The following is a 288,358-nucleotide window of genomic DNA, read 5'->3' as shown; positions in this document are numbered from 1 at the left end:
TCACGTTCATCCAGTTTTGTTGAGTTGGGGTCTCCAACATTTATTTATTGATGATACAATAATAATAATAATAAAACACTATACATTTAGCTTGTGTTATTTAAATTAATTAAAATCGTATAATTTATTCTGTATGGAAGGAACATGCATATAAACACAACTTTTTTATAAAACACAAATAATAGAAATGAATAAAATAGGAAATTTTTATTAAAAGTATTAAAAATATCACATAATTTAAAAAAAAAAATTAATTTTTTATTAAAAATTTAGTGAAAAGTTGTTAATTTATTATGTTTTTCCTAAAAACGCCCTAAATAATAAGAAAATTACTTTAAAAGTTTAAAAAACTAAATATTTTTCTTAAAAATAAAACAATTTGTTAGTTCTCAAGTTAATTTAAAAACTTATAATTAAAATTAACACGATTTTTCCTCCTTTTTTCTATTTAATAAAAGAAACCATATTTGTTTACATTATTTAATCCTGTCAAATCATCTGTTTCTTACTATCATCTACACCCCGTTAAAAGTGTTGCCACATGTGTTTTTTGTTTTTAAGCATAAAACCCGCTTGTTTTTTTTAGATTTTCTTCCTTTAATTTATCTACTTTTTTATTACTGATTTAAATAACAACCAAAAATCTTTTTTTATAAAATAAATTGATTTATTGCATTCTATTTGATAATAAAAATAAAATAATAATTCATTGGCACCCAACCGTATGACGTGTTTTTTTAAGGCAAAAGACTCAAAAAAGAATAAATAAAAATTTAAATGTTTTGTTATAAAAATAAAATGCAATGAAATATTGAAAAAAAAAAAAGAAGTCATATGCCTTTAATATTTAATTTAAAAGAAAAATACTTGAACTGCATAGCAACAGAATTTAATATGCAATAGACAAAACTATTATAAATTCAAAAATCTTTTTCGAGTTAAGACACTATTAGAACAGATTTGTATTCTAAAGAGTACAAAGTATCCAAATGTCTGAATATACTTTTTTTCTTCAACTTTTAACAAAGTCAATGATCTTATAATGCCAGATTATGCAATGAAGAATCGAAATTATTTATAAAAAAAAAATATTAAAGAACTACCTAGTTTAAGTCTTGATTATAGTCTACTATAATGTTAAGACTGGATTATAGTCTAGTCGAATGTCTGAAATAAAGCCAAGCATCTAATGTGAGATATAGATTAGTCTTAATTCAACAGCCTGGATTGCAGTCTAGGGTATAGTACGAATTAAAGTTTAGATTATGGTCTGGACTATAGTCTAGTCTAGTCTGTAGTCTAACCTGTAGTCTCGTTTATAATCTGGATAGTTTGCAGTATAGTCTAGTATATAGTCTATTATATAGTCTAGTCTATAGTCTAGTATATAGTCTATTATAGTCTAGTCTATAGTCTAGTATATAGTCTATTATATAGTCTAGTCTATAGTCTAGTATATAGTCTATTATATAGTCTAGTCTATAGTCTAGTCTATAGTCTAGTCTATAGTCTAGTCTTTAGTCTAGTCTATAGTCTAGTCTATAGTCTAGTCTATAGTCTAGTCTATAGTCTAGTCTATAGTCTAGTCTATAGTCTAGTCTATAGTCTAGTCTATAGTCTAGTCTATAGTCTAGTCTATAGTCTAGTCTATAGTCTAGTCTAGTCTATAGTCTAGTCTAGTCTATAGTCTAGTCTATAGTCTAGTCTAGTCTAGACTATAGTCTAGTCTATAGTCTAGTCTATAGTCTAGTCTATAGTCTAGTCTATAGTCTAGTCTATAGTCTAGTCTATAGTCTAGTCTATAGTCTAGTCTATAGTCTAGTCTATAGTCTAGTCTATAGTCTAGTCTATAGTCTAGTCTATAGTCTAGTCTATAGTCTAGTCTATAGTCTAGTCTATAGTCTAGTCTATAGTCTAGTCTATAGTCTAGTCTATAGTCTAGTCTATAGTCTAGTCTATAGTCTAGTCTATAGTCTAGTCTATAGTCTAGTCTATAGTCTAGTCTATAGTCTAGTCTATAGTCTAGTCTATAGTCTAGTCTATAGTCTAGTCTATAGTCTATAGCCTAGTCTATAGTCTAGTCTATAGTCTATAGTCTAGTCTATAGTCTAGTCTATAGTCTAGTTTATAGTCTAGTCTATAGTCTAGTCTATAGTCTAGTCTATAGTCTAGTCTATAGTCTAGTCTAAAGTCTAGTCTATAGTCTAGTCTATAGTCTAGTCTATAGTCTAGTCTATAGTCTAGTCTATAGTCTAGTCTATAGTCTAGCCTATAGTCTAGTCTATAGTCAAGTCTATAGTCTAGTCTATAGTCTAGTCTATAGTCTAGTCTATAGTCTAGTCTATAGTCTAGTCTATAGTCTAGTCTATAGTCTAGTTTATAGTCTAGTCTATAGTCTAGTCTATAGTCTAATCTAATCTATAGTCTAATCTAGTGTATAGTCTAGTCTATAGTCTAGTCTATAGTCTAGTCTATGGTCTAGTCTATAGTCTAGTCTATAGTCTAGTCTATAGTGTAGTCTATAGTCTAGTCTATAGTCTAGTCTATAGTCTAGTCTATAGTCTAGTCTATAGTCTAGTCTATAGTCTATCTATCTATAGTCTAGTCTATAGTCTAGTCTATAGTCTAGTCTATAGTCTAGTCTATAGTCTAGTCTATAGTCTAGTCTATAGTCTAGTCTATAGTCTAGTCTATAGTCTAGTCTAAAGTCTAGTCTATAGTCTAGTCTATAGTCTAGTCTATAGTCTAGTCTATAGTCTAGTCTATAGTCTAGTCTATAGTCTAGTCTATAGTCTAGTCTATAGTCTAGTCTATAGTCTAGTCTATAGTCTAGTCTATAGTCTAGTCTATAGTCAAGTCTATCTAGTCTATAGTCTAGTCTATAGTCTAGTCTATAGTCTAGTCTATAGTCTAGTCTATAGTCTAGTCTATAGTCTAGTCTATAGTCTAGTCTATAGTCTAGTCTATAGTCTAGTCTATAGTCTAGTCTATAGTCTAGTCTATAGTCTAGTCTATAGTCTAGTCTATAGTCTAGTCTATAGTCTAGTCTATAGTCTAGTCTAGTCTATAGTCTAGTCTATAATCTAGTCTATAGTCTAGTCTATATTCTAGTCTATATTCTAGTCTATAGTCTAGTCTATAGTCTAGTCTATAGTCTAGTCTATAGTCTAGTCTATAGTCTAGTCTATAGTCTAGTCTATATTCTAGTCTATAGTCTAATCTAGTCCATAGTCTAATCTAGTCTAGTCTATAGTCTAGTCTATAGTCTAGTCTAGTCTAGTCTATCGTCTAGTCTAGTCTAGTCTAGTCTATAGTCTAGTCTATAGTCTATAGTCTAGTCTAGTCCATAGTCTAGTCTATAGTCTAGTCTATAGTCTAGTCTATAGTCTAGTCTATAGTCTAGTCTATAGTCTAGTCTATAGTCTAGTCTATAGTATAGTCTATAGTCTAGTCTATAGTCTAGTCTATGGTCTAGTCTATAGTCTAGTCTATAGTCTAGCTTATAGTCTAGTTTATAGTCTAGTCTATAGTGTAGACTATAGTCCAGGCTATAGTCTAGACTATAGTCTAGTCTATAGTCTAGCTTATAGTCTAGTCTATAGTCTAGACTATAGTCCAATCTATAGTGTAGACTATAGTCTAGTCTATAGTCTAGTTTATAGCCTTGACTATAGTCTAGTCTATAGTATGGTCTGTTGTGTGGACTATAGTCTACAGTATTGACAACAGTCTAGACATTAGTCTGGTCTAGTCTATAGTCTGGTGTAGTTTCTCATCTATAGGCTAAAGTAGTAGTGTAGTTGTTTTCTATAAAACCTTTAAAGTAGGCGTTACATGAGAAAAAAAACTCCATTAAAAATAATCAATTAAAATGGAAATTTTCTTAATCCTCCTATAGGAAAATTTGCATTTGCTTCCGTCATATGTTCCAGTATAAAATTATCATTTTTTATTAAAAAAAATTGTTGAATTTTGTTGTTTTAATTACGGAGCAACAAAAGTGCATATTTTTTTTTTCTGACAAAAAGTTAAAGTTCAATCTGGAATTAATATTAAGTATTTACAAAAAAAGGCGGTGTTTTAAAGAAATTTCCACAGAATATAATGAAAGAAAAGAAAACATTCTTTGTATTTAAAATAAATCATTGGATGGATGATGGGGGACTATTGAAAAAGTAAGAATATCACAGGAAAACACTAATAATAAAACAGGTCGCTCTTTCTCTCTACTTAGTACTCACTCGGTGTTTCAATGGGAGTAAGAAAACAAACACATACTTGAAAAAAAAGAAATTGTACTATAAATGGGAACATTTTACACACATACATATTATCTGCACCTCTGCAATAAAAGCACGTCCGTCTCTTAATTGAATAATAATAACAATAACAAAATAACAATAACAAATGCGCAGGCGAACAATTATTTGATTATTAGTAGTAAATAAGTAAGAGTATTATCATTAGTTGTTGTTGTTGTTATTGTTGTTTTCGTGTATGTCATCAATTCTATTCTGTAAAGTCTGTACAATTTACTTGATATTTTTGTTGTTGTGATGAGCAAAAAAAAACAGAAAAAAATGTCATGAAAAGCGATGACCAAAATATAGAAAAAAATGACAAGATCAAGATGTGACGTTATTTTCAAATTAAACAGTTCAAATTGAGCGTTGGGCTCAAGCGGTGTAAAATTCAATTTAAACGTTAAATTCGGTTAAAATTAAAGAAAAATTCTTTTAAACTTAAGAAAAAAAATTTAAGAAAATATTAAAAAAAAGTTTTATGTTAGAAAAAAAGAGGCCTTTAGCTAGAAAAAAATGAGTTTTATTACAAAATTTTGTTATTTAATAATAAATTTAACTTTATTAATCCATATCAAAGGCCAAGAGTTAAATTTAGTGCCAAATGATGAACTATATAGTAGAGATTTTTATACCGTGCCCACTACTGTGAAAACCTATGAAAACGATAATGTTTTATTGCCCTGTGGTTACAAGTGTAAGTTTCTTAAAAAAAAAAAACAAAAATAAAAAAATTAATAAAAATTTTCACAAAATTAGTGCCTTATCTCTCGGTACGCTGGTTAAAAGAAGAAGACTTCCTATTGGAGTCCCCTCGCTCAGAACCTGTTTTTATGGAACGTTTACATTTGCTAGCCAATGGCAGTCTAGAGGTTATGAATGTCCAGGCTGAGGATACGGGCAAATATTATTGTGAAATTATCACTAGCACGGGTAAAGCTTTACAGCCCCATGCCATAGAAGTACAATATGCCCCACGCATTTCTACCACTCCTAGCGGTTATATAGAACTGCCTATAGGTGCTGTTTTGGAAATAATTTGTGAAGCTGAGGGTGTCCCTCAACCCGCCGTCAGTTGGGTTCATAATAATGAGACCATAATTGATTATTTGGTGGGTAATCGTCAGATACATATAGTGGAAATTAAATCGCGTAATATGTCGGGAAATATAGAGTGTATCGGGCAGAATGGTGTGGGTGGTCAAGCTGTGTCCGATGGTGTGGAATTGGTGGTGTTGTGTAAGTTTTATAAGATGGTAGAATAAACTTCTGACTAGACCAGACCATAGACTAGACTATAGTCCAGACTATAGTCCAGATTAAAAACTAGACTATAGTTCAGACTATAGAATACACTATAGTCCAGACTTTAGATTAGACTATAGTTCAGACTATAGAATACACTATAGTCCAGACTATAGTTCAGACTATAGACGAGACTATAGTCCAGACTATAGACTAGACTATCGTCCAGACTATAGACTAGACTATCGTCCAGACTATAGACTAGACTATCGTCCAGACTATAGACTAGACTATAGTCCAGACAATAGACTAGACTATTGTATAGACTACAGACTAGATTTTAGTCCAGACTACAGACTGGACTATAGTCCAGACTATAAACTAGACTATAGTCCAGACTAGGTACAAGGATATAGTCTAGACTATAGACTAGACTATAGTCCAGATTACAGACTAGACTATACTCCAGACTATAGAATTGACTATAGTCCAGAATATAGACCAGACTATAGTCCAGCCTATGCACTAGAGTATTGTGCAGACAATAGTATAAACTAGACTATAGTCCAGACTAAAGACTAGACTATAGTCCAGACTATAGAATAGACTATAGGCCAGACTATAGATTAGACTATAGTCAAGACTAAAGACTAGAATATAGTCCAGACTTTAGACTAGACTATAGTCCAGACTGTAGTTCAGACTATAGTCCAGACTATAGTTCAGACTATGGGATAGACTATAGTCCAGACTAAAGACTACACTATAGTCCAGACTATAGACTAGACTATAGTCCAGACTAAAGACTAGACTATAGTTCAGACTATAGAATAGACTATAGTCCAGATTAAGGCCTACAGTATAGTTCAGACTATAGACTAGACTATAATCCAGACTATAAACTAGACTATAGTCCAGACTATAGAACAAACTATAGTCCAGACTAAAGACTAGGCTTTAGTCCAGACTATAGACTAGACTATAATCCAAACTATAAACCAGACTATAGTCCAGACTATAGAATAAACTATAGTCCAGACTAAAGACTAGGCTGTAGTCCAGACTATAGACTATAGTCCAGACTGTAGACTAGACTATAATCCAGACTATAGACTAGATTATAATCCAGACTTTAAACTGCACTACAATCCAGACTATAGACTAGACTTTAGTCCAGACTATAAACTAGACTATAGTCCAGACTATAGACCAGACTATAGTCCAGACTATAGTCCAGACTATAGACCAGACTATAGTCCAGACTATAGTTCAGACTATAGACTAGACTATAGTCCAGACTATAGACTGGACTACAGTCCAGACTATAGACTAGACTCCAGACTATAGATAGTCCGGTTAAAAAGTTTTGCTCTTTTAACATCTTTCCCCTTTGCTCTCACCTACTGTCTTACCTACAGTCCCTCCCGAAATTCGTACTTTACGCAAAATCTACTATTCCAAAATTGGTGGTCGCCTACAACTCGAGTGCTACGTCGAATCAGCTCCCTTAGCTAAGGTTAAATGGTTTCATGCCGGCAAACCCATTACTTACGGTTCCTTCTTTGGACGCCAAGACAGCGAAGAATTATCGCCAAATCAAACGACAACACAACGTTACTATTCCGATATGAAACATTCTTTAATTGTTAAAAATGCCCGTGAAATTGATATGGGTATGTATGAGTGTAGAGCGGAGAACACGATTGGAGTGCAAAGTGCTTATATGGAGGTAACATTCCGTCCAATGCCATGCACTTTTAAGATTAGCCCTGACATGCAGAGTCCCACGGCGCATATACTGGTGTGGCAAACTGAAAGTTACTCGCCAATTATTGAATTTAAACTTAAATTTAGACAAGTACCATCTGGTGAGTAGTAGTAGCAGTAAACACGAAAGTGTATATTAAGATTAATTGATTAATTTGAGAGGGGGAATTTACAAATGTTTTTTTTTATTTTTATTTTATTCACAGACAGCAGTTTTGTATACTCGACAACAACAACGGTGACAGCGCAATATGCCGCTGAATGGACGGAGCTGACAATACCCTCTTCGATATCAATAGGTAAAGAATTTCAAAGTATTTTCAAGAAATTCTTAGGGGTTTAGTATGTTTACGTTTTGGAAATTCCACAAATTTTATATAAGTTTGTAATGCGTGGGTGGTTTGCGCAACAGTTGTGATATTACACTTACCCATGAAATTGTTCCCACAGGTTGGATATAGAGAGGATAAAGTTTGTAATTTTACTACAGAGAGATTTCCGATTAAGTTAGTTCCTAAGTGAAAATGATATCCAGAATTGGGGCTGCTTCTTGTCTATTAAATGATTAATGATTGAACTTGTTTTCTTCGATTAGCTTTGTTTCCTGCCGGGTAAAGATCTATGATTTAGTTCGTTCCTAGACGACAAGGAGACTCAGAATTGTTACTGTTACTTGTCTACTAAATGATCCACAATTGTTGTTATTTCTTGTATGCAGAAAGATCCATGATTTTTATATGACTGCGATATTGTTCTTTGACTTTCAAATAGCCACGATTGACCTGGTTGCTTGCCAACAATATATCTAGGATTGAACTTGTTTCTTGACTAAGGAAAGCTCCACAATTGAGCTTTTCCCTGAATACAGAACCGCAAATGAACTTGCTCCTTGTCAACTAATGATCTACGATTGATCTTGTTCTTGTTCTATAAAAGATCAATTGAGCTTGGTTAATGCCAAGTCAACAAAATATTCTTTGTCGATGAAAGATTTAAGATCGATCTAGTTCCTTGACAGTGGAAATATTCACTATTCAGCTTCTTCGTAGTCAACTAAAGATCCACGGTTGAGCATGATCTATGACTGCGGAAAGATATATGATTGAGTCTGTTAATAGTCAAGAAAAGATCTTGTTCTTCGACTACTAAAAGGTCGACCAAGGATCCAAGATTAAGCTTGTTCTTTGACTACGGAAAGATTCATGAATGAGCCTGTTCCTGGACAACTGAAGATTCACGATTGAACATGATCTTTGACTAAGGAAAGACCTACGATAGAGCTTGTTCCTAGTTAACTTAAGATTCACTCTAGCGTTTGTACCCTGCCAACCAAGGATTCAAGATTGGGCTTATTCTTGGACTATGGAAATATCCACGATTGAGCTTTTTCTTGGTTAACTAAAGATCTGCAATTGAGCGTGTTCTTTGTCTGCAGAAAGGTCTACGATTGCACTTATTCCTAATCAACTAAAGATCTCCAATTGAGCTTGTTCTTTGACTGTGGAAAGGTCCGTTAATTAGCTTGAACTTGGACTAAGGAAAGCGATAGATTGAACTTGTTTCTAGTTAATTGAAGGTTCATAATTGAGCAGGTTCTTTGACAGCAGAATGGTTCACGATTCAAATGGTATATTGATAACGGAAAGGTCTACGATTGATCTTGTTCTTTGTCGACGAAGGATTCAAGATTGAGCTTCTTCTTTGACTATAAAAAGATCCGCAATTGGTCAAGTAAACATCCGCGATTAAGCGTGTTCTTTGTCTTTAGATAGACCTACTATTGATCTTGTTCCTAGTCAACTATAGATCCACGATTAAGTTTGTTCTTTGACCTTAGAAGATCCAAGATTGAGCGTGTCTTTCAGCTGCGGAAAGGGTCCACGATTGAGATTGTTCATTGACTACGAAAAGGTCTACCATTAAGCTTGTTCCTTGTCAACTAAAGATCGGCGATTGAGCTTGTTATTTTGACTGCGGAAAGATATACAATTTAGCTTGTTCCTAATCAATTAAAGATTAACGTTTGAGCTTGTTCGTTGACTATGGAAAAACCTTCATTGACCTCATTCCTTTTGAACTAAAGATCCATGATATATGAGCCAGTTCTGTGACTTCAGAAAGTTCCTCGATTGAGCTTTTTCCTTATCAACTAAAGATTCATTATTTAGCAGGTCAAATATTACTAAGAGATCCATGATTGCGATTGTTATTCTACTACGAAAGGATCTAGTTTTGACGACTGAGGTTGCCTTTTATGAACCAAAGATCAGCTATTTATTTTGTCTCTTGACTACCGAAAGATTTACGATTAATCATGTTCCGAAAGATCTATTATTGAGTTTGTTTCCAAAGATCAATGGTTCCTTGTCCTTCAATGAACCACGATTGATCTAATTTCTTATCAAATAGTCATCCACAATTGAGCTTGTCCCTTGTCAATCAATGATTTACTATTCATCTTGTCTCTTGACTACCGAAAGATCCTCGATTGATATTGTGGCTTGATTATCGTCAGATCTATGATTGAGTTTGTTTATTGTCAACCATAGATCAAAGATTGAGCTTGTTTTTTGACTACCAACAGTTTTGGGACTAATCTTCGGTCTTGCCACTCCAAGCTTGTTCCTTGACCTCCGAAAGATCCTCTAAATAGACCTACTATTGATCTTGTTCCTAGTCAACTATAGATCCACGATTGAGTTTGTTCTTAGACCTTAGAAGATCCAAGATTGAGCGTGTCTTTCAACTGCGGAAAGTTCCACGATTGAGATTGTTCATTGACTACGAAAAGGTCTACCATTAAGCTTGTTCCTTGTCAACTAAAGATCGGCGATTGAGCTTGTTATTTGACTGCGGAAAGTTATACAATTTAGCTTGTTCCTAATCAATTAAAGATCAACGTTTGAGCTTGTTCGTTGACTATGGAAAAACCTTCATTGAGCTCATTTCTTTTCAACTAAAAATCCATGATATATGAGCCAGTTCTGTGACTTCGGAAAGATCCTCGATTGAGCTTTTTCCTTATCAACTAAAGATTCATTATTTAGCAGGTCAAATATTACTAAGAGATCCATGATTGCGATTCATCTTGTTCCTTGGTTTTTAGATAATCCACTATGGAGTTTGTTCTTTGACAGCTAAAGATCACGATAGACCGTGTTCTTTGTCAGACAAAGATCGCGATAGAGCTTGTTCTTTGTCAGCCAAAGATTCACGATTGGACTTGTCTCTTGACTATCGAAAGATCCACGACTGAGGTTGCCTTTTATGAACCATAGATCATTAGATTATTTTGTCCCTTGACTATCGAAAGATTTACGATTAATCATGTTCCGAAAGATCTATTATTGAGTTTGTTTCCAAAGATCAACGGTTGCTTGTCCTTCAATGACCCACGATTGATCTAATTCCTTATCAAATAGTCATCCACAATTGAGCTTGTCCCTTGTCAATCAATGATTTACTATTCATCTTGTCTCTTGACTACCGAAAGATCCTCGATTGATATTGTGGCTTGATTATCGTCAGATCTATGATTGAGTTTGTTTATTGTCAACCATAAATCAAAGATTGAGCTTGTTTTTTGACTATCAACAGTTTTGGGACTAATCTTTTGTCTTGTCATTCCAAGTGCTATGTTCAATCTAGTTCCTTGATCTCCAAAAGATCCTCAAAATTGAGTTTGTTTCTTGATTTCTTAAAGTTTCTCCAATTATCTTGTTTTTGGATTTCCAAAAGATTTTCTATTGATCTTGATCCTTGACTACAACTTCCAAAATTTTATTTCTTCTTATAAATTTTTTAATTCTTTTTCATTTTCCGCTCTCTATAGGTCCCATTTATACCACCACCTATACCCTGCATGGTTTACATCCCGCCAGTATTTATCAGGTGGTAGTTTTGGCACGTAATCATTATGGCTGGAGTGATAGCAGTAAAATTTTACGTTTTGCCACCGGAGGAGAAGGTAGGTGACAAATTTTGAAATAATTTATTTAATACAACAATTTCTCTTTTATAAACCAGTTGAATTTCCCAATTATTCCACTGAATCGGATAAATTTGATGACGCAAATGATGAGATCCCAAATTCCGCAGCTATTGATGATAGTAATGATCTAATGAATAATAAAACTTTGGAAGAAATAGCTGAAAATACTATAGATCCCTATAAAGATTTAAAATTATATGCCACCATGACTTTATATCCCTCAACTGGCAGTAGGTTTAGCAACAATTGCGCTTGTTGGGGACAGTATTTAAGTGCTATTGTAGTCATAATTGCTTATAAATTGTATTTGCATTGAGAACGTATTATTAAGAAGAATTAAATAATAATAATAATAAAAAATATTATTAAATAAAATTGGGATTATGATTTTTCTATTGTTTGGCTGAGAAATTTTTTTGGAATTGGGTGTTATTTTGTTAGTGCTTGAAAGAAATTTATGTTAGAAAGTAAATTATTTAATAAAAAAAGAACAAAATGATCAGAAAACTTGTTTTGTTCGAAATTCTTATTAATTTCAATCTTATTTTGTCTTAAGTACAAGTGTACTTAGAATAACCTAATCATCTGAAAACTGATAACAAAAATTTCATCAGTTTTTTTTTTTTTTTCAAAATGATTTGGCTTTATTTTAAAAACATTTTGCTAATAAAGCAATTAAAATGAAATATTTTTATAAAAAATATATAGAATTTCATTATCATAAGTAAAACGTGTCTTTATGCTTATTTGAAATTCATTCATTTCAATTCATTTAGTATTCTATATTTAGTATAAACACACTCTATAATCATAGTATTTTCACATACCATAAACGATCATCTGTTCGTTCTGGCATCTCCTCTCAACTGCAGCATCAACATCATTATCATCTGTAGCATCTTCTAGTAACAGCCATCAATTCAATATGTGTGTGTCTGTTTTTTTTTTTAGTGACCTTTGACAAGAATATTGACTTTTATTTTAATTTAATGCAAATTTTCTACGCAGTCTTTGTAGTTTTTATACCAGCGCACGCGTACTGACATGTGCTTTTGATCGTTTACTAAGTTTATCTTGGGGGTTTCTTAAGCTTCTGGAAGATTTATCTTGGGGGTAGAGAAGATTTAGAATGTTAGCGGCAGACGTTAGAACTGCAGTAACAAATCAAGAAGAAGTTAAATTTAAAGTATGTTCCTCGACTAATTCACGATCCATCATGGCATCTTTCTCTTCTTCTACGATCCACGATTGAGTTTTTCAATTGAGTTTTTTTCTTGATCATTAAACGATCTAATATTGAACTGTTCTTCGGCACGATTGAATAGATCCTTGAATAATGAAAGCTTGTCAATTGAAATTCTTTCTTGATTATTAAAATTCACGATCCATCACGGCATCTTTCTCTTCTTCTACGATCCACGATTGAGTTTTTCAATTGAGTTTCTTTCTTGATCATTAAACGATCTAATATTGAAAAGTTCTTCGGCACGATTGAATAGATCCTTGAATAATGAAAGCTCGTCAATTGAAATTCTTTCTTGATTATTAAAAGATCAAAAATTGTCTTGGTTCTTCGCTGGGCTTAACGATCCACATTTTAGTAGTTTTTCGCCTAATAAAAGTTCCTTAACTGAGTTTCTTTTAGGATTACTGAACGATCCAAATTTTAGCTTTGATAGAGATCTTTCAGAACTAATAAAAAGTTAATACTAAATGATCAACGGTTGAGTTGAAAGCTCCTCAATTGAATTCCATTCTTGACTATTAAACGATGCATGTTTGAGTTGTTCTTCGACTATCCTACTCGATTAAGTTGTTTCTTGACGAATGAAAGATTCTTTCAGAATTATTAAACGATTAAAGTTTGAGCTTTGATTGAGTTCTTTGGACTAATGAAAAGCGAATACCAAACGATAAACGATTGAGTTGTTTCTCGACTTATGAAAGATCCTTAATTGGATTTCTTTCTTGGTATCAAACAAGATTGAGTTCCTCGATTAAGTTGTATCTCAAAGAATGAAAGATTCTTTCATAATTATTAAACGATCCAAGTTTGAGCTTCGATTGAGTTCTTAATGGACTAATGAAAAGCGAATACTAAACGATTGAGTTGTTTCTCTCGAAAGATCCTCAATTTAGTTTCATTCTTGAATATTAAACGTTTTAAGATTGCGTTGTTCTTCGACTATCAAACGATCCTTGATTGATTTGTTTCTCCACTAATGGAAGCTTCTTAATTAAGTTTCTTTCTTGATTATTAGACGATCTAAGATTGAGCAGTTCTTCGACTATGAACTGAACCTTGATTTGGTTCTTCCTGGCTTCGATTAAGTTTGTTTCTTCGACTATTAAACATTCCACGATTGGGTTTTTCCACGACTAATGAAAGCTTCTGTTAATCTACGATTAAGATTGATTTTGAACATCTGTAGAAACCTATGGCTTCTACAGAAGTAGAAGATAGAGCTGCAAAGGCTCCGAGATTGAGCTTGTTTTCTTAGTACTAAAAATCTGCAAATGAGTTTATTCCTTGTCTTGTAAAGCGTGCATAATAGCGCTTATTCTTGACTAAAAATTTTCAATCTCGTCTTTTCAATGATCCAAGATTGAACCTGTTCCTCGACTACTAAAGATCCGAAAATGATTTTGTTCCTTGACATCTAAAAGAGCAAGGTTGTGCTTATTCATTGTCTAAATATCCAAGAATCAGTTAATTTCTTGACCTCTAAAAGGCAACGATTGAATTTGATTATAAGGTACTAAAATCCCAACGATCGATATAGTGTTGTGAGCCATGAAAGCCTACGATTGAGGTTGATCTTAGACTATTAAGAGAGCTATGATTAAGGCTTATCTTGGACTCCTAAAACAATAACGATTAAGGCTGATCCCCAAATCAATAATAGAGCGCAGATTGTTACAGTGTTTATAATAGATAACGACTGAGCTTGATCTTTAAACAATGAAATGTCAACGCTAGAGATCTTTTCTTAAGCACTGAAGAAGCTCATTATCCACTAATAAGAGAGCGAAGATTGAGGCCGATTTTTGACTACTAAAAGTTCTACAATTGAGAATATTCATGAGTTTGAAATAGAACACGATTGACGTTGATCTTTAACCACCAAAACCCCAACGATCGAGATTGTTTATTGAGCTCTGAAATCCTATGTTTAAGACTGATCTTCGATTAATAAGAGAGTGAAGATTGAGGCTGATCTTGAGCTACTAAAACATTTAAGATTGATGCTTAATAAGAGAGCAAATATTGATCATCGATTGATATTGTTATTGAGTTTGTAATAGACCATGATTGAGTTTGATCTTTCACTACTAAAATGCCAACGATTCTGATCATTCTTTGAGTTCTCAAAGCCTATGATTGAGGCTGATCATCTACTAATAAGAGAGCGAAGATTGAGGACGATTTTTTACTACGAAAAGATCTACAATTGAGAATATCATGAGTTTGAAATAGAACACGATTGACGTTGATTTTTGACCACCAAAATCCCAACGATCGAGATTGTTTCTTAAGCACTGAAGGCCTATGTTTAAGGTTGATCCTCGTTTAATAAGAGAGTGAAGATTGAGGCTGATCTTGGGCTACTAAAACATCTAAGATTGTTACCGATCCCTGCTTAATAAGGGAGCAAAGATTGATCATTGATTGATATTGTTCTTGAGTTTATAATAGACCTTGACTGAGCTTGATCTTTCACTACTAAAATGCCAACGATCGTGATAATTTCCTGAGTTCTGAAAGCCTACGATAAGAGAGTGAAGGCCGAGTTCTGAAAGCCTACGATTGTGGCTAAACCTTGACTAATAAGAGAGCAAATATTGAGGCTGATCTTAAACTATTAAAAGATCTACAATTGTGAGTATTCAAGAGTTTGAAATAGAACACCATTGAGCTTGATCTTTAACCACTAAAATGCCAATGATCGCTATCGTTTCTTGAGCTCTGAAAGAATACGATTGAGACTAACTTTCGACCAATAAGAGATCGATGATTGAGGCCGATATTGGACTACGAAAACGTCTACAATTGCGATCGATCCCTGCTTAATAAGGGAGCAAAGATTGATCATCGATTAATATTGTTCTTGAGTTTGTTATGGACCATGATTGAGCTTGATATTTCACTACTAAAATGCCAACGATCGTAATAATTTCTTGAGTTCTGAAAGCCTACGATAAGAGAGCGAAGGTCGAGTTCTGAAAGCCTACGATTGTGGCTAAACTTCGACTAATAAGAGAGCAAATATTGAGGCTGATCTTAAACTATTAAAAGATCTACAATTGTGAATATTCAAGAGTTTAAAATCGAACACGAATGAGCTTGATTTTTAACCACTAAAATGCCAATGATTGCGATCGTTTCTTGAGCTCTGAAAGAATAAGATTGCGGCTAAATTTCGACCAATAATTGAGGCCGATATTGGACTACGAAAACATCTACAATTGAGAATATTCGTGCGTTTAAAAGAGTCCATGATAGGGTATGGATCTGGAGCGCTGAAAGTCAACGATTAAGTTTGATCTTTGCTACTAAAATATAGATTTTTAAAGATGATCTTAAGCAGCAACTTTTAAAGATCCACGCGCCTGCTTTTGTCTGTAGTTCAGCCGCTTAAATTGTGATTTCCAAAGATCGTTTTTTAAGCGCTGAAAGTCAACGAATAAGTTTGATCTTTGCTACTAAAATATAGATTTTTAAAGATGATCTTAAGCAGCAACTTTTAAAGATCCATGCGCCTGCTTTTGTCTGTAGTTCAGCCGCTTAAATTGTGATTTCCAAAGATCGTTTTTTAAGCGCTGAAAGTCAACGAATAAGTTTGATCTTTGCTACTAAAAGATCGATTTTTAAAGATGATCTTAAGCAGCAACTTTTAAAGTTCCACATGCCTACTTTTGTCTGTAGTTTAGCCGCCGTAATTGTGATTTCCGTTGGTACAATTCAATATCGTTTTCGTTTTCTTCAACTTATTTGCTTTACATGCATTTATTTTTGTAGATTACAAAACTTATGCAAATCAAATGCATAAAATAGCCAAGTATAACAACAATACAAATGTTATTCAATTTAAAACTTTTGTTAAAAAAAAATTCTATTTATTTACATATAGAAAACCACAACATATGTACGATCGTTGTTGCATTTAAATCAAATAAAAAAGACAAAAAGAAAAAAAGATTTTTTTCTGATTTAAACAGCACTCGTGTCAAAATCCTTTAGTTTTTTTTTTCTGCTGTAGCCAACAACTTAAAACCAAGTCGAGGTCAGTCAATTCGTGTTAAATTCAATGCAAAATATTGACGTTTATCTTGAGAGAGAAAAAAAAAAGGAAAATTAATTTAGAATGACAGATGTGGAAAACAAGATGTTGCAGGCCCTTTTCAAAAATATTCAAATACGTCAAAGTAGTCTATGTGTAGTGTCATCTCTTGTTTTGGGAGCTGAAAGTATTTTGTTTACTTGTTGTCTGTCTATCTTGTTTACATGTTAAATGAAATTGTATTTAACTCTATTATTCGTTTGTTTGTTAAATTTATTAAAATTATTGTATTGTTAACTTTTATTTACAAATATAGAATTTTTTTAAATAGATTTTTACATAAAAGTTTATTATTGTTTTGGTTTGTTTACTATTTTCGACGTAATTGTAATTGTAGAAATTAAATTGTATTATTTGCGTGTTTGTTAGAAGAAATGTAATGCCTATTGCACCTATAAGGGAGTTGTTTATCAAATGAAAAGAAAATGTAAATAAAAGTGAAAATTTTTATTGTTAAGTAGATCTTTGTAATTATCTTATTCTTATTCAAGTATTAAATGATCAACGATTTAGATAGTTCATAACCATTATAAGACTGATATTTGGCTGCCGAGAAAAGCAACGAGTTTAATGAGTTTCGAAAGTCTACGTTTAAGCCTGATCATTGGCTTCTAAAAACAAGGCCATTTGGCCTGGCTTTTGTCTTTTAAATAACTTATAATTGAGTTTCTTTCCTGTGATCTGAAAGACCAAGTTTTTGTGATCTGATCTTCCTTCGACTGCTTAGAGAGATCAAAAGAATATATATATATCTTGTACTATAAAATGATCAGCTACAGAAACTATTCTCGAGTTTTCAAAGGAGTATAATTGAGCTTGATCATTAACTGTTGTTAAGTAGATCTTTATAATGATCTTATTGTTATTCAAGTAAATGATCAACGTTTTAGATAGTTCATAACGATCATAAGACCGATCATTGGCTGCCGAGAAGAGCAACAATTGGTTTACTAAATGACAGAAACTATTCTCGAGTTTGCAAAGGAGTATAATTGATCTAGATCATTAACCGTTGTTAAGTAGATCTTTATAATGATCTTATTCTTATTCAAGTATTAAATAATCAACGTTTTAGATAGTTCATAACGATCATTGGCTGCCGAGAAGAGCAACAATTGGTTTACTAAATGACTCACAATTGGGTTCGTTTCCTGAGTTTTGAAAACAAGGTCATTTGGCCTGGCTATAGTCTTCTCAATGACTTATAATTGAGTTTCTTTCCTGTGATCTGAAAGACCAAGTTTTTGTCGTCTGATCTTTCTTCGACTACTTAGAGAGATGGAAAGAATAAAACTGATCTTGTACTATAAAATGATCAGCTACAGAAAATATTCTCGAGTTTTCAAAGGAGTACAATTGAGCTTGATCATTAACTGCTAAAAGTTTAAAGATCGAGATCGTTTCTTGAGTACATATTGAAAACCTACGATCAAAGTTGATCGTCGACTACTAAGAGAGAGAGAGAGAGAAGATAGGGGCAGATCACTGACTTTTTTAACTACTAAAAGGTCAATGATCTAGAACGTTTCTTGAGTATTGAAAGCCTTCACTTAAGGCTGATCTTGGACTACTAAAAGGTCTGTAATTGATATTATGTATGTGTTTTAAAAAAGATCATGATAGAAATAAACGATCGAAATTGTTTCTTAAGTACAGGAAGACTATGATCCCGTCCGATCTTTCACTAATTAGGGAGTTAAGATTGAAGCTGATCTTGATCTAATAAAAACTTTGCAATTGCGGCCTTAATTGTTCATAATGTTCTAATGATAAGTAGAGACGATTACTACAGAGCTTGTACTACCAAAAGATTTACGATTGAGACTACTATAAACACAATGATCGCGATCATTTCGTGAGTAATGAAAGACTCAACATTAAAACCGATCTGATCTAATAAAATAGACCAAGATAAAGTATGATCTTGTGGCCACTTAAAGATAAACGATCGAAATTGTTTCTCAAGTACAGAAAGCCTACGATTGAGCCTGATCTTCGACTACTAAGAAAGGGAAGATTGAGGTTGATCTTGGTCCAGTAAAACCACTGAAATTGTATATCACCAAGCTTGATCATTAGCTACTAAAAGGTTAATGATCGAGATCACATCTGAAGAATACAAAAGTATCTACAATTTAGATATTCGTGTTGATACTCCACTAATAAGAGACTGAAGATTGAGGCTGATTATGAACTACTACAAGATCTGCCATTGAGATTATTTATGAGTCTAAATGGGGCTCATAGAGGATCATCCTGGATCACTAGTAAAATATCTTCAATTAAGTCTGATCTTGGACTTCTAAATGATCCTCAATTGAAGTTGATCCTTACTAACGATTTATACCTGACATTAGACTAAATCAACAGTGATCTTAAGCTACTAAATGATCCAATATTAAAATTAAACTTGAGTCTTAAAGAATCCAGATTTTAGACCCCTAAATGATTATTGATTGAACATATTCCTAAAGTCTTGAAATCTCACAACAGAGACTGATCTTCATCTACAAAATAAGCCACTATTAAGCCTCATCTTGGACCACTTAAAGTTTCACGTTTTCGATTAATTCCACAAGATTAAAAAGTCCTTTATAAAACCTGAACTTTTATTACGATTAACAATTGATTTTTCAACAAACTACAACGAAATAGTATTTTCTATTAATATAAACTTTTAAATAATATTCTTACAAGTACGTGTGAACTTTACGTTTATTATTTAATAAACCACTTAGGCCACCGGTCAATAGCAGATCATTTAGAAATTATTAATTCAAGTCGCTCTCGTTCACTTGCTGTCTCCCTATTTATTTAATTTACGTCATTAATTATGAAGTGTATATGAAAATTATACACACATTGTTGTTGTTGTTGTTTTTGTATTAGTTATTAAATTAATATTAACAATAATTACAAATATTTAGTTAAGAATTATAGAAACAATTTTTATTTATTTAAAAAAAAAACACAACAATAACAATAATAATAAAAATATTGTAATAGCAGTGTGATAAAAACAAAATACTTGAGGAATTTTTAATGAGATTTATAGTGTTTTTTAATAATATTTTTTCTTTCTATTGTAATAAAAATTCTATTTTCGTAAAAGGGCGAAAAAATGTCAATTAATTAAGGTGTGTTTTCAGAGAAAGCCAAAGAAAATTCTAATTGAGGTTTTAAGTATTAGGCAATAGTTTTTTAGTTAGAGATTAAGGTTATTAAGGTTTAAGCTTGATCTGTACATACTAAAATGCTCATGATCGCGATGGATTCTAGAGCACTGAAGCCTATAATTAAGGCTGATTTTCGACTAATAAGATATCGGGAGATTGAGGCTGAGCGTGGACTACTGAACGGTCAGCAATGACGAACTAACGAACGAACAACTAACTAACTAACAATACGAACGAACGAACGAACGAACGACGAACGAACAACGACGAAACGAACAACGAACCAAGAACGAAACGAACGAACGAACGAACTAACGAACGAAAAAAACGAACGAACGAACGAACGAACGAACGAACGAACGAAACGAACAACAACACGAACGAACGAACTAACTAACGAACGAACGAACGAACTAACGAACGAACGAACGAACGAACGAACGAACGAACTAACGAACGAACAAACGAACTAACGAACAAAAACGAAGAACGAACAACGAACGAACGAACGAAAACACAACGAACGAACGAACGAAACGAGCGACGAACGAAACGAACGAACTAAAACGAACGAACGAACGAACGAACGAACGAAACGAACGAAACGAACGAACGAACGAACGAACGAACGAACGAACGAACTAACGAACGAACGAACGAACGAACGAACGAACGAACTAACGAACGAACGAAAGAACGAACGAACGAACAACGAAACGAACGAACGAACGAACGAACGAACTAACGAACTAACGAACGAACGAACGAACGAACGAACGAACGAACGAACAACGAACGAACGAACAACTAACGAACTAACGAACGAACTAACTAACTAACTACGAACGAACTAACTAACTAAAACAACTAACTAACGAACTAACTAACGAACGAACTAACGAACTACGAACTAACTAGCTAAAACTAACGAACGAACTAACTAACGAACTAAAACACGAACTAACGAACAACTAACTAACGAAAACGAATAACGAAAGAACTAACTAACGAACGAACTAACGAACGAACTAACTAACGAACGAACGAACGAAACGAACTACGAACGAACGAACGAACAACTAACGAACTAACGAACTAACTAAAACGAAGAACGAACTACGAACTAACGAACGAACGAACTAAGAACGAAAACTAACGAACGACTAACTAACGAACAACTAACGAACGAACGAAAAACAACGAACGAACGAAAACGAACTAAGAACGAAACTAACGAACTAACTAACGAACTAACTAACGAACTAAACTAACGAACTAACGAACGAACTAACTAACGAACTAACGACAACTAACGAACTAACTAACTAACGAACTAACTAACTAAACGAACTAACTAACTAACTAAAACTAACGAAACTAACGAACTAACGAACTAACTAACTAACTAACTAATACTAACTAACTAACTAACTAACTAACTAACTAACTAACTAACTAACTAACTAACTAACTAACTAACTAACTAACTAACTAACTACTAACTAACTAACTAACTAACTAACTAACTAACTAACTAACTAACTAACTAACTAACTAACTAACTAACTAACTAACTAACTACTAACTAACTAACTAACTAACTACTAACTAACTAACTAACTAACTAACTAACTAACTAACTAACTAACTAACTAACTAACTAACTAACTAACTAACTAACTAACTAACTAACTAACTAACTAACTAACTACTAACTAACTAACTAACTAACTAACTACTAACTACTAACTAACTAACTAACTAACTAACTAACTACTAACTAACTAACTAACTACTAACTAACTAACTAACTAACTAAGCTAACTAACTAACTAGACTAACTAACTAACTAACTACTAACTAACTAACTACGACTAACTAACTAACTAACTAACTAACTAACTAACTAACTAACTAACTAACTAACTAAATAACTAACTAACACAATTATAACTTGATTGCTAATCTTTTAAAAGCTTTAATTGTAAATATTTTACACTCAAAATTTCGATTTGATCGTGAGTCTGTTAATGTCACAGTCTCTTATTTATTGTGAATCTTATTTAAAACACTATTTGACTTTGATCGTGAATCTATTAAAGCCAAACTTAAGCTATGATTGGGTATCTTTTAAAGCCAAAATATTGTTTTGATCATTTGGATTTGATCGTTAGACTTTTAAATCAACCTTTGATCAAGAATTTTCAAATTTTTTTTATTATTTTTTTTTTCAATTAAATTTCCAGAATATTGCAGCTTTAGCAAAATTTCACAAAAATATAAATACAAAAAGATGGCAATTTAAATAACAATAAAATAAGCGTTTTTAATATTATTTATAAAAACATAAATTTAATTTTATCAAATCAACAACAAATTATTATTGGTATAATTTTTTGAAATTTCTTTAGCAAAAGTGCAAAAAAGTCTTTAATGACGTCAATAATGTACCAAATTTGCTTTTTTTTTATAAATATAAAAAGAATAATAATAATAATAACAACAAAGATTTATTAATAATATTATTTATAGAAATTTAATTTTTACAAAAAAACAACAAACATATTTTAATTGATTTTAATCAATGGCTGTTACTCTCTCACTCTAGTATTTGCAATGAAGAAAAAATCTATTTTAAATTTAATTTAATACAAAACAATAAAAACGCTTGACGTGTGTAAAATCTCTGCAGGCCGCACAACAACAACAACAAAAAAACTTAGAATAAATAAATGTTTCGCATTTGAAATTGTTATTTTCAATTGCATCAATAAGTCTTATAAGGCTTTCTATTAAGCTTAAGACTGAAGATTGTATATATTGGATTTTATAAAGATTTTGTTTTTTTAAAGTTCAATCACTCGAGTACACATTTGTTGAATTTTTTTTTGTTGGTTTTTTAAATTTTAATCAAAATGCAGTAGAGTGTTTCAAATTAAATTCAAATTTTATGCTGGAAAAAAAAGTTTGTTGTTTTATAAAACGACAAAAAAGTTCATGGCCATTCAAAGGACTTTATAGAAATTTGGCGCCATTAATATTTCTAACATATTGGCAACATTGTTGTTAGCTTATCAGCTTAACTGTCATGTTGTCAGTTCAAAGTGAATGTTAAAGTGTTGTTAAAGGCTCATGGTCATTTAAAGGACTTTAATTTTGCAATATTAATATTTCTAACATATTGGCAACATTGTTGTTAGCTTATCATCTTAATTAACATGTTATCATTTTAAAGTGAATGTTAAAGTATTGTTAAAAGTTCATGGTCATTCAAAGGACTTTAATTTAGCGCCATTAATATTTCTAACATATTGGCAACATTGTTGTTAGCTTATCATCTTAATTGACTTGTTATCATTTCAAAGTGAATGTTAAAGAATTGTTAACAGTAGAGGGAAGTGTGTTTTATTTTTCTTTGACTTTATAGAAATTTGGCGCCATTAATATTTCTAACATATTGGCAACATTGTTGTTAGCTTATCATTTTAATTGACATGTTATCATTTCAAAGTGAATGTATCATTCAAAGTGAATTGTTAAAAGTTCATGGTCATTCAAAGGACTTTAATTTAGCGCCGTTAATATTTATAACATTGTTGTTAGCTTATCATCTCAAATGACATGTTATCATTTCAAAATTAATATTAAAGTATTGTTAATTTAGCGCTGTTAATATTTCTAACATATTGGCAACATTGTTGTTAGCTTATCATCTCAATTGACATGTTATCATTTCAAAGTGAATGTTAAAGTATTGTTAGCAGTAGAGGGAAGTGTGTTTTATTATTGTTTGAATATTTAATAAGAATTTTTAAAAAGAAAACATTTTAAATCAAATAATTTTCCAAACTTTAGTTTGAAACGTAGAAACAATTAAATTAGTTCATTGTAATAGAAACAAATACAAAAAAAATTATAAACAAACTGATTATTTCCTATGAAAACAATGATGCCGCCCAATCACTCTTCAGTTTTAATAATAAACTAAACACAAATTTTTGCCATATGGTGTGATTTTATTATTAATTATTTACTACAGATGCTAAAATATGATTAAGCTGAATAAAAGACACAATTTCAAGAAATTAAGTTTATTGACTCAATAATCAGAGAGGCAGAACTACAAGAAATGACGCACATCCGTTGTCTTATTATAAATTTTAATTTTGATTATAATTTTTTTTTATTATTTTTTAATAAAAGCACAAGATTTGTGACGTTTTAGATGGATTTTTTTAAAACCCCCTTATGATTTTAACCTAGTTTCTTACTTAATAATTAGTTTAAACTAAATTGTACAATTTATATAAATATTTAATTGAATATATAACGAATTATTCAAATACTACTTAAGAAAAGCACCATTTAGAATTGATCGTGAGTCTTTTAAGGCCATAAATTAGTATAGATCGCAAATCTTTTTAAAAAAAGCTTCAACGTGAATCTTTCTCAAACTCAATTTAACTTTAGATGCGAATTCTTTAAAGCCACAGTTTCACTTTGATCGTGAGTCTTTTAAAGCCAAAGTTTAGTAACTGATCGTGAATCTTTTAAAGCTACAATTTAGCCTTAATAGCAAATCTCTTAAAACCACAGTTTAGCATTGATCGTGAATCTCTTGAAAGTATAATTTTGATGTGATCGTGGATATTTTAAAGTCATAGTTTAGCAAGGATTTGATAGTGAAACATATAAAGCCGTGATCACGAATCTTCTAAAGCGTTGTGTTAATCGAAAATTTTTTAATGCTAAAGTTAAGCACTGATCGTTAATCTTTTAAAGGTACAATTTCGCCCTAATAGCGAATCTTTTTAAAGCCACAGTTTAGCATTGATCGTGAATTTCTTGAAAGTACAATTTTGATGTGATCGTGGGTATTTTAATGTCATAATTTAGCATTGATCTTGCTTTGGTCGTGAATTATTAAAACAATTTCTATTTGATCATGAGTTCTTTATAACCACGCTTTTGCATTTATCGTGAGTATTTCAAAGCCATAGTTTAGCATTGATCGTGAATCTTTTGTAAACATAATCACTAGTTGATCGTGAATCTTTTAATGTTACAAAATTGCTTTGATTGTTATTCTCTTAAAGGCATAGTTTAGCTTTCATCTCGAATCATTCAAAATTACATGAGTATTTCAAAGCCATAGTTTGGAATTGATCATGAATATTTTGTAAACACAATCATTAGTTGATCGCGAATCTTTTAATGTTACAAAATTGCTGTGATCGTTATTCTTTTAAAGGCATGTAATAGCGATTATTTTAAAGTCACAGTTTAGCATTGATCTCGTGATGTTGATCGTAGTTTTGATTTTATCTTTTCATAAATTTAGCTGCGATCGCGAATCCTTTAATACCAAATTTTTGCTTTGATCGTAAGTCTGTTAAAGCCAAAGTTTAGTCACTGATCGTAAATCTTTTAAATATAAAATTTAGCCTTAATAGCGAATCTTTTTGAAGCCATAGTTTAGCAATGATCGTGAAACTTTTGAAACCACAAACAAAATTTGATCGTAAATTATAATTTCGATTTGATTGTGAGTCTTTTAAAGTCACAGTTTAACATTGACTGTGAATCTTTTGATCATGAAGCATTTAAAACCACTATTTAAACGCTTTGATCGCGAATCTTTTAATGTCTCATTTAAACATTGATCGTAAGTCTTTTGAAAACACAATTAAAATTTATGATTTCGATCATTTAGATTGCACTGTTAATCGTTTTTAACCACATGAGTTATCAATGATCGTAAAATCACAAATGTACTTTGAAATTTTCTTAATAAAAATCCAAATTTTGCCTTAAAAGTCCTATAAAAGTTCAACAGAACGTATGATTAATATTAATTACGAGGTTATGTTAGAAAAATAGCTATAACTTTTGAGCTAAACGATATTTAGCGATAATTTTTACTGCTAAAGAAAGCTAAAACTTTAGGCAATATTTCCCTAAAAAAAAGTTATTACAAAACTTTTAAAACGTTTGACAAAATTTTGTTTATTTTCAAAAATTAAAAATTACCAAAATTTGTTTCTTTTCAAAAAGTTTTTATTTTGTATAAACAAAGTGGCAAACTATTATTAGATGTTAAATTATAAGCTAAACTATAAATTTCCTTAAAAAGTTTCACTATTTCTTATTAAAAAGTCTTATTTCTGCTTTAAAATGTAAAAAAGTTCAACAGAACGTATGATTGTTATTAATTAAGAGGTTATGTTAAAAAAATAGCTATAACTTTGGTTACAAAAGAGCTATTGTGATTATTTTTTCTGTTAAAGAAAGCTAACACTTTAAGGAAAATTTTCTTAAAGAAATTTATTAGAAAACTTTAAAAACGTTTAACAAAATTTTTTTAATTTTCAAAAATTAAAATTTTTCAAAATTTGTTTTCTTTCAAAACGTTTTTAATTTGCATATACGAAGTTGCAACCCATTATTAGAATTTAAAACCTAAGCTATACTACGAGTTTCTTTAAAAAGTTTCTCAATTTCTTATTAAAAAACCTTAGTTTTGCTTTAGAATGTAAAAAAGTTCAACAGAACGTATGATTGTTATTAATTAAGAGGTTATGTTAAAAAAATAGCTATAACTTTGGTTACAAAAGAGCTATTGTGATTATTTTTTCTGTTAAAGAAAGCTAACACTTTAAGGAAAATTTTCTTAAAGAAATTTATTAGAAAACTTTAAAAACGTTTAACAAAATTTTTTTAATTTTCAAAAATTAAAATTTTTCAAAATTTGTTTTCTTTCAAAACGTTTTTAATTTGCATATACGAAGTTGCAACCCATTATTAGAATTTAAAACCTAAGCTATACTACGAGTTTCTTTAAAAAGTTTCTCAATTTCTTATTAAAAAACCTTAGTTTTGCTTTAGAATGTAAAAAAGTTCAACAGAACGTATGATTGTTATTAAATAAGAGGTTATTTTACAAAAATAGCTATAACTTTGGTTAGAAAAGAGCTATTGTGATTGTTTTTTCTGTTAAAGAAAGCTAACACTTTAGTGAACATTTTCTTAAAGAAAATTATTAGAAAACTTTTAATTTGTTTAACAAAATTTGGTTAATTTTTAAAAATTTTTATATTTTGTTCAAATTTATATTTTTAAAATACAGTAAAAACTCGTTAATAGTATATTTTTATCACCATAAAGTTATGCCCATTTGGATTTCCCCTAAGAGGGAATTTCTCTTTAAATTTGCGCAAATAAAGTGGGTAGTTTTTCTAATGACTAATAATTAATTAATAATTCAATATTTTTCATTAATGTTACAAACTAAAGAGTAGAATTTACAATGCTTTCTTTCCATTTAAGTAACAAATTTAAATAAAAACTGACGTATTAGAAAAAAACCAAGGCATTTAGAAAATATTATCAAGTACTATTATAAAATAGTATTATAATAAAAAAAACTGATTATCAATGATGATGATGATGATGTTGATGGCTCGCGACTTAAAAAGTATTATCAAAACACTATTATATATAGAAATTTTATGGTTCCTAATCTTCTAACAAAAAAAAACATCATACGATTTTTAATTTTTTATTTTTGTTTCGTTTCTTTTTGTAATTTCCCTGCCAGCAAATTTGAGTTTAATTTTGGATACATGAACTGAATAGTCACTATAAAGGCTCAATTTTATGTTTCTCAGTGCTAAGTTAAAAAATTTACAAAAACAAAATACAGTACTTTCTAATTTTGATCATAATTTTGTTAAATTTTAGTGCGTTTTAATATACCAAAAGCAAAATTAAATGATAATAAGTAGATAGAATAAAAATTTCAAAAACTAACACTTTTTAATACACTAAGAAGATAGTTTAATGCAGAATCATTCTTGCTCTCAAAATTCAGAAGGAAAAGTGTTTGCACATTTCAGTAAATATATTTATTTCATTGTGATCAGATGTGTGATATATTGTGAAATTTAGATTTTGTAATAAATTGTGTTAATTTAAAATTTAATATATTTAAAACATAGTTTAATATAAAATAAGCATCAGTGAGGGATTAGTGAGTGCAAAACAGTATAATAAAGGAGAAATAAAAAAAATTATTATAAAGTCGCTTTTATATCATAAAAGAGTATAAAATCATAACACTTTCCAGCTTCTCTATTGTTATGGCAAAACTGGAAATTTACTACATTTACGAAATTTTATGTTATAAAAAAGTGACTTGAAACTGAAACGAAATGGGCACATCAAGTAAGTGTTAAACAGGCGGAACAGTTTCTTCCGAACGGGGTCACTTTTCATTCACTCAGATTATATCAAATTAGATTGTTTTAAACATTAAGCTGTAACGTTATGGTTACAATTTGGATAGAAATTGTTGGCAGGGTTGTTTTTTTCTTATAAAACAATTCTTTTTTTTAGGATAATTTTATGTACAACGTATTGTTTTTAAGTCATTGTACCTTTTATTTGATATGGTATGGATTTTTACGCAAGTATTTAAAATAATGGTCAAAGACCCAGACGGAAAAAAATTAATTCTCTTTTTTTTAAGCCTAAAATAACTTTGAGATGAAAAACAAAAAAAAATAAGATTTTTTTTTTAATTTTTTTATTTATTTGTTGATGGTAGACAAATGTTAAGTTTAAAATTCAATGAACTCTTGAATTTCTGCTGAAAAATTAACATAAAAGGTCTTTTACTATATAAGTCCACAACTCCAGACAGAAATTAAAAGTTGCAAAAACAAAACAGAAAAAATCACGTGCCTTTGACGTCAATTGAAAAAAGTAAGAAAATTTCAAAAACATTATATAAGTTGTTTACTTCTTTTCGAATTTCTTAATATAAAATTTGCTAAAATGACAATTTAAAAGAAATAAGTTAAAAGTTAAGAGAAACCAGGCGTCTGGAAGTTTAAATGAGAAGTAAAACGTATAAAAACAACGACATTTTTTAATACTAGCCATAATTAGTTAAACGTTTTAAATTTTTTGTTATAGATTTCTATAGGAAACTTTTGTCTGAAGACTTAGCTTCCTTTTTTTAAAAGCATTTTCTCAATAGCTCTTTTTTCACCAAAGTTATAGCTATTTTTCCAACATAACCTCTTAATTAATAACAATCATACGTTCTGCTGAACTTTTTTATATTTTAAAGCAAAAGTAAGACTTTTTAATAAGAAATGGAGAAACTTTTTAAAGAAATTTATAGTTTAGCTTAGGTTTTAACTTTTAATAACAGATTTTAACTGTGTTTATACAAAATATTAACATTTTGTACGAAATTTAATTTTGAAAATTTAAAATTTTTTCTAAATTAACAAAATTTTGTTAAACGTTTTTAGAGTTTTGTTATAATATTCTTTGGTAGAGTGTAGTCTGAAGTCTTAGCTTTCTTTAATAGAAAAAATTATGTCTTTAGCTCTTTTTTAACCAAAGTTATAGCTATTTTTCCAACAAAACCTCTTAATTAATAACAATCATACGTTCTGTTGAACTTTTTTACATTTTAAAGTAAAACTAAGGCTTTAAAATAAGAAATGAAGAAACTTTTTAAAGAAATTCGTAGTTAAACTTAGGTTTTAACTCTTAATAATAGATTTTAACTTTGTTTTTACAAAATAATAAATTTTTGAAAGAAAACTAATTTTGAAAATTTAAAATGTTTGAAAAATTTACAAATTTTGTTAAACTCTTTTAAAGTTTTGTATTAATGTTCCTTGGCAGAGTATAGACAGAAGACTTAGCTTTCTTTATTAGAAAGAATTTGTTCAATAGCTCTTTTTTCACCAAAGTTATAGCTATTTGTCCAACATAACCACTTAATTAATAACAATCATACGTTCTGTTGAACTTTTTTATATTTTATAGCAAAACTAAGGCTTTTTAATAAGAAATGGAGAAACTTTTTAAAGAAATTTATAGTTTAGCTTAGGTTTTAACTTTTAATAATAGATTTTAACTTTGTTTTTACAAAATATTAACATTTTGTAGGAAATTTAATTTTGAAAATTTAAAATTTTTTATAAATTAACAAAATTTTGTTAAACGTTTTTAGAGTTTTGTTATAATATTCTTTGGTAGAGTGTAGTCTGAAGTCTTAGCTTTCTTTAACAATTATGTCTTTAGCTCTATTTTAATCAAAGTTATAGCTATTTTTCCAACATAACCTGTTAATTAATAACAATCATACGTTCTGTTGAACTTTTTTACATTTTAAAGCAAAACTAAGGCTTTTTAATAAGAAATGGAGAAACTATTTAAAGAAATTTATAGTTTAGCTTAGATTTTAACTTTTAATAATAGATTTTAACTTTGTTTATACAAAATAATTACATTTTGTACGAAATTTAATTTTGAAAATTTAAATTTTTTTAAAAATTTACAAATTTTGTTAAACGTTATTAAAGTTTTGTAAGAATATTCTTTGGTAGAGTATAGTCTGAAGACTTAGCTTTCTTTAATAGAAAAAATTATGTCTTTAGCTCTTTTCTAACCAAAGTTATAGCTATTTTTGTAACATAACCTCTTAATTAATAACAATCATACGTTCTGTTGAACTTTTTTACATTTTAAAGCAAAACTAAGGCTTTTTAATAAGAAATAGTAAAACTTTTTAAAGAAATTTATAGTTTGGGTTAAGCTTTAAAGTCTAATAATGGATTTAAACTTTGTTTATACAAAAAAAAAACATTTTGAAAGAAAATAAATTTTGCAAATTTTACATTTCTGAAAAATTAACAAAATTTTGTTAAACATTTTTAAAGTTTTGTAATAATATTCATTGGTAAAGTATAGCCTGAAGACTTAGCTTTCTGTAATAGAAAAAATTACGTCTTTAGCTCTTTTTGAACCAAAGTTATAGCAATTTTTCCAACATAACCTCTTAATTAATAACAATCATACGTTCTGTTGAACTTTTTTTAAATTTTAAAGCAAAGGTTTTTTAATAAAAAATGGAAAAACCTTTTAAAGAAATTCGTAGTTTAACTTAGGTTTTAACTTTTAATAATAGATTTTAACTTTGTTTATTCAAATTAATAACTTTTTGAAAGAAAATAAATTTTGAAAATTTAAAATTTTTTCTAAATTAAGAAAATTTTGTTAAACGTTTTTAAAGTTTTGTAATAATATTCTTTGGTAGAGTATAGTCTGAAGGCTTAGCTTTCTTTAATAGAAAACAGTTTCTCAATAGCTCTTTTTTAGCCAAAGTTATAGCTATTTTTACAACATAACCTCTTAATTAATATCAATCATACGTTTAGTTGTCTTTAAATCTGGCAACATTGTTTAATGGGATAAAATATAAGGCATCCTAGTAGTAAACAGTGATGTCAACTAGGAAATTATTATCATAAAAAGTTAAATTTTCTAAGAAATCTTTAATAATGATAAATTTCTAAAGATTTTATAAAATGGGAAATAAAAATGATAAAAATTAATAAAAATTATAAAAAATTCAACAATAATCATACAAATTACTTTTAACTACTTAATTGCTAATAAAATGATTCATTTGATATTCCTGATAAAACAAAATGACTCTTCTGTGTCTTTGGTAAAGAAATTAAACATATTTGTCATGTTTAACACTTTAAAAATAAAACTTAAACCCCTTTTTAAATAACCGTTATTTAAAGTGACGTAAAGTGTATTTTTAAAAAGAAATTTTAGTTAAAAAAAAGAAATCTTTTCACATAAAATATTTTTAAATGAATATAACTAAATTTAAAATAACAAAAATAATAAAACTGGTTTTAAATTGTTTGGGAAATTAATAAAAATAAACAATTAATAACAGCAGGGGTAAGAGAATATGTGCCAAAAGATCATTAAACTTATTCGTAATACAAACAAAAGTAAAATGCGCAACGGTAGAGAAAACGTCACCGAGTTTCAAGTTTCGTAATAACGGCTTAAATTTTTGTTATTGACAAGATCATTTTATTGCAAAACCACAACGTAACGACGTAAAGTACATATTAAGTTAATTAAGTGTTAAAGTATTATCAATGACATAATTGTGTTTACATTAAAAGTTATTTTTATGTCATATAAAACGTCATTTATTAATTTGTTTAACAAATTGTCTTAACTTATAACTTAACGCCTTTAATTTCACCTAATTTCTCCCATTTCTATGACTTTCTTGACCCATTTTTCTTTCCTAATCTCAAAAAAACCAAATTTCTTTTTGGTCCACACTTATTTATTTGAGGATTTGAAATTTTATCTTTAACTGTTTCTTTTCGTTGTTTTTTTTTTTTCTATTATTCCCACGAAAGTAAATATTTGAAATTCCATAAAAACCCCAAAGTTTGCACAAGTTTCTAATCGAAATGAAAAGAATAAAAGTAAACATATTCATTGGAAATAGAAATTATTGTATAATTTAAACGCCTGCAATAAATATTTCAATGGCAATGTATAAAAACCACAACAACAACAATTACATTGAAAAAGTATATAAATAAATAAGCTTAAGTAAAAACAATAACATACAATTTTTAATTGTTAAACAAACTTTTAATAGAACAGTCAGCACTAGTACAAATACAAGGGTTTCTGAGAATTTCTAAACATAAGTAAATTTTGAAACTTCCGTTAAATTAGTCAGAAGACTTGAAAATAAAATGGGCTACAGTCTCAACTATAAATTGGACTACAATCCAACAACAGTCTGAATTGTAACCTCAACTAAACTTTAGAATATAGTATGTACTGCAGTCTCAGTTTTAGTTTGGACTGTAGTAACAACTATAGTCTGAACTATAGCCTGGATCATAGCTTCAACTATAATCAGTACTGTAGTCTTAATCATAGTCTCAACTATAGTCTGGACAATATTTTCAACTGCAGTCTAGCATATAGAATCAATAGTCTGGACTATAGTCAAGTTTATAGTCTAGACCATGATCGAGTTTATAGTCTGTGCTATAGTCAATAGTCGGAATTATACTCCAGTCTTTATACTGGACTACAGTCTAGTCTATAGTCGGAACTGTAGTCTTTAGTGTGGACTATACTCCAGACTATAGTCAATAGTCTGAGCTTAAGTTTAGTCTATAGTCAAGACTTTAGTCCAGGTCTTGGGCTGCAGTCAGGTCTAAACTGTATAGTAGACTACAGTCTAGATTGTTAGTTAGTTAGTCAGTTAGTTAGTTAGTTAGTTAATTAGTTAGTGAGTTAGTTAGTTAGTTAGTTAGTTAGTTAGTTAGTTAGTTTAGTTAGTAGTTAGTTAGTGTTTAGTTAGTTAGTTAGTTAGTTAGTTAGTAGTTAGTTAGTTAGTTAGTTAGTTAGTTATTAGTTAGTTAGTTAGTTAGTAGTTATAGTTAGTTAGTTAGTTAGTTAGTTAGTTAGTTAGTTAGTTAGTTAGTTAGTAGTTAGTTAGTTAGTTAGTTAGTTAGTAGTTAGTTAGTTAGTTAGTTAGTTAGTTAGTTAGTTAGTTAGTTAGTTAGTTAGTTAGTTAGTTAGTTAGTTAGTTAGTTAGTTAGTTAGTTAGTTAGTTAGTTAGTTAGTTAGTTAGTTAGTAGTTAGTAGTAGTTAGTTAGTTAGTTAGTTAGTTAGTTAGTTTAGTTAGTAGTTAGTTAGTTAGTTAGTAGTTAGTTAGTAGTTAGTTAGTTAGTAGTTGTTAGTTAGTTAGTTAGTTAGTTAGTTAGTTAGTTAGTTAGTTAGTTAGTTAGTTAGTTAGTTAGTTAGTTAGTTAGTTAGTTAGTTAGTTAGTTAGTTAGTTAGTTAGTTAGTAGTTAGTTAGTAGTTAGTTAGTAGTTAGTTAGTTAGTTAGTAGTAGTTAGTTAGTTAGTAGTTAGTTAGTAGTTAGTTAGTTAGTTAGTTAGTTAGTTAGTTAGTTAGTTAGTAGTTAGTTAGTTAGTTAGTTAGTAGTTAGTTAGTTAGTTAGTTAGTTAGTTAGTTAGTTAGTTAGTTAGTTAGTTAGTTAGTTAGTAGTAGTTAGTTAGTTAGTTAGTTAGTTAGTTAGTTAGTTAGTTAGTTAGTTAGTTAGTTAGTTAGTTAGTAGTTAGTTAGTTAGTTAGTTAGTAGTTAGTTAGTTAGTTAGTTAGTTAGTTAGTTAGTAGTTAGTTAGTTAGTTAGTTAGTTAGTTAGTTAGTTAGTTAGTTAGTTAGTTAGTTAGTTAGTTAGTTAGTTAGTTAGTTAGTTAGTTAGTCTATTCTACAGTCAAGTTTAGTTCTAAAGCTTAGTCTAAAGTCTAGTATATAGCCTAGTCTAGTCTATAGTCTAGTCTAAAGTCTAGTCTATAGTCTAGTCTATAGTCTAGTCTATAGTCTAGTCTATAGTCTATAGTCTAGTCTATAGTCTAGTCTATAGTCTAGTCTATAGTCTAGTCTATAGTCTAGTCTATAGTCTAGTCTATAGTCTAGTCTATAGTCTAGTCTATAGTCTAGTCTATAGTCTAGTCTATAGTCTAGTCTATAGTCTAGTCTATACTCTAGTCTATAGTCTAGTCTATAGTCTAGTCTATAGTCTAGTCTATAGTCTAGTCTATAGTCTAGTCTATAGTCTAGTCTATAGTCTAGTCTATAGTCTAGTCTATAGTCTAGTCTATAGTCTAGTCTATAGTCTAGTCTATAGTCTAGTCTATAGTCTAGTCTATAGTCTAGTCTATAGTCTAGTCTATAGTCTAGTCTATAATCTAGTCTATAGTTTAGTCTAGTCTGTAATCTAATCTATAGTTTGGTCTATAGTCTAGTCTATAGTCTTGTTTATAGTCTAGTCCATAGTCTAGTCTATAGTATAATCAATAGTCTAGTCTATAGCCTAGTCTAAGTGTTGTAGTCTTGTCTACAGCAAAACAAATTTTCTCCACACCCACTTATCAAAATTGTTTACTTTAAACACTTGTTTGTTTTTATAGCAAATATTTTGTTGCTTCAAAACAATTGCATTATTTTGTTTTCCATCTATTATTTAATAGATAAATTATTTAAATTATTTCTTAAACATTAACATCTTCAATTCTTTCAATGTTTTTTTCTTTTCATGTTGCTAATTACTGTGCTATAAATGAGAAACATATTGCCTTAGATATGTAAACTATTTGAAATGTCTTTTAACATTTATTTTAATCGCACAAAATTATAAAAATAAATTAAAAAAAAAAAACGTTAATAAAGAAATCATTAATTAAATTCCCATAAAAGAACAAAGCAAAAATTTAAAATGAAAGAAAGAGGCTTCTTTTTTTGCAGCTACTTTAGAGAGATTTAATATAAAGTTGTTGATGATGATGATTTTTTTGTTTGAATTGACGTCAATAACTCTTTTTTGTTTTTGTTGTAGTATATTTATTACCAGTTGTAGAGTGAATTATACTTTTATTGTGTTGTTGTTGGTTTTTTAATTTTAATCACTTCAGTCATGATGAGGGACAAAACAATGGACGCACCGTTTAACAGCAGCACAAACAACGGTTAAGAGTTAAGTGTTTAATTGTTGGCTAAGGGAAAAAGTTATTTTCTTTTCATAGACTACATTATAGAATAGACTATAAACAAGAATAGACTTTAGACCAGACTTTAGACTAGACCTAACACTAGACAGCAGCCAAGACTATAGACTAGACTATCGACTAGACAATAGACTAGACTATAGACTAGACTATAGATTAGACTATAGACTAGACTATAGACTAGACTATAGACTAGACTATAGACTAGACTATAGATTAGACTATAGACTGGACTATAGACTAGACTATAGACTAGACTATAGATTAGACTATAGACTAGACTATAGACTAGACTATAGACTAGACTATAGACTAGACTATAGACTAGACTATAGACTAGACTATAGACTAGACTATAGACTAGACTATAGACTAGACTATAGACTAGACTATAGACTAGACTATAGACTAGACTATAGACTAGACTATAGACTAGACTATAGACTAGACTATAGACTAGACTATAGACTAGACTATAGACTAGACTATAGACTAGACTATAGACTAGACTATAGACTAGACTATAGACTAGACTATAGACTAGACTATAGACTAGACTATAGACTAGACTATAGACTAGACTATAGACTAGACTATAGACTAGACTATAGACTAGACTATAGACTAGACTATATAGACTAGACTAGACTATAGACTAGACTATAGACTAGACTATAGACTAGACTATAGACTAGACTAAGACTAACTATAGACTAGACTATAGACTAGACTATAGACTAGACTATAGACTAGACTATAGACTAGACTATAGACTAGACTATAGACTAGACTATAGACTAGACTATAGACTAGACTATAGACTAGGACTATAGACTAGACTATAGACTAGACTATAGACTAGACTATAGACTAGACTATAGACTAGACTATAGACTAGACTATAGACTAGACTATAGACTAGACTATAGACTAGACTATAGACTAGACTATAGACTAGGACTATAGAACTAGACTATAGACTAGACTAGAGACTAGACTATAGACTAGACTATAGACTAGACTATAGACTAGACTATAGACTAGACTAGACTAGACTATAGACTAGACTATAGACTAGACTATAGACTAGACTATAGACTAGACTATAGACTAGACTATAGACTAGACTATAGACTAGACTATAGACTAGACTATAGACCTAGACTATAGACTAGACTATAGACTAGACTATAGACTAGACTATAGACTAGACTATAGACTAGACTATAGACTAGACTAGACTAGACTATAGACTAGACTATAGACTAGACTATAGACTAGACTATAGACTAGACTAGACTATAGACTACAGACTAGACTATAGACTAGACTACTATAGACTAGACTATAGACTAGACTATAGACTAGACTATAGACTAGACTATAGACTAGACTATAGACTAGACTATAGACTAGACTATAGACTAGACTATAGACTAGACTATAGTCTAGACTATAGACTAGACTATAGACTAGACTATAGACTAGACTATAGGCTACACTATAGGCTACACTATACACTATATTATAGACTAGATTGCAGTCAGACTATGGACTATACTGTTTATAAATTATAATTTTCGTTAAACAAATTGGCATCACTGTTTTAAAGTTAAGCCTTTGGCAAAAATATGAATAGGAAGTTTTTCTACATTTATATAAAAATTAAGGTCAAAACACAATTGCAACTGCAAGCGTATATTTTATCTTCCTTACGATGACATTGCTCTTGTTAATGATCATGAGATAGATCGTCATATTTGTCATTGTATAACAATTAATATCAACAAACCAAGAACAACAGAACAGCAATTACAATAAAATTTTCACGTTAAACATCTGCGTGATTGTTGTTTAACACTCTTTTGTTGATTTTTTCGATTTTGTGTATGTCACACTTTTGATTTAAAACAATTTCAATATTTAATGAATTTGTATTTATTGTAGATTTTTTTTTCTGAAACGTACATCACATGTTGGTTGATGTTTAAATTAAAAAGTGTAGAATCAAAACAAAAATTTTTGAATAAATTGATTTTTAATTGAATTAAATGGAATTGTTTTGTTATGGGTGTTTTTATCATTAGTGTTCTAAAAGTAGAGAGAAGGTTTTTTGATTTTGCAGCTCACATGCAAACTTCAATAGACAAATGAAGAGTTTAAATGAAATCGTTTAAAATTAAGCTGAAAATAGAATTCTTGAAAGTAAATTTCAATGCATATGATTAAAAAAAAGAAGGAATTTTAAGTAACAACTTAAAATTATTGTAGAAATATGTAGAAACTAAAAAATTAAGGTCTTTGGACCACAAATTTTAAAAAGAAGCTGTAAGTAAGGCATCACTTAAACTCTAGCATTGCCATATTTACGAAAAGGCCTTGTCAGTGTGCCTAATAAAACGTTATCTTAACAAACGTCATTATCATATTTAAAAGCTCTAATCACATCTTAAGATGTGACGTTTGTACAAATTATAACTATAATAAAAATTTCATCAGTTAAATTATTCATGCGTCATAATTAAAAAAAAAAAAAAACACTTTACTTTCAACACACATTTTAAGCGTATAAACTGATAAACAAAAATGACAACTAACATGACACGACATGTCTGTAAATCATCATTATTAAAACAAAAGATTTTTTTATTCGCATATAGTGAATGATGCGTTTTTAATAATAAAATTAAACAGAAATAAAATTATAATAAAATAAAATTAAAAATCATCACTAAATCAAAATAATACATTTGTACGCATATGTAAGTTAATAGGGAAATACGTAAGAAAATGTTCTGGTTAGATTATTGGAAGAGGGAAAGAGATATTTCTCATTTTAGGTTTATAGTAAAAAATCGATTTAGGTCTATAGTCTAGTCTGTAGTCTAGTCTATAGTCTAGTCTGTAGTCTAGTTTGTAGTCTAGTCTGTAGTCTGGTCTGTAGTCTGGTCTATAGTCTAGTCTGTAGTCTAGTCTGTATTCTAGTCTGTAGTCTAGTCTGTATTCTAGTCTGTAGTCTAGTCTGTAGTCTAGAAGGTAGTCTAGTCTAGACTGTAGTTTAGTCTGTAGTCTAGACTGTAGTCTAGTCTGTAGTCTAGAAGGTAGTCTAGTCTGCAGTCTAGAAGGTAGTCTATACTGTAGTCTAGTCTGTAGTCTAGTATGTAGTCTATTCTGTAGTCTAGTATGTAGTCTAGTCTGTAGTTTAGTTTGTAGTCTAGTATGTAGTCTGTTTTGTAGTCTAGTATGTAGTCTAGTCTGTAGGTCTGTAGTCTATAATATAGTCTAGTCATAGACTTTAGTATATAGTCTAGTCTGTAGTCTAGAATGTAGTCTAGTCTGTAGTCTATTCTGTAGTCTAGTTGTAGTCTAGTCTGTAGTCTAGTCTGTAGTATAATCTGCAGTCTAATCTGTAGTCTAATCTGCAGTCTAATCTGTAGTCTAGTCTGTCCATAGTCTAGTCTATAGTCTAGTCTATAGTCTAGTCTATAGGCTAGTTTATAGTCAAGTCTACTGTCTAGTCTATAGGCTAGTCTATAGTCTAGACTAGACTATAGTCTAGCCTGTAGTCTAGTCTATAGTCTAGTCTATAGTCTAGTCTATAGTCTAGTCTATAGTCTAGTCTATAGTCTAGTCTATAGTCTAGTCTATAGTCTAGTCTATAGTCTAGTCTATAGTCTAGTATAGTCTAGTCTATAGTCTAGTCTATAGTCTAGTCTATAGTCTAGTCTATAGTCTAGTCTATAGTCTAGTCTATAGTCTAGTCTATAGTCTAGTCTATAGTCTAGTCTATAGTCTAGTCTATAGTCTAGTCTATAGTCTAGTCTATAGTCTAGTCTATAGTCTAGTCTATAGTCTAGTCTATAGTCTAGTCTATAGTCTAGTCTATAGTCTAGTCTATAGTCTAGTCTATAGTCTAGTCTATAGTCTAGTCTATAGTCTAGTCTATAGTCTAGTCTATAGTCTAGTCTATAGTCTAGTCTATAGTCTAGTCTATAGTCTAGTCTATAGTCTAGTCTATAGTCTAGTCTATAGTCTAGTCTATAGTCTAGTCTATAGTCTAGTCTATAGTCTAGTCTATAGTCTAGGTCTATAGTCTAGTCTATAGTCTAGTCTATAGTCTAGTCTATAGTCTAGTCTATAGTCTAGTCTAGTCTAGTCTAGTCTAGTCTAGTCTATAGTCTAGTCTATAGTCTAGTCTATAGTCTAGTCTATAGTCTAGTCTATAGTCTAGTCTATAGTCTAGTCTATAGTCTAGTCTAGTCTATAGTCTAGTCTATAGTCTAGTCTATAGTCTAGTCTATAGTCTAGTCTATAGTCTAGTCTATAGTCTAGTCTATAGTCTAGTCTATAGTCTAGTCTATAGTCTAGTCTATAGTCTAGTCTATAGTCTAGTCTAGTCTATAGTCTAGTCTAGTCTATAGTCTAGTCTATAGTCTAGTCTAGTCTATAGTCTAGTCTAGTCTATAGTCTAGTCTAGTCTATAGTCTAGTCTAGTCTATAGTCTAGTCTATAGTCTAGTCTAGTCTATAGTCTAGTCTAGTCTATAGTCTAGTCTAGTCTAGTCTATAGTCTAGTCTAGTCTAGTCTAGTCTAGTCTAGTCTAGTCTATAGTCTAGTCTAGTCTAGTCTAGTCTATAGTCTAGTCTAGTCTATAGTCTAGTCTAGTCTAGTCTATAGTCTAGTAGTCTATAGTTAAGTCTATAGTCTAGTCTAGTCTATAGTCTAGTCTAGTCTATAGTCTAGTCTAGTCTAGTCTAGTCTAGTCTATAGTCTAGTCTAGTCTATAGTCTAGTCTAGTCTATAGTCTAGTCTAGTCTATAGTCTAGTCTAGTCTAGTCTAGTCTATAGTCTAGTGTATAGTCTAGTCTATAGTCTAGTCTATAGTCTAGTCTATAGTCTAGTCTATAGTCTAGTCTATAGTCTAGTCTATAGTCTAGTCTATAGTCTAGTCTATAGTCTAGTCTATAGTCTAGTCTATAGTCTAGTCTATAGTCTAGTCTATAGTCTAGTCTATAGTCTAGTCTATAGTCTAGTCTATAGTCTAGTCTATAGTCTAGTCTAGTCTATAGTCTAGTCTAGTCTATAGTCTAGTCTAGTCTATAGTCTAGTCTATAGTCTAGGTGAACGAACTTTTTGAACATTTACTTCTTCGATAGGAGGTAAGGGAATGATTTTAACTCAGGATGCGGGTTTTGTTATGATTTAAATGGAGGAAATGGTTCGATTAAGGCACCAATGTTTTAAGAAGCCACTACCAGAGATGATTGTAGTTGTATTTAGCATAATTGAGATGATTTAGGAATTCAGTTATGCTATGATTTTGAAATCTTTAGGATTTCCCCGCAATTTTATTCAACCGCATAAAAATCCCACAAATTGTTAAGAATATTTTTTTATATTTATATAACGATTAATAAACAAATTCAAATGAATTTAATTTTCTTCTCACATGGATATCTTAAAGGCAAGCAAGCTCGCATTGTCGTTGGTACATTTTTTTTAGACCAAAACAATAAATTAAATTAAATATTTTATGGATATACGACGTTCGTAGAATTTATGCGTACTTCCTCATGAAATGTAAACAGTTTTGCAAGTAAAATAAAAATTTAAGAAAACGAATTGATTTCATAGAATTTCTATTGCAAAAAAAAAAAAATAATAATAAACTATATCTATTGTAAATGTTTCAATTGTACGCTCGTTCGTTTAATAAATAATGGATTAAGAAGCAAATAAAGCGAATAAAACAAATAAACAACAATAAATTAAAAACGAAATGAAAAAATGAAAACAATACATTGAGAGAGGGAGTGCAAAACAACAAATGGTAAACAAAACTAATTAGTAGATAATGAGAGAAAGGTGAGGAGTATTAAGGCAAAAGATAAGAAGGAGAAAGGAAAGGGGGTACTGAGAGGGATGATATTTGGTGGGTTAGTAAACCTAATATGTTAGAAAAGCTAACCAGCAATAGTTATCAAACTTTAGATTTAATAAGAATCTAATAAAATAATGTATATTTTTAGGCGGCATATAAAATTAACATTAAAAAGGCGTTTTATTTGATTAAAAGATAAAAATCTTTTTATTTGTTAACACATCAGGTATGGAAAATCCAGCACTTTCTAACTTATAGTCTAGTCTATTGTCTAGTCTATAGTTTAGTCTATAGTCTAGTCTATAGTCTAGTCTATAGTCTAGTCTATAGTCTAGTCTATAGTCTAGTCTATAGTCTAGTCTATAGTCTAGTCTATAGTCTAGTCTATAGTCTAGTCTATAGTCTAGTCTATAGTCTAGTCTATAGTCTAGTCTATAGTCTAGTCTATAGTCTAGTCTATAGTCTAGTCTATAGTCTAGTCTATAGTCTAGTCTATAGTCTAGTCTATAGTCTAGTCTATAGTCTAGTCTATAGTCTAGTCTATAGTCTAGTCTATAGTCTAGTCTAGTCTATAGTCTAGTCTAGTCTATAGTCTAGTCTAGTCTATAGTCTAGTCTATAGTCTAGTCTATACTCTAGTCTATAGTCTAGTCTATAGTCTAGTCTATAGTCTAGTCTATAGTCTAGTCTATAGTCTAGTCTATAGTCTAGTCTATAGTCTAGTCTATAGTCTAGTCTATAGTCTAGTCTATAGTCTAGTCTATAGTCTAGTCTATAGTCTAGTCTATAGTCTAGTCTATAGTCTAGTCTATAGTCTAGTCTATAGTCTAGTCTATAGTCTAGTCTATAGTCTAGTCTATAGTCTAGTCTATAGTCTAGTCTATAGTCTAGTCTATAGTCTAGTCTATAGTCTAGTCTATATCTAGTCTATAGTCTAGTCTATAGTCTATAGACTAGTCTATAGTCTAGTCTATAGTCTAGTCTATAGTCTATAGACTAGTCTATAGTCTAGTCTATAGTCTAGTCTATAGTCTAGTCTATAGTCTAGTCTAGTTAGTCTATAGTCTAGTCTATAGTCTAGTCTATAGTCTAGTCTATAGTCTAGTCTATAGTCTAGTCTATAGTCTAGTCTATAGTCTAGTCTATAGTCTAGTCTATAGTCTAGTCTATAGTCTAGTCTATAGTTAGCTAGTCAATAGTCTAGTCAATAGTCTAGTCTATAGTCTAGTCTATAGTCTAGTCTATAGTCTAGTCTATAGTCTAGTCTATAGTCTAGTCTATAGTCTAGTCTATAGTCTAGTCTATAGTCTAGTCTATAGTCTATAGTCTAGTCTATAGCTAGTCTATAGTCTAGTCTATAGTCTAGTCTATAGTCTAGTCTATAGTCAAGTCTTAGTCTAGTATATAGTCTAGTCTATAGTCTAGTCTAGTCTAGTCTATAGTCTAGTCTATAGTCTAGTCTATAGTCTAGTCTATAGTCTAGTCTATAGTCTAGTCTATAGTCTAGTCTATAGTCTAGTCTATAGTCTAGTCTATAGTCTAGTCTATAGTCTAGTCTATAGTCTAGTCTATAGTCTAGTCTATAGTCTAGTCTATAGTCTAGTCTATAGTCTAGTCTAGTCTAGTCTATAGTCTAGTCTATAGTCTAGTCTAGTCTAGTCTATAGTCTAGTCTATAGTCTAGTCTATAGTCTAGTCTATAGTCTAGTCTATAGTCTAGTCTATAGTCTAGTCTATAGTCTAGTCTATAGTCTAGTCTATAGTCTAGTCTATAGTCTAGTCTATAGTCTAGTCTATAGTCTAGTCTATAGTCTAGTCTATAGTCTAGTCTATAGTCTAGTCTATAGTCTAGTCTATAGTCTAGTCTATAGTCTAGTCTATAGTCTAGTCTATAGTCTAGTCTATAGTCTAGTCTATAGTCTAGTCTATAGTCCTAGTCTATAGTCTAGTCTATAGTCTAGTCTATAGTCTAGTCTATAGTCTAGTCTATAGTCTAGTCTATAGTCTAGTCTATAGTCTAGTCTATAGTCTAGTCTATAGTCTAGTCTATAGTCTAGTCTATAGTCTAGTCTATAGTCTAGTCTATAGTCTAGTCTATAGTCTAGTCTATAGTCTAGTCTATAGTCTAGTCTATAGTCTAGTCTATAGTCTAGTCTATAGTCTAGTCTATAGTCTAGTCTATAGTCTAGTATATAGTCTAGTCTATAGTCTAGTCTATAGTCTAGTCTATAGTCTAGTCTATAGTCTAGTCTATAGTCTAGTCTATAGTCTAGTCTATAGTCTAGTCTATAGTCTAGTCTATAGTCTAGTCTATAGTCTAGTCTATAGTCTAGTCTATAGTCTAGTCTATAGTCTAGTCTATAGTCTAGTCTATAGTCTAGTCTATAGTCTAGTCTATAGTCTAGTCTATAGTCTAGTCTATAGTCTAGTCTATAGTCTAGTCTATAGTCTAGTCTATAGTCTGTCTATAGTCTAGTCTATAGTCTAGTCTATAGTCTAGTCTATAGTCTAGTCTATAGTCTAGTCTATAGTCTAGTCTATAGTCTAGTCTATAGTCTAGTCTATAGTCTAGTCTATAGTCTAGTCTATAGTCTAGTCTATAGTCTAGTCCATAGTCTAGTCTATAGTCTGGTCTATAGTCTAGTCTATAGTCTAGTCTATAGTCTAGTCTATAGCCTAGTCTATAGTCTAGTCCATAGTCTAGTCTATAGTCTGTCTATAGTCTAGTCTATAGACTATAGAATCGATAACTGCAAAAGCACTTTTTTGCGATTAGTTAGTTTCAAAATTTAAATTTTCCATCCCTGTCAGCCATAAATCCCATATAAAACCCCTTACAATTCCAAGAATACGTTTATTCTTTAAAAGTAACTGTAACTATAATTATTAACCTAATGGCTAAAACTATTTCCTCCAATAAAACTGAGAAATCCTCAGCTGAGATAACCTATTACTTAACCTTCGAGGACTATTTAAAACCGAAAAGTGTTAAGAAACCCAATCAACTACTATTCAATCAAAATAGTTCTACCAATTCTCAAATGCGTTTAAAACTATTGGAACATCCAGTACTAATAGCGGGCCGCAAGTCCAACTATCAACTGCTGAAGGAAAAACTGCAAAAACTATTTCACTCAAAAAAGAAGAGAACACTTAAGCTCCCTACCAACTCCAGCTGTAAAGTCGACATATCCAAAATTGCCTCCATATGGCATAATAAAACCTTTAATAAACCCTCCCGCTTAGCCCTGGGCAGTATACAACTGCCCGCCTTTTTGGCTTTCCTTAAGGCACGCAATGATGATGGTTTGTGCAAACGTAAATCGGGTTTTGAAATCTATTGTGAAATGGCTAGTATTCATGGTTTTATTAATTTTGTGGGCGCCACCACTTGGCAGCGGGCATTTTGGTTTCTGGTGGTTCTAACTGCGGTTGTAATGTCCGGATTTATTCTATTGCTGTCTCACTTTATGAACACCAATACACCCACCATCTTATATTCGGAAAGTACACAATATCCCACTTGGTCTATACCCTTTCCGGCGGTTACCATTTGTAATTTGAATCGTATTTCGAAGAGGAGGGCAGAGTATTTGGCACAAAAATTGTGAGTATTCGATTTTTTGAGTGAAAACATAAAAGTCCATTTTCTGGCTAAACTATAGGAGCTAGGGCCAAAACAATGACTTTCTGTGATCACTTATAAATCCTACCAAAATTCGACTTTTTGAGTGAAAACACAAAAGTCCATTTTATGGCTAAACTAGACGAGCTAGGGCCAAAACAATGAAAATCTGCGATCACTTATAAATCCTTTCAAAATTCGATTTTTTGAGTAAAGACATAAAAGTCAATTTTCTGGCTAAACTAGACGAGCTAGGGCCAAAACAATGAAAATCTGTGATCACATATAAATCCTTCCAAAATTCGGATTTTGAGTGAAAACATAAAAGTCCATTTTCTGGCTAAACTAGAAGAGCTAGGGCCAAAACAATGAAAATCTGTGATCACTTATAAGTCCTTCCAAAATTCAATTTTTTGAGTGAAAACATAAAAGTCCATTTTCTGGCTAAACTAGAAGAGCTAGGGCCAAAACAATGAAAATCTGTGATCACTTATAAACCCTTCCAAAATTCGGATTTTGAGTAAAAACATAAAAGTCCATTTTCTGGCTAAACTAGACGAGCGAGGGCCAAAACAATGAAAATCTGTGATCACTTATAAATCCTTTCAAAATTCGGATTTTGAGTGAAAACATAAAAGTCCATTTTCTTGCTAAACTAGACGAGCTAGGGCCAAAACAATGAAAATCTGTGATCACTTATAAACCCTTCCAAAATTCGGATTTTGAGTAAAAACATAAAAGTCCATTTTCTGGCTAAACTAGACGAGCTAGGGCCAAAACAATGAAAATCTGTGATCACTTATAAACCCTTCCAAAATTCGGATTTTGAGTGAAAACATAAAAGTCAATTTTCTGGCTAAACTAGAAGAGCTAGGGCCAAAACAATGAAAATCTGTGATCACTTATAAATCCTTTCAAAATTCGGATTTTGAGTGAAAACATAAAAGTCCATCTTCTGGCCAAACAAGAAGAGCTAGGGCCAAAACAATAAAAATCTGTGATCACTTATAAATCCTACCCAAATTCGATTTTTTGAGTGAAAACATAAAAGTCCATTTTCTGGCTAAACTAGAAGAGCTAGGGCCAAAACAACGAAAATCTGTGATCACTTATAAATCCTTTCAAAATTCAGATTTTGAGTGTAAACATAAAAGTCCATTTTCTGGCCAAACTAGAAGAGCTAGGTCCAAAACAATGAAAATCTGTGATCACTTATAAATCCTACCCAAATTCGATTTTTTGAGTGAAAACATAAAAGTTCATTTTCTGGCTAAACTAGACGAGCTAGGGCCAAAACAATGAAAATCTGTGATCACTTATAAACCCTTCCAAAATTCGGATTTTGAGTAAAAACATAAAAGTCCATTTTCTGGCTAAACTAGACGAGCTAGGGCCAAAACAATGAAAATCTGTGATCACTTATAAACCCTTCCAAAATTCGGATTTTGAGTGAAAACATAAAAGTCAATTTTCTGGCTAAACTAGACGAGCTAGGGCCAAAACAATGAAAATCTGTGATCACATATAAATCCTTCCAAATTTCGATTATTTGAGTGAAAACATAAAAGTCCATTTTCTGGCTAAACTAGAAGAGCTAGGGCCAAAACAATGAAAATCTGTGATCACTTATAAATCCTTTCAAAATTCGGATTTTGAGTGAAAACATAAAAGTCCATCTTCTGGCCAAACAAGAAGAGCTAGGGCCAAAACAATAAAAATCTGTGATCACTTATAAATCCTACCCAAATTCGATTTTTTGAGTGAAAACATAAAAGTCCATTTTCTGGCTAAACTAGAAGAGCTAGGGCCAAAACAACGAAAATCTGTGATCACTTATAAATCCTTTCAAAATTCAGATTTTGAGTGTAAACATAAAAGTCCATTTTCTGGCCAAACTAGAAGAGCTAGGTCCATAACAATCTGTGATCACTTATAAATCCTTCCAGAAATCGCTTTTTTTAGTGTAAACATAAAAGTCCATTTTCTGGCTAAACTAGACGAGCTAGGGCCAAAACAATGAAAATCTGTGATCACTTATAAATCCTTCCAAAATTCGGATTTTGAGTGAAAACATAAAAGTCCATTTTCTGGCTAAACTAGACGAGCTAGGGCCAAAACAATGAAAATCTGTGATCACTTATAAATCCTTTCAAAATTCGATTTTTTGAGTGAAAACATAAAAATTCGGATTTTGAGTGAAAACATAAAAGTCCATTTTCTGGCTAAATTAGACGAGCTAGGGCCAAAACAATGAAAATCTGTGATCACTTATAAATCCTTTCAAAATTCGATTTTTTGAGTGAAAACATAAAAGTCCATTTTCTGGCTAAACTAGAAGAGCTAGGGCCAAAACAATGAAAATCTGTGATCACTTATAAATCCTTCCAAAATTCAATTTTTTGAGTGAAAACATAAAAGTCCATTTTCTGACTAAACTAGACGAGCTAGGGCCAAAACAATGAAAATCTGTGATCACATATAAACCCTTCCAAAATTCGGATATTGAGTGAAAACATAAAAGTCCATTTTCTGGCTAAACTAGACGAGCTAGGGCCAAAACAATGAAAATCTGTGATCACTTATAAATCCTTTCAAAATTCAATTTTTTGAGTGAAAACATAAAAGTCCATTTTCTGGCTAAACTAGACGAGCTAGGGCCAAAACAATGAAAATCTGTGATCACTTATAAATCCTTTCAAAATTCGATTTTGAAAGTCCATTTTCTGGCTAAACTAGAAGAGCTAGGGCCAAAACAATGAAAATCTGTGATCACTTATAAGTCCTTCCAAAATTCAATTTTTTGAGTGAAAATATAAAAGTCCATTTTCTGGCTAAACTAGACGAGCTAGGGCCAAAACAATGAAAATCTGTGATCACTTATAAATCCTTTCAAAATTCGATTTTTTGAGTGAAAACATAAAAGTCCATTTTCTGGCTAAACTAGACGAGCTAGGGCCAAAACAATGAAAATCTGTGATCACTTATAAATCCACCAAAATTCGATTTTTTGAGTGTAAACATAAAAGTCCATTTTCTGGCTAAACTAGAAGAGCTAGGGCCAAAACAATGAAAATCTGTGATCACTTATAAATCCTTCCAAAATTCGATTTTTGGACTGAAAACATAAAAATCCATTTTCTGGCTAAACTAGAAGAGCTAGGGCCAAAACAATGAAAATCTGTGACCACTTATAAACCCGTCCAAAATTCAATGAAAATCTGTGATCACTTATAAATCCTTCCAAAATTCGATTTTTTTAGTGAAAACATAAAAGTCAATTTTCTGGCTAAACTAGAAGAGCTAGGGCCAAAACAATGAAAATCTGTGATCACTTATAAATCCTACCAAAATTCGATTTTTTGAGTGAAAACTTAAAAGTCCATTTTCTGGATAAACTAGAAGAGCTCGGGCCAAAACAATGAAAATCTGTGATCACTTATAAACCCTTCCAAAATTCGATTTTTTGAGTGAAAACATAAAAATCCATTTTCTGGCTAAACTAGAAGAGCTAGGGCCAAAACAATGAAAATCTGTGATCACTTATAAACCCTTCCAAAATTCGATTTTTTGAGTGAAAACATAAAAATCCATTTTCTGGCTAAACTAGAAGAGCTAGGGCCAAAACAATGAAAATCTGTGATCACATATAAACCCTTCCAAAATTCGGATATTGAGTGAAAACATAAAAGTCCATTTTCTGGCTAAACTAGACGAGCTAGGGCCAAAACAATGAAAATCTGTGATCACTTATAAATCCTTTCAAAATTCAATTTTTTGAGTGAAAACATAAAAGTCCATTTTCTGGCTAAACTAGACGAGCTAGGGCCAAAACAATGAAAATCTGTGATCACTTATAAATCCTTTCAAAATTCGATTTTGAAAGTCCATTTTCTGGCTAAACTAGAAGAGCTAGGGCCAAAACAATGAAAATCTGTGATCACTTATAAACCCTTCCAAAATTCGATTTTTTGAGTGAAAACATAAAAATCCATTTTCTGGCTAAACTAGAAGAGCTAGGGCCAAAACAATGAAAATCTGTGATCACATATAAACCCTTCCAAAATTCGGATATTGAGTGAAAACATAAAAGTCCATTTTCTGGCTAAACTAGACGAGCTAGGGCCAAAACAATGAAAATCTGTGATCACTTATAAATCCTTTCAAAACTCAATTTTTTGAGTGAAAACATAAAAGTCCATTTTCTGGCTAAACTAGACGAGCTAGGGCCAAAACAATGAAAATCTGTGATCACTTATAAGTCCTTCCAAAATTCAATTTTTTGAGTGAAAATATAAAAGTCCATTTTCTGGCTAAACTAGACGAGCTAGGGCCAAAACAATGAAAATCTGTGATCACTTATAAATCCTTTCAAAATTCGATTTTTTGAGTGAAAACATAAAAGTCCATTTTCTGGCTAAACTAGACGAGCTAGGGCCAAAACAATGAAAATCTGTGATCACTTATAAATCCACCAAAATTCGATTTTTTGAGTGTAAACATAAAAGTCCATTTTCTGGCTAAACTAGAAGAGCTAGGGCCAAAACAATGAAAATCTGTGATCACTTATAAATCCTTCCAAAATTCGATTTTTGGACTGAAAACATAAAAATCCATTTTCTGGCTAAACTAGAAGAGCTAGGGCCAAAACAATGAAAATCTGTGATCACTTATAAATCCTTCCAAAATTCGATTTTTTGAGTGAAAACTTAAAAGTCCATTTTCTGGCTAAACTAGAAGAGCTAGGGCCAAAACAATAAAAATCTGTGATCACTTATAAATCCTACCAAAATTCGATTTTTTGAGTGTAAACATAAAAGTCCATTTTCTGGCTAAACTAGAAGAGCTAGGGCCAAAACAATGAAAATCTGTGATCACTTATAAACCCTTCCAAAATTCGATTTTTTGAGTGAAAACATAAAAGTCAATTTTCTGGCTAAACTAGAAGAGCTAGGGCCAAAACAATGAAAATCTGTGATCACTTATAAATCCTACCAAAATTCGATTTTTTGAGTGAAAACATAAAAATCCATTTTCTGGCTAAACTAGAAGAGCTAGGGCCAAAACAATAAAAATCTGTGATCACTTATAAATCCTACCAAAATTCGATTTTTTGAGTGTAAACATAAAAGTCCATTTTCTGGCTAAACTAGAAGAGCTAGGGCCAAAACAATGAAAATCTGTGATCACTTGTAAATCCTTCCAAAATTCGACTTTTTGAGTGTAAACATAAAAGTCCATTTTCTGGCTAAACTAGAAGAGCTAGGGCCAAAACAATGAAAATCTGTGATCACCTATAAATCCTACCTAAATTCGACTTTTTGAGTGAAAACATAAAGGTCCATTTTCTGGCTAAACTAGACGAGCTAGGGCCAAAAGAATGAAAATCTGTGATCACTTATAAATCCTACCAAAATTCGATTTTTTGAGTGAAAACATAAAAATCCATTTTCTGGCTAAACTAGAAGAGCTAGGGCCAAAACAATAAAAATCTGTGATCACTTATAAATCCTACCAAAATTCGAGTTCTTGAGTGAACACATAAAAGTCCATTTTCTGGCTAAACTAGAAGAGCTAGGGCCTAAAGGATGAAAATCTGTGATCACTTATAAACCCTTCCAAAATTCGATTTTTTGAGTGTAAACATAAAAGTCAATTTTCTGGCTAAACTAGAAGAGCTAGGGCCAAAACAATGAAAATCTGTGATCACTTGTAAATCCTTCCAAAATTCGACTTTTTGAGTGTAAACATAAAAGTCCATTTTCTGGCTAAACTAGAAGAGCTAGGGCCAAAACAATGAAAATCTGTGATCACTTATAAATCCTACCAAAATTCGATTTTTTGAGTGAAAACATAAAAATCCATTTTCTGGCTAAACTAGAAGAGCTAGGGCCAAAACAATAAAAATCTGTGATCACTTATAAATCCTACCAAAATTCGATTTTTTGAGTGTAAACATAAAAGTCAATTTTCTGGCTAAACTAGAAGAGCTAGGGCCAAAACAATGAAAATCTGTGATCACTTATAAATCCTACCAAAATTCGATTTTTTGAGTGAAAACATAAAAATCCATTTTCTGGCTAAACTAGAAGAGCTAGGGCCAAAACAATAAAAATCTGTGATCACTTATAAATCCTACCAAAATTCGATTTTTTGAGTGTAAACATAAAAGTCAATTTTCTGGCTAAACTAGAAGAGCTAGGGCCAAAACAATGAAAATCTGTGATCACTTGTAAATCCTTCCAAAATTCGACTTTTTGAGTGTAAACATAAAAGTCCATTTTCTGGCTAAACTAGAAGAGCTAGGGCCAAAACAATGAAAATCTGTGATCAATTATAAACCCTTCCAAAATTCGATTTTTTGAGTGAAAACATAAAAGTCAATTTTCTGGCTAAACCAGAAGAGCTAGGGCCAAAACAATGAAAATCTGTGATCACTTGTAAATCCTTCCAAAATTCGACTTTTTGAGTGTAAACATAAAAGTCCATTTTCTGGCTAAACTAGAAGAGCTAGGGCCAAAACATTGAAAATCTGTGATCACTTATAAATCCTACCAAAATTCGAGTTCTTGAGTGAAAACATAAAAGTCCATTTTCTGGCTAAACTAGAAGAGCTAGGGCCTAAAGGATGAAAATCTGTGATCACTTATAAACCCTTCCAAAATTCGATTTTTTGAGTGAAAACATAAAAGTCAATTTTCTGGCTAAACCAGAAGAGCTAGGGCCAAAACAATGAAAATCTGTGATCACTTGTAAATCCTTCCAAAATTCGACTTTTTGAGTGTAAACATAAAAGTCCATTTTCTGGCTAAACTAGAAGAGCTAGGGCCTAAAGGATGAAAATCTGTGATCACTTATAAACCCTTCCAAAATTCGATTTTTTGAGTGAAAACATAAAAATCCATTTTCTGGCTAAACTAGAAGAGCTAGGGCCAAAACAATAAAAATCTGTGATCACTTATAAATCCTACCAAAATTCGATTTTTTGAGTGTAAACATAAAAGTCCATTTTCTGGCTAAACTAGAAGAGCTAGGGCCAAAACAATGAAAATCTGTGATCACTTATAAATCCTTCCAAAATTCGATTTTTTGAGTGTAAACATAAAAGTCCATTTTCTGGCTAAACTAGAAGAGCTAGGGCCAAAACAATGAAAATCTGTGATCACTTATAAATCCTACCAAAATTCGAGTTCTTGAGTGAAAACATAAAAGTCCATTTTCTGGCTAAACTAGAAGAGCTAGGGCCTAAAGGATGAAAATCTGTGATCACTTATAAACCCTTCCAAAATTCGATTTTTTGAGTGAAAACATAAAAGTCAATTTTCTGGCTAAACCAGAAGAGCTAGGGCCAAAACAATGAAAATCTGTGATCACTTATAAATCCTACCAAAATTCGAGTTCTTGAGTGAAAACATAAAAATCCATTTTCTGGCTAAACTAGAAGAGCTAGGGCCAAAACAATAAAAATCTGTGATCACTTATAAATCCTACCAAAATTCGATTTTTTGAGTGTAAACATAAAAGTCCATTTTCTGGCTAAACTAGAAGAGCTAGGGCCAAAACAATGAAAATCTGTGATCACTTGTAAATCCTTCCAAAATTCGACTTTTTGAGTGTAAACATAAAAGTCCATTTTCTGGCTAAACTAGAAGAGCTAGGGCCAAAACAATGAAAATCTGTGATCACTTATAAATCCTACCAAAATTCGAGTTCTTGAGTGAAAACATAAAAGTCCATTTTCTGGCTAAACTAGAAGAGCTAGGGCCTAAAGGATGAAAATCTGTGATCACTTATAAACCCTTCCAAAATTCGATTTTTTGAGTGAAAACATAAAAGTCAATTTTCTGGCTAAACCAGAAGAGCTAGGGCCAAAACAATGAAAATCTGTGATCACTTGTAAATCCTTCCAAAATTCGACTTTTTGAGTGTAAACATAAAAGTCCATTTTCTGGCTAAACTAGAAGAGCTAGGGCCAAAACAATGAAAATCTGTGATCACTTATAAGTCCTTCTAAAATTCGATTTTTTGAGTGAAAACATAAAAGTCCATTTTCTGGCTAAACTAGAAGAGCTAGGGCCTAAAGGATGAAAATCTGTGATCACTTATAAATCCATCCCAAATTCGATTTTTCGAGAAGAGCTAGGGCCAAAACAATGAAAATCTGTGATCACTTATAAATCCTACCAAAATTCGATTTCTTGAGTGAAAACATAAAAGTCCATTTTCTGGCTAAACTCGAAGAGCTAGGGCCTAAAGAATGAAAATCTGTGATCAAATATAAATCCTTCCAAAATTCGATTTTTCGAGTGAAAACATAAAAGTCCATTTTCTGGCTAAACTAGAAAAGCTAGGGCCTAAAGAATGAAAATCTGTGATCACTTATAAATCCTACCAAAATTCGATTTTTTGACTGAAAACATAAAAGTCCATTTTCTGGCTAAACTAGAAGAAACTAGGACCTAAAGAATGAAAATCTGTGATCACTTATAAATCCTTCCAAAATTCGATTTTTCGAGTGAAAACATAAAAGTCCATTTTCTGGCTAAACTAGAAGAGCTAGGGCCTAAAGGATGAAAATCTGTGATCACTTATAAATCCTTCCAGAATTCGACTTTTTGAGTGAAAACATAAAAGTCCATTTTCTAGCTAAACTAGAAGAGCTAGGGCCTAAACAATGAAAATCTGTGATCACTTATAAATCCTACCAAAATTCGATTTCTTGAGTGAAAACATAAAAGTCCATTTTCTGGCTAAACTAGAAGAGCTAGGGCCTAAAGAATGAAAATCTGTGATGACTTATAAATCCTTCCAAAATTCGACTATTTGAGTGAAAACATAAAAGTCCATTTTCTAGCTAAACTAGAAGAGCTAGGGCCTAAAGAATGAAAATCTGTGATCACTTATAAATCCTTCCAAAATTCGATTTTTTGAGTGAAAACATAAAAGTCCATTTTCTGGCTAAACTAGAAAAGCTAGGGTCAAAACAATGAAAATCTGTGATCACTTAAAAATCCTTCCAAAATTCGAGTTTTTGAGTGAAAACATAAGAGTCCATTTTCTGGCTAAACAAGAAGAGCTAGGGCCTAAAGAATGAAAATCTGTGAAAACATAAAAGTCCATTTTCTGGCTAAACTAGAAGAGCTAGGACCAAAACAATGAAAATCTGTGATCGCTTATAAATCCTTCCAAAATTCGATTTTCTGAGTGAAAACTTAAAAGTCCATTTTTTGGCTAAACTAGAAGAGCTAGGGCCAAAACAATGAGAATCTGTGATCACTTATAAATCCTACCAAAATTCGATTTTCTGAGTGAAAACTTAAAAGTCCATTTTCTGGTCAAACTAGAAGAGCTAGGGCCAAAACAATGAGAATCTGTGATCACTTATAAATCCTACAAAATTCGAGTTTTTCAGTGAAAACATAAAAGTCCATTTTCTGGCTAAACTAGAAGAGCTAGGGCCAAAACAATGAAAATCTGTGATCACTTATAAATCCTTCCAAAATTCGATTTTTTGAGTGAAAACATAAAAGTCCATTTTCCGGCTAAACTAGAAGAGCTAGGGCCAAAACATTGAAAATCTGTGATCACTTATAAATCCTTCCAAAATATAAAAGTCCATTTTCTGGCTAAACTAGAAGAGCTAGGGCCAGAACAATGAAAATCTGTGATCACTTATAAATCTTTCCAAAATTCGAGTTTTTGAGTGAAAACATAAAAGTCCATTTTCTGGCTAAACTAGAAGAGCTAGGGCCAAAACAATGAGAATCTGTGATCACTTATAAATCCTACAAAATTCGAGTTTTTGAGTGAAAACATAAAAGTCCATTTTCTGGCTAAACTAGAAGAGCTAGGGCTAAAACAATGAAAATCTGTGATCACTTATAAATCCTTCCAAAATTCGATTTTTTGAGTGAAAACATAAAAGTCCATTTTCTAGCTAAACTAGAAGAGCTAGGGCCAAAACAATGAAAATCTGTGATCATTTATAAATCCTACCAAAATTCGATTTTTTGAGTGAAAACTTAAAAGTCCATTTCCTGGCTAAACTAGAAGAGCTAGGGCCAAAACAATGAAAATCTGTGATCACTTATAAACCCTTCCAAAAATCAATTTTTGAGTGAAAACATAAAAGTCCATTTTCTGGCTAAACTAGACGAGCTAGGGCCAAAACAATGAAAATCTGTGATCACTTATAAACCCTTCCAAAAATCAATTTTTGAGTGAAAACATAAAAGTCCATTTTCTGGCTAAACTAGACGAGCTAGGGCCAAAACAATGAAAATTTGCGGTCACTTATAAATCCTACCAAAATTCGATTTTCTGAGAGAAAACTTAAAAGTCCATTTTCTGGCTAAACTAGAAGAGCTAGGACCAAAACAATGAGAATCTGTGATCACTTATAAATCCTACAAAATTCGAGTTTTTCAGTGAAAACATAAAAGTCCATTTTCTGGCTGAACTAGAAGAGCTAGGGCCAAAACAATGAAAATCTGTGATCACTTATAAATCCTTCCAAAATTCGATTTTCTGAGTGAAAACTTAAAAGTCCATTTTCTGGCTAAACTAGAAGAGCTAGGGCCAAAACAATGAGAATCTGTGATCACTTATAAATCCTACCAAAATTCGATTTTCTGAGTGAAAACTTAAAAGTCCATTTTCTGGCTAAACTAGAAGAGCTAGGGCCAAAACAATGAGAATCTGTGATCACTTATAAATCCTACAAAATTCGAGTTTTTCAGTGAAAACATAAAAGTCCATTTTCTGGCTAAACTAGAAGAGCTAGGGCCAAAACAATGAAAATCTGTGATCACTTATAAATCCTTTCAAAATTCGATTTTTTGAGTGAAAACATAAAAGTCCATTTTCCGGCTAAACTAGAAGAGCTAGGGCCAAAACATTGAAAATCTGTGATCACTTATAAATCCTTCCAAAATATAAAAGTCCATTTTCTGGCTAAACTAGAAGAGCTAGGGCCAAAACAATGAAAATCTGTGATCACTTATAAATCCTTTCAAAATTCGATTTTTTGAGTGAAAACATAAAAGTCCATTTTCCGGCTAAACTAGAAGAGCTAGGGCCAAAACAATGAAAATCTGTGATCACTTATAAATCCTTCCAAAATATAAAAGTCCATTTTCTGGCTAAACTAGAAGAGCTAGGGCCAAAACAATGAGAATCTGTGATCACTTATAAATCCTACAAAATTCGAGTTTTTGAGTGAAAACATAAAAGTCCATTTTCTGGCTAAACTAGAAGAGCTAGGGCCAAAACAATGAAAATCTGTGATCACTTATAAATCCTACCAAAATTCGATTTTTTGAGTGAAAACTTAAAAGTCCATTTCGTGGCTAAACTAGAAGAGCTAGGGCCAAAACAATGAAAATCTGTGATCACTTATAAATCCTTCCAAAATTCGATTTTTTGAGTGAAAACATAAAAGTCCATTTTCTGGCTAAACTACACGAGCTAGGGCCTAAAGGATGAAAATCTGTGATCACTTATAAATCCTTCCAAAATTCGATTTTTTGAGTAAAAACATAAAAGTCCATTTTCTGGCTAAACTAGAAGAGCTAGAGCCAAAACAATGAAAATCTGTGATCACTTATAAATCCACCAATATTCGATATTTTGAGTGAAAACATAAAAGTCCATTTTCTGGCTAAACTAGAAGAGCTAGGGCCAAAACAATAAAAATCTGTGATCACTTATAAATCCTTCCAAAATTCAATTTTTTGAGTAAAAACATAAAAGTCCATTTTCTGGCTAAACTAGAAGAGCTAGAGCCAAAACAATGAAAATCTGTATCACTTATAAATCCTTCCAAAATTCGATTTTTTGAGTGAAAATATAAAAGTCCATTTTCTGGCAAAACTAGAAGAGCTAGGGCCAAAACAATGAAAATCTGTGATCACTTATAAATCCTACCAAAATTCGACTTTTTGAGTGAAAACACAAAAGTCCATTTTCTGGCTAAACTAGAAGAGCTAGGGCCAAAACAATGAAAATCTGTGATCACTTATAAATCCTACCAAAATTCGACTTTTTGAGTGAAAACACAAAAGTCCATTTTCTGGCTAAACTAGAAGAGCTAGGGCCAAAACAATGAAAATCTGTGATCACTTATAAATCCTTCCAAAATTCGATTTTTTGAGTGAAAACATAAAATGAAAATCTGTGATCCCCTATAAATCCTACCAAACTTAGATTTTTTTAGTGAAAACACAAAAGTCCATTTTCTGGCTAAACTGGAAGAGCTAGGGCCAAAACAATGAAAATCTGTGATCACTTACAAATCCTACCAAAATTCCATTTTTTGAGTGAAAACATTAAAGTCCATTTTCTGTCTAAACTAGAAGAGCTAGGGCCAAAACAATGAAAATCTGTGATCATTTATAAATCCTACCAAAATTCGATTTTTGGAGTGAAAATTTAAAAGTCCATTTTCTGGCTAAACTAGAAGAGCTAGGGCCAAAACAATGAAAATCTGTGATCACTTATAAATCCTTCCAAAATTCGATTTTTGGACTGAAAACATAAAAGTCCATTTTCTGGCTGAACTAGAAGAGCTAGGGCCAAAACAATGAAAATCTGTGATCACTTATAAATCCTTCCAAAATTCGATTTTTGGACTGAAAACATAAAAGTCCATTTTCTGGCTAAACTAGAAGAGCTAGGGCCAAAACAATGAAAATCATCACTTATAAACCCTTCTAAAATTCGATTTTTGAGTGAAAACAAAAAAGTCGATTTTCTGGCTAAACTAGAAGAGCTAGGGAAAAAGAACAAAAATCTGTGATCAATAAATCCTTCCAAAATTCGATTTTTTGAGTGAAAACATAAAAGTCCATTTTATGGCTAAACTAGACCAGCTAGGGCCAAAACAATAAAAATCTGTGATCACTTATAAATCCTTCCAAAATTCGATTTTTTGAGTGAAAACATTAAAGTCCATTTTCTGGCTAAAATAGAAGAGCTAGGGCCAAAACAATAAAAATCTGTAATCACTTATAAATCCTACCTAAATTCGACTTTTTGATTGAAAACATAAAAGTCCATTTTCTGGCTAAACTAGACGAGCTAGGGCCAAAACAGTGAAAATCTGTGATCACTTATAAATCCTTCCAAATTTCGATTATTTGAGTGAAAACATAAAAGTCCATTTTCTGGCTAAACTAGAAGAGCTAGGGCCTAAAGAATGAAAATCTGTGATCACTTATAAATCCTTCCAAAATTCGATTTTTTGAGTGAAAACATAAAAGTCCATTTTCTGGCTAAACTAGAAGAGCTAGGCCCAAAACAATGAAAATCTGTGATCACTTATAAATCCTTTCAAAATTCGATTTTTTGAGTGAAAACATAAAAGTCCATTTTCTGGCTAAACTAGAAGAGCTAGGGCCAAAACAATGAAATTCTGTGATCACTTATAAATCCTACCTAAATTCGACTTTTTGAGTGAAAACATAAATTTCCATTTTCTGGCTAAACTAGACGAGCTAGGGCCAAAAGAATGAAAATCTGTGATCACTTATAAACCCTTCCAAAATTCGATTTTTGAGTGAAAACATAAAAGTCCATTTTCTGGCTAAACTAGAAGAGCTAGAGCCAAAACAATGAAAATCTGTGATCACTTATAAATCCTTCCAAAATTCGATTTTTTGAGTGAAAACATAAAAGTCCATTTTCTGGCTAAACTAGTCGAGCTAGGGCCAAAACAATCAAAATCTGTGATCACTTATAAATCCTTCCAAATAAAAGCCCATTTTTCGGCTAAACTAGAAGAGCTAGGACCAAAAGAATGAAAATCTGTGATCGCTTATGAATCCTTCCAAAATTAGATTTTTTGAGTGTAAACATAAAAATCCATTTTCTGGCTAAACTGGAAGAGCTAGGGCCAAAACAATCAAAATCTGTGATCACTTATAGATCCTACCAAAATTCGATTTTTTGAGTGAAAACATAAAAGTCCATTTTCTGGCTAAAAAAAAAACAATAGAAATCTGTGATCACTTTTATTTCCTACAAAAACTCGAAATTTGTTAATAAAAAATTTTTACATTTCTTCCAGCGAAAAAACTAGCAACATGTCGATTCCGGAACTAAACGATTACTTCAATTCAGCACTAGCTACAGCTTTCAACCTTAAAGCAACTACTGGCGACCAAAAAACCCTAACCGCTCTACTAAAGCTTAACAATTACTCGTTACCACAACTCTTAAACGAACTAACACCCAATTGTGAGAACGAGTTACTAAGATGTAAATGGCAGGGCCATTTTATAAGATGTAAACATTTGTTTCAAAAAATACAAACAGCGTACGGATCCTGCTGTTCCTTTAACTATAAAGCTTTACAGAAAACCACAAACAAACGCACGGATTATGTAAAGAATCATTATTTAGAATATAGCACCAGTTGTGGTTATAAAACGGGGCTATCGGTACTATTAGATCCTCATTTGGAAAATTATAAGGCTAGTTTAACTTTGTCGCCAGGCTTTCTGGTTTTGATACATGACTCTCACGATTTTGCCGATACGTCCTCCCTGAAACGTATAATACAGCCCTCAACCTTTAATAAAATTCATGTTTTACCTCAGCAAACTCATGCCACGTCGTACATAGCTAGGGAATCTTTACATAAGAGAAAATGTTATTTACCTTGGGAGCGGCCAATGTACTATTTTGGTTCCTACTCTCAGGTTAACTGTTTGGCCGAATGTCGTTCTTTAAAGTTATATCAAAAGTGTAAATGTTCTTTGGCTAATTGGCCTAGAAAGGACAATTGGACAGTGTGTGGCTTGGAGGAGAGTAAATGTTATTTGAAATTGAAAGGTGGGTATGAGAATTTAGAGGACTTTTTGAGTTGAGTTGAGTACTCTATTCGAGAGTTAGAAATGAACTAGAACTGAACTACAACTGAAATAGAACTGAACTGAACTAGAACTAGAACTGAACTAGAACTGAACTAGAACTGAACTAGAACTGAACTAGAACTGAACTACTGAACTGAACTAGAACTGAACTTGAACTGAACTAGAACTTAACTAGAACTGAACTAGAACTGAACTAGAACTGAACTAGAACTGAACTAGAACTGAACTAGAACTGAACTAGAACTGAACTAGAACTGAACTAGAACTGAACTACAACTGAACTACAACTGAACTACAACTGAACTACAACTGAACTACAACTGAACTACAACTGAACTACAACTGAAATAGAACTGAACTGAACTAGAACTGAACTAGAACTGAACTAGAACTGAACTAGAACTGAACTAGAACTGAACTAGAACTGAACTAGAACTGAACTAGAACTGAACTAGAACTTAACTAGAACTGAACTACAACTGAACTACAACTGAAATAGAACTGAACTAGAACTGAACTAGAACTGAACTAGAACTGAACCAGAACTGAACTAGAACTTAACTAGAACTGAACTAGAACTGAACTAGAACTGAACTAGAACTGAACTAGAACTGAACTAGAACTGAACTACAACTGAACTACAACTGAACTACAACTGAACTACAACTGAACTACAACTGAACTAGAACTGAACTACAACTGAACTACAACTGAACTACAACTGAACTAGAACTGAACTAGAACTAGAACTGAACTAGAACTGAACTAGAACTGAACTAGAACTGAACTAGAACTGAACTAGAACTGAACTAGAACTGAACTAGAACTGAACTAGAACTGAACTAGAACTGAACTAGAACTGAACTAGAACTGAACTAGAACTGAACTAGAACTGAACTAGAACTGAACTAGAACTGAACTAGAACTGAACTAGAACTGAACTAGAACTGAACTAGAACTGAACTAGAACTGAACTAGAACTGAACTAGAACTGAACTAGAACTGAACTAGAACTGAACTAGAACTGAACTAGAACTGAACTAGAACTGAACTAGAACTGAACTAGAACTGAACTAGAACTGAACTAGAACTACACTAGAACTGAACTAGAACTGGACTAGAACTGGACTAGAACTGAACTAGAACTGAACTAGAACTGAACTAGAACTGAACTACAACTGAACTAGAACTGCTAGTTCGGTTTTAGTAACTATTTTTTATTTTGATTTCAGCTTTATTGGTTGCAGAAATCAATTTATCCAAGAATCATCATATTGGGGATCAGTTTATGTGTGATTGTTATCCTTTGTGTGACTTTAATATGTATAGCATATCAATGGATTCGGGGAGGCTAATGAGAAAATATTCCTTAACCGATCTACGGTTTTTGTAAGTTCTTAGGATTACTATATGAAATCGTTTAAACTTACCTTTTTTTTCTTGCTAGCAAAGACATAAATACTACCAATCATATATTGCTGCATGTATTTTTTGGTGAACTTTATGCGGAACGTTTGCGCCTGGATGTCTATGAAAATTGGTTATCGTTTATAGGCACCTTTGGTGGTATAACGGGTCTTTATATGGGTTATAGTTTTGTTTCAGGTTTTGAGTTAATTTTCTTTGTATTTGTGCGACCCGCTTGTAATTGGTTAACTAAAAAACAAATAAGATATCGTATTAAAAAGCGTCAACAAAAAGCGCAAAAAGAAGCAGAACATAGAAAACAATTAGAAGAGGAAAAGGCTAAGCAGGAACGTATAGAAGCATTTCTACGTATGCGTCCTTATTGCCCCGAATATGTAGGTTAAATATCATAATATTAAGAAAAAAAAAAAATGTACAATAATAATAAAAGCATAATTAACAAAACCATCAAAATAAATATATCAATGAAGCCTATAATTACCAAGTATTAGAGGTCAATTGTCCGGCAACCCTTAATTAAAATCACTTAGCACTTGTTGTTGCCTTCATTCGAACATTTTAGTCTGTTTATAGCTTCTCAGCGCAAAGTGTGTTTAAATTTAGCTCTCGCTTTCATGTCGTCTAATAAAATAGAACCTATTTTTACCGTACGCAATGTTTTACCTTATACAAACTATCGTCATAAGTTTGGCAAAAACTCCTTTACCTCTACAGCCACTACTTTGACTTCACGTAAACTACAAAAGAAAAAGTCTCGTGTCTTAACTTTGAAATCCATAAAAAATTGGTTTATGCAAAATTTGCGTAATTATTGTAATACCACCTCGTTGCACGGGTTCAATTATCTTACACGTTCAGATATGACGAAAAAAGAACGTTATTTTTGGTTATTTGTTGTCATAGTTTCTATAATAGTATCCATAGTTTTGGTTATAGTATCCTATTTATGGAATCGTGAGACCCCCACTGTTACGGTGATAGAAAGTTCTCATCATCCCACCTGGGATATACCATTTCCGGCGGTAACATTTTGCAACTTTAACAAAATATCACGTGATAGGGCCTTGAGTTTGGTTAAGGTTTTGTAAGTATTTCCATCATATCTTTAAAGATTATTTCTCATATTTCCCTCTCCTTTACAGAAAACGCCCTTCCAATACCAGCGATGAGGATGTGTTGCGTTCATTTCGTGTCACCATGTATTATAGTTTTGCCTTAAATCAATCTAATGTTAATTTTACTTTAGCTGAAAAGATTTTGGAATTGAATAACATGACTTTATCTGAGTTATCGGCACGTTTATCGCCCAATTGTTTGGATATGATTTCCAAGTGCATTTGGAAAGGCACTAATTCGCGTTGTGATAGTTTGTTTCAGCGTATACCCACTATTGAGGGTGCCTGCTGTTCTTTCAATTATTTCGGTCAGGAAAAGAATAACTTTCCAGAGTAAGTGATTTAAATTGGACTATATAGGTGTAAACAGTTCTACTATAGTTCAAGTTCTGTTCTAGTTCAGTTCTAGTTCATTTCAGTTCTAGTTCAGTTCTAGTTCAGTTCTAGTTCAGTTCTAGTTCAGTTCTAGTTCAGTTCTAGTTCAGTTCTAGTTCAGTTCTAGTTCAGTTCTAGTTCAGTTCTAGTTCAGTTCTAGTTCAGTTTTAGTTCAGTTCTAGTTCAGTTCTAGTTCAGTTCTAGTTCAGTTCTAGTTCAGTTCTAGTTCAGTTCTAGTTCAGTTCTAGTTCAGTTCTAGTTCAGTTCTAGTTCAGTTATAGTTCAGTTCTAGTTCAGTTCTAGTACAGTTCTAGTTCAGTTCTAGTTCAGTTCTAGTTCAGTTCTAGTTCAGTTCTAGTACAGTTCTAGTTCAGTTCTAGTTCAATTCTAGTACAGTTCTAGTTCCGTTCTAGTTCAGTTCTAGTTCAGTTCTAGTTCAGTTCTAGTTCAGTTCTAGTTCAGTTCTAGTTCAGTTCTAGTTCAGTTCTAGTTCAGTTCTAGTTCAGTTCTAGTTCAGTTCTAGTTCAGTTCTAGTTCAGTTCTAGTTCAGTTCTAGTTCAGTTCTAGTTCAGTTCTAGTTCTAGTTCAGTTCTAGTTCTAGTTCAGTTCTAGTTCAGTTCTAGTCCATTCTAGTTCATTCTAGTTCAGTTCTAGTTCAGTTCTAGTTCAGTTCTAGTTCAGTTCTAGTTCAGTTCTAGTTCAGTTCAGTTCGTTAGTTCAGTTTGTTCCTAGTTCGTTAGTGTTCTGTTCAGTTTCTAGTTCAGTTCTAGTTCAGTCTAGTTCAGTTCTAGTTCAGTTCTAGTTCAGTTCTAGTTCAGTCTAGTTCAGTTCTGTTCGTCTAGTTCAGTCTTCAGTTCGTTCTAGTTTCAGTGTTCAGAATTTTTCAGTATCTATTTTCTCCAGTTCCTTTCCAGTTGCCTATCAAAAGTTCGAAAAGTTTAGTCAGTTCTATCTTATCAGTTCAGTTACGGGTTGTTTATCCTGGGCTACGATTCATGAAGAATTTTTTATTCTATTCTTCTCCATTCCTTTTCCAGAAAAATTGCCTATCAAAATTCCGAAAAGACCTTATCGCGTTACGGTTGTGGTTATCCTACGGTCTATCAATACTCCTTAATCCCTTAGCCTACGATATTTTGGCACATATTTCATCAGTTATGGCTTTCGTTTTATGATACACGATGCCTATGATTTTCCCGATGAAAATGCCGAAACTAAAGTCATCACCTCCACAAGAGAAAGTTTTGTGCGCATTAGTCCCGAGTCCACTTATGCCACGAGTGATGTCAAGAGTATGGACTTGAAATTAAGAAATTGTTTATTTTCCAATGAACGTAAACTGGTGGTAATGCAAAGATATTCCTTTATCAACTGCATGTCGGAGTGTCGCATACGCAAAGCAGTAGAAAAATGTGGTTGTGTACCGGAAAATTTACCCAATAATGGTTCATTTCCCAAGTGTGGCATAAAGGAATTGAAATGTGTCTTAGATAGTAGAGGTACAAGAAATAATATTGTGCTAACACTTTTTTATTTTAGCCGTTAATATTACAGAAATTTTTACTCGAGCCTTAAATGAGTATAATAAAACATTTTCCACCATTTTGAGCACGGAAAAGTTTCCCTGTGACTGTTTGCCGGATTGTGAGTCTAATCATTATGTTTCGGAAATAACCATGGGTAAACTTAATGTTAAATTAGCTTTTCAACAGGAAAATGATCTGTAAGTTGTTTATTTATCAAGTCAAGAATTCGTTGTACTAAATTCTATTTTACAGGAAGATACCCAATGATTATAACAATATTCTGCTGCATGTGTTTTACAGTGATCTTATGTCTACTAGGTACCGCAAGGAAATCTACCAAAATTGGTTGTCAGCCTTGGGTAAGTAATGTTTTCTTAAATATTTTGCTACTGAAGAGAAAATCTTTTAATCTTATAGAACTTTTTGCCCTTATAGCTTCTTTTGGCGGTCTGTTGGGTTTGATCATGGGTTTCAGCATTGTTACTGCTTTTGAATTTATATATTTTCTTACATTTAGACCTATTTTTAATTATTTTAATAATCGTTAATAATAAACTAAGAAATTATGTTATGAGATTGAATGTTATTAATTCAAAATGTTTAGAAACATTGTTTATTAAGGTAGGATTTCTGGCAACATGTTGCTGCTAGTTCAGTTCTTATTCAGTTGTAGGTCAGTTCTACTTCAGTTCTAGTTCAGTTCTAATTCAGTTCTAGTTCAGTTCTAGTTCAGTTCTAGTTCAGTTCTAGTTCAGTTCTAGTTCAGTTCTAGTTCAGTTCTAGTTCAGTTCTAGTTCAGTTCTAGTTCAGTTCTAGTTCAGTTTTAGTTCAGTTCTAGTTCAGTTCTAGTTCAGTTCTAGTTCAGTTCTAGTTCAGCTCTAGTTCTGTTCTAGTTCAGTTCTAGTTCAGTTCTAGTTCAGTTCTAGTTCAGTTCTAGTTCAGTTCTAGTTCAGTTCTAGTTCTGTTCTAGTTCAGTTCTAGTTCAGTTCTAGTTCAGTTCTAGTTCAGTTCTAGTTCAGTTCTAGTTCAGTTCTAGTTCAGTTCTAGTTCAGTTCTAGTTCAGTTCTAGTTCAGTTCTAGTTCAGCTCTAGTTCAATTCTAGTTCAGTTCTAGTTCAGTTCTAGTTCAGTTCTAGTTCAGTTCTAGCTCAGTTCTAGTTCAGTTCTAGTTCAGTTCTAGTTTAGTTCTGTTCTAGTTCATTTCTAGTTCAGTTCTAGTTCAGTTCTAGTTCAGTTCTAGTTCAGTTCTAGTTTAGTTCTAGTTCAGTTCTAGTTCAGTTCTAGTTCAGTTCTAGTTCAGTTCTAGTTCAGTTCTAGTTCAGTTCTAGTTCAGTTCTATTTCAGTTCTAGTTCAGTTCTAGTTCAGTTCTAGTTCAGTTCTAGTTCAGTTCTAGTTCAGTTCTAGTTCAGTTCTAGTTCACTTCTAGTTCACTTCTAGTTCAGTCCTACTTCAGTTTTAGTTCTGTTCTAGTTCAGTTCTAGTTCAGTTCTAGTTCAGTTCTGTTCTAGTTCAGTTCTAGTTCACTTCTATTTCAGTGCAGTTCCATTTAAGTTTGCCTTCTAAATCTTATGTTGTCATTCATTCCTCTCCCAACATAATCAATTATATTGACACCTGTTATTTAAATATCAAACAAAATTACCACCTGCCAGTACAAATTAAGTCCTTTCAAACATTGAAATGATTTATATCCTACAATACTCTCTAACGTTTTCCTATAAAAGTCATAACACTAATTGACATCTTAACAGTTGTTAAAAGGACATGTTTGGCTCTTTATTGAAAAACAAACATTTAAAAGATTTTCTAAACGAGAGTGCCATACATGGCCTACGTTTGTTGCTGAACTATACACGGTTCAAATATGCCAGGTAAATTGGCTTATAAAGAAGAAGGTTCAAAATTTCAAAACATGATCCATATTTTAATAAAATTTTCAGATTTATTTGGACAGTTTTTATATTTGCTGTAATAGTTTGGACTCATTTTATAATAATAACGCTGATTGTACAATATATTCAACAGCCAACAGAGGTGCATATGTCCACTAATATGGTTCATGTTTCGAATACTCCTTTTCCAGGTGTGGCCGTTTGTAGTGCTAATAAGTTGAGTCGTGAAAAAGTATTAAGGTTCGCGGTAAGGGTGTAAGTATTCAAGGATCGCAATAAAAACGTACATATATTTCAGTTTAGTTTAGTTCTAATTCAGTTCTAGTTCAGTTCTAGTTCAGTTCTAGTCCAGTTCTAGCTCAGTTCTAGTTCACTTCTAGTTCAGTTCTAGTTCAGTTCTAGTTCAGTTCTAGTTCAGTTCTAGTTCAGTTCTAGTTCAGTTCTAGTTCAGTTCTAGTTCAGTTCTAGTTCAGTTCTAGTTCAGTTCTAGTTCAGTTCTAGTTCAGTTCTAGTTCAGTTCTAGTTCAGTTCTAGTTCAGTTCTAGTTCAGTTCTAGTTCAGTTCTAGTTCAGTTCTAGTTTAGTTCTAGTTCAGTTCTAGTTCAGTTCTAGTTCAGTTCTAATTCAGTTCTAATTCAGTTCTAGTTCAGTTCTAGTTCAGTTCTAGTTCAGTTCTAGTCCAGTTCTAGTTCAGTTCTAGTTCAGTTCTAGATCAGTTCTAGTTCAGTTCTAGTTCAGTTCAGTTCTAGTTCAGTTCTAGTTCAGTTCTAGTTCAGTTCTAGTTCAGTTCTAGTTCAGTTCTAGTTCAGTTCTAGTTCAGTTCTAGTTCAGTTCTAGTTCAGTTCTAGTTCAGTTCTAGTTCAGTTCTAGTTCAGTTCTAGTTCTAGTTCAGTTCAGTTCAGTTCTAGTTCAGTTCTAGTTCAGTTCCAATTCAGTTCTAGTTCAGTTCTAGTTCAGTTCTAGTTCAGTTCTATTTCAGTTCAGTTCAGTTCTAGTTCAGTTCAGTTCAGTTCTAGTTCAGTTCTAGTTCAGTTCTAGTTCAGTTCTAGTTCAGTTCTAGTTCAGTTCTAGTTCAGTTCTAGTTCAGTTCTAGTTCAGTTCTAGTTCAGTTCTAGTTCAGTTCTGGTTCAGTTCTAGTTCAGTTCTAGTTCAGTTCTAATTCAGTTCTAGTTCAGTTCTAGTTCAGTTCTAATCCAGTTCTATTTCAGTTCTAGTTCAAGTTCTATTCTACTTTAGTTATAGTTCAGTTCTGGTTTCAGTTGTGCTTCAGTTCGATTTCATGAAGAATTTTTTATTCTATTTCTTCTCCATTCCTTTTCCAGAAAAATTGCCTATCAAATTCCGAAAAGGCCTTATCGCGTTACGGGTTGTGGTTATCCTACCGGTCTATCAATACTCCTTAATCCCTTAGCTTACGATTATTTTGGCACCTATTTTAGCAGCTATGGCTTTCGTTTTATGATACACGATGCCTATGATTTTCCCGATGAAAATGCCGAAACTAAAGTCATCACCTCCACAAGAGAAAGTTTTGTGCGCATTAGTCCCGAGTCCACTTATGCCACGAGTGATGTCAAGAGTATGGATTTGAAATTAAGAAATTGTTTATTTTCCAATGAACGTAAACTGGTGGTAATGCAAAGATATTCCTTTATCAACTGCATGTCGGAGTGTCGCATACGCAAAGCAGTAGAAAAATGTGGTTGTGTACCGGAAAATTTACCCAATAATGGTTCATTTCCCAAGTGTGGCATTAAGGAACTGAAATGTGTCTTAGATAGTAGAGGTACAAGGAATAATATTGTGTTAAAACCTTTTTATTTAAGCCGTTAATATTACAGAAATTTTTACTCGAGCCTTAAATGAGTATAATAAAACATTTTCCACCATTTTGAGCACAGATAAGTTTCCCTGTGATTGTTTGCCGGATTGTGAGTCCAATCACTATGTTTCGGAAATAACCATGGGTAAACTTAATGTTAAATTAGCTTTTCAACAGGAAAATGATCTGTAAGTTGTTTATTTATCAAGTCAAGAATTCGTCGTACTAAATTCTATTTTACAGGAAGATACCCAATGATTATAACAATATTCTGCTGCATGTATTTTACAGTGATCTTATGTCTACTAGGTACCGCAAGGAAATCTACCAAAATTGGTTGTCAGCCTTGGGTAAGTAACGTTTTCTTAAATATTTTGCTACTGAAGAGAAAACCTTTTAATCTTATAGAACTTTTTACTCTTATAGCTTCTTTTGGCGGCCTGTTGGGTTTGATCATGGGTTTCAGTATTGTTACTGCTTTTGAATTTATATATTTTCTTACATTTAGACCTATTTTTAATTATTTTAATAATCGTTAATAATAAACTAAGAAATTATGTTATGAGACTGAATGTTATTAATTCAAAATGTTTAGAAACATTGTTAAGAAATCTGGCAACATGTTGCTGCTATTTCAGTTCTTATTCAGTTATAGGTCAGTTCTAGTTCAGTTCTAGTTCAATTCTAGTTCAGTTCTAGTTCAGTTCTAGTTCAGTTCTAGTTCAGTTCTAGTTCAGTTCTAGTTCAGCTCTAGTTCAGTTCTAGTTCAGTTCTAGTTCAGTTCTAGTTCAGTTCTAGTTCAGTTCTAGTTCAGTTCTAGTTCAGTTCTAGTTCAATTCTAGTTCAGTTCTAGTTCAGTTCTAATTCAGTTCTAGTTCAGTTGTAGTTCAGTTGTAGTTCAGTTCTAATTCAGTTCTAGTTCAGTTCTAGTTCAGTTCTAGTTCAGTTCTAGTTCAGTTCTAGTTCAGTTCTAGTTCAGTTCTAGTTCAGTTCTAGTTCAGTTCTAGTTCAGTTCTAGTTCAGTTCTAGTTCAGTTCTAGTTCAGTTCTAGTTCAGTTCTAGTTCAGTTCTAGTTCAGTTCTAGTTCAGTTCTAGTTCAGTTCTAGTTCAGTTCTAGTTCAGTTCTAGTTCAGTTCTAGTTCAGTTCTAGTTCAGTTCTAGCTCAGTTCTAGTTCAGTTCTAGTTCAGTTCTAGTTCAGTTCTAGTTCAGTTCTAGTTCAGTTCTAGTTCAGTTCTAGTTCAGTTCTAGTTCAGTTCTAGTTCAGTTCTAGTTCAGTTCTAGTTCAGTTCTAGTTCAGTTCTAGTTCAGTTCTAGTTCAGTTCTAGTTCACTTCTAGTTCACTTCTAGTTCAGTCCTAGTTCAGTTTTAGTTCTGTTCTAGTTCTGTTCGAGTTCAGTTCTAGTTCTGTTCTAGTTCACTTCTATTTCAGTGCAGTTCCATTTAAGTTTGCCTTCTAAATCTTATGTTGTCATTCATTCCTCTCCCAACATAATCAATTATATTGACACCTGTTATTTAAATATCAAACAAAATTACCACCTGCCAGTACAAATTAAGTCCTTTTAAACATTGAAATGATTTATATCCTACAATACTCTCTAACGTTTTCCTATAAAAGTCATAACACTAATTGACATCTTAACAGTTGTTAAAAGGACATGTTTGGCTTTTTATTGAAAAACAAACATTTAAAAGATTTTCTAAACGAGAGTGCCATACATGGCCTGCGTTTGTTGCTGTACTATACACGGTTCAAATATGCCAGGTAAATGGGCTTATAAAGAAGAAGGTTCAAAATTTCAAAACATGATCCATATTTTAATAAAATTTTCAGATTTATTTGGACAGTTTTTATATTTGCTGTAATAATTTGGACTCATTTTATAATAATAACGCTGATTGTACAATATATTCAACAGCCAACAGAGGTGCATATGTCCACTAATATGGTTCATGTTTCGAACACTCCTTTTCCAGGTGTGGCCGTTTGTAGTGCTAATAAGTTGAGTCGTGAAAAAGTATTAAGGTTCGCGGAAAAGGTGTAAGTATTCAAGGATCGAAATAAAAACGTACATATATTTCAGTTCTAGTTCAGTTCTAGTTCAGTTCTAGTTCAGTTCTAGTACAGTTCTACTTCAGTTCTACTTCAGTTCTAGTTCAGTTCTAGTTCAGTTCTAGTTCAGTTCTAGTTCAGTTCTAGTTCAGTTCTAGTTCAGTTCTAGTTCAGTTCTAGTTCAGTTCTAGTTCTAGTTCAGTTCTAGTTCAGTTCTAGTTCAGTTCTAGTTCAGTTCTAGTTCAGTTCTAGTTCAGTTCTAGTTCAGTTCTAGTTCAGTTCTAGTTCAGTTCTAGTTCAGTTCTAGTTCAGTTCTAGTTCAGTTCTAGTTCAGTTCAGTTCTAGTTCAGTTCTAGTTCAGTTCTAGTTCAGTTCTAGTTCAGATCTAGTTCAGTTCTAGTTCAGTTCTAGTTCAGTTCTAGTTTAATTCTAGCTCAGTTCTAATTCAGTTCTAGTTCAGTTTTAGTTCAGTTCTAGTTCAGTTCTAGTTCAGTTCTAGTTCACTGCTGGTTCACTTCTAGTTCAGTTCCAGTTCAGTATTAGTTCGGATCTAAGTAGTTCTGATTACTAATACGATTTTCACCTTATTACAAATAGTCAATAGTCATCCAGCAGTTAATTTGTAACTCACAAACAAAACCTATTTACATTTTTGTATAATCTTTAAGAGCTTCAGACAATACAATTTTAATTAGTAAGAAAATAATAAGATAAAACCAATATATGGGTCACACTTTGCTTTAAGGCTTTCCAAACAAATGTTCAAGTGGTGTAAAAGTAAGAAAAACAGTGGTATAATAATTCGTTTAATAATTCTCTAATAACGTTTTATTTATACAATTTACATGGAATGTATAAGACATAATTTATTTGAAGTAACCCAATTTTTGGACTTCGTTAACCATGGCAACAATAGAGTCAACAGTTTCCTCACCAGTGGAAACAATTTGCGAAGCTGGTAGTTTAAAACCAACCAAGAAAGAGTTGGAGGAAGGTCGCAATTCATAGCAGTAGGCCATTCTGGTGCCAACATTTTCATAAGCCCAATCCACAGAGGCGCCCGAAGCGGGATAGATAGCATCATAAATGTTGCCACCAGTGTATTTGGTGCCATAACGTTTATTGATGGCGGCAATACTAACATCGAAAACTTGTTTCAAATCCTTATAGTTGGGTGGCAATTCAGCGGTGTGACCGTAAGGGAAGAGTAAATACTGAGAGTAGGCATGGAAGGAAATGTAGAGAGAGATTTTACCCTCCAAAGTTTTAAGGTAATCGGCCAAGGAGCGAGTTTCAATTTCCGAGAAAGCAGATGGACCAGCATAGGTATCAGAGCAGGGATTGTTGCTAGAACCCACAACATTCCATTGGAAGCCCCAGTTACGATTGGGATCAGCTCCAAAACAGCTGCCATAAGGAGTACGAGTCTTACGCCACATACGATCTTTGGTGTGGGTGTAAACATAACCATCAGGATTGGCATGAGGGAAAATATACCAGTTATAGTTGTCAGCCACTTGGCTAATGCTGGCCACATTAGAGTTCAACAATTGATTGATCAAATAGGTGGCAGTGGCGGGAGCAATCCATTCACGAGCATGTATACCGGCCTCAATAAAGATGCCAGGCTTTTCCGATTTACTCTTGGAGATTTTAACACCCAAAATCGAACGTCCCTGATAGGTCTTGCCGCCTTCAATTAAAGTCACAACACCGGGATATTCAACAGCCAATTGTTGCAACCATTTGTAGGTATCTTCCAATTCATAGTATTGATTCCAGTTGTACGAAACCGAACGAGATAGAGGATTAGATTTAGCCACTTGTTCTTCATCATCTTCCAATTGACTTTGCAAATTGCTCTCAATCAATTCATATTCCACCTCACTGGTACCCATAATTTCCAAGAAATCAGGTACCTTATGAGGAGCTACCACCACATTAATGGGTTTATTAATACTGTGTATGCCATCCAAGAACATTATAGAATCCGAAGCACCTTCCAAATTTTTCAAAACTTCCAATTCAGCCTCACTCGAAGCGGTAGTTCTATACACACGATAATTGTCATAACGAGCACGTTCAGCCTGACAGGCAACGGCCAAAAGACACAAGCCCAAAATTAGGTTAAATTTAAAAAATGCCATTGTTGTTGCTTAGTTGTAATCGCCAAAGCGAATGTTGTTCTAGGGCCCAGAACAAAACTTTTATAGCAAACTGTTGGCATTTCTTAACAAATTCAAATAAAACTGCAACCCATAGAGCTTTGACTGGGTTAAATTGATAATTACGGCAACAACAACAACAAGATAACAAGTGTTTTGTTTAAAATTTGTCTATTATACAAATATCGAAGTTGTATAAATAAAGGTTGTAAATTTTCAAATATTATTTCTTGTTTTGAATTTCCTCTACATTGACTAGCGTTGGCTATCTTTAAGAATTGCAATATTTTGGTTTCTTATCGTTCGTCTTACACGTCGTTTCTTTTCAATCAAAATAAATCCTTTTATAACACAAATCATAAATTTAATACATTATAAAAATAAATCTTATTTTATACGTACGTACATTTGTTTGTATGTTTATAAGTGCTTGTGTCTGGTTTAATATTTTCATAATTTTTACTTCATGATTTTTGTGACGTTCAAATGTTAATTTATAAAGTTACAAATTTATGTTCAAAAATATAATTAATTGGTTCGTAATTACTTTACTAGCAAAGGAATAGATTAACAAATACGAAATGCAACTAACGAAATTTTCTTCTATTTCTGTTGTAGTTCAGTTCTAGCTCTGTTTTTATTTTTGTTTTATTACCATAAGGCATTAATTAGGTGGTTACAAATTTCTACTGTTCTATTATGTTCTACTGTTCAATTTATGTTTTAGTTCTGTACTAGTTCAGTTCAGTTCTAGTTCAGTTCAGTTCTAGTTCAGTTCTAGTACAGTTCTTATTCAGTTCTAGTTCAGTTCTAGCTTAGTTCTAGTTCAGTTCTAGTTCAGTTCTAGTTCAGTTCTAGTTCAGTTCTAGTTCAGTTCTAGTTCAGTTCTAGTTCAGTTCTAGTTCAGTTCTAGTTCAGTTCTAGTTCAGTTCTAGTTCAGTTCTAGTTCAGTTCTAGTTCAGTTCTAGTTCAGTTCTAGTTCAGTTCTAGTTCAGTTCTAGTTCAGTTCTTGTTCAGTTCTTGCTCAGTTCTTGTTCAGTTCTTGTTCAGTTCTTGTTCAGTTCTTGTTCAGTTCTTGTTCAGTTCTTGTTCAGTTCTAGTTCAGTTCTAATTCAGTTCTTGTTCAGTTCTCGTTCAGTTCTAGTTCAGTTCTAGTTCAGTTCTAGTTCAGTTCTAATTCAGTTCCTGTTCAGTTCTTGTTCAGTTCTAGTTCAGTTCTTGTTCAGTTCTTGTTCTGTTCAGTTCTGGTTCAGTTCTGTTCAGTTCTTGTTTCAGTTCTTGTTCAGTCTTGTTCAGTTCTTGTTCAGTTCTAGGTTCACTTCTAGTTCAGTTCTAGTTCAGTTCTAGTCAGTATTCTAGTTCAGTTCTAGTCAGTTCTAGTTCAGTTCTAGTTCAGTTGTAGTTCAGTTCTAGTTCAGTTCTAGTTCAGTCTAGTTCAGTTCTAGTCAGTTCTAGTTCAGTTCTAGTTCAGTTCTAGTTCAGTTCTAGTTCAGTTCTAGTTCAGTTTCTAGTTCAGTTCTAGTTCAGTTCTAGTTCAGTTCTAGTTCAGTTCTAGTTAAGTTCTAGTTCAGTTCTAGTTCAGTTTAGTCAGTTCAGGTTTAGTTCAGTTCTAGTTCAGTTCTAGTTCAGTTCTAGTTCAGTTCTAGTTCAGTTCTAGTCGTTTAGTTCAGTTCTAGTTCAGTTCTAGTTCAGTTCGTTCAGTTCTAGTTCAGTTCTAGTTCAGTTCTTCAGTTCTAGTTCAGTTCTAGTTCAGTTCTAGTTCAGTTCTAGTTCAGTTCTAGTTCAGTTCTAGTTCAGTTCTAGTTCAGTTCTAGTTCAGTTCTAGTTCAGTTCTAGTTCAGTTCTAGTTCAGTTCTAGTTCTGTTCTAGTACAGTTGTAGTACAGTTGTAGTTCTAGCTAGTTCAGTTCCAGTTCAGTTCTAATTCAGTTGTTGTTCAGTTCTAGTTCGGTTCTAGTTCAGTTCTAGTTCAGTTCTAGTTCAGTTCTAGTTCAGTTCTAGTTCAGTTCTAGTTCAGTTCTAGTTCAGTTCTAGTTCAGTTCTAGTTCAGTAGTTCAGTTCAGTTCTAGTTCAGTTCTAGTTCAGTTCTAGTTCAGTTCTAGTTCAGTTCTAGTTCAGTTCTAGTTCAGTTCTAGTTCAGTTCTAGTTCAGTTCTAGTTCAGTTCTAGTTCAGTTCTAGTTCAGTTCTAGTTCAGTTCTAGTTCAGTTCTAGTTCAGTTCTAGTTCAGTTCTAGTTCAGTTCTAGTTCAGTTCTAGTTCAGTTCTAGTTCAGTTCTAGTTCAGTTCTAGTTCAGTTCTAGTTCAGTTCTAGTTCAGTTCTAGTTCAGTTCTAGTTCAGTTCTTAGTTCAGTTCTAGTTCAGTTCTAGTTCAGTTCTAGTTCAGTTCTGTTCAGTTCTAGTTCAGTTCTTGTTCAGTTCTAGTTCTGTTCTAGTTCAGTTCTTGTTCAGTTCTAGTTCAGTTCTAGTTCAGTTCTAGTTCAGTTCTAGTTCAGTTCTAGTTCAGTTCTAGTTCAGTTCTAGTTCAGTTCTAGTTCAGTTCTAGTTCAGTTCTAGTTCAGTTCTAGTTCAGTTCTAGTTCAGTTCTAGTTCAGTTCTAGTTCAGTTCTAGTTCAGTTCTAGTTCAGTTCTAGTTCAGTTCTAGTTCAGTTCTAGTTCAGTTCTAGTTCAGTTCTAGTTCAGTTCTAGTTCAGTTCTAGTTCAGTTCTAGTTCAGTTCTAGTTCAGTTCTAGTTCAGTTCTAGTTCAGTTCTAGTTCAGTTCTAGTTCAGTTCTAGTTCAGTTCTAGTTCAGTTCTAGTTCAGTTCTAGTTCAGTTCTAGTTCAGTTCTAGTTCAGTTCTAGTTCAGTTCTAGTTCAGTTCTAGTTCAGTTCTAGTTCAGTTCTAGTTCAGTTCTAGTTCAGTTCTAGTTCAGTTCTAGTTCAGTTCTAGTTCAGTTCTAGTTCAGTTCTAGTTCAGTTCTAGTTCAGTTCTAGTTCAGTTCTAGTTCAGTTCTAGTTCAGTTCTAGTTCAGTTCTAGTTCAGTTCTAGTTCAGTTCTAGTTCAGTTCTAGTTCAGTTCTAGTTCAGTTCTAGTTCAGTTCTAGTTCAGTTCTAGTTCAGTTCTAGTTCAGTTCTAGTTCAGTTCTAGTTCAGTTCTAGTTCAGTTCTAGTTCAGTTCTAGTTCAGTTCTAGTTCTAGTTCTAGTTCTGTTCTAGTTCTGTTCTAGTTTAGTTCTAGTTCAGTCCTAGTTAAGTTCTAGTTCTAGTTCAGTTCTAGTTCAGTTCTAGTTCAGTTCTAGTTCAGTTCTAGTTCAGTTCTAGTTCAGTCCTAGTTAAGTTCTAGTTCTAGTTCAGTTCTAGTTCAGTTCTAGTTCAGTTCTAGTTCAGTTCTAGTTCAGTTCTAGTTCAGTTCTAGTTCAGTTCTATTTCTGTTTTAGTTCTGTTCTTATTCTGTTCTATTTCTGTTCTAGTTCTGTTATTGTTTTGTTCTAGTTCATTTCCATTTTTGTTCAAGTTCTGTTCTGGTTTTGTTCTAGCTCTGTTTATTTCCTTTTTTTAGCAAAATATATTCCACGTCTCTGTTTAATTTATTTTAAATATTTTCCCCAATTTCCCCTTTTATTGGAAAACGATTAAGGCAAATTGATAAGATTAAAATATTTATCGCTTAAGGTAGTTAAACATGTAATTGTTGACATAGAAATACTCTACAGAATGAAAATATTAAAGTTTAATAGTAATTTTTAAAAAATTCCCTACGTTCAGTTCAAGATAGCCAACAATTAACACCAATAAATTATAATTTTAGTTTGTAAAACACTTTCAAAATAAACAACAATTTTCATAATACTTGCATGAATTTAATTTCATAAGAGTAATTACATTTACTAGATTTATTGCATAATTTTAAAAAAATATTTTGCATTAAAAATAGTTACATACTAGCAGTAGTATTGAATAATTGCAATTATTTGAATATATTATATGACCTTTTAACCCTATTAGATATTAAATTAATCAAAATTTTTGTATATTAATTAACTAGAGAAAAAATTCATGCAATATTTTCTTAAAGATTTGTTCTTAATCACGTGATAGGAGTATTAAATCATTATTTGTCATTAGGGAGGTAATGTTTGTGAAAATTAAATTTAATTTTTTAAAGTTTATTCTCACAGTTAGACAATTTTAATGGTTAAATATTTATTTCATATATTTTTCTTATCGGTTTTGGGAAATCCCAAATTAAATATTATTTCTTGAACTTATCTCTAAAACTTCTGTTTTCTTTGAAAAAAAAACACTTAAAGATTCAAGACACACTTTTTAAACATTTTACTATGGGAATTATTTGATCAGTATATAAAATCTTTAATCATAAATTTTATCAATTAACTTTAGTTATAAATCATTTTAATTAAACAAAAGTAAAGTGATAAGATTGTAAGTCCAAACGTACGAAACATAAGTTTTTAACTGACCAGTATAAACTAAATATCGTGTGGATTAATATGATCATAAATTTTTCTAAACTAATCATGATAACAAAACCATGATTTTCCAAAAGAAAGCGAAATTTTTAAAAGTAATAAAAAATATTGATAAGAAGCTAAATTTTTGCAATGATTTACAACCCTTTTATACAATTTAAAGTTAAAATTAGAAATGGCAACAACAATGACGGAAGAGGAAAAGTTATTAGACGAACAAAATGAAGGTGTTGTCAAAGAAAAGCTACAAAACTTTGCTAACTTTTGAAATGGGGCTCGTAGGACCATATTTTTAACACTATTTTAAAAAACACACATTAATTTGGTTTTTAAATTTCGTATAAAAAAATATTCGTTTTTATTTAAAATCAATAATTTACATGAATTTTGTAATACCAGCTTCCTTGATCATGGCCATTAAAGAATCCATAGTTTCTTCACCGGTGGGTATAATTTGTGAAGCAGGTAATTTGAAACCAGTCCAGAAAGCAGTCGAAGAAGGACGCAATTCATAGCAGTAGGCGTATTTAACATCTTGAGTACCATAAGCCCAATCAAGACTGGCACCAGCAGCAGGATAGATGGCATCATAAATATTACCACCAGTATATTTGGTACCATAACGTTGAGAGACAGCATCAATGGCAACATCAAATACACGTTTCAAATCACTATAGTTGGGTGGCAATTCTCCGGTATGACCATAGGGGAACAACAACAATTGCGAATAGGAATGGAAGGAAACAAACAAGAAGATTTTACCCTTCAATTCAGTAGCAATGAAGTCAGCCAATGATTTGGTTTCAATTTCGGAGAAAGCAGAAGGACCAGCATAGGTATCAGTGCAGGGATTGTCCGAAGCGCCAACTTCATTCCAATGGAAGTCCCAGTTACGGTTGGGATCAGCACCAAAGCACTCGCCATAAGGAGTACGAGTCTTACGCCATAAACGATTGGTGGTGTGGGTGAAGACATAACCATCAGGATTAGCATGAGGGACAACATACCAATCGAAACTTTCAGCAATCATGCGTACTTCCTTATTTTCACTGGTCAACAATTGATTGAGTATATAGGTAGTAGTGGCGGGGCCAATCCATTCACGAGCATGCATACCACCTTCCAAGAAGATACCTTTCTTGCCAGGACCATAAGAAATCTTAACACCCAAAATATCACGTCCTTCATAAGTTTTACCAGCTACAAACACTGAAACCACATTAGGGTATTTAGCTTCCAAAGAGTGCAACCAACTGTAGGTATCTTCCAATTCATGATATTCCTCCCAGGTATAGTCACCAGTACGTCTCTTGGGATCAGCTACAATATCATCTTCCAAAGAAGCTTGAGCATTAGTATCCACAAGTGTATAGGGTACCGAGTTCTTAATCAAAGTTCCAACGAATTCTGGCACACTTTGAGGAGCTACAACAACATGAATCTTTGAGTTCAAATAGTGTACACCATCCAAGAAAATGTAAGAACTTGCGGCTCCTTCCAATTTCTTAAGAACCTCCAATTGTTGTTTAGTTTCAGGTTGCAATTGATAGACATGATAGTTATCGTAACGTACTTTTTGGTTAGCAGCCGTTACAGTGGCCAAACCAAAAATGGCCACCACCAAAGCGATGGTTAAATACTTCATGTTACGCGTACTTTCGACAAATAGTCTATGTTGCAAATGTACGCATAGTTTTTATAGGATTTCCTTGGGTAAAAGATAACGAATCCAAAACATTTTGAATGAAATTGAAACAATAATAAACTATGGGCATTTCTTAGGAAGAGATATGTATACGATTATAACCATATTTCAACACATACAATTAGCTGTTTAAGTGTGCTCGTGTATGGAAAAATGAGTTAGAACTGATAAGACCTTATATAAAGAGTATTTGTTGTGAGAATACAATACGAGCCCCACAAATAATCCAGTTCAAATTGATAGTTATTTTATTTGCATTTGTATGTGGTCTGCATATTAATTGGATTATTGCAAAGGGAATAATTTCAAGAAGTTCATGTTCAAGAAATGTTATGCAGGCATGAAATTGAAATGATAAAAAGAATTATTAAGCCTCAAAAGGTTTGTGTTTAAATGATTAATATATCGGATATAGACTAAAAAGCCTATACAAGAGGAAAATTCCATTCAGTAACATCTAATAATTTACGTAATATATCGGCGAGCAAGATTAATCTGGTAAAATCGATGCAATTATGTAGTGACAAGTTCTCTGCAATTATTTAGATCGGTGATAATTCGCGAAATGGAGCTAAAATAATCCTCAGATTGATATCCGACATACAACTGACATTCAATATTCCTTAAAAATTATAATGAAAGGCTGAGTGAAGCTCCAGCACCTGCGATCTTACTTCGGATCACAAGAGCTCCACACTCAATTATATTGATGAGCTAAATGAAGAACCACACTTCCTCATATAGAGCAGGACATTGAATGAGATTTCAGAAAACATTTTACTCCTTTTCGTCAGCTATATTGGGACCGTTAGTACGACAGCTGTATAGAGCTCTATTCATTATACATATATTATCAGTTCTTTCAGTTAATTAAGTTAACAACACCTTCAAAGATAACTTAAATACTAGATTAACTTAATCACTAAAAATTAATAATATAAAATATATTAAAATTATAATTAATAATAAGCGAATTATATTGAGCATGACCTTCACATATGTATGTTTCCTTTTCTCTCTCTTTCTCTCTTCCACTTAACAGCTTTGAACAGCAACAACGCTATAAACCCTACTATTTGGCTCAAACAATTCCCGAAATGGCTCAACATTTACTCAATCTCAAAGGTTTCTATATCTTTCCGCATGACAATTTATCGCTCAATTTAACCATACTCCATCGTTTGGATAAAATTTTCACTTTTATGTTTAATACTACCGATTATCCGATACGTGATTATTTGAAGATATTAGCACCAGATTGTAGAAATTTAGTTATACGTGGCACTATATACGGTGAAGAAATTAACACTAGAGATTATTTCAATAAACGTTTAACGTCATCGAGTGTATGCTGTATGTTTAATTATAATAGAAGAGGTTATTCCATAGATGAGTAAGTTGTAGTAAGTAGAGTTTTAAATGTTCTATTAAATGTTCACTTGTGTTTGAAGGAAAACCCGTGAGGCTGATAATCGGTTTGCTGAGAATGCGGAGAAAATCAAATTTCAATCCAATTCTATATTGAATTCTATACAATTTGTTTTGCGTAGTTCACCGGAAGATTTTACCATAACAGAATTTCATAATACAGCATTTCAGGTAAGAATTTGGAAAATTGTTTTTTGTTTTCTTTTTATTTCAAATTACTTTTACTTTACTGGATTACTGCATAAGACCTTGTAGGCATTACTTTCTTCTTTTTATTTTCAATTACTTTTATGTTGATGAATTTACTGCATACGATGCTGCTTCTTGCTATTGAGTCCATATTTTTTCTTTTTATTTCTATTTACTGGCGTAAAAATGTGTGCACTATTTGCAATTTTTGGTCACAAACACTAAATTTTCACAAAATTTTGATTTCACTGAAACACTTTTTTTCTGCTAAAACACGATTTTTAAACAAATATTTTAAAACATATTCAACAGCTTTACATTTTCCCCCGGGAAGATTATGCTACCATACAATCAAATCGTATAGGAGAAATTTTAGTTGATTATAATACCATAGTAGAAGTACCCATAGAACCGGAATTCTTCGGTTCCACCCAAAGTGTAAGACAGTTTGCGCCCGAAGTACGTAACTGCTACTTTCCAGATGAGGGACAAAAGTTACTAAATCAGTAATTATAGAAATCAAAATAATAAAAAATTTTCATTTAAAAATGTTCATATTAAATTTTAGATCCTATTACTCTATCGATGAATGTCTGCTTATATGTCGCATGGATTCTATGCTGAAATATTGTGGCTGTGTTACACCACCTATGGCGGCCACTAATAAAACAATTACATATTGTAATTTTTTAGATTTACCCTGTTTAATAAATTGGCGTGCCATTTGGTATGGTTGGAATACTTTTGAATATGTTCATGAAAATGGTAAAGATATACAGGATGATTTTACCACTGGACACAGATGTCCACAATGTTTACCGAATTGTAATGGTGTTGATTTTAATCTGGAAGTTAATGATATGACTATGAGACCAACATATGGACAAGCTTATAGTCATGGGATATTGTAAGTTTACCTAATCGATTAATTAAAAGAAAGTCTGGAGAGAAAGCCTGGAGAGACTTAATAATGAGATTTGTTATAGGATTTTAGTTTATACTTTTGATAAGTTCGTTATGCTTTTTTGTCTTTTTGAATTTCAGAAAAGGTCTTACTAATGCAAAACCTTTGGCTATAGTTAAGCTATATTTCAAGCAACTTTATGTTTTGTCTACAGAAATGGATATTGTGGGCGATTGGGTGGTTTTATTAAGTAATTAGAGACTCTCGTTTTAAACTATTTATGTTATATGTAACTTTAAACTTTTACAGATCGTTTTGGCGGCATTATGTCTCTTATGTATGGCTTTAGTATTATCAGTTATATCGAAATTATATATTTTGCTACCGGAAAATTTTTTGCTTATCATTTGGATAGTTGGAAACTAAAATTGGAACGTAAATTATCTACTCTAACTCATGTAACAGAAAATGAAGCAGACTATAGTCCAGAGGATGAACCACCACCCGCCTATAATTTGTGCTGGAAGGAATTGAAACCTAAGCAGCCGGTGGATATGGAAATATTCAGAGATGAAGTTATTTTACATTTATATAAAAGGGAATGATTGAAATTGAGAGATATACTAAAATTTGACAATTTATACAATATTTTCATGCAAAAAAAAAAAAAAAACTAGATTTGCACCTAATTTGAAATAAAATTATAGCATGTGAACAATTACAATAAAATTTGAAATCTTGTTTACCAAAAGTAAGTTTTGGGGTTACTTGTGTGATTCCTGAAACTATTCAATTAAAATCTAATTTTAAGGATATAATTGGTTTTGTTTTGATAGAAAATTAGAGCTGAAACTGTAGATTTAATAAAATTTTGACAAAACCTGGCTTTTGGTCAAACGTTCCTATAGAAAATGGAATTGAAACATAAGTAATTTTAGTAATAAATCCAAATAGAAACAGGTTCTATTAAAATTTTCTTAAATATTTAATTTTAAATTAAATTTTTTTAGACATTCCTATAAAAATGGAATTGGAACAAAATTATCTGCTTTAGCTAATCGTAAAGAAAATTGTTAACACTAATTTCTTAAAAAATGCCACAAATTTTAATATTCTTCCCAACATTCCTATAGAAAATGGAATTGAAAAACAGTAAATATTTTCTACTTTTATAGAAATCATATCACATAAGTATTTGTTACTTAAATTTGTTAATTTTTTTTAATACTTTTATATTTTGTCGTCCATTCCTATGAAAATGGCAATGAAACAAACTAATATGTCACGTCTACTAGAAAATAAAGTTCGAAAATTTGTTATTAACACAAATTTATGGAAACGTTCTATAAAATTTTAAATTTTATTAAACGATCCTATAGAAAATGGAATTGAAACATTGTAAAATTTTTAAATTTCAATAGAAATCATATCAGAATAGTTTTCTTAACTAAAATTTGTTAAATACTTTTTAATAATGAAACAATTTATAGCACATTTCTATGAAAATGGCAATGAAACACAAATTCTATAGTTTATCAAACGTTCCTATTAAAAATGGAGTGGAAACACAATAAATATTTTGTAATTTCAATAGAAATCATGATAAAAAAGTATTCTTAACAAAATTTTTTTTAATAAAACTTTAATCTTTAGCATTTTGTTGCCCATTCCTATGAAAATGGCAATGGAACAAAATTATTTTCTAGAGCTAGAAGAAAAATAAGTATAAAAAACATTATTAATATTAAATAAAGGGAACGGGCTAGATAATTTTATAGTTTATCAAAAGTTCCCATAGAAAATGGAATTGAAACACATTAAAAATTTTAAATTACAATAGAATCCGTATTAGAAAAGCGTTCTCAAATAAATTTGTTAAATAATATTTAATACCTTAACAATTTGTCGCTCATTCCAATGGAAATGGAATTGAAACAGGGTAAATAGGTATTTGCAATTTGAAAAGAAATTATAATTAAGAAGTAGGTATTCTTTAGTAAAATTTGTTAAATCATTTTTAACTTAACATATTTTGTAGAGAAAATCTAAAATATTGATTTTTTAATAATACTATAGTGATGTTAATGATTTTTTTGCAAAATAAATCATAACTTTCTTTTTTATTCGCTTAATGAAGCTTTAATTTAAATTAAATTAAATTTGTTTTTAAATAAGCACTTAAAAACGCTTAAAACCTAAACTAATCGCTCTAAGCAGCAACACTGTACAATTTCCTGGCAATTTTTAGGTCGCCAAATAAATTGCAAATTTTTGTTTTAAAAACAACAATAAACATAAATTCCATTGATTAATTGAAGAATTACCTTAAAATATTATTAATTATGAATAAAATTTACAAAAATCCATTGTTATTGCTGTATTAAAAGCAATTAGCAAAAGCACTAACAGCAGCCCTCTATTTTTTCCACCACATTTATTTTGTGTTATTTTTAAGAATTTACTTACTTTTTTAAGAAAATTTCATATACTTTATGTTGTTTCACTAATATTTTATATTAATTTTCATTTTTTTCATTAAAATTTTATATTTTATTAACATTTATTTTAATTTTTATCACTTACAAAAACTTCACTTGCTTTTCACTGAAAAAAATATAACAAAACTAAACAAGAACTACCGTTAGGAATTTGAAGTTTGGTTTTTTCTTATTCTGCAAAAAAAAAAAAAAAAACAAATGTCAAAAGCCATTTGTAAACAAACAACAGAGGGAAAAATACGATTTCGTTTAATTTTTTGTAGATGTTAAAGATAAATAACTATTTTATTGAAATTTTTATGAAATAACGTTATTTTAATAAAAAATTATATGCAGATATGTTTCTGTGTATTATAATTAACTAATAAATAGTTGTTTTGTTGAAGAGCTGATGGAATTTAAAGGATTTTCTTAGAAGGCAAAGTGTTTACTTTTTTTGTTTTTAGTGAAAATATCTAAAATTGCTAAAAAATAGTTTTTTTTTTGACAAAAATCCCTTTTTGTTATTTGATTAAAATATCTTAAGATTTCTTAGAAAATATTTGTTGTTTTTTATTAAATTCAACTTAAAACTGGCAGTTTAATTCATGAAATTATTGAAAAATTAAAACTATAAGTCTAAAAAATAAACTAAAATGAAATCAATTCAATCTAAAATAAGGTTTCTGAAATTTGCCTATAGGCATACGATTGCGTTGCCTTAAACGGCGTACAGCTTCACGTAAATATTTGGGTTGCAAGGCGCCAGTATCACCCATTTCTTCCATGACATCCAAGGCTAAGAAAAAACAACATAAAAGTTTTAACTTCAGAACAAAATCTTGTATAAACCAACTTACCTTCTTCCACTATTTCACCCACAAACACTTTGGCTATGCCGGACATGGCAATAACTACATTTTGTGAAACCGAACAGCCGGTAATGGTTTGCATAAGTCTTTTGACGGCCGCTTTAGGAAAAGCCGAACGTCGATACATTTCATAGCGATCGAGCTGTTCTTCGGTGAAATTGGACACCAAAACCCTAGTAATTTTGGAATATTTAATAAATTTGTGAATTTTTCTCCTTAAACCCAACAACTTACTGCATTTTTTCTCTTTCCTCCTCTTCCAATTCCTTTTTGGACTTTTGTTTACGACTTACACACTGTTGATCCTCCGAATCTTCTTTATTTTCTGTTTGCTCCCTTTTAACCGCCGTCATATGTTCGGTTTTATGATCTGAATCCTTGCCATCTTCTGGTTTATTGTCTGAGTCTGAATTTTGACTACTTTCGCTGGTGGTTTTATTGTGTTCATGGTGAGAATCGAAAAATTTCAAATCCACCTCATCGGAATCGTTGAGATTGTTAGATTTTTGCGTGGGAAAGAATATATCATCCATTTTTAAAGAAATATTCTATAGATTTTTTAAAATAAAGGAATTTTATTAAAAATTTTTAATATTTCTGCTGATTTGTTTACAAAATATACAAAAAATGTCATTTGTGGTAGAAGAATGTCTGTGTTCATGACATTGTTTCGGTGTTGCAAAGTGATAAAAATACAATTTTTCCAACACTTACTCATATATGAATACTGCCATTAATAAATTTAAAGAAATTTACTTTAAAATGCGTTAAAATTATAAAACTATAATTTTATATAATTTGTAATATTTTTAACAAATTTGAAAATATAAATTAGAATGTTTTTAAATAAAATTTATAATTTTTGTTTATGTTTTATTCAGTGCTGCTAAGTGTTGTGTTTTTCTTCGTCTGTTTTTTTTTTGGGATAGTGTTGTTAAACGTTTCTTTTTCTCTTTTTTTTTTTGCTGTCATTTGGTTTGAAGAAAAAAACTCGTGTTCGTTTTTTTCTTCCTTTTATCAAGAAATTGCATTTGTACGGTTGTTGATTAGTACAAATAATTGAAATAATTTTATATTTTTGTTAAATAAATAAAAAACAACCTAAATAACATTATGTCCGCCGTGGAGGAAACTAAAGTTGATGGCAATGTGCCCTCAAATGTTGAAAAAGCTGTCGAAGCCAATGAGGTCTCCGGTAGTGCAGCACCCCAAGAAGAGGTTAAAAAACAAAAGAAACCTAAACCAAATAATAAGAAATTGAGACAAGGTAAATCCAACTCATGCAACTGCAACAAAAAGAACATTTCTAATATATTTTTTTCTAATAAATAGCTGAAGCTGCTGCCAAGAAAGCGGCCGATGGTGGAGAGGGTGAAACAGCCGGTACTGAAGCGGACAAACCTGAACAAAATGGTGAAGCCGGCGGCGCCGAAGGCGAAAAGAAGTCGGGCAATAAGAAAAAGAATAAAAACAAAAATAAGAACCAGAAAAAGGTACAAACCGAACCACCCTCCATACCCATTTCCGAACTATTCCCCGATGGCAATTTCCCCGAGGGTGAAATTATGCATCACCCTAAACCCAAACATTTACCTGATGATACCGTAGCCGCCAATCGTTTCACTTCCGAGGAAAAACGTGCCCTAGATCGTGCTCATAATGATATCTATCAGGAACTGCGTCAAGCGGCCGAAGCCCATAGACAGACTCGTCAGTATATGCAACGTTATATTAAACCCGGCATGTCCATGATACAAATCTGTGAAGAACTCGAAAATACTGCTCGCAAATTAATAGGCGAAAATGGTTTGGAAGCCGGTTTGGCCTTCCCCACCGGTTGCTCTCTCAATCATTGTGCTGCCCATTACACACCAAATGCTGGTGATACTACCGTTTTGCAATATGATGATGTGTGCAAAATTGATTTTGGTACACACATCAAGGGACGCATTATTGATTGTGCCTTTACGCTGACGTTCAACAACAAATATGATCCTTTGTTGCAGGCCGTTAAAGATGCCACCAATACTGGTATCAAGGAAGCTGGTATTGATGTACGTCTATGCGATATTGGCGCTGCTATTCAGGAAGTTATGGAATCCTATGAAATTGAATTGGACGGCAAAACGTATCCTATTAAGGCGATACGTAATTTGAATGGTCATTCCATTAGTCCTTATCGTAAGTAGATGTAACTTTTATAATTTTTTTTATTATTTAGGGAGCACGATTACGCTGTAGACTATTTTAATCTTTAGAACATTTTTAAAATGATCGTTCTTAAAAGTGGTTATACACTTTTTGTGGCATTTTCGGACCGATCGTGCAGAACTGATTCTCCTTAAGATATTTTCGAACTGATCGTGCTGAATTGATTATCTTTTTTTCATTTTTTAAACATTTGAACTGATTGTCCTTAAAATATTTTCAAACCAATCGTGGTGAAGTGATTCCCGATCGATTTAAACTTTTTTAACATGATCGTGCTCAGAAACTTTGTCTTATTATTTTCATGCGGAACTGATTCTCCTTTAATTCTTTTTTTTTATAATTTTGAAACCCATCATGCTGAACTAATGGTCCTTAAAACACTTGCAAAACGATCGTGCTGAATTGATTCATTTTTAAACATTTTGAAACCGATCTTGCAGAATTGATTGTCCTTAATTTTTGAACCTATCGTGCTGAAGTGGTTCTCTTTTTTTCCTGTTCTAAACAATTTGAAACTGATCATAGTGAACTTATTGTCCTTAAAATATTTTTGAAGCGATCGATTGTGTTAATTTTTCATCTGTTTTTAAAATTTTCAAACCAATCATGCTAAACATTTTCGAATTGATCATAAAGAACTGATCCCGCTAAACTAATTGAGCTTAAAACATTTTTGCTTAAGTGATTCTACTCAAAAAATCATGACAATCATTCTAAACTGAAACTCTTTAAAACATTTTCAATCCGATTGTGCTAAAAAGATCATCTTTAAAAACCTTTTCGAATCGATTATACAGAACAGATTGTATTTAAAACATTCGAACCGATCGTGCCGAACTGATTCTCTTTGAAACACTTTCAAACCGATCGTGATGAAATGATTCTCTTCAAAACTTTGCTATTCGATCGTGCTGGAAATTCTCTTTAGAATACTTTCTAACAAAAAATAAAGAAAAACTTTCCGTTTATATTTTTTTAACTTCCTCGATCCTCCTTATAACATTTTTTAACTAGATTCTCTCTTTCACCTTCCGCAATTTAACAGGCATTCACTCCGGCAAAACTGTACCCATCGTCAAGGGTGGCGACTCAACTCGAATGGAAGAAAACGAATTTTATGCCATTGAAACTTTCGGTTCAACTGGTCGTGGTTTGGTACATGACGATATGGACTGTTCCCATTACATGAAGAACTTCGAAGCACCCTTCGTGCCATTGCGTTTGCAATCTTCTAGCAAACTCTTGAGTACCATTAATAAAAACTTTGGTACTTTGGCTTTCTGTAAACGTTGGTTGGATCGTGCTGGCGCCACTAAATATCAAATGGCTTTGAAGGATCTGTGCGATAAGGGTGTTGTGGAGGCTTATCCACCATTGTGCGATATTAAGGGATGTTATACCGCTCAATACGAACATACCATTATGTTGCGTCCCTCTTGTAAAGAAATTGTTTCACGGGGTGATGATTATTAAAAGAAAACCAATGATGATTGTGGTTTAAAGAACGAAAATAAAATAAAGGTTTGTTGTAACAAAAGAAAAATTGTCCTTACAGTTTGAAACTGTTGACAAGGACTAAATATATTTACATATTTTTCTTTTTATTAACATTTTACTATATCCCCCCAAAAAATATATATACTTCCTGCATTATAATAAAAATTTGTTATTCATTTCTAAAGTTTAGTTTCCTTTTTTTGTTTAATATTTTTTTTCTTTTTTAAGAAAAAAATCTATTACATTTTCTATATATTAAAGCGAAAACAATAAAAGAAAACAAAACCTATTATGCTAAAAAAAAAAATAAAAAAAATTGAGTTTAAATTTTTTTTACGAATTTTATATTTATGTTTGCAAATACAGATTTTAAATCTGTAAATAAAACTAGTTGCTAGTTAAATAAACCTTAATTTTTTTAAAAAATATTATAAATAACATAATTAATCTCTATTATACATGAGTATAATTTCAGAACCCGAGGTTACATAGTTCAAGGGAATGCCATCACTCAAAGAGCCATCCTGTTGCATGTTACGCGCTTGATTATTAAGCTCTATAGCCATGGGTGAATCATGGGTAATAACATTTTTGGCTATAAAGGTGCGCGTCTCTACATAATCCAAACCCGGCTCTGGTTTGGCACCCATTAACAAATTACCCTTTTGTACACCCATATATTGAGTAGCCTTGGCATTTAAGGGTAATTGACCACAAGTTTCTGCCTGAACCTTGCGGTGAGCCTGCAGATTGGAAACACAAGTAAAACGTTTACCACAACCATTGCACATAAAACGTTTAATGCCTGTATGCACTGACATATGGGTCAAAAGACTCTCACGATAAGGATACTCTTTGGGACAAAGCTGTAAAAAACACCAAACAATTAAAACCACAATTCATTTTTGTTCTTAATAAATTATATAAACAACTTACATGGCACTTAAAGCGCTTCTCTTGGGTATGGGCGTATTTTATATGTGTCTTATATTGGGCCTTAATCTTAAATGTTTTACCACATTTATCACACTGATAAGGTCTAGCATCACTATGCAATAACATATGGGTTTTAAGTATACCCGCTGTGGTTAAACATTTGCCACATTCCTGACACTGATACAAAGGCAAACGACCACAATCCGAACGCTCATGATCGGTAAGTTGGGTACGACCCAAAAATTTCTTGCCACATTTCATACAAATCAAATTACGATTATTTTTATAATCCCTATTACCGCCATGAATGCGTGCCTTATGCGATTTGAGAGCATCACAGCCGGTCATAAATTTCTCACATATTTCACACCACAACATATCCTTATGCTTATCCTGGGCATGAGCCGTCGCCTCTTCACGTGTTTTAAAGTATAAAGTACAATAACAGGGACACTTGTGTATTAAAGTGCCATCCGGACCATGTTTGGGTATATGCGATAGCAAACGTTTTTCCATCAAATAGATTTTATCGCATATATGACATTTGAACACATCATTGGTCTGTACTTCTTCCAGTTCATTTTTGAATATTTCCTTAATAAAATCTTCGGATTTTTTATGATCTTCACGTAAATGTTTCTCATAAGGTTTGCGCATATAATAGATTTTTATGCAATCAGGACATTTCCAAGATTTATCACGTTTCTTCAGCAACTTCATGCGCTCTCTCAGTTGTTTGGCTGATATCGAAGCCAAACGATAAGATTTACCTTGGCCAGATTTGCTATCATCATCAGAACCGGCCTCATTTTTCGGGCGTCTAGGGCGGTACTTGCCACGCTTTTTAATAAACTTTTTGATTTTTTCCGATTTCGAGAAAAAGGGTTGGAAATTGCGTGGTACCTTAACACTGGCCGTTTCCTTTAAGGAGGGGAAGCAGTTGGTAATATCCTCTAGTAAAACATAACAATCTTTTATATCATCCTTGGTGACTTCTAAGAGCTAAAATTTAAAAAAAAATACAAATATTTGTGTATAATTAAGGAGTAATTATCTTACTTGTTGTCCCTCTTGTAAAATATCTTCTCCAGGTTCCTCTACATCATCACTATCCTCAAATTTGATAAACGCTACTTCGGTCTCTTTTAATATATCTTCAGAATCCAAGGAATCTTTAGCTTTACGTGATGATCTTTTACGTTTTGTCGTTTTGCTGGTTGTTTCATCATAAACACCACCTGGCTCTCCCTCCTCCAAAGTAGTATAATCATTTTCATTTAACAAATGCTCCAAAATGCGATCTTTTTCATCAAACAAATTATCCTTTTCATCTTCATACTTCACCTCAGCTGTATAGGAATCCATGCGTGTATACTCAAATTCCCCTAAAGGTTCTATTTGTATATTGGTGGTTATGGCCACTTCATCTTCAGCCTCATCATCATCGTTTTCTAGCTTAATGTCAGGCATTGGTATTTTAAAATCTTTATCATCCTCCTCCTCTTCTGTGTCTGTATCGGCCGGTTCAAAGTCCGGCACATATTCATCCTCACTATCATCCGACCATTGGGTACTGGTTTGATTTAACAAGGTTTTATCTGGCAAAGGAATTTCACTGGTCTCTTCTAAAATAGATTTGATCTCCTCCGGTTTTTGTTTTGGCTTCAATGGTAGATAATCCTCATCATCATCATCCATGTCTTCATCTTCAAGTTCCTCTACCTTGAAGTCATCAGCATCCTCTTTAGTATCGACTACCTCCAAACTAATGGCCTTTTTCCGTGGTGTACGCTTACGTAAAGTTGGTGCTGTTGTTGATGGCGATGGTCCAAGTCCAGTACGTTTACGTGCGGTAGGTTTTATTTTCGGTGGCTTACTGCTGGTGGGTTTATTGGGTGTTTCCTTTTTTAGGGCTTGAACTTTGACCTGATCATCGGGTTTAATAATTTTATTAACATTTACCACTTTGATTTCCGAAGTGGGATTTAAGGTGGCTGGAACTGGATAAATGCAAAATATGATTATTGTTTGTTTTAGAATGTAATGAGTGTTTTTTTGCGCAACTTACTTCTGGAAGTATGTTTTCTAATACGATTTCTGGGTGGATCGAATTCGGGTAAACCACAAGTATCCGGGCGATTGCGGCGATGTTTGATGAGATTGGAATAACATGAAAATCTTGAACTGCAACCGCGACACTCTACCAAACGTATTCCGGTATGAATGGAAGAATGTGTTACAATACTTTCGCGATGCGAAAAACTTTTGCCACAAACCTGGGAGGGAAATTGAAAGGAAAAAGTTTAAAAATTTTAATAAAATAAAAATTTTTAATTAAAAATTTCGAAATTTTAGTGAAAACTTTTAATTTTTATGTGAATTTAAGGTGAAATTCAAATTTTTAGTAAAATGTTTAATTTCTAGTGAAATTTTGAATTTCTAGTGAAATTTTGAATTTCTAGTGAAATTTTGCTTTTCTAGTAAAATTTTGATATTTTAGTGATATTCGGATTTTTTGGTGAAATTTTGAATTTCTAGTGTAATTTTAAATTTCCAGTGAAATTTTGAATTTCTAGTGAAATAACGAATTTCTATTGAAATTTTTAATTTTAGTGAAATAACGAATTACAAGTGAAATTTCGAATTCCCAGAGATATTTCAAATTTGTAGAGAAATTTCGAATTCTTAGTGAAATATCGAATTAGTGAAATTTCCAATTAAATTTTTAAATTGTAGTGAAATTTCGAATTTCTAATAATATTTAAAATTTTTAGCGAAATTTCATATTTCTAGTGAAATTTTGAATATTTGGTGAAAATTCGAACTTCTAGCGAAAATTCGCATTACTGTTTTCAGCGAATTAAAAGTTAAATTTTGATTATTTTTGATAAATTTTTAATTTTTCAGGGAAATGAAAAACTGCTTCTTCTTAATCTTTGTACTTACATCGCAAGTATACGGCTTCTCTCCCGTATGTGTCCTCTCATGCTCCACCAATCTGGCCTTCTGCTTAAAATTCCTGCCACAATAACTGCAACAAAATTTCAATTCTCCCGAGTGATTATCCAAATGTTGTTTTAAATTATATTTCGTTACAAAAGCCATGGGACATTTATCACATTTATAGGGTTTAATACGGCCACACTCTGTCTCCATGTGACGACGATAGGGATCGATAGTCTTATAGGCGGCTCCACATTTTTCACATTTAAATATTTCGCGATCAACACCCTGATGTATGTCGCGTATGTGAGCTCGATAGTCGTCCTCATTGGTAAAAGTGGCTGTCTTGCATAGGCGACATGCTATAGTGGTATGTTCAGATTCACGATGCTTTTTTAGCTCTTCATCGGAGCAGAAACGGGCTTCGCAGTAGCGGCATATAAAGCCGCCAGGGGGTTCATGTTTTTTGACGTGCTTCACATAGCCGGCTAGAGAGACGAGAGCTTTATTGCAAACGGGACAGAAAAGTTTGGGCACCCCATCTGTGGATAGTTTGACCAGCATGTCTTGGGTAGCAGCTGCTGTGGAGGTAGAGGCAACGGCTTCCGCTGGAAATTGTTGAGAAAAGTAAATTAAAATCTCGGTTTTTTTTGACAGATTTGCATCAGAAAAGGTTTCAAAATTCTTTTAAAGGTTAACATTTCATTTTATATTATAAGCACTTATCCATCCCTGACATAGCGGCTGTATTTTGACACTTGTTTACAAATCAACGAAAAAAAGTGGGAAACAACAGTAATGAACACCACCACTAACAAGAAGCTTAAGCTTAACAAGCGTACTAACAAAAATTTTATTAAAACTAGTGATAAAGTGTATAAATGTAAATAAATTTAAAAGAAAATTGTAAAATACTAACAAAACTCACCCATTTTAACAAAAATAACCTTAAAACTAACAACTGGCTTGCTTGTTTGGCTGTAAAAACAGGGTAAACGTTTTTTTCTTTCTATTAACAAAATATTCTTTCTATAAATTTTCTTGCTCTTTGTGGCTTTTCTTTAGTTTTTCGTAATTATCACATTTTTTTTTGCAACTACTTTTTTTCGTTTGTATTTTAATTGTAAATTTTTCTTATTTCTGTTGCTGTAGTTTTTCTCATTTGTTTGTGTTTATAGTTTTTTACTTTTTTTTTCGCTTTTTGTGTTGATTTTAATTTTTACACATTAAAAAATTTCTGGTAAAATTAATTTTCTTTTGATGAACAAATATTTCTTTTTTTGCTTCTTTATTCTCTTTCTGTGGTGTATATACACCTTGAAAAATCGACACGTCTATTATGGCGTTGTATACTCTATTAAATATGGCTGCTGTTAGTATGTAAAATTTTTCTCACACTGCATGTGCTAGAAGAGTTGCCATATTTGTTTTTCAAAGGAGAAGTGTTCAAGAGAGAGAGAGAAAGGGATTTGTTTATGATTGAAGTCTAGTGTTGGTAAACGTTTGTTTTTTTATATTCACATATAGAGGGCGCTGTATGGTTGAAGGAATGTGTAAAGAAAATATCCGTTAATTTTGAATGAATTTAAATGGAAGTTGAAGTTTGTATGAATTTATATGGAAGTTAGGACTATAGACTCAACTAGGACTATAGACTAGACTATAGACTAGGACTTTAGATAGACTATAGGACTAGATATAGACTAGACTATAGACTAGACTATAGACTAGACGATAGCACTCGGACTATAGACTATACCTATTAAGACTAGGGACTATAGACTAGACTATAGACTAGACTATAGAATAGACTATAGGACTTAGACTATAGACAGAATATAGACTGACTATAGAATAGACTATAGACTAGACTATAGACTAGGACTATAGACTAGGGAACTTATAGAATAGACTATAGACTAGACTATAGACTAGACTAGACTAGACTATAGACTAAGACTATAGACTCGACTAGACTATAGACTAGGACTATAGACTAGACTATAGACCTAGACTATAGACTAGACCATAGAATAGACTATAGACTAGACTATAGACTAGACTATAGACTAGACTTAGACGAGACTATAGACTAGACTAAGACTAGACTATAGACAGACTATAGACTAGACTATAGACTAGACTATAGACTAGACTATAGACTAGACTATAGACTAGACTATAGACTAGACTATAGACTAGACTATAGACTAGACTATAGACTAGACTATAGACTAGACTATAGACTAGACTATAGACTAGACTATAGACTAGACTATAGACTAGACTATAGACTAGACTATAGACTAGACTATAGACTAGACTATAGACTAGACTATAGACTAGACTATAGACTAGACTATAGACTAGACTATAGACTAGACTATAGACTAGATATAGACTAGACTATAGACTAGACTATAGACTAGACTATAGACTAGACTATAGACTAGACTATAGACTAGACTATAGACTAGACTATAGACTAGACTATAGACTAGACTATAGACTAGACTATAGACTAGACTATAGACTAGACTATAGACAGACAAGACTATAGACTAGACTATAGACTAGACTATAGACTAGTCTATAGACTAGACTATAGACTAGACTATAGACTAGACTATAGACTAGACTATAGACTAGACTATAGACTAGACTATAGACTAGACTATAGACTAGACTATAGACTAGACTATAGACTAGACTATAGACTAGACTATAGACTAGACTATAGACTAGACTATAGACTAGACTATAGACTAGACTATAGACTAGACTATAGACTAGACTATAGACTAGACTATAGACTAGACTATAGACTAGACTATAGACTAGACTATAGACTAGACTATAGACTAGACTATAGACTAGACTATAGACTAGACTATAGACTAGACTATAGACTAGACTATAGACTAGACTATAGACTAGACTATAGACTAGACTATAGACTAGACTATAGACTAGACTATAGACTAGACTATAGACTAGACTATAGACTAGACTATAGACTAGACTATAGACTAGACTATAGACTAGACTATAGACTAGACTATAGACTAGACTATAGACTAGACTAGACTAGACTATAGACTAGACTATAGACTAGACTATAGACTAGACTATAGACTAGACTATAGACTAGACTATAGACTAGACTATAGACTAGACTATAGACTAGACTATAGACTAGACTATAGACTAGACTATAGACTAGACTATAGACTAGACTATAGACTAGACTATAGACTAGACTATAGACTAGACTATAGACTAGATTATAGACTAGACTATAGACTAGATTATAGACTAGATTATAGATTAGACGATAGAATAGACTATAGATTATACTACAGAATATACTATAGACTAGACTGTAGACTATAGATTTTTAGTAAATTTTTTTTTAAAAACTTGTTTATCAAAGAAAACTCTTTTTAATTATTTTAAATAATTTTACAATTTTTTATTATTTTTTAATTTTTTACAAAAGAAAACTTAATAATAATATTTATTTCATTTGCATTAATTTCATTAATGTTCATTTACATCGTTTGTGTGTCTTAAACTTAATACTAAAAGTAAAAAAAAGCGTTTTTTTCTAACTTAACAATTTTAAAATCTTAATTATTAATTTAAAAACCTATTAAATAGTATCACTTTGTTCTTTGTTAAAACGTTTAAAATAATTCTGTTCGTTTTTCGTCTTGTTTTTTCTTTCATCAAAAAAAAGTCTTAAATACCATTACTATCTACAACAAGAAAAATACATATTTACACTTTTCTTTTCGCTACAACTTCAGCTAAATTTTAAATTTTTTCTCGGTAAGTCCAAGAAAAACTATAAAATTTGCCCATGACTATGAGACTGTTCGTATGCTTCTATTTTCTCTATTATCCGATCATTTATGACTTCTTTAACATTTACGGACCATAGGAAATCATAATGATTCCAATCATCATAGGGCATACGATACAATTCCACACAGGGTAATAGTGTGGCCAAGTATTCAACATCTGCCACTGCTGACATGTAATCATTGTTGCTGTAATACATATTAACACAACTTTTGATATTGCCCACTTCATAGTGGGGTGGGGTCTCTTGATTGTATTTCTTGAGATTTATATCGATGCCATGATCGAATTGTTTGAAATCTCCGGAAGTGTAGAGCTGTAGATAGTGTATGATTTGTGTGGTGGAGGCACCGGCGGGATGGGTTTCACAAACATGAGGCAAAAGCGTCTGAAAGAAGAGGAAAAATGAAGAGGAGATTAGTTTGAGAATAGGCTATAGTCCAGACTAGACTATAAACTAGATCATAGTCCAGACTATAGACAGGACTATATTCCAGACTATAGACAGGACTATAGTCCAGACTACAGTCCAGGCTATAGTCCAGACTACAGTCCAGACTATTAACTAGACTATGGTCCAGACTACAGAACAGATTATTAACAAGATTATAGTCCAGACTATGGACTAGACTATTGTTCAGACTAAATGCTAGACTACAGTCCAGACTATAGACTAAACTTTAGTCCAGTCAATAGACTAGACAATAGTCCAGACTATAGACTACACTATAGACTAGATTATAGCCTAGACAATAGTCCAGACTATAGACTAGACTATAGATTAGGCAATAGTCCAGACTAGACTATAGTCCAGGCTAAATACTAGACTATAGTACAGACCATACACTAGACTATAGTCCAGACTGTAGACTATACAATAGTTCAGGCTATAGACTAGACTATAGTCCAGTCCAAAGTCCCGGCTATATATTAGTTGATGAATAAGACTATATCCCGGTCTAAGGACATTAGACTTAAGATGTTACTAAAAAAATGCCCCAAAATGTACTTACATGATTTAATTGCTTTGTACCCCAACCGCCAATAAAGTCCAAAATTCCCGAACATAAAAACTTCAGCGAATCATGCGAACAAACGTATTCGCAGAATAATTTCTGTATACTTGTCGTAGGCAACAGCTCAAAACCACTCAAAATCATGCTCATAAACGAGGGATAACCCAAAAATAAACGCCCCACTTTCGATAGCAAAAACGAATGATTTCTCATGAAAGCTATAGGAGCTAGCAAATGTACAGTTCGGACTTTTTCATTATACCAAGGTAGGGAAGACATTAGCACAAAGAAGGTGGTGGTACCCTGAGAATGAGCCACAAAATGCAATGAGGGTTGTTGCGTTTCCTCCAGAACATAATCCAACATGGCGGCTAAATCGTAAACACCAATTTCATGCCAACTAAAATTCCAGAAATCCGAAGAATCGGGATGTTTGTGCTTGTGTTGGCGCGAGTAGGTATTGCCGCGGGCATTACCTAGCCAAACATCATAGCCTTGATCGGCAAACATGTAGGCTAGAGAAGTTTCGGGACCATTAATAATCCAATCATCTGAGGCACATAAAATACCATGTTGTAGAAATACCACCGGTTTGACCGTATTATTGTGATGTTTTAATTTCGGTGAATCGGGTATACGATAAATGGTTAGGATATAATCATCAGGGGTGTGTACTGTATGCTCCTCGACAGGGTAATTATAATTTGAGATCAGTTTAGCCTGAAAATAAAAAATAGAGAAACATTTGTATTTTGAAATAATTCTAATGTTTAAAAAGATATTCCCTAATACCTATTTTGTTGTTCAAATGTAGTAGACTATAATTAAATTTTATGATCTTTACAATGTGTCATTTTTTTAATTATGTTATTGTTTACTTATTAATTTTCTGGTCAAAGTTCTTAGCTAATTATAGATTTATTTTGTAAACAAAATATTCGATTAAAGCTAGACATTTAATAGATAATTTATGACTATTAGATCCAGCAGTAAGAAAATAATAAGTTCATTATACTCTTTATAAAAACAAATAAATAATAGACTGATTTGAATAGATTAGTCTATAAATTGATATGTAGTCAAGACTATATACTGAACTCAAGTCAAGACTATAGGATGATCTATAGTCCAGACTCTAGTATGATCTATAGTCTAGACTCTAGAATGATCTATAGTCCAGACTCTAGAATGGTCTATAGTCCAGACTATATAATAATCTATAGTCCAGACTATAGAATGATCTAGAGTCCAGACTATAGAATGATCTAGAGTCCAGACTATAGAATGATTTATAGTCCAGACTATAGAATGATCTATAGTCCAGACTATAGAATGATCTATAGCCCAGACTATAGAATGATCTATAATCCAGACTATAGAATGATATATAGTCCAGAATATAACATGATCTATAGTACAGACTAGAATGATCTATAGTTCAGACTATAGAATGATCTATAGCCCAGACTATAGAATGATCTATAGTCCAGACTATAGACTGAATTATAGTCCAGTTTTTAAACATTTATATTTCAAATTTTCTGGTCAAAGTTCTTAGTAAATAATATACATTTTTACTTTGTAAATTTTGCACAAAAAAACACAAAATTTAATTGAATGTATTCACCTGAATAAAAGCAATTAAATTTAATTAAACAAATAAAAAACATTTAATTAATATATAAATAATTTATGACTTTTAGTTCCAGCAGTAAGAAAATAATGAGGACAAATTATTAAAACAAACACGAATTGAATTTTATAATAAAGAATGTGAAGTAGTGAAGACTATAGGTTGGTGGTCTGTAGCCAAGACTATAGGTTGATCTATAGTCCAGACTAAAGACTGATCAATAGTTCAGATTATAAACTGATCTCTAGTCCAGACTATAGACTGATCTATAGTCCAGACTATAGACTAATCTATGGTCCAGACTATAAACTTGATCTATAGTCCAGACTATAGTCAATATTATTGATTGATCTATAGTCCAAATTATATACAGATCTTTAGTGAAGTCTATATATAGTCTTATCTATACTCAAGACTATGGACTGACTGATCCCACATCTTTTTTACATTAATCATTGATTCCGCATTTTTTGCAGCTGTAGAAATAAAATAAATTAAAAGTCATGCCAGCAAATAGCAACAAAAGTAAATAAACAAATATAAATTTGTGTGTTTAAGAACAAAGTCCATAATTTAAAATCGCAAAACACCTACTACATACATTTACATTTTGACGTTATACTCGTTCTAGCACCTTCAAAATCAACAGACGAGAACAGAGAGAATAAAAGCAAGCTATAAAAATATAATGTACAATACGCCAAAGTTTAATTTAATGTGATCTTTTATAAATTTTTGCCGGTTATTTTTAAACATAGAAATCAATGAAGTGCTTTTTCTCCAACCAAAAAGAAAAAAACAAATTAACAAAAGTTGCCTAAAAATTCGCGTAATTTAACAAAGTTCAGAATAAAATACAAAACATTTCTGTTATAACTTCTGATATTCATTTAGTCTTTTAAAATTTAAGCGATTTAATTATTACTAGATTGGTATCACTGTCTGTTGTTAAATACTTTTACTACCCATTATATTTGCTCCCTCCCTTTCTCCTAAATACCCCTTTTCAAAATAAACATCATTCACATGTTCTTTTAATTTTCTTTCCCTCACCCCTAACAAATAAGAATGATTACTGACTGTTTGTTTTTTCCCTCACAAAAACTTTATAAATGTGTGTTTGTTTGACTGTTTATGTCATCATCATCTTCTTAATCATAACAATAACATTACGTTAAGTTTTGTTATTGTTTTGAACTTCCCCTTGTACTTGAATATTTTTGACACTAGTGGAGATGCCAGATAAGAAGTTTTGGTTTACTCAGCGGGAGTTTATGATAGGATTATATACTGGACTATAGAAAAGGCTAAATACTGGACTGTAGAATAGAATATAGATTAGACTATAGACTAGACTATAGACTAGACTATAGACTAGACTATAGACTAGACTATAGACTAGACTATAGACTAGACTATAGACTAGACTATAGACTAGACTATAGACTAGACTATAGACTAGACTATAGACTAGACTATAGACTAGACTATAGACTAGACTATAGACTAACTATAGACTAGACTATAGACTAGACTAGACTAGACTAGACTATAGACTAGACTATAGACTAGACTATAGACCAGACTATAGACTAGACTATAGACTAGACTATAGACTAGACTAGACTAGACTATAGACTAGACTATAGACTAGACTATAGACTAGACTATAGACTAGACTAAAGACTAGACTATAGACTAGACTATAGACTAGACTATAGACTAGACTATAGACTAGACTATAGACTAGACTATATACTCGACTATAGACTAGACTATAGACTAGACTATAGACTAGACTATAGACTAGACTATAGACTAGACTATAGACTAGACTATAGACTAGGCTATAGACTAGGCTATAGACTAGACTATAGACTAGACTATAGACTAGACTATAGACTAGACTATAGACTAGACTATAGACTAGACTATAGACTAGACTATAGACTAGACTATAGACTAGACTATAGACTAGACTATAGACTAGACTATAGACTTGACTATAGACTAGACTATAGACTAGACTATAGACTAGACTATAGACTAGACTATAGACTAGACTATAGACTAGACTATAGACTAGACTATAGACTAGACTATAGACTAGACTATATACTAGACTATAGACTAGACTATATAGACTAGACTATAGACTAGACTATACTAGACTATAGACTAGACTATAGACTAGACTATAGACTAGACTATAGACTAGACTATAGACTAGACTATAGACTAGACTATAGACTAGACTATAGACTAGACTATAGACTAGACTATAGACTAGACTATAGACTAGACTATAGACTAGACTATAGACTAGACTATAGACTAGACTATAGACTAGACTATAGACTAGACTATAGACTAGACTATAGACTAGACTATAGACTAGACTATAGACTAGACTATAGACTAGACTATAGACTAGACTATAGACTAGACTATAGACTAGACTATAGACTAGACTATAGACTAGACTATAGACTAGACTATAGACTAGACTATAGACTAGACTATAGACTAGACTATAGACTAGACTATAGACTAGACTATAGACTAGACTATAGACTAGACTATAGACTAGACTATATACTAGACTATAGACTAGACTATAGACTAGACTATAGACTAGACTATAGACTAGACTAGACTAGACTATAGACTATAGACTAGACTATAGACTAGACTATAGACTAGACTATAGACTAGACTATAGACTAGACTATAGACTAGACTATAGACTAGACTATAGACTAGACTATAGACTAGACTATAGACTAGACTATAGACTAGACTATAGACTAGACTATAGACTAGACTATAGACTAGACTATAGACTAGACTATAGACTAGACTATAGACTAGACTATAGACTAGACTATAGACTAGACTATAGACTAGACTATAGACTAGACTATAGACTAGACTATAGACTAGACTATAGACTAGACTATAGACTAGACTATAGACTAGACTATAGACTAGACTATAGACTAGACTATAGACTAGACTATAGACTAGACTATAGACTAGACTATAGACTAGACTATAGACTAGACTATAGACTAGACTATAGACTAGACTATAGACTAGACTATAGACTAGACTATAGACTAGACTATAGACTAGACTATAGACTAGACTATAGACTAGACTATAGACTAGACTATAGACTAGACTATAGACTAGACTATAGACTAGACTATAGACTAGACTATAGACTAGACTATAGACTAGACTATAGACTAGACTATAGACTAGACTATAGACTAGACTATAGACTAGACTATAGACTAGACTATAGACTAGACTATAGACTAGACTATAGACAAGACTATAGACTAGACTATAGACTAGACTATAGACTAGACTATAGACTAGACTATAGACTAGACTATAGACTAGACTATAGACTAGACTATAGACTAGACTATAGACAAGACTATAGACTAGACTATAGACTAGACTATAGACTAGACTATAGACTAGACTATAGACTAGACTATAGACTAGACTATAGACTAGACTAGACTATAGACTATAGACTAGACTATAGACTAGACTATAGACTAGACTATAGACTAGACTATAGACTAGACTATAGACTAGACTATAGACTAGACTATAGACTGGACTATATACTAGACTATAGACTAGACTATAGACTAGACTATAGACTAGACTATAGACTAGACTATAGACTAGACTATAGACTAGACTATAGACTAGACTATAGACTAGACTATAGACTAGACTATAGACTAGACTAGACTAGACTATAGACTAGACTATAGACTAGACTATAGACTAGACTATAGACTAGACTATAGACTAGACTATAGACTAGACTATAGACTAGACTATAGACTAGACTATAGACTAGACTATAGACTAGACTATAGACTAGACTATAGACTAGACTATAGACTAGACTATAGACTAGACTATACTAGACTATAGACTAGACTATAGACTAGACTATAGACTAGACTATAGACTAGACTATAGACTAGACTATAGACTAGACTATAGACTAGACTATAGAGTAGACTATAGACAACACTATATACTAGACTAGAGATACGAAGTTTTGATTTAGTATGCTGGAGTTTATTAATAAGACTATAGACTAGACTATAGAATAGACTAGAGATGCCAGATACGAAGTTTTTGTTTAGTCTGCGGGAGTTTATTAATAAGACTATAGACTAGACTGTAAACTACACTATAGATAAGACTAGAACTACAGACCAGACTTTTTTTAAAACTTTTGTTTCAACTACAGATTTAACGATAGAAACAATGGGAATCTGGATTATAATTCAGACTATAAACTAGACTATGGATTAGATTATTGTCCAGACTCTATAATTAACTGCACTCAAGACTATAGAATAGACTATAGTCTAGATTTTAGACTATATATATTTCCGCCGAATTTATTTTGCAGACTATTTGATTAAATAACCCATAAAATAATCACTAAATAACCGCTTCCTTTTCTCACAATAATGATTAGTTGTTGCTTTATTGGTCTCATAAATAAGATTTCTATCGACATTTTAAATTAACTACCACAATTTTAAACTTTTTATTTCAAAAAGCATGATAAATATTATATACTTTTTTTATAATTTCCTAAAAAAATATCTAATCAGGGCCAAATATAATCTATAACACCCACCACATGATGTTAAGTGCCTTAGAAATGATCTCATAATTTACTATATTATTGTTATTATTTGGCAAAAAAAAAACTATACCTATTTGATAAGTTTTATTTTGTAGAACTTTTTTTTTATAAAATTTGAAAATAAAATTTCAAAGTCCAAAGAACAGAAAAACTATTACACACGATAAAAAAAATAGTGGAATAGTGAAACCTATAGATAAGATATGAAATGTAAAAACCAGGGGGCAGTTAACAAAAAATTGTAAAATATAGCAAAAATTGCAAAACTAATTAAAAATAGGACAATTTTTTTTTAAATGCAGTTTTAGTTTGTTTCCAAAGCTTTATCTTGTTTTTATTAAAACAAAAAGACTTTGAGCATAAATTTATCAATATTTTACTTAATATAACTATTAGAATTACTGATATAATTATTTATTAATAATTAACAAAAAAATTACGCTTATTTTTAAGTATATGTTCTAGAATAATTAACAGTTCTAGAGTATTGCACATATATTTTCGTAAATTTCACTTTATCTTTCGTTAGTTTTGTTGATAATTAAGATTATATTATTAAAAATCATAGTTTTGTTTTTATTTTCCCCCAAAATTTCACTTTATCTTGCGGTAGTTTGTTTCTCAAACAAAATTTGATTATTATTAATTGTCACAAATAACTGATAACATTATCATATGATTTCACAAACTTTAAATCAGCCCATTGAAAATAATCAAATGTTTCTTTTTATAAATACTTCTAATTGGCCTAAAAACAACATGAGCAAACACGCGTCTTAAAGACCCCCTCATATAATGATTAATGATTATCGGAACATTAGCAAATTAAATGAGAAACAAACATTAAATTTTTTTTGCGACAAAATAAAAAAAAAACTATCACCGAAAATATATATAGAGAAATTTTGACGTCAAATTTTTTGAAGAAAAAACAAATATAATAATGATAAGAAAATAGTTTGTGTCTTTTACAAAGTGTTAAATTTTTCTTCAAGTTCTTTCTTAATTAAAGTATAGTAGACTAGACTATAGTCCAGACTATAGACTAGATTATAGTCCAGACTATAGACTAGGCTATAGTACAGATTATTGACCAAGCTATAGTTCAGACTAAAGACTACGCTATAGTCCAGACTAATGACTAGATTATAGTTCAGGCTATAGACTAGACTATAGTCCAGATTATACATTAGACTATACACTAGACTATACACTAGATTATACACTAGACTACATTAGACTATAGTCCAGACTATAGACTAGACTATAGTCCAGACTATAGACTAGACTATAGTCCAGACTATAGACTAGACTATAGTCCAGACTATAGACTAGACTATAGTCCAGACTATAGACTAGACTATAGTCCAGACTATAGACTAGACTATAGTCCAGACTATAGACTAGACTATAGTCCAGACTATAGACTAGACTATAGTCCAGACTATAGACTAGACTATAGTCCAGACTATAGACTAGACTATAGTCCAGACTATAGACTAGACTATAGTCCAGACTATAGACTAGACTAGACTATAGTCCAGACTATAGACTAGACTAGACTATAGTCCAGACTATAGACTAAACTATAGTCCAGACTATAGACTAGACTATAGTCCAGACTATAGACTAGACTATAGTCCAGACTATAGACTAGACTATAGTCCAGACTATAGACTAGACTATAGTCCAGACTATAGACTAGACTATAGTCCAGGCTATAGACTAGACTATAGTCCAGGCTATAGACTAGACTATAGTCCAGGCTATAGACTAGACTATAGTCCAGACTATAAACTAGACTATTGTCCAGACTATAAACTAGACTATTGTCCAGACTATAAACTGGACTATTATCCAGACTATAAACTATACTATAGTCCAGACTATAAACTAGACTATAGTCCAGCCTAAAGACTAGACTATAGTCTGGACTATAGTGTATACTATAGTCTAGTCTGGACTATAGGGCGGCCTATAGTCTAGTCTACAGTCTAAACTATAGTCTAGTCTATAGTCTGTTCTATACTCTAGTTTGTACTCTGTATTATAGTCAAGTCTATAGTTGTGACTATACTCCAGTCTATAGTCCATACTCTGGAATGTGGACTATAGTATAGTATTTATTCCAAACTATTGTCTGGACTATAGTCAAGTCTGTAGTCTATTCTATAGTTGAGACTATAGTCTATAGTCTGGAGTATGGTTCAGTTTATAGTCTTGACATAGTCTGGTCTAAAGTCTAGATTAAATATAATCTACACTATAGTAGTTTATAGTCTAGTCTTGACTACAGTCTACTCTTGACTACAGTCTAGTCTATAGCCCTAACGATAGTTTGGACTAAAACATAGACTATAGTCTGGCCCATAGTCATGTTTATATCGCAGTGTATAACAAACCCTGCCTATGGTATTGACTATATTGTTGTTTATTTCAAATTCATTATCGTGTTTTTGTTAAACTTTGAGATTTTTGTTTCTACTATTTTGAAACGTATGATTCAACAACGATAAATGCAATAAAATTAAATGCATTTTGCAATTAAATAACAAAAGAATTTAAATTTACACAATTAATCGTAATCAAAGTACAATATTAATGACAAAACAACGTTTGGTAAATAAATAATAAATACAATTTTGGAATTAAAGAAAACGGAAAAGAATTTTAAAGTTTTAGAAAATTTCACCTTAATTTAAGAGTCATATTGGGATTACAAATGTTTATTAGTTATTTATTATTGATCCATTTTTTTCAATTCGTATTGATTGACTTTTTTAAATGTTTTATAATTTATGTGTCATGCCATATATCGTTTAAAAATTGTCAAATGTTTCTTTTTATAAATACTTCTAATTGGCCTAAAAACAACATGAGCAAACACGCGTCTTAAAGACCCCCTCATATAATGATTAATGATTATCGGAACATTAGCAAATTAAATGAGAAGAAACATTAAATTTTTTTTTGCGACAAAATAAAAACTATCACCGAAAATATATATAGAGAAATTTTGACGTCAAATTTTTTGAAGAAAAAAAAAATATAATAATGATAAGAAAATAGTTTGTGCCTTTAACAAAGTGTTAAATTTTTCTTCCAATTCTTTCTTAATTAAAGTATTAGACTAGGCTATAGTCCAGACTATAGACTAGGCTATAGTACAGATTATTGACCAAGCTATTGCATTTTTCTTGACAAATTAATATAATCTATTTTTAAATCTTGCAAATGTAGTACAAAAATGAGATTAGTACTAGATTTGATTAATAAATATTTTTGAGATAATGCAACAGCAGTTGTTTTAAAGTAGATGATTAATATGCGATTAATTAAATGTACATAAAAATGATTAGATATATTAAGGCGTCTGTCTAGCAACAAGAAGTTGAATAGAAGATTAAGGTCTCTAAAATTTCTATAATTATTTCACTTAAAATCAAGTAAAATGGTAGTAGAGTCTTTATGTAATAACTTTTTTTAATAATTTTCTCACAAAAACCTTCAAAATTTTATCACTTTATGTTGTTTTCCTACCTTTTAAACTAAATTTGTAATTATTTTTGGTATTTTTTACCTTAATTTTCTTAAATAATATTAATTTTTTAATTATTTATATGAATTTTACTTCAATTTGTTAATTTTTCATTAATCTCCTGGTTTTCATTTAATCCCTACTATTTTCCTAACATCCGGCAACTTTAATTAGAGCCTGTTGTCAAAAATCCCTCTTGTTATTGTTTACATTTTAACTAGATGTTTGCATGTGTGTGTTGTTATTGTTTTCCTTTTGCTTTATTTTTTGTCCACTAACAAACTAACATTCTGTTATTGTTGATATTGCATTTAAAAGAATACTCTTGTTGTTGTTTTCTACCTCGTTATATTATTGTTTACATATTTGCTAGAAAACAATGTTGTCATCTTTCCTTGTTATTAGCGTTTTATTAAATAGGAAATTTGCTTTATTCCAAAGAACGTTTTACAAATTAAATAAACATTTAAATAAAAACAAATTGTTTAATTTGTATAAACTACGCTAAATTGTCAATAAAAGCTTAACAATTTGAAAAGAAAATAATAATAAATGCAATTTTTATTGTTTGTTTTTTTAATGTCTAAATTGTTTTTGTTGAATAAATTCAAAAGAAATTTATGACTTAATACGGCTGATTTAGTATAAAATTGTTGTAAATTTATTAGGAATTTTTAAAGAAATTGTTTATTTTTGTTGTTAAGTGGTTTTTTTTGTAATTTTTTCTGAAGTTTTAAATTGTTTTTTTAAATTGAAATTCTATTGTTTTGATAAAATTGCTGGCAAATTAGAAAATTTGTTAAATGTTAAATATTAGTTAAAAATTGTTAAACTGTGTCTTGTTTTTTTGTAATATTTATCTAAAAATTATTGAATTTTGAATGATTTTTAAGTAATTTTCCAAATGTTTCAACAGATTCCATTGCATGCATGAAATTAAGTTTTCGAAAATTTGTGTATATTTCATCAAATACCATTTCGTTCCTGTATTGAAAATTTCAAAATTTTTAAGACTTTTTGCAATTTTACGTAAAATTGTTGATTTTTAATGCTTTTTAACAAGTTTTCCAAATGTTTCACCAAATTCCATTTCGTTCCTTGTTTAAAATTAAGGGATTTAAACGTGTTTGGAAATATGTTTATGTTTTTCTCATTTCAAGACATTTTATGATTAATCAGTTGATTGTTTTTTGGATTTTTACAATGTTTCATCTAATTCCATTTCGTTCCTCTAATGAAAAATTTAGAATTTTTCAACTTTTTTACTATTTTACTTCAAATTATTGCATTTTTAATAATTTTCCACAAATTTAAAACATGTTTCATAAGATTCCATTTCGTTCCTGGTTTGAAATTAATAGATTTTTGAAGAATCTAGTGTAACATTTAAAATTTCTATTAGAAATCATTAAAAATTTTATAATTTTAAGTAAAATTAAAAATTTTAAATTTTTCTTCAAAGGAACAAAATGGAATTTGATAAATTATTGAAGAATATCCTAAAAAATAACAGTTTTAAGCGTAAAATGTTTAGGAATGGAATAAAATATAAACAAATTTGCAAAAATCTATAAACAATATAAACAAATTGCGTAAAATCTGTTAATTTTAACCTAGAAACAAAATGGAATCTAGTGAAACATGTGTGAAAATTGTTAAAAACAATTAAAAACTCAATAATATTAATGTAAAATAACAAAATATCACAAAAATTTAAAAGTTTTCTTAAGAGGAACAAAATGGAATTTAATGAAACACTGCAAATAACCCAAAAATATTAACAGTTGAACCACAAAATGTCTAGAAATGAGAAAACCATGAAATCTTCTAAAAATTTTAAATTTTTCTTAAAAAATTTAAAATTTTTCTTAAGAGGAACAAAATGAAATTTGATGAAACATTGAAAAATAACAAAATTTTTTAACGGTTTACCTATAAATTTTCTGAAACTTCGAATAATATAAGAAATTTTGACAAAATCTTTAAAAATCTTTAAATTTTTAACAAGGAACGAAATGGAATCTAGTGAAACATTGAAAAATTTAGTTGAAACTCATTAGAAAGGCAATAATTTTAAGTAAAATAGCTAAATATGTTAAAAATTTCAAAATTTTCTTAAGAGGAACGAAATGGAATTTAATGAAACATTAAAAATTTTTGCTAAAATTCGTTAAAAATTCAATATTTTTACCTTTTTTTGTCTATTATATTGATAAATTGTTATTTTCCTGCTCTTTTTCCAATGTCTTTTCTAACATAAACATATTTGATTGTTGGTCTCTCTATTGACTCAACTTTAACTTTGAACTTGAAATTGTTAAAACTAACGGTTAAAATTGCAAAAGGTAAACAAAAGTAAACAAATTGAAGGTGTGTTTATTTTTTCTTTCTTTGTTTTGATTGTCATTTCTTTCTGTGGTTGCTGTTTTGAAATGATGTTAACTTTGAACTTGAAAATGATTGGTTTAGTCATTCATTGTGGTTGTCTAAACATGTTTATATGCAAATTTTTGTTGCGGTTGTTTCGAAACTTACCGTTACTTTAAATGCTTCCGCTTTTTGTATTTTTCGTGCATAATTTAGCAGCAGGATTAAAAGGAACATAAAATTGCCCATTTTTAATAACATTTTGTTAAAGATTTTTTTTATAATTTTTGTTATAAAAACTTTATTTGTAATTCTTTTCTTGTATAAAAACTGTTTTATAACTGTTTTATAACTTTTTTATAGTTTTTTTTTTTTTTGCAAAAGTTTCGAAATTGTGTAAAAAAAACTCTATTAGGCAACTTTTGTTATCTTAAACACACACAAAAATATCCTCTAATACTAGTTTTTTAACACTTTAATACTTGTTTTAAAAACAACTTCTTTTAACAAATTTTTTCTTGCGCAATTTTGTTTAAAACTCTTCTGTTTAAATATTCGATGAAGCGCGTCCAAGCTGTTGACCCACTTAGACTGGACTGTGCTAAAGTTGTTTAATGCTGCTTGCCTTTTTAACTTTTCCGAGGTGTCTGTGTATGTGTGTGCGTTTGCGTTTAAAATTAAACACTTAATTTTTGTTTAAAATCGCAGATAATAATAATTTTTTTACTATTTTTTTTTTGCAAATGGCAATCGTTTGATTATTTTACTTTTTGTTTTGGTTCATAAATTTTTTTTCGTATTTCAAACCCCGTTGAGTATTTTTTTCTTAATCTTTTTTTTTTGTTTTAATAATTAATGCAATAATTGTTAAGCAAAAAAACCCATTATATACAATTATTTAAACAAAATGTAATTGTTATTGTTTTTTTTTGCAATTATTTTGCCTTCATTGAGAAAAAAATGTTCAGTTTTGTTGTTTTTACTTTAAACTGATAAGATTTTGTTTTTTTCACTACAGATTAGTGACGTTGTTTTTCTTTCAAATTAATTGCTTATCGTTGGTGGTTTTTGTAAAAAAATGTAATCTTTCTTTGTTGTTGCCAATAGATTGTCTAGGTCTTCAAATCTGGAAAAAAATGAAAAAAGATTAAGTTTAAAAAAAAAATGAATTGTAAAAATTAACTAAAAATTAGGGAAATTCTTTAAAAAAATCGAAATATATTACAATTTCCCTAAAAATCTTCAAAAATTTCTCAATTTTAAACAAGGAACAAAATGGAATCTGGTGAAACATTGAGAAAACTTGTTAAAAACCCTTTAGAACTCAATAATTTGAAGGAAAATGGCCAAAATTCTTAAAAATTTCGTAATTTTTAAAAGAGGAACGAAATGGAATTTCATGAAACATTGATAAAAATCCAAAAATCACCAATAAATTAATCAATAAACATCTAAAAATATGAAAAATATTAAAATTTTTGTAAATATCATCAAAATGTAACAATTTTAAACAAGGAACGAAATGGAATCTGGTGAAACATCGAAAAAAACATTTAAAAACCTTTTAAAACTCAATAATTTTAGGCAAAATAAGACAAAATCTAAAATATTTTGAAATTTTCTAAAGAGGAACGAAATGGAATTTAATGAAACATTAATAAAAATCCAAAAACCAGCTACAATTTATCATTAAAACATCTGAAAATCTGATAAATAATAAAATTTTTGTAAAAATCTACAAAAATCCAGCAATTTTAAACAAGGAACGAAATGGAATCTAGTGAAACATTGAAAAAATCCTCTAAAAATTCTTTAAAACTAAATCATTTTAAGAAAACTAAGAAAAAATCTCAAAAATTTCGAAATTTTCTAAAGAGGAACGAAATGGAATTTCATGAAACACTAAAAAAAATCTAAAAACCCGCTACAATTTATCATTAAAACATCTAAAAATTCGAAAAATATAATTTTTTTTGCAAAAATCTACAAAAATTCAGCAATTTTAAACAAGGAACGAAATGGAATCTGGTGAAACATTGAAAAAATTCTCTAAAAACTCTTTAAAACTAAATCATTTTAAGAAAACTATGAAAAAATCTCAAAAATTTCGATATTTTCTAAAGAGGAACGAAATGGAATTATATGAAACATTGATACAAATCCAGAAACAAGCAACAGTTTAACCATAAAACATCTAAAGTTCCCAAAAATACTAAAATTTTTGTAAAAATCTACGAAAATACAACAATTTTAAACAAGGAACGAAATGGAATTAAGTGAAACATGAACAAAAATCATGAAATAGCTTATTTTAATCGTAAATTCATGATATACCTTCGATAAATGTGAAACATTTTCCTTAAAATATTGATAAAACAGATATTTTTTAAAGAGGAACGAAATGGAATCATATGAAACATGTTGCAAAAGTTGCTAAACAAGTATCAACATTAATGAAAGCAATGAAAATGACGGAAAATGTTAAAAATATGCGAAAATTTTAGTATTTATTAAGAGGAACGAAATGGAATAAAGTGAAACATCGCAAGAAAATGTCTAGAACTAAGTAATTTAGTTAAATTATATGATAATAACAAAAATAAACATGAAAATATATGATGAACTAGATGAAATGAAGAATTATCTTAGAGGAACGAAATGGAATTTAGTGAAACATATTAAAAAAGTGCAGAAAATCCAGCTTTATATGATAATTTTATGGATTTAAACTAAAATTTTATAAAAAATTAACTTTAAATTAAAATTTTCGTAAGAGGAACGAAATGGAATTTAGTGAAACACACTAAAAATGTTGAAAAATAAGCTGAAATTAGTTTATTTTAAGGACTCAATAAAAGATTTAAACATATTTCTTCTTTTAAATGGCATTTACTCAAGTGGAACGAAATGGAATTTAGTGAAACGTGTTAAAAAATACTAAAAACAAGCTTAAAGTGGCAATTTAAACTTTAAATATAATATTAATACAAAATTTTACATTAAACTAAACTTTTCTCAAGAGGAACTAAATGGAATTTAGTGAAACATGACCTAAAAATGGCCTAAAATGTTTCTTAGTCATTAAAATAAATAGGAAATGTAAATTACAGATGAAATTTGTACTATAAATGAGATTTTTCTTAGAGGAACGAAATGGTATTTGGTGAAACATGACCTGAAAATGGCCTAAAATGTTCCTTAGAAATTAAAATAAACGGGAAATGTAAATTAAAGATGAAATTTATACTTTAAATGAGAATTTTCTTATAGGAACGAAATGGAATTTTGTGAAACACTGTCTAAAACTCTTAATATAAGTTAAAAATTGCTTCATAAAAGTTTGTACACAAGATTTATTAGAATTTTCACTTTTAAACGAACATTTTCTTAAGAGGAACGAAATGGAATTTGGTGAAACATAACCTGAAAATGGCGTAAAATGTTCCTTAAACAATAAAGTAATGAGTTATGAAAGTTGATGCCGAAATTTATGCTTTAAACAGGATTTTTCTTAGAGGAACGAAATGGAATTTTGTAAAACACTGTCTAAAACTTTTAAAATAAGCTTAAAATTGCTTCATAAAGGTTTGAACTTGAGATTTAAACCAATTTTCTCTTTTTAATGAACATTTTCTTAAGAGGAACGAAATGGAATTTGATGAAACATGTTGAAAATTGCTAAAAACAGGCTTAAAGTAAAAATTTAAACGTTGAATCATAAAGATTTATTTAAAATTTAACATTAAAATAGAATTTTTTTAGGAGGAACGAAATGGAATTTCGTGAAACACTCTCAAAAAGACAAAAAAAAAAAACCCTGAAAATTGCTATGTAAAGGTTAAAACATACGATTTCAACAAGTTTTTTGTTTTAAAGCAACATTTTATTAAGAGGAACGAAATGGAATTTAGTGAAACATGGAGTAAAAATAATGTCAAAAGTCCCTTAAACACTAAAATAAACGAAAAATTATAAATTTTACACTTTAAATAAGATTTTTCTTAAAGAAACGAAATGGAATTTCATGAAACATTGCTCATATCAAAAGAAATACAAAAAATTTAAATTACTACACTATTCTGCTTAAAAACTGGGTTAAATACATGTGAATTTTAATGAAATTCCATCTGACAGTCTACATTTTTGCGCTATTTAATTAAAAAAACTTAATAAAATTAACCAAAACATGTCGATGAACTTGACAAATTTCATTAACCTACTAAACAGAAAATTCGACAAAAATGTTTATCAAAGTTTAAACATTTTTAAATAAATCAAATATTTATCAATTGTGTATTTTAAACAATTACATGTTGTAGCCTTGACCATACTCTCTTTCTTATTACTTTTACTCTCTCTATTATTTTGTATAACCAAAGTTCTTTTATTTGTTTACTTTTGCTTAATTACTTTAAAAACTTCCGTTTTTCCTAAGAATTAATATTACAGCTTATAACGGTTAGTATTGCTAATATCAACTACTGTTTAATTAAACAAATCTTATGCATTAGAAATATTAAATAATTTTTAATAACAAATAATTATTTAATCAAGTTATTTGTAATAACCATTTCCAGCAACTGTGTATTCCATTCCTAACTATAATAAAAAAAAGCTTGTTAATTGTTATAGTATTTAGCTGCATTAGGAAAAATGTTGTAATACCCACAATTTGAGCACACATTTTGTGTTTTAGACTGCTAGTCTAACCACTATTTAGTATGTCTAAGCCATTTATAGTAAAACTTGTTAGTTACAACTAAAAATCACATTGTCTTAGGTTGCTAACCCTTGGGTGTAAAAGAAAACGCAAGAAAAAAGGGAAAGTTTATAATACTTTTTTGTTTGTTGTGTCCAATACGCTAACAAGTGTATTTTTGTAATTTTTTTTAATAAAAGCTTTAAGGAAAAGTTTAAAGAGAGCTTAACAAATTGGTTAATATAACGTTTTGTTGATAAAAAGGAAAGTAATTTTTTTATTTAAATCTCAAAAAGGAAAGTAAAATGTAAAAAGGAACAAAACACTTGTTAAGAGAAAGGAATGGAATGGAGGAATGTAGATTCTATAGTCCAGAAAATAGACTAGACTATAGACTAGACTATAGACTAGACTAATGACTAGACTATAGACTAGACTATAGACTAGACTAATGACTAGACTATAGACTAGACTAATGACTAGACTATAGACTAGACTATAGACTAGACTATAGACTAGACTATAGACTAGACTATAGACTAGACTATAGACTAGACTATAGACTAGACTATAGACTAGACTATAGACTAGACTATAGACTAGACTATAGACTAGACTATAGACTAGACTATAGACTAGACTATAGACTAGACTATAGACTAGACTATAGACTAGACTATAGACTAGACTATTGATTAGACTATAGACTAGACTATAGACTAGACTATAGACTAGACTATAGACTAGACTATAGACTAGACTATAGACTAGACTATAGACTAGACTATAGACTAGACTATAGACCAGACTATAGACTAGACTATAGACTAGAATATAGACTGGACAGACAGACAGATAGAATACAGACCAGACTACAAACTATACTAGAGACTAGACTGTAGACAAGACAATAGACTGGACTAGACTATAGACTAGACTACACTATATACTAGACTAAAGACTACCACTTGACTTTAGATTAGACTAAATTATAGACAAGACTATATACTGAACTATAGTCTAGTCTATAGTCTAGTCTATAGTCTAGTCTATAGTCTAGTCTATAGTCTAGTCTATAGTCTAGTCTATAGTCTAGTCTATAGTCTAGTCTATAGTCTAGTCTATAGTCTAGTCTATAGTCTAGTCTATAGTCTAGTCTATAGTCTAGTCTATAGTCTAGTCTATTAGTCTAGTCTATAGTCTAGTCTATAGTCTAGTCTATAGTCTAGTCTATAGTCTAGTCTATAGTCTAGTCTTATAGTCTAGTCTATAGTCTAGTCTATAGTCTAGTCTATAGTCTAGTCTATAGTCTAGTCTATAGTCTAGTCTATAGTCTAGTCGTATAGTCTAGTCTATAGTCTAGTCTATAGTCTAGCTCTAGTCTAGTCTATAGTCTAGTCTATAGTCTAGTCTATACGAGTCTATAGTCTAGTCGAGTCTAGTCTATAGTCTAGTCTATAGTCTAGTCTCTAGTCTAGTCTATAGTCTAGTCTATAGTCTAGTCTATAGTCTAGTCTATAGTCTAGTCTATAGTCTAGTCTATAGTCTAGTCTAGTCTAGTCTATAGTCTAGTCTATAGTCTAGTCTATAGTCTAGTCTATAGTCTAGTCTATAGTCTAGTCTATAGTTAGTCTATAGTCTAGTCTATAGTCTAGTCTATAGTCTAGTCTATAGTCTAGTCTATAGTCTAGTCTATAGTCTAGTCTATAGTCTAGTCTATAGTCTAGTCTATAGTCTAGTCTATAGTCTAGTCGTAGTTTCTAGTCTGATAGTCTAGTCTTAGTCTAGTCTATCTAGTCTATAGTCTAGTCTATAGTCTAGTCTATAGTTCTAGTCTATAGTCTAGTCTATAGTCTAGTTCTCTAGTCTAGTCTATAGTCTAGTCTATAGTCTAGTCTATAGTCTAGTCTATAGTCTATAGTCTAGTCTATAGTTGTAGTCTATAGTCTATAGTCTGTCTATAGTCTAGTCTATAGTCTAGTCTATAGTCTAGTCTATAGTCTAGTCTATAGTCTAGTCTATAGTCTAGTCTATAGTCTAGTCTATAGTTCTAGTCTATAGTCTAGTCTATAGTCTAGTCTATAGTCTAGTCTATAGTCTAGTCTGTAGTCTAGTCTATAGTCTAGTCTATAGTCTAGTCCATAGTCTAGTCTATAGTCTAGTCTATAGTCTAGTCTATAGTCTAGTCTATAGTCTAGTCTATAGTCTAGTCTATAGTCTAGTCTATAGTCTAGTCTATAGTCTAGTCTATAGTCTAGTCTATAGTCTAGTCTATAGTCTAGTCTATAGTCTAGTCTATAGTCTATAGTCTAGTCTATAGTCTAGTCTATAGTCTAGTCTATAGTCTAGTCTAGTCTGTAGTCTAGTCTATAGTTTAGTCTATAGTCTAGTCTATAGTCTAGTCTAAAGTATAGTCTATAGTCTAGCCTATAGTCTAATCTATAGTCTAATCTATAGTCTAGCCTATAGTCTAGTCTATAGTCTAGTCTATAGTCTAGTCTATAGTCTAGTCTAGTCTATAGTCTGGTATATAGTTTATAGTTTGATATATGTATATACTAGTATATAGTCTAGTCTTGGAGTCGAGTTTACTTTATAATTTAACTTCCACCAGCAATGGTATGATGTTTTCTACATCTGTTACACACACACCACTTTAATCCACCACAATAATAAAAACAAGAACTCATAAAATATTGCCACAACGTTATTCCTTCGAGAAGTTTCTAGAATTTTGTTGGTATTTTTTTAAAATTCGTTTTTTATTTATTTAGCTTATAAAAAATTTTTTATTACATTCACCTTGGTATGTGTTGTAAATAATTTGTTAATATTTTAAATTAATTAACATTAACATTTGCCAAAATTACTAAAACACTATTTTCTGCATCATTATAAACAATTTACTTATTTAAACACTTGCTGCTGATTTAAATTTATTGTTCATATTATTGAAAATAATTTATTTAATTCGTTACACTTTACATTTGTTTACGAGATTTGTTTTGGTTTTATTTTTTATTTGTTTTATCACTTATTTAATTTATTTATTTATATTTATTTTTGCCTTCCTTCACAACGAACACGTTCGTTGTTTCTGCGCAAATTTACAAACTAAAACTGACAGCAATAAAATTCAAGAAAAAAGTGGGTAGTGGCACCATCACACCACGATAAAGAGTATTACGTACTACGATTGACTACTGACTGCTGCTTCTTCTTCTTCTTCTTCCACATCTACTGCCTCTGACACATATGTACATTCACGTACTTTCCGGGAAGCTTTTACTATATATTTTGTATCGCTTGTGATCTACTAGCAGCAACAATGAATGATAACAAACTTTTTTTTTTACAGCTGACAGTTTTTGTACAGAAAAATCACACCATAAAAGCTTTAACAGACAGACAACCGAAAATTTTATAGTCAAAACATTAAGCATAAAAAGTGAAAGAGAGAAAGATATAGAGAAGAGAGTATTTAGATAAAATTTGTGGAGAGTAGAGTGTAGTAAATTTATACGGGTTGGTTTTTATCAAGAGTTTAACACGAATATTTCAAACCCCTATAAGTAGTAATTTTATATATTACACATATTGATTTATCAAAATTTCAAAACAGAATTTTTAGAAGGGATTTAATTTTTGAAATTAAAGGGTGAGATAACACCAAGTGAATGAATTTAATGGAATTTCTTTAACTAGCTATATACACGGTAGTGATGTAAAGACTGGAGATTGCTAATCAGCCCATATACTGAACTAATTATAAACTAGACTAGACAGAACTAGAACAGTAATAGAAAAGAACTAGAAGAGAACTAGAACAGAACTAGAAGAGAACTAGAATAGAACTAGAACAGAACTAGAACAGAACTAGAACAGAACTAGAACAGAACTAGAACAGAACTAGAACAGAACTAGAACAGAACTAGAACAGAACTAGAACAGAACTAGAACAGAACTAGAACAGAACTAGAACAGAACTAGAACAGAACTAGAACAGAACTAGAACAGAACTAGAACAGAACTAGAACAGAACTAGAACAGAACTAGAACAGAACTAGAACAGAACTAGAACAGAACTAGAACAGAACTAGAACAGAACTAGAACAGAACTAGAACAGAACTAGAACAGAACTAGAACAGAACTAGAACAGAACTAGAACAGAACTAGAACAGAACTAGAACAGAACTAGAACATAACTAGAACAGAACTAGAACAGAACTAGAACAGAACTAGAACAGAACTAGAACAGAACTAGAACAGAACTAGAACAGAACTAGAACAGAACTAGAACAGAACTAGAACAGAACTAGAACAGAACTAGAACAGAACTAGAACAAAACTAGAACAGAACTAGAACAGAACTAGAACAGAACTAGAACAGAACTAGAACAGAACTAGAACAGAACTAGAACAGAACTAGAACAGAACTAGAACAGAACTAGAACAGAACTAGAACAGAACTAGAACAAAACTAGAACAAAACTAGAACAGAACTAGAACAGAACTAGAACAGAACTAGAACAGAACTAGAACAGAACTAGAACAGAACTAGAACAGAACTAGAACAGAACTAGAACAGAACTAGAACAGAACTAGAACAGAACTAGAACAGAACTAGAACAGAACTAGAACAGAACTAGAACAGAACTAGAACAGAACTAGAACAGAACTAGAACAGAACTAGAACAGAACTAGAACAGAACTAGAACAGAACTAGAACAGAACTAGAACAGAACTAGAACAAAACTAGAACAGAACTAGAACAGAACTAGAACAGAACTAGAACAGAAATAGAACAGAACTAGAACAGAACTAGAACAGAACTAGAACAGAACTAGAACAGAACTAGAACAGAACTAGAACAGAACTAGAACAGAACTAGAACAGAACTAGTACAGAACTAGAACAGAACTAGAACAGAACTAGAACAGAACTAGAACAGAACTAGAACAGAACTAGAACAGAACTAGATCAGAACTAGAACAGAACTAGAACAGAACTAGAACAGAACTAGAACAGAACTAGAACAGAACTAGAACAGAACTAGAACAGAACTAGAACAGAACTAGAACAGAACTATAACAGAACTAGAACAGAACTAGAACAGAACTAGAACAGAACTAGAACAGAACTAGAACAGAACTAGAACAGAACTAGAACAGAACTAGAACAGAACTAGAACAGAACTAGAACTAGAACAGAACTAGAACAGAACTTGAACAGAACTTGAACAGAACTAGAACAGAACTAGAACAGAACTAGAACAGAACTAGAACAGAACTAGAACAGAACTAGAACAGAACTAGAACAGAACTAGAACAGAACTAGAACAGAACTAGAACAGAACTAGAACAGAACTAGAACAGAACTAGAACAGAACTAGAACAGAACTAGAACAGAACTAGAACAGAACTAGAACAGAACTAGAACAGAACTAGAACAGAACTAGAACAGAACTAGAACAGAACTAGAACAGAACTAGAACAGAACTAGAACAGAACTAGAACAGAACTAGAACAGAACTAGAACAGAACTAGAACAGAACTAGAACAGAACTAGAACAGAACTAGAACAGAACTAGAACAGAACTAGAACAGAACTAGAACAGAACTAGAACAGAACTAGAACAGAACTAGAACAGAACTAGAACAGAACTAGAACAGAACTAGAACAGAACTAGAACAGAACTAGAACAGAACTAGAACAGAACTAGAACAGAACTAGAACAGAACTAGAACAGAGAGAACAGAACTAGAACAGAACTAGAACAAACTAGAACAGAACTAGAACAGAACTAGAACAGAACTAGAACAGAACTAGAACAGAACTAGAACAGAACTAGAACAGAACTAGAACAGAACTAGAACAGAACTAGAACAGAACTAGAACAGAACTAGAACAGAACTAGAACAGAACTAGAACAGAACTAGAACAGAACTAGAACAGAACTAGAACAGAACTAGAACAGAACTAGAACAGACTAGAACAGAACTAGAACAGAACTAGAACAGAACTAGAACAGAACTAGAAACTAGAACAGAACTAGAACAGAACTAGAACAGTATTATAAGAGAAATAGAACTGAACTAGGGTATTTCTTGCTTCTTAAGAGTTCCCCCTTTTAATGACGTCATTAGTTATGAGGTCATTTTGACAAACTTCTTGATAAACTGATTTACCACTCCATTTAAAATAAAGGAAATACCAAGAGTTGAAAAAAATTCAATGTCTTGCTAACAGGGCAAAGCCAAGAGAGTTAAACTTACACATAGAATGAGAACAAGAGAGTTGAAAACAATTTGTGTAAGTTTACATGGTATGAATGAAAAATGAGCCAGAAAAAAAGCTTTTCTTGTTTGTTTGTTTGTTTATTTTCCCCCTCTTTTGGAAAAGTAGGTGTGTACGCCGAGGGGTTGGGTTCAAATGGAATATGCTCTACATTAGTGTTGTTTTAATTTACATATAGAAAAATCTAAAAAACACATTCCAATGCGGAAATCTAATAGAGACAAAGCTTTTTTTTATATTTATTTGCGGGCTAATTGTTTTGATTAAATTTTGTAAAAATATGTTTGTATGGATGTCTGTATGTTTGTTTATAAGTTGTAGAAGGCTTGTCTAATATGGTAATGAAATAAAAATTTAATATTTCATAAAAAAAAGCTTTGGAAAAAAACACTAGATAACCACATTGGTGGTCAAATTGTGAGTCTTCAAATTTCACATCAAATGGTGGGTTATTTTATAAAACTTATTTATTGTTTTTGTTTTGAAATGGATTGTTGCTGCGTGTGAGTGTGAGTGTGTATGAACGGACATGTGGTATTTTTTGTTTGTTTTTTTGTATGTCAAGTTCAACTGGTTTAAATTGGTAATAATAGCGGCACATTTAGCGTAGAAGAAGAATTGCAAAAAAATTGTGTCTGGAAGTCTAAATAATTTTGCAAATTGCGAATAATGTTTTTGTTTAAAATTTAAAGAAATAACTCTGTTTCATTAGATTCCATTTCGTTCCTCTGGTCCAAAATGCTTCTTGTTTCTAAAATTCCACTATAAATTGCAAACTTTTTAACATACTACAAAGAAAAATATTTTTTTTTTTTATAAAATTTCCAATGTTTCATCTAATTCCATTTCGTTCCTCTATAAGAATTCTTAAAAAATTAAAAAAAATTTAGTGCTAAAGTTTAATTTCATAATAAACTTCCATTTTGCTACTTTGTTGTAAGTGAGTCACTTAATTCTGCAACATTCCTCTAATGTTTCACAAAATTCCATTTCGTTCCTTACCTAAAAACCTTAAATAAATCATTAAAACTAACAAACAATCTTTATTTTCATAATAATTGAGCAAATTTCTAGTCTTTTCTCAGTGTTTCACTTAATTCCATAACGTTCCCCTAACAAAAAACACTTAAAACTAGCTCAATTTTTAATAAATGCTCACAAAGTTCAAAGGGGAAAACTATATCTATCATTTTAGGGGGAAAATCAATGTTTCACTTGATTCCATTTCGTTCCACTTCTAAAAATTTAAGTTAAAGCAAGAAAATGTTTTGATTTAAATAATAAAGAGAAGTAATTTACATGATTTTTAACATGTTTCACTAAATTCCATTTCGTTCCCCAAGTAAAATCTTCTCTTTTGAGGTTAAAATTTTAGTAAAAATTAAAAATTATTGATGAAATATATTTGTATGACCTACATATTTATATAATTTAACGACTTTAAATGTTTAAATTCTCTATGTTTCATCAAATTCCATTTCGTTTCTTGTTAAAAAATTTTTAAATTTTGAGGTTTAAGCAAATTCTTTTGCTAATATATGATATTTTTTACACTTATTATTAAATTTTGATAAATTTGTCGGTGTTTCACTTAATTCCATTTCGTTCCTTTTACCAAAACCTTAAAATTTGAAAGTTTTATTGTATATGAGATTATTTTACTATATTTCTTGATTCACAACATTTTTGCAGTGTTTCACTTAATTCCATTTCGTTCCATTTAGAAAAATTTCCAATTTAAAAGGTTGTATCGGTTTATTATGGCCTTAAATGATCCAATTCTGATCATTTGGGTCGTGTTTCACTTGATTCCATTTCGTTTCTGGCTTAAAAATTAAAATTTATAGGATTTCATTCGTTTATTTGGTTTACATTAGAAATTATTTGATTAAATTTAGTCAATTCTGTTATTTTGTTAGTGTTTCACTTGATTCCATTTCGTTCCTGTTTTAAACATTTGAAATTTATGAGTTTTTATACGTTTATTTTGCTAACATTTGTAATTATTTGTCTTAGTTTATTAAATGCTGTTGATTTTGTCAGTGTTTCACTTAATTCCATTACGTTTCTTTTATAAAAATATGTAAATTTTGAAGTTTTATCACCTTATTTTGCTAAAATTTTATATTATTCCTTTAAATTGTCATTTTCTAATGTTTTTGTTAGTGTTTCACTTAATTCCATTTCGTTCCTTTTTGCAAAAATCATAAAGCTAAAGAGTTTTAGCAGTTTCTTTTGTAAATATTTGCTTTATCTATTGATTTATGATGATTTTGTTTGTGTTTCACTTGATTCCATTTCGTTCCTTTTATAAAATATTGGAAATTTAGTAGTTCTATTGTTTCTTTTGAAAAACTTTTACATTATATAACTTATTTTGCTTAAATGATCAATTTTCGATGATTTTTCAAAGTGTTTCAACTGATTCCATTTTGTTCCTTTAACAAAAATTCTTGAATTTAAAGGTTTTATCAGTTTATTTTAGTTGTATATGCATTAAATTTAATTAATTATTAAATTTATAAGATTTTGGAAGGGTTTCACTTAATTCCATTTCGTTCCTTTAACAGGAATTTGTAAATTTTAAAGGTTTCAACAGTTTATTTTAGTTCTATATGTATTAATTATCATAAATTATTAAATTTATAAGATTTTGTAGGTGTTTCACTTAATTCCATTTCGTTCCTTTATTAAAAATGTTTTAATTTTGACAATGTTTTGAATTTATTTAGGTTTTATAAGAAATTTCTTGAATAACTGATTGAATTTATGAACATTTTATGGTGTTGTACCCAATTCCATTTCGTTCCTCATGTCAAATACTCTATTTATCAAGTTTTTTAGCTTATTTTGGTAATATAAAGCACTTTTTTGCTTAAATTATCAATTTTTGACGACTTTTTAAAGTGTTTCACTTGATTCCATTTTGTTCCTTTAACTAAAATTCTAGATTGTAAACATTTTATCAGTTCATTTTAGTTGTATTAGCATTAATTTTAATAAATTATTAAATTTATAAGATTTTGAAAGTGTTTCATTTAATTCCATTTCGTTCCTTTAATAGAAATTTATAAAATTTAAAGGTTTTATCAGTTTATTTTCATTGTGTATGAATTAATTTTATTAAATTATTAAATTTATAAGATTTTGGGAGTGTTTCACTTAATTCCAGTTTGTTCCTTTAATAAAAATCATTATATTTTTAAGGTTTAATGAGTTTATTTGTATTTTATAAGAAATTTCTTCAATAAATTATTAAATTTATGCAAATTTTATAGCGTTTCACCTAATTCCATTTCGTTCTTTATGCAATAAATGCAATTTTTTAATTTTTTTGTGATTTTTTTTTTTCATTTTAAACAATTTGTAACAAATTTTATTAAAATTTCTTATCATTTTAACTCATTATTGCTTAATTGTTTCAACTAAGTATTATTTAATAAAGTTTTCTATAAAAAAAGAAGCTTATCTGTATAAATATTAACAAAAACTATAGATTTTGTTGTATCAGTAAAAAAATTTACGTCAGTTTTTTCTAGATTAAATAATAATTATTTACTTCCTTGAATGTTTTTTTGTAAAAAAAATATATTTATAATTTGTTCCATATTTTACCATTATGTTCTATATAGTGAAAAATTTTGGTTTTAACGTCAATTTTTATAGTGTTTCACCTAATTCCATTTCGTTCCACTTGCAAATTTTCAGAAAATTACTTAAATATTATTTCTTGAATGAATGTTTCTGTTATTTCTAATATTTCATAATAAAATTTTCCATTTGCATTGCATTTTTATGTTGTTTACATTTAATTTTATTAAACAAATAAACAACATGCTTAGTCATGCTTTGTAATATGCAAATATTTTCAATATTATTGTTGTTATCTTTTAAATAAATTCAATTAAAATCTATAAATATTTAATGTGTGGTAATAATTAAATAAATTGTCATTTCCAAAAGCTCTTTAATATTAATAAATATTTTGTTGAATAAACATTTGAAAAAAGGTAAGAAAACTCAATTAATATGTTAATAAATATATATAAAAATAGCGAGACAAGTTTTGAGAAGAACGTGTTTAAAATTTAACAATGATTTCATGTTATTGTTGTTGTTCATACGCTTTTTCAGACGTTTTATTTGTTTAAATGGCTACAATCGGTTTTTGTTTAAATTCTTTAAGTCATAGTTTTTGCTATAAAACAAATAATACGTGAGTAATTTGTTGTTTCTGTTGAGAGATAAAGATTAGATTCAAAGTTTCTTTTTATGAGCTCAGCAATAAATGCATTAATAATATTGCATTATTAATAATAATAACTTCATTTAAGTTGCTAAGTGTTTGCTTCTTAATTAAGCAATAGGTAACAGAAAGTATCGAAATGGAATCAAGTGAAACATGAGAAATTTCACTCTTAATATCAAGTAAAATCATTATTCCCATGAATTTTGTTGAAAAAATTACAAAATTTAAGTAAAATATAAGAAAATTATGACTGGAACGAAATGGAATTAAGTGAAACATGGCAAATTTACTCTTAATCTTAAGTAAACTCATTAAACATATTGATTTTGTAAGAAAGATCAATTTTGTAAGAAAAATTGCATAAATTTATGCTACATATGAGAAAATTATGACTGGGACGAAATGGAATTACGTGAAACATGACAAATTTACTCTTAATCTCAAGTAAAATCATTATTCCTATGATTTTTATAAGAAAAATTGCAAAAATTTAAGCTAATTATGAAAAAAATTATGATTGGAACGAAATGGAATTGAGTGAAACATGTTAAAATCGCTCCTAATCTTAAGTTAAATCATTATTGCTATGAATTTTGTAAGAAAAATTGCAAAAATTTAAGCTAAATATCACAAAATTATGACTGAAATGAAATGGAATCATATGAAACATGGAAAAATCACTCTTAATCTTTAGTAAAATCATTATTCTTATTAATTGTATATGAAAACTCCATAAAATTTAAGTAAAATATGAGAAATTTATAATTGGAACGAAATGGAATCATGTGAAACATAGAAAAATATCATAAAAAATGCATACAATTTTTTGAAATTTTTAAAGAAAAACGGTACTATTTTGATAAAAACCTTGAAAGTTATCATAGGAATGAAATGGAATTAGGTAAAACACTCTAAGAATTTGATTTAAACTTAAAAAACAACTAAATGTTTGTCAAATAACAAAAACTATTTTAAAAATATCATAATTTTTAATAAATTTCAATGAATTTGCAAAGAGGAACGAAATGGAATCTTGTGAAACATAGCTTAACTTGGTTTTAAACTATACAAAATTCATTACTCTTATTAAATCCATTAGAAAAGCGCCAAAATAGAACCAAATCCTTAAAATTTATCACAGGAACGAAATGGAATTAAGTGAAACACTCAAAAAACTGGGTTAAAATTTGCAGAACAACAAGGTTTTTATCAAATAACATAAACTATTTTAGAAAGATCACAATTTTTAATCAATTTCAAAGAATTTTTAAAGAGGAACGAAATGGAATCAGGTGAAACATAACTGAACTGTGTTTAAAACTGTAAGGAATTTTTTATTATTATTTTTCTAGCAAAGAAGATAAAAATTTATCATAAATTTCAATTTTTTTTTAGAAAAAATTGCAAAGGGAACGAAATGGAATTAAGTGAAACAGTACAAAATTGGTTTTAAACTAAAGAAAATGTAAATTTCTCAGTTTTAAGTAAAAATTAGCCCAATTTTTACTTAAAACTGAGAAATTTAAAGTTTTTAGAAAAAATTTCAAGGGGAACGGAATGGAATTAAGTGGAACAGTACAGAAATGGGTTTTAAACAGAAGAAAATTACTTTTCTTAAGTTTTAGTACAAATCGAGCATAAATTTCAAGTATTTTAGATAAAAATTACAAGGGGAACGAAATGGAATTTAGTGAAACAGGGTCAAAATATGTTTTAAACTAAAGAAAATTAAAATATCTCAAATTTTAAGTAAAACTTGAACTCATATTTTAAGTTTTTAAGAAAAATATGCTAGAGGAACGAAATGGAATTAAGTGAAACAAGTCTAAAATCTATGAAAAACTTAAGGAAATGTATTTTTCTCTACAAATTACCAATAATTAATAATTTTATGTTGTAAATTTCGTAACTTTTTTAAGAGGAACGAAATGGAATTAAGTGAAACATAAGAAAAAAGGACTTTAAACTTTAAAAAACCATAGAAATCTGTTATGAACTTTCAAAAAAATTTGTAATTGAGTAATTTTAAAACAATAAGCAGGGTTTTCTTATCGTAAACAATACTTTTTGTTGAAATTAAAAACGCATCTGTTTCAATGTGTTTTTGTTGTTTTTCTTTATTATAGATTTGTCATATTTGATAATTTATGATTAAGAAATTGCGTTTTAATTTATTTGAAAAAAAAAAAAAACACTTGCAAATTTTTCAGGGTTAACTGATATAATTATATTACGCACCTAAAATACATACATACGCTACGCAAACTAGGGGAGCTGTTTATGTTTTTGCGAAAACGAAAACACGCCTTCAGATTTTATTAAAAGTAATTTCCTAATCTTTTTCAAAAATTTATTTTTAAGTGTGACGCGTACTATCAAACTGAATTAGCCTTGAAGTAGGCTTCCCCTTTAAGGTACTAGCGGGACAAAGGAGAGCGTTAGATGTAGGGAGGAAGGTAGAGAGCGAAGTTAAATTTGATTAGGAATTAATCTACATAATATGAGTATTACGCAAAAAAAGAAAGAAATACTATAAAGGTCAAAGTTTTGTAGTAAATTTAACAGGGATGGGAATACTGTTAAAATAAATGATAGGAAATAAATGGAATTATGTGAAACATTTAGAAATTTTGATCAAATTTGTCTTCAATATTAAATATTTTTTATATAAAATTTAAACAAGGAACGAAGTGGTATTATGTGAAATAAATGAACGATAATCTAAAAACATTATACACGTATTTCACCACTAACTTCAACACATAAACTATTCACCACTAAGCAAAGACCTTAACCAAATAGCAAAGACACTTATCGAAGGTCTTAGTCTTTGCTTTAGAGTAAAAATGTTGCCAGTATTAAGGTTTTGGTAGACAGAGTTGGGATTTGATAATTTTGTAATTTTTGAAAATTGAAAATGTTTAGACAAATTTTCATGGGAACGAAATGGAATTTAGTGAAACATAATAAAATTATACAAGTTATTAAAGAAAAGTGTTTGTTTGTTTATTGAGTTAAAAATAGGCAAAAATCTAAAGTGAAATCCTAAAATTTTATCAAGGAACGAAATGGAATTTAGTGAAACACAGCAAAACGTAGTCTATAATATGAAAAATATCTTATTTTCTATTAAAATATATATAAGTTTGTAAAAAGAAACTATTAATTTAGGAAATTTCTATGAGGAACAAAATGGAATTAAGTGAAACACCATACAAATGTGTTCTAAACTGCATGAAATAAATAAATCTTAACAATTCCACTAAAAATGAGATAAAACTGAATTAAAAATCATAAAATTTGCTAGAGGAACGAAATGGAATTTAGTGAAACATAGCTGAAAAGTAAATCAGGCAAAAGGAAATTTACTATTTTTACTTGTTGAGCTGGAAATATACAAAAGTAGTAGTAATTTCGCGATATTTAAACTTGGAACGAAATGGAATCAAGTGAAACATGTTAAAAAAATGGACTTTAAATTAAAAAATCTATTGCTGACTGTTCAAATATTTAATCTATTTTGTAAAAAATCTTTATTTTTCCCAATTTGTTGATGTTTGTTGAGTGGAACGAAGTGGAATTTAGTGAAACACTATAGAAAATGTGTTTTAAACAGCAGGAAGTTCATTTATCTTAACAATTCCATTAAAAATTTGACAAATTTCAATTAAAAATTATAAAAAATGTTTGAGGAACGCAATGGAATCAAGTGAAACATGTTCAAAAAATGTCTTTTAGTTAAAAAACTTATTGATATTTCTTTGAAAAATTCATCCACTTGGTGAAAATTCTTTATTTTTTTTCAATTAGATGAAGTTTAATGGGAGGAACGAAATGGAATTTAGTGAAACATATGAAAAATTTGTCTTTCAATTTAAATATAATTTGCTATCTCTTTAAATACTCAACATACTTTGCTTAAATGCTTTATTTATCCCAATTTGATGAAGTTTGGTGAGAGGAAAGAAATGGAATTTAGTGAAACATGTTAAAAATTATGTTTTTCAGTTGGAAAATCATTTGCTATCTCTTTAAATATTCAGTATATTTTGTGGAAATTCTTTAATTTTAACAAATTTATGAAATTTATTGTAAGGAACGAAATGGAATTAAGTGAAACATAGCAAAACAGTAACCCAGACTTAAAGAAATTTTTAGCTCTTACATATAGAGTCGAAAATATTTATAATTCCAAGTAGATTTTTAAAATTTAACCTTGGAACGAAATGGAATCAAGTGAAACATGTTAAAAAATTGTCTTTATATGGAAAATCCTATTGCTATTTCTTCAAATATTCATTCTATTTTATAAAAATTCTTTATTTATCCCTAATTGATGAATTTCACTGAGAGGAACGAAATGGAATTAAGTGAAACATGAGATATAAGTAACCTATACTTAAGGAAATTTATAGTTCTAACATATTGAGTCGAAAATATGTATAAATCCAAGTAGATTTTTGATATTGTAATTAGGAACGAAATGGAATCAAGTGAAACATGTTAAAAAATTGCATTTAAATTGAAAAATCAATTGCTATTTTCATATATATTCAATCTATTTTATAAAAAATCATTTTTTTCTCTAATTGATGAAGTTTGCTGATAGGAACGAAATGGAATTTAGTGAAACATAGCAAAAAATTAAAACAGACTTATGGAAATTTACAGCTCTAACATATTTAGTCCAAAATGTTTAAATCCAAGTAGATTTTTGATATTTTACCTAGGAACGAAATGGAATTAAGTGAAACATATTAAAAAAATGGCTTTAAATTGAAGAAATCAGTTGCTAACTCCCTAAATATTCAATATATTTTGATGAAACAGTTTGTTATTCCAAAATGTATGCAATTTACTGAGAGGAACGAAATGGAATTTAGTGAAACATGTTTAAATTATAACTCAAACTTAGAAACATTTATAAATTTTAGTAGGTGGTTTAAAAATTTATAAAAATTTAAGTATGTTAGAGATATTCCAACCCTGGAACGAAATGGAATTAAATGAAACACGTTAAAAATTTGTATTTAAAGTGAAAAAATATGGATTTCTCTTAACAGAAAACGTTTCTAATATAAAAAATGATATTTTTCATTGTGAAAATGTAAAAATTTTCCATCCCGGACTCACTTTCCCTCATGCACACACACACGCCCTCCCACCAAATTCACCGCTACACTTTAACAACAACATTTAAATGATTCTCATCAACATCATACTCTTATAACGGTTACACTAATAGCATGCCATGTCAGGCTGGCAATGAACTAGTTTTTTGTACTCTATATGACAACAACAACAACAATAAAATGTACTAACAGCAACTACCACGACAATATTGGGAATATGCAACATTAGGTAACAAAACACTTTAGAAAACAAACTCTTTTCGTGGTTGTTGTACTTGTTATTATTGTGTTTTGTTTTTCCTCTAACTGCAGTTGTTGTTGTTTGCCTTTTCTTTTTTTTGCTCTATTTTGTTATGGACTTGAACTTTTGCAACACAAAATAAACTTTAAGCTTAAAAACAACATGGTCGTCGACGTCGTCATCATCATCAAGTAGAAACACAAAAAAAATTTTTCCAACATAAGAAAGAGTAAAAGTAAAAAAAAAACTTTAAAAAGCCGTTATGAGAGCATTTCAAAACAACAACAACAATAATAAAACAGAAAAACAACTTATTTTTGATTTATTAACTCAAGGTTATGACAGGAAAAAATACAAAACTTATTTTTTGATAAATATTAAAAAAAGACACACACACACTCACACAAATAAAATCAAAAACAACAAAAAATATAAAAAGAAATAAACCGCTTTTAACCTAAAAATTTTTATTGACAACAACTTAAGAAATTGCTTCGAGCAGAAAACTAAATTTACAAAAACAAAAACTAAAAAATTTTTCAAATTTAACTTCTAGCGCCTAAAATTATGTTTCTGTCTCTTCAATTCTTTTAAATTTTCATAATTTTTTTTATCAACAATTTAACTAATTAGATGTTTAATTCATTAATGAAATTTTCATAATAATAATTTCATTATTATGTATTTGCATATGGATATGTATTTGTGTTGGCTTGTTCATGTTTGTTTAATTATACATTTGTATGTATGTGTATTATTTTCTGTGCATTTGTGTTCAGCTTTTGTTTATTATTTAATTATAAATATAATTTGTTTATTTAATAAATTTTATTTCACAAAGTTTTTATATTTATTGCTATTTAAAGTGTGTGTATGTGTGTGCGGTTCATTCACACTCCAACATATTAAAATGCTCATTATAAATTTATACAATTTGTTTTGTACTTGCTTTTTGCATTAAAACAAAAATTATTAAATAAAACAGTTGTTAGAGGTTTAATTAGCAATAAATTTAATATTTTATATAATTTTTATAAAAATTTCGAATGATAAATGAAAATGTACAGAATGAACAAACGATTTATCGCAAAACAGAACAATAAATGAACAAAAACAGAACTTCAACAGAACTAAAACTAGAGCAGAACTAGATAAATACTAGAACAAACTAGAACTAGTTGAGTTCTAGTTCAGTTCTAGTTCAGTTCTAGTTCAGTTCTAGTTCAGTTCTAGTTCAGTTCTAGTTCAGTTCTAGTTCAGTTCTAGTTCAGTTCTAGTTCTTCTAGTTCAGTTCTAGTTCAGTTCTAGTTCAGTTCTAGTTCAGTTCTAGTTCAGTTCTAGTTCAGTTCTAGTTCAGTTCTAGTTCAGTTCTAGTTCAGTTCTAGTTCAGTTCTAGTTCAGTTCTAGTTCAGTTCTAGTTCAGTTCTAGTTCAGTTCTAGTTCAGTTCTAGTTCAGTTCTAGTTCAGTTCTAGTTCAGTTCTAGTTCAGTTCTAGTTCAGTTCTAGTTCAGTTCTAGTTCAGTTCTAGTTCAGTTCTAGTTCAGTTCTAGTTCAGTTCTAGTTCAGTTCTAGTTCAGTTCTAGTTCAGTTCTAGTTCAGTTCTTTCAGTTCTAGTTCAAGTTCTAGTTCAGTCTAGTTCAGTTTAGTTCAGTTCTAGTTCAGTTCTAGTTCAGTTCAGTTCAGTTCTAGTGCATTCTAGTTCAGTTCTAGTTCAGTTCTAGTTCGTCTAGTTCCTAGTTCAGTTCTAGTTCAGTTCTAGTTCCGTTCTAGTTCAGTTCTAGTTCAGATTCGTAGTTCAGGTTCTAGTTCAGTTTCTTAGTTCAGTTCTGAAGTTCAGTTCTAGTTCAGTTCTAGTTCAGTTCTAGTTCAATTCTAGTTCAGTTTCTAGTTTCAGTTCCTAGTTCAGTTCTAGTTCAGTTCTAGTTCAGTTCTAGTTCAGATTGCTAGTTCATTCAGTTTCAGTTCTAGTTCTAGTTTCAGTTCTAGTTCAGTTCCTAGTTCAGTTCTAGTTCAGTTCTAGTTCAGTTCTAGTTCAGTTCTAGTTCAGTTCTAGTTCAGTTCTAGTTCAGTTCTAGTTCAGTTGCTAGTTCAGTTCTAGTTCAGTTCTAGTTCAGTTCTAGTTCAGTTCTAGTTCAGTTCTAGTTCAGTTCTAGTTCAGTTCTAGTTCAGTTCTAGTTCAGTTCTAGTTCAGTTCTAGTTCAGTTCTAGTTCAGTTCTAGTTCAGTTCTAGTTCAGTTCTAGTTCAGTTCTAGTTCAGTTCTAGTTCAGTTCAGTTCAGTTCTAGTTCAGTTCTAGTTCAGTTCTAGTTCAGTTCTAGTTCAGTTCTAGTTCAGTTCTAGTTCAGTTCTAGTTCAGTTCTAGTATTCAGTTCTAGTTCAGTTCTAGTTCAGTTCTAGTTCAGTTCTAGTTCAGTTCTAGTTCAGTTCTAGTTCAGTTCTAGTTCAGTTCTAGTTCAGTTCTAGTTCAGTTCTAGTTCAGTTCTAGTTCAGTTCTAGTTCAGTTCTAGTTCAGTTCTAGTTCAGTTCTAGTTCAGTTCTAGTTCAGTTCTAGTTCAGTTCTAGTTCAGTTCTAGTTCAGTTCTAGTTCAGTTCTAGTTCAGTTCTAGTTCAGTTCTAGTTCAGTTCTAGTTCAGTTCTAGTTCAGTTCTAGTTCAGTTCAGTTCTAGTTCAGTTCTAGTTCAGTTCTAGTTCAGTTCTAGTTAGTTCTAGTTCAGTTCTAGTTCAGTTCTAGTTCAGTTCTAGTTCAGTTCTAGTTCAGTTCTATTCATCTAGTTCAGTTCTAGTTCAGTTCTAGTTCAGTTCTAGTTCAAGTTCTAGTTCAGTTCTAGTTCAGTTCTAGTTCTTTCTAGTTCAGTTCTAGTTCAGTTCTAGTTCAGTTCTAGTTCAGTTCTAGTTCAGGTCAGTCTAGTTCAGTTCTAGTTCAGTTCTAGTTCAGTTCTAGTTCAGTTCTAGTTCAGTTCTAGTTCAGTTCTAGTTCAGTTCTAGTTCAGTTCTAGTTCAGTTTCTAGTTCAGTTCTAGTTCAGTTCTAGTTCAGTTCTAGTTCAGTTCTAGTTCAGTTCTAGTTCAGTTCTAGTTCAGTTCTAGTTCAGTTCTAGTTCAGTTCTAGTTCAGTTCTAGTTCAGTTCTAGTTCAGTTCTAGTTCAGTTCTAGTTCAGTTCTAGTTCAGTTCTAGTTCAGTTCTAGTTCAGTTCTAGTTCATTCTAGTTCAGTAGTTCAGTTCTAGTTCAGTTCTAGTTCAGTTCTAGTTCAGTTCTAGTTCAGTTCTAGTTCAGTTCAGTCTAGTTCAGTTCTAGTTCAGTTCTAGTTCAGTTCTAGTTCAGTTCTAGTTCAGTTCTAGTTCAGTTCTAGTTCAGTTCTAGTTCAGTTCTAGTTCAGTTCTAGTTCAGTTCTAGTTCAGTTCTAGTTCAGTTCTAGTTCAGTTCTAGTTCAGTTCTAGTTCAGTTCTAGTTCAGTTCTAGTTCAGTTCTAGTTCAGTTCTAGTTCAGTTCTAGTTCAGTTCTAGTTCAGTTCTAGTTCAGTTCTAGTTCAGTTCTAGTTCAGTTCTGGTTCAGTTCCACTTCCGTTCAAGTTCTGTACTGTAAAAGTATTGTTTTTTAATTTATTTTCTTTACATTCGTTCCATTAACTGTCAAAGTTTTTGGAAACACTCCTATACATTCCTTTTCGTTTCTTTTATAACCAAATCAAAACCCCATTTGTCATTTTTCGTTTTTGATTAATCAAAATAAAATCTATTTGTCATCAAACAAAGTCTCATTGTAAATTTATGATTTTTTTTTCTGATGTTTGTTTATTTATTTTATTTTAAATGACAGTTTAGTTTAAGGACAAAATACACAAACGTACCACCAATCCATAGCAAAGCAATCTATTCAAATAGCTGCAACAACAGCAACAAATACAATGATAAAAATTTTAAGGATTCTTTGGAAAACAGTTAAATAAATATAATAAAGAGATAAGAAACATATTTTCTATAATAAAAAAGAGTAATAAATGATAAATAATAGTAAAACATTAATCAATACGAGTTATGAAGCTCCTCAAACTCATACCGGAGGCAGAGATTAATTTTTAAACAAATTGTTTATATATAAACTCTTTAAGAGGTACAAGTGTGGGGGTTCAATATGAAATTTACAATATCTATTAAAGAATTTAAAGTATTTTATTTCCTAAAAGTACATTTGTGAAAAAGTACTTTTTCAAAAGTACGCTCTTTTATCTAACTGTCGGTTTAATTTATTCAAAACATAGTGTCAGTTTGGTCTACCTTTTCACTTTCTCACTACATCCGGTGTCATCAGTCAGCAAAAACAAAAACATTAGCAAACAGTAAACAACAATAACAAACAAAAAGTTGTTGTGTATTTTTAATAGTTGTACATTATTTATGTTTTTATCTTTATATACAGATTTTATTACAATGTAAGAGAGAGAGAGAGAGTGTGTGTGTGACGTTAAAAAAATGTTCTTATTATTCAAATAGTAGTTGTTGTTTTCCACACTTGTTTTGTTTGTTGTTATATTTGTTATTAGAGGAACATGTTCACGTAGGTCTGTTCCTAAATGCTTGTCTTATTTTTGTTGCTTCCCTTTTTTCTATCTATTTCCTTTATTGCTGTTTGTTGTTGTTTGTGTGTTTTCTATATGGAAAGTGAGTATTTAACCTTAGTTTATTTATATTATTTTGTTGTTTCACTTTTTTTCTTTCCTGCAAATAATAAAACACTTACATACATGCTCAAAAAACAACAACATAAGTTTGAGGATCCACTCTCACATACCTTGTATATGTTGGTTTTTAAAAGAAGGCTCTGACATGGAAAGCAATATGTGTGAGTTAAACTGTGGGATCGAATAGTTCTATTACAGTTCAGTTCTAATTGAGTTTTAGTTCTGTTCTAGTTGAGTTGTAATTGAGTTATAGTTGATTTCTATTTGAGTTTTGGTTGAGTTATAGTTGAGTTCTAATTGAGTTCTAATCGAGTTCTAGTTAAGTTCTAGTTGTCTTCTAATTGAGTTCTATTTGGGTTTTAGTTGAGTTCCAATTGAGTTCTATTTGAGTTTTAGTTGAGTTCTGGTTGAGTTGAGTTATTTGAGTTTTAGTTGAGTTCAAGTTGAATTGTAGTTGAGTTCTATTTGTGTTCAAGTTAAGTTCTTGTTCAGTTGTGATTGAGTTATAGTTGAGTTATGGTTGACCCTAGTTCTGTTCTAATTCAGTTCTAGTTCAGTTCTAGTTCAGTTCTAGTTCAGTTCTAGTTCAGTTCTAGTTCAGTTCTAGTTCAGTTCTAGTTCAGTTCTAGTTCAGTTCTAGTTCAGTTCTAGTTCAGTTCTAGTTCAGTTCTAGTTCAGTTCTAGTTCAGTTCTAGTTCAGTTCTAGTTCAGTTCTAGTTCAGTTCTAGTTCAGTTCTAGTTCAGTTCTAGTTCAGTTCTAGTTCAGTTCTAGTTCAGTTCTAGTTCAGTTCTAGTTCAGTTCTAGTTCAGTCTAGTTCAGTTCTAGTTCAGTTCTAGTTCAGTTCTAGTTCAGTTCTAGTTCAGTTCTAGTTCAGTTCTAGTTCAGTTCTAGTTCAGTTCTAGTTCAGTTCTAGTTCAGTTCTAGTTCAGTTCTAGTTCAGTTCTAGTTCAGTTCTAGTTCAGTTCTAGTTCAGTTCTAGTTCAGTTCTAGTTCAGTTCTAGTTCAGTTCTAGTTCAGTTCTAGTTCAGTTCTAGTTCAGTTCTAGTTCAGTTCTAGTTCAGTTCTAGTTCAGTTCTAGTTCAGTTCTAGTTCAGTTTCTAGTTCAGTTCTAGTTCAGTTCTAGTTCAGTTCTAGTTCAGTTCTAGTTCAGTTCTAGTTCAGTTCTAGTTCAGTTCTAGTTCAGTTCTAGTTCAGTTCTAGTTCAGTTCTAGTTCAGTTCTAGTTCAGTTCTAGTTCAGTTCTAGTTCAGTTCTAGTTCAGTTCTAGTTCAGTTCTAGTTCAGTTCTAGTTCAGTTCTAGTTCAGTTCTAGTTCAGTTCTAGTTCAGTTCTAGTTCAGTTCTAGTTCAGTTCTAGTTCAGTCCTAGTTCAGTTCTAGTTCAGTTCTAGTTCAGTTCTAGTAGTTCTTCTGATCTAGTTCAGTTCTAGTTAAGCTCTAGTTCAATTCTAGTTTAGATCTAGTTCAGTTCCAGTTCGGTTCCACTTCAGTTCAATTTCAGTATAGTTCAAGTCAAGTTCATTTCTGGTTTATTTCAATTCCAGTTCTACTTCTGTACTCTATTCTGTCCCACTGTTTATTTTGCATGCATTTATACATGGTACTTAAATCAAGGCATCTGCCAGTTGTTATTGTTGTTGTTACTGCTGTTATTGTCCTCCTCTCTTTATATTTTCGCTCGTTTGCTGTTGTTGTTATTTTTGTTGTTTATTGTATGAAATACTCAATGTTCATGTACATCATTGTTAGTGTCAATCAATTTAAGCGCCTTGAGGTATGTGCAGAAAAAAAAACCTAAGAAAAGAAAATACTACTACATGTATTTCGTTTTATTTTGTCTTCTTTATTTATTTTGTTGTTGTTGTTGTTATAGTTGTAGGGGTATATGGTTAGTTATTAGAAGTGACTATGTATATTAGGCTACATCAAATATACATACGCACATGTATGTTTGGTTGAAAGTGTTTAGAATGTTTAAGTTTGTATGTAAATTGTTGTTAAGTCTCAAAAGGCAAAAATATGATGATGGCTGAATGATCATAATGATAATGCTTTTGTATGTTTACAAGTACTAAATACTATATACGTACAACAACGATAACAACAATATCAACAACATTGCAATTTAAGAAAAAATGCTATTATTAATGCTAAAACTACTGCTACACATTGAAGGTAGTAGGATGGTTCTTAAAAAGTGGACGTAATAAAAATGTTTAAATAAGTATACAATATTATTCTAGTTCTTGCAAAACCTTTCATTTGACGTCATGCTATTAAACGTGTCTCTATGTTTGTGTCATTTTCTTCTGCTGCTGTCTTTAAGTATTTTGTAAATGTATTAGTCATTGTGAAAAGATGATGTAGTAGATGCTGTCTTTACAATAAAACTGTGTATTTAATATCTCTCATAATTTATTAAAAATTTTTGGTGTTTTTTATTCGCAGCAAAACAAAATTCCTAAGTAAAATATTTAATGCACAGAAAGAAATCTTCTTTTGTTTTAAATAGAAGAAAAAAAGACATTAAAGACTAACAAATATACATTTTGATAAAAACTACAATTCCATATGATGAATTTCATGCTCCTTTTTTAAAGTGACAGTTATATAGAATTATAGAAATTTTCTACACACAAACATTAATGCTTTTTTTAAGAATTACACGGTCGGTCCTAGTTTTAATAATAAGAAATTAAATTAAAAATCAAATTAAAAATTAAATTACATAGAAAATACGTATGATTAACATTTAATTTTAGAGAATAACACATTCAGTATACGTCATGTTCTGTTTCTGTTCTGTTCTGTTCTAGTTCTGTTCTAGTTCTGTTCTAGTTCTGTTCTAGTTCTGTTACTAGTTCTGTTCTAGTTCTGTTCTAGTTCTGTTCTAGTTCTGTTCTAGTCTGTCTAGTTCTGTTCTATAGTTCTGTTCCTAGTTATGTTCTAGTTCGTTCTAGTTCTGTTCTAGTTCTGTTTCTAGTTCTGTTCTAGTTCTGTTCTAGTTCTTTTTCTAGTTCTGTTCTAGTTTGTTCTAGTTCTGTTCTAGTTCTGTTCTAGTTCTGTTCTAGTTCTGTTCTAGTCTGTTCTAGTTCTGTTCTAGTTCTGTTCTAGTTCTGTTTCTAGTTCTGTTCTTCTAGTTTTTCTAGTTCTGTTCTAGTTCTGTTCTAGTTCTGTTCTAGTTCTGTTCTAGTTCGTTCTAGTTCTGTTCTAGTTTTTTCTAGTTCTGTTCTAGTTCTGTTCTAGTTCTGTTCTAGTTCTGTTCTAGTTCTGTTCTAGTTCTGTTCTAGTTCTGTTCTAGTTCTGTTCTAGTTCTGTTCTAGTTCTGTTCTAGTTCTGTTCTAGTTCTGTTCTAGTTCTGTTCTAGTTCTGTTCTAGTTCTGTTCTAGTTCTGTTCTAGTTCTGTTCTAGTTCTGTTCTAGTTCTGTTCTAGTTCTGTTCTAGTTCTGTTTAGTTCTGTTCTAGTTCTGTTCTAGTTCTGTTCTAGTTCTGTTCTAGTTCTGTTCTAGTTCTGTTCTAGTTCTGTTCTAGTTCTGTTCTAGTTCTGTTCTAGTTCTGTTCTAGTTCTGTTCTAGTTCTGTTCTAGTTCTGTTGTAGTTCTGTTGTAGTTCTGTTCTAGTTCTGTTCTAGTTCTGTTCTAGTTCTGTTCAAGTTCTGTTCTAGTTCTGTTCTAGTTCTGTTATAGTTGTGTTCTAGTTGTGTTCTAGTTTGTGTTCTAGTTGTGATCTAGTTCTGTTCTAGTTCTGTTCTAGTCTGTTCTAGTTCTGTTCTAGTTCTGTTCTAGTTCTGTTCTAGTTCTGTTCTGTTCTAGTTCTGTTCAGTTCTGTTCTAGTTCTGTTCTAGTTTGTTCTAGTTCTGTTCTAGTTCTGTTCTAGTTGTTCTAGTTCTGTTCTAGTTCTGTTCTAGTTCTGTTCTAGTTCTGTTCTAGTTCGTTCTAGTTCTGTTCTAGTTCTGTTCTAGTTCTGTTCTAGTTCTGTTCTAGTTCTGTTCTAGTTCTGTTCTAGTTCTGTTCTAGTTCTGTTCTAGTTCTGTTCTAGTTCTGTTCTAGTTCTGTTCTAGTTCTGTTCTAGTTCTGTTCTAGTCTGTTCTAGTTCTGTCTAGTTCTGTTCAGTTCTGTTCTAGTTCTGTTCTAGTTTCTGTTCTAGTTCTGTTCTAGTTTCTAGTTCTGTTCTAGTTCTGTTCTAGTTCTGTTCTAGTTCTGTTCTAGTTCTGTTCTAGTTTCTGTTCTAGTTCTGTTCTAGTTCTGTTCTAGTTCTGTTCTAGTTCTGTTCTAGTTCTGTTCTAGTTCTGTTCTAGTTCTGTTCTAGTTCTGTTCTAGTTCTGTTCTAGTTCTGTTCTAGTTCTGTTCTAGTTCTGTTCTAGTTTGTTCTAGTTCTGTTCTAGTTCTGTTCTAGTTCTGTTCTAGTTCTGTTCTAGTTTCTGTTCTAGTTCTGTTCTAGTTCTGTTCTAGTTCTGTTCTAGTTTCTGTTCTAGTTCTGTTCTAGTTCTGTTCTAGTTCTGTTCTAGTTCTGTTCTAACTCTGTTCTAGTTTGTTCTAGTTCAGTTCTAGTTCTGTTCTAGTTCTCTTCTGGTTCATTTTACCCACTTATGGATACTAATGAATAATAGATTCAGTCGTCTAATAAATTATGCTTAAAATCAAACACTTAAATTTGATTTGGGTACTTTTCCTTGTCGTTGTAAAACGTTTTGTTATTGTGTTCTCCAGTTTTAACCTCTGGCCATTTTTTTGTCTGTGCTACAATGTATTTCATTCAAACTTTTTTGTATACGGTCTGGTTTTCCTATAATTCTTTTTTTTGTTCTATTTTTGGCCATAAATACTTTTATCTAAAGGCTAAAATTGCTGAGTTATATAAAAAAGGTTGGAAGGATGACTTCCACTTCTGCTTCCTTCTCTTGCCATCCTCCCACTTTTTATCTTAGGATATGTTGTTTTTGTTCTTTGTATCGTATATGTTATTTATTTTAGTTTTATTCTTAAGATATTTTCCCTTTTTATTTTTTAAACATTGAAATAAGAAAATGTATCTGATGATGATGCTGCTGCTGATGTATGATAATTTAAATATCACACATACGTAATACAATTCCATGTGATGTGATACTTTTACGTTCCACGTATTCTATTGTATTCTTTCTCTCACTACTTTTCTCTTTGTATCTCTCTCTCCCTCTTGACGCTTATGAATCCGACAGAAATCTAAAATACAAAAGAAAGCAGCAAAACAGATGAAAAAAGGATTAATATGAATGATAAGATTTTGATGGGGTTTTCTATTCAAGAGCAGCTGATGATTCTTTATTATGGAATACTTTTTCCTTGTTTGTTATTTTTCTCATACTTTTTTACATTTTTCTGTTGATAAGATAAGTTGGCTGAAGGATGAATGGTAAAAATTTAAATTGATTTCAAAGACAAATTATTAAAAGAGGAAAATATTGATTTAAAATTGATATAATTGTTCTAATTTATCTTATTTATTTTAATTACGATGTTATTCAAAAGGCACTGAAAAAGAAAAATATAAAGCGCTCTTGTTTAAAGACAAATATTTTTTTTTTTTAATTTTTACGCTGTAATCTAAATTTAAAAGAAATATATTAAACTAAGCTAGAACTGAACCAGAACTGAAGTAGAAACATAACTAGGTATGAAACTAGAACTGAACTAGAACTGAACTAAACTAGAACTGAACTAGAACTGAACTAGAACTGAACTAGAACTGAACTAGAACTGAACTAGAACTGAACTAGAACTGAACTAGAACTGAACTAGAACTGAACTAGAACTGAACTAGAACTGAACTAGAACTGAACTAGAACTGAACTAGAACTGAACTAGAACTGAACTACACTGAACTAGAACTGAACTAGAACTGAACTAGAACTGAACTAGAACTGACTAGAACTGAACTAGAACTGAACTAGAACTGAACTAGAACTGAACTAGAACTGAACTAGAACTGACTAGAACTGAACTAGAACTGAACTAGAACTGACTAGAACTGAACTACGAACTGAACTAGAACTGAACTAGAACTGAACTAGAACTGAACTAGAACTGAACTAGAACTGAACTAGAACTGAACTAGAACTGAACTAGAACTGAACTAGAACTGAACTAGAACTGAACTAGAACTGAACTAGAACTGAACTAGAACTGAACTAGAACTGAACTAGAACTGAACTAGAACTGAACTAGAACTGAACTAGAACTGAACTAGAACTGAACTAGAACTGAACTAGAACTGAACTAGAACTGAACTAGAACTGAACTAGAACTGAACTAGAACTGAACTAGAACTGAACTAGAACTGAACTAGAACTGACTAGAACAGAACTAGGTATGAACTAGAACAGAACTAGAACTGAACTAGGTATGAACTAGAACTGAACTAGAACTGAACTAGAACTGAACTAGAACTGAACTAGAACTGAACTAGAACTGAACTAGAACTGAACTAGAACTGAACTAGAACTGAACTAGAACTGAACTAGAACTGAACTGAACTAGAACTGAACTAGAACTGAACTAGAACTGAACTAGAACTGAACTAGAACTGAACTAGAACTGAACTAGAACTGAACTAGTACTGAACTAGAACTGAACTAGTACTGAACTAGAACTGAACTCGAACTGAACTAGAACTGAACTAGAACTAAACTAGAACTGAACTAGTACTGAACTAGAACTGAACTCTGAACTAGAACTGAACTAGAACTGAACTAGAACTGAACTAGAACTGAACTAGAACTGAACTAGAACTGAACTAGAACTGAACTAGAACTGAACTAGAACTGAACTAGAACTGAACTAGAACTGAACTAGAACTGAACTAGAACTGAACTAGAACTGAACTAGAACTGAACTAGAACTGAACTAGAACTGAACTAGAACTGAACTAGAACTGAACTAGAACTGAACTAGAACTGAACTAGAACTGAACTAGAACTGAACTAGAACTGAACTAGAACTGAACTAGAACTGAACTAGAACTGAACTAGAACTGAACTAGAACTGAACTAGAACTGAACTAGAACTGAACTAGAACTGAACTAGAACTGAACTAGAACTGAACTAGAACTGAACTAGAACTGAACTAGAACTGAACTAGAACTGAACTAGAACTGAACTAGAACTGAACTAGAACTGAACTAGAACTGAACTAGAACTGAACTAGAACTGAACTAGAACTGAACTAGAACTGAACTAGAACTGAACTAGAACTGACTAGAACTGAACTAGAACTGAACTAGAACTGAAACTGAACTAGAACTGAACTAGAAACTGAACTAGAACTGAACTAGAACATGACGTATACTTTATTTGTAATGCATATAAAAATTAAATATTATCATACGCATTTTTCTCTGTTTTATATTTCATTTCTTATTTATTAAAATTTTTATTTGCTTAAACAAAAATTTAATTCATAAAGAAGAACATTCATAATTTCTTAATAAATTCTTAACATAATAATAACAATGCAAAAAATGAGAAATAATGAAAAAAAAATTTCACAACCAGCCCATCCTTCCATCCATGCAAGCAACCACTGGCTCTACAGCCTAAAACCTGCCAGTTTATCACAAATTAAAGCACGATGACAACAAACCCAGAGTCATTATTTATGAATCTACACATGTTTGTTGGTGTTCATTCATTCACTGTGGAACAACGACAACAACAACTACAAACATTTACATTGACGTTATTGTGTTGTGTGCTTGAATTTGTATGTATATGTATGGCTGGGGGAAGAGTGGGGATTGTGTGTGTGTGAGCTTTAACTCAACATGTTTTATACGACATGTTTTATTTGTTTTTGTTGATGCATTGCGTGCATTTTAATTAGTAACGTAGAGAATAAAAAAAAACACCTACAATCATACTCACTCTTAAGTGTTTGTGGGGGTGTTGGGGGAGGTGTGTGTTTTTAAGATAGAGGCAGTTTTAGAAGTTATTTTAAAGCAGTTGCTTACAAACACATTGCCATAGTTTGATAGCCAATGGCTGGTATTGAATAAGATTATTTTACTAAGAAGTCCTGTCTTTTTCAAAATACTTTTCTGTACACACTCGTGTCGACAAAATTTGAAGAAAAACTTATGATTGTTAAAACTCAACTACACTTAACAAGCAGCAGAGCGCGCAATCAGCTACTATTTTGCCTTGCTGCCTTACTCCGCCCTCTACCTGCCCCCTCCACCTAAATGTCCTTTTCCACTTTCCTCTGGCATGCAATTATTTGTCTACATTGACTTATGAAGATAAATTTCATACATACACAACGAGACATCCACCCACACTCCCAACACATACAGACTTATAGACAAATTTATATGAATATACAATACAATGCAATACAAACTACTACTGTATTCAAAGTAACCTTGAAATTCTTAAAAAAAAGAGAAGAAAAAAAAAAAATGTATAGAAAAATTCATACAAACACACTTTGGCATTCATTTACAAAAATAAAAAATATGTAAAAAAACAACAACAAAACAGCAGCAGAAAATGTGTAAAAACATATGACATTCATAAACGTCACTTCAATTATAGTGAAATTTTTATTCACACACGTTGTTTTCTCTCAACGTGTTTTATTTCTTTATTTTTTCCATATTTTTCTCTTTATTATTTTTAAGTGATTCAACAGCAACAACAAGAAAACAACAGCAAGACTTACTGTCTCATCGGCTTTAAACTAAACACTAAGATCTTTTACTTATACCCGTACCACCAACACACACACAAAGCCACAATTCCACTACTCCTGCCTTTCTCAATCTCTTTCCTATATGACCATCACATACAGAGACAAAATACTAACATTCAAATAAATACAATTTAGTAATGCATGCACTTGGTGAATAACAACGACCAACAACTACAACAAAACTAAACTACCAGAACAACACTAACATGTATAGAAATTTTATAATGTTTCGAGTGTGTGCCTGAAATGCAAAAAATACAAAAAAAAAAAAAATTGAAAAGATATGTGTCCTTTAAGGGATTTTAGAAGACAAACCTACAAAAAAATACAAATTAAAAGATTTCTTAGAAATCTAAAGAAACAGCGAATAATTAAGGCGCTGCGCAGCTGATTCTACTTCAGTTCTAGCTCATTTGTAGTTCTGTTCTAGTTTGTTCTAGCTGTTCTAGTTCTGTCTAGTTCGGTTCTAGTTCTGTTCTAGGTTCTGTTCTAGGTCTGTTCTAGTTCTGTTCTAGTTCTGTTCTAGTTCTGTTCTAGTTCTGTTCTAGTTCTGTTCTAGTTCTGTTCTAGTTCTGTTCTAGTTCTGTTCTAGTTCTGTTCTAGTTCTGTTCTAGTTCTGTTCTAGTTCTGTTCTAGTTCTGTTCTAGTTCTGTTCTAGTTCTGTTCTAGTTCTGTTCTAGTTCTGTTCTAGTTCTAGTTCTGTTCTAGTTCTGTTCTAGTTCTGTTCTAGTTCTGTTCTAGTTCTGTTCAGTTCTGTTCTAGTTCTGTTCTAGTTCTGTTCTAGTTCTGTTCTAGTTCTGTTCTAGTTCTGTTCTAGTTCTGTTCTAGTTCTGTTCTAGTTCTGTTCTAGTTCTGTTCTAGTTCTGTTCTAGTTCTGTTCTAGTTTGTTCTAGTTCTGTTCTAGTTCTGTTCTAGTTCTGTTCTAGTTCTGTTCTAGTTCTGTTCTAGTTCTGTTCTAGTTCTGTTCTAGTTCTGTTCTGTTCTAGTTCTGTTCTAGTTCTGTTCTAGTTCTGTTCTAGTTCTGTTCTAGTTCTGTTCTAGTTCTGTTCTAGTTCTGTTCTAGTTCTGTTCTAGTTCTGTTCTAGTTCTGTTCTAGTTCTGTTCTAGTTCTGTTTAGTTCTGTTCTAGTTCTGTTCTAGTTCTGTTCTAGTTCTGTTCTAGTTCTGTTCTAGTTCTGTTCTAGTTCTGTTCTAGTTCTGTTCTAGTTCTGTTCTAGTTCTGTTCTAGTTCTGTTCTAGTTCTAGTTCTGTTCTAGTTCTGTTCTAGTTCTGTTCTAGTTCTGTTCTAGTTCTGTTCTAGTTCTGTTCTAGTTCTGTTCTAGTTCTGTTCTAGTTCTGTTCTAGTTCTGTTCTAGTTCTGTTCTAGTTCTGTTCTAGTTCTGTTCTAGTTCTGTTCTAGTTCTGTTCTAGTTCTGTCTAGTTCTGTTCTAGTTCTGTTCTAGTTCTGTTCTAGTTCTGTTAGTTCTGTTCTAGTTCTGTTCTAGTTCTGTTCTAGTTCTGTTCTAGTTCTGTTCTAGTTCTGTTCTAGTTCTGTTCTAGTTCTGTTCTAGTTCTGTTCTGTTCTGTTTTAGTTCTGTTCTAGTTTTTATAGAAAATTCCCATATGTACTTAAGATATTTACTACCTCTTTTCCTATTTCTTTCTTGTAGCGTATCTTAATTTTATATAAGAATTACACACTTTTATACAATTTTTTGTGTATTTTTCTTATGGTTTACTAAGATACAAATAAGTATTTTGTAAATAAACATGTCTTTTGTATGGGTGAGTGCCGTACCGTAATAGTACAACTACTTTAACAACTATTACATATAAACAAATTTGTCCTTTTTTTGTAACAAGCAAAATAATAAAAAACAAGAGGGAAAAATCCTTAGAAAATACGACAAATTTAAGCCTTTAAATATAAATTTGCAACAATCTTAGATGTGGAAAGAATGAATGTTAAAAAAAGGAAAACAGCTGCCCTAAACCACCACCCCTTCCTTTGTAAAACTACTACTACTGTAAATTATAGTAGGATTTTAGGCGCACATATGTTTTGTGTGTGTATATAGCCTGTGTAATGTATGCATAACAAATTTTAGATAAAAGTGTGTTCGTATATCTGTTTGTGAGTGTATGTGTGTATAATTTGAAACATAAAAATGCATGTTATAAATTACTTGCATTAGCAGCCACTTGTGTTGTTGTTGCTGTTGTGTTTCGTTTGTAAGATTCTTTTTAACGATTTTACGGATACACTTTTTTCTTTCTTTCTTTTAAATACATTTTTGTTAAAAAAAATAGATTCCTTTCTTTAGTTATTTTAGTTTGTGTTGGTAGGTTTGTATGTGTTAGTTTGTATGCATTTAGTATTTTTTTTTTTAGAATTTTCTTCTATTATAGCTCTCTGGCAAACCTCGGCAAACTGAGGAATACCTTAAAAAAATCTTTAGAAATGTAGTGTACAGCAGTTTGAAAAAAATGTCTGTATGTTGTTAAATTAACAACAGATTGTTTATATACTACGGTTGCTTTTTTTAATTTGCCTTGTTTTGTTGCTTGTTTTCGGGCTTTTTAAAAAAAGCTGTATAGAATTAAAAAAAATGTTTTATGGCTCTTTATTCTATAGTTGCGAGAATTTAAGATTAAGACATACATATGGATGTACATACATATACATGTATAGGTGTAATTTTTAAATATTTATATGAAATTTTAGTTTTCAATTTCGAAGTGCATTTTTTTGTTACAGAAATATACTTAAACAAACCTAGAACAGAACTAGAACAGAACTAGAACAGAACTAGAACAGAACTAGAACAGAACTAGAACAGAAATAGAACAGAACTAGAACAGAACCAGAACAGAACTAGAACAGAACTAGAACAGAACTAGAACTGAACTAGAACAGAACTAGAACAGAACTAGAACAGAACTAGAACAGAACTAGAACAGAACTAGAACAGAACTAGAACAGAACTAGAACAGAACTAGAACAGAACTAGAACATAACTAGAACAGAACTAGAACAGAACTAGAACAGAACTAGAACAGAAATAGAACAGAACTAGAACAGAACTAGAACAGAACTAGAACTGAACTAGAACAGAACTAGAACAGAACTAGAACAGAACTAGAACAGAACTAGAACAGAACTAGAACAGAACTAGAACAGAACTAGAACAGAACTAGAACAGAACTAGAACAGAACTAGAACAGAACTAGAACAGAACTAGAACAGAACTAGAACAGAACTAGAACAGAACTAGAACAGAACTAGAACAGAACTAGAACAGAACTAGAACAGAACTAGAACAGAACTAGAACAGAACTAGAACAGAACTAGAACAGAACTAGAACAGAACTAGAACAGAACTAGAACAGAACTAGAACAGAACTAGAACAGAACTAGAACAGAACTAGAACAAAACTAGAACAGAACTAGAACAGAACTGGAACAGAACTAGAACAGAACTAGAACAGAACTAGAACAGAGCTAGAACAGAACTAGAACTAGAACAGAACTATAACTGAACTAGAACTGAACTAGAATAGAACTAGAACTAGAACAGAACTAGAACAGAACTAGAACTGAACTAGAACTGAACTAGAACTGAACTAGAACTGAACTAGAACTGAACTAGAACTGAACTAGAGCTGAACTAGAACTGAACTAGAACTGAACTAGAACTGAACTAGAACTGAACTAGAACTGAACTAGAACTGAACTAGAACTGAACTAGAACTGAACTAGAACTGAACTAGAACTGAACTAGAACTGAACTAGAACTGAACTAGAACTGAACTAGACTGAACTAGAACTGAACTAGAACTGAACTAGAACTGAACTAGAACTGAATTAGAACTGAACTAGAACTGAACTAGACTGAACTGAAACTGAACTAGAACTGAACTAGAACTGAACTAGAACTGAACTAGAACTAACTAGAACTGAACTAAACTGAACTAGAACTGAACTAGAACTGAACTAGAACTGAACTAGAACTGAACTAGAACTGAACTAGAACTGAACTAGAACTGAACTAGAACTGAACTAGAACTGAACTAGAACTGAACTAGAACTGAACTAGAACTGAACTAGAACTGAACTAGAACTGAACTAGAACTGAACTAGAACTGAACTAAACTGAACTAGAACTGAACTGAACTGAACTAGAACTGAACTAGAACTGAACTAGAACTGAACTAGAACTGAACTAGAACTGAAACTAGAACTGAACTAGAACTGAACTAGAACTGAACTAGAACTGAACTAGAACTGAACTAGAACTGAACTAGAACTGAACTAGAACTGAACTAGAACTGAACGAACTGAACTAGAACTGAACTAGAACTGAACTAGAACTGAACTAGAACTGAACTAGAACTGAACTAGAACTGAACTAGAACTGAACTAGAACTGAACTAGAACTGAACTAGAACTGACTAGAACTGAACTAGAACGAACAAATAGAACAGAACTAGAACGAACTAGAATAGAACTAGAACAGAACTAGAACAGAACTAGAACAGAACTAGAACAGAACTAGAACAGAACTAGAACAGAACTAGAACTGAACTAGAACAGAACTAGAACAGAACTAGAATTGAACTGGAACTGAACTAGAACTGAACTAGAACTGAACTTAACTAGAACTGAACTAGAACTGAACTAGAACTGAACTGGAACTGAACTAGAACTGAACTAGAACTGAACTAGAACTGAAACTAGAACTGAACTAGAACTGAACTAGAACTGAACTAGAACTGAACTAGAACTGAACTAGAACTGAATTAGAACTGAACTAGAACTGAACTAAAACAGAACTAGAATATTTATTGTTATTCTTAAGAGATTTCCTTTCAATAAAAATATTAAAATTTCAATAACATTTTTCCCCATTAAATTACTACAATTTATCAATCTTTTGTCTCTAAATAACAACATGTGTGACATTTAATAAACAATTAAAATCTTTTAACAAATGGTAACTGACCCCAAAAGCAAATGAATGGAAAAGACAAAAGGCAAATATCGTCCCACAATGATTAATTAGTTTCTTCCTTGGTATCAAAAGGAAACGCGTTACATTTAGTGGAATGAGTTGAGTTGATAATGGAACTAGTATTTAATTTAGACAGATAAACAGTTGCCTTTTTCAACACCAGCCTGCGGCTGTAAATGATTGTTTCATTAAAATCTTTGTTTTTGTGATTTAATTATATGGATTATTAAGCTGCAGTTGAGGGACAAAACTATATATAAAAATTAATTTCTTAAATTTATTAAATTAGTAAAAGTTCATTGTTGTGCTGTTACTGTCGCTTGATAAACATAAATTAACTGTTTCCAATACCTTTGCTGGTTTTATGGTTGTTGTTATAATACAATCCTAAACTATAGAAGGGGTTTCCCATAGACTCACCTACATAAGGAGTAGAGTAGGTACAGGAAGGAAGTTTGTAAAGTTACAAACAATAAACACCAAAAACCACAATTAATAAATATAACTTTACAGGCTGAAAACCACATACACATTCATGATTTACAATCACATACAGACACTCGAACACATTTATAAATATAGACATGAATATACACATACATACATGTATTTAGGTATAAGGAGAAATACACAAACTTACATAAATATTAATTCTTTTAGAATATTTAGTAAAATAAATTAAATATTTTGTAAAATCTTTAAATATACTTAATCCATTTCTACTGGAACAGTTTAAACACCAATACGAAAAGAAAAAACGACATACTTTAGACATACTACTCAAAGGACCATAAACAAAGATTAGATTGTCAAAATGTCAATATCTAGTGAGAATAGACCACAAAAAGGGGAAAAGGAAATATATACATATCTACATATTCTCTTCGACCACAGAATAATTCTTAAATATGATATGTTCAAAAGGGAAAATGAATTATTATTTTTGCACGAGGAGCCAACATAAATTAAACTATTTATAAAACAGTAGATAGAGAAATGTTATAATTAATTGTTAAGGAAAACTATAAATAAAATAAATACATATTAAAAAATTCTTATCAACATAAATACTAAAGCAAAAATAGACAAAATATAGTTTATACGAGAAAAATGAAAAATTATTTTTCTAAACGAACGAAGCGTATGATTAATATCAAACATTATTAATTATTACTCATACTCGTCGATGGTTTTGCAGGATCTATGTAATTTCATAGTTCATTGCTAGCTTTATATATGTCTAGTTCTGTTCTGCTCTATTTCTGTTCTAGTTCTGTTCTAGTTCTGTTCTAGTTCTGTTCTAGTTCTGTTCTAGTTCTGTTCTAGTTCTGTTCTAGTTCTGTTCTAGTTCTGTTCTAGTTCTGTTCTAGTTCTGTTCTAGTTCTGTTCTAGTTCTGTTCTAGTTCTGTTCTAGTTCTGTTCTAGTTCTGTTCTAGTTCTGTTCTAGTTCTGTTCTAGTTCTGTTCTAGTTCAGTTCTAGTTCAGTTCTAGTTCAGTTCTAGTTCAGTTCTAGTTCAGTTCTAGTTCAGTTCTAGTTCAGTTCTAGTTCTGTTCTAGTTCTGTTCTAGTTCTGTTCTAGTTCTGTTCTAGTTCTGTTCTAGTTCTGTTCTAGTTCTGTTCTAGTTCTGTTCTAGTTCTGTTCTAGTTCTGTTCTAGTTCTGTTCTAGTTCTGTTCTAGTTCTGTTCTAGTTCTGTTCTAGTTCTGTTCTAGTTCTGTTCTAGTTCTGTTCTAGTTCTGTTCTAGTTCTGTTCTAGTTCTGTTCTAGTTCTGTTCTAGTTCTGTTCTAGTTCTGTTCTAGTTCTGTTCTAGTTCTGTTCTAGTTCTGTTCTAGTTCTGTTCTAGTTCTGTTCTAGTTCTGTTCTAGTTCTGTTCTAGTTCTGTTCTAGTTCTGTTCTAGTTCTGTTCTAGTTCTGTTCTAGTTCTGTTCTAGTTCTGTTCTAGTTCTGTTCTAGTTCTAGTTCTAGTTCAGTTCTAGTTCTAGTTCAGTTCTAGTTCTAGTTCTAGTTCAGTTCTAGTTCAGTTCTAGTTCAGTTCTAGTTCAGTTCTAGTTCAGTTCTAGTTCAGTTCTAGTTCAGTTCTAGTTCAGTTCTAGTTCAGTTTCTAGTTCAGTTCTAGTTAAGTTCTAGTTCAGTTCTAGTTCAGTTCTAGTTCAGTTCTAGTTCAGTTCTAGTTCAGTTCTAGTTCTGTTCTAGTTCTGTTCTAGTTCTGTTCTAGTTCTGTTCTAGTTCTGTTCTAGTTCAGTTCTAGTTCTGTTCTAGTTCTGTTCTAGTTCTGGTCTTGTTCTGTTCTAGTTCTGTTCTAGTTCTGTTCTAGTTCTGTTCTAGTTCTGTTCTAGTTCTGTTCTAGTTCTGTTCTAGTTCTGTTCTAGTTCTGCTCTAGTTCTGTTCTAGTTCTGTTCTAGTTCTGTTCTAGTTCTGTTCTAGTTCTGTTCTAGTTCCGTTCTAGTTCTGTTCTAGTTCTGTTCTAGTTCTGTTCTAGTTCTGTTCTAGTTCTGCTCTAGTTCTGTTCTAGTTCTGTTCTAGTTCTATTCTAGTTCTATTCTAGTTCTATTCTAGTTCTGTTCTAGTTTCTGTTTTAGTTGTGTTCTAGTTCAGTTCTAGATCTGTTCTAGTTCTATTCTAGTTCTGCTTCTAGTTCTGTTCTAGTTCTATTCTAGTTCTGTTCTAGTTCTGTTCTGTTCTAGTTGTTCTAGTTCTGTTCTAGTTCTGTTCTAGTTCTGTTCTAGTTCTGTTCTAGTTCTGTTCTAGTTCTGTTCTAGTTCTGTTCTAGTTCTGTTCTAGTTCTGTTCTAGTTCTGTTCTAGTTCTGTTCTAGTTCTGTTCTAGTTCTGTTCTAGTTCTGTTCTAGTTCTGTTCTAGTTCTGTTCTAGTTCTGTTCTAGTTCTGTTCTAGTTCTGTTCTAGTTCTGTTCTAGTTCTGTTCTAGTTCTGTTCTAGTTCTGTTCTAGTTCTGTTCTAGTTCTGTTCTAGTTCTGTTCTAGTTGTTCTAGTTCTGTTCTAGTTCTGTTCTAGTTCTGTTCTAGTTCTGTTCTAGTTCTGTTCTAGTTCTGTCTAGTTCTGTTCTGTTCTAGTTCTGTTCTAGTTCTGTTCTAGTTCTGTTCTAGTTCTGTTCTAGTTCTGTTCTGTCTAGTTCTGTTCTAGTTCTGTTCTAGTTCTGTTCTAGTTCTGTTCTAGTTCTGTTCTAGTTCTGTTCTAGTTCTGTTCTAGTTCTGTTCTAGTTCTGTTCTAGTTCTGTTCTAGTTCTGTTCTAGTTCTGTTCTAGTTCTGTTCTAGTTCTGTTCTAGTTCTGTTCTAGTTCTGTTCTAGTTCTGTTCTAGTTCTGTTCTAGTTCTGTTCTAGTTCTGTTCTAGTTCTGTTCTAGTTCTATTCTGGTTCTGTTCCAGTTCTGTTCTAGTTCTGTTTTCTTCTTTTTCGATTTTGTACTAAAAATATAGAAAAATGAGAGATTTTTTTATTTGTACTAAAATTTATCAAAATATTTGAATGAGTGCTTTAAATTCCTCAAAAGCTTTATATCGAGAGCAAAGAGTGGAAAAGTTATAGTAGATTTAAAAAAGAGAGATTCCTGAAAGCTTTGCTTCATTTTCTTGTGTAGGAATTTGCAGGTATTTGGAGTGTCTATTTTTGTGAGAGAAAGTATTAATATGAAAGCTTTCAAACCTAATTATTGAGTTTAAAATTAGTGAAAATTTAACGTTTTATATGATTTTTGTTTAATTAGTATTGAAATTGATTAATTTAGATTTTCGTTTATGATTATTTTTTAAGAAAAATAATGATTTAGTTCAAGTAAGTTTTCTCTTGCTATGATTTATTGGCAAATTTTCGCTTTATATGTTGGAAGGCTTTTATGTGTGTGTGTGTGAGTGTGTTTATTTTTCCGCTTTCTTTTATATCTAGTCCTGAAACCACCTTATAGGCGGCTTTTGTGCTCATTTCTCCAATTGTTGTAGTATTTTTTTTCTTTCGTTTTGCTGTTTTTTGTTTAACACACATGAACTATTTTTGTATAAATGAACGGTATAATTTAAATAGACTAGACTTTGACTATTATAAGGGTCTTATGCTCTCTGTGTTTAATGCTCTTGTTGGTACTCTCTTTCTCTTTTTTTTTTTTTGGTGTATGTTTAAGGCTGACTCCTAGTAAAAGCTTTTTGGTGATAATTTTTTGTTGTTTAATTTCAAGTGCTTTTGGTGAGGTGGTGTGCGTGTGTGTTGGTTTTTTTTTGGAAAAAGGACCTTTAGATTTGGCCAACATGAAATTTAAGCTCTATAACGTTATTATACGTTGCGGTGTTACATTCGTTTAAAAACGCGCACGTTTTGAAAGAAAACTCTTACAAACTGTAAAGACAATTTTTTGCAGTTTTTTTTTTGCTAAATAAAACAAGAACTAGTTTCAGAAAGAAACCTTTAATTTGCAAAAAAATGTGTTAATATAAACAATAAATTTGTTAATTATTTAACTAATGAAGAAAACGGTTAAGAAAAAAACCTTAAAGAAAACTTTTAAGGAAATTTGTTAAAAAAATCAATAAAAAAGTAAGAAATTAAATAAATTTTAAAAAGTATAATAAAGTCAAAAAAGAAATTATATAAAATTTTTTGTTAAAAAAATTGATTTCTATTATTTTTTAATTAAAAAATAGTTTTGAAATTATTTTTCTTTCATTTTCTACTTTGGGTGGAAAAATTATAGTCCCAATTTTCTGCTTTTTTTATATAATCAAGTAATAAAAACAACTACAACAATCTATGAAAAAAAATAGGAAAAATTGAAAGAATCATATATAGAGAATAAACCAGCACAACACTGCAAAAGAAGCAGAAGAAAAAAAGTTGAAAAAATGTTAAATACAAAAAATTTTGTTATTTGAGAGTGTGTGAGTGTTATGGAAAATGTGTGATTGTGTGTATGTGAGTAAATACTTGTATGTATGTGAGTGAATATAAGCGGGTATTTGTGTGTTAAATGAATAGCAGGGTGTGTATGTAAGAAGAAAAAAAAAACAGAAATAGAGTTTGAAAAAAAGTTTTTGTTGAAAAAAACATGAAACTTTTATTTAGAGAAAAATTAAATATTTTCTTTAATATAAAAAGTTATCTAAATTTCTGGAAAATATAGAAAAATTAATAATTTTCATGAAATATATAAGTAGTACAAATTTTGTTTAAGTTTGTTTAGAAGTTTTAAAATTATTTCCATTTTTATTAAAATTTGTTTTTAAAAACTTTGCTAAAAATCGGTATTTTCCTAAAAACTATTCATTTAAATTTAAATAGTCTTAAAATTTAAGTTATTGGCTTTCCAAATCAGTTTTTATAGTTTCTCTAACGTTTTTAATAACAAAGTTATGCTTATTTTTCTAAAACTACTGCCTAATTAATATCAATCATACGTATTGTAGTACTTAAAAGTATTTTCTTTAAAAACTGCTTAACTAAACACATTATCATTACCGAATTTATAGCAACAATAGAGTACAACATTAGCTTTTAAAATTTGTTAAGCAAGATTTTCCGATTCTTCTAATAAAGTCAGCACAGTGGAACAAATTTGGGAAAATGAGAATTTCTGTTAATTTTTTAAAGAAAAGTTTTACGTAAATTTATATTTTATATAATTTTCCGTAAATTTATATCAGATATTTGAAATTTTACTTTAAACCTTGCACAGTGGAACAAACTAGTAGTTACAAGTTTGAGAACATTTTAAAATTTTTATTTTTTATGAGTTTCTGTTACTAATAGAGGTGTTTTCTACTGGAATATAGAGGACATTAAGAATGATTTAAAATTTTAATATAAAAGTTAGAACAGTGGGCAGCATTTAGCAAAACTGTTAAATAAATTATATTATTCACACTTTTGTTATGTTAAGTCTTTCAAAATTTCAGATTTTTTTAGTAAAGTTTTTCGTTTATCCCTAGTAATAAAGTAATGTTCTTTTAAACAGAACTCCTTTTAAATTAATAATCATACGCCACTTTATAACTTTAACTAAAATTGGAATTATTTTGCCGCGTACATTAAAATTTTATTGTTTTTTAATGTATTCTGAAACAGATCTATTAAATCTATACAATTCTTGTTTTAGAACTAAATTTTTAATTGAATCTTGATATTGAACTAAGGTAAAACATAAATTTCTTAATATTCATAGTTAAGTCATTAAAAATTTAAATTTTTTTCTAAAAAACTGTTATAAACTGTTTATAGAATTGGAAAGATTAATATCTAAGCTTTTAGCTGAGACTTTTATGATCGTTCTCTCATTATTAGAAAAGATGTTATGAGAATTTTAAGTTAACAAGTTTATATTCAATATTAATCATAAAATATTTAATAACTATACAAATTTTGAGATATTTGTAAGCAAAGCTTAAGTAACTGTTTAAAGAATCTGATTTCCTGCTTTCTTAGCTTTTTAATCCCGTTTTTATATATTTTCTATATATTTTTTTAAGAAAGTTATGACGATTTTTGTTTAACAACCTCATATTAAATATTACTCATACGTTTTCATGTAACTTTAAAAAACTTGAAATTTTTAACTTTTTGTTATAATATTTTAATTGTTTAAGATCTTTAACTGCTTTTTGAAATCATTTAAACATTATTGAAAGTTTCCCAAAAAGTTTTACAAATAGTCATAGTTTTCGATTTAGTTTCTGATTGCAAAATATCTACTTTCTTGTAGAAAATGTTAACAGTTACCTTATATAATCTGAATCCCTGATTTCTTAACTTTTCAAAACTTTGTCTATATATTTTCTAAATATTTTTCTAACAAAGTTATGATGATTTTTGTTTAACAACCTCATAATAAATATTAATCATACGCCTTCATAAAATTTGAAAAAATATTTTTTTTGAACTTTTTGTTGGAATTTGTTAATAATTTACAATTTTTAACTAGTTTTTGTAAGCTTTTAAACATTAATTTGATATTTTTTTTTTAAATTTTTTAAAAAAGGATTTGCTAAAAATTAAAGCCTAAAGAGTTTGTTTCTGATTGCAATATGTCTACTTTCTTCTAAGAAAAAGTTATAAATTCTTTAAATAATCTAAATCTATGATATCTTAGATTTTCAAAACTGTTTTTATTTAAATCAAAACTGTTTGATTTTTTCCTAACAACCTCATATTAAATATTACTCATACGCCTTCATGTATATTCGAAAAACTTGAATTTTTCGCTTTTTGTTATAATTTCTTAGCTGTTTCAAATCTTTAATTCGTTTTTGAAATTATTTAAACATAAATTTCTTAATTTATTTGACAATTTTCCTAAAAATTTACAAAAAAGTCATAATTTTTTGATTTTGTTTCTGATGGAAAAAATGTTACATTCGTCTAAGAAACTGTTATAAATTCTTTTTAGTATTATAATCTATGATATCTTGGTTTTCCAAAACGGTTTTTAAAGGTTTCCTATAGTTTCTCTAAAGAACGCTGTGGTCATTTTAAATCATTAACCTCATAATAAATATTACTCATCCGCCTTCATATAACTTGAAAAAATTTTAAAAATTTTCGCCTTTGGTTAGAATATTTTGATTGTTTAAGATATTTAACAGCTTTTTGACATCTCTTCAACATATATTTCTTAATTTTTGTAAATTTTTTCTAAAATATTATGTTTTACAAAAGTTTTAGTTTTTAGATTTTGTTTCTGGTTGAAAAAATTCTACTTTCTTCTAAGAAAATGTTATAAATTCTTTTTAATATTAGAATTTATGATGTCTTGGCTTTCCAAACCCGTTTTTAAATATTTCCTATAGTTTCTCTAAAGGACACAGTAGTCATTTTAAATCTTGAACTTAATAATAAATATTACTCACACGCCTTCATACGCCTTGAAAAAATTTAATAAAATGTTTGCCTTTTGTTAGAATTTCTTGATTGTTAAAGATATTTAACAGCTTTTTGACATCTCTTTAATATTTATTTCTTATTTTTTTATGTTTTTCTAAAATATTATGTTTTATAAAAGTTTTAGTTTTTAGATTTTGTTTCTGATTAAAAAAATCTACTTTCTTCCAAGAAACTATTATAAATTCTTTCTAGTATTAGAATCTATGATATCTTAGCTTTCCAATCCCGTTTTTAAATGTTTCCTATAGATTATCTAAAGAACGCTATGGTCATTTTAAATCATTAACGTCATAATAAATATTACTCATCCGCCTTCATATAACTTGAACAAATTTAAAAAATTTTCACCTTTTCTTAGAATTTCTTGATTGTTTAAGATATTTAGGAGCTTTTTAACTACTCTTCAACATTGATTTCTTAATTTTTGTATGTTTTTCTAAAATATTAAGTTTTAATAAAGGTCATAGTTTATAGATTTTAATTCTGATTGAAAAAATTCTACTTTCTTCCACGAAACTGTTATAAATTATTTTTAGTATTAGAATCTATGATGTCTTGGATTTCCAACCCCGTTTTTAAATGTTTCCTATGGTTTCTCTTAAGGATGTAGGCTTTATTTTAAGGCATTAACTTCATAATAAATATTACTCATACGCCTTCATATAACCTGAAGAAAGTTCAAATTTTTTCTTTTTTATGTTATAATTTCTTACTTGTTTTTGACCACTAACTTGTTTTTGAAATCTTTGAAACATTTATTTAATAATTTACGTCCATATTTTCAAAAATATAAAGTTTTACAAAAAGTTATAGTTTGAAGAACTTGTTACTCATTGAAAAATTCGACTTTCTTTTAAGAGTCTATTATAAATAATTTTTAGTATTAGAAACTATGATATCTTGGCTTTCCAAAACCGTTTTTAGGTTTTTCGTAAGATTTCTCTAAAGGACATAGAGTTCGTTTAAAGATATTAGCCTTCTAATAAATATAACTCATACGCCTTCATACAACTTGAAAATTTTAAAATTTTTGTCTGTTTTATTTTAAAATTTCTAAAGTGTTTATGATCTTTAACTTGTTTCTAAATTTTTTTAATATTTATTTGTTTATTATAAAGTTTTTAAAAAATTCATCATTTTCTGATTTTTTCTGTTAACAAAATTTTAAAAATTCTTCTAAGAAATGGTTATAAATTCCTTCTAGAATCTTAAGCTAAGATATCTTAACTTTCCAAAAACATTTTTATAAGTTTTCTAACGTTTCTCTAAGGTATGTAATGTTCATTTGAAGGCATTTACCTCAAAATAAATATTAATCATACGCCTTTTAATAACCTTTTTTCTCGTTTTTTGTTCAGATATTTTACTTTTATAAGACCTTTAGAATGATTTAAAAGTTCTTTGTCTTTTATTACTTAATCTATAGTTTCTTTTATCAAAAATTTTTTAAATATAAAGCTGAGGAAAAAAACTTAAATTTTTTGCTTATGTTTTTTTTGTTCTAAATAAATTTTTTTGTAAGAAACTGCTCTAAACTAATTTTATATTGCGGAGCTCTGTTATCTTAGCTTTCCAAAACCGTTTTTATAAGTTTCCTATTACTTTTTAGTAAGAAGTTATGAACATTTTAAGCCAACAACCTCTTAATTAATATCAATCATACGCCACCCTTAAAAACTTAAACATATTTTGCTTTAGTGCGTTCTTGGCTTAAAAATTTTGAAAAATATTTAAAAAATCTCAATTTTAGATCTTTTGAATACTTTATGAACAATTTAGTTATAAATTTTTGGGATTTTGTTAAAAAATTGCGTTGAAATGTTGTTTTATTAAAACTATATTTCATAATAGAATTTCTTTAGACGCTGTGTTTGTCTATGTTTGTAAATTGTAGCGGTATTTTGTTATACTTTGGTATGTATAACGTTTTTTTTTCGCTCTAGTATATATAACAGTATGTGTGTTAGTGTATAACATTTAAATGAGCGCGCGTGTTCTTTTAATTTGCCTGGTTTCTAAGTGTGCGTGCACTTGTTTTCGTATTTATATGCGTGCTAAAAGAACTTCAACGTGTGTGTTCTTATAGAAAATAAAGCAAAAAGAGAAATACTAAAATAAAAACAAAAACTTCTACTACAAACAAACAAAAATGAAAAAAGGAAAAAAAAAACATAAGCAAAAATAAGCAAACAAAGTTACATTTAAATACAAAAATAAAAAACTTATATACATTTTGTTGAAGTTTAGTAAGAATGTATTTTTTTCCTTTTGTCTTCTTCAACTGTTTCTTTTTCTTTTTACTCTCGTTCTCTGTCTTTTCTTTCTTTCTTTTGTCCTTTTACATTTGTTTTAAGAAGGTGGGTGGTTGTTTGTTTGTTATATTTCTGTGTGTGTGCATGTGGTAAGGGTGTTAATTTCCGTTTTCTTTTATTAAGAAAAAAATCAGTTTTTTCCATTATTTTAATTTTTGCTTAAAACTCTTAAATTGGGCTGGTATTTTTATATAGCTGCTTCATACAAATTAAGGAAAATATGAAAAAAAAAAATAAAAACATAAACAAGTAGTTAAAATTGAAATGAATTTTTTGGATGTTGTTGTTTCTGGTTCCTCTTTTCTTATTTTAAAAGGAAAGTCCGTCATAAAAATTAGTGATTCGGAAAAAGCACAGTAATTGAATTTGTAGAATAAATAAATAATATTTAAATAAACTTAATTTAATAAAAAAATTGGACAAACAAATTTAAATAATTAACAAAATCCACACAGTTTTAGAACTAGAACAGAACTAGAACAGAACTAGAACAGAACTAGAACAGAACTTGAACAGAACTTGAACAGAACTAGAACAGAACTAGAACAGAACTAGAACAGAACTAGAACAGAACTAGAACAGAACTAGAACAGAACTAGAACAGAACTAGAACAGAACTAGAACAGAACTAGAACAGAACTAGAACAGAACTAGAACAGAACTAGAACTAGAACAGAACTAGAACAGAACTAGAACAGAACTAGAACAGAACTAGAACAGAACTAGAACAGAACTAGAACAGAACTAGAACAGAACTAGAACAGAACTAGAACAGAACTAGAACAGAACTAGAACAGAACTAGAACAGAACTAGAACAGAACTAGAACAGAACTAGAACAGAACTAGAACAGAACTAGAACAGAACTAGAACAGAACTAGAACAGAACTAGAACAGAACTAGAACAGAACTAGAACAGAACTAGAACAGAACTAGAACAGAACTAGAACAGAACTAGAACAGAACTAGAACAGAACTAGAACAGAACTAGAACAGAACTAGAACAGAACTAGAATAGAAATAGAACAGAACTAGAACAGAACTAGAACAGAACTAGAACAGAACTAGAACAGAACTAGAACAGAACTAGAACAGAACTAGAACAGAACTAGAACAGAACTAGAACAGAACTAGAACAGAACTAGAACAGAACTAGAACAGAACTAGAACAGAACTAGAACAGAACTAGAACAGAACTAGAACAGAACTAGAACAGAACTAGAACAGAACTAGAACAGAACTAGAACAGAACTAGAACAGAACTAGAACAGAACTAGAACAGAACTAGAACAGAACTAGAACATAACTAGAACAGAACTAGAACAGAACTAGAACAGAACTAGAACAGAACTAGAACAGAACTAGAACAGAACTAGAACAGAACTAGAACAGAACTAGAACAGAACTAGAACAGAACTAGAACAGAACTAGAACAGAACTAGAACAGAACTAGAACAGAACTAGAACAGAACTAGAACAGAACTAGAACAGAACTAGAACAGAACTAGAACAGAACTAGAACAAACTAGAACAGAACTAGAACAGAACTAGAACAACTAGAACAGAACTAGAACAGAACTAGAACAGAACCAGAACAGAACCAGAACAAAACAGAACTAGAACAGAACTAGAACAGAACTAGAACAGAACTAGAACAGAACTAGAACATAACTAGAACAAAACTAGAACAGAACAAAACAGAACTAGAACAGAACAAGAACAGAACTAGAACAAAACTAGAACAGAACTAGAACAGAACAAGAACAGAACTAGTACAGAACTAGTACAGAACTAGAACAGAACTAGAACAGAACTAGAACAGAACTAGAACAGAACTAGAACAGAACTAGAACAGAACTAGAACAGAACTAGAACAGAACTAGAACAGAACTAGAACAGAACTAGAACAGAACTAGAACAGAACTAGAACAGAACTAGAACAGAACTAGAACAGAACTAGAACAGAACTAGAACCGAACTAGAACAGAACTAGAACAGAACTAGAACAGAACTAGAACAGAACTAGAACAGAACTAGAACAGAACTAGAACAGAACTAGAACAGAACTAGAACAGAACTAGAACAGAACTAGAACAGAACTAGAACAGAACTAGAACAGATCTAGAACAGAACTAGAACAGAACTAGAACAGAACTAGAACAGAACTAGAACAGAACTAGAACAGAACTAGAACAGAACTAGAACAGAACTAGAACAGAACTAGAACAGAACTAGAACAGAACTAGAACAGAACTAGAAGAGAACTAGAACAGAACTAGAACAGAACTAGAACAGAACTAGAACAGAACTAGAACTGAATTAGAACAGAAAGTGTTATTAGCTTTTTAGTTCAAGCGTTTTGTAACAGATATTGTAAGCAAGCTTTAAATAAATATCACGCATACGTCCAGTGTGACAGTTTAGAGATAATAAAAATTCTTAAAAAAGTGGAACATTTTTAAAAATTGTTTAATTTAATAGCAAAATTAAAGGATTAACTAGTAGAAATAATTAAAAACAAATTTGTTTCAAAAACAAAAGTAAGTAAATTAACTGCTAAAGTTTTGAATTAGATTATTTCTTTGAAGTTTATTTTTAACAGTTTTTGTAAAGTTTGCATTTAATAGGACATTTGAAAGGTTTGTTACTTTTTTAAATATTATCTAGTATAATGTTTAAATAATTAAACTTTTTTGTGTTGTGTTAGAGATTTAATATTTCCTTGTTAATTATTTTAATTACATAAAAGTTTTAAGGTTTGTTTTACAAAATGTTTAGAAATTTAGGATATAACCTTTTGTTGCGCTTGTTTTAAACAGCTAAGGATTATTTGTAATAATAACTAATCAATTAAATATAGACTTTTGTATTAACATTACATAAGCCAGGTCCCTACAGCATCTATTAACGTTTTTATGAGGCTAATAAAAAGCTAGAAGATAATTTAACAAAAAAATAGACAATAACGAGCAAAACCTCCCTCCCTCTAACCAAAAAAAAAAATTATATAGAAAAAAAGTATAGAAAAATTAGTAGTAATAACAATAAAACTTAGAAAATAATGTTGTGCTCTAGAAAAATAAATAAATGTAACAAAAAAATTTCTAGGAAAAAAGCAAAATGTCGGGAATATAAAATGGCCAGCTAAAACATGAAGCATTAAAGCAACTTTTTGACTACAAAAATTATACAAAAAAATCTTTAACTAAAAAAGAAGCAAAAAAGCTATAGTATATATATTTATAAAACATTGTGTTAAGCCACGCACTCTTAGCTGCTTGTTCTGCTATAACCTTGTTTTTTTGGTATAAAGAATTTCTGGTTTTCTTTTTCATGTATGAGAACTAAAAGAAAATAAAGTAGAAATAAAAAAAAAAAAAATTATATATAAAAGAGAAGGAAAAAAGCAATATAAACGTAAATTGTTTGTTATGCCACACGTATTTGTTTGGCAAATGTTTGATTTCATTTCGTAAAGTATGTATAAGTTGAAATATATGTAAAAATATGACAAAAACAGTGACTTAAAAGAGCTTAAACTTAAATTTTCAACTCAAATAAAATTGTATTTTGAATTACTTTTTGATAATTTGTTGTTCTATCGGTATTTCAAAAGTTCTAGTCCTGTTCTAGTTCTGTTCTAGTTCTGTTCTAGTTCTGTTCTAGTTCTGTTCTAGTTCTGTTCTAGTTCTGTTCTAGTTCTGTTCTAGTTCTGTTCTAGTTCTGTTCTAGTTCTGTTCTAGTTCTGTTCTAGTTCTGTTCTAGTTCTGTTCTAGTTCTGTTCTAGTTCTGTTCTAGTTCTGTTCTAGTTCTGTTCTAGTTCTGTTCTAGTTCTGTTCTAGTTCTGTTCTAGTTCTGTTCTAGTTCTGTTCTAGTTCTGTTCTAGTTCTGTTCTAGTTCTGTTCTAGTTCTGTTCTAGTTCTGTTCTAGTTCTGTTCTAGTTCTGTTCTAGTTCTGTTCTAGTTCTGTTCTAGTTCTGTTCTAGTTCTGTTCTAGTTCTGTTCTAGTTTTGTTCTAGTTCTAGTTCTGTTCTACTTCTGTTCTAGTTCTGTTCTAGTTCTGTTCTAGTTTTGTTTTAGTTTTGTTCTAGTTCTTGTTCTGTTCTAGTTCTGTTCTAGTTCTGTTCTGTTCTAGTTCTGTTCTAGTTCTGTTCTAGTTCTGTTCTAGTTCTGTTCTAGTTCTAGTTCTGTTCTAGTTCTGTTCTAGTTCTGTTCTAGTTCTGTTCTAGTTCTGTTCTAGTTCTGTTCTAGTTCTGTTCTAGTTCTGTTCTAGTTCTGTTCTAGTTCTGTTCTAGTTCTGTTCTAGTTCTGTTCTAGTTCTGTTCTAGTTCTGTTCTAGTTCTGTTCTAGTTCTGTTCTAGTTCTGTTCTAGTTCTGTTCTAGTTCTGTTCTAGTTCTGTTCTAGTTCTGTTCTAGTTCTGTTCTAGTTCTGTTCTAGTTCTGTTCTAGTTCTGTTCTATTTCTGTTCTAGTTCTGTTCTAGTTCTGTTCTAGTTCTGTTCTAGTTCTGTTCTAGTTCTGTTCTAGTTCTGTTCTAGTTCTGTTCTAGTTCTGTTCTAGTTCTGTTCTAGTTCTGTTCTAGTTCTGTTCTAGTTCTGTTCTAGTTCTGTTCTAGTTCTGTTTAGTTCTGTTCTAGTTCTGTTCTAGTTCTGTTCTAGTTCTGTTCTAGTTCTGTTCTAGTTCTGTTCTAGTTCTGTTCTAGTTCTGTTCTAGTTCTGTTCTAGTTCTGTTCTAGTTCTGTTCTAGTTCTGTTCTAGTTCTGTTCTAGTTCTGTTCTAGTTCTGTTCTAGTTCTGTTCTAGTTCTGTTCTAGTTCTGTTCTAGTTTGTTCTAGTTTTGTTCTAGTTCTAGTTCTGTTCTACTTCTGTTCTAGTTCTGTTCTAGTTCTGTTCTAGTTTTGTTTAGTTTTGTTCTAGTTCTTGTTCTGTTCTAGTTCTGTTCTAGTTCTGTTCTGTTCTAGTTCTGTTCTAGTTCTGTTCTAGTTCTGTTCTAGTTCTGTTCTAGTTCTGTTCTAGTTCTGTTCTAGTTCTGTTCTAGTTCTGTTCTAGTTCTGTTCTAATTCTGTTCTCTAGTTCTGTTCTAGTTCTGTTCTAGTTCTGTTCTAGTTCTGTTCTAGTTCTGTTCTAGTTCTGTTCTAGTTCTGTTCTAGTTCTGTTCTAGTTCTGTTCTAGTTCTGTTCTAGTTCTGTTCTAGTTCTGTTATAGTTCTGTTCTAGTTCTATTCTAGTTCTGTTCTAGTTCTGTTCAAAATTTATTCCTTTATTTCCCCTTTTTCTTCTATAATGTGTGTAAACAGTGAGATTTTTTCTTTATTTCTTTGTATTTGTAAGCTATAGTAAAAAGAAAAAAACCTTAAATATATTTCACGTTTCATGTTTTCTTCATCTGTATGCTATATTATTTTCCTATTCCTTACAACATCTCCATTTAAGGATAAATGTTACGCAATCAGCAATAAAGATGACAGTAAGAAGTGAAAAACGAAAACACATACACAAACAAACACACTTCAGCAGTAGTGAAAACATAAAAACCAAAAAAAAAAAACTGTTAAGAAAAAATCTTTTGAAAACAAACATAATCGTGTTTTTAAACATCTTATAATAAAAATAAAGATAACGAACAAATAGTAAGGTTTCTTTACTTAAATGGGAGAAAAAATACAACACCGAAAGAAAAATTTAAGTATTACAAATAAAGATAATGAAAAAATCTTTATTAAAATAAAAAACCTATCTTTAGGGTTTTTAAAGTAATTAATTTGAAAACTCCCTAAAGTAGGCTAAGGAAATGGTTGTAAAATAAATTTTCTTAATGGTCTGCCATGAAAAGTATTGGAAATTATATACACTCAGGAAAATTTAAGTTGTTCCTGTAAAATTGAGGAAAATAGTCATATTAAACAATTTTAAATACGGTTCTGTTCTAGTTCTGTTTCTAGTTCTGTTCTAGTTCTGTTCTAGTTCTGTTCTAGTTCTGTTCTAGTTCTGTTCTAGTTCTGTTCTAGTTCTGTTCTAGTTCTGTTCTAGTTCTGTTCTAGTTCTGTTCTAGTTCTGTTCTAGTTCTGTTCTAGTTCTGTTCTAGTTCTGTTCTAGTTCTGTTCTAGTTCTGTTCTAGTTCTGTTCTAGTTCTGTTCTAGTTCTGTTCTAGTTCTGTTCTAGTTCTGTTCTAGTTCTGTTCTAGTTCTGTTCTAGTTCTGTTCTAGTTCTGTTCTAGTTCTGTTCTAGTTCTGTTCTAGTTCTGTTCTAGTTCTGTTCTAGTTCTGTTCTAGTTCTGTTCTAGTTCTGTTCTAGTTCTGTTCTAGTTCTGTTCTAGTTCTGTTCTAGTTCTGTTCTAGTTCTGTTCTAGTTCTGTTCTAGTTCTGTTCTAGTTCTGTTCTAGTTCTGTTCTAGTTCTGTTCTAGTTCTGTTCTAGTTCTGTTCTAGTTCTGTTCTAGTTCTGTTCTAGTTCTGTTCTAGTTCTGTTCTAGTTCTGTTCTAGTTCTGTTCTAGTTCTGTTCTAGTTCTGTTCTAGTTCTGTTCTTTCTGTTCTAGTTCTGTTCTAGTTCTGTTTCTAGTTCTGTTCTAGTTCTGTTCTAGTTCTGTCTAGTTCTGTTCTAGTTCTGTTCTAGTTCTGTTCTAGTTCTGTTCTAGTTCTGTTCTAGTTCTGTTCTAGTTCTGTTCTAGTTCTGTTCTAGTTTGTTCTAGTTCTGTTCTAGTTCTGTTCTAGTTCTGTTCTAGTTCTGTTCTAGTTCTGTTCTAGTTCTGTTCTAGTTCTGTTCTAGTTCTGTTCTAGTTCTGTTCAGTTCTGTTCTAGTTCTGTTCTAGTTCTGTTCTAGTTCTGTTCTAGTTCTGTTCTAGTTCTGTTCTAGTTCTGTTCTAGTTCTGTTCTAGTTCTGTTCTAGTTCTGTTCTAGTTCTGTTCTAGTTCTGTTCTAGTTCTGTTCTAGTTCTGTTCTAGTTCTGTTCTAGTTCTGTTCTAGTTCTGTTCTAGTTCTGTTCTAGTTCTGTTCTAGTTCTGTTCTAGTTCTGTTCTAGTTCTGTTCTAGTTCTGTTCTAGTTCTGTTCTAGTTCTGTTCTAGTTCTGTTCTAGTTCTGTTCTAGTTCTGTTCTAGTTCTGTTCTAGTTCTGTTCTAGTTCTGTTCTAGTTCTGTTCTAGTTCTGTTCTGTTCTTCTGTTCTTTTTTTTGTTTGTTCTGTTTAGTTCTGTTCTAGTTCTGTTCTAGTTCTGTTCTAGTTCTGTTCTAGTTTGTTCTAGTTCTGTTCTAGTTCTGTTCTAGTTCTGTTCTAGTTCTGTTCTAGTTCTGTTCTAGTTCTGTTCTAGTTCTGTTCTAGTTCTGTTCTAGTTCTGTTCTAGTTCTGTTCTAGTTCTGTTCTAGTTCTGCTCTAGTTCTGTTCTAGTTCTGTTCTAGTTCTGTTCTAGTTCTGTTCTAGTTCTGTTCTAGTTCTGTTCTAGTTCTGTTCTAGTTCTGTTCTAGTTCTGTTCTAGTTCTGTTCTAGTTCTGTTCTAGTTCTGTTCTAGTTCTGTTCTAGTTCTGTTCTAGTTCTGTTCTAGTTCTGTTCTAGTTCTGTTCTAGTTCTGTTCTAGTTCTGTTCTAGTTCTGTTCCAGTTCTGTTCTAGTTCTGTTCTAGTCTGTTCTAGTTCTGTTCTAGTTCTGTTCTAGTTCTGTTCTAGTTCTGCTCTAGTTCTGTTCTAGTTCTGTCCATTCTATAATTAAATTTTCTTTAGTTAATAAGGTATACATATTTTGCAAATTTCGTTAGGAATTAATTGCAAATTTTGTCTTTTCCTATACTGAGTGGCTAACATTCTTTAAACCTACATTTATCAAAGAATACGTTTAAATATTTTACCCTGCGATTAGCACTTGCTACGGTGTTAGCATAACAAGCAATTTTGAGGTGAGAAATTTTTCCAATTTTGTATTAAGTCCTTGCATAATAAATGTCATGATTCGACTACAGCAGCATGTGATTGTCTGTAAAACCATTTAAAATAAAACAAACACACGAACTTATTCTCACTAATAGTCCTTTAGAAAAACACCTACACATACAGTTAAACATACATACTGGATAACATATATATTTAAACACATACACTTGTTGTAAGTTAAAGAAAAGCTGGCGTTTTTTTTCCTGTGCTTTGCATAGTAACCCATGAACAGGAAATGTCAGTGATAAGATTAAGTATACGTTTTCAGCAGCTGTATTATACACATTTGGAGAATTTGCCAGGACGCCTACGTGTAATGAAATTATAAAAATATGTTTAATATTTGTAGTTGGTGGTTGTGTTATTGTTGTTGCTGCTGCTGTTAAAATAAATACCAAATGTTATGAAAAACTTAAAATTCTTAATTAAAATTTTGTTAAGCTGCAGTGGCAATAGCAGCGGTTGTAGATGAATGTTGGCTATAAAAATTTAAATGTTTTAATGAGACAAAGACCGTCACAGATTTAAGTTAAAAAGGCACAAAGGAATAATTGTGCTTAAGAATGGAAAAGAAGGATTTTTTGTTGTTAGTTAACTTTCAGGCAAAGTACTGTCAATATTGTAGGCAAACAATTATAAATTTTGTAGTTGTATGCTATTAATTAGCTTTTTTAACTTTTTTTATATAGATTTTTAAACGACCTTCGATCTTTTCAATATTTTATGTAAATCACGAATCCTTAATGAAGTATAATTATTTTGAAAATAAAATACATTTTTCTGAATTTGTTGGAAATTAATTAATTATTTTTCAAAATACTCACTCAAGGCGTATGATTAATATTTATTTCATTTTTTACATCTGCAGTTACAGTTCAGTTTTGCTTCAGTTGCTTTTCTACTGAGTTTAGGTCTAATTCAGTTCTAGTTCAGTTCTAGTTCAGTTCTAGTCAGTTCTAGTTCAGTTCTAGTTCAGTTCTAGTTCAGTTCTAGTTCAGTTCTAGTTCAGTTCTAGTTCAGTTCTAGTTCAGTTCTAGTTCAGTTCTAGTTCAGTTCTAGTTCAGTTCTAGTTCAGTTCTAGTTCAGTTCTAGTTCAGTTCTAGTCAGTTCTAGTTCAGTTCTAGTTCAGTTCTAGTTCAGTTCTAGTTCAGTTCTAGTTCAGTTCTAGTTCAGTTCTAGTTCAGTTCTAGTTCAGTTCTAGTTCAGTTCTAGTTCAGTTCTAGTTCAGTTCTAGTTCAGTTCTAGTTCAGTTCTAGTTCAGTTCTAGTTCAGTTCTAGTTCTCAGTTCAGTTCAGTTCTAGTTCGTTCTAGTTCAGTTCTAGTTCAGTTCAGTTCTAGTTCAGTTCTAGTTCAGTTCTAGTTCAGTTCTAGTTCAGTTCTAGTTCAGTTCTAGTTCAGTTCTTTCTAGTTCAGTTCTAGTTCTGTTCTAGTTCAGTTCTAGTTCAGTTCTAGTTCAGTTCTAGTTCAGTTCTAGTTCAGTTCTAGTTCAGTTCTAGTTCAGTTCTAGTTCAGTTCTAGTTCAGTTCTAGTTCAGTTCTAGTTCAGTTCTAGTTCAGTTCTAGTTCAGTTCTAGTTCAGTTCTAGTTCAGTTCTAGTCCAGTTCTAGTTCAGTTCTAGTTCAGCTCTAGTTCAGTTTTAGTTCAGTTCTAGTTCAGCTCTAGTTCAGTTTTAGTTCAGTTTTAGTTCAGTTCTAGTTCCGTTCTAGTTCAGTTCTAGTTCAGTTCTAGTTCAGTTCTAGTTCAGTTCTAGTTCAGTTCTAGTTCCGTTCTAGTTCAGTTCTAGTTCAGTTCTAGTTCAGTTCTAGTTCAGTTCTAGTTCAGTTCTAGTTCAGTTCTAGTTCAGTTCTAGTTCAGTTCTAGTTCAGTTCTAGTTCAGTTCTAGTTCAGTTCTAGTTTAGTTCTAGTTCAGTTCTAGTTCAGTTCTAGTTCAGTTCTAGTTCAGTTCTAGTTCAGTTCTAGTTCAGTTCTAGTTCAGTTCTAGTTCAGTTCTAGTTCAGTTCTAGTTCAGTTCTAGTTCAGTTCTAGTTCAGTTCTAGTTCAGTTCTAGTTCAGTTCTAGTTCAGTTCTAGTTCAGTTCTAGTTTGAACTAGTTCAGTTCTAGTTCAGTTCTAGTTCAGTTCTAGTTCAGTTCTAGTTCAGTTCTAGTTCAGTTCTAGTTCAGTTCTAGTTCAGTTCTAGTTCAGTTCTAGTTCAGTTCTAGTTCAGTTCTAGTTCAGTTCTAGTTCAGTTCTAGTTCAGTTCTAGTTCAGTTCTAGTTCAGTTCTAGTTCAGTTCTAGTTCAGTTCTAGTTCAGTTCTAGTTCAGTTCTAGTTCAGTTCTAGTTCAGTTCTAGTTCAGTTCTAGTTCAGTTCTAGTTCAGTTCTAGTTCAGTTCTAGTTCAGTTCTAGTTCAGTTCTAGTTCAGTTCTAGTTCAGTTTTAGTTCAGTTCAGTTCTAGTTCAGTCTAGTTCAGTTCTAGTTCAGTTCTAGTTCAGTTCTAGTTCAGTTCTAGTTCAGTTTCTAGTTCAGTTCTAGTTCAGTTCTAGTTCAGTTCTAGTTCAGTTCTAGTTCAGTTCTAGTTCAGTTTAGTTCAGTTCTAGTTCAGTTCTAGTTCAGTTCTAGTTCAGTTCTAGTTCAGTTCTAGTTCAGTTCTAGTTCAGTTCTAGTTCAGTTCTAGTTCAGTTCTAGTTCAGTTCTAGTTCAGTTCTAGTTCAGTTCTAGTTCAGTTCTAGTTCAGTTCTAGTTCAGTTCTAGTTCAGTTTCTAGTTCAGTTCTAGTTCAGTTCTAGTTCAGTTCTAGTTCAGTTCTAGTTCAGTTCTAGTTCAGTTTCTAGTTCAGTTCTAGTTCAGTTCTAGTTCAGTTCTAGTTCAGTTCTAGTTCAGTTCTAGTTCAGTTCTAGTTCAGTTCTAGTTCAGTTCTAGTTCAGTTCTAGTTCAGTTCTAGTTCAGTTCTAGTTCAGTTCTAGTTCAGTTCTATTCAGTTCTAGTTCAGTTCTAGTTCAGTTCTAGTTCAGTTCTAGTTCAGTTCTAGTTCAGTTCTAGTTCAGTTCTAGTTCAGTTCTAGTTCAGTTCTAGTTCAGTTCTAGTTCAGTTCTAGTTCAGTTCTAGTTCAGTTCTAGTTCAGTTCTAGTTCAGTCTAGTTCAGTTCTAGTTCAGTTCTAGTTCAGTTCTAGTTCAGTTCTAGTTCAGTTCTAGTTCAGTTCTAGATCAGTTCTAGTTTAGTTCTAGTTCAGTTCTAGTTGATTTATAGTTCAGTTTAATCAACTAATCTAATCCTCACCTGTTTCCTTTAATTTTACCAAAAAAACAAATATTTTACCCCAAAAACTACTTTAAGCCAACAATTTATTTAAACGTTGCGAAAAAGGAAGAAAACTGCCATATAAACACGCTTAATTTCATTAACTGCCTAAAATTTTGCTATGCTCTATATAATTTAATTAGCTCCTAATGATATGCTATATTTACAATTGCCAGTTTTTTGCTGTCCTCCCTCCAAGTTTTTATTTTTGCGTTACGCTTTGTAATCCTAAAAATGTAGGCTAAAGAAACTGTTCAAAAAACTAAACTTAAGAAAAAAAAAACGAAAGAACACAACAGAAGGAAAACTAAATGTATCCATGTTTATGCCAAAGTCCTTAACAAAAATTCTCAAAATTTAAAGAAAAAACACAAATAAAAATATAAATATAAAGAAAAATATCCAAATAATTTACTCATAACACTAAGCTACAAACGAAAACCAATACACATTGTTAGAAATTACAGCAAAAACGAATGGCTATACACAGACATTGTTAATTTTTTTAGCCACCTAAAAGTATACGCTCTTTTTTGTTTTTGCTTGTGTTGTTTCACTTACAAATATAATCATAGTTTAGCCCTCAGGCTAACAAAAAACTGTGTTACATTTTTGTATATATTTTGGATTTCGTTTATTTTTCTCTAACAAAATTTAACAGACACGGTGTTTTAATATCTAAACGAACTTTTCACATTTTGTACCTAAAATTCTATACAATGTTAGGTTTTTGTTAGTGTTTTTGTTTGTTTTTCTAGACCAACATTGAAACATTTTATTGTACGTACGAGTATGTGGTTATTTTTACGAGTATGAGCAAGATTTTTCCCACTTAGATTACCTAGTAAACTAGAAATGAAAAAAACAGTTTTTTTTCTCCTCCCTACACCCGCTAGGTGTTGGCCCTTACAACAGTGGAGTCACAAGCAAGCAAATTAAAATGGAACTGAACTAGAACAGAACTAGAATATAACTAGAACAGAACTAGAACAGAACTAGAACGGAACTCGAACAGAACTAGACAGAACTAGAACAGAACTAGAACAGAACTAGAACAGAACTAGAACAGAACTAGAACAGAACTAGAACAGAACTAGAACAGAACTAGAACAGAACTAGAACAGAACTAGAACAGAACTAGAACAGAACTAGAACAGAACTAGAACAGAATTAGAACAGAACTAGAACAGAACTAGAACAGAACTTAGAACAGAACTAGAACAGAACTAGAACAGAACTAGAACAGAACTAGAACAGAACTAGAACAGAACTAGAACAGAACTAGAACAGAACTAGAACAGAACTAGAACAGAACTAGAACAGAACTAGAACAGAACTAGAACAGAACTAGAACAGAACTAGAACAGAACTAGAACAGAACTAGAACAGAACTAGAACAGAACTAGAACAGAACTAGAACAGAACTAGAACAGAACTAGAACAGAACTAGAACAGAAACTAGAACAGAACTAGAACAGAACTAGAACAGAACTAGAACAGAACTAGAAACAGAACTAGAACAGAACTAGAACAGAACTAGAACAGAACTAGAACAGAACTTAGAACAGAACTAGAAACAGAACTAGAACAGAACTAGGAACAGAACTAGGAACAGAACTAGAACGAACTAGAACAGACTAGAACAGAACTAGAACAGAACTAGAACAGAACTAGAACAGAACTAGAACAGAACTAGAACGAACTAGAACAGAACTAGAACAGAACTAGAACAGAACTAGAACAGAACTAGAACAGAACTAGAACAGAACTAGAACAGAACTAGAACAGAACTAGAACAGAACTAGAAACTAGAAACTATTTGAACATGACTATAATTCAACTCGAAAGAAATATATTACATATTTTGTTTTCTGCTAACCCACTGTCCATCATTAAATGAAAAAGGAGGAAAAATAGCTACATGAAAAATTAGTGCAAAACTACAACAACAAACACAAAATCCTTAATACTAAAAACAAGATAAACTACGTTCCGTCTAAACTAGAGTAGTAGAGTACACACTCGTTGAGGACAACAGACAGCAAGAAGCAGCATAGAAAAAAACCCCTGAATCCTTAACAAAGAAATACAAAAAAATACAAACCAGCCGCGGCATTTCAATTTTTTGTACAAAAAAATATGTATGTGTGTGTAATAAAAAAAAGAATATAAAAACCAAAACGTAATAAGAAAAAAACTGAAAAAAGAAATATATACTAACACCACACATACATACATAGGAAACATTAGCAAGGATAATAACAACAACAACACTAGCAGAACTAGAAACCCTCTCCTATAGACTAAATAAAACTATTAAGGATTTTGTGGTGCAAATATAACAACAACCACAATAAACAACAACAGCAGCAGAAAAAAAACTTACAAACCTGATAAACATGAAATACAACAAGAAGCGATAATAACGGAAAAAAAAGTAAAGTGGCACAAACTAGGAGGTGGTAGCAAAAATAAAACAACAACAATAATAGCAGCAGCAAGAAAAATAACAACTACACAAAACTGGGTATCAGTGTTAGTAGTGGCAAATAACGGTACAAAGGAAAACTCATGAAATAATACACATATTCACAAATACTTAAAAGAGACTGAGAAAGCGAGAGAGAACGCAAACTTGATGTATACTTTTAGGAGATTTTTTTCTTAAATCAGCTGTGTGCTTGTTTTGTTTTTAGTTAAACACATGTTATTGAAAAGAGAAGACCAAGAGAGAGAGAGTATGTTCTCTCTCTCTTTCTCTGAGTTTTATAGAGTTCACTTTTTAAAAATCAATGAGTTTTTACTCATTTTTTTGGGTAGCTGCTTAAGTACTTTAGTCTCCTTTAAATTGCTGCTGATAACGTGACTTTATTAAATAAAATTTAAATATGGCAATTTTTAATGATTTGTTGTTGTTTTACAACTTAACATAACATTTTTTTATGTTAGTGTGTGTGTGTATTTTTTTTGTGAGTAATGAGAAAAAACATTAAAGATTTGTTACAATTTTGCAAATATTTTATGACTTTTTTTGGTGATTTATGGCCAAAAAAAGTTATACTATTTTTTATTTTAGAATTTAGTTTTAATTAAGTTAAGAAGCACCGATAACGGGTCTATTGGTGAGAAAAATGTTGTAAGAACAAACCGATGTTCAAAAAATAAACTTCATTTCAATCTGTAAGGGATATAATAGCTAACGAAGTGAACTAGAACAGACTAGAATAGAACTAGAACAGAACTAGAACAGAACTAGAACAGAACTAGAACAGAACTAGAACAGAACTAGACCAGAACTAGAACAGAACTAGAACAGAACTAGAACAGAACTAGAACAGAACTAGAACAGACTGAACAGAACTAGAACAGAACTAGAACAGAACTAGAACAGAACTAGAACAGAACTAGAACAGAACTAGAACAGAACTAGAACAGAACTAGAAGAACTAGGAACAAGAAACTAGAACAGAACTAGAACAGACTAGAACAGAACTAGAACAGAACTAGAACAGAACTAGAACCGAACTAGAACAGAACTAGAACAGAACTAGACAGAACTAGAACCAGAACTAGAACAGAACTAGAACAGAACTAGAACAGAACTAGAACAGAACTAGAACAGAACTAGAACAGAACTAGAACAGAACTAGAACAGAACTAGAACAGAACTAGAACAGAACCTAGAACAGGAAACTAGAAACAGAAACTAGAACAGAACTAGAACAGAACTAGAACAGAACTAGAACAGAACTAGAAGATAGACCAGAACTAGAACAGAACTAGAACAGAACTAGAACAGAACTAGAACAGAACTAGAACAGAACTAGAACAGAACTAGAACAGAACTAGAACAACCGAACTAGAACAGAACTAGAACAGAACTAGAACAGAACTAGAACAGAAACTAGAAAGAACTAGAACAGAACCTAGACAGAACTAGAACAGAACTAGAACAGAACTAGAACAGAACTAGAATCAGAACTAGAACAGAACTAGAACAGAACTAGAACAGAACTCGAACAGAACTAGAACAGAACTAGAAACAGAACTAGAACAGAACTAGAACAGAACTAGAACAGAATAGAAACTAGAACTAGAACAGAACTAGAACAGAACTAGAAACAGAACTAGAAAACCGCAACTAGAACAGAACTAGAACAGAACTAGAACAGAACTAGAACGAACTAGAAACAGAACTAGAACAGAACTAGAACAGAACTAGAACAGAACTAGAACAGAACTAGAACAGAACCTAGAACAGAAACTAGAAAGAACTAGAACAGAACTAGAACAGAACTAGAACTAGAACTAGAACAGAACTAGAACAGAACTAGAACAGAACTAGAACAGAACTAGAACAGAACTAGGACAGAACTAGAACAGAACTAGAACAGAACTAGAACAGAACTAGAACAGAACTAGGACAGAACTAGAACAGAACTAGAACAACTAGACAACTAGAACAGAACTAGAACAGAACTAGAACAGAACTAGAACAGGAACTAGAACAGAACTAGAACAGAACTAGAACAGAACTAGAACAGAACTAGAACAGAACTAGAACAGAACTAGAACAGAACTAGAACAGAACTAGAACAGAACTAGAACAGAACTAGAACAGAACTAGAACAGAACTAGAACAGACTAGAACAGAACTAGAAACCAGAACTAGAACAGAACTAGAACAGAACTAGAACAGAACTAGAACCATAACTAGAACAGAACTAGAAAGAACTAGAAACAGAACTAGAACAGAACTAGAACAGAACTAGAACAGAACTAGAACAGAACTAGAACAGAACTAGAACAGAACTAGAACAGAACTAGAACAGAACTAGAACAGAACTAGAACAGAACTAGAACAGAACTAGAACAGAACTAGAACAGAACTAGAACAGAACTAGAACAGAACTAGAACAGAACTAGAACAGAACTAGAACAGAACTAGAACAGAACTAGAACAGAACTAGAACAGAACTAGAACAGAACTAGAACAGAACTAGAACAGAACTAGAACAGAACTAGAACAGAACTAGAACAGAACTAGAACAGAACTAGAACAGAACTAGAACAGAACTAGAACAGAACTAGAACAGAACCTAGAACAGAACTAGAACAGAACTAGAACAGAACTAGAAACTAGAACTAGAAACAGAACTAGAACAGAACTAGAACAGAACTAGAACTTCTTGTACTTCTAATTAAATGTTTTGTAGTTTCATTTTAATAAAAACCGAGATTTACATACAAACATCGATTTGTGGAGGTTTTAGTAATATCTGACAAAATTTGAAAGGGATTTCAAAAATTGAAATCATTTTTAAGCGTGTTGTTAAAAGGCTAAATAATACCTTTTCCCAAATGCTGTTATATATTTTGCTTTAAAATTATTCGTAATTTAGGACATTTTTACCAAAAATTTTCATATGTAAAGTGTATAATTTTATAATTTTGTCTTAAGGCTTATGATCTCAGGTTATCTTTTGTCAATCAGAAGTTATAAGGAATTTTCTTTATTAATCTCTTATTAAATATTACTCATACGTCGTGTAGATCTACTTTTTTATACGAATTGAAAAAAATATAAAAACTTTATGGAATTCTTGAAGATTTTACCATAATTTAAGTTTTATTTAGTTTTTCTATATAGTTTTAGTTATTTATGATTTGTAATTAAGTGATTAATTAAAATTTACTACCAAAAACATGACATTTTTGTAAATTAATGCTCTTCTCTTTGTACTTAATAAATAACTAACTTTTTACACTCTTTTTTTGTTCTCATTACAGCTGAAAAACTCAATATTCTTTCGCTGTCAGTCTCTTTAACTCCTTTATAATGAGTGTTTTTCATTATTATTCTCGCAAAAAAACGAGTGTATTTTCTGGCAGGAGCTTAAAACAAAAACAACTAGAATATCAATAAGAAAATGACATGACATTTAACAACGAAGAAAGCTTTTTGTGGAATATAATAAATATATATATAATATATACTCACCCCCTTTGGAAACAACAACAAGAAAAAAAGTAAAGCGTGCGCCTAGACGTTATGCTATAAAAATAAAAATAGCTTTACGAAAACTAGAAAAATAAACGAGTTATCATAACGGTAAAGGTACGCGAATTAAACACAACTAACTGGCGCTTAAATGGGGAAAACATAAAACCTTTTTTTTTGCTGTAGCAAAAATATAGCAAAAGAAAAAAAATATAGAAAAAGGAAAATATAAGAAAAAAAATTAAAGCCTAAAATTAGGCTGGGGGAGTAGATGAAATATAAGTGAAAGAAAATTTAATATAATTTAAAGGCAAAATGTTTAATAAAACTATTTGTTTAAAAGGTTTTACAAAATAAACGTGAAAGAAGGAAATTAAAGCAAATTTTTAAAGTGAAATGAAAAAAGTGAACAACAAAAAAATGTGAAATTTAGAGAAAAAGAAATAAACTTTAATACTTTAAAAAAATGTATACAATTTAAATAAAATTAAAATTAATTAAAAAAGAAAATATTAAGAAAAAATAAAAAAAAATGTGATAAAATTATTAATAAATAAAAATTAATTTAAAAAAAACTTAATTTTAAGTTAAAAAATAAATTTAAAAAAAAAATAATATGTAAAAAAATATAAAAATAATAAAGTGTTAAAATCTAAAAAATTCAAATAATTGTAACAAAAAGAAAAAACTAAACATAAGTCTTCTAAAATTTAACAAAATTTAACTTAAAACTTTAACTACAACAACTTAAACTAAATAAAACAACAACTATAACCAACAGCACCTTTAACTATTAAGCAAAAATTTATTAAACTAAAATTTTAGGGGCAAATTAAACTCCCCCCTCCCCCCAACAAACGGCAACAACGATTATATTAAAGGTTTTACTATATAAAACAACAACAACAAAACTTTTAAAACTAAAAACAAAAAAATTCGCACAAAAACATTTAATAAAGCAAGAATAATAGAGAGAGAAATTTCTAAAACACGATCAATTTAAGGGGTCCAATGTTGCAGCAACACGCAACATGTTTACAGCAACATTTAAAGGAAACAACAACAACAACTACTACTACTTGGCCACAACCAACAAAAGCAAAAACCTCTACAGCAACAAAACAAAATTTAATATGTTTAAACAACAACAACAACAAACATGAAAATTCTCTTAAAACACACTTACGCTCTCAACAAGGGATAACAGTAAACCTTAAACTCCCTTTAGCTGCTGGCACTCATTTAAACAACAACAACAACAACAGCAGCAACAGCAATAACAACAATGTTGCCCTGCATAGGTCCTCTTCCTCAACAAGCATTAAGAGCAATAACAACAATAATAACAACAACAATGTTAACAAAACATTAGCAACACAATGGGCCTTAAATTTGCTAAAAACAACTAAGCAAAATGCACAACAACAGCAACAACAAGAACAACAAAAACCAACAGAAATTAAACCAGGCTTAGCTATTAAAAAAGCAACAAAGCCTAGTTTTAATTTCTTAACGGAAAACCGCAAAAAGGCACAAATTTTAAAAGAAAAACTTTTAAACGACAGCAACATGTTGACGCCAATACAAAAGCAAGAATCCTTAGATTCACAAAAACAAGAATCATTAGATTTTAATAGTAAACGTCGGAGAGGACGTCTAAGGTTGTCTTATGAAACTAAGCAAAATTTGGTTAAAAATGAAAAGCATCAGCAGCAGCAGCAGTTGGAGTATAATGTGCCAGCAATATTGTTTATAAACAATGTTGCTAAAGTAATAACAACGTTATTGTTAACACATATGTTAGCGTTTATACAACAAATAAAACAACATAAATTTGTATATAAACCACAACAACAAAAACAAAAATCCCAAATAACCGTTAAACAACAACAACAACAAAACTCCCCTTATAAAAAACCAGCAGAAAATGTAGTATTATCTTTAATAAAACATATAATTATAAAAACTAAAACTAATAATCATAATAAACAAAAACGTAAACAAACATCAACTACATTATCAACGTCTTCATCAGCTGCAATATCCTCCTCCAACAACAATCCCCTACTCCCTTATGCCTTTCTCTTCTTAATAACGCTCCTTATACTTCCATGTCATCAACCCCATAACGGTCTGGCCGAAGCCGCCAAACCTAAATCGGCCACTCAACACTCTAACAACAACAACAACAACAATCATCTGCAACATCAACAGCAGCAGGATAAACCGAATATCGCCTATGCTGCTGGTGCAGATAATGTCCATATTGATAAGGAGGGCACTGTCTTAACACCGCCCTCATATCAAGTTGTATCATCGCAAACATCGAATGAAGAGGAAACCGAATATATACTCGATTCGGATGAGCGTAATTTCGATTTGGAAAATGAGAGCATAAATGAGGTGAATGAAGAGCAGGAGGATGATATGCAGGAGCAGGAACGTGATTCTTATGAAAAATATGATAATGGTAAGTTTAATTTGAAAAAATGGAAAAAATCTCTTAAGGCGATCTATAAATGGGGTTCTAGATTTCAAGAAGTTTTACTATTGTGATATGTTTTGCGAAGCTTTAAACATGAACCTTGACTTCGATGTCATTAAACTGTCAAATTGTTATAATTTTGTAACAAAAAAACCCTATTTACTCCAGTTGTTTGTATTATTTACATCATTCTAGTCATTGTTTACATCAATGTAGTCATTGTTTACTTGATCGACATATTGTTGACATGAAGTAGACTTTATTTTCTCTAAGGTAAAGTAGGTAATCCAGCTTCTTTTTACTTTAAATTTATGCCTCAAGGTTAGTTACTTAAGTTTTTTTCTTGATTACATTATTTCAACATTGTTTACAGCATTGTAGTCATAGTTTACTTGATTGACATATTGTTGACATGAAGTAGACTTTATTTTCTCTAAGGTAAAGTAGGTAATACAGCTTCTTTTTACTTTAAAATTATGCCTTAAGGTTAGTTACTTAAGTTTTTTTCTTGTTTACATTATTCCAACATTGTTTACATCATTTTAGTCATTGTTTACTCTATTTACATATTGTTGACATGAAGTAGACTTTATTTTTACCATGGTAAAGTAGTTAATCCAGCTTATTTTTACATCAAATATGTCTCAAGGTTAGTTTCTCAAGTTTTATTCTCTTGTTTACATTATTCCAACATTGTTTACCTAATTCTAGTCATTGTTTACTCTATTTACATATTGTTGACATGAAGTAGACTTTATTTTTACTAAGATAAACTAAACAATTTCCGCCACTTTTTACTTCATAATTATGCTTCAAGGTAATTTATTCTATAGTTTACCTTTGATTACACCATTCTATCACTGTTTACATCACTTTTGACATTGTTTACGCGACTTAAGTATAGTTGACATAAAGTAGATTTTATTTTTACTAAAGTAAACTAGGTAAACTAAACAATTTCAGACACTTTTTACATGATAATTATGCATCAAGATTATTCACTTTTTTATATTATTTTACACTATTATATCATTGTTTACATCATTCTAGTCATTGTTTACACTCTAAACATATTATTGACATGTTGTAAACTTTATTAAAACTTTGAAAAAATAAAGTTTTCTCAAATGCTAGACCTTGTTTACAACATAATTGTACATCAAATAATGTTAATTACTTTATTTTACCTTTGTTTACATTTTAATATCATTGTTTACACCATTCTAGTCATTGTTTATACGTTGCACTTATAGTTGTCATGAAGTTAACTTTATTGGCATCGAGGTAAACTAAAGTTTTTTTTCAAATTCTAGACCTTGTCTACATCATAACTATGATTCAAGTTTATTTATTCTACGTTTACCTTTATTTACACTACTATATCATTGTTAACACAATTTTAGTCATTGTTTACACGTTACACTTATAGCTGACATGAATTAGACTTTATTGACACTGAGCAAAATTAAAGTTTTCTCAAAATCTAGACCTTGTTAACATCATATTTATGTACAGTAATCGTTGTTTACATTTGTTTTAAAGTTGACATTATGGCAGTCATTGTTTACCCCTTAAAATTATTGTTGACATAGAGTAAAGTATTGTTTTAAACGTGTTCACAATGCAAACTAATATTTACAGAATGTAAACTAAAGTTTATGTCGTGTAAACTAATATTAATAGCAAGTAATGTTATGTTTACGTCATGTAAATTGATGTTTATATCATGTAAACTAAAGTTTACTCGATGTAAACTCAAGTTTACTATATGTAAACTAATGTTTACTATATGTAAACAATGTTTACTTTATGAAAACAATCTTTAAACTATGTAAATAATGTTTTACACTATGTAAATTATTGCTTACGCTATGTAAACTATGGCTTACATCATATAATCTTTAGTTTACACCACGTAAACAATGTTTTTTAGTGTGTAAATAATGTTTATACCATGTAAAATATGATTTACACCATGTAAACTATAGTTTACACCATGTAAACTATGGCTTACACCACGTAAACTATGTTTTACACCATGTAAACTATGGCTTACATCATGTAAACTATGGTTTACACCATGTAAACTATGGATTACATCATGTAAACTATGGTTTACTCCATGTAAACTATGGTTTATTCCACGTAAAATATGGTTTACTCCATGTAAACTATGGTTTACACTGTGTAAATTATGGTTTACACCATGTAAACTATGGTTTACACCATGTAAACTATTGTTAGACCAAGTAAACTATGGTTTACACCATATAAACTACTATTTACACCATTTAAACTATGGCTTACACCATACAATCTATGATTAACACTATGTAAACTATGGTTCGCGCCAAATAAATATTTTACACCATGTAAACTATGGTTTACACCATGTAAATTATTGTTTACTCCATGTTAACTACACCTGTAAACTATTGGTTTTCCATATAAACTATATCTTACCTAATGTAGGTAAAGTTTTTTTACCATGTAAACTATAGTTTACACCATGTATACTAAGGTTTACACCATGTAAACTATATTTTACACCATGTAAACTATATTTTACACCATGTAAACTATAGTTAACACTATGTAAGCTATGGTTTATAACATGTAAACTGCTGTTTACACGAGGTAAACTATTGTTTACACCATGTCAACTATTACATTCTATTAAAATTGCAAAATTAAGAACAGTAAATCATGTAAAATATCTCTAAAATCTATAAATTATCTACATTCCTTATCATTATCTCGCTCTCTTTCTCTCTCTCTGTCCCAATCCACCATTAATATAATCAATAACTGCTTTTGGCAAACTAACCTAACAAATAAACCTCCACCACATTTCTTTGTAAACTAGTATGTCAACAATGTAAACAATTAAATTTAATTATAATTTCATATTTAATCGAAGAAAAATCTTTGAAATTATTTATTGTAAACGAAGGCAAGCAAAAAAACAACAAAATCAACAATATTTATAAATGAGGTCATACACTCACACATTGTTATAAAATGTTGTAAGTGAGTGTATGTGAGTGTTTAAGACTTGTACCTTGTGTTTGCCAAACAAATTTTGAAAAATGGATTGTAGGTTTTTGCTACTTTTTTTATATGAAATACAAACACGTAATCACTTTGCTTAAACTTAAATGTATGCTACATAAATAACAAACAACAACTACGTCATAAGCTTTCTATGTAAATAGAAAGAAACGTAATCATTTCATGTATAATTTCTATACTCTATTATAATAAATAGTAAATCCCCATAGAAATACCTGCTGACTGCCTAAACTGTAGAAGAATAATATAAAAACTAAATTTAGTTCTAGTTCAGTTCAGTAGTTATGAGTCTAAATGTCTGTCTTTCTTTCTGCTCTTTCCCTAATAGTTAAACAACAACAAGAATTAAATAAAAAAATTATATACTTTGGCATTTTATCATTTGACAACAAGGTCTAAAGAACTTGATAATGATGACGTTATTAACATTTTGTACTTTAGCCAAAAAAATTAAAACTGTTTTTTCTCCTGATTAGATGGGTTTTAGGGGGAAAGAGGAAAGAGTTTGCAATTAAGAACATTTTCTTAAAGAAATGATTAAGCTTTACAGGATTTTAATAAAGCTATTAAATCTTTTTTCACAAAAAAGCAAGATATTGTTAAATCTTTGTAGCATAAAAGAAAATTCTATAAATATTTGTAATTTTCAGCAGAATATTTAAAGCTTTCGTAAAGCTTTTGGATTTTTTTATAGGAAATAAGCTTAAAACTTTAAAATTTTCGATAAACAGTTGAAAGCTTTTAAAAAACTATATCAAATTTATATATAAAAGATAAAGCTTTTAGTATTTCAATAGAAAATAAAAAGCTTTTACATGTTCTAAAGAAACTGATGAGATTTTTTACAAATTTCAATAGAAAACCTAAAGGTTTTAATAAAGTTTCTAAAATGGTATATATAAATAAAGCTTTAGATCATATAAAAAGCTTTTAACATTTTAGCAGGAAATAGAAAGCTTTTAACATTTTTGTAAACAATATAAAACTTTAAAAAAAATATAAAGCTTTAATTAAGCTTTGAAATATTTGCATAAAAAATTTAAGGCTTTTAATTAAGCTATGGAATTTTCTATGGAAATTATAAAACTTTAATTCAATTAACGTAAAGCTTTTAACATTATAGAATGTAAGCTTTTATATTCTCGAAAAAATATATATTCTTAAAAAGGCTTTGAAATATTCTATGAAAAAAACTTTAAATTTTCTCAAAAAAGCTTTATTAAATAAAGCTTAAAGACTTGCTATATAAAATGTTAAGTTTTTGATAAAGCTTTGTAAATTTCTAAAGAAAATTTAAACTTTTAACTAAAGCTTTCATCTTTTTATCAGATCAGTTAAATCTTATAAAAACTTTTGACATTTCATTAAAAAATATAAATAAAAAATAATAAAGCTTTAAACATTTCTTAAGAACCTAACCAGTTCTTAAAAAAACATTGAAATATGTTATGGAAATTATAATATGTTGAAATTTTGTATAGAAAATGTAAAGCTTTTAACAAAGCTTAGAAATTTTCTTTAATAAAGTAAAGCTTTTGATGAAACTTCAAATTTTTCTAAATAATGTGTATAACTTTTAATAAAACTTAGAAATACTTTATGGGAAATATAAAGCTTTTAATAATAAAACTTTGAAAACTACTATAAAAACGCAAAGCTTTCGTATTTTTTATGAAAAGCACGAAAATGTTCAAAAAATTTAAAGCTTTTAACAAAATCTTAAAGATTTTTGTAAGAAAGTTGAAAACTTTTAATAAACCTTCAAGATTTTCTATAAAAAATATAAAGCTTTTGATATAGCCCTGAAATTTGTTAAAGAAAATGTTAAACTTTTAATAAAGCTTTAAGATTTTATATAAAAAAAACTTAAAGCTTTTAAAAAAACTTTGAAAATTTTGAAAATAAATTATAAAACATTTAAAAGACTTTCAAATATTTCTTTCAAAAGAGATTATAAGACTTCGATAATCTTTATAGAAAATGTTTTGAAGTTTTAGAGAAAAGTGTAAATTTTTTTAATAAAACTTTGAATTATATGGTCAAAAATTTAAAGCTTTTGTTGAATCGTTGGATTATTTAAAAAAATGTTAAGCTTTTGATAAAGCTTACAAATATTCTATGAAAACTATAAAGCTTTTACTTAAGCTTTGCAAATTTTTATTAAAAACGTAAAGTTTTCATAATTTTTCATACAAAATTTCGAAATTGTCTATATAATATAAAAAGCTTTTAATTATACTTTGAGATTTTTATAATAATATAAAACTTTTGATAAAGCTTTACAAACAAAATGTAAAGCTTTCATATTTTTATACAAATATAAAGGTTTTAATAGCGCTTTTAACTATTTAAGCTATTTAAATATAAAGCTTTTGATAAAGCTTACAAATATTCTATGAAAAATATAAAGCTTTTACTTAAGCTTTGCAAATTTTTATTAAAAACGAAAAGCTTTCACAATTTTTCTACAAAATTTCGAAATTGTATATATAAAATAAAAAACGTTTAATTATACTTTGATATTTTTATAAAAATATAAAACTTTTGATAAAGCTTTACAAACAAAATGTAAAGCTTTCATATTTTTATACAAATATAGAGGTTTTAATAACGCTTTGAACTATTCTGTAAAACATGTAAAGCTTTTGATGAATCGTTAAATTATTTTTAAGAAAATGTAAAGCTTTTGATAAAACGTAAAGCTTTCACAATTTTTCTACAAAATTTCGAAATTGTCTATATAAAATATAAAGCTTTTAATAAAGCTTTTAAATTTCAATTAAAAATATAAAGCTTTTGATTAAGCTTTGCATAGAAAATGTAAAGCTTTCATATTTTTATAGAAATCTTGAAACATGTCTATAAAAAGTAAAAAGCTTTTGATAAATTTTCTTTAGGAAATGTGCAGCTTTGAGATTTTCAATAGGAAAAGTTAAGCTTTCGATGATGCTTTAAACAATATAAAGTTTTTAACAAATTTTCTATACAAAATGTGCAGCTTTAAGACTTTCAATTTAAAAAATTAAAAGCTTTCGATGATACTTTGAAGAAAATATAAAGCTTTTAAGAAAGCTTTCAAGTATTCTAAAGAAAATTTAAATTTTTCAAGTAATCTTGGCCAATTTTCTAAAAACATGGTAAAGCTATGAAATTTTCGGTATAAAATGGAAAGCTTTTTGACATATTCTATTAAAAATAAAAAGCTATTGAGGTGTGTTTCATAATTTACGTTTAGGGTTCTTCCACGATGTTTTAAACTTTAGTTGCATTTGCGTTAAGGCTTTATAACTTTGTTTTAAGTAGAAAACTTACATACAAATTTGGGGTGGACAAGGCTAACGTTGATGAGGATGTATTAAGTTCAGAAATGCTGCAAAATGCATAATGCATAGCTTTTATTTTTTTTGTAGCAAAAAAACTTTGCTTTGTTAGCTGATTTCGTGTTTGATGTGTAACAATCTTGAACAGTTTTTTTATTTTTTTGGCATAGATTTGCAATCACGTTTTGTTGTTTGTTGAGCCGTCATTTGGTGGGACTTTGAACATGGCAAATTTTTGGCATTAATATTGGTGCAAGTTTTTTCAAACACTTCTTAATACTTTCATGTTGTAGTTGTTAGATTATGAGCTAAATTTGGAAAAGGCAGAGAAAGAAGAAGAAGTGCAGTAAATAATGATGTCATTGTTATTAAAGTATGTATTTAAAACATAAAAATTTCTTATAACCCCTAAAAGTAGGTTCCATAAAAACCATTAATTTTTCAAAAAACACAATTTCTAAACAAATATTTGGCAAGTTTTGTTGTATTTTAGCTTCCAGTTTTTGAACTAAATAAACAATTCCCATAATTTAACAAAACTATTGGAGCATTGTTGCCTTAAAAAATAAAACCAAATCCAAAAACTACGCCAAATTATAGGCTATGAATACAAAAGCAAGCAAAACTTTTAGCATACTTTTTGGCTAGTGTGTATTCAATAATAAATAACAACAATAAAACACAAAATAGCATAGCATACTTTAACATGTTTTTGAGAATAAAACAAAAAAAAAAAAAACATAAAGAAAAAAACTTCCTTTTGAGTGGCTGTTTTTATTGTATATCGAATCCTACACAAATCAAAATCAGCCAGCAACCAAAAACTACACATATACACCCTGAAAAAAAGGTCAAGTAAAAAACTTTTTCCTTTTTTTTTTGAGACCAAACAAAATTTGAAATTCTGCCAAATCTAGTGATTTATTTGTTTAAAAAACAATTGCTACCGAGAAAAAAAAAAAAAAAAATTGAATTGAAATGCTGAATGGTGTATAACAAAAAGAAAATATGAAATATATAGAATAAATATTAAGGAAAAAGGAACAAGCAACAACAACACCAAATTCTATACGTAAATATTTAGTAAAGTTATTTATTAAAAGTAAGAAAACGAAAATTATATATATCCATATTTGGAGAAATGATAAAAAAGTAAGCACTTAAAAGCTAATGGCTGAACATAGAAAACCGTGACCTCATCTTAAGGAAACTTAAGAAAATTTTAACAAAAATCTTTAAAATTTTCAAAAAACCATTAACTTTAGCTCTAAAATGTGAAAGCTTTACTAAAAGCTTACATTTTCTACAGAAAACATAAAAGCTTGTCTATAGTCTATAGTCTAGTCTAGTCTAGTCTATAGTCTAGTCTATAGTCTAGTCTATAGTCTAGTCCATAGTCTAGTCTATAGTCTAGTCTATAGTCTAGTCTATAGTCTAGTCTATAGTCTAGTCTATAGTCTAGTCTATAGTCTAGTCTATAGTCTAGTCTATAGTCTAGTCTATAGTCTAGTCTATAGTCTAGTCTATAGTCTAGTCTATAGTCTAGTCTATAGTCTAGTCTATAGTCTAGTCTATAGTCTAGTCTATAGTCTAGTCTATAGTCTAGTCTATAGTCTAGTCTATAGTCTAGTCTATAGTCTAGTCTATAGTCTAGTCTATAGTCTAGTCTATAGTCTAGTCTATAGTCTAGTCTATAGTCTAGTCTATAGTCTAGTCTATAGTCTAGTCTATAGTCTAGTCTATAGTCTAGTCTATAGTCTAGTCTATAGTCTAGTCTATAGTCTAGTCTATAGTCTAGTCTATAGTCTAGTCTATAGTCTAGTCTATAGTCTAGTCTATAGTCTAGTCTATAGTCTAGTCTATAGTCTAGTCTATAGTCTAGTCTATAGTCTAGTCTATAGTCTAGTCTATAGTCTAGTCTATAGTCTAGTCTATAGTCTAGTCTATAGTCTAGTCTATAGTCTAGTCTATAGTCTAGTTAGTCTAGTCTATAGTCTAGTCTATAGTCTAGTCTATAGTCTAGTCTATAGTCTAGTCTATAGTCTAGTCTATAGTCTAGTCTATAGTCTAGTCTATAGTCTAGTCTATAGTCTAGTCTATAGTCTAGTCTATTCTAGTCTATAGTCTAGTCTATAGTCTAGTCTATAGTCTAGTCTATAGTCTAGTCTATAGTCTAGTCTATAGTCTAGTCTATAGTCTAGTCTATAGTCTAGTCTATAGTCTAGTCTATAGTCTAGTCTATAGTCTAGTCTATAGTCTAGTCTATAGTCTAGTCTATAGTCTAGTCTATAGTCTAGTCTATAGTCTAGTCTATAGTCTAGTCTATAGTCTAGTCTATAGTCTAGTCTATAGTCTAGTCTATAGTCTAGTCTATAGTCTAGTCTATAGTCTAGTCTATAGTCAGTCTAGTCTATAGTCTAGTCTATAGTCTAGTCTATAGTCTAGTCTATAGTCTAGTCTTTAGTCTAGTCTATAGTCTAGTCTATAGTCTAGTCTATAGTCTAGTCTGTAGTCTAGTCTATAGTCTAGTCTATAGTCTAGTCTAGTATATAGTCTAGTCTATAGTCTATAGTCTAGTCTATAGTCTAGTCTATAGTCTATGTCTAGTCTATAGTCTAGTCTATAGTCTAGTCTATAGTCTAGTCTATAGTCTAGTCTATAGTCTAGTCTATAGTCTAGTCTATAGTCTAGTCTATAGTCTAGTCTATAGTCTAGTCTATAGTCTAGTCTAGTCTAGTCTAGTCTATAGTCTAGTCTATAGTCTAGTCTATAGTCTAGTCTATAGTCTAGTCTATAGTCTAGTCTATAGCCTAGTCTATAGTCTAGTCTATAGTCTAGCATATAGTCTAGTCTATAGTCCTAGTCATATAGTCTAGTCTATAGTCTAGGTTATAGTCTAGTCTATAGTCTAGTCTATAGTCTAGTCTATAGTCTAGGCTATAGTCTAGTCTATAGACTAGTCTAGTCTAGTGTAGTCTAGTGTAGTCTAGTGTAGTCTAGTCTAGTCTATAGTGTAGTCTATAGTCTAGTCTATAGTCTAGTCTATAGTCTAGTCTATAGTCTAGTCTATAGTCTAGTCTATAGTCTAGTCTATAGTCTAGTCTATAGTCTAGTTTATAGTCTAGTCTATAGTCTAGTCTATAGTCTAGTCTATAGTCTAGTCTATAGTCTAGTCTATAGTCTAGTCTATAGTCTAGTCTATAGTCTAATCTAGTCTAGACTATAGTCTAGTCTATAGTCTAGTCTATAGTCTAGTCTATAGTCTAGTCTATAGTCTAGTCTATAGTCTAGTCTATAGTCTAGTCTATAGTCTAGTCCATAGTCTGGTCCATAGTCTAGTCTATAGTCTAGTCTATAGTCTAGTCTATAGTCTAGTCTATAGTCTAGTATATAGTCTAGTCTATAGTCTAGTCTACAGTCTAGTCTATAGTCTAGTCTATAGTTTAGTCTATAGTCTAGTTTAGAGTCTAAAGCTGTAGATTTTGGATCAAGATTGATGTTTTCATTAAGAAAGTTTAAAGCTTTGTTGAAAGCTCAAGTTTTTTTCAATGAAAATGTCGAAAAATTCTCTATGAAACTTCAAAGCTTCTAGTTTTGTTTTTAAACTTTTAAAGCTTAATTTATATTTATACAAAATTAAGCTTCATTAGTAAGCTTGCGCTCAAAAATGTTCTTAATTTTCTGCAATTTTGTCTTCCTTCTTGACAAAATTTTTATGAACGGAAAAAAACTTTCCAAGAATTCTTCGTTAGTACATTCATAAACAAGAGGAAGAAGACGAAAATGTTGCTGTTATATCCTAGTCTATTCATTCATTCTGTTTGTTGCCAACCATTTTTAAATATTACACAAAGGTCAAAGTTGAATAGGGATTTTCAGAGAATACAAAATTTATTTATAAAAAAATTCAAAGAAATATGAAAAAACACAAGACAAATATTGAGAAATATTATCTACACAATATTTGTTCCTTTTATGACTTTGTCAATGTGTATTCTTTTTTCTAAGATGTACCACAATGAAAGCATACATAACCACTCTTTTACAATTCGAACAAACAATATAGAATTGTAATATAAAGAAAATATTTATCAAAATATCAGTGACAGTTAAAGCTTTTAAAATAATATAGAAAAAAATACATTTTACCCAGAACTAAAACTATTGCAAGAAAATGGAAAAAAAAAACAGCGTACTCTTTTAAAAGTCAAAAGGAAGTAGTAACTAAAACTATAGGGGAGGCAAAGGAAGAGCAAGAAAAAAATTCATATTAAAACTTAGCCAGGCGGAAATATCATTAGTCAATATATAACTTTGGGTAACAAAACAGTTACAAAAAACTTTAATTTAAATATAAAAGGAAAAAATAAATATAAATATTGCATTTGTTAGAGAAAAAACCACTAAAAGTAAAAGAAATATTTGGTAATAGAAAACAAAAACTTAATTTGAAATGTCCTTCAAAGAATGATATATTGTAAAAGATTACACAAAGTACTTAGATACATTTGTTTTAAGGAATTTCTTAGGTTATGACAAGAATTAAATGCCTATTTTTACGCTCTACGTCTCTAATTCGTATAATTCTAGAGCCGAACATACAAATTTTAAGCTTTTCCTAAAACTTCTAAAGCTTTAAAATTTCCTATAAAGTTTTTCTATAGAAAATGTTAAGGCTTCATTGAAGATTTATAAATTTCTAGAGAAAGTCCAGACTATAGACTGAACTGTAGACTAGACTGTACACCAGACTATAGACTAGACTATATACTAGACTATTTCCAATATACATATTACTCTAGACTAGACTGTAGACTAGACTATAGAATAGACTATAGACTAGACTATAGACTAGACTATAGACTGGATTATAAACTAGACTATAGACTGGATTATAGACTAGACTATAGATTAGACTCTAGACTAGACTATAGACTAGACTATAGACTAGACTATAGACTAGACTATAGACTAGACTATAGACTAGACTATAGACTAGACTATAGACTAGACTATCGACTAGACTATAGACTAGACTATAGACTAGACCATAGACTAAATTTTGTAAATCATACATAATTTCTAAAAAATATTGAGCTATTTCGAAAGCTCTCAATGTAGTGTAGTCTATACACACATAAAGTCTAGTCCAGACTATAGACTAAACTATAGACTAGACTGTACACTAGACTATAGACTAGACTATAGACTAGACTATAGACTAGACTATAGACTAGACTATAGACTAGACTATAGACTAGACTATAGACTAGACTATAGACTAGACTATAGACTAGACTATAGACTAGATTATAGACTAGACTATAGACTAGACTATAGACTAGACTATAGACTAGACTATAGACTAGACTATAGACTATACTAGACTAGACTATAGACTAGACTAGACTAGACTATAGACTAGACTATAGACTAGACTATAGACTAGACTATAGACTAGACTATAGACTAGACTATAGACTAGACTATAGACTAGACTATAGACTAGACTATAGACTAGACTATAGACTAGACTATAGACTAGACTATAGACTAGACTATAGACTAGACTATAGACTAGACTATAGACTAGACTATAGACTAGACTATAGACTAGACTATAGACTAGACTATAGACTAGACTATAGACTAGACTATAGACTAGACTATAGACTAGACTATAGACTAGACTAACTATAGACTAGACTATAGACTAGACTATAGACTAGACTATAGACTAGACTATAGACTAGACTATAGACTAGACTATAGACTAGACTATAGACTAGACTATAGACTAGACTATAGACTAGACTATAGACTAGACTATAGACTAGACTATAGACTAGACTATAGACTAGACTATAGACTAGACTATATACTAGACTATAGACTAGACTATAGACTAGGCTATAGACTAGACTATAGACTAGACTATTGACTAGACTATAGACTAGACTATAGACTAGACTATAGACTAGACTATAGACTAGACTATAGACTAAACTATAGACTAGACTATAGACTAGACTATAGACTAGACTATAGACTAGACTATAGACTAGACTATAGACTAGACTATAGACAGACTATAGACTAGACTATAGACTAGACTATAGACTAGACTATAGACTAGACTATAGACTAGACTATAGACTAGACTATAGACTAGACTAAGACTAGACTATAGACTAGACTATAGACTAGACTATAGACTAGACTATAGACTAGACTATAGACTAGACTATAGACTAGACTATAGACTAAACTATAGACTAGACTATAGACTAGACTATAGACTAGACTATAGACTATAGACTAGACTATAGACTAGACTATAGACTAGACTATAGACTAGACTATAGACTAGACTATAGACTAGACTAGACTAGACTATAGACTAGACTATAGACTAGACTATAGACTAGACTATAGACTAGACTATAGACTAGACTATAGACTAGACTATAGACTAGACTATAGACTAGACTATAGACTAGACTATAGACTAGACTATAGACTAGACTATAGACTAGACTATAGACTAGACTATAGACTAGACTATAGACTAGACTATAGACTAGACTATAGACTAGACTATAGACTAGACTATAGACTAGACTATAGACTAGACTATAGACTAGACTATAGACTAGACTATAGACTAGAGACTATAGACTAGACTATAGACTAGACTATAGACTAGACTATAGACTAGACTATAGACTAGACTAGACTAGACTAGACTAGACTATAGACTAGATATAGACTAGACTATAGACTAGACTATAGACTAGACTATAGACTAGACTATAGACTAGACTATAGACTAGACTATAGACTAGACTATAGACTAGACTATAGACTAGACTATAGACTAGACTATAGACTAGACTATAGACTAGACTATAGACTAGACTATAGACTAGACTATAGACTAGACTATAGACTAGACTATAGACTAGACTATAGACTAGACTATAGACTAGACTATAGACTAGACTATAGACTAGACTATAGACTAGACTATAGACTAGACTATAGACTAGACTATAGACTAGACTATAGACTAGACTATAGACTAGACTATAGACTAGACTAGACTAGACTATAGACTAGACTATAGACTAGACTATAGACTAGACTATAGACTAGACTATAGACTAGACTATAGACTAGACTATAGACTAGACTATAGACTAGACTATAGACTAGACTATAGACTAGACTATAGACTAGACTATAGACTAGACTATAGACTAGACTATAGACTAGACTATAGACTAGACTATAGACTAGACTATAGACTAGACTATAGACTAACTATAGACTAGACTATAGACTAGACTATAGACTAGACTATAGACTAGACTATAGACTAGACTATAGACTAGACTATAGACTAGACTATAGACTAGACTATAGACTAGACTATAGACTAGACTATAGACTAGACTATAGACTAGACTATAGACTAGACTATAGACTAGACTATAGACTAGACTATAGACTAACTAGACTAGACTATAGACTAGACTATAGACTAGACTATAGACTAGACTATAGACTAGACTATAGACTAGACTATAGACTAGACTATAGACTAGACTATAGACTAGACTATAGACTAGACTATAGACTAGACTATAGACTAGACTATAGACTAGACTATAGACTAGACTATAGACTAGACTATAGACTAGACTATAGACTAGACTATAGACTAGACTATAGACTAGACTATAGACTAGACTATAGACTAGACTATAGACTAGACTATAGACTAGACTATAGACTAGACTATAGACTAGACTATAGACTAGACTATAGACTACTAGACTAGACTATAAACTACACTATAGACTAGACTATAAACTACACTATATTCTGTTGTTTAGTCTAGTTTATAGTCTATCCTATAGACTAGTTTATAGTCTAGTGCATGGTCAAGGTTATAGCCTAGTCTACAGTCGAGTCTGTAGTCTAGTCTATAGTCTTTTCTATAGGGTAGTCTATGGAGTAGTCTATAGTGTAGTCTATAGTCTAGTCTGTAGTCCAGTTTATAGTCTAGGTTATAATCTACTCTCGTCTAGTCTACAGTGTAGTCTGTAGTCGAGTCTATAGTCTAGTATACTGTTTGTTTTATAGCCTTACTTACATACATATTTATGTGAATATATATTTTCATAAAAAGCTGTGCATGTTATTAAACTTTTTAAAAATTTAAATATTTCACAGCGGATTTTTTTTAAATAAAATTTATGACAAACTTTAAGTATGAATGTTTGTATATAAGTCTAAAAACAGTGTTTTTGAATATATTATTTGTTTTCCACACTCTCTCCCTCGCTCTCTCTTACACTTCCTTCCTGTCTATTGCTAAAACAGTCTTAGAGCAAGTCTGTCTGTCGTTGACTGCGTGTGTATAAGTATTTATGATTCAATATGACAGATTTTTTTATTGTTGTTGACATTAATGTTATGGGTATTTGTTTGACAGAGAGTGTGTATGTAATTTTTCAAATACACACACACAAATTTTGGTAGCCTTTGGTATGTTATAGTGTGTGTATATTTAAAGGTTAAACGTGTGTTTTTTTCGCTATTGTTTTTTGTCATTGTATGTTTTGTATTTTATAGCATATTTTATGGCTTAAACATAAAAGTTTACACACACACACATATATATACTCTCATGGTTTAAAATGTATGTATTTATGAATATTTTTCCTTCCATTCACGCATTTGTACTTGAATATTAACAATTTTATCTTTTGTTTCGTATTTTTTTATGATTTTTTATTGCCAAAGATGATGATCATAATGTTGTTCACGGATGTTATAATTTTGTTAGCATACTGTAGGGATTTGGTATTGCTGGAGAGGGGGTTAGGTCACAAAGTATTTTATTTCCATTTTGGAGAGTTTCTGAACAATAATAAAAGTGATATAACAAATAAAAGTAAAGAAAAAAACACATAAATATTTATGTTAAGCCCGGCCAAGTGGTGATAGATATTGTAAGACACATACATATAAAATGTCATAAATTTCATAATTTTTTTTGTTTATGTCTTTCAAATATAATAAGAAAATTAACAATGTTTAATAAAAGAAAATAAATTATTTTAAATTTTATTACTGTTTTATGGCAATTTCTGAAACTTCTTTAAGGGATTTGGCTCAGTTTTTGTAAATTATTCTTTTTTAAAGCCTAAAATAGTAATCTTTGTTCTTAAAGTCTCTTACTCGCAGTGTTTCACAAAATTCCATTTCGTTCCATTTTCATTCTTCTACAAAATGTGCAATATTTTTAAAAACCTTTTGCATTTTTAACATTCTTCCAAAGTTATGTAGAAAATTCCTCTTAAATTTTTCAATTTATGCAGTGTTTCACTAAATTCCATTTCGTTCCTCTGTTAAAAAGTTACAATTATGAATAATTTTTACAGTTTATAATACAAAACCTAATTTTATATTATAAATCAGCTTAAATCATTACATTTTAGCTGTGTTTCATAAAATCCCATTTCGTTTCTCTCTGTAAAAGTTAACATTTTGAGGAATTTTTATAGTTAAAATCAATAGAATCAGATTTTTATCATAAATCAACCTAAATTATTACAATTAACCAGTGTTTCACTAAATTCCATTTCGTTCCTCTTTAATAAATTTAGTGTTTAAACAGTTTTTACTGTTTAAAATATAAGGAGTAGGGTTATATAATAAAACGTATTTAATTTTTAAATTTTAATAGTGTTTCACCCAATTCCATTTCGTTCCTTGTTAAGAAAATTCAAAATTTTATAGATTTTTCTTATTTAAAATACTTAAATCTGTTTACAGAACCATTACAATATGATTCTACTATAAATTTATCAAGATTTATGATGTTTCACTAAATTCCATTTCGTTCCTCATAGAAAAAATTCAAATTTTATAGTTTTTTCTGATTTTAATAAATGGAAATAGTTAAGAAAACTATTTTATATGGTTTCTGCTTAAAATTTAGCAAAACTTTTAATGTTTCACCAAATTCTATTTCGTTCCTTTTAACTTATTTTACGAAATTTGCTAATTTTTTAATGAATTTTATAAAAAAGAAGTGTTTAAACAAATTGTATATAATATAGCACAAATTTTGAGTGATTTTTTAAGTGTTTCGTAAATTCCATTTTGTTCCTTTTGAATAAAATTAGAACTTTTATAGTTTTTTCTCTTTTAAATTCATAAACATTGTTTAAGAAATTATAAAATTTTGTTTCTGCTTTAAATTTGGCCAAATATGTGATGTTTCACCAAATTCCATTTCGTTCCTTGTTAAGAAAATTCAAAATTTTATAGATTTTTCTCATTTAAAATACTAAAAATGTTCTAAAAAACTATTAAAATATTATTCTATTAAAAATTTTGGAAAATTTAAGATGTTTCACTAAATTCTATTTCGTTCCTCATTGAAAAAATTCAAATTTTATAGCTTTTTCTGATTTACATGAATATTGATAGTCAAGAAAGCCATTTTCTATGGTCTCTGTTTAAAATTTGGCAAATTTATGGGATGTTTCACAAATTCCATTTCGTTCCTTTTAACTTATTTTATGAAATTTGGAAATTTTTCTAAAAATTCTATAAAAGGTATAAATTGAGACAAATTTATGATAATATAACACAATTCTTGTTTGATTTTATGAGTGTTTCATAAATTCCATTTCGTTCCTTTTGAATAAAATTTAAATTTTTATAGTTTTTTTCACTTTTAAATTCATAAAAATTGTTTAAAAATTTTAAAAATTTGTTTCCGCTTTAAATTTGACCAAAATATGTGATGTTTCACCAAATTCCATTTCGTTCCTGTAGCGAAAATTGTTAAAATTTATAAATTTTTTTGCTAATTTATTGAAATTAAACAGTTATATCATTGTACAGAGTTTTCTTCTGTTGAATTTAAACTGTGTCACTAAATTCCATTTCGTTCCTGTGGCAAAATTCAGCTAAATTGTTTAATTTTTAATATTTCTTGTAGAATTACTTCAATTCCTTTCTATATACATATGTTTAATTCAATTCCATGACGTTCCCTTAGTAAATTTAGATTTAAAACTATTTGGTTTGCGGGTCTTTATTAAGTTTCATCCCACTTTATTGGAATTACCATAACAAGGTGTTGCCAACCAAACCATTAAATTAATCTTCATACTCTTATTACTAACGCTAGAGTATGAGCAAATTTTTAATGGAAAAAGAGGAAGTTGTTAAATATATGTTTTTTTTATGTTTTATATAGCATATTTACATATACAACACATGCATATGCATGTCTATAAAAACATAAGATTGTATTGAGTTAATAGCTCTAAAGGGGGAGGAGTAAAGCAAATTTTTTACGACATACTTGTTTAATTTAATGGTTTTTTCCGAAAGGAAACAGGAAAAAACCAGCAGGAATATGTTGAAATTAATGTAAACATTATATTAAATGAAACATACTTATACATTTGCACACACAAATGTGTATATTTTAACTTACACTATCATAAACAAAGTATATGTATTTATATTCCTACAATTTGTAATGTATACTTATTTGGTTTATAGCTCCTTGTGTTATGCTATTATTTTCATCGACTAAAAGTAATTTATGTTGTTGTACTTGACTTCGTTTATTATAATTGTTTTATTTTTCGTTATTTTTCTTGTTGTTGCTGCTGCTATTGCTGCTTGTAAGCATCTTCCTCTTTAACTCATTTACCAAAAATGTATTTGCTTCTTTTCTTAAGCTGCTTGTCGTTTTCTTTTTCTTCTTCTTTTTCTACTTTCCTGCAAATAATGGAGCGTGAAAATTATATTATGTTTAACATAAATTTTAACTTTAACGCGAGCAGGAGATGAGTTATAATAAAAATTATATTTTACTTTATTTCAACAGCAGGCAATAATGTTTATTTTTTGTATATTAATATTTGTTACTATTTTTGACACCTTAAAGTATGCTATATATTTTGCTAAAAATTGATTAATATTAAGCAATATATAAAATTATAAAAGCATAATAATTAAGGTTTGTTAGCAAATAGGTGGAAATTTTTATAACAAGCACAGGATATGTAAACATATTTATGAGGACAAACATGTTTCACCAATTTTCATTTCGTTCCCCTTAACATTCTTAGTAATTTCAAATAGGTTTGATATAAAAATGAACATTAGAAAGCGTATTCCTGTGAAAAGTCGTCAAATTTAAATATGTTTCACTTAATACCATTTCGTTCCTTTATTTGTTAAAATTTACTTAAATTTCCAAAGCCTTAAGAAAAATATAACTTTTCTCATTTAAAAACTATAATTTTTAAAGTGTTTCACTAAATTCCATTTCGTTCCTAGAGCAAAAAATCAAAATTTTATTGCTTAAGACACTACAAATATTGTCAGCACTAAAAAGTTTTATTAATCCGTATTAAAACTAACAATTTAAGCATGTTTCACATAATTCCATTTCGTTCCGCTAAATAAAATGGTCTTAATTATTAAACTTTAGAAAATTTTTGGGTAGAATTAAGTAAAACTTAAAAATTTACAACATTTTACCTGTAAACATATTTATTTTGAAGTGTTTCATTAAATTCCATTACGTTCCTTGCACGAAAGTTTCCTGTTTTATGGCTAATTAAGTTTGAAAATATTTTAACTTAAGGTAAATAACATTTTCCATTAGTAAGTTTGGGAATTTGCACATGTTTCACATAATTCCATTTCGTTCCGCTAAAGAAAATGATCACAATTGGCTAATTTTTGTACAGACTTTGTATTATTTTTAGCAAAATATAAAACTTTTCAACATTTTACTTTTAAAAATTGACTTTTCGATGTGTTTCATTAGATTCCATTTCGTTCCTGTTATGAAAATTTCAAGTTTTATGGTGATTTGTAATAATTAGTAACTTTCGGCATCGAATTCCGGAATTTAGATATGTTTCATTAAATTCCATTTCGTTCCCCTTAAAGAAATTTGGTGAAAATAACATAATTTTGTTGTAAATTATATAAATTTGAAAAAATTAAAGCAAATTACATTTGCTTTAACAAATTGCATTTAAAGCCTGTTTCACTAACTTCTATTATGTTCCCTGGACAAAAATTTCAATTCCATTTCGTTCCTCTTATACAAATTCTAAAATTTTGTTCAAATTCTTTGGCAATTAATTAAAAATAATTACCTTTATGGTTTTTCATTAAGAATTATTTCAGTTAGAGCTTGTAATTAGTGTTTCATTTAATTTCATTTCGTTCCACTCCGAAAAATGTCTTAATATTGAGAGATTTTTTAGAAATTTAATTAAATATAGAAGTTTTTAGTGAATTTTTATAAATTATTATGAATATTATTGAATTTAACTTGTGTTTCATTTAATTCCATTTCGTTCCTCTTGCAAAACTTGCTTAATTTTATTAGTTTTTTCGTTATTTTATTGCATACTATGTTTTTGAAAGATTTTCAGGAATACTACTTCAATTATCGCATTTTGTTAGTGTTTCATTGAATTCCATTTCGTTCCTCTTGCAAAAATTTCTTAATTTTATCAACCTTTTTACAAAATCTTATAAAATATTAAAATTTGAAACCATTTTCGGTATAATAACTTAAATTATTGAATTTTATTAGCGTTTCATATAATTCCATTTCGTTCCGTTTTTTAAAAATGTTTAATTTTGTTAGATTTTGGCGGAAATTTATTAAATTCTATAATTATGAGATACTTTCATAAATTATTACATAAATTATTTAGTTTTGTTAGTGTTTCATCTAATTTCATTTCGTTCCACTTCCGAAAATTTCCGAATTTTGTCAGATTTTTTAGAAATTTTATTAAATATGATTATTTTTCCCAAATCTTTGAGAATTTTGACATAAATGATGTAATTTTAACAGTGTTTTATTGAATTCCATTTCGTTCCTCCGGCAATAATTGTAGTTTTTGTTACGTTTTTTGCGGAAATTTATAAAATGTGCAAGTTTTAAACGATTTTTGAGTTGTATCACTTATTTTTGTCTACTTTTTTTTACTGTTTCAGTAAATTCCATTTCGTTTCCAGTCACCAAAACTTGTAGTTTTTGATAAATTTTAAAATTTTTCTAGTTAAAAACGGCAGTTAGTAAAAATTTGTAGACTTTTATGTTTTTAAAAATTCATTTTAGAAGGAAAAGGAAAAAGAGTAATGGAATTATATTAATAAAAGTAAAATGTTTTTAAAATTCTTCTTTAAATTTTCCTCAGACATCTGTTAATAATTGCATGGTTTTTCTTTAATTTTCTTTAACAATTTCTAAGCTTAAGTTATGGCCTCTCTGTTTCTAATTGTGTAAAGTTTCCACAATATAAATTTTAAACAATTTGCAAATAAAAACAAAGAAAATAGAAATAAAATTATAACGAAAAGTATAAGCCTAAAAATAGGCAATAGAAACACAAATATTTGCTTTAAATGATTTCTATATAGGGGGGAGAATGGTGAAACAGCAGCAGGAAAATAGGCCACAAGAGAAACAAAAGGCTACAATGAAAACCCATCTAAATAGGGGAAAAATAATTTTCCTGCAATATTTTTAATTGTTTTTCTTTTATGAAGACTACTTTTAGGAGTTCTCTATTAAAGTGTATACTTTTAGCTGCATGCCTAAAAATATGTATGTTCCCGGTAACTTTATTTGTTTAAGAAATTCATAATATTTTCCAGTTTTTCTTAAACCACAAAATAAACACAACAATTCTAAAATCTTCATTTAACAGAATTTGCTAAATTTACATAATCCCGTTAGTTTTTACTCTATAAATAGAAAAACGTGTGCATAACAATAAGTTTAGTATTAAAAATATTTATAAAAGCAAAAGCATACATACACACATCTAGTTTAAAACTAAAATAAACATCAAAAGTATAATTTAGTAAAAAGGTAAAGCACACTTTTAGGCTTTACAGGAAAGCCAGCAAACTATTAAGAGGTATATAATAAAGATGTGTATGTTAAAAAGAGAGAAACGGAAGTGTTTAACATAAACCTATAGAAGATAATAATACTTAGTTTTTTTCACCCTCTTTTAAGAGGAAGTGTTTTAAGTTTATTTTAAGCAATAAACAAAGGTTCAATGTAGCAGCATTTAAGGGAGAAAAGTATACGGCTAAAACTAAAGCCAAGACCAATTAGTAAACATACACAAGCACATAAACTTATAGTGTTAATAACAAATATGCAACCTCCTTTAATAAACTTGTATATGTATAAGGAATAGGCTTACAGCTTCCATTTGTGGTTCCCCACATAAACTTTATTATAAATAGAAATAATATTTATACTTTTATACACCTTCACCTTACGTTGCTATAACTATCTTTAGATTTTTCATGGATAAAAAGTATTTTTATTATTTGTAACTTAATACTGTAATTAGAGCCTTTAATGCCTAAAAATAGACTTTAGATTTGCTATTTACAAACAAACTTGCTGAAGGGAAAATTGTGTTCTTTTGCTGGCAATTAATACTCTTAAAGGTGCACTAATTTAAAGCTACATAATATAGACTAGACTATAGACTAGACTATAGACTAGACTATAGACTAGACTATAGACTAGACTATAGACTAGACTATAGACTAGACTATAGACTAGACTATAGACTAGACTATAGACTAGACTATAGACTAGACTATAGACTAGACTATAGACTAGACTATAGACTAGACTATAGACTAGACTATAGACTAGACTATAGACTAGACTATAGACTAGACTATAGACTAGACTATAGACTAGACTATAGACTAGACTATAGACTAGACTATAGACTAGACTATAGACTAGACTATAGACTAGACTATAGACTAGACTATAGACTAGACTATAGACTAGACTATAGACTAGACTATAGACTAGACTATAGACTAGACTATAGACTAGACTATAGACTAGACTATAGACTAGACTATAGACTAGACTATAGACTAGACTATAGACTAGACTATAGACTAGACTATAGACTAGACTATAGACTAGACTATAGACTAGACTATAGACTAGACTATAGACTATAGACTAGACTATAGACTAGACTATAGACTAGACTATAGACTAGACTATAGACTAGACTATAGACTAGACTATAGACTAGACTATAGACAAGACTATAGACAGACTATAGACTAGACTATAGACTAGACTATAGACTAGACTATAGACTAGACTATAGACTAGACTAGACTAGACTATAGACTAGACTATAGACTAGACTATAGACTAGACTATAGACTAGACTATAGACTAGACTATAGACTAGACTATAGACTAGACTATAGACTAGACTATAGACTAGACTATAGACTATACTGTACTAGACTATAGACTAGACTATAGACTAGACTATAGACTAGATAGACTATAGACTAGACTATAGACTAGACTATAGACTAGACTATAGACTAGACTATAGACTAGACTATAGACTAGACTAGACTAGACTATAGACTAGACTATAGACTAGACTATAGACTAGACTATAGACTAGACTATAGACTAGACTATAGACTAGACTATAGACTAGACTATAGACTAGACTATAGACTAGACTATAGACTAGACTATAGACTAGACTATAGACTAGACTATAGACTAGACTATAGACTAGACTATAGACTAGACTATAGACTAGACTATAGACTAGACTATAGACTAGACTATAGACTAGACTATAGACTAGACTATAGACTAGACTATAGACTAGACTATAGACTAGACTATAGACTAGACTATAGACTAGACTATAGACTAGACTATAGACTAGACTATAGACTAGACTATAGACTAGACTATAGACTAGACTATAGACTAGACTATAGACTAGACTATAGACTAGACTATAGACTAGACTATAGACTAGACTATAGACTAGACTATAGACTAGACTAGACTAGACTATAGACTAGACTATAGACTAGACTATAGACTAGACTATATACTAGACTATAGACTAGACTATAGACTAGACTATAGACTAGAGTATAGACTAGACTATAGACTAGACTATAGACTAGACTATAGACTAGACTATAGACTAGACTATAGACTAGACTATATACTAGACTATAGACTAGACTATAGACTAGACTAGACTATAGACTAGACTATAGACTAGACTATAGACTAGACTATAGACTAGACTATAGACTAGACTATAGACTAGACTATAGACTAGACTATACTAGACTATAGACTACTATAGACTAGACTATAGACTAGACTATAGACTAGATTATAGACTAGACTATAGACTAGATTATAGACTAGACTATAGACTAGACTAGACTAGACTATAGACTAGACTATAGACTAGACTATAGATTAGACTATAATTTAGACCGTAGACTAGACTATAGTTTAGATCATGGACTGTGCTATAGTTGTGACTATAGACTAGACTATAGTTTAGCCCATAGACTAGACTATAGTTTAGACCATGGACTATGCTATGGTTTTGACTATAGACTAGACTATAGTTTAGATTATAGACTAGACTATAGACTAGACTATAGTTTAGACCATAGACTAGACTATAGACGAGACTATAGTTTAGACCATAGGCTAGCCTATAGTTTTGACTATAGACTACGCTATAGACTTGACTATAGTTTAGACTATAGACTGGACTATAGTTTAGACTATAGACTAGACTATAGTTTAGAGTATAGGTTAGACTATAGTTTACACTATGATCTTGAATAAACCCAGACTAGACTTTACAAATATCTTTCTTTAGTCTCTTATTAGTTTTTGCGCCCACTTGGCATATATTCTCCCCTGCCTTGCCATCTCTTTGGCATTTTAACAGTCGAAATAACATCAGCCAACCACAATTTTTAATAATAAAAAAAATTTCCTTTCTTTTGTTTAAACAGTTTTATTTTTCTAAAACCACTAGCCGTAAAATTGTTTTGCCATTTTTTTCTCCATAGCAAAAATCCCCCAAAAAAATTATTCTAAAAGGTTTTAAACTAAACTTTTGCTAACAATTTGGTTAATTCCTCAACATTGACTCCTAGTTGTATGCTTTAAAAAATCACAACATTTTTGTTTATTCCTATTTCAATGTAAATATTTCAAGCGTAAATAGAAAACTTTGTGGTTGGGATTTGTTCGAAAAAAAAACCTAAAATTTAATCGATTAATGCATTGTTTATAAGTTTTAAACTTACAAACGAAATAGTTTACATATTTTTTTCTAAAATTTATTATAGTTTTGTTATTTATTATACAAAACCATGGTATACTTTTAGGCGAGTGGTATTTGGTTAAAAACTCACATACTTTTTAGTAGTAATTTTGCAGTTTTTTTTTGGTTTTTGTAAAATATAGAGTATAGTTCTGTGCACTCCTTTTCTTGTTGTTGTTGTTAGACTTTATTTAATCCTGTTATTGTTGTTGTTGTTGTTAAATTGCATTGTTTACATGTGTGTTTTACTTACTTTATACGCATTATAAACAATATAAAATTTTATATTATATTACTATTTACTCTATTGTTTTCCTTGTAGAGTGAGAGAGGCAGAGAGGGAGAGAAGGACTGAAGTACTCATTCCTTTCCTTATATCTCTGTATTTGTAGTTATAGGGTACAAGTGTTTCTATAATGACTTTTCATGTTGATTTTTCATTTTATTTATTTAAAATTTGACGTTGTTGTTGTTTTTATAACCATTTCACCTGTACACATGTGTATAATTTGTTTTAATGGTTAAATTGATTGAATTTTGTATTTAACAAAATTAGCTTACAGTTGAAATGTTATAGCAAAAAAAAACCAACAAAAATTACACATGTGCACTTAAGCAAAATGAAAGAGAGTGAGTGAGTGAATGTGGCAGGGAGAGGAAGGGTAAGAGGGTAAAAGAAAAATCCACATGAAATTAAATGAATGGAATTTGGTCAGGAGATGGTTGTTTTAACCTACTAAGGTCGTGCGATATTTTGAAAAAACATGGAAATTCTTTTGGATTTTCGTGTGATGTTTTATAAAACATAGAATTTTCCTTGGAAGGTAGTGCGATGTTTTCCAAAAGCGAACATTTTCTTAAGAAAACATGGAAATTTTTTCAAATCATGGTGCGATGTTTTGCAAAACATACAAGCTTCATTAGAAACTAGTGCGATGTTTCTGAACAAAGCAAATTTTCTTTCAAAAGTTATGCGATGTTTTTCTAAACATTGAAATTTCTTTCAATAAATATGCGATATTCTTAAAAACATAGAATGTTCTCCAAAATATAATAAGATATTACTGAAAACATCGAATTTTCTTTAAAAAGTCATGCGATGTTTTTCTAAACATCCAAATTTCTTTCAATGAATATGCGATGTTATGGAAAACATAAATTTTTCTCTACAAAATCATAAGATTTTGTTGAAAACATCGAATTTTCTTTAAAAAGTCATGCGATGTTTTTCTAAACTTCCAAATTTCTTTCAATGATTATGCGATGTTATGGAGAACATAAATTTTTCTCTAGAAAATCATAAGATTTTATTGAAAACATCCAATTTTCTTAAAAAAAATCATGCGATGTTTTTGAAAAACGAAAATTTTCTTAAGAAAATTATGCGATGTTTTCCAAACTGGGAATTTGTCTACAAATAAAGTGCAATATTACTGAAAACAACCAATACGCTTTAAAAGTACGTGCAATGTTCTTAAAAACATCGAATTTTCATAAGAAAGTCATGCGATGTTTTTCAAAACTTTTGAAAATATAGAATTTTCTTTGGAAAATCATGCGCTGTTTTTAAAAACCATGAATTATCGTTAGAAAATCATGCGATGTTTTTCTAAAAATATAATTTTCTTTAGAATGTCATGCGATGTTTTTCTAAAAATCAAATTTTCTCTAAAAATTATACTGTGTACATCGAACTTTCGTTAGGAAGTCATGCCATGTTTAAAAATACATAGAAATTGGCCTTTCAAATGGTGCGATGTTTTTGAAAATATTGGATTTTCATTAGAAAATGGTGTAATACATTTGGAAATCAAGAATATTCGATAGGAATGATAGCAATGTTTTTAAAAACATAACATTTTATTAAGAAACTTCTGCAATGTTTTCTAAAACGGAGAATTTTCCTTAAAGTAGTGTGCTATGTTCTTGAAAACATTGAATTTTCTTAGGAAAGTCATGCGATGTTATTTTAAACCAAAAAGTTTCTTTAGAAAATCGTGCGATGTTTACAAGAACTTAGATTTTTTTAAATAATAAGAGGCGATGTTTTTCAGAACATAGTATTTGTTTTGAAAACGAGTGCGATGTTTTCGAAAGCATCGAATTTTCTTTAGAAAATCAAGCGATGTTTTAAAAAACTTGAAATTTTCTTTAGAATATTGTGTTTTACGAAACATAGAATACTTTTTCATATAACGTGCGATGTTTTAAAAAATATTAAATTTTCTTTGGAAAACATTACGTTTTGTCGTAGAAAATGGTGCGATGTTTTTGAAACTATAGAAATTTGTATAGAAACAGGTATCTAACTTAGAACTTTCTTTTAATTAACGTGCGATGCTTTTGAAAACATGGTATTTTCTTAAGAAAGTCATGCGATGTTTTGAAAAACATAGAAAATTTCTTAAAAAATAGTGCGATGTTTTTGAAAACCAAGAATTTTCTTTTGAAAATCATGTGATGTTCTCAAAAACGTAGAATTTTGTTCGAAATATTGTGCGATGTTTTGAGAATTGTATAGTTAGTTGGTAAAATGTCGACCACTTTTTAGATTTAATGCGATGTTTTGCAAAAAATATATAAGTTTCTTTAAAAATTCATATAGAATATTGATTTAATTTTAAAAATCGTGCGAAGTTTTGAAAAACAGAGAGTTTTATATATAAACCATATCATATTTTCGGTAGAAAATTGTGCGATGTTTTGTACAATACAGAAATTCCTTTAGAAACGTGATCTCTGTTTGGAAAAAATATAGAAAAATAAATATTTTAGAATTAACGATTGAAAATGCATGCGATGTTTTTTGAAAACAGACACTTTCTTTAGAGAAAAGCCAGAATTCTTAATTATTATTATTATATCAGTTTCTTTCCAGCCCTTTTAGGGTTAATATTTGGTTTAGTATATATTCGGCTTTACATTGAAACATTTAATTTTACTCACGTATATATATATACACATACACTCACTCATATTCTCTACTAAACAAATTCAAACATCTGGCAGGTTTGTTTGCGTGGCGCTGTGTAAATTTTTAATTGCATTTTTATTAAGGGTTTCATACCATTGCTCACTCGCTTATACGTTCATTCATTCATACGTTCGCTGTTCAATGTTTTTCTTTCGTTTGTGAGTTTTTTTTCGTTCAACATAACCAAACAATTGAAATTCAAACCAAATAGTTTATTTTGAAATGAAATAAATGAGAAACCTTGTAAAGGGGCCCAACTATTGACGGGTGGTATTTGAATTTGTTTTATTGCCTTTTTTTTTTTTCGCGATAACCAAAAGTATGTTGTATAAATATTTTAATTTGTTTAAGCCTAAAAGTAGCCAATGTTTTGTTTTGTCAGTTTAATTAAAATTTTTTTAATTGGTTGTAGTTTTTAAGCAATTTTTCTCTTCAATGATTGGCGTTTAGCATTTGTTTTATTTGGAAATGTTGCCTTAGACTTTAAGACGCCACAGTGGTATATTGCCAAATCAACATTTATTTGGTTCTTACTATTCTACGATTCAATAGTTAGACCCTGACATTTTCTTAACGTCTTTTTACTTCTTCCTCACTTGTTTAAACATCCACTAAATGAAATGTTTAAGAGCAGTAATAGTCTTAGCCTATGAATGTTATAAGAAAAAAATGAAACATTTCCTTAACAGCCTAAAGGCATGCTATACTTTTATTTATATGTTTGTATTTGTATAGTTTGTAAGTTTATCAACTCATGTTGTTTCCGGTTTACTGACACCTTTTTCTATGTATTAAAACAACTTGAGTTGTGTTCTTTCTACGCTTCAATTTACATAAAGATTTCTATGTTTTTTGTTTTTGCCATTTATACTGATTTATTACCACTGTAAATTACTTTTTTTTTCGTACAACAATAATTTGTTACACCCCAGAAAGAAACACACTGGGTTATTTATCAAGGTTAAAAAATATGGGGGAGGTTTTCCGTAGAGGAATTTGTTGTCGTTTCGTGGTGATATTAATATTAAGTTAATAACAAATGAAGTCGAAAGTAAATGGTAATATTATTAAGATTTTTATGAAGATTTGTTAAGGATAAAGAGAATTTTGCACGTTTGCACCAACATTATTTGAATAATTAATAGAAAGCCTAGAAATAGGCTTTAAATTTAGGAAAAAATCAACAAATCAGGAAATTTCTTTAAAAATTTGTAAGAAATTTAAAATTAAATGGAATTTTCTTTGAAATGGTTTTCAAAAACATAAAATTTTTAATAAATAATCATGCGATGTTTTTGTAAAAAGCAAAGCCATTTTTTCAAAAACATACAAAAACATGGAATTTGTTTTAAAAATGTATGCGATGCCGCTGAAAACATTGAATTTTCTGTAAAAAGTCATGCAATGTTTTCGAAAATATGGAATTTTTTTCAAATACTCATGCGATGTTTTTAAAAACTAAAAATTATCGTTGAAAACTTATGTGATGTTTTTAAGAACAAAGAATTTTCAGTAAATAAACATGCGATGTTTTTGTAACCATAAAAATTCCTTCTAATACTCATGCGATGTTTTTAAAAACTCAAAGTTGTTGAAAAACTATGCGTAGACGTTAAGAACAAAGTATTTTCTATAAAAAGTCGTGCGATGTTTTTGAAAACATAGAATTTCCTTTCAATGATTATGCGATGTTTTTAAAAATATGAAATTTTTGCCAAAAACATGTGCCATGTGGTTGAAAATATAAAATTTTTTGTAATAAGGAGTTAGATGTTTTCAAAAATATAGAATTTCTTTTAAAATTTCATGCGATGTTTTTAAAAATCCTAAATTTGCTACAAAATCTCATGCGATGTTTTAAAAGTATAAGATTTTCCTTAAAGGTGGTGACATGTTTTTGAGAGCATAAAATTTTAATTACAAATGCATGCGATATTTTCGAAAACATAGAATTTTATTCAAATGTACATGCGATGTTTATAAAAACTCGAAGTTGTTATTAAAAAATGATGCGAAGTTGCTAAGAACGAAATTTTTTCTATAAAAAATCGTGCGATGTTTTTTGAAACATAGAATTTCCATATAAAACTCATCTGATTCTTTTATAAATAGAAAATATGCATTAAATATTTGTGCAATTTTCTTGGGAACATAACATTTGCTGTAAAATTGCATGCAATGTTTTTGAGAACATAGAATTTCTGTAAATTTTCTATAAAAATACATGTAATGTTTTGGAAAACATAGAAAATTCATTAGAAATCATAGGATTTACTTTAGAAACTCGATGTTTTGTAAACAATGAAAAAATTCATTAGAAAATATGAAATTTCTTTAACAAATCATGCGTTGTTTTGTAAAACGTAGAAAGTTTTTAGTAAAATATAGAATTAAGTGTAGAAAATCATGCGATGTTTTGTAAAATATGGACATTTGTTTAGAAAACTTGGAGTGTTTAGTAGGAAATTATGCGATGTTTTGTCAAGCATAGAAATTACATAAAAAACATAGAATTTTGTTTAGAAACTCATGCGATGTTTTGTAAAACATAGAAAATTCACTACAAAACCTAAAATTTCATGTAGAAAATCGTGCCATGTTTTGTAAAATATACAACATTCAGTAGAAAACAGAGAATTTCCATTAGAAACTCGTGCGATGTTTTGTTAAACATAGGAAATTCACTAGAAAACACAGAATTTCATGTAGCAAATCATGCGATGTTTTGTAAAGCATAGAAAAATCATTATAAAACATAGAATTTCGTTTAAAAACTCGTGCGATGTTTTGTAAAACATACAAAATTCAGTAAAAAACATAGAATTTCGTTTAAAAACTCGTGCGATGTTTTTTAAAACATAAAAAAATTATTAAAAAACATAGAATTTCCTTTAGAAACTCGTGCGATGTTTTGTAAATCATAAAAAATGCATTAAAAAACATAGAATTTCCTTTAGAAATTCGTGCGATGTTTTGTAAAACAAAAATATACAGTAGAAAACATAGAATTTCTTTTGAAAACACGTGCGATGTTTTGTAAAACATAAAAAAATCAGTAGAAAACATAGAATTTCTTTTAGAAACTCATGTGATGTTATGTAACACAAAAAATTCTGTAGAAAACATAGAATTTCTTTTAGGAACTCGTGCCATGTTTTGCAAAACATATCAAATTTATTAAAAAACATAGAATTTCCTTTGGAAACTATTGCGTTGATTTGTAGAATATATACAATTCAGTAGAAACCATCACTCGTGTGATGTTTTGCAAAACATACATTTATTAAAAAACATAGAATTTCCTTTGGAAACTCGTGCGATGTTTTGTAGAACATATAAAATTCAGTAGAAAACATAGAATTTCGTTTAGAAACTCGTGCGATGTTTTGCAAAACATAGCAAATTTATTAAAAAACATAGAATTTCCTTTAGAAACTCGTGCGATGTTTTGTAGAACATATAAAATTCAGTAGAAAATATAGAATTTCGTTTAGAAACTCGTGCAATGTTTTGTAAAACATAAAATAATCTATAGAAAACATAGAATTTCTTTTAGAAACTCTTGCAATGTTTTGTAAAACATAGAAAATTGATAAAGAAACTTTGAATTTTTTAATAAATCATGCGATATTTTGTAAAACATAAAAAGTTTATTAAAAAACATAAAATTTCCTTAATAAATCATGCGATGTTTTTTAAAACAGAAGGAAAATATAGAATTTTCAATAGAAAATAATGCAGTAGTTTGTGAAACCTGGAAAAATCATTGGAAAACAAAGAATTTTCTTTCAAAAATTATACGTTGTTTTCAAAAACATGGATTCCTTTACATAATTCATAAAATAATGTTGAAAATGTTTTAGAAAATAATGTTTTCTTTTAAAATTCTCTGCATTTTAAAGCCTACTTTTAGGCTTTCATTTCTTTTGTAACATACAGCTTATAGTTTAGACATTAAACAATATAAAAAATCCATAAATTTTAGTAATATTTTTGAAAAAATTTTCCATTATTTTCCTTCAAGAGCTTCTTATTTAAGAGCTTTGGTTTCTGTTCACAACTAAACAATAATACAAACGAAAGAATCGTAGTTAAAAAGTTATGCAGCAGTAATAATTGCTTTTCGATTCAAATTTCAAGTGGTAAAAATGAAAAGTAAAAAAAAAACTAAAACAGAAAAAATCAATAAACAAAACCCACATGAAAACACATTCGTTTGAAAATAAACACAAAAAAAGAAAGAAAAAACTACGTGTTCTTGACACAGCTACTCGAACTCACAGTATAATCCAAAAAAAAAAAAAGACAAGGCATATGCTTATGGTATAGAAGGTTTCTATAGCATACTTTCCAGGAAATTTGTTTCTGTTAGATGTTAACCCCTTTCTCCTGCCAATGTAGCCGTTTGGTGGTTTAAAGCATTTCATGGCAGTAACAAAGTAAGTTTGAGTCTTGATTTAGAAAATATTTTATGGCAGGAAAATAAGTTTCTGGTGGTTTGCTTTTGAAACTTAGAGAAAGAAAGGAAAAACTCTTGGTAGTGCGTAGACATGCAAAAAACAGGAAATCATAAGAAATTGATTCCAAAACCAAAAAGTAGGAATAAAAAATTTTTAAGGATTGAAACATTTTACAAAACTATCAACCAAATTTGCTTAAATGTACTCACAGGTTTTTTTTTTCAATTTAAAAATTGTAACATTTTAGTTCTTTAAACAAGTTTAAAATTTATCCAAGTATATATTTTAATATTTACATCTACTTATTTTCCTTGTCTTGGTTTCGCATTTACAACATTTGCAGGAAGTTTAAAAATTTATAACCATTGACGGAAATGAAATGTTACGGAAATTGTGGCGGTGGTATTTTGACGTTGCATGCTATAAAGAAATGCAAACTTACGCTTAAGCATAAGATGATGATTAAGAATCATATACAAAAAAAAATGGGGAAAAAAGTTTGTAAGATAGATTTCCTTCAATATATTTACTTAGCAAGAGCAGTTACTATTGACGTAAAAAAGATAAATGTAAAAACAAAATTGCTTCCAAATCTCATAAATAAGAAATTTGTTTTTCTTTTCCTATTAAAATCAAATCTTTTTAACGGAAAGAAATTGAATATAGAGAAAACTTGGTTAAATAAAATTGAACTAACTGAAATAGAACTGAACTAGAACTGAACTAGAACTGAACTAGAACTGAACTAGAACTGAACTAGAACTGAACTAGAACTGAACTAGAACTGAACTAGAACTGAACTAGAACTGAACTAGAACTGAACTAGAACTGAACTAGAACCTGAACTAGAACTGAACTAGAACTGAACTAGAACTGAACTAGAACTGAACTAGAACTGAACTAGAACTGAACTAGAAACTGAACTAGAACTGAACTAGAACTGAACTAGAACTGACCTAGAACTGAACTAGAACTGAACTAGAACTGAACTAGAACTGAACTAGAACTAGAACTGAACTAGAACTGAACTAGAACTGAACTAGAACTGAACTAGAACTGAACTAGAACTGAACTAGAACTGAACTAGAACTGAACTAGAACTGAACTAGAACTGAACTAGAACTGAACTAGAACTGAACTAGAACTGAACTAGAACTGAACTAGAACTGAACTAGAACTGAACTAGAACTGAACTAGAACTGAACTAGAACTGAACTAGAACTGAACTAGAACTGAACTAGAACTGAACTAGAACTGAACTAGAACTGAACTAGAACTGAACTAGAACTGAACTAGAACTGAACTAGAACTGAACTAGAACTGAACTAGAACTGAACTAGAACTGAACTAGAACTGAACTAGAACTGAACTAGAACTGAACTAGAACTGAACTAGAACTGAACTAGAACTGAACTAGAACTGAACTAGAACTGAACTAGAACTGAACTAGAACTGAACTAGAACTGAACTAGAACTGAACTAGAACTGAACTAGAACTGAACTAGAACTGAACTAGAACTGAACTAGAACTGAACTAGAACCGAACTAGAACTGAACTAGAACTGAACTAGAACTGAACTAGAACTGAACTAGAACTGAACTAGAACTGAACTAGAACTGAACTAGAACTGAACTAGAACTGAACTAGAACTGAACTAGAACTGAACCAGAACTGAATCAGAACTGAATCAGAACTGAACTAGAACTGAACTAAACAAAAAATCCTCTATTATGAAAAATATGAAGTTTTATTTATTTTTAATGAAATTTAGCTCAGCGGTTTTTTAGTTTGTTTTGTGTATTTTTTTACTGTAAACTAATGTTGATGTTTTTTGCATTTATTAATTTAAGTAATGAATAATGTTATTTGAAGCAGACATATTGCTGTGGCTAATTGCTGCTGATCGAAAAATAAAACATACAGCCTAAAAGTATGGAAAATATTTATTTATTTAATACATTGAATTTTAAAAAAGAAATATCGTGGAAGAGTGGTATACATAAAGGTATATAACTAAGAACAGTCATTAACGGGTACGAGGTTCGTTTTAAAAGTTTTATAGGAAAATTTGATTGAAACAATTTTTAAAACAATTTCCCTTAAGTTATTTAATGAATAATGGAAAGTATTTTAACATATAAACAAACGTGCCTTAATGTTATCAGCGCTATTTTTAACCTTAAACGGAAATTCTCCCACAAACAGGAAATAATTGATTATTCAGTATAATGTTTGTTTATATTTAAAAGACTTAAAACCATTGCTAATTATGCAAATATTGTAATAAAAACGTGTTCAAATTTATAAAACCAAAATTGTTTAAAAAAGTGGTTAATTTACTTAAAGTACTTAAAAGTGCAATAAATTTTTAAATGAAAATTTAAAGTTTCTATAGAAGAGTTGTCACAGAACCAATATAGAATAGAACTTGCACATAACTAGAACTAGAACAGAACTAGAACAGAACTAGAACAGAGCTAGAACAGAACTAGAACAGAACTAGAACAGAACTAGAACAGAACTAGAACAGAACTAGAACAGAACTAGAACAGAACTAGAACAGAACTAGAACAGAACTAGAACAGAACTAGAACAGAACTAGAACAGAACTAGAACAGAACTAGAACAGAACTAGAACAGAACTAGAACAGAACTAGAACAGAACTAGAACAGAACTAGAACAGAACTAGAACAGAACTAGAACAGAACTACAACAGAGCTAGAACAGAACTAGAACAGAACTATAACAGAACTATAACAGAACTATAACAGAACTAGAACAGAACTTAGAACAGATCTAGAACAGAACTAGAACAGAACTAGAACAGAACCAGAACAGAACTAGAACAGAACTAGAACAGAACTAGAACAGAACTAGAACAGAACTAGAACAGAACTAGAACAGAACTAGAACAGAACTAGAACAGAACTAGAACAGAACTAAAACAGAACTAGAACAGAACTAGAACAGAACTAGAACAGAACTAGAACAGAACTAGAACAGAACTAGAACAGAACTAGAACAGAACTAGAACAGAACTAGAACAGAACTAGAACAGAACTAGAACAGAACTAGAACAGAACTAGAACAGAACTAGAACAGAACTAGAACAGAACTAGAACAGAACTAGAACAGAACTAGAACAGAACTAGAACAGAACTAGAACAAATATTTTGTTGCAAAAAAGAAGAAAAAAACAAAGAAATATTGAAAAATTTGTCCCAAACAAGTTTTCCTATAGAAAAATTTGTCCCAAACAAGTTTTCCTATAGAAAAATTTGTTCCAAACAAGTTTTTCTATGGAAAAATTTGTCCCAAACAAGTTTTTCTGTGGAAAAATTTGTCCCAAACAAGTTTTTCTATGGAAAAATTTGTCCCAAACAAGTTTTTCTATAGAAAAATTTGTCCCAAACAAGTTTGTTCCATAGAAAAATTTGTCCCAAACAAGTTTGTTCCACAGAAATTTTGTTACAATATAAATTTTTAATTTAAGCATCTCCACAAATTCGTATTTTATATTCACTAACTCATATTGAGTCATTTTATACAATAAAGGCGAATTATTTGTCATGATTTTTAATCACTTTATATTTTTATTTCATTCTTTTTATATAAAATTATTTTAAAACATTTTTGAAATATTTTAATAAATCCTTTTAAATAATAAATACTGTCTTTAATTCTCTTTCACACTGCCCCGACATCAGTTCACATAATTTAAAACTAAATTCAATAAAATCATCAAAACTAAAAGTCACAAACTGGTGGTAGTTCCTTTGGCCATGGCCTGTTGGTATTGACTGTGATAACGTTCGCAGGCCATAAATTTATCCACTTTTGTGGGTAAATTATCCTCTTCGTTATAGGTGAAGGCTGGTAAAAATAAGTCACGGGAATGTTCTGGTATAGCGGGAACACTGGATTCATTGGGGGAGTAATGTACCGGTTTCTCAAATGTGGGCACCACTGGTGTATTTGGTGGTGTATTAGTAGTTACAATTGTTTGCCATTCAAAGGTATAATCCTCCATGAGATCAGTGCAATTAAGAGATTGAGTACGTCTACAGGGTTTTAAATTTAGAGTGGCAGATGTTATGTATTCTTTGGGTTCCTCGGGATATACGGTGGTGGGTGGTAAGGCAGAAGATAAAGCCATGTTGTTTATTAATTTATTTGCTTTATTTCGAAGATCGTTTTCTTAGCGCGCTTTGTATCTCTTTCGCGTTTAAATTTCAACTGTTTTGCTATCTTCTGAGTGAGTTTTAAATTTGCTACAAAAAATCAATTTTATTAATGTTTTTTTTTATTTTATTGTATTTGTTGTAGTGTGTGTTTGTTTTAAACTTCGTTGTGCGTCTTTAAGAATTGTCATCACTTTTCTAGAGTCTTACTCATTTTAACGTTTTAAATGTTTTTTTTTCTAAAATATAAAACAACAATATTGTTTGCATTTAAAATGAGTTTATGTTTATTAATTTTTAAAAATAAAGAATTTTATTTTGAATTTGTTGTTATTTTTGTTTTTATTGTTCATTTGTTACTATCTTAAAATGCAAGCAGAATGAGTAACTCACAACTGCACAGTGGGAAGGTGTAAAGAAATTGAAGATAACATTTTGATAAAATTATTTTTCTATAAAGAAAATAGTTTAGTTCTAGTTCTGTTCTAGTTCTGTTCTAGTTCTGTTCTAGTTCTGTTCTAGTTCTGTTCTAGTTCTGTTCTAGTTCTGTTCTAGTTCAGTTCTGTTCTAGTTCTGTTCTAGTTCTGTTCTAGTTCTGTTCTAGTTCTGTTCTAGTTCTGTTCTAGATCTATTCTAGTTCTATTTTAGTTCTATTCTAGTTCTATTCTAGTTCTGTTCTAGTTCTGTTCTAGTTCTGTTCTAGTTCTGTTCTAGTTCTGTTCTAGTTCTGTTCTAGTTCTGTTCTAGTTCTGTTCTAGTTCTGTTCTATTCTAGTTCTGTTCTAGTTCTGTTCTAGTTCTGTTCTAGTTCTGTTCTAGTTCTGTTCTAGATCTATTCTAGTTCTATTCTAGTTCTATTCTAGTTCTATTCTAGTTCTATTCTAGTTCTGTTCTAGTTCTGTTCTAGTTCTGTTCTAGTTCTGTTCTAGTTCTGTTCTAGTTCTGTTCTAGTTCTGTTCTAGTTCTGTTCTAGTTCTGTTCTAGTTCTGTTCTAGTTCTGTTCTAGTTCTGTTCTAGTTCTGTTCTAGTTCTGTTCTAGTTCTGTTCTAGTTCTGTTCTAGTTCTGTTCTAGTTCTGTTCTAGTTCTGTTCTAGTTCTGTTCTAGTTCTGTTCTAGTTCTGTTCTAGTTCTAGTTCTGTTCTAGTTTTGTTCTAGTTCTGTTCTAGTTCTGTTCTAGTTCTGTTCTAGTTCACTTATAATTCATTGAATTTTTATTTTCCATATTTGTTTACCTTTTCCCACTGTGCAATGACTTGTGTTGTTATTGAGAGATTTTCTTCTCTTTAAAGTCTGTATAGTGGGTTCAAATTGTGTTTATCACTTAAAAGAGTACAAATATTAATCTATTTTAAAAACTATTATGTTGACATTTAGTAATTTCGAGAGCTGGGAATTTTGATTAGAAAAAATAAGCTAAAAGTAGATTAGGTCACAATGGGAATAGAAAAGCTGACCTTTACAAAAGTGTTCCTAAAATTTTACAGTGTTGTTTAAGAATATTAAAAAAAAAAATTTTCGGTGGAACACCCTTTATATTAGAATTTTTATTTAGGTTTTCTGCGAATACTAATGTTTCTACAGATGGGTGCACATTTTGCCAATATTTGCTTGTTGTTCTTCTTGTGGATCAAATGCCTTAAACAAATATAAATTATTTTAGGCACGTTCTTAAAGTGACTCTTTCAGTTGCCCATATTATTATGCAAAGTGCTTAAAATAAAGTTTATATTTTTGTTTTCCAAACTGCTGATAGCCATTCTTATAGAAAGAATAAACAATTTAAATAAATAATAAAACGACATTTAGCTGTAAAAGGCAACTGTTATTGAACTTATAATAATAATAAAAAAAATAATACAACCAACATGATTATTATTTAAAACCATAAAAAGAAATAAAATTATAAAAAATAATATTTAATAATAAAGAAATATTAAAAGGGTATTGAAAATAAAAGTTAAAAAAAATGATAAAAATTTATATATGGAAGTTAATTAAATAACTTGTGAACAGAGGGGCAGCATACCAAATAAATGGAATTTTTTCCAAATTTGTTTCTAAAAAATTTTAATTATAATAGTTTCTTTCCAAAGCTGTTCTGATCAGTTTATAATTTAGAAGTTTGAGTAAGGTTGAATATTTGCATTTATATAAACAATCGCAAGCACTGTTTAATGAACTGAACACATACAAATTCCTCTAAAAAGCTCGCTTTTTAACATAAGCAATAAACATTAAACTATAAATAATAATTTTATTATATAAATTGAAATATATATTTTTCAAACAAATACTTTTCAAACCTTAATAATATCCAACGACTCACAGACATGATTCAAAATTTAAATCTACTAACGTTCGTAAATAATTTGTGGGTTTTAATAAACATGCTTCATAAACTTATCAATGTTGTTGTTGATTCTTAATTAGAGTATTCACAGTTTATGATAATTACAATTGAAGATAATAAATTTCTGTTGATGTTGTGAGTGACCTAGAATTGTTTGTTTGTGTAAAGAATTAAATTTATTCTTCATGATTTTTGAGGCGCATTTTTAAAGCTTATCACGTTCAACCTTATTAGAAAGTGAATAATTTGTATAAAAAGATTTATGTACAACATTTGTTCTGGGAATAATTATTAGCTTGATTTGAAATCAATTTAGGTTTTAAGTTAACAAATAAAGAAATTGTTTAGTTTAAGTTCAGTTCTAGTTTAGATCTAGTTCAGTTCTAGTTCAGTTCTTGTTCAGTTCAAGTTCAGCTCTAGTTCTGTTCCAGTTCTGTTCTAGTTCTGTTCTAGTTCTGTTCTAGTTCTGTTCCAGTTCAGTTCCAGTTCAGTTTCTAGTTCAGTTCTAGTTCAGTTCTAGTTTCAGTTCTAGATCAGTTCTAGTTCTGTTCTAGTTCTGTTCTAGATCTGTTCTAGTTCTGTTCTAGTTCTGTTCTAGTTCTGTTCTAGTTCTGTTCTAGTTCTGTCTAGTTCTGTTTCTAGTTCTGTTCGAGTTTCTGTTCTAGTTCTGTTCTAGTTTCTGTTCTAGTTCTGTTCTAGTTCTGTTCTAGTTCTGTTCTAGTTCTGTTCTAGTTCTGTTCTAGTTCTGTTCTAGTTCTGTTCTAGTTCTGTTCTAGTTCTGTTCTAGTTCTGTTCTAGTTCTGTTCTAGTTCTGTTCTAGTTCTGTTCTAGTTCTGTTCTAGTTCTGTTCTAGTTCTGTTCTAGTTCTGTTCTAGTTCTGTTCTAGTTCTGTTCTAGTTCTGTTCTAGTTCTGTTCTAGTTCTGTTTAGTTCTGTTCTAGTTCTGTTCTTAGTTCTGTTTCTAGTTCTGTTCTAGTTCTATTCTAGTTCTTTCTAGTTCTGTTCTAGTTTCTGTTCTAGTTCTGTTCTAGTTCTGTTCTAGTTCTGTTCTGTTCTGTTCTAGTTCTAGAGTTCTGTTCTAGTTCTGTGTCTAGTTCTTTCTAGTTCTGTTTTCTGTTCTGTTCTAGTTCTGTTCTAGTTCTGTTCTAGTTCTGTTCTAGTTCTGTTCTAGTTCTGTTCTAGTTCTAGTTCTGTTCTAGTTCTGTTCTAGTTCTGTTCTAGTTCTGTTCTAGTTCTGTTCTAGTTTCTGTTCTAGTTCTAGTCTGTTCTAGTTCTGTTCTAGTTCTGTTCTAGTTCTGTTCTAGTTCTGTTCTAGTTCTGTTCTAGTTCTGTTCTAGTTCTGTTCGAGTTCTGTTCTAGTTCTGTTCTAGTTCTGTTCTAGTTCTGTTCTAGTTTCTGTTCTAGTTCTGTTCTAGTTCTGTTCTAGTTCTGTTCTAGTTCTGTTCTGTTCTAGTTCTGTTTCTAGTTCTGTTCTAGTTCTGTTCTAGTTCTGTTCTAGTTCTGTTCTAGTTCTGTTCTAGTTCTGTTCTAGTTCTGTTCTAGTCGTTCTAGTTCTAGTTCTGTTCTAGTTCTGTTTCTAGTTCTGTTCTAGTTCTGTTCTAGTTCTGTTCTAGTTCTGTTCTAGTTCTGTTCTAGTTCTGTTCTAGTTCTGTTCTAGTTCTGTTCTAGTTCTGTTTCTAGTTCTGTTCTAGTTCTGTTCTAGTTCTGTTCTAGTTCTGTTCTAGTTCTGTTCTAGTTCTGTTCTAGTTCTGTTCTAGTTCTGTTCTAGTTCTGTTCTAGTTCTGTTCTAGTTCTGTTCTAGTTCTGTTCTAGTTCTGTTCTAGTTCTGTTCTAGGTTCTGTTCTAGGTCTGTTCTAGTTCTGTTCTAGTTCTGTTCTAGTTCTGTTCTAGTTCTGTTCTAGTTCTGTTCTAGTTCTGTTCTAGTTCTGTTCTAGTTCTGTTCTAGTTCTGTTCTAGGTCTGTTCTAGTTCTGTTCTAGTTCTGTTCTAGTTCTGTTCAGTTTCCTAGTTCTGTTCTAGTTCTGTTCTAGTTCTGTTTCTATTCTGTTCTAGTTCTGTTCTAGTTCTGTTCTAGTTCTGTTCTAGTTCTGTTCTGTTCTAGTCTAGTTCGGTTTCTAGTTCTGTTCTAGTTCTGTTCTAGTTCTGTTCTAGTTCTTGTTCTTGTTCTAGTTCTGTTCTAGTTTCTGTTCTAGTTCTGTTCTAGTTCTGTTCTGAGTTCTGTTCTAGTTCTGTTTCTACCTTAAAAAAGTTTTATCCAAATTATGATTGAATTGTGTAACTATGACTACCCCTAATGTATGCGTTAATCTTTTATACAATATAACTTTATTGTGTCATTACTTGTAACAATTATATCGTTTTATTTATTACAAATCCTACATTATTCCATTTGGGTGTATTTAGTTTGATACTGAAGCGAACCATTACTATAAACAAAAGTATTGCAGAAAAATTAAAAATTTAGTTTTTTAAATACTGCAAATGTTTCTTTATTTATTTTATGAAAAACTAATTGTATTAATTTTTGCTGTTTAAATATACGGCATTTTTAATTCCTCCTCGCCGGCTGTTATTAATTTTCAATTGTTTCTCTCTTTTTAACAAGTAGTAGCAGCAATTAATTTGCGGTTGTACTTGAAAACACCCTACACATTTATTACAATTGATTGTGTACACAACATTTAACAAATACAAAACAAATGTGACAACAAAAAAAAGTAATAATTGTTATTTAAAAATTCAAATGTGTTTTTGAGCAATGAGTCATAAACATTAACAAAAACTTAAAACTTGACTTCATTCATGCAAAATACTACAAAAAGTAATAAATAAAGAAATAACAATAAATTATAACGACCGGTTTTAAACAAACAAATTAACACTTTCATTAAAATATGTTTATTTACGTTAAAAACTAGAATCGAAAATAAATATTAACGTGATAAAAGGTAGACGAGATGACGACCGAAAATGCCAGATCAATAAAGATTTAACAAATTAGAGATAAAATGAGGGCGTTAATTAATTTTGAGTTTTGTGTAAAAAATATTTTAAAAAGTTAAAAGAAAGAAAAGTTCTAGTTCCGTTCTAGTTCTAGTTCAGTTCTAATTCTAGTTAGTTCTAGTTCAGTTCTAGTTCAGCTCTAGTTCAGTTCTAGTTCAGTTCTAGTTCAGTTCTAGTTCAGTTCTAGTTCAGTTCTAGTTCAGTTCTAGTTCAGTTCTAGTTCAGTTCTAGTTCAGTTCTAGTTCAGTTCTAGTTCAGTTCTAGTTCAGTTCTAGTTCAGTTCTAGTTCAGTTCTAGTTCAGTTCTAGTTCAGTTCTAGTTCAGTTCAAGTTCAGTTCTAGTTAAGTTCTAGTTCAGTTCAGTTCAGTTCTAGTTCAGTTCTAGTTCAGTTTAGTCAGTTCTAGTTCAGTTCTAGTTCAGTTCTAGTTCAGTTCTAGTCAGTTCTAGTTCAGTTCTTGTTCAGTTTCTAGTTCAGTTCTAGTTCAGTTCTTGTTCAGTTCTAGTTCAGTTCTAGTTCAGTTCCAGTTCTAGTTCAGTTTAGTTCAGTTCTAGTTCAGTTCTAGTTCAGTTTCTAGTTCAGTTCTAGTTCAGTTCTAGTTCAGTTCTAGTTCAGTTCTAGTTCAGTTCTAGTTCAGTTCTAGTTCAGTTCTAGTTCAGTTCTAGTTCAGTTCTAGTTCAGTTCTAGTTCAGTTCTAGTTCAGTTCTAGTTCAGTTCTAGTTCAGTTCTAGTTCAGTTCTAGTTCAGTTTAGTTCAGTTCTAGTTCAGTTCTAGTTCAGTTCTAGTTCAGTTCTAGTTCAGTTCTAGTTCAGTTCTAGTTCAGTTCTAGTTCAGTTCTAGTTCAGTTCTAGTTCAGTTCTAGTTCAGTTCTAGTTCAGTTCTAGTTCAGTTCTAGTTCAGTTCTAGTTCAGTTCTAGTTCAGTTCTAGTTCAGTTCTAGTTCAGTTCTAGTTCAGTTCTAGTTCAGTTCTAGTTCAGTTCTAGTTCAGTTCTAGTTCAGTTCTAGTTCAGTTCTAGTTCAGTTCTAGTTCAGTTCTAGTTCAGTTCTAGTGCAGTTCAGTTCAGTTCTAGTTCAGTTCTAGTTCAGTTCTAGTTCAGTTCTAATTCAGTTCTAGTTCAGTTCTAGTTCAGTTCTAGTTCAGTTCTAGTTCAGTTCTAGTTCAGTTCTAGTTCAGTTCTAGTTCAGTTCTAGTTCAGTTCTAGTTCAGTTCTAGTTTCAGTTCTAGTTCAGTTCTAGTTCAGTTCTAGTTCAGTTCTAGTTCAGTTCTAGTTCAGTTCTAGTTCAGTTCTAGTTCAGTTCTAGTTCAGTTCTAGTTCAGTTCTAGTTCAGTTCTAGTTCAGTTCTAGTTCAGTTCTAGTTCAGTTCTAGTTCAGTTCTAGTTCAGTCGTTCAGTTCTCTTCAGTTCTAGTTCAGTTCTAGTTCAGTTCTAGTTCAGTTCTAGTTCAGTTCTAGTTCAGTTCTAGTTCAGTTCTAGTTCAGTTCTAGTTCAGTTTAGTTCAGTTCTAGTTCAGTTTCTAGTTCAGTTCTAGTTCAGTTCTAGTTCAGTTCTAGTTCAGTTCTAGTTCAGTTCGTTCAGTTCTAGTTCAGTTCTAGTTCAGTTCTAGTTCAGTTCTAGTTCAGTTCTAGTTCAGTTCTAGTTCAGTTCTAGTTCAGTTCTAGTTCAGTTCTAGTTCAGTTCTAGTTCAGTTCTAGTTCAGTTCTAGTTCAGTTCTAGTTCAGTTCTAGTTCAGTTCTAGTTCAGTTCTAGTTCAGTTCTAGTTCAGTTCTAGTTCAGTTCTAGTTCAGTTCTAGTTCAGTTCTAGTTCAGTTCTAGTTCAGTTCTAGTTCAGTTCTAGTTCAGTTCTAGTTCAGTTCTAGTTCAGTTCTAGTTCAGTTCTAGTTCAGTTCTAGTTCAGTCTAGTTCAGTTCTAGTTCAGTTCTAGTTCAGTCTCAGTTCAGTTCTAGTTCAGTTCAGTCTAGTTCAGTTCTAGTTCAGTTCTAGTTCAGTTTCTAGTTCAGTTTAGTTCAGTTCTAGTTCAGTTTCTGTTCAGTTCTAGTTCAGTTCTAGTTCAGTCAGTTCAGTTCTAGTTCAGTTCTAGTTCAGTTCTAGTTCAGTTCTAGTCAGTTCTAGTTCAGTTCTAGTTCAGTTCTAGTTCAGTCTAGTTCAGTTCTAGTTCAGTTATAGTTCAGTTCTAGTTTCAGTTCTTAGTTCAGAGTTCTAGTTCAGTTCTAGTTCAGTTCTAGTTCAGTTCTAGTTCAGTTTCTAGTTCAGTTCTAGTTCAGTTCTAGTTCAGTATAGTCAGTTCTAGTCAGTTCTAGTTCAGTTCTAGTTCAGTTCTAGTTCAGTTTCTAGTTCAGTTCTAGTTCAGTTCTAGTTCAGTTCTAGTTCAGTTCCTAGTTCAGTTCTAGTTTCAGTTTTAGTTCAGTTCTAGTTCAGTTCAGTAAGTTTCAGTTCGTCTAGGTTCAGTTCTAGTTCAGTTCTAGTTCAGTTCTAGTTCAGTTCTAGTTCAGTTCTAGTTCAGTTCTAGTTCAGTTCTAGTTCAGTTCTAGTTCAGTTCTAGTTCAGTTCTAGTTCAGTTCTAGTTCAGTTCTAGTTCAGTTCTAGTTCAGTTCTAGTTCAGTTCTAGTTCAGTTCTAGTTCAGTTCTAGTTCAGTTCTAGTTCAGTTCTAGTTCAGTTCTAGTTCAGTTCTAGTTCAGTTCTAGTTCAGTTCTAGTTCAGTTCTAGTTCAGTTCTAGTTCAGTTCTAGTTCAGTTCTAGTTCAGTTCTAGTTCAGTTCTAGTTCAGTTCTAGTTCAGTTCTAGTTCAGTTCTAGTTCAGTTCTAGTTCAGTTCTAGTTCAGTTCTAGTTCAGTTCTAGTTCAGTTCTAGTCAGTTCTAGTTCAGTTCTAGTTCAGTTCTAGTTCAGTTCTAGTTCAGTTCTAGTTCAGTTCTAGTTCAGTTCTAGTTCAGTTCTAGTTCAGTTCTAGTTCAGTTCTAGTTCAGTTCTAGTTCAGTTCTAGTTCAGTTCTAGTTCAGTTCTAGTTCAGTCTTGTTCAGTTCTAGTTCAGTTCTAGTTCAGTTCTAGTCAGTTCTAGTTCGTTCTAGTTCAGTTCTAGTTCAGTTCTAGTTCAGTTCTAGTTCAGTTCTAGTTCAGTTCTAGTTCAGTTCTAGTTCAGTTCTAGTTCAGTTCTAGTTCAGTTCTAGTTCAGTTCTAGTTCAGTTCTAGTTCAGTTCTAGTTCAGTTCTAGTTCAGTTCTAGTTCATTCTAGTTCAGTTCTAGTTCAGTTCTAGTTCAGTTCTAGTTCAGTCTAGTTCAGTTCTAGTTCAGTTCTAGTTCAGTTCTAGTTCAGTTCTAGTTCAGTTCTATTCAGTCTAGTTCAGTTCTAGTTCAGTTCTAGTTCAGTTCTAGTTCAGTTCTAGTTCAGTTCTAGTTCAGTTCTAGTTCAGTTCCAGATTTAAAGTTCCTTTCGTTTTATTAATTTAATTTATTTATGTTTTCTAGTTAATCACTTGTCTTTAATTTAATTACGATAAGATTATCGTTATTTATTTTGAAAGTGTTTTGCCCAATTGCTGATAAAAAACATTTGTTTATTTTAATAATTATATATTTTCTTTGCGATAAAAATTATGACTTTTAATGAAAAACAAACATTTTGAAAAAAGTGAACTATATTAAACAGACTTTATCTAGCGTGTATGTCACAGACACTGTATTTGCTGTCAGACATTGGTTTTTCTGTAAAGAAATATTTTTAGCATTTCTCTTCATAGTATTAGTCTTTTCAATTAGAATTTTGAATGAATCATTTGTAAATTCTTTGAAAACACATAGTGAATGTTGAATTGTTATTAATTATAAATTAATCACGAATGCAATAATTAAAGAGTAGTAAATGGAAGATAATAAGAATATTGACTTAAAAAAAAAAAACAATTAAAAGCTGAACAAATTTAAATATAAACAATTAAGAATTTATAGTCGGGTATGTCCGATCATATGATACCCAACACCAGTGGTTATGTTAAAAATTTTTATTATTTTTTAATAATAAAATCTTTAATTTTATTTTTACCTTAATTCTGAAATATTTTAACAATTTGTTGACAAAAAGTGATTTTCCCAAAGAGGTTAATATGGTCATCAGTTATTGATGCAGAATATCATCGTGATGTTAGTGTTTATAAGTGAATTCTGAATATTTCTGAAGGAGACAGGTATGGGGGATAGGATCACATGAGGCCCGATCATTACGAAAATCAATCCAATCAAATCAAAAAATATGTTCTAGTTCTGTTCTAGTTCTGTTCTAGTTCCGTTCTAGTTCTGTTCTAGTTCTGTTCTAGTTCTGTTCTAGTTCTGTTCTAGTTCTGTTCTAGTTCTGTTCTAGTTCTGTTCTAGTTCTGTTCTAGTTCTATTCTAGTTCTGTTCTAGTTCTGTTCTAGTTCTGTTCTAGTTCTGTTCTAGTTCTGTTCTAGTTCTGTTCTAGTTCTGTTCTAGTTCTGTTCTAGTTCAGTTCTAGTTCTGTTCTAGTTCTGTTCTAGTTCTGTTCTAGTTCTGTTTCTAGTTCTGTCTAGTTCTGTTCTAGTTCTGTTCTAGTTCTGTTTCTAGTTTGTTCTAGTTCTGTTCTAGTTCTGTTCTAGTTCTGTTCTAGTTCTGTTCTAGTTCTGTTCTAGTTCTGTTCTAGTTCTGTTCTAGTTCTGTTCTAGTTCTGTTCTAGTTCTGTTCTAGTTCTGTTCTAGTTCTGTTCTAGTTCTGTTCTAGTTCTGTTCTAGTTCTGTTCTAGTTCTGTTCTAGTTCTGTTTCTAGTTCTGTTCTAGTTTGTTCTAGTTCTGTTCTAGTTCTGTTCTAGTTCTGTTCTAGTTCTGTTCTAGTTCTGTTCTAGTTCTGTTCTAGTTCCTGTTCTAGTTCTGTTCTAGTTCTGTTCTAGTTCTGTTCTAGTTCTGTTCTAGTTCTGTTCTAGTTCTGTTCTAGTTCTGTTCTAGTTCTGTTCTAGTTCTGTTCTAGTTCTGTCTAGTTCTGTTCTAGTTCTGTTCTAGTTCTGTTCTATCTGTTCTGTTCTAGTTCTGTTCTAGTTCTGTTCTAGTTCTGTTCTAGTTCTGTTCTAGTTCTGTTCTAGTTCTGTTCTAGTTCTGTTCTAGTTCTGTTCTAGTTCTGTTCTAGTTCTGTTCTAGTTCTGTTCTAGTTCTGTTCTAGTTCTGTTCTAGTTCTGTTCTAGTTCTGTTCTAGTTCTGTTCTAGTTCTGTTCTAGTTCTGTTCTAGTTCTGTTCTAGTTCTGTTCTAGTTCTGTTCTAGTTCTGTTCTAGTTCTGTTCTAGTCTGTTCTAGTTCTAGTTCTGTTCTAGTTCGGTTCTAGTTCTGTTCTAGTTCTGTTCTAGTTCTGTCTAGTTCTGTTCTAGTTCTGTTCTAGTTCTGTTCTAGTTCTGTTCTAGTTCTGTTCTAGTTCTGTTCTAGTTCTGTTCTAGTTCTGTTCTAGTTCTGTTCTAGTTCTGTTCTAGTTCTGTTCTAGTTCTGTTCTAGTTCTGTTCTAGTTCTGTTCTAGTTCTGTTCTAGTTCTGTTCTAGTTTTGTTCTAGTTCTGTTCTAGTTCTGTTCTAGTTTTGTTTCTAGTTCTGTTCTAGTTCTGTTCAAGTTCTTTTCTAGTTCTGTTCAAGTTCTTTTCTAGTTCTCTTCTAGTTTAAGTTCTGTTTTAATAAAAATGTTTTTAACTCTCTATCTTCTCCCTTTCTCTTTCCAGATACCCATTATGAAAATGCAACCGTCATTAAAACGCCGCTCTTCCCCAAAGATCTCTTTACCAAAGAGCAACTCGAAAATGGTGCTGTTGTATGTCATATTATCGGTGTGATATACATGTTCGTAGCCTTGGCCATCGTTTGCGATGAATTCTTTGTGCCTTCCTTGGATGTGATCATCGAAAAATTGGGCATTACAGATGATGTTGCGGGCGCCACATTCATGGCAGCCGGCGGCAGTGCGCCCGAATTATTCACCAGCGTTATTGGCGTCTTCGTGTCATTCGATGATGTGGGTATCGGTACAATTGTCGGTTCGGCTGTCTTCAATATACTGTTCGTGATCGGTATGTGTGCGTTATTCTCGAAAACGGTGCTGACGCTGACGTGGTGGCCGCTGTTTCGTGATTGCACCTTCTACAGTATTAGTCTAATGGTATTGATATACTTCTTTCGGGATAATCTCATCTACTGGTGGGAGGCTCTTATTCTGTTCAGCATTTACTGTGCCTATGTGACCTTTATGAAATGGAACGTGGAGGTGGAGACGTGCGTCAAGAGAGTGATAACGAAAAATAAGGTGACTCGCGTCCGAAGTACAGATCAGCTTATGCCAGCAGTAAGTAGTTGGGAAGTTTTTTTGCTAAAAAAAAATGAAAAAAAAAAACAGAATAATTGAAATTGAATTTGAATTCTGAAAAATACGAATTTTGATAAAAATTTAAAATGTGTTGATAAGTAATTAAAATATCCTTTTTTTAAAATTAATGTGTGACCTTAAAAAGGATATTGTCATATTTTATTGCCAGTATTTATTTATTGATTTTTTTGTTTGTTTTTGTTTTTGTTTTGTTTTTATTATTTTTTAATTATAGTTTGAGTTTTTCACTAATTGGCTTTAATTGGTTAGTTGTTTGTTTTGAGAGTTTTTGTGGATTTTGTTAATTTTACAAAATTTTCGCAAATTTAATCTTTTTTTTCCAATTTTGTTTATTTTATTTAATTTGTTTGTTTTTTTTTAGTTTATAAACAAATTGCACTTTTTGCTGTTGAAATGCATGTTTAAAAAAACTGTATATTTAGTTTTGTTTTTCCAATTAATTGAATTTAGTTTTTGTTTAGTAAGTGTTAAATATTTAGAGATATTTTGTTATAAATAACTAAAAATATATTCAATCTGACAAAAGGATTTATTAAAAATTTATAAACAATAAAAGAATTCTATTAAATTTAGCTACCAGCATTTATTTTGGTAGAAAAAATAGCAAATTTTGATTTCACTTTAAAAATAATTATAGAATTTTTTAGTGAAACTTTCAATTTTAGATCAGTTCTACTTTAGTTCTAGTTCAGTTCTAGTTCAGTTCTAGTTCAGTTCTAGTTCAGTTCTAGTTCAGTTCTAGTTCAGTTCTAGTTCAGTTCTAGTTCAGTTCTAGTTCAGTTCTAGTTCATTTCTAGTTCAGTTGTAGTTCAGTTCTAGTTCAGTTCTAGTTCAGTTCTAGTTCAGTTCTAGTTCAGTTCTAGTTCAGTTCTAGTTCAGTTCTAGTTCAGTTCTAGTTCAGTTCTAGTTCAGTTCTAGTTCAGTTCTAGTTCAGTTCTAGTTCAGTTCTAGTTCAGTTCTAGTTCAGTTCTAGTTCAGTTCTAGTTCTGTTCTAGTTCAGTTTAGTTCAGTTCTAGTTCAGTTCTAGTTCAGTTCTAGTTCAGTTCTAGTTCAGTTCCAGTTCAGTTCTAGTTCAGTTCTAGTTCAGTTCTAGTTCAGTTCTAGTTCAGTTCTAGTTCTAGTTCAGTTCTAGTTCTAGTTCTAGTTCAGTTCTAGTTCAGTTCTAGTTCAGTTCTAGTTCAGTTCTAGTTCAGTTCTAGTTCAGTTCTAGTTCAGTTCTAGTTCAGTTCTAGTTTAGTTCTAGTTCAGTTCTAGTTCAGTTCTAGTTCAGTTCTAGTTCAGTTCTAGTTCAGTTAGTTCAGTTCTAGTTCAGTTCAGTTCTAGTTCAGTTCTAGTTCGTTCAGTTCTAGTTCAGTTCTAGTTCAGTTCTAGTTCTAGTTCAGTTCAGTTCTAGTTCAGTTCTAGTTCAGTTCTAGTTCAGTTCTAGTTTCAGTTCTAGTTCAGTTCTAGTTCAGTTCTAGTTCAGTTCTAGTTCAGTTCTAGTTCAGTTCTAGTCAGTTCTAGTTCAGTTCTAGTTCAGTTCTAGTTCAGTTCTAGTTCAGTTCTAGTTCAGTTCTAGTTCAGTTCTAGTTCAGTTCTAGTTCAGTTTCTAGTTCAGTTCTAGTTCAGTTCTAGTTCAGTTCTAGTTCAGTTCTAGTTCAGTTCTAGTTCAGTTCTAGGTCAGTTCTAGTTCAGTTCTAGTTCAGTTCTAGTTCAGTTCTAGTTCAGTTCTAGTTCAGTTCTAGTTCAGTTCTAGTTCAGTCCTAGTTCAGTTCTAGTTCAGTTCTAGTTCAGTTCTAGTTCAGTTCTAGTTCAGTTCTAGTTCAGTTCTAGTTCAGTTCTAGTTCAGTTCTAGTTCAGTTCTAGTTCAGTTCTAGTTCAGTTCTAGTTCAGTTCTAGTTCAGTTCTAGTTCAGTTCTAGTTAAGTTCTAGTTAAGTTCTAGTTCTGTTCTAGTTCTGTTCTAGTTGTGTTCTAGTTCAGTTCTAGTTCAGTTCTAGTTCAGTTCTAGTTCAGTTCTAGTTCAGTTCTAGTTCAGTTCTAGTTCAGTTCTAGTTTAGTTCTAGTTCAGTTCTAGTTCAGTTCTAGTTCAGTTCTAGTTCAGTTCTAGTTCAGTTCTAGTTCAGTTCTAGTTCAGTTCTACTTCAGTTCTAGTTCAGTTCTGGTTCAGTTCTAATTCAGTTCATAGTATTGTGTACTTCACCTTAAATTAAAAATTTAATTAAAAATTTAAAAATACTACTCTAACACTTTATAATTGCTGTGTTAACAAAAATTTTCTTATACAGACAATTTGTCATTATAATTATGTTGAAAATTTAATAACAATACAATTTATAAAAATGCAATTATTTTTGCAAAATAAATTAATTGAACACCCACTTTTTTAGCACACAGAAAATTCAAGACAAGATAACTTTTGGTAGCTCAAAACTAATAAGAAATGAGATATAAAAAGAAATAATAACTAAATAGCAACTTGTACACGTATTGTGTCTTAAATTTTTTTCTTATTTTACGTTTTGTTCGAAAAATGCAGGCACAGGAAGTCTTACAACTTACATGCTTACATTTGTATATGTATTTATTTGTGTGGGTATGTATTTAACAAACTAAAATAAAATGTTCGAGAAACTAAATAAGAAATTCTGAAATATACTTAAGAAAAACGAAAAATTACTAATGAGGAATTTAGAGTAAAAAGGATTTACAGGCCAAGAAATGCTGAAGAATAGCGGAATAAGGTTTTAGATAACTTTTTATCATGAATTTTTTTATATGAAATTTTGTAGAGTATAACAGTTTTTTTATATTATTTACAGTTAAACAGTTTTATTTTATAGGAGAAAGTGTGTATAATAGATTTATTCTACAGGAGAAGGGATGGGTATAACAGTTTTTTTCTATTTTAAAAAGAATATATAAGAGATATTTCTATAAAAAAAGTGCTTTCTTTTTAGAAATTGTATGTTACAGTTTTTTTCTATAGAAAAAATTAGGTATAACAGTTTTCTCTATAGTTGAAAAAAGTTGTGTGAGAATTTTCTATAGGAAAAGTTTTTCCTATAGGAGAATGTGTGTATAACAGCTTTTATATAGACAAAAGGTTTCTATAGATAAAGGTGTGTATAAGAGTTTGTCTATAGAAATATGTATGTATAACAGTTTTATCTATAGGACGAAGTTTGTGTAAGAGTTGTTTTCTATAGGATAATGTTTGTATAACATTTTTCTGTAGAAAAAATATTGTATAACAGTTTTTTATAAAAAAAATTGCAGTATATTGTAGTTCTAACTGTAAAAAACAGCTTTTTCTATATAGAAAAATGTTTGCATAATAGATTTTTCTATAGAAAAAAGTGTGTATAACAGTTTTCTGTGTAGAAATAAATGTGTTAAAAGTTTTTTCTATAGAAAAAGTATGTATAAAAGTTTCTTCTATAGAAAAGGTATGTATAACAGTTATTTCTATTGAAACGAGTTACGCTTAATACTTTTTTTCTAAAGAAAAAAATTATATAACAAAATTTATATAACAGTTTTAAGTGTGAATAGCAGTTTTTTGTATAGAAAAATGTGTCTATAACAGTTTTTCTATAGAAAGAAGTGCGTGTAACAGTTTTTTATATAGAAAAAGTATGTATAACAGTTTTTTATGTAAAAAAAATGTGTTTATACAGTTTTTTATACAGAAAAAAGTGTGAATGATTATTTTTAATATAGAAAAAGAGTGTATAACATTTTTTTATGTAGAAAAAAGGATGTATAACAGTTTTTTCTACAAGAAGAAGTATTTATATTTTATTATAGAAAAAAGTGTATATAACTAGAACAGAAAAACTATAGAAAAAAGTGTGTATAAAAGTTTCTTATATAGTATAAGGTGTCTATAACAGTTTTTTCTATAGAAAAAGGTTTGTATAACAGTTTTTTTATGTAGAAAAAAGTGTTGACTACAGATTGTGTATATAGAAAAAGAGTGTATAACAGTTTTTATATAGAAAAAGTGGGTATAACAGTTTCTTCTATAGTAAAAGGGTTGTATAACAGTTTTTTCTATAGAAAAAAGTTGGTATAACAGTTATTTTTATAGAAAAATGTGTGTATAATCGTTTTTTATGTGGAAGAAAGTATGTATAACAGTTTTTTTTTACATGGAAATAGAGTGTATAAAACAGTTTTTATATAGAAAAGTTGGTATAACAGTTATTTTTTATAGAAAAATGTGTTTATAACAGTTTTTCATATATGGAAAAAAAGTGTATAACAGTTTTTTATGTAGAAAAAGGTGTGTATAACAGTTTTTTATGTAGAAAAAGGTGTGTATAACAGTTATTTTCTATAGAAAAATGTGTGTATAACAGTTTCCTCTATAGAAACACTTCTGTATAACAGCCTTTTCTATAATTAAAAGCATGTATAACAGTTTTTTCTATAGAAAGTATAACAATTTTTCTATAATAAACAGCATGTATAACAGTTTTTCCTATAACAATATTGTGTTTAACAGTTTTCAGTAAACCTGTGTTTAACAGTTCTTAAGAAGTTGTTGTATAACAGTTTTTCTTATATAAAAAGGAGTTGTTTGTGCATAGAAAAATTAGTGTATAACAGTTTTCTCTAAAGAAAAAGTATATAGTATAACAGTTTTATCTATGAAAGAACCGAGTGTTTAGCTTTAAAATTCATTCCCTTTTCAAACGCCTAACAGTATGCTTTTAAATTTGTATTAATATTGTTAAGAAACACACACTTATGCACAATTGTTTGTTTTTCTGCTCTTCTTCTTCTTTATATTCTAGTATTTTACTTCGTTTTACCAACAAAACGCACTCATGTTGTTATTGTTGTTGTTTCTTCGTTTCAAAACAATCATTAAAACAATGTTGTCGTGTATTGGTTTTTTACTCTATATAGGTTTGTTTGTATGTGTGTGTGTGTGTGTGTTTGTTTATATATAAGATTGAGTGGGTGTAAGAGACTGTGTTAAGAGGGGGAGGTGGTGGTAGCTTAACAATAATAACAACAACCACATTAGTTTAGTAGTAAAACTTACGAAAACAATTGTTATGCATGTCGTTTCTGTTTTTGAGAGTTATTTTTTCTTATTTGTCGAGTCGTTTCGTTTCGGTGGCAGAGCAATTGTCTTTGCAAAACAAAAAAATTCTGATTATTTGCATTGTTGGATGTTTTTTTTCAAACAGAAAGAGATAGAAAAGGAGTGCGTGTTGTGTATGTGTGTAAATAAAATTTGTATTGTAGTTGAAAGGAAGGAAACAATTCTGCGTTGTGTGTGCAAATGACTGAATAGATCAAAGACTTTTTTGGTACATTTTTAAAAGACTTTTTTTTGGTACATTTTTAAAAGTACTATTTACAGTTTTTGTAAAGTAGAATGTAGTTTTAAAACTTTAAATACTTTTTGCTTAATTTATTTACTTGGTTACATAGTAGGTACTTTTTTCTGTTAAAAAAGTACCTTTTTATTAGTTTTTTTAAAGCTTGTTTCCTCTTTATTTTCTTTATTTACTCACTTGTGTATGAGTAAGCATTCTTATGAGTTTCTTAAGTAAATACTGTTAGGTTTTGCTGTATTTTAAACTTTTCTTTTATTTTAAAAATATTACAACTTTTCTTGTTGTAGTTAAACAATAGTTTTATTTAAGTTTAGTTTTTTACAACAATTTTTCTGCTTTCTTCTATTATGTACTTCCTTAAAAGAAACATAGTGGAAAATTTTAAGAGTTTTTCTTTTATTTTCTTTGAAAGAAATGACAAATTAAGTTTTTTCTTTTGTTTAATTTCTTAATACTCATGCATTAATAATAAAAAGATTTAAAAGTTCTTATGTAATTATTTAAAAAACTAAAGCAAATGTTCAATTTAGAAGAAACTATTTAAATATTTAAATTCTTCTATAAAATTTTGTTAAATTCTTTTTAAATTTAATAATTTTTTAATATTTTTTATTTTAAACCTCAAACTTATAACATTTTATAACAATGACTTGTTAAAATTTCTCTAAATTGTTAAATACTCTTAAGCATTTTTTCATATGCATAAAATAGCTAAGGGCTCTTTTACAAGTCAAAGCTAGTTCTCTACATTTTAAATGTTAACAGACTTCCTTTACCCACAAAAAATATAAAAATAAAATAAAAAATTCCCAAAACTACCGCATTGCAAAACTCTGCAGCAGTTTAACAACTCAAATCAACTTGACTTGAAGTCTACTTCTAGAACAGCAATAAGAATTTTATATATAATTTTTTTCTTTAACAAATTTCATAATAATGCCATGAAATGCGATACAAAATACAATAAAATAATATAAATACTCGTAATACATAAAACATGACATAAACTATATACAAAAACACACACACACTTACATACATACCTATTATACTGTCACTCACAGCAACACTTAGCAAAGAGTTACCAAATGTTGAAACGTTGACGTACTAAAGTCATGTACTAAATATTAAAAAAAAAAAAAAATTACTTGGACTGTACTAGCAACGACTTTTACTAATATCAACTACAGGAGTACATGAAATAACTGTGAGAAACCAGAGAAGTATAGATTGATATCAGTCAAACCAGGAAGAGTATAAAAATAATGAGTATAACGGTTTTTTCTATGGAAAAAATTTAATATACGAGTCTTTTCTGTAGAGTATAACAGTGTTTTGTATGGATCAGATTTTCTATAAAAAATAATGTAAAATAACTTTTCTATAAAAACAAGTATGTAGTTCTAGTTCTGTTCTAGTTCGTGTTCTAGTTCTGTTCTAGTTCTGTCTAGTTCTGTCTAGTTCTGTTCTAGTTCTGTTCTAGTTCGTTCTAGTTCTGTTCTAGTTCTGTTTCTAGTTCTGTTTCTGAGGTTCTGTCTAGGTCTGTTCCTAGTTCTGTTCTAGTTCTGTCTAGTTCTGTTCTAGTTCGTTCTGTTTCTAGTTCTGTTCCTAGTTCTGTTCTAGTTCTGTTCTAGTTCTGTTCTAGTTCTTTCTAGTTCTGTTCTAGTTCTGTTCTAGTTCCCCCCCCCCTGTTCTAGTTTGTTCTAGTTCTGTTCTAGTTCTGTTCTAGTTCTGTTCTAGGTTCTGTTTCTAGGGTTCTGTTCTATGTTCTGTTCTAGTTCTGTTCTAGAAGTTCTGTCTAGTTCTGTTCTAGTTCTGTCTAGTTCTGTTCTAGTGTCTGTGTTCCTAGCTCTGTTCTAGTTCTGTTCTAGGGTCCTGTTCTAGTTCTGTTCTAGTTCTGTTCTTAGGTCTGTTCTGTTCTAGTTCTGTTCTAGTTCTGTTCTTAGTTCTGTTTCTAGTTCTGTCTAGTTCTGTTCTAGTTCTGTTCTAGTTCTGTTCTAGTTCTGTTCTAGTTCTGTTCTAGTTCTGTTCTAGTTCTGTTCTAGTTCTGTTCTAGTTTGTTCTAGTTCGTTCTAGTTCTGTTCTAGTTCTGTTCTAGTTCTGTCTAGTCTTCTAGTTCTGTTCTAGTTCTGTTCTAGTTCTGTTCTAGTTCTGTTCTAGTTCTGTTCTAGTTCTGTTCTAGTTCTGTTCTAGTTCTGTTCTAGTTCTGTTCTAGTTCTGTTCTAGTTCTGTTCTAGTTCTAGTTATTCTGTTCTAGTTCTGTTCTAGTTCTGTTCTAGTTCTAGTTCTAGTTCTGTTCTAGTTCTGTTCTAGTTCTAGTTCTAGTTCTGTTCTAGTTCTGTTCTAGTTCTGTTAGTTCTGTTCTAGGTTCTGTTCTAGTTCTAGTTCTGTTCTAGTTCTGTTCTGTTCTAGTTTCGTGAAAAGAATGGTCTAGTTCTGTTTCTAAGTTCTTGTTCTAGTTCTGTTCTGTTCTAGTTCTGTTCTAGTTCTGTTCTAGTTCTTTCTAGGTCTGTTCTAGTTCTGTTCTAGTTCTTGTTTTCTAGTTCTGTTTCTAGTTCTGTTCTAGTTCTGTTCTAGTTCTGTTCTAGTTCTGTTCTAGTTCTGTTCTAGTCTGTTCTAGTTCTGTTCTAGTTCGGTTCTAGTTCTGTTCTAGTTCTGTTCTAGTTCTGTTCTAGTCTGTTCTAGTTCTGTTCTAGTTCTGTTCTAGTTCTGTTCTAGTTTCTGTTCTAGTTCTGTTCTAGTTCTGTTCTAGTTCTGTTCTAGTTCGTTCTAGTTCTGTTCTAGTTCTGTTCTAGTTCTGTTCTAGTTCTGTTCTAGTTCCTGTTCTAGTTCTGTTCTAGTTCTGTTCTAGTTCTGTTCTAGTTCTGTTCTAGTTCTGTTCTAGTTCTGTCTAGTTCTGTTCTAGTTCTGTTCTAGTTCTGTTCTAGTTCTGTTCTAGTTCTGTTCTAGTTCTGTTCTAGTTCTGTTCTAGTTCTGTTCTAGTTCTGTTCTAGTTCTGTTCTAGTTCTGTTTCTAGTTCTGTTCTAGTTCTGTTCTAGTTCTGTTCTAGTTCTGTTCTAGTTCTGTTCTAGTTCTGTTCTAGTTATTCTAGTTTGTTCTAGTTCTGTTCTAGTTCTGTTCTAGTTCTGTTTAGTTCTGTTCTAGTTCTGTTCTAGTTCTGTTTCTAGTTCTGTTCTAGTTCTGTTCCTAGTTCTGTTTCTTAGTTCTGTCTAGTATTCTGTTCTAGTTCTGTTCTAGTTCTGTCTAGTTCTGTTCTAGTCCTGTTCTAGTTCTGTTCTAGTTCTGTTCTAGTTTCTGTTCTAGTTCTGTTCTAGTTCTGTTCTAGTTCTGTTCTAGTTCTGTTCTAGTTCTGTTCTAGTTCTGTTCTAGTTCTGTTCTAGTTCTGTTCTAGTTCTGTTCTAGTTCTGTTCTAGTTCGTTCTAGTTCTGTTCTAGTTCTGTTCTAGGTTCTTGTTCTAGTTCTGTTCTAGTTCTGTTCTAGTTCTTTATAGTTCTGTTCTAGTTCTGTTCTAGTTCTGTTCTAGTTCCTGTTCTAGTTCTGTTCTAGTTCTGTTAGGTTCTGTTAGTAGTCTGTTCAGTTCTGTTCTAGTTCTGTTTCTAGTTCTGTTCTAGTTCTGTTCTAGTTCTGTTCTAGTTCTGTTCTAGTTCTGTTCTAGTTCTGTTCTAGTTCTGTTCTAGTTCTGTTCTAGTTCTGTTCTAGTTCTGTTCTAGTTCTGTTCTAGTTCTGTTCTAGTTCTAGTTCTGTTCTAGTTCTAGTTTGTTCTAGTTCTGTTCTAGTTCTGTTCTAGTTCTGTTCTAGTTCTGTTCTAGTTCTGTTCTAGTTCTGTTTAGTTCTGTTCTAGTTCTGTTCTAGTTCTGTTCTAGTTCTGTTCTAGTTCTGTTCTAGTTCTGTTCTAGTTCTGTTCTAGTTCTGTTCTAGTTCTGTTCTAGTTCTGTTCTAGTTCTGTTCTAGTTCTGTTCTAGTTCTGTTCTAGTTCGGTTCTAGTTCTGTTCTAGTTCTGTTCTAGTTCTGTTCTAGTTCTGTTCTAGTTCTGTTTAGTTCTGTTCTAGTTCTGTTCTAGTTCTGTTCTAGTTCTGTTCTAGTTCTGTTCTAGTTCTGTTCTAGTTCTGTTCTAGTTCTGTTCTAGTTCTGTTCTAGTTCTGTTCTAGTTCTGTTCTAGTTCTGTTCTAGTTCTGTTCTAGTTCTGTTCTAGTTCTGTTCTAGTTCTGTTCTAGTTCTGTTCTAGTTCTGTTCTAGTTCTGTTCTAGTTCTGTTCTAGTTCTGTTCTAGTTCTGTTCTAGTTCTGTTCTAGTTCTGTTCTAGTTCTGTTCTAGTTCTGTTCTAGTTCTGTTCTAGTTCTTTCTAGTTCTGTTCTAGTTCTGTTCTAGTTCTGTTCTGTTCTAGTTCTGTTCTAGTTCTGTTCTGGTTCTGTTCTAGTTGAAGTCTTCTAGCGGTGAAAAATATATTCTTCAATTTATTCCATCTTCTACCTTACAACTTATCCTATGCACACAACGACAACATCGAATATTATGTCGAAAAAAGAAAATGAAGAAAAATCGTTTTTAGAAACAAATTTATAAAATACTCATGTACACAAGTCTGAAAGAAACATTCAGTTCAAGTTGGAGGGCAGAACCAACAAAAAAATTAAATAAATAGAAAATGACAGAACGAAAAAATACCCAAAGAGTTTCCTGTCGGATTTCATACACTGCATTTTAAAAAAATTTTTATTCCAAAAAAGAAGAAAAAGTACTATACAAGAGAAGAGAAAAATTATGCAGAAAAAAGGAATGCAAATGAAATGAAAGAATTCTTCAAATAAATTGTGCATAAATATTTATTACATTTGGAAGTTTAAGAAAGAATTTAAAGTTTAGTTTAAAAAAAATGTTTTACCATTATTAGCAATTTCTTCCATAATTTCAAGTTTTCACTTTTTTATTAAAATTTTTTTCCATTTCACAAAAATAAAACTAAAATTAAAAAAAAACACACAAAATTTCTTAAAACTAAATTCTATTCGTAATCATGGAAATCTTGTCCATCGTAGTACAATGAACAACTGGTAATAAAACGTACATTTTTTCTTTCCTCAACCACTAAAGGTTCCTCCTGACACACTAAACCAGGCTTTTTATTAGCGGGAGCATTTTCATATACCACCGTATGGGGCATGCTAATTCTAGTCTCTTCATCTCCTGCATTAGTGGTGGTGGGTGAATAGACGGGATTTTCGGCTCCCCTTCTCGAAGGTCTTGTCCACATTCTCGTGTGATTTGTATTAGAATCCTTAAGTTTACAGCAGCATTTGATGAGGGAAAGATATAATTAAATAGAGCGCCAATAAAATGAGGGCAATAACACGGTACCCAAAATAGTGGAGGCAAAGGTATCGGGTCTGATCAAAAACCATATAATGGGAAAGAAGATAAACCAATACACAGCAAATATAGCTATCTGCCAATATTGAAGACGTGTAAATCGTGCCATTTTTGTTGTTGTAACACTTTCTCAAATATTTTAAATAATTTTTAAATTGTTCTTCTCTTTAATGTTGTTTTTATGCGGGTTCAATACAAACTAATTTCGTTGGATTCGTTTTTGTTTGAAAAACTGTATTTCCTTACTCCCATGTGGTGGTCGGTCAGCAAGTTTTATTCTGCGGTTTTAAATATATATTTTTTTATACAAATAAACGTTTGTAACCTTGACTTGCGATTCAGTTTTGTGATAAAACTCATTATTTCCACTACTTTTTAAAAAATTTCAAAGGTTTAGTATAAATATGTTTTAATAAAAGTATAAATATAAAATATTTTAAAAAATACATTTACAAGAAATGAGTAAAACATAAAAGAGTTTTTATGATAAGCATTTGAAAAATATTGTATGGACAAGAATTGCTCAATTTTTTATCGTTATAAAAAGAAAAAATTATTTCTTTTAACATAAATTTCATAATTAAAAATAAAATAAACAATATATAAAGTGCCGCAAAACGCACGGACAGAATTTTAAAGAAATCTACAATAAAGTCAGTTTTATTTCTAGTTCTGTTCTAGTTATGTTCTAGTTCTGTTCTAGTTCTGTTCTAGTTTAGTTCTGTTAGTTCTGTTCTAGTTCTGTTCTAGTTCTGTTCTAGTTCTGTTCTAGTTCTGTTCTAGTTCTGTTCTAGTTCTGTTCTAGTTCTGTTCTAGTTCTGTTCTAGTTCTGTTCTAGTTCTGTTCTAGTTCTGTTCTAGTTCTGTTCTAGTTCTGTCTAGTTCTGTTCTAGTTCTGTTCTAGTTCTGTTCTAGTTCGTTCTAGTTCTGTTCTAGTTCTGTTCTAGTTCTGTTCTAGTTCTGTTCTAGTTCTGTTCTAGTTCTGTTCTAGTTCTGTTCTAGTTCTGTTCTAGTTCTGTTCTAGTTCTGTTCTAGTTCTGTTCTAGTCTGTTCTAGTTCTGTTCTAGTTCTGTTCTAGTTCTGTTCTAGTTCTGTTCTAGTTCTGTTCTAGTTCTGTTCTAGTTCTGTTCTAGTTCTGTTCTAGTTCTGTTCTAGTTCTGTTCTAGTTCTGTTCTAGTTCTGTCTATCTGTTCTAGTTCTGTTCTAGTTCTGTTTGTTCTAGTTCTGTTCTAGTTCTGTTCTAGTTCTGTTCTAGTTCTGTTCTAGTTCTGTTCTAGTTCTGTTCTAGTTCTGTTCTAGTTCTGTTCTAGTTTGTTCTAGTTCTAGTTCTGTTCTAGTTCTGTTCTAGTTCGTTCTAGTTCTGTTCTAGTTCTGTTCTAGTTCTGTTCTAGTTCTGTTCTAGTTCTGTTCTAGTTCTGTTCTAGTTCTGTTCTAGTTCTGTTCTAGTTCTGTTCTAGTTCTGTTCTAGTTCTGTTCTAGTTCTGTTCTAGTTCTGTTCTAGTTCTGTTCTAGTTTGTTCTAGTTCTGTTCTAGTTCTGTTCTAGTTCTGTTCTAGTTCTGTTCTAGTTCTGTTCTAGTTCTGTTCTAGTTCTGTTCTAGTTCTGTTCTAGTTCTGTTCTAGTTCTGTTCTAGTTCTGTTCTAGTTCTGTTCTAGTTCTGTTCTAGTTCGTTTAGTTCTGTTCTAGTTCTGTTCTAGTTCTGTTCTAGTTCTGTTCTAGTTTGTTCTAGTTCTGTTCTAGTTCTGTTCTAGTTCTGTTCTAGTTCTGTTCTAGTTCTGTTCTAGTTCTGTTCTAGTTCTGTTCTAGTTCTGTTCTAGTTCTGTTCTAGTTCTGTTCTAGTTCTGTTCTAGTTCTGTTCTAGTTCTGTTCTAGTTCTGTTCTAGTTCTGTTCTAGTTCTGTTCTAGTTCTGTTCTAGTTCTGTTCTAGTTCTGTTCTAGTTCTGTTCTAGTTCTGTTCTAGTTCTGTTCTAGTTCTGTTCTAGTTCTGTTCTAGTTCTGTTCTAGTTCTGTTCTAGTTCTGTTCTAGTTCTGTTCTAGTTCTGTTCTAGTCTGTTCTAGTTCTGTTCTAGTTCTGTTCTAGTTCTGTTCTATTTCTGTTCTAGTTCTGTTCTAGTTCTGTTCTAGTTCTGTTCTAGTTCTGTTCTAGTTCTGTTCTAGTTCTGTTCTAGTTCTGTTCTAGTTCTGTTCTAGTTCTGTTCTAGTTCTGTTCTAGTTCTGTTCTAGTTCTGTTCTAGTTCTGTTCTAGTTCTGTTTTAGTTCTGTTCTAGTTCTGTTCTAGTTCTGTTCTAGAACAGATTTTTCTGAACTAGAACAGATTTTTTGTAATAGTTTTATTCACGGAATATCATAAAAATCAATTTAAATTGCTTTAAAAAAGCCCAAGAAAGTAAATTCCCTTTATGTTAAACGATAAAGTATTTAAATAAAATTGCCTAACATAAATTTCGTATATCTAAAGCTGTAATTAAAAATCTTACAAGCCATTAAGCATGAGTCATGAGCTCTTTTGCTGGTAATTTAGTTGATGTTTTACATTAAATTTTTAATTAAAATTTAGATGAAATATACACGATGTTGTTGTTGTTATTGTGAAAACAAATATTTCCTATTAGGAAGTTGAGATAAAACATGTAGAGAGTACCTGAAGGTCAAAAACCACACAAACACACACATACGTGCAAGAATATATACTCAATGCTACAATTTTACAGTTACTATTAAACTGAAAAGAGAGAAGCAGAGAAGATTATTTTTGTACTGTGGAATAAATATACACGCAATTGTAATATACATTACCATAAATATAATGATTAACATTTAATGTTTCAAGATCTAAACAGTTGGCTCAACCAACAACAACAACTACAACTTTTTATTGGGAGACTGTACAAGAAAATTTACATTTTATACTCTCTGGCTTTACTATTGAAATAATTTCATTTGTAACTATTCAAACGGAAATGAAATAGAGTAAAAAACATAACGCTACTTATTCAAGTGGTGAAAAAAACTGTAAACTGAATAGAAAAAGCTTGCCAAGGAAACTAAATAACATCCCTTACAATCATAGCAAACATTCATTCATTCACACTTATTCACACATTTTGTTTAGAAATACCTACACATCGAGATGCCTTGACATTAAACAAAAAAATGTGAAAAAATATATGTATAAGAAGAGTGTGTTATGAAAATATGAATAAAAAAATACACACGCATTATTGCATGTACTACTTGAACAAAAATCGAAAAAAAGAAATGTAATGAAATGAATTTGAAGAAGAGTAAAGTGAAAAAAATAAACACTAAAACAGAAATCATATAATGAAGCATATTTTAGGGTTCTGTAAATTAAGTGTGTAAGTGGGTGAGCGAGTAAATGTGAGAGTTTGTTATTTGTATGTGTGTGCCTGCGTGTGAATATATATAATAAACCAAATAAACTTTGACATTAAAAATTATATTTATTTATACATTATATTTTCATTGTATACAACAAAAAATTCTAATAATTTTTCTCACTTTCAGAAATACAAGAAAAAAATTAAAAGTATGTGTTATAGAAAAATATTCGCAAAACGTGAAATTATGTCGTTTTCCCACTACACTATATTTATACAATTTGCAAAAAAAAAAAAACAATTTGTATTGAAAAATATATTGAAGGATTTACTTGAAAAAAAAAAAATAAAAGAGCAAAAACCCTGAAAATATACTTAGCAACGCACAGCAGTTATAATTGCGATAAAAAATATAATTTTATGGCTCACTCCCTCTATTTATCGCACCCACTTACTAATGCTCTTAGTTCTACAGGTTCGTGTAGCAATCTTTGTTTGTTTGTATTTAACATTCTAACATACTTTAGGGGAAAATAATGTCCTTTTCTTACTGAGTCTTAGCGTACATTAGGGCAAAGAATAATAAATTGTAGTATACATTTGGCTTAACATAAAAAGGTCGGATATTTTGTGAAGTGACATCACTAAACACAAAGGTCCAAACTTTTTACGATATTTAGAAAACAACAAGAGAGATTGAACACACTAGAACAGAAACGTAAGCAGAACGAATCTAGAATAGCACAGAACGGAGACTAGAACAAACTAGAGACAGAACTAAAATAGAACTAAACCGCCACTAGAAACAGACTAGAACAGACGAGAACAGAACTAGAATAGAACTAAAAATGAACTAGAACAGAACTACTAGAAAAGACTAGACCAGAACTAGACCAGAACTAGAACAGAAACTAGAACAGAACTTAGAACAGAAATAGAACAGAACTAGAACATAGAACTGAACTAGAACTGAACTAGAACTGAACTAGAACTGAACTAGAACTGAACTAGAACTGAACTAGAACTGAACTAGAACTGAACTAGAACTGAACTAGAACTGAACTAGAACTGAACTAGAACTGAACTAGAAACTGAACTAGAACTGAACTAGAACTGAACTAGAACTGAACTAGAACTGAACTAGAACTGAACTAGAACTGAATTAGAACTGAACTAGAACTGAACTAGAACTGAACTAGAACTGAACTAGAACTGAACTAGAACTGAACTAGAACTGAACTAGAAACTGAACTAGAACTGAACTAGAACTGAACTAGAACTGAACTAGAACTGAACTAGAACTGAACTAGAACTGAACTAGAACTGAACTAGAACTGAACTAGAACTGAACTAGAACTGAACTAGAACTGAACTAGAACTGAACTAGAACTAGAACTGAACTAGAACTGAACTAGAACTGAACTAGAACTGAACTAGAACTGAACTAGAACTGAACTAGAACTGAACTAGAACTGAACTAGAACTGAACTAGAACTGAACTAGAACTGAACTAGAACTGAACTAGAACTGAACTAGAACTGAACTAGAACTGAACTAGAACTGAACTAGAACTGAACTAGAACTGAACTAGAACTGAACTAGAACTGAACTAGAACTGAACTAGAACTGAACTAGAACTGAACTAGAACTGAACTAGAACTGAACTAGAACTGAACTAGAACTGAACTAGAACTGAACTAGAACTGAACTAGAACTGAACTAGAACTGAACTAGAACTGAACTAGAACTGAACTAGAACTGAACTAGAACTGAACTAGAACTGAACTAGAACTGAACTAGAACTGAACTAGAACTGAACTAGAACTGAACTAGAACTGAACTAGAACTGAACTAGAACTGAACTAGAACTGAACTAGAACTGAACTAGAACTGAACTAGAACTGAACTAGAACTGAACTAGAACTGAACTAGAACTGAACTAGAACTGAACTAGAACTGAAACTAGAACTGAACTAGAACTGAACTAGAACTGAACTAGAACTGAACTAGAACTGAACTAGAACTGAACTAGAACTGAACTAGAACTGAACTAGAAACTGAACTAGAACTAGACTGAACTACTGAACTAGAACGAGAATAGAACTGAACTAGAACTGAACTAGAACTGAACTAGAACTGAACTAGAACTGAACTAGAACTGACTAGAAACTGAACTAGAACTGAACTAGAAACTGAACTAGAACTGGAACTAGAACTGAACTAGAACTGAACTAGAACTGAATGAACGGACTAGAACTGAACTAGAACTGAACTAGAACTGAACTAGAACTGAACTAGAACTGAACTAGAACTGAACTAGAACTGAACTAGAACTGAACTAGAAACTGAACTAGAACTGAACTAGAACTGAACCTAGAACTGAAACTAGAAACTGAACTAGAACTGAACTAGAACTGAACTAGAACTGAACTAGAACTGAACTAGAACTGAACTAGAACTGAACTAGAACTGAACTAGAACTGAACTAGAACTGAACTAGAACTGAACTAGAACTGAACTAGAACTGAACTAGAACTGAACTAGAACTGAACTAGAACTGAACTAGAACTGAACTAGAACTGAACTAGAACTGAACTAGAACTGAACTAGAACTGAACTAGAACTGAACTAGAACTGAACTAGAACTGAACTAGAACTGAACTAGAACTGAACTAGAACTGAACTAGAACTGAACTAGAACTGAACTAGAACTGAACTAGAACTGAACTAGAACTGAACTAGAACTGAACTAGAACTGAACTAGAACTGAACTAGAACTGAACTAGAACTGAACTAGAACTGAACTAGAACTGAACTAGAACTGAAACTAGAACTGAACTAGAACTGAACTAGAACTGAACTAGAACTGAACTAGAACTGAACTAGAACTGAACTAGAACTGAACTAGAACTGAACTAGAACTGAACTAGAACTGAACTAGAACTGAACTAGAACTGAACTAGAACTGAACTAGAACTGAATTAGAACTGAACTAGAACTGAACTAGAACTGAACTAGAACTGAACTAGAACTGAACTAGAGCTGAACTAGAACTGAACAGAACTAGAACTAGAACTGAACTAGAACTGAACTAGAACTGAACTAGAACTGAACTAGAACTGAACTAGAACTGAACTAGAACTGAACTAGAACTGAACTAGAACTGAACTAGAACTGAACTAGAACTGAACTAGAACTGAACTAGAACTGAACTAGAACTGAACTAGAACTGAACTAGAACTGAACTAGAACTGAACTAGAACTGAACTAGAACTGAACTAGAACTGAACTAGAACTGAACTAGAACTGAACTAGAACTGAACTAGAGAACTAGAACTAAAACTGAACTAGAACTGAACTAGAACTGAACTAGAACTGAACTAGAACTGAACTAGAACTGAACTAGAACTGAACTAGAACTGAACTAGAACTGAACTAGAACTGAACTAGAACTGAACTAGAACTGAACTAGAACTGAACTAGAACTGAACTAGAACTGAACTAGAACTGAACTAGAACTGACTAGAACTGAACTAGAACCTGAACTAAGAAACTGAACTAACTGAACTAGAACTGAACTTTGAACTGAACTAGAACTGAACTAGAACTGAACTAAAACTGAACTAGAACTGAACTAGAACTGAACTAGAACTGAACTAGAACTGAACTAGAACTGAAATAGAACTGAACTAGTTCTGTTCTAGTTCTATTCTAGTTCTGTTCTAGTTCTGTTCTAGTTCTGTTCTAGTTCTGTTCTAGTTCTGTTCTAGTTCTGTTCTAGTTCTGTTCTAGTTCTGTTCTAGTTCTGTTCTAGTTCTGTTCTAGTTCTGTTCTAGTTCTGTTCTAGTTCTGTTCTAGTTCTGTTCTAGTTCTGTTCTAGTTCTGTTCTAGTTCTGTTCTAGTTCTGTTCTAGTTCTGTTCTAGTTCTGTTCTAGTTCTCTTCTAGTTCTGTACTAGTTCTGTCCTAGTTGTGTGTATGACTCAAAAGAAAATCTTCAATGGTTCTGTGATCTTGAGCAAATCTTGTATGAAGTTTTTATCCACATCTGGATTGCATTGGATCAGCATGGAGAAGTCTCCATCAAAAAATGGTTTGGATCAATAATGCCTAGTAATTGTATTAAGCTATCATAGGGCCAGACCCAGTCATCTGCCTAGCGCAAATTGAAGGCACCAGGCACCATTAGTCCTGAGGTATGAACAATTCTTTCACTAGGCAAATATCCCATAGATTTATTTTAAGGCCTTAAATTAAACTTAACATATTTTTTTTATTTATAACTATTTAACTTATGAATTTTGTTTAAAGAACTAAAGTACGCTTTTGATTTTTCACTTTTTTCTTTTCGTTAATAAATTAACATGGAATTTATTTTATAATTTCTGTAAATTATTCTATCATTTCGATCACTACTTCCTTACGTGTAGAGTTATCCAAAGTGTTCAATTTTGTATCTACTATCACAACCTCCACCTTTTGAGGCTGCTTAATTAACTCCTTAGTGGAGTCTTTTTCAGGCTCTTCTCTCAAGTCTTTAGTAACAGGCGGATGTGGTGCCTTAATCGACTTCTTGATATCGTCCTTTGCCTGCTTTTCCTTTGTCAACTCTTTAGTCAAATTCTTTTCCAATTCTTTAGCCGGCTTCTGGAATTCTGCCATTTCCGGTTTAACCATTTCTCCCTGATCTTCTTCATTTTGCTTTGGCGCCTTCTTAATACTTTGTCCTTTCCGTTTTACCGATGTTTTAGGAGGTTCCTTTAATTTCGTAAATGTTGACAAACGTTGCGCCGCCACCAAATCAATTTCACCATCTTCCAAACGTTTCAACTGATGTCTAATGGTCACTTTACGTACCACCTTCTTGATTTTGCTCCGTATATAGAAATATTCAAATACTTGATGAACAATCATATAGACCAATATCAATGCGAATAATAAAGTGGTGTATTGTAGAAATATATCTTGCAAACCGTTGGCAATGAGTATTCTCTCTTTTTGTAAAATCAACACCGTCCACGGGACAAAGCCCAGCCAATAGATGAAAAATATGGCAATTTTTAAAAGTCTATAATTAAACATGTTTTTTCTGTTTTTTTTTTTAATTTAATTTACATTGCTATTAAATAGGTTTATTCTGATTGTTTCTAAAGACAAAGTTCTAAGACTGATGCAACGGTTGGTTGATTGGTTAAGTGGTGGCTCATTCATTATAGTCATTATTACTGCTGGCTTCTGTTGTTTTTATCTGTAAATTATTTACGCACTTTTGTAATGTGAGATAGAGACCAACAGTGCAAGGGAGAGAGAGAAACCCTACAGTTCTGGTTAGCAAACCAAATTGATTACTATTCGTGCTTTAATTTACTACTTTTCAAGTTATATTACAAAAAATATATTTATTAAGTGTCTGTACCTTAGATTATTTAAGGACACCAAAGTTGCTATTGACTATCCTCTAGATTACTTGGAGACACTGTGTTCTGTAGTCAAGTAACACCCGTTGTTAAAAGTTCTCTAAAAACTGCTGGGTAGTTGACAAATGAGTTTTAAATACAAATTTATTCTAGTGGTTTTACTTTTCTGCACATTAACGTCAGCATCGTCTTTGTTCTGGGTTATTTTATTTAATGAATCATGTCGCAGATCGTTGATGAATCTCTTTTTCCAGCTGCAATGAATCAAATTTGTTATTGTTTTTCTTTTATTATGGAAATTATGCGAAAGGTTTACATATTTATGTTTTAATTTGTTATCTAATTTAGATACGATTGGATGGAAAAGTTTTATTAAAAAAGTGTTCCAGTTCAGTTCTAGTTCAGTTCTAGTTCAGTTCTAGTCAGTTCTAGTTCAGTCTAGTTCAGTTCTAGTTCAGTTCTAGTTCAGTTCTAGTTCAGTTCTAGTTCTAGTTTCTAGTTCAGTTCTAGTTCAGTTCTAGTTCAGTTCTAGTTCAGTTCTAGTTCAGTTCTAGTTCAGTTCTAGTCAGTTCTAGTTCAGTAGTTCAGTTCTAGTTCAGTTAGTTCGTTCTAGTTCAGTTCTAGTTCAGTTCTAGTTCAGTTCTAGTTCAGTTCTAGTTCAGTTCTAGTTCAGTTCTAGTTCAGTTCTAGTTCAGTTCTAGTTCAGTTCTAGTTCAGTTCTAGTTCAGTTCTAGTCAGTTCTAGTTCAGTTCTAGTTCAGTTCTAGTTCAGTTTAGTTCAGTTCTAGTTCAGTTCTAGTTCAGTTCAGTCAGTCTAGTTCAGTTCTAGTTCAGTTCTAGTTTCAGTTCTAGTTCAGTTCTAGTTCAGTTCTAGTTCAGTTCTAGTTCAGTTCTAGTTCAGTTCTAGTTCAGTTCTAGTTCAGTTCTAGTTCAGTTCTAGTTCAGTTCTAGTTCAGTTCTAGTTCAGTTCTAGTTCAGTTCTAGTTCCAGTCTCGTTCAGTTCAGTAGTTCTAGTTCAGTTCTAGTTCAGTTCTAGTTCTAGTTCAGTTCTAGTTCAGTTCTAGTTCAGTTCTAGTTCAGTTCTAGTTCAGTTCTAGTTCAGTTCTAGTTCAGTTCTAGTTCAGTTCTAGTTCAGTTCTAGTTCAATTCTAGTTCAGTTCTAGTTCAGTTCTAGTTCAGTTCTAGTTCAGTTCTAGTTCAGTTCTAGTTCAGTTCTAGTTCAATTCTAGTTCAGTTCTAGTTCAGTTCTAGTTCAGTTCTAGTTCAGTTCTAGTTCAGTTCTAGTTCAGTTCTAGTTCAGTTCTAGTTCAGTTCTAGTTCAGTTCTAGTTCAGTTCTAGTTCAGTTCTAGTTCAGTTCTAGTTCAGTTCTTGTTCAGTTCTAGTTCAGTTCTAGTTCAGTTCTAGTTCAGTTCTAGTTCAGTTCTAGTTCAATTGTAGTTCAGTTCTGGACTTTATAAAAGCGAATGGTTTGTTTTAGACAGTTTTCGAATAAGTGTTGGCTTTATCCAGTTTTCTCTAGAAGAGATAAATAATACTTTTACATATACATATATGTATATACATAAATTCTGTATTTTATATTTAAAACAACTTTTTCTAAAAAACGTACTCAATTAACCACAAAATGTAATAGTATAACGTCTCGAACCGCAAATAAGAAAGAAGAACGATTATTTTATCTTTCCACACGATGATTAGTCTAGTACAGAACCTTATCAACAACGGATGATTTTACGATAAAATTTGTAATTTTAAAATGATCAAAAAACTCGTTCAAGTTCTAATATTTGCCGGCTATTGGCTTTGTTCAGTACCATGGTTAGTTATAATGTTAACCCGTCACGGGGTTATCAATCCCCATGGATGGATGGATTATTTCATACAATACACAACTTTGTTGTTTGTCCTAATACTGGTCTATTGGCTGATCAATCGTATTGTCGAACATTGTTACATGAATTATGAGGTTAAGAAAAGAGTACGTAAAATAACTATAAAACGTCAACTGGAACGTTTAGAACGTGGTGAGATAGATATACATGAGGCTCAAAATCTTAAAACTTTCACTAGTGCCGATAAACCCAAAGCGAAAAGAAGTAAAAATTCAATATCATCTAATAGAAGAACAAAACCTACTGAACTGAAAGTATTGAATGCAAATAAAAAATCAACTGCTAAAAGTTCAGTTAAAATTAATGAAAGTGCCAAGGATTTAAATATAAAGGTTAAGACTAAAGCACCGCTGGAACCCTCAGTTAGCACAGAGCTACCGCCTGTTGCAAATGTTCAACCAGTTTCAGATTTACCACCTTATACGGATGATATGATTTTATTGGAAAGGGAATCTGAATAATAGAACGAATACTTAGTTAATAGTGATTTTATATATTTTTATTGTTTTTTTTTTTTTAATTTATTGTATTATTTATTATAAATAAATCGTCAACCACATTTGTGTATATAACCATATAATAATGTAATTTTAGACCAGATGATGATTAAGAGCTAAAGTATTTAATCATGTGCAGACGGGACATATAGTAAACTGTTCAAATGGAATATATTATTCTAGAGAAAACCATAAGACAGAATTGTTTTAAAAGAAAATTATCTAAGGCAGACTTTTTCTTATAGAAAACTCTCTAAGGAGGAAGTTTTCTTATAGAAATGTTTCTAAGATAATCTTTTCATATAGAAAAATTTATAAGAAAACTGACGATAGTATACACTGTTCTAAAGACAACTAACGACAGCCTTAATATATACACTTTTATATAGAAAACTGTTAAAAGCAGACATATGTCTAAAGAAAACTGTCGATAGCAGACATATTTCTAAAGAACACTGTCTCCAGAAGACACAGCTTAATAGAAAATTTGTTGAAACCAAAAGCTTTACTACAGAACACCGAACTCAAATACTTATCTATAGAAAACTGTTTAAAATAGAAACTTTTTTAAATAAAACTGTCTAATTTAGACTTTAATATAGAAAACTGCCCACAGTAAAGACATTTCCTGAGAAAACTTTCGTCCGAAGAAACTTTTCTAACTAAGACTATCAAATAAAGACTATTTTCTATAGAACTGACAGGCACTTTTCTAATGAAAGATATTTTTAAAGAAAACTGTCTAAGGTGTACACATTTCCTTAGAAAACTGTCGACCGAAGAATTTTTTCTTACTAAGACTGACGAATGAAGTACATTTTTTATAGAAAACGTTCGATAGCAGGCACTTCTCTTAAAAAAACTGTTCAAAGCAGACACTTTCCTATATAAAACTATTTAGAGAAAACTGTCGGTAGAAGTCACTTTTCTAGCGAAAACTGTTAGAAGACACCTCTCTGAAGGAAATAGAAAACTGTCGAAATAGAAAACTCAGATACACAATCACAATCAGATACCTTTTTATAGAAAAACTAACTGCGGATATTTTTCTAAAGAAAACTTTTAACAACAGACACCTTCTGTACAGAAAACTGTTTAAAGCAGACACTTTGTTAAAGAAAACTGTCGTTGGCCGATAATTTTCTATAAAAAACTGTAGACATTAGAAACTTTTTTTAAAAAACTGTCCATAGTGGACATTTTTCTATAGAAAACTGTTTACAGTGGAAGGCGCTTGTTACAAGCAGCAACTCTTTACAAGAAAGCATTCAGTGTCAGTCACTTTGCCATAAAAAACTGTCGACACCAGAAATTTTTCTATAGCAAACTGTCGACAGTGGGAACATTTTATTGAAAACTGTCGATAGTGGAAACTTTTTATAGAAAACTGTCGAAAACACTTTTCTATATAAAACTGTCTGCAGCGGACATTTTTTTGATGAAAACTGACGACACTACAGAAAACTGTCGATGGCAGACTCTTTTTTAAAGAAAACTATTTAAAGCTGAATGCTGAAAACTGTTGACAGGAGAAGCTTTTCGATATTAAACTGACTGCGGACAATTGCGTACAGAAACAGAAAGACAGAGAATAGACACTTTTGTACATAAAACTGACGACAGCAAACCCTTCTCTAAAGCAGATACTTGTCTATACCAAACTGTCGGCAATTTACATTTTTCTATATAAAACTGTCTACAGCAAAAAAACTGTTCAAGGAAATCTAATTATAGCATACACTTTTTTGATAAAAACTGACGACAGTGGACATTTTTTAATAGAAAACTGTCCACAGTAGACACTTTTCCTGACGGCGAACTTATTCGATAACTGCGATTCTAATTCAACAAACACTTTTGTACAAAAAACTGTCGACAACAGACTCTTTACTATAGAAAACTGTCGACCGCAGACTCTTTTCTAAAAACAACTATTTAAAACTGATTTTGTTAAAGAAAATGTAGATACCGTTCTAAAGAAAACTGTCAGAACTCACTTTCACAAGGAAACATTCGCTCACTTTTCAAAAGATAACTGTCGATAACAGAAACTTTTCTATAAAAAACTGTCGACATGAGCAATTTTCCTATAAAAAACTGCCGAGACCGAAATTTTTCTATAGAAAACTGTCGTCAGCGGGAATATTTTATAGAAAACTGTCGACAGTGGACATTTTTATATAGAGACTATCAACTGCTGAAACTTTTCCATAAAAAACTGTCGACACCAGCAAATTTCACATAAAAAACTGCCGAAAAAAGAAATTTATCTATAGCAAACTGTCGACAGTGGGAACATTTTATAAAAAAACTGTCGACAATGGACATTTTTCTATATAAAACTATCGGGCAGCAAAGAAATATTTTTAATACTGACATTTTTTATAGAACATTGACAACAAGGGGCACTTTTTTTTATTAAAAACTGTCGGCAGTGAAAACTTTTTATAGAAAACTGTCGACAGTGAAAACTTTTTTACAGAAATCTGGCGTCAGCAGACATCTTTTTAAGGAAATATTTTATAAGCTGACACTTTTTGAAGGAAAACTGACGTCAGTGGATTTTTTTTTTGATAGAAAACTGTTGACAGTAGACATTTTTTCTAAGAAAACTGCTTAAAGCAGTTACTTGTCTAAAAAAAAACTGTCAGAAGTTACTTGTTTTCAACCCCAGAATCAATAGGAAAACACCTTTTTAAGGAAATTTTTTAAAAGAAAACTGACGTCAGTGGAAATTTTTTTGATAGAAAACTGTTGACAGTAGACATTTTTTCGAAGAAAACAGCTTAAAGCAGTTACTTGTCTAAAAAAAACTGTCACCAGTTACTTGTTTTCGATACCTAGAGCAGTAGAAAACTTTTGCCTGTGAATTTAAAAGTTTAATTTTTTAAATTTCTTTTTAATTTGGTGCTTGTTCTTCTTCTACCCTGACCTAACTGTTTATATAATTTATGAAAAATTTTTAATATAAACTTTAAATTATGATGCTCATAAAATAATCTGCTTGTTTTTTTTTTTGGGAAAAAAAGTTTTATTTCTTTTTCCCTATCTCACTGATAAACTAAAATATATTCCATCATATACTCAAGGTAAAGGAGTTTTTCCAACATAAACACACACACAAACACATTTTTCAAGGCATACATACACCTGCTTATAAAATCAGCTACTTCATAAAAAAGTATTTCAAATATTCAAATACTTATTTTATAATTTCTTTCAAAAAACTGTTCATATATGATTTAATACAAACCCTTATATACTTAAACTTACTAACACTCAAGCAAAACTTTTGGTTAGAGTGAATGATTGCCAAATAGCAGGCTGCCCCTTTACCCTCTCCCTGCAAAAATACCACAAATAAAGAAATTGCATGCTGGTTTTGTTAGCAAAAAAAAAGTTCATTATTTTTTCTTCTATCCTTTTTTTGGCAAATAAATTTAAATATTTGCTGGTTGCTGGTATATGTAGTTAGATGTGAGTGTGTGTCTTTAGAGTGAGTGTATAACTGTGTGTGTTAATAAAATTTAAAACCTCAAAATTTGATTTGTGTTTGATAACTGTATGTACAATGTTAAAGAGCCAAAAAGTTTTTTGTTTCCTACTTTTTTCCTTAATTGTTAATACTGCATATCATTTAATAAAACAGTTTTAAGTTTTAAACTAATTAGAGTAGTTAAATTAAAGAATTTAAGTTAGAAGAAATTATATGATTTGGTAAAAGCAATTTACTAATTGGATTTAATAAATGTAAGAAAACTTTGTTAAAAATAAATTTTTGGTTAAAAAACAGAAACATTTAGAATATTTTTATTAAAGCTTAAGATATTTTAATAGAAAATAAGTCTAATTAATAACAAGTAAGAGTGTTATATTCGGCTATGCCGAATCTTATATACCCACCATCACACCTCGTTTGACTCGAATGAAACTTACTTATGTCGAATTTCATCTATATACACGTATATTTAGTCCAGTTATAAGCGTTAAAGTAATTTTCTGAAGGGAACCTTATATAGGGGGTAGGGTCAATTATGGATAGATCCTCATAAAATTTGGTAGACAGAATTTGGTTCGTATTAAATTTATTTGTGTCGAATTTCATCGCTACACTCGTATTTTTAACCATTAATGAGCGTTGCAGTCATTTTCTGAAGGGGACCTTATATGGGGGGTAGGGTCAATTATGGACCGATCCTCATAAAATTTTGCATAGTGATTTTGGATCATACTTATGTCGAATTTCATCGCTATATTTGTATTTTTAAACAAGATATGGCTGTTAAAGCTGCTTTTCGAGGGGCCACTTGTATGGGGGCTATCCGAAAACGTGGACCGATATTGCCAATTTTCAATACCAAACAAACCTTACCTATAAAAAATATTTATTTATAAATTTCAACCCTCTAGCTCTTTTCATTCGGACTCTATCGTGCTTTCAACAGACAGACAGACAGACAGACAGACGGACAGACATGGTTAGATCGTCTTAGAATTTAATGAGGACCCAGAATATATATATTTTTGTGGGTCTATGACCAATATTTCGATGTGTTACAAACGGAATGACAAAATCAATATACCCCCCATCTTTTTGATGGTGGGTATAAAAACTGCTTAAGGCAGACAATTTTATAAAGAAAACTGTCGATAGTAGAAACTTTTGAAAAGAAAACTATAGAAAACTGCTGACACTTTTGCCAAAAAAACTGATTAAGGCAGACAATTTACTAAAAGAAAACTCTTTATATAAGACATTTTAATAGAAAACTGTCTATGTAGACACTTTTATGGAAAACTGTCGACAGTAGACACTTGTGTAAAGAAAACTGTTTAAGGCAGACAATGTTCTAAAGAAAACTCTCTATATAAGACATTTTAATAGAAAACTGTCTAAGGTTGACACGGTTATGGAAAACTGTCGACAATAGACACTTGTTAAAAAAACTGCAGACACTTTTCCTAACAAAACTGTTTAAGGCAGACAGTTTTCTAAAGAAAACGCTCTATATAATACATTTTAATAGAAAACTGTCTAATGTAGACACTTTTATAGAAAACTGTCGACTGTAGACACTTGCATAAAAAAATGCAGATACTTTTCCCAACAAAACTGTTTAAGCAGACAACTTTCTAAAGAATACTCTCTATATAAGACATTTCATTACAAAACTGTCTTAGGTAGACACTTTTGTGGAAAACTGTCGACAGTAGACATTTGTATAGAAAACTGCTGACACTTTTCCCAACAAAACTGTTTAAGGCAAACAATTTTCTAAAGAAAACTGTCTATATAAGACATTTTAGTAGAAAACTGTCTAAGGTTGACACTTTTATGGAAAACTGTCTAAGGTAGACAATTTTATGAAAAACTGTCGACAGTAGAAACTTGTATAGAAAACTAAAGACACTTTTCCCAACAAAACTGTTCAAGGCAGACAATTATCTAAAGAAAACCGTCTTTATAAAACATTTTAATATAAAACTGTCGACAGAAGACTCTTTTATGGAAAACTTTCGACAGTAGACACTTTTCTAAAGAAAACTGTCTAAGCTGGACACTTTATCTAAGAAAATTTTTGACAGTAGAAACTTTTCTAAAGAGAATTACCTAATGCGAACCTTTTTATAGAAAACTATTGATATTAGACAGTTTTGAAATCAGGCAGTTTTTATAAGAAAACTGTTTAAAAAAAGCCGATAGTAGTAACTACTCTAGAGAATCTTTTAAATGCAGAACTTTTTATAGAAAACTGTCGATATTATACACTTTGCTTATAGAGAACTTTGGAAAGCAGACACTTTTGGAAAGAAAACTGTCGAAAACATAGGCTTGCTTTAGGAAAACTGTTTTTGCACTGATTTTATTAGTGACATCTGTACGTATACGTGTTAATGATTTATTGATATTACAAATATTAAGTATACGTCTAATTTCCAAGATATAAGACGAAGAAAATTATTATTTTTTTTTAAACCATCTATAGTAGAAAACTGTGGATAGTAAACATTAAAAAAACTGCCGAACGCAAACTCTCGATAGTAAAAACTTTCTAAAGAAAATTTTTTGAGGCAGACACTTTTCATAGGAAAGCTCTCAAAGAAATATAACCATATACGGACACCACTAAGTGATAATTGACCAAACAAAAGACCCGTGTCTCATAGTTTTTCCCTATGAGCACTTTTTTATAGTCGCCCAAAGATTTTGAGCCTCGGTGTCATTTTTACAAAAAAAAAAAAAATATATATATATATAATTTTCTCAGCCTTATATCTTGTAAAGTCTTCGAAATTTTGATTTACTCTCTGAGGCAAATATGTAGCTCTTGTCATAGAGAACAAATATTGTGAAATTAAAAAAAAACTTCATCTTAATTTTTTCATTTCAAATGTAAGTTTTACATTTTTTTAACGACACCTGTACGTATACGTGTTAATGATTTATTGATATTACAGATATTAAGTATACGTCTAATTTGCAAGATATGAGCCGGAGAAAATTATCACTTTTTTTGCAAAAATTATACCGAGGCATAACAGTGCATGACTTTGGGAAAAACTGGGAGACATGGGTTTTTTTGGTATTTTTTCATGTAATGGTGTCCGTGTTGCTCTGTGTAAGCTCCGTGTTGCACTGTGTAAAAACTTTCTAAAGAAAACTGTGTAGGCAGACACATTTATAGAATATTGGCTATAGTAGACACTTTTCTGATAGAAACAATTTTGAAAACAGAAAATTTTCTGAAGAAAATTATTTAAAGCGGAAATTTTTTCTAAAGAAAGCTGTTTATATAAGACAATTTTCTAAAGAAAACTGTCGATAGTAGAGGCGATTCTAAAGAAAACAGTCGTAAGCAAACACTTACTCTGATAGAAAAATGTTGAAAGCAGACAATTTTCTAAAGATAAACTGAAAACTGTCTAAAGCAAATAATTTTGTATTGAAAACTGACAAAAGCAGATACTTTTCTAAAGAAAACTGTCGAAAGGAAACACTTTTCTCAAGAAAACTTTTATAAAACAGACACTTTTACAGGAAAAAAACACTGTTATAAAGATAATTGTCAACATTAGAAAATTTAAAAGCAAATTTATTACTTTCTTTAGCAATTCAGCTAATGAAAACTCTATTCAGCTGGATAATAATAAAAGTTATTAGTAATAAATGCAATTCAGCTTTTTTTTCCACTATTCAGCTGACTCAGTTTACTATTCAGCTGGGTAAATTTACATTAATATATAAAATTCCATATGATGCCTTAAGAAAAATTAATTCAGCTAACAAATATTGCTATTCAGCTTAGTAAATTTCAAGAAAATGGTGAAATAATAAAAGTTATTAGTAATAACTGAATTCAGCTAACTTATTTGCTATTCAGCTGAGTGATTTTCTAGAAAATTGTGAAATAAGAATATTTTTTATAGTAAAAAGTGCAATTCAGCTACCTCAGATTACTATTCAGCTAACTAATATTGCTATTCAGCTGAGTAAATTTCAAGCAAATGGTGAAATAATAAAATTTGTAAGTAATAAATGCAATTCAGCTAACTTATTTGCTATTCAGCTGAGTGTTTTTCTTGAAAATTGTGAAATAAGAATATTTTTTAGTAAAACCTGCTATTCAGCTGTGTTAGTTTACTATTCCGCTAACTAATATTGCTATTCAGCTGAGTAAATTTCAAGAAAATGGTGATATAATAAAAGTTATTAGTAATAAATGCAATTCAGCTAACTTATTTGCTATTCAGCTGAGTATTTTTCTTGAAAATTGTGAAATAAGATTATTTTTTAGTAAAACCTGCTATTCAGCTGTGTTAGTTTACTATTCAGCTAACTAATATTGCTATTCAGCTGAGTAAATTTCAAGAAAATGGTGAACTAATAAAATTTATTAGTAATAAATGCAATTCAGCTAACTTATTTGCTATTCAGCTGAGTGTTTTTCTTGAAAATTGTGAAATAAGAATATTTTTTAGTAAAACCTGCTATTCAGCTGTGTTAGTTTACTATTCAGCTAACTAATATTGCTATTCAGCTGAGTAAATTTCAAGAAAATGGTGAAATAATATAAATTATTAGTAATAAATGCAATTCAGCTAACTTATTTGCTATTCAGCTGAGTGATTTTCTAGAAATTCATGAAATAAGAATATTTTTTTAGTAAAACATGCTATTCAGCTATTTACATAAGAATGTTTTTTTAGTAAAAAATGCTAATTAGCTGCTTCAGTTTGCTATTCAGCGTAATAAATTTCTACTATTAATCAATTAATCTATGTAATATTGTTATTCAGCAAGGGTTTTTTGATAATTTATTTTTTTTATATCATTTTCCAGCCTTAAAGTAGTTAATGATATTTATAACAATTCTAACCCTTAAAGTAGGCTTTAATTTACCACCATCTTAACTTTAAATTTCAAGAACATGTGTTACTTTTCACAGCTTACTTTCCACTTAGTTGATTTTCACTTTAAGGCCTTAACATGTCTCTCAACATTTAAAACCCACCAACCAACCAACAAACCTTTCTCTTAACATTTACCACGTTTAAGTCATTTTGCCTCCCCCACAAAAAAACTATTTGTAAACCATATTTTTAGGCTTAATAATCATAAATTTTTAAAAAGATAAAAATGTCTGTTTAACAAAATCCTTCCACTTGCTTATACTTCAAGTAACAATTTTTAAAATTCGAAAAAAAAATCCTAACAACAACCTCCATCTTCAGGGTCTAATGTTGATTTCTTTTTCTTCTCCCTCTCTCTCTTATTTATTTATTTATTCTTCAAGTGTTTCAAGCGGAAAACATTAAAAATGCTTACAAAAACTCAAGAAAAAATCTAAAATAAAGAGAGAAAAATAAATAAATGAAAAAAGAGGAGAAAATTTTTAGAAAAATATTTATGAAATGGAAAATATGCAGGTTTCTTTTTGTAAATGATAATATACACAAAGACATGCTTAGGCATGCAGATATATTTACATACATTCCGCCTTTAGTTATAGGGACAGTTTTATAATGAGAGTTAATAGAGTTTTATTTTCAAAAGAAGACGCAAATTAAACAGAATCAGTAGTTGTTTTTTTTTTAATTTTTCATAGCTGAATAGCTAGATAAGCTAGCTGAATTGAATTGTTTTGAATATTACTTAGCTGAATAGTTTAAAAAAGTTAGCTGAATTGAGCGTACATGGGTTGTATAGCTAAAAAAGCTAGCTGAATTGAGTTTTCATATTAAGAATTATATTCTTTTCTATTTTTTAGAAAATTTACTTAGCTGAATAGCTAAAAAAGCTAGCTGAATTGCAATTTCTAAAACTATACTATATGGCATTCAATACCTGATGAATATTACTTAGCTGAATAGCTGAAAAAGCCAGCTGAATTAAATTTATTTTAGTTAGACCATATTTTGCAAAATATGTTAGCTGAATTAAATTTTTATGTACTAAATGTCTAAATTTTAAAATTTGTGTACTATTTTCTTAGCTGAATAGCTAAAAATGAATTGAATAACCTTTAGCTAGACTATATTCTTTTCATATATTTATAAAATTTGCTTAGCTGAATAGCTAAAAAAGCAGCTGAATAGCAAAATATGTTAGTTGAATAGCATTTCTTGGGGATAAATGTTGAAAATTTTTATTTTGTTTACTTATTTCTTAGCTGAATAGCAATAAAAGTCAGCTGAATTACATTTCTTGCTAATAAATCTTCTTAACATAAAATTCCTTAAACATTTGCTTGGCTGAGTAACGATATAAGTTAGCTGAATTGCAATTGTTTATAGTATATTTCTTAAATTTTATATTTCTTTACATTTTTCTCAGCTGAATAGCATTAGAAGTGAGTGTCATAGCTAAAAAGTTAGCTGAATTGAATTTTCTTAAACTAAACTACATTATTATATATAATATATGAAAATTACTTAGCTGAATATCTAAAAAAGCGGCTGAATAGCAAAATATGTTAGTTGAATGGGTTTAAATGTTAAAAATTTTCATTTCTTTTAATTATTTCTTAGCTGAATAGCAAATAAACGTCAGCTGAAATACATTAGTTGCTAATAAATCTTGTTCACACAAAATTCCTTAAACATTTTCTTAGCTGAATGATGAAATAAGTTAGCTGAATTGCAATTGTTTATAGTATATTTCCTGAATTTTATATTTCTTTACATTTTTCTCAGCTGAATAGCATTAAAAGCGAGTGTCATAGTTAAAATGTTAGCTGAATTGAATTTTCTTAAACTAAACTACATTATTATTAATAGTATATGAAGATTACTTAGCTGAATGGCAAAATAAGTTAGCTGAATTGTGAATCTTTGTTACAATTATATGATTTCTAGCATTTTACTAATTATGTTCTCCTATTTATGAAAACTATTTAGCTGAATAGCCAAAAAAGCTAGCTGAATAGTATTAACTTAACCCAGTCTACATTCTCTTATATTTCTTACATAATTTACTCAGCTGAATAGTAAAAACAACTTAGCTGAATTACATTTTTGTTCTAACAAATGTTAGAATTTTGACATTTATTACATTTTCCTTAGCTGAATAGAAAATTTTCCAGCTAAATATAATAATTAAGATTTTTTTTCTTTTTTCCTAAATATTATAAATTTAAAAAAACCTCTTCATATTTTAATTTTTTTCTATAAAATATTTCCACTACTTTTCCTCTTACTACATGTAAATGTAATCTAAATGCCTGATATTGAGCAGGTTTGTGCTCATGATGATGATGATGTTTAGAGCAGTGTGAAAGCTAAAATTAATAAAGGCTGTTTTCATTTTGTTTTACCTTTCTTGTTTAGTTTTTCTCCTATAGCCCGTTTGCGGTTTAAGGTTGCTGCTACTGACTGCTGTTAACAAATTTTTCTCTTATTTTTTTCTATAGCCTAGTTTTAGGCTTTCTTGAATTTTGTGCACATTTTTTTCAAGTTTACCTTTTTCTTTAACAACATTTTCTTTCGTTTTTTTTCTGTAGCTGTTTTGTTGTTTTGCCATTTTTATATAACAGCCATCATCAGTAAAACAGCTATGTAGAAAGAAAAAAAGAATGAATGAGAAAAAACTGACAAGTCAAGGATATTTTATGATTATTTAAAAGCATGTTTTGGCTTGTGTTTTTAATCTTACACTTATAATATAAAGCTATACATATAGTGTAGTATGATATATAATAGATTTATAAAAAATGTATATACCTTGGACATATTTTTTTGAGTGATATTAAAGAGTTTAAAATGTAAAATTTAAGAAGAAAGTTTTATTTGTTAAAAGAGAATTTTGAATTTCTTTGATGTCTGTACAATATTAATAACATGGACTATTTGCTATTTTAATCACAGTCTTAGCTTGTCATCAGCCTTTAGAAAACTTTATTAAATCTTCAGCCTTAAGTGTTACAAGCAAATATTTCAAACAACCTATTAATTAATGTTACTCATACGCACCCTATTTCAAAAATACAAAAAATTCTACTAAAATAAGTAATATAAAAAACAGAATAACTTTAATACTAAAAAAATTAAAAGCAGTTCTAGTTCAGCTCCAGTACAGTTCTAGTTCAGTTCTAGTTCAGTTCTAGTTCAGTTCTAGTTCAGTTCTAGTTCAGTTCTAGTTCAGTTCTAGTTCAGTTCTAGTTCAGTTCTAGTTCAGTTCTAGTTCAGTTCTAGTTCAGTTCTAGTTCAGTTCTAGTTCAGTTCTAGTTCAGTTCTAGTTCAGTTCTAGTTCAGTTCTAGTTCAGTTCTAGTTCAGTTCTAGTTCAGTTCTAGTTCAGTTCTAGTTCAGTTCTAGTTCAGTTCTAGTTCAGTTCTAGTTCAGTTCTAGTTCAGTTCTAGTTCAGTTCTAGTTCAGTTCTAGTTCAGTTCTAGTTCAGTTCTAGTTCAGTTCTAGTTCAGTTCTAGTTCAGTTCTAGTTCAGTTCTAGTTCAGTTCTAGTTCAGTTCTAGTTCAGTTCTAGTTCAGTTCTAGTTCAGTTCTAGTTCAGTTCTAGTTCAGTTCTAGTTCAGTTCTAGTTCAGTTCTAGTTCAGTTCTAGTTCAGTTCTAGTTCAGTTCTAGTTCAGTTCTAGTTCAGTTCTAGTTCAGTTCTAGTTCAGTTCTAGTTCAGTTCTAGTTCAGTTCTAGTTCAGTTCTAGTTCAGTTCTAGTTCAGTTCTAGTTCAGTTCTAGTTCAGTTCTAGTTCAGTACTAGTTCAGTCTAGTTCAGTTCTAGTTCAGTTCTAGTTCAGTTCTAGTTCAGTTCTAGTTCAGTTCTAGTTCAGTTCTAGTTCAGTTCTAGTTCAGTTCTAGTTCAGTTCTAGTTCAGTTCTAGTTCAGTTCTAGTTCAGTTCTAGTTCAGTTCTAGTTCAGTTCTAGTTCAGTTCTAGTTCAGTTCTAGTTCAGTTCTAGTTCAGTTCTAGTTCAGTTCTAGTTCAGTTCTAGTTCAGTTCTAGTTCAGTTCTAGTTCAGTTCTAGTTCAGTTCTAGTTCAGTTCTAGTTCAGTTCTAGTTCAGTTCTAGTTCAGTTCTAGTTCAGTTCTAGTTCAGTTCTAGTTCAGTTCTAGTTCAGTTCTAGTTCAGTTCTAGTTCAGTTCTAGTTCAGTTCTAGTTCAGTTCTAGTTCAGTTCTAGTTCAGTTCTAGTTCAGTTCTAGTTCAGTTCTAGTTCAGTTCTAGTTCAGTTCTAGTTCAGTTCTAGTTCAGTTCTAGTTCAGTTAGAGTTCTTTTAGTAATACTAAAGCTTAAGGGAATTTAATTGGTTGAATTTTCAGGGAATCCCTCAATTTTGTTTAATGGCTGGAAAATATAAGTGAATTTTCCTGGTATTATTTGCTTTTAATGATTCACTTATTTAAAAATTATAATTAATTGCCTTTTAAATGCAGGTTTATGTTCATTAATTTAATTTTGTTATTTCACTGGATTTTTTCACAAAAAACTTACTGCTGAAGCTGCTTTTTGTATACATGGCAAAAAAATTAACAGCCCTACACTTAAACTGAAATGAAAACCAACCAACGACATTATAATTAATTATTCCCCATTGTTGTGTATTAAACATTAATTAGTTGCTCATATTATAATTAAAAACTCACTTGTGTATGTTTTACAATGTTTTTGTTTTTATTTTTTTTTTTTTTTTTTTTGTACTTTTTTGTAGATGTAAAACCATTACAGTGTAAAAAAGAATAACAAAACCCATAATGTTTTACGTAAATGAGTGAGTGTGTGTGTAGTGAAGGAGAAAATTTCACAAATTACATGATACATTTACAAATGACAAAAAATTAAATAGTATAGAACAGCAACAACAACAACAAAAAACTTAGACATATAAATAATTATATGTTATAATAAAAAGAGATTTATGTCTAAACAATAACTATGAAATAGACAATACCATAATAGTTAAACAAACATAAATTGCTGAGATTTATGAGAAATTAATGGCATTTAATGTTAAATGACATTTACAAATCGAGAGGGAGAAAAATTATAGAAATTAAAGTAGAAGGTATAAAAATGAACTAGAACTGAACTAGAACTGAACTAGAACTGAACTAGAACTGAACTAGAACTGAACTAGAACTGAACTAGAACTGAACTAGAACTGAACTAGAACTGAACTAGAACTGAACTAGAACTGAACTAGAACTGAACTAGAACTGAACTAGAACTGAACTAGAACTGAACTAGAACTGAACTAGAACTGAACTAGAACTGAACTAGAACTGAACTAGAACTGAACTAGAACTGAACTAGAACTGAACTAGAACTGAACTAGAACTGAACTAGAACTGAACTGAACTAGAACTGAACTAGAACTGAACTAGAACTGAACTAGAACTGAACTAGAACTGAACTAGAACTGAACTAGAACTGAACTAGAACTGAACTAGAACTGAACTAGAACTGAACTAGAACTGAACTAGAACTTAACTAGAACTGAATTAGAACTGAACTAGAACTGAACTAGAACTGAACTAGAACTGAACTAGAACTGAACTAGAACTGAACTAGAACTTAACTAGAACTGAATTAGAACTGAACTAGAACTGAACTAGAACTGAATTAGAACTGAACTAGAACTTAACTAGAACTGATTTAGAACTGAACTAGAACTGAACTAGATCTGAACTAGAACTGAACTAGAACTGAACTGGAACTGAACTAGAACTGAACTAGAACTAAACTAGAACTGAACTAGAACAGAACTAGAATTGAACTAGAACAAAACTAGAATTGAACTAGAACTAAACTTTTTATTTTACTTTTTGTTCCTTTTAAAATTAGAAGCTATGTTGTTATTAAGGCAATGTGGCGTATGATTGATATTAATTAAACGGATAATTTACATATTTGCTATTAGTTTTAAAGGCTTAAAACTTAGGACTGAAAGCTGTCCTTGGAGGCTCTAATTAAGGAAATTTAGTATTAATTTAAAGTTCTCTTTAATTTAAGAAAATTAAAAAAAAACTCTGGTTAATTGTTAATAATATAAAAGAGGAAACTACGCTGTATTATAATAATTTGATTTCCTCCCGGAGAGAAAAAAGTATTTTAAAAACTTTTTTCTCTTTAACAGCATCATTTTCATTATGATACTTTTACTATAACTCGTTTGCAACAACTTTATTGTAGGGAAAATGAACTTAATTTGATTAAAATAAAAATTACATAATATATGTAGAGTGTAGAGTAGAGCAGTAGAGAGTAATCAGTTTTCTGTGCATACTTTCAGGGACAACTGCATACATATGTACATTTATATGAAATAGTTTTCTGTTAAAAAAGAGTTATTTTTTGTTAAAAAAAAACTATTAGATAAAAAATTTTAGTTTTTTTGTGTATATAAAACAAAAACCTAGTGGTATTATTTAAATAGTTTTCCAGGGTTGTGGGTTTTTTTATGATATTTAGTTTAGATTTTTTTTGCATATTTTCATTTACATTTCTAAAATTTCAACTAAATTTTTTAGTACAAAAATTATTTTTCTTCGTTGGCCATTGTTAAAGGAGTAAAATAATATAAATTTTTATGGTTTTATTCACATGTTACAATCAACATGAGTTTTTGTTTTCTCTGAGTTTGTTTTGTATTAAATTGAAAGACAAGTTTTAATTTTACTATAATTTTAATGAATAATGTTTGTTTAGTAACGTTTTTTCTTATTATGAAGAAGACTTTATAACTAAACATAATCCAAAAATCGACTCTTTTTCATCGAATTTTTAAACTACCTTGATACTTAAATACCTGTCATATTATAGGGTTTCAATTGTTCTTTAGTTTTGTAGCTTAACTGCAATATTTATAGTCTTAGCTTGAAAACGGCATTTAGAGATGTTTTCTAGCTTTTAATTTGCCAAAACTACAATGAAAAATTCATACTAACCTCCTAATTAATATCAATCATACGCCACCTTGTGCAAAAACATTTTTTTTTTAATTTCAAAACTATCAATTAAGAAAAAGCTTAAATATTTATTCTCATTTGTTAACATATAGAGCTGCAGTGAGGCCTTGTTTAACAACTAAACTTCGCTCACAACTTTCTAAATTTCTTTAACAAAAAAGCCTAGAATTTAAATAATTCTAAAATAATATAAACATTTGCCTCTGAGTCTTAAAGGGAATCCAATATATACTTTGGAATGTCCAGGAAATAACCCAATATGATCTTCTGAATGATCTTCCTCCATTGTACTCCTGATAGCCGTTTTTTCGGTGGTAGCTAGCCTAGCTATGCTCTCACTTAACTATTCCGCCATTCAGTCTAGTACATTTCTGTTGAAGTTAGGTTTGAAGGACACAGGGGATTCAGAGACAGAACCTTTATCAATATTTAAAGCCTGAGGGTGCTTACCTATACATTTTTGCTAAGGCCACAGAGGTACCCACAAAATAAAATTATTTATAAAAGCCCATAACTTCAAAACTAATAAACCAATTTACACAAAATTTTAAACATGAACAAAACAAGTGTTAAGCTTTCAAACAAGCTTAGACAATTTCTATAAACTTGACTTCATCCTTAGCTACAATGAGTGAAAGTTGGAAACTTGAAATAATTAAAATTTTGCTCAATATAAACAAATTTCAAAGTTTTGTTTAATGTAAACAGTAAAAATACTTTATTTTATTTAAAAAAATATTTTACATTTCTCCTCTTAACACTCTCATTATTTCCCTAACTCCCCTTTATAACACTTCCTCTTAAATTCTTAATGTTTTTCCTTGATTTTATTAGCCAATAACCTTCAAATAATTGGAATTTGATTAGAATTTATTTAATACACAAACAAACAAACAAAAAAAAAAATTATACAAATCTTTAACTTATTTTCAACAAAAAACTAAACAACAAAATCATTGTTAATATATTAGTATGTCAAAGTATAGAAAAAAGTTCAGTTTGGGCAGGTCATTAAAATGACTATGTATGTATGTGTGTGTGGGTATTTAAGTAAACGTACGCAAATATATCGATTGTCTATTATCCTTAATTACAACAACTACTTGCTCACCACTGCAACCACTAAGTCTAAACATAGTTACACTGATTGACGTCCTTTTTCGAAAACACCCTTACATGCACACCCAAAAACAAACAAAAAAACAGAAGAAAAAAATATTTAAGAAAAAAACTTTAAGTTTTATTAAATTTCAAGTGAATTAAAGAGAAACATAAATAATTATAATTTTAAATCATAAAAAATTTATCATAATTTGCTCCACTGTGGCTTAAATTTGTAAAATTTTTTGTGCTTAAAATGAAAGCTTAAATCCTATTCTTTTCATGTTTCAAATCTTCTTAAGATTGCTTTGGCCGATTTAAAACTACAAGCTGTTTTGTTTAAGCAACCCACTAGGCGTATGATTAATATTAATTATCAGGTTACTTTATATAACTAGCTATAGATTTTTTACCCTTAAGTGTTCCAAAAGTTTCTTTAATGTTTCCATAAAGCAAAAACTTTAAGCTTTCAAAGCCATACTCCAATTGTGCTCTACAAACATAGCAACACTGATTTTACTAACATTATTTATGAGGATTTTAAGTAACCAAATAATTACTACTATATAGTACATAATTGTATAAAATATAATCTATATTATGTTGTCTAATAGCTATGTGTGTTTAAAAAGTCAATTAACAAATAGTTATAATCCTTAACAAAAATAATAAATTGTTACAAAATAGAAAGAGAGAAAAAAAATAAAAACAATTTAAACACATGGTGTCACAACAAAATAAATCAATGCCAACAATATAAAAAAAAAAACAAACAAAAAACGTTATAGACCAATAAACCTACACTTTATCGCAAATTCATACAAACACAGAATACACTTCCATACACATATATAAAATAAATAACCTTGTAAAATTATTACAAAAAAAAAAAAACGATAACTACACTCTGCCCTTTTTTCTTTTTGTTCATAAAAATAACTCTTAGAATAGGAACTAGAAATGGAACTAGAACAGAACTAAGGACTAGAAACAGAACTAAATAACTAACAGAACTAGAACAGAACTAGCAAGAACTAGAACGAATAGAACTCGAACTCAGAACTAGAACAGACTAGAACAACTAGAACAGAACTAGAACAGAACTAGAACAGAACTAGAACAAACTAGAACAGAACTAGAACAGAACTAGAACAGAACTAGAACAGAACTAGAACAGAAATAGAACAGAACTAGAACAGAACTAGAACAGAATAGAACAGAACTAGAACAGAACTAGAACAGAACTAGAACAGAACTAGAACAGAACTAGAACAGAACTAGAACAGAACTAGAACAGAACTAGAACAGAACTAGAACAGAACTAGAACAGAACTAGAACAGAACTAGAACAGAACTAGAACAGAACTAGAACAGAACTAGAACAGAACTAGAACAGAACTAGAACAGAACTAGAACAGAACTAGAACAGAACTAGAACAGAACTAGAACAGAACTAGAACAGAACTAGAACAGAACTAGAACAGAACTAGAACAGAACTAGAACAGAACTAGAACAGAACTAGAAACAGAACTAGAACAGAACTAGAACAGAACTAGAACAGAACTAGAACAGAACTAGAACAGAACTAGAACAGAACTAGAACAGAACTAGAACAGAACTAGAACAGAACTAGAACAGAACTAGACAGAACTAGAACAGAACTAGAACAGAACTAGAACAGAACTAGAACAGAACTAGAACAGAACTAGAACAGAACTAGAACAGAACTAGAACAGAACTAGAACAGAACTAGAACAGAACTAGAACAGAACTAGAACAGAACTAGAACAGAACTAGAACAGAACTAGAACAGAACTAGAACAGAACTAGAACAGATCTAGAACAGAACAGAACTAGAACAGAACTAGAACAGAACTAGAACAGAACTAGAATAGAAATAGAACAGAACTAGAACAGAACTAAAACAGAACTAGAACAGAACTAGAACAGAACTAGAACAGAACTAGAACAGAACTAGAACAGAACTAGAACAGAACTAGAACAGAACTAGAACAGAACTAGAACAGAACTAGAACAGAACTAGAACAGAACTAGAACAGAACTAGAACAGAACTAGAACAGAACTAGAACAGAACTAGAACAGAACTAGAACAGAACTAGAACAGAACTAGAACAGAACTAGAACAGAACTAGAACAGAACTAGAACAGAACTAGAACAGAACTAGAACAGAACTAGAACAGAACTAGAACAGAACTAGAACAGAACTAGAACAGAACTAGAACAGAACTAGAACAGAACTAGAACAGAACTAGAACAGAACTAACAGAACTAGAACAGAACTAGAACAGAACTAGAACAGAACTAGAACAGAACTAGAACAGAACTAGAACAGAACTAGAACAGAACTAGAACAGAACTAGAACAGAACTAGAACAGAACTAGAACAGAACTAGAACAGAACTAGAACAGAACTAGAACAGAACTAGAACAGAACTAGAACAGAACTAGAACAGAACTAGAACAGAACTAGAACAGAACTAGAACAGAACTAGAACAGAACTAGAACAGAACTAGAACAGAACTAGAACAGAACTAGAACAGAACTAGAACAGAACTAGAACAGAACTAGAACAGAACTAGAACAGAACTAGAACAGAACTAGAACAGAACTAGAACAGAACTAGAACAGAACTAGAACAGAACTAGAACAGAACTAGAACAGAACTAGAACTAGAACAGAACTAGAACAGAACTAGAACAGAACTAGAACAGAACTAGAACAGAACAGAACTAGAACAGAACTAGAACAGAACTAGAACAGAACAGAACTAGAACAGAACTAGAACAGAACTAGAACAGAACTAGAACAGAACTAGAACAGAACTAGAACAGAACTAGAACTAGAACAGAACTAGAACAGAACTAGAACAGAACTAGAACAGAACTAGAACAGAACTAGAACAGAACTAGAACAGAACTAGAACAGAACTAGAACAGAACTAGAACAGAACTAGAACAGAACTAGAACAGAACTAGAACAGAACTAGAACAGAACTAGAACAGAACTAGAACAGAACTAGAACAGAACTAGAACAGAACTAGAACAGAACTAGAACAGAACTAGAACAGAACTAGAACAGAACTAGAACAGAACTAGAACGAACTAACAGAACTAGAACAGAACTAGAACAGAACTAGAACAGAACTAGAACAGAACTAGAACAGAACTAGAACAGAACTAGAACAGAACTAGAACAGAACTAGAACAGAACTAGAACAGAACTAGAACAGAACTAGAACAGAACTAGAAGAACTAGAACAGAACTAGAACAGAACTAGAACAGAACTAGAACAGAACTAGAACAGAAGAACTCAACTAGAACTGAACTAGAACTGAACTAGAACTAAACCAGACCTGACCAAGAACTGAACTAGAACCAATATTTATTTTATTTTTAGTTTTTTTTTTTTTTTTAAACTAAAACATTTTTAAAGAGCTTTATGATTGTTGTGGCAAATTTCACCGAATCAATCCATTTACCCTTCAAAACCATTTGTATTATATCACTCAAATCTATATTGTTATTACAGTTGTAGTTTAGCAACAAAACAAGTGATGATGCATGCCCCCAGTGCTCAATCTCAAAATACATTGTCTATCATAGTTGATACTAAAACATTTGTAGCAAAATTTTTGGATTTTTTTTCAGTCAAATAAAACAATACAATCATTCAAACACATAAATTGTGTTTTTGGTTTTAATGGACATTGTCCTAACATGCATTTCTTTGTATGTATGTACTATGTATATGATCTTTGTATTGTTCTCTCTTTATATAGTTATTGACAGCGATAACCATCATGCATTTATGGTTGTTTCAACACGATGATTTCTTTCTTTTATTTCCCATGGACCGTGTGTCTGTGTTCATAATGGTTTTGATGTGGGTTGATCAACGAAAAAAATACATATATTTGACAAATTTGTGATTGAGAAATGGTTGGATGAATTTTGTGTTTTTGTTTACATTTAACTAATATGTATTTAAAATTTGCAATTTGTATGTTGATTATGATTTGGGTTATTTAAACCACAAAACATTTCAAATGACAGACCAATACATACATGAGGAAATTTAAAAAATAATGTATTTAACACTTAAACATTGAAGCATAAATAAGAGAATAGTTTGACAATAAAATGAAAATCTACATGAGAATACTAACAAATCTACTACACATTTTTATGACACATTTAAATGGATTTTATGTGTTAACCTTCAAATACTATACACACACAAATACACTTAACAAACGTTTCTAAAATACTCATGCAATAGAAAAAACTAAATTATAATAAAACGCATTTTATTTTTTGCCTTATTTTGCTTTAAAATCCTCATACTTATTCTCTAAATCCTCTTACCGCTCTACCTTATAACACCTTTTTCAAGCTAAGCTGCACAGCAAGACAGAGAGAAAACGTAACACCCTCTCTTGTAGCTTCCACAAAAAATTCATTACTAACTATTGTACTCTTTTTAAGTCTATAGTCTAGTCTATAGTCTAGTATGTCTAGTCTATAGTCTAGTCTATAGTCTAGTCTATAGTCTAGTCTATAGTCTAGTCTATAGTCTAGTCTATAGTCTAGTCTATAGTCTAGTCTATAGTCTAGTCTATAGTCTAGTCTATAGTCTAGTCTATAGTCTAGTCTATAGTCTAGTCTATAGTCTAGTCTATAGTCTAGTCTAGTCTAGTCATAGTCTAGTCTATAGTCTAGTCTATAGTCTAGTCTATAGTCTAGTCTATAGTCTAGTCTATAGTCTAGTCTATAGTCTAGTCTATAGTCTAGTTATAGTCTAGTCTATAGTAGTCTATGTCTAGTCTATAGTCTAGTCTATAGTCTAGTCTATAGTCTAGTCTATAGTCTAGTCTATAGTCTAGTCTATAGTCTAGTCTATAGTCTAGTCTATAGTCCTAGTCTATAGTCTAGTCTATAGTCTAGTCTATTCTAGTCTATATCTAGTCTATAGTCTATCTATAGTCTAGTCTATAGTCTAGTCTATAGTCTAGTCTATAGTCTAGTCTATAGTCTAGTCTATAGTCTAGTCTATAGTCTAGTCTATAGTCTAGTCTATAGTCTAGTCTATAGTCTAGTCTATAGTCTAGTCTATAGTCTAGTCTATAGTCTAGTCTATAGTCTAGTCTATAGTCTAGTCTATAGTCTAGTCTATAGTCTAGTCTATAGTCTAGTCTATAGTCTAGTCTATAGTCTAGTCTATAGTCTAGTCTATAGTCTAGTCTATAGTCTAGTCTATAGTCTAGTCTATAGTCTAGTCTATAGTCTAGTCTATAGTCTAGTCTATAGTCTAGTCTATAGTCTAGTCTATAGTCTAGTCTATAGTCTAGTCTATAGTCTAGTCTATAGTCTAGTCTATAGTCTAGTCTATAGTCTAGTCTATAGTCTAGTCTATAGTCTAGTCTATAGTCTAGTCTATAGTCTAGTCTATAGTCTAGTCTATAGTCTAGTCTATAGTCTAGTCTATAGTCTAGTCTTATAGTCTAGTCTATAGTCCTAGTCTATAGTCTAGTCTATAGTCTAGTCTATAGTCTAGTCTATAGTCTAGTCTATAGTCTAGTCTATAGTCTAGTCTATAGTCTAGTCTATAGTCTAGTCTATAGTCTAGTCTATAGTCTAGTCTATAGTCTAGTCTATAGTCTAGTCTATAGTCTAGTCTATAGTCTAGTCCTATAGTCTAGTCTATAGTCTAGTCTATAGTCTAGTCTATAGTCTAGTCTATAGTCCTAGTCCTATAGTCTAGTCTATAGTCTAGTCTATAGTCTAGTCTATAGTCTAGTCTATAGTCTAGTCTATAGTCTAGTCTATAGTCTAGTCTATAGTCTAGTCTATAGTCTAGTCTATAGTCTAGTCTATAGTCTAGTCTATAGTCTAGTCTATAGTCTAGTCTATAGTCTAGTCTATAGTCTATCTATAGTCTAGTCTATAGTCTAGTCTATAGTCTAGTCTATAGTCTAGTCTATAGTCTAGTCTATAGTCTAGTCTATAGTCTAGTCTATAGTCTAGTCTATAGTCTAGTCTATAGTCTAGTCTATAGTCTAGTCTATAGTCTAGTCTATAGTCTAGTCTCATAGTCTGTCTATAGTCTAGTCTATAGTCTAGTCTATAGTCTAGTCTATAGTCTGGTCTATAGTCTAGTCTATAGTCTAGTCTATAGTCTGGTCTATAGTCTAGTCATATAGTCTAGTCTAGTCAGTCTAGTCTATATCTAGTCTATAGTCGAGTCCTATAGTCTAGTCTAGTCTAGTCTATAGCTAGTCTAAGTCAGTCCTATAGTCTAGTCTATAGTCTAGTCTATAGTCTATTCTATAGTCTATAGTCTAGCTCTCTAGTCTATAGTCTAGTCTATAGTCTATCTATCGATCTAGAGTCTAGTCTATAGTCTAGTCTATAGTCTAGTCTATAGTCTAGTCTATAGTCTAGTCTATAGTCTAGTCTATAGTCTAGTCTATAGTCTAGTCTATAGTCTAGTCTATAGTCTAGTCTATAGTCTAGTCTATAGTCTAGTCTATAGTCTAGTCTATAGTCTAGTCTATAGTCTAGTCTATAGTCTAGTCTATAGTCTAGTCTATAGTCTAGTCTATAGTCTAGTCTATAGTCTAGTCTATAGTCTAGTCTATAGTCTAGTCTATAGTCTAGTCTATAGTCTAGTCTATAGTCTAGTCTATAGTCTAGTCTATAGTCTAGTCTATAGTCTAGTCTATAGTCTAGTCTAGTCTATAGTCTAGTCTATAGTCTAGTCTATAGTCTAGTCTATAGTCTAGTCTATAGTCTAGTCTACAGTCTAGTCTATAGTCTGGTCTATAGTCTAGTCTATAGTCTAGTCTACAGTCTAGTCTATAGTCTAGTCTATAGTCTAGTCTATAGTCTAGTCTATAGTCTACTCTATAGTCTACTCTATAGTCTACTCTATAGTCTACTCTATAGTCTACTCTATAGTCTACTCTATAGTCTACTCTATAGTCTAGTCTATAGTCTAGTCTATAGTCTACTCTATAGTCTAGTCTATAGTCTACTCTATAGTCTAGTCTATAGTCTAGTCTATAGTCTAGTCTATAGTCTACTCTATAGTCTAGTCTATAGTCTAGTCTATAGTCTACTCTATAGTCTATAGTCTACTCTATAGTCTAGTCTATAGTCTAGTCTATAGTCTAGTCTATAGTCTAGTCTAGTCTAGTCTATAGTCTAGTCTATAGTCTAGTCTATAGTCTAGTCTATAGTCTAGTCTATAGTCTAGTCTATAGTCTAGTCTATAGTCTAGTCTATAGTCTAGTCTATAGTCTAGTCTATAGTCTAGTCTATAGTCTAGTCTATAGTCTAGTCTATAGTCTAGTCTATAGTCTAGTCTATAGTCTAGTCTATAGTCTAGTCTATAGTCTAGTCTATAGTCTAGTCTATAGTCTAGTCTATAGTCTAGTCTATAGTCTAGTCTATAGTCTAGTCTATAGTCTAGTCTATAGTCTAGTCTATAGCCTAGTCTGTAGTTTAGTCTATAGTCTAGTCTATAGTCTAGTCTATATTTGCCTGTTTATCTGCTATTTGGCTGTGATAGTGTGTGTGTGTATATTAGAGAGTTTATGAGTTTCAAACGTAAACAAATAACAGCCAAGAGGAAAGGGAAGTAGTTGGGTGCGTATGAGTGTTTATGAGTGTAAATACTCCTTGACTCTTACAACTACAAATTATTCAAAATAAACAAAAACAAGTTTTTACCTTGTACTTGCCTACTAATGTGTTAAAAGGGGGTGTGTGTATGAAAAGTAGAGGGGAAAACAGGGTTTTTATTTATAAGGTCTTATAAAGAAAGTGGTTAATACTGGTATATAAATTAAATTTTCTGTAGTTTTTTTTTAATACAAATGACCACGACCTACGTGTTGACCTTTTTATATATCTGTACTTAAAAGCAGAAAATTAAGTTTGAAATTAATTAAAGCATATAAAATATATTTTACTTAAAACTGATTTAACTCCTGCATATGGCCAGCCATACATTAATAAATACATTAATAAATATATTTAAATATTTTTTTCTTCTTAAGCTAATTTTTATATAATTTGTTTTCCCAGAAATTTACTTGTAGTTTGTTTGCTGTGATTTTTTTTCGTTTTAGTTGTGTGTTAACATTATTTAACTGAAATTATTAAGCATTCATGCAGTTGTAGTTGAATTTTAATACATATGTATGTATATGAATATATTATTAGCATATAAACAATCTTTTTAAATGTAGTGTACAAGTTTTTTTTATTTCCATTACTTTCTATTTAATTTGCATAACGAAAAAACAAACATTGTTCAACACTCACACACATAATCCATTAGAAACATCATGCTCATCATAAACAGAAAGAATAACAGCAAAAGAAAATGCTATTAAAAGACACTTTGCTAAGAAAGCTTTAGAAGATTTCTGTCTATATACATATGTATGCAGATTTAAAAGAAAGTAATAATGATTTAAAGTTTTATAATAAACACTTAAAAAACTTTTAATTCAAAAAAGAGTTTAATAGAATTTTTAATTTAATTTTTAAGTAAATAGGGCTTTAAGTAAAGCTTTAGAAAGCTTTTAAATACAAGTTTTAAGAAAAATTATAGTTAAAAAGCTTTCGTGTATAAAACGTTTAAGTAAAAAGTGTTTTATTTAAGCTTTTAAGTAAACATATATGTATGTAAAATGATTTAATGGAAGCTTAAAAAAGCTTTTAAGTGAAAATTCCTTTTATTTATGCTTTTAAGAAAAAAGAGCTTTTATGTAAACTTTTAGTAAGAAAAGCTTTTATGTAAGATTTTAGTAAGAAAAGCTTTTATGTAAGCTTTTAGTAAGAAAAGCTTTTATGTTGGCTCTCAGCGAAAAAGTAAGTTTTGAAGAACAAAAAGCTTTTTACTTAAACTTGAAAAAAAACTTTTTATTAAAGTGTCTAAGTAAGAAAGCTTCTAAGTAAAACTGATTTTTATTTAAACTTTTAATTAAAAAACGTTTTATGTAAGCTTTTATTTAATGTTTTAAGTTCAAAAACGTTTCATGTAAGCTTTTATGTAATCATTTAAGTTCAAAAACCTTTAATGTAACCTTTAAAGTTTATAAAGTTTTTACTTAAGCTCTTAAATACACAAAGCTTTTCAATGGAAAAAACTGTTATTTAACTTTTAAGTAAATCATTTTTATTAAAAGCTTTCCTTTTTTAATAGAAAATCTTGTTATTTAAGCTTCTAGAAGAAAACTATCAAGTAGATACCCTTTTATTTATATTTTAAGAAAAAGTAATGTTTTTATTGAAACTTTTAATTAAAAAAAATATCTTAAAGTAAAGAAGCTTTTAAGTATAAAAGCTTTTTATCAAAGCTGTTTCTTAAAGTCTTCTATTAAAAGGCACTTTCTTTAGGTTTGGAACTTTATTTTACTTAAAAAAAAGTAAGTTTTTCAAAATGGATTTTAAAAAAGCTTTTTTCTTAAAAATAATAAAGTTTTTAAAAAAAAAACTTAAAGAAATATTTTAAGGAAAAATTGCTTTTTATGAAAGCTTTTAAGCAAAAATACTTTTCATCAAAGCTCTTAACAAAAATTGACTTTTTGGAAGATTTATGAGAGCTTTTTGAGAAAGTTTGAAGAATTGATATTAAGTATGCTTTTTTCATAAAAGAAATAAAAGTTTAAAAAATATTTTATGTAAAAATTACCTTTTATGAAAGCTTTTTAACAAAGATAATTTTTAAGAAAGCTCTCAACAAAAATAGCTTTTAATGGAGGATTTAAGGGAAATGAATTTCTTAAGAAAGCTTTTAAGAAAAATGCTTCATAAGATAGTTTTTAAGAAAATATCTTTTAAAGGAAGTTTTTAAGAAAAAAGCTTTTTAAGAAAGTTATTTTGAACTTGAAAAAAGCTTTTTAAGAAAGTTTTAAATGAAATGAAAGTTTTTTGAAAAAGCTTTAACAAATATTTTTAGGAAAAATTATCTTTTATGAACATTTTTAAGTAAAAAACTTTTTACGAAAGCTCTCAACAAAAATAGCTTTTAATGGAATGCTTTAAAGAAAATTACCTTTTTATGAAAGGTGTTAAAGAAAATGCTTTTTTAGAAAGTTTTTAAGAAAAAAACTTTTTAAGAAAGTTTTTAAGAGCTTTCGTAAAAAAGTTTTTAAGAATTTTTGTAAGAAAATTTTTAAGAAAGTTTTTTGTACGAAAGCTTTTAATAAAGTTTTTAAGAAAGCTTTTAAAAAAAACTTTTTATGGAAGTTTTTAAAAGAAAGCAAATAGAGTTTTTCAGAGAGTTTTTGAGAAAGCTTTTAAATCCAAATTTATAAAAATTCGTTAAGAAAACTATTAAAAAGCTTTTAATAAAAGACTTTAAAATTGTTTTTTTGTAAATAAAAAATCAGTTTAAGATTCGATTTTTCAAGAACAATTCTTTTTGGGAAAGCTTTTAGATCAAGCTTAATGAATTTTATCTTTTACATGGTTTTTTCAAAACGAAAGTTGTCTAATTTTAGGGTTTATTTGTTTGAGTTTGTATTTAAAACTTTAAATTATAGAATAAAACAAAAGCTTTTACTCATTTCTACATTTCACACATACATAGAAACTAATTTCATGTTATAAGAAAACTTTATATTATTCCTGTTATTAAAATTTACTATTTAAACTAGAGTTAAAATAAAATATTTATTACAAAATAATTTGCTAATGTTGTTAAACTTTAATTACTATTTAAAACTTGTTACAGCTTTTTTAACACTAGTACTTACCTATCTAACTTAACTAACTAAAACTCCAAATAAAAAGCTTTTATGTTAAATCCCTACCCCTTGTTAAACTTTTACCTCTTTATATACAAACAGCTTGTGTTAAACTGTAAACTATGTATTTTTGTTAAGAAAAGCTATATTAAGCTTAACTTAAGCTTTTTCTTTAGTTAAGTAAAACTTTTATGTTAATTTTAAAACTAATTTCTCATTCTTTTCTAATTTCCTTTATTGTGTTATTTTTTCGGTTCTAATTTTATTTTGTGTTTTACTTTTTACTCAAAATAATAGTTAACTACTCTTAATGAAAAAGAAAATAAAAAGAAAAGAGAAACAAAAGAAAACCTAACAATACAAAAGGAATAATAAAAAAAAACGAAATAAAATATAAAATACAACAAAAACTTCCCACTGCGCTTTTATATTTAAAATAAAATATTTTTAAACAAAACAATACAATGAAAAAAATATTTTTCTTTTTTTTTGTTGTTGTTTTAATTTAACAAATAAATTTTCTCTTACAATTTTATGCTCTTAAGTTTTTTTTTTTCACTTTTTTCTGGACTTTAGTTTTTCTTTCCTTCGTTTTTAGTATTTTATTAGATTTCTTTTGTTTCCAGTAAAGCTTTTAAGTGTTTTTTTTAGTTATTTAAGTTTTTATTTATTGTTCTTCTTGTTTTCTTTAACTAAATGTTGAATTGTTTAATGTTTTTTTATTTATTTTTAATATTTTTTTTTTGGAAATGATTTGTGGTGTTTAAGCAAAAACTTATTTGAAATTATTTGCTTTAAGTACCAACTAAAAAGCTTTCAAATTTATTTTTTTAGTTTAGATTTCAATAAATTTTTGCCCTCACACTACCACTTTGAAATTCTTTTTTTAGTTTCATTTTTCTTCAAAAACAAAATCGTAATGCTTTATTTGTTCACTCACCAAAAAAAAATACCAAAAAAAAATTATTAAGAAAAAAAAAAAAACAAAACAAAATGCAAGCTTTTAATACAACAAATTTAAAGTTTTAGTTTTATTTGTTTTAATTTTTTTAAGTTTATATGTGTTTTTGTTGTTTATTTGTATAATTTTATTTAATGTTTATTTAGTTGTTATTTTCAGTTTCAATTAACTAATTGGCCGAAATCATCTCTAAGTTTAGAAAATAAAGTTAAATGTGTGTCAAACAGAGCTTTATCTAAAAATTTAATTTAACAGAAATAACATATTTTAATACTAACTGAAAGTTTTTCTTACAGCTTTAGATAATTACAACAATAGTGGAGTCTAACGATACATACACTTATTCAAATCTTTTCCACAAAGCTTTTAACTTTTAGAGAAACGAATTAAAGCTTTTAATGAAATAAAATTTTAAAGCTTTTTTAAGACTTCTCGAAAAAAGCTTTTAATTAAAGTTGTTTTTAATATTTTAGTGAAATTTTTAAAGATTAATGAAAATAGATGTTTAAGCTTTTACTTAAAAAATTTTTCTGGAAAAAGGTTTCTAAGCTTTTATGGCAAAAGCTTTTACTTATTCGAAAATTTTTTTTAATGAAAGTTCTTTTTAAAAAATTTTTAGAAATTTTAAAAGTTTCATGAAAAAAAGCTTTTACGCAAAAGCTTTTTTAAGCTCTTCCTTTTTCAAAAATACTTTTAATGAAAGTTTTGCTTAAATATTTCTGTGAAATTTTAAAGGTTTTATGAAAAACACTTTTTAAGCTTTTATTGAAGAAGCTTTTCTTAGCTTTTGGATTTTATTTTCTAAGCTTTTATGGAAAAAGCTGTTATTTTGCGAAAAAGCTTTTAATGAAAGTTTTTCTTAAATATTTTAGTGAAATTTTAAATGTTTTATGAAAAAAGCTTTTCTAAGCTTCTATGAAAAAAGCTTTTCTAAGCTTTTATTAAAAAAGCTTTTCTAAGCTTTTATGAAAAAAGCTTTTCTAAGCTTTTATGAAAAAAGTTTTTCTGAGCTTTTATGCTAAAAGCTTTTTTAAGCTTTTAAACAAAAAGCTTTTCTATGCTTGTATGGAAAAAGCTTTTCTAAGATTCTATGAAAAAAGCTCTTCTAAGCTTTTATGAAAAAAGCTTTACAAAACTTTTGTGGGAAAGCATTGAAAGGCTTTCATGGAAAACAGCTTTAAAAAGCTTTCGTAGAGAAGAAGCTTTAAAAAGTTTCTATGATAAAAAGCTTTAAAAAGTTTTTATCGTAAATAGCTCTAAAAAGTTTTTTGGTAAATAGCTTTTAAAACCCTTTGCTAAAAAACATTAAATGCTTTCATTGAAAAGAGCTTTAAAACACTTTCATGGGAAAAAGCTTTAAATAGTTTTTATGGTGAAATGCTTTAAAGAACTTTCATGGTAAAATCTTTAAAGCTTTCTATGAAAAAATTTAAAAAAAAACATTAACAGACTTTCATGGAAGATAGCTTTAAAAGGCTTTTGTTGAAAAAAAGCTTTTAATAGTTTTATGGTAAATACCTTTTAAAAAGTTTTTATGGTAAACTGCTTTTGAAAACATTGCGGAAAACGCATTAAATTACCTTATTGGTAAAAAGCTTTAAAGGGCTTTCATGGAAAAAGTATAGTTTTTATGGTAAAAAGCTTTAAAGAACTTTCATCGAAAAAGACATATTTTTTGAAAGAAAAAAATGGAAAACAGATTTAAAAAGCTTTCGTAGAAAAAAAAACTTTAAATAGTTTTATGTCAAAAATCTTTAAAAAGCGTTTTATTACAATACTTCCATAAAAAAGCTTTCAAAGGCTTTCATAGAAAAAAGCTTTAAATAGTTTTTATGTAAAAAAAGCTTCAAAGAACTTTCATGGCAAAAACATATTTAAAGCTTTCAATAAAAAAAATGTTTTAATATATATTTTTTACAAAATTTTAAAAAGCTTTTTAATCTTTCAATGAAAAAGGAGTAATAGAGCTTTTAATGAAACAAAGTTTTTAGAGCTTTTAATGAAAATGTGATTTAGACCTTTTAATGGAAAAAGCTTTTGAAAGGATTTAGCGAAAAATGGATTTTAAAGCTTTTAAACAAGTTTTCGAACTTTATAAAGCTTCAGATGGGAGCAGAAATACTAATAACAAAAGCTCCTCAAGAAGGAAATAAAATAAGGAAACCAAGAATGCTGGAAAAGCTTTAAAGCTTTTTATAGATTTATCTTCGAAAAACAGCTGAAAGCATTTAAAATCCTTTTAAACTTAGAACATTTTGCAAGAAATGTTTAAATAAGAAAATAATTTAAACAGGAAAGCTCTTAATTTCCCTAAAAGCTCTGTTTTACACATATATTTAACATTTATTCTTTTATTCATTACTTTTATGTTAAAATTTTTGCTTTGAATAACTTTCAATAGAAAAAAGAGCTAAATATTTAATAACATAATATCTTTGTTTTTTCTCTCTTTTTGCCTATACTTCTCTCTCTTTCTCTATCTCTTTGTATTTCGTTCTAAACTTAAAATGCATTATAATTTATATGAAATCATTCTCAAACTATAAACAAAATTAAAACATTTGCATCGAAAAAAAAACTCATCATCTATATTTATGTTTATTTTTCTTCCCCCATTTTATTTCTTTTTCTCTTTTTCGAACTTTCTTTTTTTTTGGTGCTCTCTTTTACTCTTGTGTCTCTCCCCTTAAAAAAGGGCAATGCTGCCAATTCCTCGGAAACTTCAATGGCCACACAGCCTGGTGGTTCGGTAACATCGAGAGCGGCTTCGGAGTCGAGATCAGGACCGCCTGGATCCAGTAGTGGTGCTGGCACTACAGGTAATAGCAGTGGTGCAAATGCGAGTAGTACACAGACTGGTGCAAAATTTCGTCATGGCCTATTGCAGCTTATGATTCACACAATAGATCCGCTACATGATGGTGAGTTCATGATGTTTCCATAGTGTTTTGCACACTCACTACTCACTCACACTCAGTTACACTATTCACTACACACAACCACCGACAAACACACACACACAGTTCCCCCCAAACCACTCCAATCTAAACCCTCCTCAAAATAACAACAACCTCAAGACTCTTTTCACCCTCAATTGTTCCTTTTTTTGAAAAAACAATTAATCGCAAAACAAACCCTTGTTAATATCAATTATCAATTAAAACCTCAAACAAATATCAGTCAGTATTCATTTTCAAAAGCTCTCTCTCTCCCGCCCACTCATTCAGTTTGTACAAAATTTGTTTGAAATTTATTGTTAAAAATTACAGCAAAAGTTTAAATATAAAAAAAAATTATTAAAAAAAAAACGAAAAGAGCTCAAGTTTTTTACTAGTTATGCAAAATATTATTTTCTAATAAAAAAAAGAAATAATAATAAACAGTTTAAGCTTTTTGTCTAAAATATTTAAGAAAAAATTATCCAAAAAAGCTTTTAGTGTAAATGTTATCATTTGCTTTATTTTGAGTTTGAGTTTGTTACGAAATTGGAAAATTGTTGAAATAAAAAACTATTAATTTTTAATTAAAATTGCTTGATTCATGTGTTAAAAAATTAACTTAAACAATTATATGCAGGGTGATTAAACAATATAATAATGAAACAGAAAAAAAAAGAGAAAACTTTCAAGTTTTGAGGGCTTTTAAGAATAATTCAGATAAAAGCTTTATCTATCTTAAAATTTTAGTGTTTCTTGTTAAATATTTACTGTAAATAAACTTACAATATTTTCTAAAATAAGCTTTTTTGCAAAAACTCCACAAGCTTAACTCGAACAAATTATTTAACACAAAGTTTAGTTCTAGTTCAGTTCTAGTTCAGTTCTAGTTCAGTTCTAGTTCAGTTCTAGTTCAGTTCTAGTTCAGTTCTAGTTCTAGTTCAGTTCTAGTTCAGTTCTAGTTCAGTTCTAGTTCAGTTCTAGTTCAGTTCTAGTTCAGTTCTAGTTTCAGTTCTAGTTCAAGTTCTAGTTCAGTTCTAGTTCAGTTCTAGTTCAGTTCTAGTTCAGTTCTAGTTCAGTTCTAGTTCAGTTCTAGTTCAGTTCTAGTTTCAGTTCTAGTTCAGTTCTAGTTCAGTTCTAGTTCAGTTCTAGTTCAGGTTCTAAGTTCAGTTCTAGTTCAGTTCTCGTTCAGTTCTAGTTCTGTTCTGTTTCAGTTCTAGTTCTGTTCTTAGTTCAGTTCTAGGTTCAGTTCTAGTTCAGTTCTAGTTCAGTTCTAGGTTCAGTTTCTAGTTCAGTTCTAGTTCAGTTCTAGTTCAGTTTCTATGTTCAGTTCTAGTTCAGTTCTAGTTCAGTTCCTATGTTTAGTTCTAGTTCAGTTCTAGTTCAGTTCTAGTTCCGTTCTAGTTCAGTTCTAGTTCAGTTCTAGTTCAGTTCTAGTTCAGTTCTAGTTCAGTTCTAGTTCAGTTCTAGTCAGTTCTGTTCAGTTCTAGTTCAGTTCTAGTTCAGTAGTTCAGTTCTAGTTCAGTTCTAGTTCAGTTCTAGTTCAGTTCTAGTTCAGTTCTAGTTCAGTTCTAGTTCAGTTCTAGTTCAGTTCTAGTTCAGTTCTAGTTCAGTTCTAGTTCAGTTCTAGTTCAGTTCTAGTTCAGTTCTAGTTCAGTTCTAGTTCAGTTCTAGTTCAGTTCTAGTTCAGTTCTAGTTCAGTTCTAGTTCAGTTCTAGTTCAGTTCTAGTTCAGTTCTAGTTCAGTTCTAGTTCAGTTCTAGTTCAGTTCTAGTTCAGTTCTAGTTCAGTTCTAGTTCAGTTCTAGTTCAGTTCTAGTTCAGTTCTAGTTCAGTTCTAGTTCAGTTCTAGTTCAGTTCTAGTTCAGTTCTAGTTCAGTTCTAGTTCAGTTCTAGTTCAGTTCTAGTTCAGTTCTAGTTCAGTTCTAGTTCAGTTCTAGTTCAGTTCTAGTTCAGTTCTAGTTCAGTTCTAGTTCAGTTCTAGTTCAGTTCTAGTTCAGTTCTAGTTCAGTTCTAGTTCAGTTCTAGTTCAGTTCTAGTTCAGTTCTAGTTCAGTTCTAGTTCAGTTCTAGTTCAGTTCTAGTTCAGTTCTAGTTCAGTTCTAGTTCAGTTCTAGTTCAGTTCTAGTTCAGTTCTAGTTCAGTTCTAGTTCAGTTCTAGTTCAGTTCTAGTTCAGTTCTAGTTCAGTTCTAGTTCAGTTCTAGTTCAGTTCTAGTTCAGTTCTAGTTCAGTTCTAGTTCAGTTCTAGTTTCAGTTCTAGTTCAGTTCTAGTTCAGTTTCTAGTTCAGTTCTAGTTCAGTTCTAGTTCAGTTCTAGTTCAGTTTAGTTCAGTTCAGTTTCTAGTTCAGTTCTAGTTCAGTTTCTAGTTCAGTTCTAGTTCAGTTCTAGTTCAGTTCTAGTTCAGTTCTAGTTCAGTTTCTAGTTAAGTTCTAGTTCAGTTCTAGTTCAGTTCTAGTTCATTCTAGTTCAATTCTAGTTCAGTTCTAGTTCTAGTTCAGTTCTAGTTCAGTTCTAGTTTCTAGTTCAGTTCTAGTTCAGTTCTAGTTCAGTTCTAGTTCAGTTCTAGTTCAGTTCTAGTTCAGTTCTAGTTCAGTTCTAGTTCAGTTCTAGTTCAGTTCTAGTTCAGTTCTAGTTCAGTTCTAGTTCATTTCTAGCTCTGTTCTAGTTCTGTTCTATGTATGTTATTTCTAGTTTAATTTAAATTTTTAAAAGCCTATCTGCCTTTCATAACATGAACTTTAAATTTTTCTCTCTTTTTTATAATAAATATAAACTACACTTTTTTTCGAACAGCAACTTTAAATAAAGCTCTTTTCAAAATATTAACAAAAATAAGGCATGATTGAAAATGCTTAATATTTATATATAATATTATCAATTATAATTCATGGACATTTAAAACATTTTCATACATTCAACTACAAAAAAGCTTTCAAATGCGCCTTTAAAATCAAACAAACTTACACACCTCCTTTAAAGATCGCTCAAAGCCTTTTCTCTCGCTAAACTCTAACTTTCTCCGTCTATCAATTGTCTATAATCAAAATCCTTTTACAAAAAACCAACAAACCCCCCCCAAAACACACTCAATTCTATGTGTAATATAAACTCTTAAAAGTTTTTATATATAAATTTAATAAAAAAACGATACTGAAGAATTTTATATATAAAAATGCAAAACACTTTTTAAATAAAACAAATACAAATTCCTCTATTTCCTTTTTAATATAAAACTCTATATAACTCTCTATCAGTAGTTTCAGTGTTTGTACGTGCGTTATTTTAAATTTTTTATAAAAAAAAAAATATTGAAAATTTCTGAAATATAAAAATTATAAATAATTTTCTTTAAATTATAAATTAAATGAAAAGATTAAAGTTAAATTTAAAATTTAATTATAAAGAAAACACCAAAAACATATGTATCACCCTGTATATAAAATAATTATTAAAATTATTTTATTTTTATTTTTTTTTAGAAAATCTTTTGTTTAAACAAATTCAAAAGAATATTTCTAAAGAAATATTTTTTTAACCCAACATTTGCGGTTTTCTGTAATTGAACAAAATTCCTTATAATTTGTATGTTTAAAATAATTTTTAGTTGGTTTGATTTTGTTAATATTAAATTAATTCATTTCCAAGAATTAAATAACATGTCATCCTAAACATGTTGTTATAATTAATTAATTAAATAACAAAAACATTTTATTTCATTATTTACCAATATAAATATTTATTAATTTAAAATAATATTTGTGTTGTTTGTTGTCAGTTTGGAGTTAAATTTTAATAATTTTTTAAATGTTTTTTTAAATATTTATTAATTTTAGCAAGTTCTCTGTTAAACCAGTTACAAGTTTTTATTAAAAATTTTAAAGTAGCTTGATTTCAAAAAGATTTATTTATTTATATTTATTAATATGTTAACATCCATATTTTACTTATTTAAAAAAAATATATATTTTAAATTTTAAGTATTATCTGTATAAAACTTAAGTATATTAGAGTATAAATTTAAGAAAACTTTTGCCAAATAACTATACAAAAACTTAAAAATATAATATATGGAACCAAAAAAACAGTTTTCAGAAAAATGTTTTAAGGGTGATTTTTAAATTAATACGAAAATCTTTCAAATAGAGAATTGAACCAGAAAAGAACTAGAAAGGGACTAGAAGTCAACTATACCTTACCTATAACTAAACTAGAACTGAACCAAAACTGAACTATAACTGAACTAGAACTGAACTAGCACTGAACTAGAACTGAACTAGAACTGAACTAGAACTGAACTAGAACTGAACTAGAACTGAACTAGAACTGAACTAGAATTGAACTAGAACTGAACTAGAACTGAACTAGAACTGAACTAGAACTGAACTAGAACTGAACTAGAACTGAACTAGAACTGAACTAGAACTGAACTAGAACTGAACTAGAACTGAACTAGAACTGAACTAGAACTGAACTAGAACTGAACTAGAACTGAACTGAACTAGAACTGAACTAGAACTGAACTAGAACTGAACTAGAACTGAACTAGAACTGAACTAGAACTGAACTAGAACTGAACTAGAATGAACTAGACTAACTAGAACTGAACTAGAACTGAACTAGAACTGAACTAGAACTGAACTAGAACTGAACTAGAACTGAACTAGAACTGAACTAGAACTGAACTAGAACTGAACTAGAACTGAACTAGAACTGAACTAGAACTGAACTAGAACTGACTAGAACTGAACTAGAACTGAACTAGAACTGACTAGAACTGAACTAGAACTGAACTAGAACTGAACTAGAACTGAACTAGAAACTGAACTAGAACTGAACTAGAACTGAACTAGAACTGAACTAGAACTGAACTAGAACTGAACTTAACTGAACTAGAACTGAACTAGAACTGAACTAGAACTGAACTAGTAACTGAACTAGAACTGAACTAGAACTGAACTAGAACTGAACTGAACTGAACTAGAACTGAACTAGACTAGAACTAGAACTGAACTAGAACTGAACTAGAACTGAACTAGAACTGAACTAGAACTGAACTAGAACTGAACTAGAACTGAACTAGAACTGAACTAGAACTGAACTAGAACTGAACTAGAAACTGAACTAGAACTGAACTAGAACTGAACTAGAACTGAACTAGAACTGAACTAGAACTGAACTAGAACTGAACTAGAACTGAACTAGAACTGAACTAGAACTGAACTAGAACTGAACTAGAACTGAACTAGAACTGAACTAGAACTGAACTAGAACTGAACTCGAACTGAACTAGAACTGAACTAGAACATGAACTAGAACTGAACTAGAACTGAACTAGAACTGAACTAGAACTGAACTAGAACAGAACTAGAACAGAACTAGAACTAGAACTAGAACTGAACTAGAACTAGAACAGAACTAGAACAGAACTAGAACAGAACTAGAACAGAACTAGAACAGAACTAGAACAGAACTAGAACAGAACTAGAACAGAACTAGAACAGAACTAGAACAGAACTAGAACAGAACTAGACAGAACTAGAACAGAACTAGAACAGAACTGAACTAGAACTGAACTAGAACTGAACTAGAACTGACTAGAACTGACTAGAGTTAAACTATAACAGAAATACAACTGAACTAGAACCAAAACATTTATTATCAAAACTTCTCTTGTGTTTTTCTAAAGACCATTTAACCAATGTTAATGCCACTTTATTTTACTGCAGATATCCTCCTTTAACACATTAACACATACATATTTATTTGTTTATGAAGAAAAAAACTTAAACCGGAAAAGGATTGTTAACAGCTTCATCACTTAATATCATTAACAGAAGTTTGCAAACTTTTGTAAGAGCAAAGCAGTTGCCCAATGCAAATAGTTTAACTCCCCTCGTAAAAGAAACTACAATTGCCTGAAAACTTTACCAACATACACATGCAATAATTCCTCTACAACTACAGAAACTATTATAACTATTTTTAAGCCTTGTTTTCCAAGCTTAAAGGCTTAATAACTTAAAAATATGAACAGAGAGAGAAAGTTTTCAACAGAGTTTTTTCGCCCTGTTTATGAAGTTTATTTGTATAATTTCGCCCTGCACTTACTCGAGGCAATGAGAAAGAGAGGGCAGACATACTTAACATCATTCGTAAGGATAGATTGCAAGATTTTAAATATGTGTTTGTATTAGGATATCAAAAAAACCCATTAAAGTATTTGCATCAAATCCAACTTCCGGTTGCCGAATTTAAATTGCAGTGATGTTTTTAACGGCCAGTATTAAAATATAATAAAAATGGTTTCTATAGCTTTGACTTTTTCTTGTTTTGTGGCTTTAAATAAACAATTGTTTTTGCTTTATAAATAGCACTTTCATTTTAAAGGCCATTTGTTTTATTTGAAAATATATATAGAAATGTCGTCTGATTTGTATGCTCCATAAAAAAACAACAAACATTATTTTTATGTTTTTTCCCTTATTGTGTGGTGGTGCTCTTTTATATAAAAGCATCTTAAAGGTCATGTACGAATGTATATATATATTTCTATACTAATTCAAAGAAATAAAAAATATTTTGTTTAATGATTATTGAGGCCTGCCAAATGAGGCTTCCTGCTCTACTCCTTGTCACGAATGTATACAAATTCTTTATAAATCACTAGCACATGATTTAAATGTTTCAGATTTCTTTATTTCCTTCGTTCAAAATGTTTCAGCTCGTAAAAATACAAAAAGCTACAAAGCTTTATGACCAAATACATAAAAAAAGAAATATTCTAAGGTGTTTTAATAAAAAATTCAAAAAAAGATTATATTGAAGAAAAGAACATAAAGTTGTGAAATAAAACCAGCGAAGAAATTAAAGGAATTTATAAATATAAATAAAATTTCAGTTCCAGTTCAGTTCCAGTTCTGTTCTAGTTCTGTTCTAGTTCTGTTTTAGTTTTGCTCTAGTTCTGTTCTAGTTCTGTTCTAGTTCTGTTCTAGTTCTGTTCTAGTTCTGTTCTAGTTCTGTTCTAGTTCTGTTTGTTCTAGTTGTGTTCTAGTTCTGTTCTAGTTCTGTTCTAGTTCTGTTCTAGTTCTGTTCTAGTTCTGTTCTAGTTCTGTTCTAGTTCTGTTCTAGTTCTGTTCTAGTTCTGTTCTAGTTCTGTTCTAGTTCTGTTCTAGTTCTGTTCTAGTTCTGTTCTAGTTCTGTTCTAGTTCTGTTCTAGTTCTGTTCTAGTTCTGTTCTAGTTCTGTTCTAGTTCTGTTCTAGTTCTGTTCTAGTTCTGTTCTAGTTCTGTTCTAGTTCTGTTCTAGTTCTAGTTCTAGTTCTGTTCTAGTTCTGTTCTAGTTCTGTTCTAGTTCTGTTCTAGTTCTGTTCTAGTTCTGTTCTAGTTCTGTTCTAGTTCTGTTCTAGTTCTGTTCTAGTTCTGTTCTAGTTCTGTTCTAGTTCTGTTCTAGTTCTGTTCTAGTTCTGTTCTAGTTCTGTTCTAGTTCTGTTCTAGTTCTGTTCTAGTTCTGTTCTAGTTCTGTTCTAGTTCTGTTCTAGTTCTGTTCTAGTTCTGTTCTAGTTCTGTTCTAGTTCTGTTTCTAGTTCTGTTCTAGTTCTGTTCTAGTTCTGTTCTAGTTCTGTTCTAGTTCTGTTCTAGTTCTGTTCTAGTTCTGTTCTAGTTCTGTTCTAGTTCTGTTCTAGTTCTGTTCTAGTTCTGTTCTAGTTCTGTACTAGTTCTGTTCTAGTTCTGTTCTCGTTCTGTTCTAGTTCTGTTCTAGTTCTGTTCTTGTTCTGTTCTAGTTCGTTCTAGTTCTGTTCTAGTTCTGTTCTCGTTCTGTTCTAGTTCTGTTCTAGTTCTGTTCTAGTTCTGTTCTAGTTCTGTTCTAGTTCTGTTCTAGTTCTGTTCTAGTTCTGTTCTAGTTCTGTTCTAGTTCTGTTCTAGTTCTGTTCTAGTTCTGTTCTTGTTCTGTTCTAGTTCTGTTCTAGTTCTGTTCTAGTTCTGTTCTAGTTCTGTTCTAGTTCTGTTCTAGTTCTGTTCTAGTTCGGTTAGTTCTGTTCTAGTTCTGTTCTAGTTCTGTTCTAGTTCTGTTCTAGTTCTGTTCTAGTTTCTGTTCTAGTTCTGTTCTAGTTCTGTTCTAGTTTCTGTTCTAGTTCTATTAGTTCTGTTCTAGTTTCTGTTTTAGGTCTGTTCTAGTTCTGTTCTAGTTCTGTCTAGTTCTGTTCTAGTTCTGTTCTAGTTCTGTTCTAGTTCTGTTCTAGTTCTGTTCTAACAATATTAAGTCCTTTACGGTTTTAAATATTGTGGAAAACATATTAACTAAATATAATTTTTTTTGGCTATTGCTTAGATACAAAGGAAATGATTAGTCATAAATAGTTCTTGAATTGAAAAGATGATTTTTTTAGAAAATCTAACTAAAGAAATATATCAATGTCATCATATTTTTATTTTTTCTTCTACTTTCTAACAAATAAAGTACATTATTGTTAAATGTACCAGTATGTAATAATATTCTATTAATATTATTTTTTTCGGTACATTTTTCTTAGATTTTAGCTAAAAAATACAAAACATTCAATCACTGTCTTCAAACAAAAACGCTGTTTTTATCTGGTGTTTTTTTTTTTATTATTATAAAAGTTCTTACTGGAACGTAGAAAATAAAAACAAATATTTGTTACAAAAAGTGGGAAAAAATCGACATGTCATCTTAATGCCTTTCATTACAAAAGCCATTTAATGAAGGACATTCTAGGTTCCCCTTTCCTTCTACTTTAAATAGATAAAAACCTTAGACAAATACACAGACAAATCTGTCTTGTATTAAAATCTAGATTCGTATAGAAAAATTGTGCACAATTTGCTAAAAACATGTTATAGTACGATGATGATGATGATGGTTTGCTGCTGATGACGAACAATTCATGTTAATGTAAGTATTAAGGGGTGTTTTTTTCTTTTTTTGCTTTCTATTCCATATTTAAAGCAATCTAAAAAAAAAACAAATTAATATCTACTCATTAGTAACAAAGTCATCATCAAGCGGATTTAGTTTTATATTTAAAATAAAATAAAAAATTCAGCATAATGTCCAAAAACTTTTAAAACAATTTTATTTTATTTTTTTGTACTTTTCACACACCATTTGTGTGTGTTCAACAGCTAAATTTAACCGCACATTTGACAATGAATTAAGAGGAAAAGAAAGATTGAAAGACAAAAACGCAAATCTACTTCCGTTGGCATTTAACAATTCAAACAGAAATCCCATGAATGAGTAGACAATAGCAAAGAGTTTAGAGGTTTTCCATTAAAAGGGATCAATAATTTAAAAGCAGAATGTAGACACAGGCAAAAGGAATATGAAAACTTCTAAAACAGATTTTGGTTGTCAATTTAGAGAATTAGTAATTTATAAAGAGTAATAATAGGGCGGAATATTACAGACATATAAATTGGCTAAATAGATAAAATTTTTAATTTACTATATAATTTTTTTAATCGAACCACAGGCGTATGAATAATATTAATTTCGAGGTTGTTTCCTGAAAATACTTATAACTATTGCTTAAACCAATACAATTACAATCTGTAAGTTCTAGTTCAGTTCTAGTTCAATTCTAGTTCAGTCAGTTCTAGTTCAGTTCTAGTTCAGTTCTAGTTCAGTTCTAGTTCAGTTCTAGTTCAGTTCTAGTTCAGTTCTAGTTCAGTTCTAGTTCAGTTCTAGTTCAGTTCTAGTTCAGTTCTAGTTCA

At 30.4% G+C, this 288,358-nt stretch overlaps 12 protein-coding genes and 1 long non-coding RNA gene across 16 annotated transcripts; 7 read left to right on the top strand and 6 right to left on the bottom strand.

The window, feature by feature from the left end:
- The first annotated feature begins 4,645 nt into the window (after nucleotides 1-4,645).
- On the top strand, nucleotides 4,646-11,679 carry LOC119601835 (neogenin). The gene is made up of 6 exons (XM_037953019.1): nucleotides 4,646-4,998; nucleotides 5,061-5,540; nucleotides 6,965-7,414; nucleotides 7,520-7,612; nucleotides 11,146-11,280; nucleotides 11,340-11,679. Exons 1-6 carry the CDS (start codon nucleotides 4,818-4,820, stop codon nucleotides 11,618-11,620), a joined length of 1,620 nt encoding a protein of 539 aa, XP_037808947.1. The 5' UTR covers nucleotides 4,646-4,817; the 3' UTR covers nucleotides 11,621-11,679.
- Nucleotides 11,680-44,034: 32,355 nt separating this feature from the next.
- Nucleotides 44,035-61,446, top strand: LOC119601819 (pickpocket protein 11-like). Its single transcript, XM_037953002.1, has 4 exons — nucleotides 44,035-44,747; nucleotides 58,828-59,595; nucleotides 60,857-61,024; nucleotides 61,083-61,446. Exons 1-4 carry the CDS (start codon nucleotides 44,035-44,037, stop codon nucleotides 61,444-61,446), a joined length of 2,013 nt encoding a protein of 670 aa, XP_037808930.1.
- A 231-nt stretch (nucleotides 61,447-61,677) lies between these two features.
- LOC119601818 (pickpocket protein 11) lies at nucleotides 61,678-68,331 on the top strand. Its single transcript, XM_037953001.1, has 6 exons — nucleotides 61,678-62,147; nucleotides 62,206-62,511; nucleotides 67,293-67,756; nucleotides 67,812-67,980; nucleotides 68,036-68,142; nucleotides 68,219-68,331. Exons 1-6 carry the CDS (start codon nucleotides 61,678-61,680, stop codon nucleotides 68,329-68,331), a joined length of 1,629 nt encoding a protein of 542 aa, XP_037808929.1.
- Nucleotides 68,332-69,451: 1,120 nt separating this feature from the next.
- LOC119601806 (sodium channel protein Nach) lies at nucleotides 69,452-81,307 on the top strand. Its single transcript, XM_037952986.1, has 8 exons — nucleotides 69,452-69,558; nucleotides 69,628-69,819; nucleotides 79,224-79,574; nucleotides 79,633-79,780; nucleotides 80,111-80,304; nucleotides 80,367-80,705; nucleotides 80,843-80,952; nucleotides 81,012-81,307. Exons 1-8 carry the CDS (start codon nucleotides 69,452-69,454, stop codon nucleotides 81,305-81,307), a joined length of 1,737 nt encoding a protein of 578 aa, XP_037808914.1.
- Nucleotides 70,647-72,044, bottom strand: LOC119601837 (zinc carboxypeptidase A 1). Its single transcript, XM_037953023.1, has one exon. The coding sequence runs from the start codon at nucleotides 71,991-71,993 to the stop codon at nucleotides 70,713-70,715; it is 1,281 nt and encodes a 426-aa protein (XP_037808951.1). The 5' UTR covers nucleotides 71,994-72,044; the 3' UTR covers nucleotides 70,647-70,712.
- LOC119601838 (zinc carboxypeptidase A 1-like) lies at nucleotides 76,798-78,168 on the bottom strand. Its single transcript, XM_037953024.1, has one exon. The coding sequence runs from the start codon at nucleotides 78,119-78,121 to the stop codon at nucleotides 76,853-76,855; it is 1,269 nt and encodes a 422-aa protein (XP_037808952.1). The 5' UTR covers nucleotides 78,122-78,168; the 3' UTR covers nucleotides 76,798-76,852.
- A 2,420-nt stretch (nucleotides 81,308-83,727) lies between the features above and the next one.
- On the bottom strand, nucleotides 83,728-84,717 carry LOC119601807 (transcription initiation factor TFIID subunit 11). The gene is made up of 3 exons (XM_037952987.1): nucleotides 84,286-84,717; nucleotides 84,040-84,224; nucleotides 83,728-83,978 (listed from the first exon to the last, which is right to left on the bottom strand). Exons 1-3 carry the CDS (start codon nucleotides 84,582-84,584, stop codon nucleotides 83,842-83,844), a joined length of 621 nt encoding a protein of 206 aa, XP_037808915.1. The 5' UTR covers nucleotides 84,585-84,717; the 3' UTR covers nucleotides 83,728-83,841.
- A 291-nt stretch (nucleotides 84,718-85,008) lies between these two features.
- LOC119601831 (methionine aminopeptidase 2B) lies at nucleotides 85,009-87,943 on the top strand. The gene is made up of 3 exons (XM_037953014.1): nucleotides 85,009-85,318; nucleotides 85,384-86,232; nucleotides 87,308-87,943. Exons 1-3 carry the CDS (start codon nucleotides 85,165-85,167, stop codon nucleotides 87,733-87,735), a joined length of 1,431 nt encoding a protein of 476 aa, XP_037808942.1. The 5' UTR covers nucleotides 85,009-85,164; the 3' UTR covers nucleotides 87,736-87,943.
- Nucleotides 87,944-88,082: 139 nt separating this feature from the next.
- LOC119601830 (zinc finger protein 699) lies at nucleotides 88,083-93,006 on the bottom strand. Its single transcript, XM_037953013.1, has 6 exons — nucleotides 92,567-93,006; nucleotides 91,642-92,246; nucleotides 90,764-90,971; nucleotides 89,755-90,695; nucleotides 88,696-89,697; nucleotides 88,083-88,625 (listed from the first exon to the last, which is right to left on the bottom strand). Exons 1-6 carry the CDS (start codon nucleotides 92,568-92,570, stop codon nucleotides 88,203-88,205), a joined length of 3,183 nt encoding a protein of 1,060 aa, XP_037808941.1. The 5' UTR covers nucleotides 92,571-93,006; the 3' UTR covers nucleotides 88,083-88,202.
- A 2,359-nt stretch (nucleotides 93,007-95,365) lies between these two features.
- Nucleotides 95,366-116,782, bottom strand: LOC119601832 (lipase 3-like). 2 transcript variants are annotated; one of them, XM_037953016.1, is made up of 4 exons: nucleotides 116,257-116,629; nucleotides 108,924-109,881; nucleotides 96,516-97,238; nucleotides 95,366-95,890 (listed from the first exon to the last, which is right to left on the bottom strand). In XM_037953016.1, the coding sequence occupies exons 2-4, from the start codon at nucleotides 109,014-109,016 to the stop codon at nucleotides 95,486-95,488; spliced, it is 1,221 nt and encodes a 406-aa protein (XP_037808944.1). In that variant the 5' UTR covers nucleotides 109,017-109,881; nucleotides 116,257-116,629; the 3' UTR covers nucleotides 95,366-95,485. The 2 variants fall into 2 exon arrangements, with proteins under 2 accessions (XP_037808944.1, XP_037808943.1); XM_037953015.1 differs by lacking the exon at nucleotides 116,257-116,629 and adding an exon at nucleotides 116,646-116,782 and having other exon boundaries at nucleotides 95,486-95,890.
- Nucleotides 116,783-152,024: 35,242 nt separating this feature from the next.
- LOC119601833 lies at nucleotides 152,025-175,038 on the top strand. Its single transcript, XR_005231269.1, has 2 exons — nucleotides 152,025-152,304; nucleotides 174,927-175,038. It is a non-coding gene; the product is annotated as an uncharacterized LOC119601833 (long non-coding RNA).
- Nucleotides 175,039-175,811: 773 nt separating this feature from the next.
- Nucleotides 175,812-279,003, top strand: LOC119601800 (sodium/potassium/calcium exchanger Nckx30C-like). 3 transcript variants are annotated; one of them, XM_037952979.1, is made up of 3 exons: nucleotides 175,812-177,607; nucleotides 224,932-225,509; nucleotides 278,429-279,003. In XM_037952979.1, exons 1-3 carry the CDS (start codon nucleotides 176,149-176,151, stop codon nucleotides 278,633-278,635), a joined length of 2,244 nt encoding a protein of 747 aa, XP_037808907.1. In that variant the 5' UTR covers nucleotides 175,812-176,148; the 3' UTR covers nucleotides 278,636-279,003. The 3 variants fall into 3 exon arrangements, with proteins under 3 accessions (XP_037808907.1, XP_037808906.1, XP_037808905.1); XM_037952978.1 differs by having other exon boundaries at nucleotides 278,387-279,001; XM_037952977.1 differs by having other exon boundaries at nucleotides 224,932-225,548; nucleotides 278,387-279,000.
- On the bottom strand, nucleotides 235,818-236,613 carry LOC119601801. The gene has a single exon (XM_037952980.1). It carries the CDS (start codon nucleotides 236,172-236,174, stop codon nucleotides 235,926-235,928), a length of 249 nt encoding a protein of 82 aa, XP_037808908.1. The 5' UTR covers nucleotides 236,175-236,613; the 3' UTR covers nucleotides 235,818-235,925.
- Nucleotides 279,004-288,358: the final 9,355 nt, after the last annotated feature.

This window comes from Lucilia sericata, unplaced genomic scaffold (genome assembly GCF_015586225.1).
Source record: "Lucilia sericata isolate MDLA Ls3-8-SP2 unplaced genomic scaffold, ASM1558622v1 Contig000192F_arrow, whole genome shotgun sequence".
Lineage (NCBI taxonomy): Eukaryota > Metazoa > Arthropoda > Insecta > Diptera > Calliphoridae > Lucilia > Lucilia sericata.
The sequence above is the reverse complement of the archived record's forward strand: the minus strand, read 5'-3'. Positions and strand labels throughout refer to the sequence as shown.

Bases quoted from the DNA above. Each gene is read 5' to 3' on its own strand.
- LOC119601835 (XM_037953019.1), top strand. From the start codon at position 4,818: ATGAGTTTTATTACAAAATTTTGTTATTTAATAATAAATTTAACTTTA. The intron at 4,999-5,060 runs GTAAGTTTCTTA...TCACAAAATTAG, and splicing joins ATTGCCCTGTGGTTACAAGT to TGCCTTATCTCTCGGTACGC. The intron at 5,541-6,964 runs GTAAGTTTTATA...TCTTACCTACAG, and splicing joins TGTGGAATTGGTGGTGTTGT to TCCCTCCCGAAATTCGTACT.
- LOC119601819 (XM_037953002.1), top strand. From the start codon at position 44,035: ATGGCTAAAACTATTTCCTCCAATAAAACTGAGAAATCCTCAGCTGAG. The intron at 44,748-58,827 runs GTGAGTATTCGA...CATTTCTTCCAG, and splicing joins GAGTATTTGGCACAAAAATT to CGAAAAAACTAGCAACATGT. The intron at 61,025-61,082 runs GTAAGTTCTTAG...TTTTCTTGCTAG, and splicing joins TTAACCGATCTACGGTTTTT to CAAAGACATAAATACTACCA.
- LOC119601818 (XM_037953001.1), top strand. From the start codon at position 61,678: ATGTCGTCTAATAAAATAGAACCTATTTTTACCGTACGCAATGTTTTA. The intron at 67,757-67,811 runs GTACAAGGAATA...TTAATATTACAG, and splicing joins ATGTGTCTTAGATAGTAGAG to AAATTTTTACTCGAGCCTTA. The intron at 68,143-68,218 runs GTAAGTAACGTT...TTACTCTTATAG, and splicing joins AAATTGGTTGTCAGCCTTGG to CTTCTTTTGGCGGCCTGTTG.
- LOC119601806 (XM_037952986.1), top strand. From the start codon at position 69,452: ATGTTTGGCTTTTTATTGAAAAACAAACATTTAAAAGATTTTCTAAAC. The intron at 69,820-79,223 runs GTTCGCGGAAAA...TCCACTTAACAG, and splicing joins AGTCGTGAAAAAGTATTAAG to CTTTGAACAGCAACAACGCT. The intron at 80,953-81,011 runs GTAATTAGAGAC...AAACTTTTACAG, and splicing joins CGATTGGGTGGTTTTATTAA to ATCGTTTTGGCGGCATTATG.
- LOC119601837 (XM_037953023.1), bottom strand. From the start codon at position 71,993: ATGGCATTTTTTAAATTTAACCTAATTTTGGGCTTGTGTCTTTTGGCC.
- LOC119601838 (XM_037953024.1), bottom strand. From the start codon at position 78,121: ATGAAGTATTTAACCATCGCTTTGGTGGTGGCCATTTTTGGTTTGGCC.
- LOC119601807 (XM_037952987.1), bottom strand. From the start codon at position 84,584: ATGGATGATATATTCTTTCCCACGCAAAAATCTAACAATCTCAACGAT. The intron at 84,225-84,285 runs GTAAGTTGTTGG...CAAAATTACTAG, and splicing joins GAGGAAAGAGAAAAAATGCA to GGTTTTGGTGTCCAATTTCA. The intron at 83,979-84,039 runs GTAAGTTGGTTT...GTTTTTTCTTAG, and splicing joins GGGTGAAATAGTGGAAGAAG to CCTTGGATGTCATGGAAGAA.
- LOC119601831 (XM_037953014.1), top strand. From the start codon at position 85,165: ATGTCCGCCGTGGAGGAAACTAAAGTTGATGGCAATGTGCCCTCAAAT. The intron at 85,319-85,383 runs GTAAATCCAACT...TCTAATAAATAG, and splicing joins TAATAAGAAATTGAGACAAG to CTGAAGCTGCTGCCAAGAAA. The intron at 86,233-87,307 runs GTAAGTAGATGT...GCAATTTAACAG, and splicing joins TCATTCCATTAGTCCTTATC to GCATTCACTCCGGCAAAACT.
- LOC119601830 (XM_037953013.1), bottom strand. The intron at 90,696-90,763 runs GTAAGTTGCGCA...GCATTTATCCAG, and splicing joins TAGAAAACATACTTCCAGAA to TTCCAGCCACCTTAAATCCC. The intron at 89,698-89,754 runs GTAAGATAATTA...TTTAAATTTTAG, and splicing joins TTTTACAAGAGGGACAACAA to CTCTTAGAAGTCACCAAGGA.
- LOC119601832 (XM_037953015.1), bottom strand. From the start codon at position 109,016: ATGTTATTAAAAATGGGCAATTTTATGTTCCTTTTAATCCTGCTGCTA. The intron at 97,239-108,923 runs GTAAGTTTCGAA...TTTTATTTTCAG, and splicing joins CGGAAGCATTTAAAGTAACG to GCTAAACTGATCTCAAATTA. The intron at 95,891-96,515 runs GTAAGTACATTT...CTCTTCTTTCAG, and splicing joins GTACAAAGCAATTAAATCAT to ACGCTTTTGCCTCATGTTTG.
- LOC119601800 (XM_037952977.1), top strand. From the start codon at position 176,149: ATGTTGCAGCAACACGCAACATGTTTACAGCAACATTTAAAGGAAACA. The intron at 177,608-224,931 runs GTAAGTTTAATT...TTCTCTTTCCAG, and splicing joins TTATGAAAAATATGATAATG to ATACCCATTATGAAAATGCA. The intron at 225,549-278,386 runs GTAAGTAGTTGG...CCCTTAAAAAAG, and splicing joins CAGATCAGCTTATGCCAGCA to GGCAATGCTGCCAATTCCTC.
- LOC119601801 (XM_037952980.1), bottom strand. From the start codon at position 236,174: ATGTGGACAAGACCTTCGAGAAGGGGAGCCGAAAATCCCGTCTATTCA.